General features: G+C 39.1%; 3 protein-coding genes across 9 annotated transcripts; all 3 read right to left on the minus strand.

Moving 5' to 3' along the window:
* Window positions 1-76,155: 76,155 nt before the first annotated feature.
* On the minus strand, window positions 76,156-127,006 carry LOC120881168 (desmocollin-3). 2 transcript variants are annotated; one of them, XM_040264784.1, is made up of 17 exons: window positions 126,772-127,006; window positions 119,105-119,189; window positions 117,029-117,228; window positions 115,535-115,654; window positions 111,457-111,612; window positions 109,879-110,023; window positions 106,695-106,861; window positions 102,798-102,932; window positions 102,226-102,411; window positions 95,802-96,061; window positions 95,550-95,692; window positions 93,685-93,909; window positions 91,126-91,350; window positions 88,130-88,251; window positions 79,184-79,441; window positions 77,144-77,186; window positions 76,971-77,061 (listed from the first exon to the last, which is right to left on the minus strand). In XM_040264784.1, the coding sequence occupies exons 1-16, from the start codon at window positions 126,838-126,840 to the stop codon at window positions 77,160-77,162; spliced, it is 2,523 nt and encodes an 840-aa protein (XP_040120718.1). In that variant the 5' UTR covers window positions 126,841-127,006; the 3' UTR covers window positions 76,971-77,061; window positions 77,144-77,159. The 2 variants fall into 2 exon arrangements, with proteins under 2 accessions (XP_040120717.1, XP_040120718.1); XM_040264783.1 differs by lacking the exon at window positions 77,144-77,186 and having other exon boundaries at window positions 76,156-77,061.
* On the minus strand, window positions 76,992-233,328 carry DSC1 (desmocollin 1). 5 transcript variants are annotated; one of them, XM_040264788.1, is made up of 17 exons: window positions 232,842-233,328; window positions 229,893-229,977; window positions 228,209-228,411; window positions 226,828-226,944; window positions 225,001-225,156; window positions 222,436-222,580; window positions 220,523-220,689; window positions 219,994-220,128; window positions 217,804-217,989; window positions 215,510-215,772; window positions 214,960-215,102; window positions 206,708-206,923; window positions 206,130-206,372; window positions 204,700-204,821; window positions 201,929-202,171; window positions 201,121-201,166; window positions 76,992-77,061 (listed from the first exon to the last, which is right to left on the minus strand). In XM_040264788.1, exons 1-16 carry the CDS (start codon window positions 232,902-232,904, stop codon window positions 201,131-201,133), a joined length of 2,523 nt encoding a protein of 840 aa, XP_040120722.1. In that variant the 5' UTR covers window positions 232,905-233,328; the 3' UTR covers window positions 76,992-77,061; window positions 201,121-201,130. The 5 variants fall into 5 exon arrangements, 4 of the variants coding, with proteins under 4 accessions (XP_040120722.1, XP_040120721.1, XP_040120719.1 ...); XM_040264787.1 differs by lacking the exon at window positions 76,992-77,061 and adding an exon at window positions 145,863-145,935; XR_005725237.1 differs by lacking the exons at window positions 76,992-77,061; window positions 201,121-201,166 and adding exons at window positions 199,900-199,912; window positions 200,064-201,037 and having other exon boundaries at window positions 232,842-233,326.
* LOC120881167 (desmocollin-2) lies at window positions 143,460-180,917 on the minus strand. 2 transcript variants are annotated; one of them, XM_040264782.1, is made up of 17 exons: window positions 180,390-180,917; window positions 172,316-172,400; window positions 170,946-171,145; window positions 169,670-169,789; window positions 168,138-168,293; window positions 166,781-166,925; window positions 165,423-165,589; window positions 161,234-161,368; window positions 160,246-160,431; window positions 158,297-158,547; window positions 157,811-157,944; window positions 151,760-151,987; window positions 149,008-149,244; window positions 148,495-148,622; window positions 146,606-146,896; window positions 146,023-146,068; window positions 143,460-145,935 (listed from the first exon to the last, which is right to left on the minus strand). In XM_040264782.1, the coding sequence occupies exons 1-16, from the start codon at window positions 180,456-180,458 to the stop codon at window positions 146,033-146,035; spliced, it is 2,568 nt and encodes an 855-aa protein (XP_040120716.1). In that variant the 5' UTR covers window positions 180,459-180,917; the 3' UTR covers window positions 143,460-145,935; window positions 146,023-146,032. The 2 variants fall into 2 exon arrangements, with proteins under 2 accessions (XP_040120716.1, XP_040120714.1); XM_040264780.1 differs by lacking the exon at window positions 146,023-146,068.
* Window positions 233,329-288,358: the final 55,030 nt, after the last annotated feature.

Raw genomic sequence — 288,358 nt, forward strand, 5'->3', positions numbered from 1 at the left:
CAAAGAAATCCCAGGGCTGATCTCCTTCAGAATGGACTGGTTGGATCTCCTTGCAGTGCAAGGGACTCTCAAGAGTCTTCTCCAACACCACAGTTCAAAAGCATCAATTCTTCTGCACTCAGCCTTCTTCACAGTCCAACTCTCACATCGGACCTTAGTCAGCAAAGTAATATCTCTGCTTTTGAATATGCTATCTAGGTTGGTCATAACTTTTCTTCCAAGGAGTAAGCGTCTTTTAATTTCATGGCTGCAGTCACCATCTGCAGTGATTTTGAAGCCCAAAAAAATAAAGTCTGACACTGTTTCCACTGTTTCCCCATCTATTTCCCATGAAGTGATGGGACCGAATAGGGAAATGTAAATTAAACCATAATGAAATATCACTAGTTACCTTCAGAATAGCTAACATGAAAAACAGTGACATAAAAAGCTGACAAGGATTCAGAGAAACTGAATCCCTAATATGTTACTGGTAGGAATGAATAATGATATGGATGCTGTAAAATAGCTTGTCAATTTCTTGTAAAAGTAACCATACCATTGCCACATGACCCAGCAATTGCACTCTTTGGCATTTATATCAGACATTCAAGCTTATATTCACACAAAAATCTCTTCAAGCACCTTCATAGAAGCTTTAGTCATAATCAGTAAAGCTAGGAAATGACAACCCACTCCAGTATTCTTGCTTGGGAAATGCCATGGACAGAGGAGCCTGACAGGCTATGGGGTTGCAAAGAGTTGGACATGACTGTGAGAGACGGAGCACACAGAAACCACACAGATGTCCTTCAACAGGTGAATAGTGAAACTGTGGTACATCCAAAATGCACCGCTGATACACTCAAACCACTGATACACAACATCCTTGAGGAATCTCCAGAGAATGATGCTAAGTGGAAAAAAAAAATCCAAAAAAGGTCACATGCTTTATGATTCCATTTACTATAACCTTCTTGAACTGAAAAAGTGATAGAAATGGAGATTAGCTGAGTGGTTCCCAGTGCATGGGGCAGAAGGAAGGTAGAAATGGCCACAAAAGGGTAACAGGAAGGATCCTTATGGAAAGAATTCTGTACCTTAACTGTATCAACATCAGTGTCCTTGTTGTGATGTTGTTCTATAGTTTCATCAGCTGCTAGAGAGTGAATGTACTAGTCCCTCAGTCATGTCTGACTCTTTGCAACCCCATGGACTGCTGCTCCCAGACTCCTCTGTCTATGGAATTCTCCAGGTAAGAATACTGGAGTAGGTAGCCATTCCCTTCTCCAGGGGATCTTCCCAACCCTGGGATCAAAGCTGGGTGTCCTGTATTACAGGCAAATTCTTTACTGTCTGAGCCACGAGGGATATTATAGAGAGTGAAAAGATGGCATACAGGCCATCTTTCTGTCTTAATTTTCACAAGTGCTTCTGAATCTATAATAATTTCAAAACATAAAGTTTAATTTTAAAAATAAAAACTTTACAATCTGCATATTTCATACTAAGCAAAAGTATTTGCCACGTGTGAAAAAACAAGAACAGAGTTGTAAAAATACACTATTTAAAAAAATACTTAAAGATGGTATCAAACAAAAAAATGAAGCAAAATTAAACTATCAAGAATAGGGTATTCAGAACATTCAGGATTAGCTCTGAAACTAAGGGAGAAAAGACATAAGTCTGAAGAAATACTGCACATCTGGCTACAAAATTGATGTGCAAATATAACAAGTTACCTTTACAAGAGGGGAATATAAATGAAAATAACATTTTAATAGAAGTAATCTATATTTAAACACCAAATGTTCTTTTAAAAACAAAATGCTAAGGATCAAGCACTTTAATGGCTTCTGCTCTAGATTTAATGGTGAGAATAAGGTAAATAGTTGTTTTACAAATTGTGATCCTAGAATAACAATTTTTGAACATAACATTTTTCTTTCATCACTTTCTCACAAATTTCTGTATTATTCACTACAGATTTTCTCAAAATGAAAGCAAGATCAGATAAAAATCACAATTGCCTATTAAATTTTATATAAAGTTACATATATCTGTGTTTACATCAAGTATAATACCTACTTAAAACACATGTTTCCAATATTAAGTTTAACTTCAGCATCCAGTTATTAATCACAAGTTCATCCAAGTGAAGCTTGATAAAGCTTCATCAACCATAAACAGTATTCATAATTTGGCACTATGTGCCATTATTTGGATCTGTTCTTTGTTTATGGTTTTGCATTAGGTGCTGTATAAAAAGTGATGCATATCCTAGATGGCAGAGTGCCATGATGAACACATTAAAACAGCCAGCAGTTTCTCAGTTCATTTCAATGTTCATTTAAATTAAGGTGACTAAACATCCTATAATCTGACGTAAAATCATGATGTGACTTTGGCACTTACTGTAAGTTCATAATGAATATCACAACAAGACTGCTTTGATCTTGGGCCCTAGGCACTGAACACCACATCCAAAGCAGAACCGTAGAAATTATCTTCATTCTGGAGGAAGAGATGGGGGGACCGGGAGAGAGACAAACAGGGAAAGTACTCTAAAATCTCAATCTAATGTGTTATACTTGGATACTAAGGGCAGGTGGCACAGTGGTAAAGAATCCACCTGCGAGTGCAGGAGATGCAAGAGATGTGGGTTCTATCCTGGATCAAAAAGAGCTCCTGGAGTAAGAAGTGGCAACCCACTCCAGTAGTCTGGCCTGGAAAATTCCATGGACAGAGGAGCCTGTCAGACTACAGTCCACGGGGCCACCAAGAGTCAGAAACACCTGAGCAACTGAGCACTCACACACAAATTGAAAGTGAAAGTTGCTCAGTCATGTCTGACTCTTTGCAACCCCATGGACTATACAATCCATGGAATTCTCCAGGCCAAAATACTGGAACGGGGAGCCTTTCCCTTCTCCAGGGGATCTTCCCAAACCAGGGACCAAACTCAGGTCTCCCTCATTGCAGGCGAATTCTTTACCAGCTGAGCCACAAAGGAAGCCCACACACACTCAAGGCAAACATTAAAAAGATGCTTTGAGATAAAGCTTAAAACCCACAGTGGTATCACCTGTATTATTGATCTAATTGTCTCACGTATTCATCATGTTTTAGTGAAGATCCCTTAGTTTTTCATAACCTCTCTTTAGATTGTTAACATTCCCAGCCAGAATAATCTTTTCTTACAGCAAAGTTTCTGTGATTAATTCTAAGAGCTGAAAGTGAGCCTGTGAATTGACCTAAACAAAATCTTGATCTTATCTATTTTCTACTATACACTTTCTATACTACCTCTATTTTTAAAAGCTGTTCTTAGAGACATTGTACTAGATCCCACAGTGTTTCCTTAGCAACTTCTGCAATGCCCCTGAGCTATGGATTTTAATTCCACCACATGCTGTATTTTTTTTTAAGTGTAACACGTCTAAAGCTTCAGCATTAGTATACAGAAAATTCAACACATTTTCAGGTTTTCCTATGGGTACTTATAATAGCATCTGTTACTAGCTGTAGCTAGAAGTAAGAAAAGCTAAAAAAAAAAAAAAAGACAATGAATAGCATGACTTCATAAGAATAACTAAATTATGGTTCTTTTGAATTTAACATCTAAATCCTCTTATAAAGATCCACAATGTTAGATCCACATTTAAATCTTGTTTCTGTGTTTGGTCCAAATGAAGAATTACTGTCATCTGAATAGCTTGAAATGCATCTCTCTCATAAATAGCTCAAGGATATTACTTTCTGAGCCCCTTAATCCTGAGCCACATGATTTTTTTTTTTGTATTTAAACTGTGTCCAAATGCTTTTAAGCTTTAATGTGTACAACTGTATAACAATGATTTCACATTATTTTTGAATTTAATTTCTATTTATTGTTTTTCAAAAAGAAAACAGAAAAAATGCAAGAAATTTTCCCACTATAATATTAATTTACCATTCTATTTATATTAATCTTATCACTCATTTTCTTCATAGGAACAAAAGAGCAGATGTTTGACCACATTAGGTGCTCAATAGGAGTAACTAAGACAGTAATAATGTGTGCAGTTTGACTGCATCTTTTTCTAATACTAAGCTATTCTGTAAACACAAAATCACCTTCAGCTCTGTACAGGAGATGCAGGGTGATGATATGGAAAGAGCAATGGACTGAACAGGTTGAAAAGATTGGTTCAACTTCCAGTGCTGTTTTTCCAACCCTTCCTTTTGATGAGTTACTTACTCTCTTTGCTTACTATCTCATGCATGCTAAGTCACTTCAGTCGTGTCCAATTCTGCAATCCCATGGAGCCCACTGTCCATAAGATTCTCCAGGCAAGAATTCTGGAGTGGATTGCCATGCCCTCCTCCAGGGGATCTTCCCGACACAGAGATCAAACCTGCATCTCTTATGTCTTCTGCTTTGGCAGGCAGGTTCCTTACCACTGCTGCTGATGGTGACCCATCTTGATATCAGAGGCACAATGCAGAGAATAGAAGATTGCTTTGAGAATGAAATGAGACAATATAATTTTAATAAGCAGAGCTCTATATAACACATCATAGCCATTTGGAATAAATATTAATTATCCTTTGTTTTGTCTCTTTAATTCTCAAATAACACCTTTTGAAAAGTAATATTGTAAATGTAAATAATAAATAATATGAGGTAAATTTAGAAAATAGAGCATTTTCTAAGTGGTGCCATGTTTATACATATTTACATAGATGGAAATATAGATACTAAGTAGATAATCAGATACTATTAGTGGATGTCATTTCCAAGCCCTGTGCAGAAAGTTTTAAGTCAATACTCAAATATTTTTGGCCAACCCAATAGTTTTCTGAGATGGATACTATTATTAGTCTACTTTGCAAAGGAGTAAACTGATAGTTTTTGCAGAAAAAGTTACATGGCTAGGAGAGGAGACAGGGAGCAAACTAAACCATCCAACTCCAGAGCCCACTTCCAGCAGATATCAATAATAAACCACAATAGTTGCACCAAATACATGTTTTAAAATGTAAATTTCATAAGGCAGTCATATGTCACTCTTTAACATGTAACTTTAAATTTGTTTCAGAATCCTCTGACTTACCCTCTATTTTAAGGTTCAGGAAATAATTTTAATGAATATTGCAAAACTCTAATTCAAAGTCCATTTGTTCTTACAGATTTTTAAGCAGGATTTTTAGACCTTTGTCAAGAACTATAAAGACATAATCATAGACTACAAATATGAGAAGAAAGTTTCCGCTTACAAGACATCTCCTAGAACTATCAAGTGCTAATTATAAATCCCACACCAAAATATAAACACTGTCTTTTTAAAACTCTGTGCACTAGATTCTTGAAAAGATTAGACAGCTATTGGGAAACACAGCCTGTCTTAGAAGTCAACCCCAAACTATTTAACTCTGTAGGAGATAAATAGAGATTTGCCTGGAGAGGGAAGCAAAATATTGCCATGAATCACCTCCCTCACAGCAGTTCTGAAGCTTTTAATTTTCAGCATTGCTGGTCTCCAGGTACGTGCCCTTGATTAACAGTTAACAGAAATTGAACCAACTCCGTGCAGAGTTGTCAATGTTAGTGTGTAACACTATTTTCAACAATGTCTTTCTTCTTTCTCCCTTTTCCTCTTCTTCAATTTGTACTCTTTTTTCTTGCTTTCTTTTCTTTAAAAAATTGACATTATTTATTTATTGCATGAATATCCCAAACATATTCCAAACAAGCTGAGAAATGCATATATGTTTGAGTTTTTTGTTTACTCTTTTTTTTCTTCTTCCACCACCACTTCTTAAACCTTATAAGTAAACTGATCAGATCTTCACTGGGAAGTGATTCAGCAAGGATAAAACATGCAAACTACTGCCAAGAATTATTTTTATCTTTCCATCCTCTCCTTTGTTTCATGTTAATTTTTTATTCGTCTTCTAGTTTCTCTTACACCAATTTTCCCTTCCTTTATCTCCTTGGGGTATTTGGCTTTCATAACATTTAAATACTGATGCTCAAATTGTCTAAGATTCAGGCTTACATAGTCTCTCAAGAAATTTGGTGACTTTATTTGCATTTGCAGGTAGCATAAAATATATTTATTTTCTCTCTCTTTTATCTTAAAGCAATTATATGGATTTTGTGAGATATGTCACGTATATTTGCAGATAACTGTGTAAATATGTTTAATTAATTCATTAGCAACCAAAAATAGTAGTAAGAAGGATTATCTTTTGGAACGTCACTCTAACCTCCATCCAAAAACTTAGATAATAAGTCTGCTGGGAAATCGGATACCTCCCATGCTACTAAATTTACACAGTGTGAAAGAAGATGTTACTCAAAGATAGGGTCAACATCAAATTAAGAAATAATGTGTAAAAAAAAGTGTCATGAAATAAGTATTTCTCGATATTAATGATAAGTTCCAGAGGGGGAAAAAAACGTAACTAAAATAGGTTTCTTGACTTCTAAATCTCATACTAAATGCAAGAATGAAATATCCTCAGCCCCAGCCTCCTATTATTGTAAACCCAGGGACTTACTTCTGTGCCTTGCTGCCCTGCAGCTCTGCTTCCTGGCAGTCAAGGTTGGTGAACTGATGATTCCCAGAACCTTGTCACCTACTCACACATATTCTCTTTAGATTTGGTCAACTTTGGTGTCTTTGCCTCCTTTTTGTCTCCAAGGCTGGTCCTAATCATTCCAAAGAAACCAATGCTTCCTCATCTTTCCTCAGCAGGCAATTCTGTTTTCAGCAATTGGTCCATCTATCACATGCAGTAAAGTCCAGCTCTTACAACAAATTGCCAAAACCCATCAAGAAGAGGAGGATTTATCCAGAAGAGGTCCAGCCTGTATATAGCCCTTCTCCTTTGGGCTTACCCCATTCCCCAATCCTAAGTACCTTACCCCTCTGTGTCACTGTACAAATCACCATACCTTACTCCTCCTCCCAAGGCATTGCCCCACACGGCCCTGCAGTAAGCATAATGTGACCAGAATCATGAATCATGAGTCAATTAGTGTGCATGTACTAGTCGCTCAGTCATGTCTGACTCTTTGCAACCCCACAGACTGTAGCCCACCAAGCTTCTCTGTCCATGGGATTCTCCAGGCAAGAATACTGGAGTGGATTGCTGTTCCCTTCTCCAAAGGATCTTCCCAACCCAGGGATTGAACCATGGTCTTCTGCCATGCAAGTAGATTCTTTGCCATAGTCAACTAGAGCTGATGCTCAAAGGTTGTGCTCTGGCTCATAGAGCTAGAAGAAATCTTCTTCCCAGAGTTCAAGCAACTTTACACTTGCATTCCAACATGCAAATTCTTAGGTAAATTCATGTTAAAACCACGTATTAGCAGAATACTCAGTTGTGTATACATTGGCAATAAATGTTTTAATGTTTAATGTGTATCACTAAGATTTTGGCTAAATGTCAATTATATCTTTTACATGTCTAAACATTCCTTCTAAAATTAATCTCTCTGGGAAGTAATTTGGAGTTAATAGCATGGCAAATGAATTTTGGTGTTGTATGCTTCAGAAACCTCAAGCCATTTTCTCCCTTGATCAATAGATATTTGACATATAATAGCTGCATTTTGTAATCTAATTAAAGGATTACTTGACATACTAATAGCTTTAGCACATTGAATCAAGACTTTCTGACAGAGAGTACTGATGTTGAATGTTTATTTTCTCAGGAAATCCTTACTTATACACTGAGGACTTGTCTCATAATGAAACACCTCATGTTTAACATTAGCAAGCATTTGTATCAAGAAGAGTACTAAATAATTTCTAGATTACTCAATACCATCCATATGACATAGACTGATTGTATCATATAGAAAACCAGGAGAAACAATAATTTCAATTAAACCTTAAGTTTAAAAACCCTTCTGAGGGAAAAAATATCAAAAATATTACCTTCTGATTGCAATTTAAGTCACTTCCAGTTTCCAAGTTAGCACTTTATTGTATATAGTGAAACCGTTATTCACTCAGTCGAGTCTGAGTCTGCATTCTCATGGACTATAGCCCACCAGGCTCCACTGTCCATGGGATTTCACAGGCAAGAATACTGGAATGGATTGCCATTTCCTTTTCCAGGGGACCTTTCCAACCCAGGGATCCAATTCAGGTCCCCTGTTTTGCAGGCAGATTCTTTTACCATCTGAGCCACCCATGAATACCATGATCTTATATAACTATATGTTATGTTCTTTTACTCATTTAAACATAATTCTTCTGATGCAATTTATCTCTTCCACTTAGAATAATATTTATATTATCTCCAAGTTCATCATAATGATGAGTCTTGTATTTATACATTAATATTTTTATAAAATACATATATTCACAGTATACTTCAGTTCAGTTCAGTCACTCAGTCGTGTCCCACTCTTTGCGACCCTATGAATCTCAGTACGCCAGGCCTCCCTGTCCATCACCAACTCCCGGAGTTCACTCAGACTCACGTCCATCAAGTCGGTGATGCCATCCAGCCATCTCATCCTCTGTCATCCACTTCTCCTCCTGCCCCCAATCCCTCCCAGCATCAGAGTCTTTTCCAATGAGTCAACTCTTCGCATGAGGTGGCCAAAGTATTGGAGCTTCAGCTTTAGCATCATTCCTGCCAAAGAAACCCAGGGCTGATAACCTTTAGAATGGACTGGTTGGATCTCCTTGCAATCTAAGGGACTCTCAAGAGTCTTCTCCAACACTACAGTTCAGAAGCATCAATTCTTTGGCGCTCAGCTTTCTTCACAGTCCAACTCTCATATCCATACATGACTACTGTATGGAAAAATCATGGCCTTGACTAGACGGACCTTTGTTTGCAAAGTAATGTCTCTGCTTTTGAATATGCTATCTAGGTTGGTCATAACTTTCCTTCCAAGGAGTAAGCGTCTTTTAATTTAATGGCTGCAGTCAACATCTGCAGTGATTTTGGAGCCCAAAAAAAATAAAATCAGACACTGTTTCCACTGTTTCCCCATCTATTTCCCATGAAGTGATGGGACCAGATGCCACGATCTTCATTTTCTGAATGTTGAGCTTTAAGCCAACTTTTTCACTCTCCTCTTTCACTTTCATCAAGAGGCTTTTTAGTTCCTCTTCACTTTCTGCCATAAGGGTGGTGTCATCTGCATATCTGAGGTGACTGATATTTCTCCCGGCAATCTTGATTCCAGCTTGTGCTTCATCTAGCCCAGCGTTTCTCATGATGTACTCTGCATATAAGTTAAATAAGCAGGGTGACAATATACAGCCTTGATGTACTTCTTTTCCTATTTGGAACCAGCCTGTTGTTCCATGTCCAGCTCTAACTGTTGCTACCTGACCTGAATATAGGTTTCTCAAGAGGCAGGTCAGGTGGTCTGATAGTCTCATCTCTTTCAGAATTTTCCACAGTTTATTGTGATCCACACAGTTAAAGGCTTTGGCATAGTCAATAAAGCAGAAATAGATGTTTTTCTGGAACTCTCTTACTGTTTCCATGGTCCAGGGACTGGCAGTTTGATGTTGGCAATTTGATTTCTGCTTCCTCTGCCTTTTCTAAAACCAACTTGAACATCTGGAAGTTCATGGTTCACGTATTGCTGAAGCCTGGCTTGGAGAATTTTGAGCATTACTTTACTTGCATGTGAGATGAGTGCAATTGTGCGGTAGTTTGAGCATTCTTTGGCATTGCCTTTCTTTGGGATTGGAATGAAAGCTGACCTTTTTCAGTTCTGTGGCCACTGCTGAGTTTTCCAAGTTTGCTGGCATATTGAGTGCAGCACTTTCACAGCATCATCTGTCAGGATTTGAAATAGCTCCACTGGAATTCCATCACCTCCACTAGCTTTATTCGTAGTGATGTTTCCTAAGGCCCACTTGACTTCACATTCCAGGATGTCTGGCTCTAGGTGAGTGATCATACCATTGTGATTATCTGGGTCGTGAAGATCTTTTTTGTACAGTTCTTCTGTGTATTCTTGCCACCTCTTCTTAATATCTTCTGCTTCTGTTAGGTCCGTACCATTTCTGTCCTTTATCGACCCCATCTTTGCATGAAATATTCCCTTGGTATCTCTAATTTTCTTGAAGAGATTTCTAGTTTTTCCCATTCTGTTGTTTTCCTCTATTTCTTTGCACTGATTACTGAGGAAGGCTTTCTTATCTCTCCTTGCTATTCTTTGGAACTCTGCATTCAGATGCTTTTATCTTTCCTTTTCTCCTTTGCTTTTCGCTTCTCTTCTTTTCACAGCTATTTGTAAGGCCTCCACAGACAGCCATTTTGCTTTCTTGCATTTCTTTTCCATGGGGATGGTCTTGATCCCTGACTCCTGTACAATGTCACGAACTTCCGTCCATAGTTCATCAGGTACTCTGTCTATCAGATCTAGTCCCTTAAATCTATTTCTCACTTCTACTGTATAATCATAAGGGATTTGATTTTGGTCATACCTGAATGGTCTAGTGATTTTCCCTACTTTCTTCAATTTAAGTCTGAATTTGGCAATAAGGAGCTCATGATCTGAGCCACAGTCAGCTCCTGGTTTTGTTTTTGCTGACTGTATAGAGCGTCTCCATCTTTGGCTGCAAAGAATATAATCAATCTCATTTTAGTGTTGATCATCTGGTGATGTCCATGTGTAGAGTCTTCTCTTGTGTTGTTGGAAGTATACCTCCAACAATATATGCAGTACACTTACCACTTGTGATATATAGATTATTGTGATCTAGTTTTATCAGTTAATGAGATCAAGATTCAAATGGCTTGCCTTAGGTCACATAGCTAGTAAGTATTAGAGTGGGAAAGGAATAAAATCTTCTGTTTCCAATGCACATATTCTTTAAATCACTCACACTTTTATTGTGCCCTGGAGGGAAGTTTAGCAGCAATATGGGGAGGGAAGAGCAACAGAAAATGTACTCATCTAGAGGGACTGACAGTTCCATGTGCTCCATTCCTTGTGCATATTTTGAGATTGTTTTGGAAGTTTCTGAACTAAATCTTAAAGCCATTCACAGAGATCACAGATTGATGAACATGACTTTAAAAATCTTGTTCTTCACTTTGAAAATATATTTTTCCTTGCCAACCATGTATTCCAACCTATTAACAAATTCCTTCATCTATAACAATTAATGAGAGCAATGAATATAGTTATATCTACTATCCATTCACTCATTTCCTCATTCAACAACTGTTATTCTTTGAGAACATACCATGTGCCAGGACTTCAAGAACTTGAGGTGTAGCAATGATAAAAGCAGAGCCCAGTGGTGGTGGTTGTTGTTCAGTCACTCAGTCATGTCCAGCTTTTTTTTGACCCTGTGAACTACAGCATGCCACACTCTCCTGTCCATCACTATCTCCTGGAGTTTGCTCAAACTCATGTCACTTGAATCGGTGATGCCATCCAACCATCTTATCCTCTTTTGTCTCCTTCTCCTCCTGCCATCAGTCTTTCCCTGCAGGGTCTTTTCCAATGAGTCGACTCTTCGCATCAGGTGGCTGAAGTATTGGAGCATCAGCATCAGTCTTTCCAATGAATATTCAGGGTTAATTTCCTTTAGGAATGACTGGTTTGATCTCCTTGCAGACCACGGAACTTTCAAGAGTGTTCTCCAGCCCCACAGTTCAAATCATCAGTCCTTCTGCACTCAGCCTTCTTTATGGTCCAACTCTCACATCTATACGTGACTACTGGAAAAACCATAGCTTTGACTATATGGATCTTTGTCGGCAAAGTGATGTCTCTGCTTTTTAATATGTTGTCTAGGTTTGCCATAGCTTTTCTTCCAAGGAGTACATGTCTTTTAATTTACTGGCTGCAGTCACCATCTGCAGTGATTTTGGAGCCTAAGAAAATAAAGTCTGTTTCCATTTTTTCTCCATCTATTTGCTGTGAAGTGATGGGACTGAATGCCATAATCTTAGTTTTCTGAATATTGAGTTTTAAGTCAGCTCTTTCACTCTCTTCTTTCATCCTCATTAAGAGACTCTTTAATTTCTCTTTGCTTTCTGCCATTAGGGTGTTATCATCTACATATCTGAGGTTGTTGATATTTCTCCTGGCCATCTTGATTCCCTCTTGTGATTCATCCATCCTGACATTTTGCAAGATGTACTGTGCATACAAGTTAAATAAGCAGGGAGACAACATACATTTTGCACCAGTCCATTCCATGTCCGGTTCTAACTGTTGCTTCTTGACCTGCATATGGGTTTTTCAGGAGACAGGTTAGGTGGTCTGGTATTCCCATCTCTTGAGGAATTTTCCACAGTTTTTTGTGACCCACACTGTCGAAGTCTTTAGCATAGTCAATGAAGCAGAATAAACACTATTAATTTAATTTATTAATATAGTAACTGTACTTAATATACTATTAAACAATATATTTCTTGTTAAAATCAACAATTAAAGACTGACTATAATTTGGACATGTTTTCTGTTTACATGTACAATGATATCTTGCTAGTATTATATTTGAAAAAATATAATAGAACATCATCATTTTACCTATATTTTTAACTGTTTTTTTATTCCCATTAACTTACCATGTATTTTCATAAATTTACCACATTTTTCATGTTTTTACTTGCAATACCTTTTATACTGATTCTTCATTCTACATGTGCATAATTACCAGTCTAATATAGTCCCTCATCATTTTATTTCAGGATAATCTTTTATTCTTTATGAAACAATGGGTTGCCTCATTAACAAAAGAAAAAATAAATGCTAACAAAAGAAAAATTATCCAAAGTTTAAGCAATTAAGAAATATGAAGACATAGTACTCCAAGAGCTTACAATCTGTTTATTTAAAACAGGCAAATAATTACAATACAGGTTTGACAAAGTATGTATTTAGACAAAAGAACGTAACAAAATTGAGTAATAGGGGAAAATAAGTGGACAAGGGAAAGAAAATGGAGAAACGCATAAGAAATGCTTTCCCAAGACAAGGTGCTCAGGCTGAGTCTGGACGACTTACTAGATCAGCACTAGGAAGAATGTTGTTGTTCATTCTCTAAGTCATATCCAACACTTTGTGACCCTATGGACTACAGCACTCCAGGCTCCTCTGTATTCCACTATCTCCCAGAGTTTGCTCAAATTCAAGTCCATAAAGTCAATGATGCTATCTTACCATCTCATCCTCTACCACTCCCTTCTCCATTTGTGTTAAATCTTTCCCAGCATCAGGTTCTCAGCTCTTTCCCAATGAGCTTTTTGCATCCAGTGGCCAAAGTATTAGAGCTTCAGCTTCAGCATCAGTCCTTCCAATAAATATGCAGGGTTGATTTCCTTTAGGATTGACTGGCTTGATCGCCTGGCTGTCTAAGGGACTCTCAAGAGTGTTCTCCAGTACGACAATTCAAAAGCATCAATTCTTGGTACTCAGCCTTCTTTATGGTCCAACTCTCACTCCTCACTAGGAAGGTAGGAAGATGTAATGAAAGCATTCTGAGCAAAAATAATAGTGAAAATATACTTCCATTGTGTTTATATTAATACTTTTTTTCCATAGAGTACCCAAAATTGCACAGGTCATTACTAAGACTTTCAGGTACTGGCGTAGCACACACACTCAAAGAGGGTAATTGACCATTACAATGTTATGGGTGGAATTAAGGGAAACTGACCATGAATGATGAGCACCAGGACTAGCAAAAGGGGGAGGTGCAACAACCCTTGGGTATAAAGGAACAATGAGAAGGAATAGTTACCTGAATCTGGGGAAAATTGGCTCTGAAAGGCTTTGAAAAAAGCCAGAGAGATGCCACCAGCCTGTTGCCCTCAAGCAGGGAAGGAGCCAGGGCAATAACAATTTTAACCTTAATTTCTTCTCATCTTCTGATCTCCCAGTAGATCTGGAGGGATAAATAGAAAATACTAAGTGCAGTTCTTTAATATCCCACAGCACCAAGAAAAGCAGATCGTATTATTTTTAATATTTTACAAAGAACTCGAGAGCAGCAAAGAAAATTACCCTTCGAATCTTTTACAATTGGATCTTAGAAACGTGGCTCCCAGAGCTGAAAATTGTTGACAATCCTCAAATGTTGTCTGTACACTTGCTTCTCTACCTCACACAGGTTCTCCTCCTGTTGGCTTCCTTCTACACTATCTTTCCCCTGCACCCAGGACATTCCAAGTTTATCTAGACGCTCTAGAATCTAAACCAAACGAAGGAAAATTTGTGGTTCCAAGGTTTACTTACTTTCATAGGACCTGCCTTTTTCCACCATGATTGAAATTGAAATGGTACACTTCCCTGGTGGCTCAGACGGTTAAGAATCTGCCTGCATGTGGAAGACCTGGGTTCAATCCCTACATCAGGAAGAGCCCCTGGAGAAGGGAATGGCTACCCACTCCAGTATTCTTGCCTGGAGAATTCTATGGACAGAGGAGCCTGGCCGGCTACATTACATGGGGTTGCAAAGAGTCGATCATGACTGATCAACTAACAATTTTCAACCTCCATCTGACTTTAATCTATGACCTTGGGAGAATAATATTATACAATTGAAAGAGCCCAGTATCTGTAAAAGGGATGCAATAGCAGAAGGGTGATTTTATCACATTTCACCCTTCTGAAATATCAAAAGACAAATTTTTCCTCTTACATGTCTCAATATATGGATTATTTAACTTTAAATGACTACAGATGTCCTCATCAACACTACAGTCCTCCTAGAGTCTCACAGAAAGTTGGGGTTTCTCCCTAAAAATAAAGAACATAACTCATATCCTTCCTGCAGTTTGTAAATCTCACTTCCAAGCTCTTCCAAGCTGCATCTTAAATATATATATGTATGTATCTCCAAAAAAGCAAGCAACAATTTGCAATCACACTATAATTAAAATCTATTTTGAAAAAGACACTTTTCTCAAGAGGAAACACAATATAGAGATGTAATTCTGCTTACAACACAAAAATGTTATGCATTGTTACCCAGAGTAATTTACTTAGAGTTGGAACTTCTCTCATATCTCAATTTCTGCTTATGATGGGGGTCCCCAAAACCACCATCAGGTCTGATAACATCCTGGGCTTCACAGAACTCAGAAAAGCTGTTTTACTCAAGGTTAGAGTTCATTGCAAAAAAAAAAAGATATAGATTAGAATCTGCAAAAGGAAAAGATACATAGTGGAAAAGATACATAGTGGAATCCAGAAGCCAGACTCAAGATTCCAGTTGTCTTCTCAGTGTAATCACACAGACAGAACTTAATTCTCCCAGTGCCATGTATGACAAGACATTCAAAGTGTTGCTCATCAAGGGAAGCTCATCAAGCCTTGGGTCCATTTTTTTTTTTTTTTTCCTAACTGAGGCTCAGTCACAGAGATGTGGAGCTTCTGCATGACTGACCTTGCTATTTAGTCTCCAGCATCCCCAGAAGTTAAACTGATACAGCACAACCTTAGATCACAGGCAAATAAAACAGGCATTCACCACAAACCAATTATTACCATAAACTATCTTGTCCAAACTCTTATTAGACTGGATATTCCAAGGGCTCTAAAGTTATCTTCCAGGAACTAGACAAGGACTAGGCTGACAACCTTTGAAATGTTCAGAGTTTGGACAATCTAGGCCTGCTGAGTTAACCCTTTAATTCACATTGCTTATGGACTTTTAAATATATCTTTGCTTAAAGAAACAGTCCATTGCTTTGGTCTTTCCATTGCAAAAACCATTAGCAAGAAAGGTGTGTTCAGAGCACTGCTTCAAAGATAGAAAACTGCTAGTAGCTTTACAACAAGCATGTTTTGCGTATCTTTTAACCCAAAGTCCACCCTCTTCTGGTTTGAAAACTTTCAAGGCCAGGTGTTAGTCACAGCTCTAACTCAAAGTACCTTGCACTTCCCTTTTCCTCAGCAGCTGTGAAGGAAACATCTACCAACAATATGGCTAGAAATAAATGTTCAGATCTAGGGAAATAGCAGATTAAAGTGAATTCCCTTTTTGCAGATTCCTGCCATTTTAGCTTTTAGAAACTTAACTGTCAAGTCTCAGTTTGAACCAGCAAGTCAAGTACATTCTCTTACAGAAATCAAGTAATAATATCATACTAAAGTAATAGTGGTAACTTTATATGACACTGAAAAGAAAGAGCAGTTGACAAAATGAAAATAAAAGTCAGCACTTTAACTTTAAAAATAGATTATCTTATATTACTAGTAAGTAAACATATTATTTCTGGGATACTTCAGGCAAGAATACTGAAGTGGGTTGCCATTTCCTTCTCCAGGGGATCTTCCTGACCAGGGATCAAACTTGGGTCTCCTGCATTGCAGGCAGATTCTTTACCATCTGAGCTGCCAGGGAAGCCATTAATTCTTTACATTCTTCTTCTTAAGTATTCTTTTTGACAAAATGCTATTTTCTTTCCTACATATTACATTTGACACACATTGATTTCTATTGAAATCTCTTTCTGAAATATTCATCTTTCAGACAAATCATGTTGAACTAAATGGTTCTATGAAAAAGGCAGTATCTTTATAATGCAGTCTTGTGAATTGTGTTCTACTGTCTCTAATGGGTCTGAAATGAAAAAAAAATGGAGGATATAATATAATCAGAATAAATGAAAGAGCCTTTAAAGAATGCCCATTCTTACATCTTTTATTTAATGGCACTGTGACAGAACATGCTGGTGTATTGTAGTTTAAAGAACAAAACTATAAAACCACATATAAGCCCTCAGATGAAGGTGACATATATAACAAGTGCTTCAACTACCAGTTTTGTCCATCCACTGCCAAAACTGGAAATTAGACAATAAAAGTATAAATTCAATTGCATTATTTTGAAGCAATTAAACATGCTTGATCACTTTGTGAAAGAAAAAGAGCATTTGCTGTCACAAGATTAGATCCCTGAGAGGAGAGATAGTACAGCATGAGGTAAAATAGTGATTTAAATTTTGCCTCAAGGTCTGGAGGGACTTGCTTTCATTTACTAGAAATAAGCAAAATGCAAGAAGGCTTAGTGTCGCATAGAAACAGTTATCAATCAAGATATATCTACCTAATGCCAATAGACCTTAGGGGACAGTTAAATAACTTGTATGCAACACAAGGCTTCCTGAACATCAGAAGAAAACCACAGCATGATGGTGAAAATCATATTTCACTTTTATTGAGCCATTTATTGTAAATCAAAAAATAACAGCAAAGATTAAATGGGGAAAATATCTGTTGTTTGAATTAAAGTATTTATTTATCTTTTTCCTTTCAAGAATGCATAAGATACATACATTTTTTTTTCTGCTATTCTGAACTCAAAAAAAAAAAAAAGCAGGTAGTCAAATATTTTGTGTTTGATTTTTTGGCCTAAGCCATGAAGAAATTAATCTGACTTTTTTTTAATGATGCATTGCTCTCCTGAGTGTCTCTGTGCTTGGGTGATCAAAACATCTTGACAGATTGAACACAGCATGATTTCTGTTTCGGAACTTCCTATATAATAACTATCTGAAAAAGGGTTTTTAACTCTCAATGTTTTAGCCAAAATAAGATTTAGTAAAAATCAATTGATTAGTTATGCGTCCACACAGTATAGCTGCCTCCTCCTCTGTAAAACAATTTCATTCTGCGAGTGACGAATAACTTCATGATCAGAGCATTGACACGAAGCAAAATTGAGCCTCCGGAAATATCTCTTTCCCCCTCTGAGTTTCTGGGTGACTATTTCTGTCAAGCATCTCCCCTTACCTAACCGATCCATTCTTACCTCTTATCTCACTTCTGTTTTTCCCAACATTCCAGAACATATGGTTCTCCCCAAATTCCAGTCCTCTACGTCTGTACTCTTTCTTTTCTTGAGATTATTTTTCTTGGTAATGTGATACCTTGCAGTATAGGGGAATGACCCTGAAACTGTGGTCCCTATCCCATCACCCTCCTTCACATTCCAGTGTTCCATCTCCCAGTGCTTGACTGATACTTGTCAATAGTGATCCACTGGAACCTCTAACTAGCCAAAAAAATATGTACTACCCTGCCTTAGTTCAGATCCCTCACCTTTTATTCCTTCATTCAACAAATAATTTTTGTTTGTTTGTTTAATTTATATTTTTTATTGAAGGATAATTGCTTTACAGAATTTTGTTGTTTTATGTCAAACCTCAACATGAATCAGCTATAGGTATACATATATCCCCTCCCTTTCGAACCCCCCTCCCATTTCCCTTCCCATCCCACCTCTCTAGGTTGATACAGAGCCCCTGTTTGAGTTCCCTGAGTCATACAGCAAACTCCCATTGGCTATCTGTTTTACACATGGTAATGTAAGTTTCCATGTTACTCTTCCCATCTCACCTTCTCCTCCCCTCTCCCTGTGTCCATAAGTCTATTCTTTATGAACGTTTCTCCATTGTTGCCCTGTAAATAAATTCTTCAGTACCATTTTTCTAGATTCCGTATGTATGCTTTAGAATACAATATTTATCTTTCTCTTTCTAACTCACTTCACTTTGTATGATAGGTTCTAGGTTCATCCACCTCATGAAAACTGACTCAGATGTGTTCTTTTTATGGCTGAGTAATATTCCATTGTGTATAAATACCACAACTTCTTTATCCATTCATCTGTCAATGGACATCTAGGTTGCTTCCATGTTCTAGGTATTATAATTAGTGCTTTGATGAACAATAGGATACATGTGTCATTTTCTATTTGGTTTCCTAAGGGTGTATGCCTAGGAGTGGGATTGCTGGGTCATATGGTGGTTTTATTCCTAATTTTTTAAGGAATCTCCATACCGTCTTCCAAAGTGGCTGTATCAATTTATATTCCCACAAACAGTACAAGAGGGTTCCCTTTTCTCCACGCCCTCTCCAGCATTTATTCTTTGTAGACTTTGTGATGATGGCCATTATGACCAGTGTGAGGTGACATCTCACTGTGGTTTTGATTTGCATTTCTCTAATAATGAGCAATGTTGAGCATCTTTTCATGTGTTTGTTAACCATCTGTATGTCTTCTTTGGAGAAATGTCTGTTTATATCTTTTCCCCACTTTTTGACTGGGTTGTTTTTCTGGCATTGAATTGTATGAGCTGCTTGTATATTTTGGAAATTAATCCTTTGTCAGTTGTTTCATTTGCTATTATTTTCCCCCATTCTGAGGGTTGTCTTTTCACCTTGCTTATAATTTCCTTTGCTGTACAAAAGCTTTTAAGTTTAATCAGGTCCCACTTGTTTATTCTTGTCTTTATTTCTGTTACTCTAGGAGGTGAGTCATAGAGGATCTTGCTTTGATTTATGTCATCGAGTTTTCTGCCTATGTTTTCCTCTAAGAGTTTTAGTTTCTGGTCTTACATTTAGGTCTTTAATCCATTTTGAGTTTATCTTTGTGTATGATGTTAGGAAATGTTCTACTTTCATTCTTTTACTTGTAGCTGTCCAGTTTTCCTAGCACCATTTCTTGAAGAGGCTGTCTTTGTCCCACTGTATACTCTTGCCTTCTTTGTCAAAAATAAGTACCCATAGGTGCATAGATTTATTTCTGGGCTTTCTATCTTGTTCCATTGGTCTATATTTCTGTTTTTGTGCCAGTACCACGCTGTCTTGATGACTGGCTTTGTAGTATAATCTGAAGTCAGGAAAGTTGATTCCTCCAGCTCCATTCTTCTTTCTCAAGACTGCTTTGGCTAATCTGGATCTTCTGTGTTTCCATATGAATTATGGAGACTTGGGTTCGATCACTGGGTTGGGAAGATACCCTGGAGAAGGGAAAGGCTACCCACTCCAGTTTTCTGGCCTGGAGAATTCCATGGACTGTATAGTCCATGGGGTAGCAAAGAGTTGGACATGACTGAGTGAGTATATATATATATGGATAATGAAATTTTTTGTTCTAGTTTTGTGAAAATTGCCATTGGTAATTTGATAGGGATCACATTGAATCTGTTGATTGCATTTGGTAGCATAGTCATTTTCACAATATTGATTCTTCCTATCTAGGAACATGGAATATCTCTCCATCTGTTTATGCTGTCTTTGAGTTCTTTCATTAGTGTCTTATAATTTTCTGTGTACAGTTCGTCTCCTTTGGTAAGTTTATTCACAGATATTTAATTCTTTTTGTTGCAATGGTGAATGGGATTGACTCAATTTCTCTTTCTGATTTTTCATTGTTAGTATATAGAAATGCGTGTGATTTGTGTATTGATTTTGTATCCTGCAACTTTGCTAAATTCACTGATTAGCTCTAGTAATTTTCTGATACTATCTTTAGGGTTTTATATGTACAGTATCATGTCATCTACAAACAATGAGAGCTTAACTTCTTCTTTTCTGATTCAGATTCCTTTTATTTCTTTTTCTTCTCTGATTGCTGTAGCTAGGACTTCCAGAACTATGTTGAATAATAGTGGTGAAATGGACACCCTTTCTTGTTCTTGATCTTAGGGGGAGAGCGTTCAGTTTTTCACATTGAGGATAATGTTGGCTGTAGGCTTATTATGTATGGCCTTTACTATGTTGAGGTAAGTTCCTTCTATGCCGATTTTTTAAAGAGTTTTAATCATAAATGGGTGCTGAATTTTGTCAAAGGCTTTTTCTGCATCCATTGAGATTATCATATGGTTTTTATCTTTCAATTTGTTAATATGGTATATCACATTTATTGATTTGCATATATTGAAGAATCCTTGCAATCCTGGAATAAACCCAAATTGATCATAATGTATGAGCTTTTTGATGTGTTGCTGAATTCTGTTTGCTAAAATTTTGTTGAGGATTTTTGCATCTATGTTCATCAGTGATATTGGCCTGCTGTTTTCTTTTTTTGTGTTGTCTTTGTCTGGTTTTGGTATCAGGGTGATGGTGGCCTCATAGAATGAGTTTGGAAGTGTTCCTTCCTCTGCAATTCTTTGAAAGAGTTTTAGAAAGGTAGGCATTAGCTCTTGTCTAAACGTTTCATAGAATTCTCCTATGAAACGATCTGGTCCTGGGCTTTTGTTTTTTGGGAGATTTTTGATCACAGCTTCAATTTCAGTGCTTATAATTGGGTTGTTCATAATTTCTATTTCCTCCTGGTTCAGTCTTGGAAGATTGAACTTTTCTAAGAATCTGTCCATTTCTTCTAGGCTATCCATTTTATTGCCATATAGTTGTTCATAATAGTCTCTTATAATCTTTTGTATTTCTGCATTGTCTGTTGTAACCTCTCCTTTTTCATTTCTAATTTTGTTGGTTTGATTCTTCTCTCTTTTTGATTGACCCAGCAAGCAAAGGAAATCAAAAATTATATTTACCAGTTAAGAATAAAACTAACTAAAGCACAAACTGGAAAACTAAACTAAAGCAAGGTGCCAAGTGGGGAATAAAGCAATGAAAACAAAGCTAACAAATATGTTGAGTGAAAGGAAAGAAAGAATAGATATGTAAAGTTAAATACAGGTAGATGAAGATTTATATACATTAAAGTTTAACTGCAAGGGGAAAAGAACAATAGAAGGCAAACAAAGGAATAAATGTAGAAAAATATAATAAGTTTAAAAAATTTAAATTATAAAAAAGAGAAAAGAAAAAGAAAAAGAATGGAAGAAAAAAGAAAAAAGGAGGGGGAGGAAAACTCCACAAAACTGCAAAAACCCAACATAGAGGCAGAGGTTTATAACAACAATAAAAAGTGTGACTGAATATACACATATACATATACACCCATAAGCAAAATCAAAACAGTCCAACAAAAACTGCAAGGGGAAAAGAACAGTAGGAAAAGCAAACAAGGGAATAAATGTAGAAAAAATAATAATTGGTTTAAAAATTTTAAAAAGAAGAAAGAAAAAAATAAAGGAAAACTCCACAGAACTGCAAAAGCCCAATATACAGGCAGAGGTTTATAACAACAATAAAAAATGTGACTGAGAAAGAAAAGAAAAAAAGGCTCAAAATCTTAAGTAGGTTTCATATTGCCAATAAAATTGACAAGTACAATGGCGGCAGGGGGGAGGCAGGGGGAGAGAAGGAAAAAAGAAAGAAAAAAATCCAAAAGAATCTACAGAACAAGTCAAAACATAAGCATAATAAATGTTTTTCTTGAGTCATTGCTGTCAGAGTCCTTTCCCTCGCTGGGAGTCACAGTCCACCTCACCACCCCAGGATGCCCTCCAACACTGTGCTCATTTCTGGACCTGCTGTGAGGGCAGCTTAGATTCTAATTTGGTCCTTTTCCTGTGTGTTCTTTCCTCCAATGTCCACAACTATCAGAACCAGTGTGTTTTCTTTTGTGAGAGCTCTCAATGACCTTTTATATATTCCATAGACACAGAGTCTGCCTAGTTGATCATGTGGATTTAGTCTGCAGCTTGTATAGCTGGGGGGAAGGTTTTGATTCTTCTTCCTTAACCACACTGCTCCTGTGCTTCAATTATGGTTTTATTTCCACCTCTGCATGTGGGTGGTCCATTGGGGTTTGCTCCTGAGGCTGCCCTGGGTTTGCCTCTGTGAGGGCCAGGTGTGGAATTGGTGCAGCTGCTTGGGTTGCATGGGTTCTGGCAGCACCAGGTACTCAGGGGAGTTGGCAGCTAGGGCAGCAGGAAATACAGTGCTCTAGAAGGGTATGGCAACCAGTACTGGTCAATACACTCTAGTATTCTTGCCTGGAAACCAACCCCCTCCCTCCCTGACAGAGAAGCCTGGCAGGCCCACAGTCTCAGTTCAGTTCAGTCTCTCAGTCGTGTCCGACTCTTTGCGACCCCATGAATCGCAACACGCCAGGTCTCCCTGTCCATCACCAACTCCCGGAGTTCACTCAAACTCATGTGCATTGAGTCAGTGATACCATCCAGCCATCTCATCCTCTGTCGTCCCCTTCTCCTCCTGCCCCCAATCCCTCCCAGCATCAGAGTCTTTTCCAATGAGTCAACACTTCGCATGAGGTAGCCAAAGTACTGGAGTTTGAGTTTTAGCATCGTTCCTTCCAAAGAACACCCAGGGCTGATCTCCTTTAGAATGGACTAGTTGGATCTCCTTGCAGTCTAAGGGACTCTCAAGAGTCTTCTCCAAAACCACAGTTCAAAAGCATCAATTCTTCGGCGCTCAGCATTCTTCACAGTCCAACTCTCACATCCATGCATGACCACTGGAAAAACCATAGCCTTGACTAGACGGACCTTTGTTGGCAAAGTAATGTCTCTGCTTTTCAATATGCTATCTAGGTTGGTCATAACTTTTCTTCCAAGGAGTAAGCATCTTTTAATTTCATAATAAGTTACATATATTTAAAGTGTACAATATATTTTTACTTATATATTCAAAATTTTAATTAACAACTTTCCTGAGACACAATTCACATATCATAGGAGTCACCTTTTTAAAGCAAACAATTCAGCAATATTTAGTATATTCAGAATTCTGCAGCTATCACCACTATCTAATGTCACAATTAGATCACCACAAGAGGAAAGCATATATCCTTAGCTAATCTCCAGTCCCTATTCCTCCCAGCCCCTAGCAAACACCAATTTCCTTTCTGTCTCTATGAATTTGCCTATTCTGAGCATTTCATACAAATGAAATCATACAATATATGCCCTTTTGTGTCTGGTTTTTATCACTTAGGCCAGTGTTTTCAAATTTCTTTCTCTCTGTAGCAGGTATCAGCATTTCATTCATTTTCATGCTGAATAATATTCCATTGTATGATACACCACATTTTGTTTTGCTGTTCAACAGTGATGGATCCCTGTGCTGTTTCCACTTTTTGGCTATTATGAATGGTGCTATTAAGCACGTTCATGTATGAGATATTTTACATGTAGATGTATGTTTCACTTCTCTTAGACCTACCCCTAGGGGTGGAATTGCTGGATCATGTGGTAACTCAGTATTTAACATTTTCAGAAATGCAGCTGTACCATTTTACATTCCCAGCAGCAATGTATGATGGTCCCAATTTTTCCTCATCATGTATAACTTTTGTTTTTTCTGACAGAGTGGCTACTGGTTCAAATCTTTCCCACATTATTCCTGGACTTTTGAAATAGCCTCACTATTTATTATTCTGTCCTCAATCTTTCATCTATTTCAATTCATCCCACAATACCATCAGTATCAGTTTCATCCTAAACAATACTAAGCAAATATCACTGTCCTATGCCACAAAAGTCTCAGAGGTTACTTACCATTTGGAGATAAACTGCTAATGGCTCATTCTGCAAATCCCTAAAGACTTATCAGTTCAGTTCAGTTCAGTCGCTCAGTCGTGTCCGACTCTTTGCAACCCCATGAATCGCAGCACGCCAGGCCTCCCTGTTCATCACCATCTCCCGGAGTTCACTCAGACCCAGGTCCATCAAGTAGCATTCTGCAACAGAAACTCCCTAGTTCAACCAAAACTATTTATGCCTAGCCTGGTTATCTCTTCTACAGACAGGGCTGGCTTCATCAACCTGCCACTGTGTAGTCACACAGGGACACACATGTAAGACACCCTTGCACTTAGTTCTGGGTTATCTTGTCCCCACCTTGAAATTTTAATAATATTTTAACAAGAGGCTCCACATTTTCAATTTGCAGTAGACCCTGCAAATTTTACAGCTAGTCCCTGGTGGTTCAGACAGAAAAGAATCTACCTGCAATGCAGGAGATCTGGATTGGATCCCTGGGTTGGGAAGATGCCCTGGAGAAGGGAATGGCAACCCACCCTAGTATTCTTGCTTGGAGAATTCCATGTACAGAGGAGCCTGATGGGCTACAGTCCTTGGGATCACAAAAAATCAGATATGACTAAGGACCAACACTTTCACTTTTCACTTTCTGTCTGTGAAAGTTGGGTTTTAGTGTCTAACTCCATCCAATACAGCACACACTCTTTTGCATCTCATCTGCTTTTGTTAAGATCGCAAAGCACTTGCCTTCTATGTTTCAGACTAGCCAGTTTCTTCATATCCTTTTTATGATATTAATGCTTACCAAGTTTTCATTCTGAGTTCAGTTTCCATCTTTATTCTTCCAGAGAAGTCATGATACCCATCATTATTTTATTTTTAGTTCACAGCCCAAGATGACATATAACCTTAAATAGTTTAGCAACTTTATTTTTAACTTTGAGATACAGAGGCTTTGGGCATTTGCTTTTAAAAAGTACTCTAGCTTAGAACAAAGGCTCTCACAGTAGAGGTTTTGATCAAGTATATACCTTGATGATGCTAAGGCCCCTCAGGCAAAAAAAAGGGGGGGAAAGGGGAGGAGGGAAGCATACATTCTCTAAATGGGAAAAATATCTTGCCTATAAGTTTCTTTTCTGTCCTAAAAAGCAGATAATACCTTTTAGCTTTAGCCCTCAGTTTTGGCCCAGTTGTAGAGATGTACTTCACTTTCTGAGAAGTGCCACACTCCAAAGCAAGTGTATTTGAATTGAAGTTTTATAAATTTAGATACATCCTTTCATTGCTATAAATTGAAATCTCAGTGCTAAGAGGTAGAACTCCACAAGAAATTGTTTAAAAGAAGACTTAGACCTGAATTTTAAGGTCTAATCTTTCATTTGACTACTGCTCACAGTGTTAGAGCAAACAGTGGAATAAGCCCATTTTTAAAACTAGTTACATTGTTTGCACTTGGGAGATTGTAGATACGTGAAAATTAAAATTCAGTTTTTCTTGTCTAAAACAAAGCAGTGTGCATGCATGCCATGTGTGCATGCTAAGTCACTTCAGTCATGTCCAACTCTTTGCAACAAAATGGATTATAGCCCACCAGGCTCCTCTATCTGTATGGATTATAGCCCACCAGGCTCCTCTATCTGTGGGATTCTCCAGGTACGAATACTGGAGTGGGTTGTCATTCTCTTCTGCAGGGGATCTTCCCAGCCAGGGATTGAACCTGGATCTTTTACATCTACCTGCATTGGCAAGAGGGTTCTTTACCACTAGTGCCACCTAGGAAGCCCAAACAAGACAGTTCTTATCAAGAACTTGAAGAAATATCAGGAGTTAGCAGCATTATTTCTTATTCACAATTAACAAAGACTAGGTTTTATAAAGACTATTTTTTAGAGTAGTTTTAGATTCAAAACCAATTTGAGAGAAAGGTACAGAGATTTCTCATCTACCCATTGCCCCCACACATGCGTTATCCGTTATCAACATCATTCACCAGAATGATACATTTGTCACCAAAGAGGAGCCTGCATTGAGATATCATCAGTACCCAGAGCCTATAGTTGACCTTAGAGTTTGGTCTTGGTACAGTATATTCTCTGAGTTTCTACAAATGTATAAAGATATATGGGCTTCCCTGATGGTTCAGATGGTGAAGAATCTGCCTGCAATGCAGGAGACCTGGGATCGATCTCTGGGTCAGGAAGATCCTCTGGAGAAGGGAATAGCTACCCACTCCAGTATTCTTGCCTGGAGTATTCTATGAACAGAGGAGCCTGGCAGGCTACAGTCCATGGGGTCACAAAGAGTCAAACATGACTGAGCAATTAATACAACAAAACAATAATAATATCATTATAATATTATACAGAATATTTCAGTCTTAAAAATCCTTTGTGCTCTACCTAGTCATCCTTTTCCACCCCTTCCCCTGGCAACCACTGAATTTTTTTTTTTTTAATCGTTTCCATAGTTTTGCCTTTTTCAGAATGTCATGTGGTTGGAATCATACCATATACGGCCTTTTCAGTTTGGCTTCTTTCAATTATTAATGTGCATTTAAGTTTCCTTTATGTCTTTTCATGGCTTGACAACTCAATTCCTTTTAGAAGAGAATAATAATCCATTGTCTGAATGTATCATCACTTATTTATTCATTCACTTACTAAAGGACACCTTGATTGCTTTTAAATTTGGGCAATAATGAACAAAGCTGTTATAACATCTGTGCTCGGGTTTTTGTGTGGACATAAGTTTTCATGAGAAATGCTGGGGACTTCCCTGGTGGTCCAATGGTTAAGAATCTGCCTGCCAATGCAGGGGACATGGGTTCAATCCCTGGTCTGGGAAGATTCCACATGCCGCAGTGCAACTAAGCCCGTGTGCCACAACTACTGAGCCCAAGCGCTTCTGAAGCCTGCAAGCTCAAAAGCCCATGCTCTGCAACAAGAGAAGCCACAACAATGAGAAGCCCTTGCACCACAACTAGAGAGAAGCCCCCACTCACCACAACTGGAGAAAAAGCCATCGTAAAGCAAAGACCCCACACAACCAAAAATAAATACATGAATAAAATTTAAAAAACAAATGCTGGGCTGGATAAGTTAAAAGCTGGAATCAAGATAGGCAGGAGAAACATCAATAACCTCATATATGCAGATGATACCACTCTAATGGCAGAAAGAGAAGAGGAACTAAAGAGCCTCTTGATGAGGGTGAAGGAGAGTGAAGGAGCTTAAACTACATATTAAAAAACTAGGGTCATGGCATCCGGCCCCATTACATCATGGCAAATAGAAGGGGTAAAGGTGGAAGTGCTGACAGATTTCCTCCTCTTGGGCTCTAAAAGCACTGTGGATGGTGATTGCAGCCATGAAATGAGAAGATGGTTGTTTCTTTGCAGGAAAGCTATGACAAACCTAGGTATAGGCAGGAGAAGAATTTGTGGCCATTTTTAGAATCTAATGTGTTGAAAAGCAGAGACATTACTCCGCTGAAAAAGATCTGTATAGTCCAGGCTGTGGTCTTCCCAGTGACCACATATGGTTGTGAGAACTGGACCATAAAGAAGGCAGAACGACAAAGAATTGATTCCTTAGAACTGTGGTGCTGGAGAGACTCCTAAAAGTCTCCTGGACAGCAAGGAGATCAAACCAGTCAATCTTAAGAGAAGTCAACCCTGAATACTCATTGGAAGGACTGATGATGAAGCTGAAGCTCCCATATTTTGGTCATCTGATGCAAACAGTCCACTCATTGGAAAAGACCCTGATGCTGGCAAAGACTGAGGGCAGAAGAAGAGGGCATCAGAGAATGAGATGGTTGGATGGCATCACCATTGCAATGGACATGAACTTAGGCATACTTCAGGAGATGGTGAGGGACAGGGAAGCCCGGTGTGCTGCAGTCCATGGGGTTGCAAACAGTTGGGCATAACTGTGTGACTGAACAACAACGTGTTTTCAACTGTTCTGGGTTAATACCAAAGAGAACAATTCTTGGATCATATGATAAAGAGAAAGTTTAGGTTTATAGGAAACCACCAAACTGTCTTCAATGTGGCTGTACCGTTTTGTGTTCCCACCAGCAATGAATGAGAGTTCCTGTTGCTCCACAGCCTCATCAACATTTGGTGCCATCAGTGTTCCAGATTTTGGCCATTCTAGTGGGTATGTAGTGATATCTCACCGTTGTTTTTATTTGCATTTTCCTAATGTGGTATTGGAGAAGACTCTTGAGAGTCCCTTGAACTGCAAGGAAATCCAATCAGTCCATTCTAAAGGAGATCAGCCCTGGGTGTTCTTTGGCAGGAATGATGCTAAAGCTGAAACTCCAGTACTTTGGCCACCTCATGCAAAGAGTTGACTCATTGGAAAAGACTCATGCTGGGACGGATTGGGGGCAGGAGGAGAAGGGGACAACAGAGGATGAGTGGCTGGATGGCATCACCGACTCGATGGACGTGAGTTTGAATGAACTCCGGGAGATGGTGATGGACAGGGAGGCCTGGCGTGCGCAATTCATGGGGTCGCAAAGAGTCGGACACGACTGAGCGACTGAACTGAACTGAACTAAATGATATATATGAGTGAAAGTCGCTCAGTCCAACTCTTTGCGACCCCATGGACTGTCCATGGAGTTCTCCAGGCCAGAATACTGAAGTGGGTAGCCTTTGCCTTCTCCAGGTGATCTTCCCAACCCAGGAATTGAACCCAGGTCTTCCACATTCCAGGTGGATTCTTTACCAGCTGAGCCACAAGGGAAGCCCAAGAATACTGAAATGGGTAGCCTACCTCTTCTCCAGCAGATCTTCCTGACCCAGGAATCAAACCAGGGTCTCCTGCATTGCAGGCAGACCAACTGAGCTAAAGTGTGAAGTGTTAAATATTTTCTTGTGCCTATTTGCCCTCTGTACCTCATCTTTTGTGAAGCAGAAATTTTCTTCAAGATGTGACCTTCCACTCTTCATAACAGTCACTGGCTGTATTTAATAAAAATTTAGTATAATCATTCTCTGTTTAATAGACAACAAATTTTGGTACAGTTTCTCCAGATCCAAAACAAGTAAGTGAAAACTGGAGTATTAAACATACCTTATTTCTCATCAAGACTTAAGAAAAAATGGAATTCCTGGTGATTGGCTTCCAAATTGAATCTTTGAGTAGTTGTAAATTACCACCTTCTAATCTATTTGCTAAGTAACTTCTATTGGCTTATTTTAGAGTAGACCTGTAGAAATACCACATCAATCACTCTACTGAAAATATGAAAGGAATTTCTCTGTCCAAATACTTTTCTTCAGTCAGAACAATTAAGTACAACATTCAGGAGTCTCTTGTACCAACACAAATATAAAAAGAAAAAGGATTTGAAATTTCACCTAATAGTGCTTAAATTCAGCAGCTCTAGGTTGTTTAGATCTTGAAATGAACTGGATAGTTTGCCTTCACTAACTATTCCACACAAGAATGATTGCTAATTAATGGTTCATCATCAAAACTATCCCAAATGAGAACATGCATAGAAAATACACAGTTATATTATTACCTCAAATATAGAAACAGTATAACTCAGTGGCTTTCAATATGGTAGCATATTTTTAGAATCACTTGCATAGATAGCAGAGATGGAGAGAACAGAGATGAAAAAAAAAAAAACCCTAAGAATTTCTGATTTATTTGGTTCTGATGGAGCTGAGGAATGGACTTTTAAGTACTCTGGGTATTTCTAATGTGCAGTTGTAGTGGTTAGAATTATTTTTTTAAAATAAAAATGGATCAAAATCAAGCCTGTTTCATGACAGGCTCAGACTTATGGGTCATGGATTAGTTGTGGTCACACTAAAGACATGTGAAATCTCAATATCAGTGTTCTATGTGATATAAGTTGTTCTGTCTCATGTTAAATGCAGGCACATTCCTTAAAGCAGAGCCCCAAACTGCGGTGGTGTAGTTTCTGTTTGCTTTATCTCACTTTGTGTTTCATCTCTGGGTAGGATAATTACAGCTGAGTCCCAACAGCATATGGTAGTGGGTTGCGGAGAAGAAGCCAAACAAGGACAAAAGCACAAATACAAAAATAAAAACGTAAGTCAAGTTGGTGCTGCTGAGCAGTTTTCTTTCATCTTTCTGTGAGGTTAATTAACTGCATGATATATCTTTGCCACTCTGATGCATCGGAAGCTTCCCAGAAGACTCCTCCTCCACAATCTAAATTATAATGATGTCTGATGACAGTAGAATTTTCAGCTTAACTAGAGGGTAGCGAGTCTGTCTGAGCAGCATAGAGGCACACCTTCACCACTGAAAGTGAAAGTGTTAGTCACTCAATTGTGTCCAACTCTTTGGGACCCAGTGGACTGTTGCCCACCAGGCTCCTCTGTCCATGGGATTCTCCTGGAAAGAATACTGGCGAGGGTAGCCATTTCCTTCTCCAGGGGATCTTCCTGACCCAGGGATCAAACCCAGGACTCCTACATTGCAGGCAGATTCTTTACCTTCTGAGCCACCAGGGAAGCCCTACCTTATCCTTATGATAAACTGAACCCCCGCTGCATGGTCTCACTGAGGCCAAGAGATGGCGCTAGTGGGTTTCCCCACATACAGGGTGCACTTTGGCCTCTCTCTTCATCATGTTAAACCCACCAGATGCCCCTATGAACCACATTAAGTTCTCTTTAAACGTTTTTTACAAAGTGTTAAAATTTTCTTTCAAAATTGCTTGCCTTAAAAAAAAAAGTGCCTGAGGCCATCAGTTATTTATGCTAAGTCACTTCAGTCATGTCCGACTCTGTGCGACCCCATAGATGGCAGCCTACCAGCCTCCCTCGTCCCTGGGATTCTCCAGGCAAGAATACTGGAGTGGGTTGCCATTTCCTTCTCCAATGCATGAAAGTGAGAAGTGAAAGTGAAGTCGCTCAGTCTTGCCCGACTCTTAGCGACCCCATAGACTGCAGCCTACCAGGCTCCTCCACCCATGGGATATTCCAGGCAAGAGTACTAGAATGGGGTGCCATTGCCTTCTCCAACATTTATTTATAATTGACTACAATTTTGTGTGCAATTGTTGCCAATAGAGAAAAATTTAACCCTCAAATTCTCATCTTGTGGACAGTTACACATTATTTTATTTGTTTAGATTCTCTCTTTGTGTTTTGCACCCAACATTTTCTTTGTAGTCCAAGATATTTTCAGTGGCTCCTGAATTCTCTGGGGCCTAAGACTTGTGCCCAAATGTCTGATGGATAAATGGGTCTTTGTTGTCCCAACTCTAAGATTCCAGTGAGGAACAATATACAAAAGGACAATGTCAGACCAAATTCCGAGCCACAACTTCTATGGCAACCAGCTCAGAACAGTGAGGACTTAGTCATTGCCAGCTCTTCTATTCCCTTTGCTATCTAATCAGAACATGCCTGAGGCCTTGGTTTATTCCTCTGTAAAGCTTTCCCACTTCTCTACCTGCCTTTGAGTTTCTGCCAACCACAGGTGATGCTGGCTGATTCTCTTTCCATAGCAAGCCCCCAATAAATAGCTCTTGGGTATTCTCATTCAAGTGGTCTTCACTGGTTTCCAGCCAACAAGGAAACAGTGGGAAAGGGCTGGTGAGTGAATCTAGATCTGACTTCTCAATGGTGTCTCTCATTTCTGCTTGCATTTATGTATGCAAGAGAATTCTAGACTGATATATTCTCTAGATACATGGACAGCAGATGAATGAGGAGGGAAGCAGTTGTTTATATTGTATAGGCTAAAGAATTTGTTAATTTATGTCACAGTGGTTACTATTTTAATCAATAAATTATTAAATATATTTTAAAATAATAAGGTTCTGAGTAATAACATTTGGGAATAGATTAACCTACCCAGTGGCCCTTATACAAAATATCAGATATGCCCTGCCCAATGGTAAAATGTCATTTAAGATCACTCAAATGCCTGGTAGCTCAACAGTAAAGAACCTGCCTGCAACACAGGAGACACGGGTTCAACCCTTGGGTCAGGAAGATCCTCTGGAGAAGGAAATGGCAACCCACTCCAGTATCTTGTCTGGGAAATCCCATGGACAGAGGAGTCTGGTGGGCTACAATCCACGGGGTTGCAAAAGAGTCGGACATGACTAAGCAGCTAAATAACAGCAGCAACAAAAAAACAATAAATCCAACCAGAAGTATCAGCACAAGTAGGAGTGGCTATTAGTCACCTGAATTTCAAAAAAAAAAAAATTTTGGTAATAGAAAAAAAAAATCTTTAAGACTAAGAATAGTTTATATTCATGGACATAATTAAATGAAACAAAGTCTAATGTTATTCCATTTCTTGCCTTACCTTCATTTACTGCCTTTCTCTGTATTGTTTTCAGTTTCTCACTTGCTCCAACAGCATAATACAAGAAGTCCGCAATTTAAAACAATCCATTCTATTATAGTTGCAAAAGCAAACCGGTGAAGAGGAAAAACATAGATCTTAGCTTCAAGTTTCGAAAACTGTCTAATTAAAACTCAAGCTTATATTCCCCACTGTGTAAGTGGTGCCCTACATTTGGGACAGCTTTGTTTCACTGTAGCATCTCCTATTGTTCTCATTTGATGACTGATACAAACAGAAGAAATCGGCCTCTGTGTGTGTGTGTATCTCCCAAAGAGCCTTACTCCCCTTGTTTCTACATACCCTTGAAAATACTTATAATTCTATTCATTATAAATATATGGAAGTAAAATACATATGCTTTCATTTATTATAAAATATGCATTTTAACATTTAATCATTGACAAAACATCAAGAGAGAATAAAGTTAAGAACAATACTGAAAGAAGTACATTCTATGAAACGTAATGTTCATTATCTTACCATATAATTTTCAGGTGAAGTTTCTATCAGTTATGTTCAGACATTTTGCCGGTTATGGTAGGGTAGCCAGCTTTCCAGATGACCCTTCAAGATTCCTATCTTCCAGTATTCACTTCCTTTTGCAGTTCCCTCACCCACTCCAGTGTTCTTGCCTGGAGAATCCCAGGACAGGGAAGCCTGCCGTCTCTGGGGTCGCACAGAGTCGGACACAACTGAAACGACTTAGCAGCAGCAGCACACACTGTTACCAGAGCTGTTTGTTGTTTTTGTTCCGTCGTTAAGTCATGTCGAACTCTTTGTGATCCCATGGAATGCAGCAATCCAGGCTTCCCTGTTCTCCACTATCTCCCAGAGTCTGCTCAAACTCATGTCCATTGAATCAGTGATGCCATCCAACCATCTCATCCTCTGTCATCCCCTTCTCCTTCTGCCCCCAATCTTTTCCAGCATCAGGGTCTTTTCCATTGAGTTGGCTCTTCGAATTAGGTGGCAAAAGTATTGGAGCTTCAGCTTCAGCATCAGACCTTCCAGTGAGTATTCAGTCTTGATTTCCTTTAAGATTGACTGGTTTGATCTCCTTGCTGTCTGAAGAATCAATGCTTTCCAACCAGCTTTGGTACATACAACCAATAGAATATGGCAGAAACAATGATACATCACTTCCAAGATTAAGTTGTGAAAGTCACTGTGGCTTCTGTCTTGGTCCTTCTGTGTGTGTGTGTGTGTGTGTGTTTACCCAACTCTTTCTTTCTCATGTTACTTGCTCTAAGAAAAGCCACCTGTCACAACATGGGCAGTACAAAAGACAAGTCCATTTATCAAGGAACTGAGGCCATATGAGTGAGTGACCTTGGAGGCAGATACCTCCAGCCCCAGCCAAGATGACTGTAGCCCCAGTTGACATTTAGCCGCAACCTCAGGAGAGACCCTGAGCTAGAATCACAGTTAAGCCACCCCTAGGTGCTTGACCCTCCGAAACTGTGTGAGATAAAAATTTTTGTTACCTTAAGCTGCTGTTTTGTAGTAATGTTATGCAACCATAGATTACTAATACCCAGTTAATATACATTAGCTGAAAAGATAGCAATAAACTTTTGTGCAAACTTACTCATTTGTAAAAATATATATTTTTCTAAGTGTAGTTTCATTTTAAATGACTAGCAAATGAATGAATACATATAAAGCATTTACAACAATGGCTGACACAAAGCAAATGCTGTGTAAATAGCAAATATGATAATGATGTTGATTTAACACCAAAGGAAAAAAATACTACTTAATGGAAAAATGTTTAAGGGTGTAAAATAGAAATTCTCACAAGTAAATTCGTATATTATTTTGTGGCTAGATGTTAACACTCATCCCTTCCAGTTAGAAGAGGCATTTGGAATCAGAAAGCTTCTCACTGGAGCCTAATGCTGTCCATCCTAAGTGGCTAAAACAAAAATATTCACTGTTAAGAAGGTGAGTCATGACTTAAGACAGGCTTCTGAAGGAATTAACATCTTGGGAAGATCCTCTGGAGAAGGGAAAGGCTTCCCACTCCACTATTCTGGCCTGGAGAAGTTCATGGACTGAGTCCATGGGATCGCAAAGAGTAGGACACGACTGAGTGACTTTCACTTTCACTTTAACCCAACAGTGGCAAGATTGATGATGTACAAGCTGTAGGTTAACATCGTGTTAACAGACAAATTATGCTTTTCTTATATGTGACTAAGTGTGCTTTCAGCTACAATAGCCTCCTCAGTAACTAGGGAGAAACTTAAACCTTATTTATCTTCTCATCAACTCAGAGGTTATGTACATCTCATTAGCATTTAGCAGAAGGCCAGAATTTTTTTCTACTTTTAAAACTAGCCTTTCAATGAACTACTTCCCCTACATTTTGTTGGTGACATTAAGCAGCTTTTCTTTTAAAATATCTTTTTTAAAATTTTTTCAGAAAACCTAGAATTTCAGACATAAGAGCTTCAAAAACGGCCATTTCAGAAACAGGAGCTATGAAAATGGGTCGTTTCAAGCTGCAACAGCTTCAAATGATTCGCCTTTTGAGACAGCAGGTGTTAGATTCAGCAGGGTCCTAACGCCAGAAACACATTTACATTCAAATTAAACTGAATATAATTCGAAGCTATTTCTTCAAAGTAGGAACCCCTTTGTGTAAGAAAATAATTGCATGTATGCAAAATTTGAAATAAATTTTTATACTTAAAACACCCATCTTGGCCATACTAAAAAGGAACTGAAAATCGGTTCAGTATTTCCCCCTTTTGATACTAAATTCTGCTACATATTTATCCTTCCATTAACTTTCCCATCATTTACTTTGAATTCTAACTTTAAAAATCAAAAGTGTATGCCCATATTCAAAATAAACATGACTGAAAAGCAAATTTCCATTATAATTGCCAAAGTTATTTAAAACACTTTAAGTGAAGAGACGGATTTCTATAACTAAAGCAAACCCCCTTTGCCCAACCTGCCTCCCTGCCATGCGCTGCTCTTGGTATCTCTGCTGAAACAGGTAAACGTTCCTTCATGTGAAGTCTGATTGTGGTTTATCTGATCTGATCCCCTTACAACAATGACACCATGACCATGCCTTAGAAAACATTTTCTCCTTCAGTGAATATCAATGATGCTACAGAAATATCAAGAGGATACCAGAAAAAAAAAAAAAAAAAAGGTTTCTCAGTGACATTATGAGATTTTGAGTGAGAAAAGGCACATCTCCCAAGCTCATATGCAATGACTTCAGAAAGAAGGAAAATATACTGGCTTCTGGTTTTCATTGTGGTTACAAGGTAAGGACAGGTTGACGGATCCCACATGTAGGTAGGAGCTTGTGTGGTTTGAATATTCCACCAAAAGAGGGAGAATTCAGGCTTTCTTAGCTTGCACAAATGTAGAGAGGAAGAGGGAGGGATGGATCTTAAAAGCTGTCATCAGCCAAGCATCAAAAACATGGATTCAGATTATTTATTGCAAAGGGATTTGTACAATTTGAGGAAGTTTACCAATGTGTGATGCAAGGAATTTGCACAGACATTATAAAGACATATATCTGAATTATTACATGCACCATATCTAGGCTTGCATTATCCACTCAACTCCCAAGAGCACCCAGAAACACAAACAATTGTGGATTTAATGTCCTTGTTTATTAGCACTAGACTTTGAATAACCTGGGGACAAGAAATATATTTTATAGGCTTTGGTATTTCCAGATTCTACTATGGCATCTGGCACATAGTGAATGATCAATAAATGTTTATTGAATGAATGAATCCATTAACTCTGCTATACTATAAAATTCATTTTAAAATACTTGAGCGTAAATGATGTAATAGCTGGCATAATAGTTTGCCCTAGGGGCAGTTAGATAAAATGTGCAATACTTTCATCAGGATTATACCCTCCAAAGCGGTTGGTTAACATTTTAAAGACTCTTATCAGAAGTTCTCATTCTATAGGAAGCTTCTACAAAAGCTCTAATTATCTTTATGTATCATAAACATATATAGGGTATGAATTGGCAAAAAAGATCAGAAAGTAGTATTTAGCTGGTAAAATGTGTTTTGTCTACCTTACATGGATTGACTAGAAACACATTATAGGTCCCTCAGCCCTGGCAGAAACATAATCTAAGAATCTAACAAATCTTGTAGCCAGTAATGTTTATAATCTGGGGCTCTGTTCAGCCTCCTCCTCGGAAAAGTTCAGAGGAGTCTGAGGATCAGGGCTCCAGTGTACAGCCCTATGTAGCAAAATGTGACTTTGATTGACCTCGTTCTTTCCCCACAGTTGTATCAGAGGCTGATAACATCCTGATATAGAAAAGGCTGGGGACTTCCCTGGTGGTCCAGTGGTTAAGAATATGCCTTCTAATGCAGAAGATGCGGGTTCGATTCCTGGTCGGGAAACTAAGATGCCACATGGCGTGGGGCAACTAGAGAGACTGTATGCCACAACTACTGAGACTATGGGCTTTACAGCCTGCCCTCTGCAACAAGAGAAGCCCTTGTACCACAACTAGAGAAAGCCTGCATGCCTCAACAAAGAGCCCACACAGCCAAAAATAAAACAAATAAAAAGTCCATATAAGAAAAGAAAGAAAAGTTTAGAAGGAGCTGCTCTAGATTATTATTGCATCTGCCTCAAGTGAACATTTTAGAGATGATGCCAAGTGGAGTGCCTAAAAAGACAGAGGCTGGGACCACATGGGGCTTACAAGCACAGCATGAATGATTGTTTTGTGCCTCTTGTCTAGTATCTGCTTTGAAGTACGTAGAATTTGGTTTGCAACTTGCTTTCTTGTAAATACAGCCATGTGGCTGATTCCTGTCAATGTATGGCAAAACCCACTACCATACTGTAAAGTAATTAGCCTCCAATTAAAATAAATAAATTAAAAAGATGAATTTGAAAACGATGTACTTTTGAAATAATTAAATAATATTTCTGAAATTTCAAATCCTGGAAATTTATTTTGCATATTTGAAGCTTCTAGTATTTTTGTTAACTATTAATTTGGGCTTGAATTATAACTAAACTAACTTTCTTCATATTAAAAATTATCCCTTGATGATAAAAAAATAAGATTAAAAAAAGAAAAGACAGCCATGTAGTGAGGTTGTGTGGGAAGCCTATAGCCATCACCTACTCCCACTAATTAAAAGCAACAATACCATCAGAAGAAAATATAATAAGTGAAAGCCCACCCAAGAGGCTTAGGTAAGTCCACAACATCTCATCTGTAAAATAAACTACTTTAATGTAATATAAAGGAACATTCCTTATGACTTGCAGACTTTTAATTAAGAAATATTTCATGAGGAAGGTCTGAGTTATTTTCCTAGGGCTGTTGTAATAAAGTACAACAGCCTGGATGGCTTAAAATAACAGAACTTTATTGTCTCATGGGTCTGGGAGCTAGAAGTCCAAAATCAAGATGTTGACTCTCTTGAACCTGTTGGGAATCCTTCCAGGCCGCTCCCTGCCTTCTAGTGGCTTGTGGGCAATTGACCTGTAGACGCACCACTCAAGTCCTCTGTTATACCATGACTTCTCCCTGGGTGTCTTTCTCTTCACTTAGCTGTCTTCCTGGAAAAACACTCACTCTCATATGTTGGATGAGCTCACTCTCACCCAACATAACCTCACCTGAACTTAGCCAATGACATCTATGATGACCTTATTTCTTTAAAAAAAGAAAAGTCACCACCTGAGGTACTGGGACCTAGGATTTCATGTCTTTGTTTGGGGGTGTGGGGCAGAGAGGGGAGACAGTTCAACCCATAACCAAGTCTATCTTTGATCTTGCTTATGTGAGAATTCTAGATCCCAAAAGATAGCTGATTTTTTTTAAGTCTTTTATTGCATTTGTCACAATATTGCTTGTGTTTTATGTTTTGGTTTTTTGGCCACGAGGCATTTGTGATCTTAGCTTCTCCACAAGGATTGAACCTCCATATTGGAAGGTGAAGCCTTACCCACTGGACTGCCAGAGGAGTTCCCGATTTTTAATTTATTGATCAAGGGTAGTTTTTTGAGTTTTTATTATGTAACAGAACTAAAATCTCAGTCCTTGTTCTCAATGAGCTGTTAGTCTAATGATAAGGCAAACATATAAACAAGTAAATACTGTGAAGCTGCTGAGCTAATGGAAGCATGTGCCTCATTATGGTGAAGCATAAAATTTGAGAGATGAAAATAATTATAACAGATTGTGTTAGCATTTTATTGAAAATTAAAGATAAAAAAAATCCCACACATTGCCCTGAATTCTAAAATGCTCTAAGCTCTCGTTAAGAACTTTTATTTCTCCTGAAGAGAAAGCAAAACTTCTAATGTCTTATCTCAGAGAAAGTAAGACTAATAGCAGAGTAAGATGATTCAGCAATTTTGAAAGTAATTTTGGAAGCAAAAAAAAAAGCTAACATCCATTTTTTTTCAGCTCCCACATATCTTGTGTTATAGGAAGTAATCAGTATTGTCAGCCTCACAGAAGAAAATATGAGAATAGCATTCTCATTTTCACTGACAGATCAAATCATATCCCAAGCCCATCACCAAGAAAGCATTTTCCTTTGAAATATAATTTCTAATACATTTAATGCTTGTGTAACTCTTTTTTCCTATGCACTTAACATCAGAAAGTAAGGGCACCACACGCATTTCCTATAAAGAAAAGCAAGAAACAAGAGCAATAAGAATAATAAAATTCAGTGTTGCTCCTAAACAGCACAGATGAGCAAGGTCTAGAAAGGTTCTCAGAAAAGCTCTTAAATTCAGGCTGGGGCCTTGGGTTTGCAATGTACAGAGCCCTCCACAGACAGGGAATCTTTCCAACTCACTCACTTGCCCTCAACTGGTAAGCTTCCCAATTCTCACCTTTTAGGGAATCCCAGACTCTCTCCCATGCCCTCCGTGCTAATCTCTGAGGCTCTTAGATCATTTATCACTGCTTCCCACTGTCCCCCCTGCCCCCATCTAAAGTTCCCTTCTGCTCAGCTTCCAACAGGGATTGGAAGTCAGGGGCCCCACTGCTTCTTTCCAGCAATCTTACCTTCTCTATGCCAAAGACTTCAAAACCATGCATCTAGACGCATTTATTTTGTGCATTAAGCTAAAAATACCCATCTCTGTCTTAAATTGCATTGAGGTGGGAAAGCAGTGGCAGGGGGAAGTCCTCTCATCCCTTGACCTGGGGAGCATCTGGTTCCAAAATTGAAATTGGCCAAGGGTGTGCTCCAGCTACAGGGGAAATTAAAAGATGCTTGCTCCTTGGAAAGGAAGTTATGATAAACCTAGACAGTGTATTAAAAAGCAGAGATATCACTTTGCTGACAAAGGTCTGTACAGTCAAAGCTATGGTTTTTCCAGTAGTGATGTACGGATGTGAAAGTTTGACCATGAAGAAGACTGAGCACCAAAGAACTGATGCTCTCAAATTGTAGTGCTAGAGAAGACTCTTGAGAGTCCCTTGGACTGCAAGGAGTTTAAGCCAGTCAATCCTAAAGAAAAATCAACCCTGAATATTCATTGAAAGGGCTAACATTTGCAGCTGAAGTTCCAATTCCACCTGATGTGAAGAGCCACCTCATTGGAAAAGATCCTGATGTTGGGAAAGATTGAGGTCAGGAGTAGAAGCAGGTGGCAGAGGAGGCAATAGCAAGATAACATCAGCAACTCAATGGACACGAGTTTGAGCAAACCCCCCGGAGACAGTGGACGACAGAGAAGCCTGGCATGCTGCTGTGCGTCACTCTGTGACACGGGGTCACAGAGTTGGACGTGACTTAGTGACTGAACAAAAACAAGGACATGGTCCAGCTACAGGGAGAGAGGGAGAAAAGAAAATTCAGATATTTCATTTTGAGGAAAAATTTAATCTTATATAAAACTTGGGCCAGAAGGCATGAAGTTCTAACCATGTCTTTTTATGGTATAATCATCTCTTACATGTATCACAGGAAGAAGTACTGTGAAAGAAAGAAGGAAAGGAAGTAAAAGAGAGAGGGGGAAAGAGAGTGAGAAGAAAGGAAGAAAGAGAAAGAAAAAAAGGCAGGAGGGAGGGAGAAAAAAGTCCAGAAAACAAGAGCTATTCTCTCAGAATGTAACAAGAGTGTTCCTTATATGTGTTGACACATTTTGAAGGCTGAAATGAAGGACAGAAATTTCTACCATGACATTAAGGGTTGTAACTAATACAGATAATTTTTCTTCTTTGAGCCATTCATGGAAAAGTTTATATGTTTCACTTTTAACACTAATAGAGGATATATTAGAACTATTTTTAGGTAAGAAAAAACAACAATTTTTTTCAACCTCATAATATCTTCTAATACCCTAAATGGCTTCATAATATCATAAATTGTTGTTGTCGCTAAGTAATGTCCAACTCTTTGTGACCCCATGAACTGCAACACACCAGGCTTCCCTGTGCTTCACTATCTCATAAATAGTTTCTAATTATAAGAAATGCTTTTTAAAAATAGATATTGTCTAGAAAGAATACATTTGAATCAGTTCTAATGAGGTGGATGAAACTGGAGCCTCTTATACAGAGTGAAGTAAGCCAGAAAGAAAAACACCAATACAGTATACTAACGCATATATATGAAATTTAGAAAGATGGTAACGATAACCCTGTATGCAAGACAACAAAAGAGACACAGATGTATGGAACAGTCTTTTGGACTCTGTGGGAGAGGCAGAGGGTGGGATGATTTGGGAGAATGGCATTGAAACATGTATAATATCATATATGAAACGAATCGCCAGTCCAGGTTCGATGCATGATACTGGATGCTTGGGGCTGCTGCACTTTGACGACCCAGAGGGATGGTACGGGGAGGGAGGAGGGAGGGGTGTTCAGGATGGGGAACACATGTACACCCATGGCGGATTCATGTTGATGTATGGCAAAACCAATACAATATTGTAAAGTAATTAGCCTCCAACTAAATAAATTATTATTAAAAAAATAAAAATAGATATTGTCTAAATTCTCTCTTACCCTGTTATCTTAAATATATTTTTTCTGATTCACTATAATTCCGTGTAGAAGTAAATGATCTCTACAACAAGAGTATTTTATGTAGAAATTTGTAAATAATGTGATTTAATTATCACATATGATTATTAAAAAATTCTCCAAGTCAGTTAATATGAATGCTAACTGATAAAGAGTTGCTCTCTGCAGACGGTGCTTGCGTTAAAGAATTTATTTCCTAGCAGGAGCCTTGCATAGTAATTTTTGACATTCCCACTGACCAAAATTTGCAACCTATAGATGCAAAATGAGTCTGGTTGATCAAGTTTATTGAATTGTATCACTCCATTAATAAGATGATTTATGACAATACATAGAGTTTGCAGCCATTTTCCAAGACATGTTCTAAAAAGTATTTTTTATTTCAATATGAATGTGGCAGGTAAGACAATGATCTCCTGGTCCTCACAACCTGTGAATATGGTACTTTACATGGTAAAAGGGATTTTGCAGGTGCGATAAAATTAATGGTCTCAAGATGGAAAGATTTACTACATTATCCAGGAAAGTCCACTGTAACCTTGGGGTCCTTATAAGATGGAGGCAGGAGGGTTAGTTAGAGAAGGAGAAGGGACACAAAAGCAAGAAGCCTCTAGAAGCCGGAAAAGCCAAGAACTGAGCTCACTCCTCCAGCCCCCAAGCAGGAACTCAGCCTTTGATTTTAATCCTGTAGACCCATTTCAAACTTAGGACTTTCAGACTATAAAATAATGAGTTTGTATTGCTTTAATCTACTAAATTTATAATAGCTTGCTGCTGTAGCAATAGGAGACTAATACAATGGGTTATATTATTTGGTGTAAGAGAATAAATCAAGTATAATATTGAGAGCTCAGGCTCTGATTTCAGACAGATGGAGTTAGAATTTGCTTCTCTGCCTTTTGTCATGTAAAGAATCTTTCAACAATGCAGGAGACCAGATTCCTTCTCTGGGTTGAGAAGATCCCCTGGAGAAGTGAATGGCTACCCACTACAGTATTCTTGGGCTTCCCAAGTGGCTCAGCAGTAAAGATTTCACTGAGGAGGCTTTCAAGAGCCACAGGAGACATGGGTTCAATCCCTGCATTGGGAAGATCCCCTGGAGAAGGGCATGGCAACCCACTCCAGGATTTTGACTGGGAGAATCCCATGGACAGAGGAGCCTGGAGGGCTACAGTCCATAAGGTCACAAAGAGTTGAACACAACTGAAGAAACTCAGCACACACGCACACACACCCTGGGCAATTAACGTTGTCCAGCCTAAATGTTTCTTGTTTATAAAATGGATATTAAAGTAGGGCTTTCATAAAGATTACAGGAGGTATTTATAAAGCACTTTAAATAGTGTCTAAGTCTTTAGCAAGGCCTTGCTTCTAACATTAGCTACTGTGATCACGTATTATAAATATATTAGCACAGAATTTTTTACCAGGCATTCAAGAGAGGTTTTTTGCTTTTTTTTTTTTTTTTTACTATTTTCAGGTGAGGATTGGAACCACCTTGTCTGGGTAACTACTATTATCTCTTCATTGCTGTGAAGGAAATGAGACTTCAGAAGTTGAATTGAACCAAGTTATCCTGAGCCATTCTCACAATTTTATGGTTAAATATGAAACAGAAGATAGAAGAGCTGATTCTGAGAAATATGATCCATCTATAACATCGCAAAATGGAGGGAAGAACAGATTAAATTGTGACTTGGATCACATTTTTTTTTAATATTTCCTTCCAGAAACAAAAGCATAATCAGGCAATTTGTAGTCAGCTTTCTATTATAGATACCAAATCATAGTCTTGGAAAGCTTGAAGGTAATTGACTTTTTATTCATTTTTAAATACCTGAAGTCATAACTTTAACCTACCTTATAAAACAAATGTGGCTTTTTATTTTCACATCAGGATATTTTTAAAAGGTTAGTGTGAAGTGCCTATAAATATGCAAAGATTTCAACAGCTAAGACAAACATCTCAGTAAATAACTTAATTGAGCTGTGAATATTTAGTGATTGAAATCCGATTACTTTGTGGCTTAATTTGTGTACTGCTTGACTGCTCTGCGGTTTCAGGCAATTTAACAATGTAGACAGTATATGAAGATGGAATGTTAAATAGTGAGTGAGACATTCAAGGCAAAAATGTCTGAGTTGTGTTCATTTTTTAAAGCATCTCGCTGAGTGAGATGCAGGCTCGATTTAAAGGATCCAAGTAGGCAGAATATATAAAAGTCATGGAAGGCACAGGTTCTTTCCCCCCATCTCTGGATAACTAGTTTTACCCTCTTGTTGAATTTTGGTGACTATTAGGCACATAAAGATTAATAGTATAGCAGACAAAATCACCTTCCCTCCTGTAAACTGCATTTCTCTCTATGACTGCAAATAAGAAGAATCAGTGAGTTTTTGTGATGATCTAATGCTATCAGAAGACACATAGAGTACAGGCCCTTCTGAGAGATCCCTTGTTATCCCAAAACCCAACTAAATGGGATTCTGATATTTCATAGACCTCTATTCCCAGACACACTGAATTTTAAGAGATTGATAAGTTAGGTCAATAAAGAAAACAAATTTAGACATTGTGTGCCAAACACTGGAGTTTCTCTTCCATATGTCTTTTTACAAGCACATTACGGAATACTGCTTCTGTTATCTGTTTATTTTATTCTACCTTCAAAATAAGGCCATCAGTCTGTCCCTCTCCACCCTCTGCACTCACACCTAAACAACTTGGATTAATACAAAAATCCCAATATTTCTACATCAATCTCATTCCCCCACCCCAATCCCATTCTCCTCACAGAAGTCAAATGAGCTCTTCAAAAGCTAGTTGTATTACTGTCATCTCAAAACCTGTTGATGTCTTCTTGGGCAGTTACGGAAAAAAATGTCCTTACTCTGAGCCTCAGGGTCCTGTCGTTTTGACTATTGCTCACGTCTTTATTTACATCAACATATCCACAATAATTATTTCAATATGTAGCCAGTATGAGAGTAAGCTATTTCATACATCTTTGGTCATACTAAATTATCAAAATCTGAATCACACTTCACTCACATCGATCACTGTCTACCCATCAACAGCCACGTGTAGCACTTATGCGGAAGTCATAGTTCTAGAAAACTAATCCATTAATATCGATGAAAGTATCAAACGATGAGAAGCATAGGTCACTAAATAAATTGTTTCCTTCACAAACTAGAAAATATTTTTCTAGAATCAGAAAAAAAATTCAAGTAAAATCTTTCCTCCAAATTGTTAAGTATTCATTTCTAAGTTAAGTATTTTATGTTAACGTAAATTACTCTTAGCAATTTAATAAATTCTAATATCTTAGATTTAATAGTTGTTCCTTTGATGAGTATTGCCTTTTTGCTTTATAATGATTACATAATAATGTAACAAATTATGAAGTTTCAATACAAGTATCACATACTGAATGTGTCTTTACCAAGAAGTATTTCATGAAAACCATTTTTGGCATTTATAATCAAATTAATGCAACAGTAAACACAGCAGCAAGTTCATAATTACTGTGATAAATGTGGAATAATTGTAGGAGCTAATAACATCTATTCTTTAAATAGTGTAACTTAACTATTAAAGGGACTTAAAATGGATTTAAACATTTTCTAATTTTTATTGTCAATAATTTAAAAAGACAGAAAGCTACAAAAATTGATTGCAATGAGAAGAAAACTACACACAATTAATTCTGCCCTAAATTATCTTGTTGTCTGGTTGATTATACCTTTTTGGCTTTTATATGATTGAGAACCAGCCCATTGTTCAGTCATGAAAGACCATTTAAATTCAATGTTTTTAAATGGTCATTTGGACTTACTAAATAAAATCCTGAGTGCCAAGGTCTAAATTGCCATAATCATGTAGCAACTGACTGATGGGTCATTTATTCTCATAGCAGAAACATCTCTTCAAATTAATCAGTGGTCACAGGCACAGCCAGACAAAGAAATTTAAGTATAATTCCACTTACACTATACCTCAAATGCAAAATTAACACGAATCATTATTTTCTGAAATGAGGAGCTGTTGTTGGCAAGTTACTAGAAAAGAGTCAGGTTAAAAAAATTTGGTAAACTTTGCTTTCTCATTGTTTAACATGTTTTAGCTCCAGTCTGGTTAAGCTGTGTCTTGAGTTCTTGAAAAAACAAGGTTATCTTTGTCTGTAATTCAGATGTGACTTCACATTTCAAGTAGAGACTGTTTTCCTAAAAGCCACCTGATACTCCAGGCTGCTAGTGTTCTTTCCCTTCATTATAAATACACAATCTGATGAAGTTATCTTTCCCTGTGGTCTTGTCCTAGGTAAGTTTCACTGTCACTCTTCCCGGTATTTCTGGTTTGATTCTAATATCTTTTCAAGCTTCTGTTCAGCCTTCAAATGATATTTCTAGATCCTTCTCCATTTCTGTCTCCTATCTTAATTCCCACTTCCTTCCCAGGAATTATCTCAGTCCTAAATTTCTGCCTATGATCATTCTTTCTCCTTTCAATAGGTTTTTGTGACATTATAAAAATAACATTCCCAAGATCAATATGTTCATCCAGATACACAGGAATACACTAGTTAACTTGTTAAAACAGGTATCTTGGTTTTCTTCACATTGTGAGGAAGAAATAAAAGTTCCAGTGTCTACAAAGCAGTACCTCTCAACCCCGGTTGCACAGAAGACTCATATGGAGGGACTCAGATCAGACCTCAGAGACTCTGATTTAAATGGCCTGGGAGGAGACCCAAGCATCTGTATTTCTAAAAGTAATTCTAATGTACATTCCAGCATAAAAACCCACCCTTAAGTGTCCGAGAAGCCTTGAGCAAGGAAATTACTACCAGCTTAGGCACCGTGGAAAGGAAGTGCTGAGAAGAGATGTTGTCAAGTGGACTTGCCCAGGAGGAAAGACCTGAGCATAGCCAGGGAGGCTGGGAACCAGATAATGGGGAAGGCTGTCTATGTTAGAATAAAGGCCCTTTGCAAGCAATTTATACTAAGAATTTAAAAGAGAATTAGAAACATAAAGACACAAAGTGGATATTTCATGACAAGCTAGCAGCAGGACTTCCCTGGTGATGCAGTGGATACGAGTCTGCCTGCCAATGCAGGGGATAAGGTTTCGATCCCTGGTCCAGGAAGATTCCACATACTGAAGAGCGACCCATGGGCCACCCACAACTACTGAGGCCTGTGCGCCTAGAGCCCGTGTTGTGCAACAAGAAAAGCCGCCACAATGAGAAGCCTGAGCATGGAAACAAGGAGCAGACCCCCACTCGCCGCAACTAGGGAAAAGCCTCACAGCCACAAAGGCCCTGCACAGCCAAAATAAATAATTGTTTTTTAAAAAACTAGCAGCAAAGTATAAATCAGAACACTGGATCAGGCCAAAATCAGTCAAAATGTACTTTTATACGTTAAACAGAGATAATAAACCAACTCTTAACAAGACACATGGTTAAAATTAACACGCAAACAAGTTAATGTTTAAAAAACCCTTCTCTGGATCCGAGGAAGAAGGGATATATGTATATGTATGGCTAATTCACTGTGCCGTGCAGCAGAAACTAGCCTAGCATTGTAGAGCAATTAGTTAGTTAGTTAGTTCAGTCACTCAGTCGTGTCCGACTCTTTGCGACCCCATGAACCACAGCATGCCAGTCCTCCCTGTCCATCACCAACTCCCGGAGTTCACCCAAACTCATGTCCATCGAGTCAGTGATGCCATCCAGCCATCTCATCCTCTGTCGTCCCCTTCTCCACCTGCCCCCAATCCTTCCCAGCATCATTGGTCTTTTCCAATGAGTCAACTCTTCGCATGAGGTGGCCAAAGTATTAGAGTTTCAGCTTCAACATCAGTCCTTCCAGTGAACACCCAGGACTGATCTCCTCTAGGATGGACTAGTTGGATCTTCTTGCAGTCCAAGGAACTCTCAAGAGTCTTCTCCAACACCACAGTTCAAAAGCATCAATTCTTCGGTGCTCAGCTTTCTTCACAGTCCAACTCTCACATCCATACAATGCTGCTAAGTCGCTTCAGTCGTGTCCGACTCTGTGCGACCCCATAGACAGCAGCCCACCAGTCTCCCCCCATCCCTGGGATTCTCCAGGCAAGAACATTGGAGTGGGTTGCCATTTTCTTCTCCAATGCGTGAAAGTGAAAAGTGAAAGGGAAGTCACTCAGTCATGTCCAACTCTTAGCGACTCCATGGACTGCAGCCCACCAGGCTCTGCCGTCCATGGGATTTTCCAGGCAAGAGTACTGGAGCGGGGTGCCATTGCCTTCTCCGATCCACACAATCAAAATAAATAAATAACCCCTTCTCTGGACCCTGTGACTACATCTATCTAAATAGGTAGATATAGTCTCTTCTGCTCATTGGCGGAGGTGAAGAGCAGGAGCTGGGTTAGAGAGTTTTTAAGGTGTGAATTGCAGAGCAATGCTACTAAAACTTTACATAAGAATAAACAAAGGATCTGGCAAAAACTTCAGATTCTGATTTGCTAGGCCTAGGATGAGGACTGAAATACTGCACCTCTAACAAGCTCTCAGATGTCTTCAGACCATATTTTGTGGAGTAAAGTGATGTGATGGGTTCTTATTTCAGACAACAGTGACTAAAGGAATCTGGTAATAAAAGTTTAAAAGTTGAGATAAAGATCATGAATTCAGTTTTGAGCATATTGCATGTAATGTACCTGGGAAAACTATGAAAGAAAATGCAGGTTTTAGAGCTTGAACTAGATATCTGGGCAGGAGACAAAGATGTTTACATCATCAGCCTCTTGAGATTAGCTGAAACCATCAGAGTTGACAGAAATACCTGGGTAAAGTGTAATTTGTGGTTGTAGCCAAAGATGGAGTCCTGAGAGCTATAAGAATGGGATGGTGAGGGACAGGTTAACCACCAAGGAAAATAACAGTGAGATTTTCTAAGATATGGGAGGCTAGTCTATGTAAGATAATGTCACAAAAGCCAAGGAAAGACAGGGATTTGAGAGAATGGTTTGTTGTTGTTGCCCAGTCACTCAGTCGTGTCTGACTCTTTGCGACCCCATGGACTGCAGCATGCCAGGCTTCCCTGTCTTTCACCATGTCCCGGAGCTTGCTCAGACTCATGTCTATCAAGTCAGTGATGCCATCCAGCCATCTCATCCTCTCTTGTCCCCTTCTCCTCTTGCCTTCAATCTTTCCCAGCCTCATGGTCTTTTCCGGTGAGTCACCTCTTTGCATCAGGTGGTCAAAGTATTGGAGCTTTAGCTTCAGTATCAGTCCTTTTAATGAATATCCAGAGAATGGTTACCTCTGTCAAAATCTGCTGGAGTCCCTGCAAGATGACTGAAAGCAGCCCATGGGATTTACCAATAAAGAGTCACTATTGATTGGGTTGAAGCTGTGTTTCAACGGTTAATGTTGACTCCAGCTCTAAGCCCATACCCTGAAGCATGACAGACACACCCCGCAGTATCTGTTCCCAACTCATTCAGCCAAAGTCATGTCTCGCTATAATCTCTCCTCCCCTTGTGCTCTTCTGCATCACAGTCCGACTGAATTGTTTGCAGTTCACCAAATGGACCTTGGTGTTTGTAATTGTTTCTGCTCTTTTAACAGCTATATTGAGGCATAGTTGATATACAAAGCACTGTAAATATTTAATCTGCACAGTTTGATGAATTTGGACATTTTCAAATATTCATGACAGGCTTCCCAGGTGGTGTAGCAGAAAAGAATCTGCCTGCCAATGCAAGAGACACAAGAGATGTGGGTTTGATCCCTGGGTCAAAAAGATCCCCTGGAGAAGGAAATGGCAACCCACTCCAGTATTCTTGCCTGGAAAATCTCATAATTATAATGTTAATAATTCTTTACAATCAAAGGATTGAGTGGTCTGATCTCCTTGCTTTCTTGTGATCCAACAAATGTTGGCAATTTGATCTCTGGTTCCTCTGTCTTTTCCAGACCTAGCTTGTACATCTGGAAGTTCTCAGTTCATGTACCACTGAAGCCTAGCTTGAAGGATTTTGAACATAACCTTACTTGCATGTGAAATGAGTGCAATCAAATGGTAGTTTGAACATTCTTTGGCATTGCCCTTCTTTGGAATTGGAATGAAAACTGACCTTTTCCAGCCGGCGGCCACAAGCTGAGTTTTTCAAATTTGCTGACATATTGAATACAGCACTTTAACAGCATCCTCTTTTAGGATTTTCAATAGCTCAGCTGGAATTCTATCACCTCCACTAACTTGGTTTGTAGTGATGTTTTCTAAGGCCCACTTAACTTCACACTCCAGGATGACTGGATTATGGTGTGAGTGATCACACCATCGTGGTTATCTGGATCATTAAGACCTTTTCTGCACAGTTCTTCTGTGTATTCTTGCCACCTCTTTAATCTCTTCTGCCTCTGTTAGGCCCTTACTGTTTCTGTCCTTTATCGTGCCCATCCTTGCATGAAATGTTCCCATGATATCTCCAATTTTCTTGAAGAGATCTCTAGTCTTTCTCATTCTATTGTTTTACTCTATTTCTTTGCATTGTTCACTGAAAAGGCCTTCTTCTCTGTCCTTGCTATTCTCTGAAACTCTGAATTCAGTTGGGTATATCTTTCCCTTTCTCCCTTGCTTTTTGTTTCTCTTCTTTCCTCAGCTATTTGTAAAACCTCCTCAGACAAGTACTTTGCCTTCTTGCATTTGTTTTTCTTCAGGCTGGTTTTGGTCACTGCCTCATGTACAGTGTTACAAGCCTCTGTCCATAGTTCTTCAGGCACTCTGTCTACCAGATCCAATCCCTTGAATCTCTTCATCACCTCCACTGTGTAATCGTAAGGGATTTGATTTAGGTCATACCTGAATGGCCTAGTGGTTTTCCCTACTTTCTTCAATTTAAGCCTGAATTTTGCAGTAAGGAGCTGAGGATCTGAGCCACAGTCAGCTCCAGGTCTTGTTTTTGTGACTGTATAGAGCTTCTCTATTTTCAGCTGCAAAGAATATAATCAATCTGATTTCAATATTGACCATTTGGTGATGTTCATGTGTAGAGTCATCTCTTGCATTGGAAAAGGGTGTTTGCTATGACCAGTGCATTTCCTTGGCAAAATTCTGTTAGCTAGCCTATCCTAAAGGAAATCAACACTGAATGTTCATTGGAAGGACTGATGCTAAAGCTGAAGCTCTAATACTTTAGCCAACTGATGTGAAGAGCCAGCTCACTGGAAAAGCCCCTGATGCTGGGAAAGACTGAAGGCAAAAGGAGAAAAGGGCAGCAGAGAATGAGATGGTTAAATAGCATCACTGACTCAATGGACATGAACCTGGGCAACTTCAGGAGATAGTGGAGGGCAGGGAAGCCTGGCATGCTGCAGTCTGTGGAATCACAAAAAGTCAGACATGACTTAGTGACTAAACAACAACAACAATCAAGGGATCCTGGCCAATGGCATCTGACTGATGCCGTCCACTAGTGGTATTAATAATCTTCCATCTTTCAGTCAAGCAAGAATGCTAATTATTGTAAGATTAAAAATTCACTCAGTCTTTTGATGCTGAAAATTTAGATACTTGGACACATCTGGTTAATTCACAGAACTTTTACTTTTCATCCAGATGGCCTGTCATTATAAATGTTACAACGTAAACACAACAAAGCTTGAACTACTCGAGCTTGTCTAAATGGACCTCGAAGCACTCATCACTCTTTCAGAAGTGTAACAGTGACTTTGATACACTACCATCTTTTCTGTGATGTCCTATAATTAAATGAAAATGGTCTCATTACAAAGATATGAAACTAGGAAATAGAAAGTTGAGATGAGATATCTAAAGTTTATTGCTTTCTGAAGAATCTAGAAAATGGAGAAATACCACTGGTGTTGCAGTCCCCTCTGGGGACTGAGGAACTGATGGACAATACAAACACCTGAATGTTTTAATGTTTTAGTGTCTTAGTGTTTCTGTTCAGATATTCCCCCAATTATACAAGGGTTTAGGGTCCAGCTTTCTCCCAGGAGTGAGACCATAGGTCACGATGTCATTATATCAGATAGTAGCCAATAATTTTTTTTGTTTTCATACAGACAGCTTGAAATGTAAATAAGATGAGCTTTATTGCTCTTCAGACACATTTAGTATTTATGGGCCACATCTGACATGAAAATGGAATAATAATACCTGCCCATATCGATACTCTTAAAGAGCTACCATCAGCAGAAAAAAAATCTATACTCTTACTTCTTTGGGGTAGGAACTTTCATTTTAGCTAATAAACATTTATTTTATACTGATTAAGCTTTCGGAGAAAGGCAATGGCACCCCACTCCTGTACTCTTGCCTGGAAAAATCCCATGGACAGAGGAGCCTAGTAGGCTGCAGTCCATGGGGTTGCTAAGAGTTGGACACGACTGAGTGACTTCACTTTCACTTTTCACTTTCATGCATTGGAGAAGGACATGGCAACCCACTCCAGTGTTCTTGCCTGGAGAATCCCAGGGACGGGGGAGCCTGGTGGGCTGCCGTCTATGGTGTCGCACAGAGTCGGACACGACTGAAGCGACTTAGCAGCAGCAGCAGATTAAGCTTTTAGTCACATGCATCATCATCATGCTGTGCTTAGTCACTCAGTCATGTCTGACTCTTTGTGACCCCATGGACTGTAGCCCGCCAGGCCCCTCTGTCCATGGGATTCTCCAGGCAAAAATACTGGCGTGGGTTGCCATGCCCTCCTCCAGGGGATCTTCCCAACCCAGGATCAAACCTGCATCTCTTACATCTCCTGCATAGGCAGCCAGGTTCTTTATCACTATGCACCTGGGAAGCCCTCATCGTTAGGATGAGATAATAGAGTTCTATGTGAAGCACCAATAGGCTCCTTTAGAAAATCAGACAGATTGTAATTAGGAATTGTTGAGATATTTCACAGAACCATGGAGCCTTCTGGGTCACCTTCTTCTTGTTCTTTGGGACGAGCCATTCACATGAAGCAGCTGGAACTCCAAAAGGACATTTGACTGGTAAATTGACTTGATTGATTCAAATTTGATTACATACTGGAAACACATTTAGTTCAAGTTAAGCACATTAATATATATCAGTTAGAATAAAGACCCAAATGCTCCTTTGTTATTCATTAATGAAACTTAATGACTTCAACAAAACATTAATGAAGAAAATATATTGGCTTGCATAATTCACTTGGAAAAATTATTAATTGTTGTATTAAGGGCAGCCTGTTCCAAAAAGTAATTACTGAGGCTTTGATGGAGAATTGTTTTATGTTATTTATTCAGCAAGCTGTTGTTTACCTTTTTCATTTTACATTGATTTGTTATGCATATTGTTTTTTCTCCTACAGAAGGAAATTAATTTGAATGGATGACTGTAAGTATGTACTTATAATTGATAAGGTAGCTACATTTTAATATGATGTTTACTAAATTCAACATGCAATACAAAGATAAAAGGATTATTTAGTGGTAATATCCTACACAATTAGATTTTCACCACAATATGTGACAGATAATATTCTTATTTAGTAGGTAACTAGAAGGCAAAAATGGGATAAAATAAACTTCAGCAAGTTAGCATCAAGGCTTTCTTTTTCACTAGGCAAAGTCATGATTTATAACTGTTTTAACACAGAGGTGCCAGATATAAATATTTAATAAGAAAATTTAATGTTTTCTAAAATGCAGTATCAATGGCTATATGAATGAATAATTCAACATAAACCTGAATCAATAGCTTAGAATTCTCATTTTCTTTCAACTTCTGTTTTCTTCTGTGACTTTGATCTACGTACTAAACCTCATCGTATCTATTTATGTAAAACAGAAATATTAACAGAAAAATTCTTGATTAGGGTTTACTGACTAATGACTTTAATTGGTTTGACAATTAATACAGTGCTAAGATGATTATTAAGATGATCCTTAATAGAATGTTCATTACATTATCTTTTCATTAGCTGCAACTCTGAAAGAGCAAGTAATTTGTTTTAAATTTATAAACAAGTGATCAAAAGCTACCCTTCTTTTAGAAGATAATTCATTATCCGCTGTGAATAAATGAAAGCGTTTCTACATTGAATTGCTTCAGACAGACTTTCATTCCATTACAGGGTAGATTATTTTGCAGGTAATGGCCAGGCCACTTGCATAATAGTACCATGTTTCATTAAGATAAAAAAAAAAAAAGATAAAACCTGCAGGATTCACATTCCAAAATAAATCAGCCCAGCTCCCAGCTGATGGGCTTCAGCTTTTTCATTACCATATGGATATGATGGATATTTTTCAAAACCTAGTTTAGACAAACTGCTCAAAAAGAAATGAGTTCTCCTGATCAAACCAAAATTAAGGTGAAAATTGATGTCCCTTTTCCCTCCCCCTCCCCGTAGAAATATTTAAGAAGAAGAGACAATTATTTCTCAGAACTGTTAAGTCCTCTCGGGATTTGTCTCCTTCATACATTATGCAGTGACTATTTTAAACTCAGCCTATCTCTGAGGGGTGAAAGATAGAGAAAATAAATGAAGGAATGCCACCAATATCATTCTTCCTGGAGACAGAAGGCACATGCATGCTTGCGTCTCTTATTTCTCTCATTTCACAGAAGCAGATAGCTCGAATCATTTATTTAAACATTGCATTTCTCCACTTTATTCATTTCGCAAGTAACCACCGGATGGCAGCATAGGGCGATAAATCAAAATTGAGTCCTAATTCAGAAGCACCCACCAGAGGTTATTAATCAGGCGTGGCTTCTTTCGTGCCTAACACATGGAACTGGTAACAAATTTATTCGTAGCGAAAATGTGTGTGATACTTAGTCCCACCGTGTGTGGTTGCGGTCACACTTTACCAAGTAATTTCTCAATTTAGTCCAGCAGAAACCATAGCTGAATCTGTCTTTATACTGTAGTGTTCCCGTTGGTAACATGAATTTGTCGTGAGAAATAGGAAAGCTTCACAAGAAAATGTGAAAAGTCCATAACGGCCTGAGAATTTGCTTTTTAAAAACCCATTCCAAGTTTCCTGTTTCCAGCTCCGTGTCTCTAGCTCATAAAGAGGGAAGTAAAATGTACAAAAATCCTTTTCGAGTATATCAAGTGATTTGGGCTCGTTAACACAGGCTTTTTAATAGTCCCATTATCTTCTGCAGACCTGGATATAATTTATCTTCAGACTGGATGAACCAGCCAGTGAGTTTTAGGAACTGTTTTGTTTTTGTTTCTGTTTTTCCCTGAGTCTCAGGATGCCCCAGAGGGTGAGTTCCTCACTTCTCCACTGATTCTGTTACTCTCCTGTTTGGGAGCCAGTTTCCTCATTATCCTGGCTTTTCTCCCTCCATTTGGATGCCTTTGTTTATCAAAGATGCTTTGGTCAGCTCTCGCTCCGGTCTTACCTGAGTGCCCCACCCTCCACCCCCCACTCCCAGGAGTTGGACCACTTAGACGTTCTTGACCGGCCATATTTTTTCTTGCTGCCAAGCTGTTCTTTGAGAGTTTACACCTTATTTTTTTTTTTTTAATGAATGGAGACATAACTGACATATAGCATTATAATAGCTTCAGATATACAACAAAATGATTCAAAATTTGTATATATCGCAAAATGCTCTCCACAGAAAGTCAACATCCATCAACACACAGTTACATTTGTTTTTCTTGTGATGAGAACTTTTAAAGTACTCTTAGGTAATTCTTTAAAGCTTAAAAATTGCAATATTTAAAAAAATTAAATTTAGAATCCCCACATTCTATATTTCCTTGCTCTACATGTATTTCCTATTTAGTCACATGCCTACATAACAGCATTTTCGTTGGAATATTGTGGAGTACTACTTCCCAAGGAAATGTTTCTCAAAAGGAAGTCTATTTGAGGCATAATATATAAGATTTCTTTTGGAAAGAAAGAATACATATTAACACATGAAGTCTTTGAAAAGTCACACAAAAAATAATTATTTCACCGTTTATAAATCCAGCTTTTTAAACTCTCCTATTAACCTCCATTAAGAAACGCTGACTTAGAACATATGAACCAAATCATTAAGATTACATTTCAAGATCCATATCTTTTACATGGAAAACTGGCATTTGACCCCACAAATACTGAGATTCCAATTCAATTCGTTATCAATACAGAATATTTGTTAACATTGAAAATACCATCAGATTCCTGAAACAACAGTTTTGGTTTATTTTAAAAGTTTCTCGTGTATCTTAAATGATGTAAATGACTCCGTTAGCTTAAAATAAACCTGTATGAAAATTGTGCCCTGTGGAACTCTGACTTGACCTGTGAAAATCACCTAATTTAGCGATATGTATTGCCATCTAGTGGCCATGTGTTAAATCACAGTTTGAACTCAAAAAGAAGTGGCCATTTGGCTGGAAGCTCTCATACACAAAATAAGGCATTGGCACCCCATTCCAGCACTCTTGCCTGGAAAATCCCATGGACGGAGGAGCCTGGCGAGCCGCAGTCCATGGAGTCGCACAGAGTCGGACACGACTGAAGCGACTGAGCAGCAGCAGCAGCAAACTTCTCTGGTGACTCAGACGATGAAGAATCCACCTGCAGTGAAGGAGACCTGGGTTCGATCCCTGGCTGGGGAAGATCCCCTGCAGGAGGGCATGGCAACCCACAGTCCATGGGGTTGCAAAGAGTCCAACAGGGCTCCAAATAGAAAAAAAAAAAAAGAGTATATTTAAAAGCCTCAGTGTAGAAAGGAGCTTAACCTCTTAAGAATCACTAGTATCTGTATGTCATCATCCCTTTGCAATCTTTTATAACTTCTTGGACCCAAATGTTTTTAGGATATGTATATCTTCCAGTGAATGCTGTTAACATGTTATATCTCTTTATGTTAATGAAACTCAGGCTTGGTTATATTCCAGTGATATCTGCTTCTCATTTTCCCCAGACTGAACACACCAAACTAGCCGGTTCAGCCCCAAACATACAGAAATGTAAGTCCACTCTCAGCCACAGGCCCAGTACACCAGGCGTGCAGGAGTCGGCTTGGAGACTCGGGTGTTGGGGACATTGTGGAGCAGAGACTTTCATGAAACAATGACTGTGGTATGGCCTTAAGACATGGATTGGTTGTTGATCCCACTCACATTTGAATGTGGAATGCGAGTTGTTTGGGGGGATTTTCATGGAAACAAAATAGTTTTCAGTTTGAGTAAGTGAGTGTTAGTCACTCACTCATGTCTGACTCTGCAACCCCATGGACTGTAGTCCACCAGACTCTTCTGTCCATGGGATTTTCCCAGGCAAGAATATTGGAGTGGTTCCTTCTCCAGGGGGTCTTCCCAACCCAAGGATCGAACCCCGGATCTCCCTCATTGTAGGCAGATTCTTTACCTTCTGAGCTACCAGGGAAACCCTGAATCTTATTTTTTCAGTTGAGGGCTCCGGATATAATTGTGTGACCTTCTGCTCAAACGACTCACAACTAGCCCCTGGGAGTCTCCCCACACAAATACCAAAGGGCTCAGGTCAGCTCTTGAGTCACAGTGGTAACACTCAAAATGATGCTTACCAAGTATGGATGACTTTATTTATTGTATCCAAGAGTGTTACCGTCCCTTCAAAGATAGACTGAATATCTTCCTTCATTGTAGCCAGAGTAGTAGGGAGTGGAGAGAGAAAGAGAAAGTAGAGTTTTTACAGCTGGTTCACTTGGAAAGAAGTTCAAAATTACCTGGGGAAATAAACGCATCAAACATCAAATGGGGGGGGGGGGGAATGCATGTGTGCGGAGTCCCTTCAGTTTCAGTCGTGTCCAACTATCTGTGACCCTGTGGACCATAGCCTGCCAGGCTCCTCTGTCCCTGGGATTCTCCATGCAAGATTACTGGAGTGGGTTGCCATTTCCTTCTCCAGGAAATCTTCCCAACCCAGGGATTGAACCCACATCTCTTGTGTGCACTGCAGGCACATTCTTTACCTGCTGAGCTATTGGGGAAACCCAAATATTCCTATTAAAAGCCTTCAGTTCTGATATATGGGGACTGATCATTTGAGTGAGCTGACCTGGAAATTATAAATGAAAAGCCACTGTGAGTAGAAGTTCTTGGGGTTCACCTTGAGACCTCAGCTTTGATAGAAAGATCAAACGCAGCTTTTATCTTTGGGGACACGAAGCTGAGTGGATGATGAAATTTTGCTATCATAAGAACAGAAATGACATCTAACTGTGCTAGTTCAGACTGACATAATTTGGGGATGATATGTATTTTGTTATTTGTACTTTCATGTCAATGTTTATATTCTTGAATAATGAGTTTGCATCATTTTTGTTATGCAATATTTATTTTTTAAGAAGCCAGAAATATAAAAAGTATAATGGAATAATCAAAAATATTCACAAAACACAAGCACTAAAAGGTTTATCATGATATTAGCAGTTATCATTCCATGTGGCCTTTACTATTTTGGCACGATTTTTTCTTCATTTTTATTTTATATTGGAGTGTAGTTGATTAACAATGGTGTGTTAGTTACAGGTGTATAGCAGAGGGATACTGTTATCCCCATGCCAGTATCCATTCTTTTTCAAATTATTTTCTTATTTAGGTTATTGCAGAATATTAAGCCAAGTTCCCCGTGCTATACTGTAGGTCCTTGTTGATTATCTATTTTAAATATAGCTCTTGGCATGTTATTACAGGCTGTCAAAAACTTAAAACACCTTATCTCTTTAACATTTACTCTTTCTTCGTTAAAAGTGCTTGGTTGGTCATTCTCTCAAAATGACCCCTTTATTCTCAAAGATATTATTTGAACAAATTTTCAGTCGTGAGGCACTTCTTAGTTAATTGAAAAGGTAATTGAAAGTAAAAACCAACTTTGAAACCTACTTGTGAGGATACTCATAATTACAACATTAATTGGGTTGATTAAATCAACACAATTTTGAAAATTATCTTCACAAAGACAATTCCTATGCCCACATATTACATTTTATCAGAAGAGAAAGATCATTCTTTGACAATGAAAACCATAAGAAATCTCCAAAAAAGGATTTTAAACATGAAGGCAATGATACTAGATATTTTAAATTCTACTTTAAAAAGCAGAAACCACTATTCCTTGTTTTAAATTGATAGCAAAAAATTTTATGACTTGAAATTAAATGTGATACTTGAAGTATATAAAAATATAAAGATATTTACCCACTGTACAGAGAAATCAAACATAGCACCATAAGATATTCTATATAAGCATTACCCAAGTCAGAAAAATTTTATAAATATTTTTATGTGCAAGCTCTCTCATTGAGCCTGAACTATTAGGATTTAGTATGTTACTTATAACACAATGGGGAATAAAACTCAACTTTCAGACAATAAACAATGTATCCTTTAATTTTTTTTCATTCCTTAGCCTGTCTGGCAAATGAAATGCCAGAAAGTGGGGAGAAACATGGGGGAAATTGGCATCATATGGGCAGTTACAAACTCTATAGACTCTAACATCAGAGACAGACTAAGAAGATCCAAACTCTCCTTCCTACCTAAAAACATCAAGAAAACAACCAGAAGCTATCTACACCAGCTTTGTAAGAGTTCTGGAAACAAAGGTTTGTGATGTGGCAAACACCCAACCATGAAAAAGCCATCTCCAAAGTGGCAGGAAAGTTTTTGGGGGGTTTTTTGGGAGGAGGGAGGGCAGGGGTGGTCATTTTAAATTTTCCATTTTATTTCAAGTGTATTTATAATTATTCAAATAATATACACAGATGGTGTTCTAGTAAAAAAAAAAAAGTCAAACCTTCTAAATAAAGGGAAGGTTCTGTCGAATCCTCATATAGTCATATTCTTCTTCTCAGAAATAACCACTAACACAGCCTACTTTATGCATGTCTTGACTTTAGTGCATTAATTTATAAGCATACACATATCCTCCGTTTTTGTTTAGCGTAGCTTTATAGTAACTATGGAAATCAAGCAGTGTACATCCTCTGAACTTGCTTTCCTTTTTCAAAGTTGCTTGAACTATCCAATTTTCTGTTCACTTCCACATGAATTTTAAAATCAGATATAATTTTTCAAGTGTCCATTGGGATGTGGATTATAATTACATTTAGTTTATAGATCAGTTTGGGGATAATTGACATCTAAACAATATTTAGCCTTCTGACCCATTAACACAATATATCTGTCCTTTTATTTTTCTTTAAAATTTCTGTGCAGTGTTCTTCAGTTACCAGTGTACAGGACATTCATGTACTTTGTCAACTTTATCCTTTTTTTTTTTTTTTAAGTGCTATTGTCAATGACTTTGTCTGGATTTCTACCTTTAACAGTTCTGGTAGGAAAGGTCTATTAGTAGTGAATTCTTTCAGCTTTTGTATATCTGGGAAAGTTTTTATTTTGCCTTGAATTTCAAAATGTACTTTTGCTGAGCACAGAATGAGAACTGACCTATTTTTATTTCCCTTCATCATGGTAATCTCCTCTGTATCATTCCAATTTTTTAGTATACGTGCTGCTGAAGCAAGCAGTGTGGTGTTTTCCATCTACCCTCACCTGCCTGGTGCAGTGGCAGACTTGGTCTTAAGCAGCAGCAATCCAGTTCCCACATCTTTGGACTGGAGGGAGCAGAACAGACCTTATTTTTAAGTTATTTTGTACATGCTGCTCAGTCGCTCAGTTGTGTCCGACTCTGCAACCCTGTGGACTATAGCCAGCCAGGCTCCTCTGTCCATGGGATTTTCCTGGCAAGAATACTGGAGTGGACTGTCATTTCCTCCTCCATGGGATCTTCCTGACCCAGGGATCAAACCATGTCTTCCTGAAGCTCCTGAATTGGCAGATGGATTCTTTACTGCTGAGCCACCTGAGAAGCCCCAAGTTATTGCATAGGTCTGTTCTAATCTGGTCGGAGGATATTTGAAGGGCAGAGTCACTAGCCTCTGTCTCACATAACTTGGAATTCAGGCAGGGTCAAGTGCCAGACTCCTCCAAAGAGCTACAAGAGGCTTTAGCTGCTGAGCTACCAGGGAAGCCCCACAGGGGGCTACAAACTTGCAGACACCTGGAGTTCAGAGGTTACAGACAGACATGCAGTAGACCATTGAAGGCCTAGAGGAGAATCTGGAGTGAGCTCTGGGAAGTCAGGATGTTCAGAAGCAGCTGCTTATAGGGGAGATTCCAGCACATCATGTACATGCCAGATGGTAAGATGCAGGCTCAAAAGTGTCATGAGGAGACCTTATGCTTTCACTTTGTGCTGATTCCATGAAGGACTATCTCAACAAAAAGCTAGTCTGAAAAAAAAGAGATAGTTGTTGGGTTTTTTTCATTTTTTCTTTTTGGTGTATTTTTGTTTGTCATTGAGATATGACTTTACATCTGCTGAAACAGCTACAGTCAAAATGCATAAGATAATAAGTATTGGCAAAGACGTAATGAAATCAGAACCTTCATACACCATTTGTGGTCATGTAAAATGGTACAGCTGCTTTGAAAAACACTTTAACCATTCCTCAAAAATTTAGACACAGAATTATCACATGATCTGGCAATTTCACTCCTAGCTATATAGCTAAACAAAATGAAAGCATATGTCCACTCAAAAATGTGTACATGAATGTTCATAGCAACATTATTCATAATAGCTAAAAAGTGAAAGCAACCCAAATGTTCATCAATGATAAACAAAAGGTGTATAGCCATACAATGGAGTATTTTTCAGCTGTAAAAGGAATGAAATAATACACGTTACAATATTGCTAAACCTTGAAAATATTGTCTTAGGTGAAAGAAACCAGTTTCACAAAAGACCACATATTATATGGTTCTATCAAAATAAAACATCCAGAACAGACAAATCTGTAGAAACATAAAGTAGTGGTTACATATGGATGAGGGTACAAGGGGATTGTAACTAATGAGTATAGGATTTCTTTGAGGGAGTGATGAAAATATACTTAAATTGATTGTGGTGGTGGTTGCACAACTTTGACTATAATGAAAACCATTCAATTAATTATACATTTAAAGTAGATGAATTGTATGGTATGTGAATTACATCTCAATAAACTGTTAAAATAAGTAAGCTAATTGATGAACAGATCAATAAATAAGTAAATACAGAAAACTGGTTCAGTTCAGTTCAGTTCAGTCACTCAGTCATGTCCAACTCTTTGCAACCCCATGGGCTGTATGTAGCACACCAGGCTTCCCTGTCCATCGCCAACTCCCAGAGCTTGCCCAGACTCATGTCCATTGAGTCGATGATGCCATCCAACCATCTCATCCTCTTGTCGTCCCCTTCTCCTCCCGCCTTCAATCTTTCCAAGCATTAGGGTCTTTTCCAATGAGTCAGTTCTTCGCATCAACTGGCCAAAGTATTGGGGTTTCAGCTTCAGCATCAGTCCTTCCAATGGATATTCAGGACTGATTTCCTTTAGAATGGACTGGTTTGATCTTGCAGTCCAAGGGACTCTCAAGAGTCTTCTCCAACATCACAGTTCAAAAGCATCAATTCTTCAGCGCTCAGCTTTCTTTACGGTCTCACATCCATATTAGAGATATAATGAATTTTTTTTAACTAAATTGATGCAAATGAAGCAAGAAAGAGGAATAAAATAACAAAAAGCAGATGATACCAAAAGAAAACCAGGCTGCTCTGTCTAAGGGATTCTCCAGGTAAGAATACTGGAGTGGGTTGCCATTTCCTTCTCCAGGGAATTTCTCCACCCAGGGACTGAGCCCAGGTTTTCTCCATTGCAGGCAGATCCTTCACCGTCTGAGCCACCAGGGAAGCCCATGGTATACTCTTAGCAAACTATCCAGCAAAAGAAAGCTGGCATAGCTGTAGCACTATTAAACAAATCAGAATTTAAGGCTAAAAATAGTATAAGTGATACAAAGAAACACTTCATAATGATAAATCAGTTAAACAGAAAGATTAAATTTTCATAATTCCAAATATGTATAAAATTGTCCAAAAATTTAAAAGACAGGCAAATAATCATAGTTGGAAGTTTTAACATACCTCTCTCAGTACAGATATGTGATAGCATAAGCAAACCAAATTTGTGATAAAAATATATACATATATATTTGAAGAGCCTAATCAACCAAATTGACCTAGTTCAGTTCAGTCGCTCAGTCATGTCCAACTATTTGCAACCCCATGGACTGCAGCACGCCAGGCTTCCCTGTCCATCACCAACTCCCAGAGCCTGCTCAAACTCATGTCCATCAAATCGGTGATGCCATCCAACCATCTCATCCTCTGTCGTCCCCATTTCCTCCTGCCTTCAATCTTTCCCAGCATCAGGGTCTTTTCCAATTTTTTTTTTCCCATTGGAAAAATGGGAAATGATTGACCCAACCAACATATATAAAACATTACTTTCAGCACCTTCAAAAAATGTATTCTTTTACATTTTGAAAAGCAGTGAAGTAGAATACTCCATTTTTTAGACCAATTTCAAATAACAAAATGTATTGTGCATTGACTTGAGAAGTTTTCTATGTGATTTTCAGCATTATAACTACTTATGAACAAAAAAAAATAGTAGAAATTGAATAAACATTCTGAAGGAAACAAATTGATGTATGAATTTAAGCTTCTCCATCTCTTTGCTCCCTCATGTCTCTACGGCTCTGTGCCAGTTCCTGAATTTCTGGCCTTGGGCAACTTAATCTACAAAATAAAAATAATAACATGTCAGAATAGAATTATAAACCATCCAACATGTATTCAATAATGTTGGTTTTCTTTCTTCCTTTCTTCTTCCCAATTATCTAAAACAATACAGATTCCAGGTATAATCTTAAATTTCATCTAGATAGAGTAGCTACAGCAGGAAAAGTGATGTGTTTGCTATACAGATGTAAGATGTTACATATGAAAAAGCACATATAGATGAAAGAAGAAAGAGATGTTGTTGTTTGGTCAGTCATGTCTGACTCTTTTGCAACCCTAGGGACTATAGCACACATGGGATTCTCCAGGCAAGAAAACTGGAGTGAGTTGCCATTTCCTTCTTCAGGGGTCTTGCAGACCCAGGGATCACACCTGCGTCTCCTGCACCGCCAGGTGGATTCTTGACCACTGAGCCGCTAGGGACGCCCTGAAAGAAATGTATCCCTCAGTAAATCATTACGTAATTTCACTGGACCTTCAGTATGAACATAGAGGTCTAAGTCAGTGGTCTTCTTCCTTTCCTCTTGAAATTCACTAAAAATAAAGCAAAATAAGCATGAACCCGTGAAGCTCTATTTTGAGTGAAACCAGGAGACACCCTATAGTGGCAGACCCAAGGGTAACCCCCAGTGATTTCCCACTTGCCAGCATCTACATCTTTGTGGCATCCCTCCCTTTGAATGCAAGTTGGACTTGTGATTCGCCTCTAGCAAATGGAATATGGCGAAGATGATGGTATGTAACTACCATGATGAGGGCGTTACAGTGTAAGACTCCAGCTTAGCAGACAAACAGGCGGCTGTGTTGAAGATGCCCACGTGGCAAGATACTGGGGAATTTACTTGGCCTGAAAGACCCTATAAAGACAATAGTCAGCAAAACACAGGGATCGTTTCCACGGCTGTGAGGAAATGAAGTCTGCCAACAACACAAAAGAGTGTGGAGGTGATGCTTCCCGAGCAAGCCTCCAGATGAGAGCACAGCCCAGCTGACATCTTGAGCGCAATCTTGTGAGACCCCAAGCAGATAACCTCTCTAAGCTGTTCTCACACTCCTGCCCCATGCAACTGAGATGACAGAGATGGGTTGTTTTGAGCCTCTAAGTTTGTAGTAACTGGTTACACAACAATAGAAAGTGAATCCACAGTTCTAATTCTCCGGTAACAGAGTATATACCACCGTTACTAAAAAGTAGCAGAAGTCAAGTAGAAACATTCCGAGGAAGAAAGAAGCACTGAACTGAAAGTATCAGTAAGGGAAAATCTAAGAATATACCAGTTGCACATTCCTTGTAAGTGAAAGTTCATCCTAAAGTACAAAAGCTTTCGAACTTGTTTTTAAAAATTGTATAGGCTCTGGTGTCAACAGTGACCTTCGAGGAACCAGGTTAGTTCGCAGATGCAAGGAAGACAGGATTATAGAAAGCCCAGCATGGCTGCACTGGAGGAGGAAGCTGAAGGGCATCTTCAGCTGCGAAGGTGACCGTTTTCTCCCTCCCATCCTCAGGGACTTCCTCATCTAGCTGACTTAATACATTCCCTTTTGTTTAATGCTAATGGAATTTATTCTTCTCAAAGAACAGAAACATCATTAGCTGCATGGAAAGAGTCAGGGATATTTTAGGCTAATAAAAGAAAACTAATCATCTATCACTTTAGGGCATAAACTATACATGACATTCCTTGAAACAAAGCGTCTTCACCCAGGTACTGTGCCACTCAAGTGATTAATCATTAAATAGTTTTTTTGTTTGTTTAAATTCTAGGAGAAGGCAATGGCACCCCACTCCAGTACTCTTGCCTGGAAAAATCCCATGGACGAGGAGCCTGGTGGGCTGCAGTCCATGGGGTCATTAAGAGTAGGACACGACTGAGCGACTTCACTTTCACTTTTCACTTTCATGCATTGGAGAAGGAAACGGCAACCCACTCCAGTGTTCTTGCCTGGAGAATCCCAGGGATGGGGGAGCCTGGTGGGCTGCCATCTATGGGGTTGCACAGAGTCGGACACGACTGAAGCGACTTAGCAGCAGTAGCAGGACAACTAGGGATAAGACGCCAAATTGTCAGGTGGTACAGAGGTAAAGACTCTTCCTGACTATGTAGGAGATAAAAGAGACATGGGTTCAACCCCTGGATCAGGAAGATCCCCTGGAGTAGGAAAAAGCAACCCTCTCCACTAATCTTGCCTGAAAAATTCCATGGTCTGAAGAACCTGGCAGGCTACAATCTATGGGATTGCAAAAGAGTCAGATACAGCTGAGCCACTGAGCACACACACACAGTGATAAAAGTTAAGGATCCAAATGGAACAGGCTAATTGATGCCCCTTGATGTATTGGTTGGAGTCCAGACACTAAGGTCACTCAACTCACTGTCAGGGCCTCTCCAGTATCATAAGTTGAGGGATTATAGAAAGTGATGAAGCTGGGAATTCAAACCAAAATCTCACTCTAGATGTGGTCATATTAAATAATCAGACAAATGCTGACATTCACTGAACACTCTCTCAGTGCCCGGTAGAGTTCTAAGTACTTCACAGGCACTGGCTCAGTTCAAGCTCAGAGCAGTCCAGTGAGGAGGCGTATCTCATATGTCTCCCCTGATTAAAAGCCACCACTGGGTTCTCACTTTGTTCAGAGTAAAATCTCCCACAAGAAATGTACAAGAACTGTATATCACTTCCAAAAGAATACTTCGCAAAATTCATCTGAAAAATTTCCAGGTCAAGAAATTACGCCAGCTTGCCACGTAATGTTATTGTTAAGGAATAGAAAAGAAAGCTTCCCATTAAAATTGCCTCAAATAATGTAACATGTTTGATATCACTAGTAACTGTCCATTATTCCTGCCTCAAATGTCGTAGTGAAATACACTTTACTTGGAAAAAAAAATCCCCACTGTCCAAAATGCAGGGATTCTGAAACTGCTTAAATTTGAAGGGGAAGGGGAAAGTCACCTCATCAATGAATGAGGTATGAGATATGAAATGAATGGTGGTCAATATCTATATGTTTAGCTAATCTTATTTTAGGAAGAAGGGCTTCCCCAGTGGCTCAGCAGCAAAGAGTCCACCTGCAATGCAGGAGCTGCAGAAAGATGTGGATTTGATTCCTGGGTTGTGAAGATCCCCTGGAGGAGGGCATGGCAACCCACTCCAGTGTTCTTGCCTGGAGAATCCCGTGGACAGAGCAGCCTGGCAGGCTACAGTCCAGAGGGTCACAAAGAGTAGGACACGACTGAAGTGACTTAGCACTCATGCATGCAAAATTTTAAGTAGAAAATAAAGGAACAGGGAAAAGCACCACTTATGTTGGTCTCTATTCTGAAATCTTAACCTTGTTAACTTTAAAATAGAATTTTAGAAATATAGACCAGAGCCCAAAACTGGAATTTTCACCTAATGTTGACAAGGTATGAAAAATAAATTAATTTTCTCATAGAAATCATCTCCAGTACATTTATTTGATTCATGTTTGGTATAAGCAGCAGCAGCAGCAGGAAGAAAGCATTTATAAATAGCTATCTACCACACATGAACTGCACTGAGTTTTTATGGTGTGTGAAATAAAGCATTTGGTTTTAAACAGAGAAGAGGAAAAGCGGGGGGGAGGGGGGGAGAGAAAACAGTAAGTTAACTGCGAGTTCAGGTAGAGCTGACATAATTAAGAATAAAGTGGATTAATAATCACTCTATTATACACTAGTAATGTTGGATGCCTTTCTAAAATTATCTAAACATTATTTGGGCACATAAAATAAACTCAAAGATAAAATAGCTCCATAATAAAGCAACTGGAAGAATGCCTGATCTCTTTGTATAGTGAATGTCAGTAAACACAATTAATGTGATTTTTAATTTATAATAAAATTTAGATGAATTGCCAAATCTAATCTCCTTGAGATCCTGGCTTTAACTTGCCAAATCATCAATAAAATGGTTCTGTATGTTTGTTTATCTGATAGGCTCCTTGGATCATACATATATACATCCTTTACCTTTCTTACTAGCATGAAAACTTGTAGGACTGTTGATGTACAGATAAATAGAAAACCTACTGTGGAATATGGAGAGCCCAAATCATGACATTGGATTAGGAAGGACACACGGGCTCTGTTTAAAAGGAATATTTTTCAAGCATGGTAGCAAAACTATATCCACTTGGGATGGAGACAAAACATTCAAAGATGAGGTAAGCAGGCTGGAGGGCAAACATCAAATCTGAAATCAAACCAGGCCCGTGTCTGCAAAGACATGTTAGAAGACAAGATTTGGATTTCCAATGTTAGAAGAGAAGCAAGATGCCAAATGCTGATATTGGCAACTTCGGCTCCCCAAAACACTTGCTGGGTCATGCCTTTTTGTATATATTCCTTGCGATATTCCAGAATCACTCACGTGGGCGCCTCCATGGTGACGTGTGAAGGAAGGCATCTCGCAAAGCTAGGAGGCCACTCAAATCTAACTCGGGGAGAAAGTGGAGCCAGTGGAGAGGAGGTGGGCAGGAAGGAGAGAAAGAAATGAGAAAGAGGGAAAAGCTCAGAAGAGAACTTTAAGAAAGACAAGAAAGTGAAGAAGGAAGAGGAAGAGGAGAAGGAAGAAAAGAGGAAGAAGAAAACCCTTTCTATGAGTCCATCCGACCTGCGGAGTAGGAACTGTTGTTCTAATTCACCTCTCTCCTCTTCTGAGAGCCCACCAATCGGAGGAAGACCCCAAACCATCCCCATAAGTTCAGAGTCCAAAGTGACACCCCCTCTTCAACCTTCCCACCCTTCCTCTCTTGCACTCAATTGCAACAGCACCAGCTGTATGGAGTACATCATCAAGCAAAATTCTGCCTCAGAGCATCAGTTAGCTGTCTCCTTTCCCCAGAACATTCTCTGCCCTCCCCTGCCCTCTCAACAGGGCTTTCCTCATTCACTTCCTCCGCGTTGTTGCTCAAATATCACCTAACCATAAAGACCTTCTCTAACCGCTGTTTAATAAAATAAAAATCTCCCATATCTCTGTATGCCCTTTTTCTGCTTTTCTTTTTTCTTTACATCATTCATTACTGTGTGGCACGTATTTCTACACATATTCTTTATCTATCTCCACACTCTTCTTAGGATTTGTCATGAGAGACAGACTGACCATTTTATTCACTGCTATATCTTTTAGCACCTAGAATTGTGCTTGGCATGTGGTAGTTGATCAAGAAATCATTGTAAGTGATTTAGTGACGACAAGGAAGGAAGGGAGGGAGGGAAGTGGGGAGTGAAGGAGGGGATTTACTTTAGACAATCAACTGAAGCACAGTGAGATTAAATACTTTGTTTGGGTTACATGGCAAGTTAAATAATTTTCCTGTAACGAGCTGATAAATCTTTGTAGAAATTTAGAACATACATTGCATCAAATTTAAACTTGATGTTTTCTTTGTGTATACATGTGTATTCCTGTTTTATTTTCTTGTGTTTCTCTTTGGCTCATCTATCAAGACAGTAATCTTATTCTGTCACTACATCTTTGGTGTAAGTGTTGGTATATAGATTAGAGATAGAAAATTAGTCTACTGAAAGCCTGAAATAGGCTTCCCAGGTGGCTCAGACAATAAAGTGTCCGCCTGCAATGTGGGAGACCCTGGTTTGATCCATGGGTCAGGAAGATCCCCTGGAGAAGGGAAAGGCAACCCACTCCAGTATTCTTGCCTGCAGAATCCCATGGACAGAGGAACCAGCAGTCTATGAGATTGCAAAGAATCGGACACGACTGAGCAGCCAACACTTTCATTTTTTCACTTTCACAAATCTGGTCAGAAAACAAGCTAGAGGCACAACTTTTTCAAAGATGAGCAAAATAGCTTGAAAAACTTAGAGTGTAGATCTCAGGGAGAGAAACCCTTCCTTCTGATCCTCAATTGCTTAAAGTAACATAAACTCTCTGAAACTTGGACAAGATCCATGAATAGATGAGTGAAAGAGAATCCTCATTTTAGTCCGAAAAAAAAAATGTTCATTTTTATTTTATTATGGTCAACCAGCTAACTAAGCTGTGTGGGAAGTGTGAAGATAAAGACAAATTATTAATTAGTTACGAAAAAAGTTGACATATTTTCGACATCTGGATTTGTGATCATGCATATTACTTGTGTCCTAGGTTTACACATATACAACACAGAATTCCTTCAAAATCATGTAGGATTTTTCTGAATCGAGGTGGTGAGGTGAATAAGGTGTCCTTTTGAAGAATACAGTGTTTTGAGAATCAGACTGAGGAAAGTATTCATGTTTAATTCTGAAGACTATTCCCATGATGGATGAAGATACTTCTAGTATCATCTAGTTAAAAGTACAGAATAAAATCTGACTAAACCAATGTGTTTGTAATAAAATTCAGATCACCTTTTTTTTCTCCCTGCTTTTTTTTCCTTTCTATGCCTATTAGATTTAAGCAATTTGCTTGCATTTCCCCAAATAAACTTATATTATTCTCTATCTTCTTTACTATGATGATTTTAAAAAAGCATAAAAATTTCAATGTATCAGGAATCTTTGTGAAATTGCACTTTTGCTTGAAACCTGTCACATCACATCAGAGAAATTCTTATAGTCTATAAGCCAGGATACCAGAGCTGCAACTGGTAATACAATTCACCACCACAGAAAATTTATTTCTACACAGGAAGTGCATCTAATAAGGTAACACGAAAATCTGTCTTTTATTAATAACTTTAAAAATGTGTAGACACTATTTGTGGTAGACATATTCTAGATAGCTTTTTCAGATGAGGTTTTTTAAAAGCAATCTTGAAAAGGAATGCATTAACTAAATGGGCCAAAAGGTTCTTTTTCTTTGAGCTAAGTCCTTCCTCAAAAAGTTTCTTATGCTCCAGTAAATTAAATGTAGAATATTCTCATCACTCTTGCTGCTAATCAAGACACTAGCTGTATAATACAGAATTATGCAGTGCCTTCATAACTAAAACTTTTATACTATACTTTTTAACAGCATTTATTTTGAGGAAGGGAAAGGGGCATTTGTCTGAATCTGGATTCAAAGTTGTATATATTTCCTGTCATTCTACAAAGTGACTTTGTGAAGCAAAATTTTGCTAAATGTTAAACTTGAAAGTTTAGTGTACCAGATTAAAATACTGTCCACTAACTATGTCATAGACTTGAAAAGTAAAATACGTATGACTGTTAAAACAACATGAAGAAAATTTCATTTTTGTCTAATTGCAGTTAAAAGAAAATGTTAAAATATTAAAATGAAAATAAAATGAATACTTCCCAACCAAAAAAAAAAAATTGTGTAGACACATATCACACAGCTTGTATTTACTTTATGTGTTTTAAAAAGATAACAATAAAATCAATTTTAAAATATGTGGGAACTTAGTAACAAATATTCAGGTTTCTTCTAGAATATTACATCTATTAGCTTTCCCTTACGTAAAATACTAGCTTATAATATCCCACATGTATGTTTCCTTCCCATTATGGTTCTGCTGTGCACAGAGGAGAGACGATTATATAAGACATAGGTTGCATGTATTTCTGCCAATTATCTTGTTTCTAATGGGCTTCAAAGAGCCTTCTGCTTTTGAAGTTACATGTTAGAACAACAGTGTGTTTCTCTGGCACAGCGCATGTGTTTGTGCAGCCCCAGGTGTCTTCAGGTTTTGCTCAAACAGAGCAGATGTGTGAGTAACTGAAGGGTGTGTCCTCCACAGATACTTAAAAGAGGCCCCAGATTCTGGGAACCAAAGGCAAGGGCAGAACATCAAGCCTCTCCTACCTTGAAGACTCATGGAAATTACAGCTGATACCAGTTTTTCTTGAAGAGAAGTATGTTAGGTGTTTTTTCCAATGTGGTGAGAAACAGATGACTTGAGATGTACCGTCAACCTGTGTTTGGGTGTGCAGTGTGGTACGGTTAAGTGTGAGCACAGTGTTGTACCGCAGATCATTCATCCCCCACGATGGAAACTCTACAGCCACTGAAAAGCAGCTGCCCGTTTCTCCCTCCGCCCCCAGCCCCCGGCAAACACCATTCTGCTCTCTGCTTTTGTGATTGTGGCTGCTTTCCACACATCGCATGCGTGTGATTGTGCAGTCTTGTCCTGTGTGTCTGGCTTATCTCACTCAGCATAATGTGGTCAAGGTTCGTCCGTGTTGTAGCACATGGCATGGTTCCCTTCTTTTTTAAGGCTGAATGGTGTAGCTGCTGTGAGAAACATATGGTCGTTTCTCAAATATTAAAAACAGAACTACTCTATAAGCCAAAAAAACCCCTGAAATCATGATCTTGAAGAGATACCTCAACTCTCATGTTCACCGCAGCTCTATTCACAAGAGCCAAGAGGTGGAAACACCTGAAGTCCAAGGACGGATGAATGGATAAAGAAAATACGGTGTATACTTACCTCCCTGTCTTTCAACAATCACCAGTTCCTTGTTCAAATAGTACCAAAAAACCTCACAACGTCTCCAGAAGTTCCAGAAAAACATGTTACTTTTCTATTTCCAATTTCTTTTTGAAGTCATTATTGAGTCAAGGTGGCAGAAAATAAGCCTCAGTCATTTGGGATTTGACCTTCAGCTCTGTTCTGGGGTTGAGTCTTATCACTCCTGTAGAGTACTAAGCTGCACTGAGCAGGAAGAGAGTCTGGTGGTCGTCATCAGCTCACTCAAGCGGCCACTACGGAAATGCCTACTCCGATCATGGTCACCTGGGTGCCTTAGACTGGAGTCTCTAGATGTTAATGTTCTGGCACACTTACAGAGTAGCTAATAAACACAGAAGGACTTAGTTGCTTAAATGGAATGGCAGTTGGGGAATAAAAAAATACTATCAGAAAGAAAAACATTCTATAGAATTGTTTGTGTATTATGAGCACAAATTACAGATGGGAAATAAGTGTCTTTGCCCCATTTTCCTTTTCGCCTATATAACCATGCACTTTTGTATTGTGTTCAATTCAACTACATAATTTTACTTCCTGTATACCTAACATTCATAAATTTTTTACTAGGTACAGTGTTCTGGAGGAGGGCATGGAAATCCGTTACAGTATTCTTGCCTGGAGAATTCCATGGAGAGAAGACCTTGGTGGGCTATAGTCCATGCAGTCACCAAGAGTTGGATACGACTGAAGTGATTTAGCGCACACAATGTTCTACATGCTTTAAATATATTAACTCATTTAATCATCCCCATGACTCCATAAAGTTGATATTGCTTTTTTTTTTATTTTAGAGATAAGAAAACTAAGGCTTCAAGAGGAGATAAGTAGTTTTTCTAAAGTCACACAGCTAGCAAGTGGCAGAGCCAGGATTCAGATTCAAACAATCTACCTTCTGATTCTAGATTCCATGGTTCTCAGCCACAGTGACCCAAAATCTAACCAAATCAAGTCTGCCGAACACTTGGAATTTATCCAATATTTTGCTGTCACAAACAAAATTCAAGGAACTTTGTCAAAGTTAAATATTTACACACAAAAATAATGATCACAATAAAAGTTCTTAAAATTGAAATCATTCAAATTAGATTAAAATTGAAAGATTTTGCTACAACCCACACATTCTTTAAATGGGCAGTCTTACATTTGTGGGGAAGCATAAGTGTGTGTGCACACAAGCACACACACACACACACATACACACACCAGGGGAAAGATTTGCCATGAAGTGCACATAACCACATAATCCATTTGTGGTTAAAGCTGGGAGGGCATGCATCCTATAAGTGACAGACCAAGAAAGAAATATCACCTTTTCTTTAACTCATTTATTCTTAACTACACTGCTCCTCCAAGCAAGAATACTGTATCACTGAATTAACTCTGGAACATTCTGCAATCACAACCTTATAATACTTTACCCAGTCAAAATCAGTTGATAGATAGACACATAGGCAATGAGGAGACAGCTAGATATTTGGAAAGCTGTTCCCTAAATAGCAATCTCCTCCCAAATAGTACAACAATGTCAACAATTTGGTACTGATCCCTTCTCTAAAATATTTCCCTGTAACTAAAATGAACCTATTACTGAGGATCTGTTTCCACGCTAGTCTAAAGTACAATTTTGCAACATGACCACCTTGGAATAACTTAATCTCTAAAAACAGCAAAGACAAGAAATCAAGTTAACATTGCTTTATTACACACCTCATATCTGTAAATATTGCTTTACACATTAAATGTTTGCTTATTTTAACCTGCTATGCTTCTCTAAAAGCAAAGTAACTCCTTTTAAGAACAAAATTAAAGCTCTATTAAAAAGGTTGCAAAACCTCACTGTATTTTTAGACAGTTAGCTGCTTCCTTACAAAAATAAGAAAAATGATCTGTACATTGCCATAAAAATTCAAGAACATTCACTGGAAGAAAAGTGAAAGCTTCAAAAAGATATATCCTTTCACACTAAAATAGCCTAATTTTTGCCTTACATATAAAAGGAAAGAAGAATACTCTTCGTTAAAAATGTTTACATTAAAACTAAGCCTTTAAAAGGAAAATTTCTCTTTAGCATGTCTAAATCTAAGAAGCTAGATTTCAGGAGCAAATTAGAAAACAGAAAATGGAGCATCAAATTCACAGACCTCCGTTTAATGGAAGACCTGCTATCTTAGAGAGCCATAAGAAATCCCACGACCCCCATGAACGCTGTGTTTGTTCTGCACAACCAGTTCGGCCAGTCCTGAAAATGCCTTCAGACTCAGCAGGCAATCAGCTCTCTCCTTGTTCCCACACTCTATATAAGGTGAGGCTCAGAGAAAGGCTTGATGACACTTCAGTGACACTTCACCAAAACCAAATGGCAGCTGCCACTGGCCTAAGGAAAAAAGGAGAAGAAAGGGCCTGGCCTAGGACAATTTAAGACGCAAACAATGTTGCTTTTACTCCTACTCATGTCCTGTTGGTGGCCTCTTTCTTTGCCCTTGAAGGCCTGGGTTTTCATGTTCCTCTACGTGCAAATACCCACTCAGGCATGCTCTCTCCTGCCGTGCCCTGTGTTCCTAAATGACCACATGATCTTTTTCTTTCAGGAATTCAAAATTCTTAATCCTTCTATTATTTTAAACATTTTAATAAAGCAAACTCATAAAAAATGTAATTCATACTAAAGGGTGATTGACAGCCTGATGTATTTGCTAGGTAAGTGTTACTGACAAGGTTGGGAGAGAGATGAAAGAAAGTGGGCCTGACGCCTGATTTCCTTGAATCACATCTATGACTCTAAAACATGGCAGTGAGGGACTTCCCTGGTGATCCAGTGGTTAAGACTTGGCCTTCCAAAGCACAGGGTGCAGGTTCAAACCCTGGTAGGGGAACTAGGATCTCATATGCCTCGTGGCCAAACAAATCAAAACATAAAACCGAAGCGATACTGTAACAAATTAAATAAAGACTTTAAAAGTGGTCCACATCAAAAAAAAAAAAAAACTTTAAAAAAAATTTTTAAATAATTAAAACAGGGTAGTGATCAGGAAAATGACATTTTATCGTTTCCAAATTAGAACCCACTGCAAAAGTGATAGATTTGGGATCTTAGGACAGTCACAACTCACATAAAATTTTCATGCCCAAAAAAAAAAAAAAAAAATTTCATGCCCTCCCTCCACCCCTAGCTCCCTTTACCTGTTAAAATCTGACTGAGAGAACATGGTTATTTGGCTCTAAATTTTTCAAAGTGTTGATCAGTGGGAGACATAAAGAAAATGGTGATAGAAGATTTATTTTTACCAGAATTCGGTTAAAAGAAGTGTTTAATATTAGCACCACAAAAAAAACATTTCGTCTCTGGAAACCTGCCACCAGAAGTCAAGGAGCCTTAGCTGGAGGGAGCCTTAGCCAGTCACGTTTGGTCCCAGTTTGTGGATAAGGAAAGAGACCAAAAAGCAAATCTACAGTTTCACCTAATCCCCTCTTTCCACTGAAACCAAAAAAGCTTAATTAGCTGTATACGATTTTAAACATTACATACATGTACATGAACTATCTCCCGATATGCTTAGTTATCATGCAGCACCTAAGAACCAAACGTAAGGTCTATTTTTTAAGCCCTGTATCCCTATCAGAGGACACACCACACCCCAGCCACACTTAAAAGTAATATCTTCTCCTTTGCTTTTTCACTTTGTTTTAAATGTTGCGTTGATTAATGGTTATACAACTATTAATCAATAAATGATATATATGTGCAGAACCGGAGAAGGTGATGGCACCCCACTCCAGTACTCTTGCCTGGAAAATCCCATGGGCGGAGGAGCTTGGTAGGCTGTAGCCCATGGGGTCGCTAAAAGTCGGAGACAACTGAGCAACTTCACTTTCAATTTTCACTTTCATGCATTGGAGAAGGAAATGGCAACCCACTCCAGTGTTCTTGCCTGGAGAATCCCAGGGACGGCAGAGCCTGGTGGGCTGCCGTCTACGGGGTCGCATAGAGTCGGACACGACTGAAGCAACTTAGCAGTTAGCAGTTAGCAGTATGCGCAGAACAGTGCCACTATAGAACACTGCTACCTCCTGGGCTAACTCAACAAATCTGCCTCCAAAGTCAAATAAAGAATTTTTTCTTTTTTTTTTTTTTGGCAAGAGTCAGGGGTGGGGAGTAGGTCCCAGTTCTTCATAGTTGCAAAATTTTTTAATTAATTTAACCTTAAGTATTTTCTTTCAAAATTTTTTTCAACTAGTGATACCTATTATTTGTTGTCTATTTTTTTATCATTTGAAGTAAGTATACAATAATGTGATATTAGGTTTATCATAAGAGTAGATGCTAATTATTTAAAGTTTAAATATCCTTGCCTTGGGGAATTTTACAAGGCTTTCCAGAGGTTCTAGCACATGAACGAATTTGAGAAGCACTAAATTTAAGCAACATCTTGGAAGATGTTAAATTGCACCTAAGGTTTAAGTTTCCTTCCCTATATTTGTTTGATTCTTTCTAGCCCTGTGTAGTATTTACCTGCTTTAATAAGGAACAATGTATTTAATTTGAAAATAGTAGTAAATAGAAATGCATGTTAATACTCAGTGCTACCATAACTACAAAGGGAGTCTCTTTCTTTAGATTGACTCTATGGCATAATCACAGTCCATCTAAAAATAAGATATTCTAATTGCAAATGACTACTGTCAGTAGAAAAATAAAGAGCCACACATGCTAAACATGCAAATGAAAATATGAAAGTACAATTCTCAAGAGGAGAAAAGCAACTTTTTCTCATTACTGACAAGTTACCAAGAGTAGTCCTGAATCTCAGGGAAAGGTCTGTGGAGCAAAAATGGAATTTCTAGTCCAGAAAGCTGTTCTACTATATTCAATCAAGTACAAGTTTCTACTGTTGGACTAATATTTAGCCAGTGCATTTACAAAAACATATTTGTAAATGAGAGATGGTCCTTTATAGACCTTAAATCCAATGCTATAGCATGAGATTTCCTGGTTGACTATTTACTCAGTAATAAAAGAGGGAAAATCTGTTCTAACATTTTTAACTTCCTAAAAAAATTAGTAGCAAATTGCTTGAAAGTATAAATTGGTAGATAGCATAATTTTAAAAATTTAGACAAAATTCATATCTATATATTGCTAGATATATAGAAATAAATTGAATTTTACAATATCTCTTTTAGAAAGATGATGTCTGACAAAGACATGTCTAATTGTAGCACTGTAACATTATCTCTTTGTGCATGTTTCTGCTAAGGCAGTAAATTTGGCTTCCAAATTATTTAAAAAGTCAAGGCCGTCTTCTTCCTGCTTTTCACTGCAGCAACCCACAGAACCGGCTGGAGACCCTCTTCCTTCATAGCTGTACGTAAGGACGTAATCTTGTGATGGCATGTGCTCTTCATCCTGATTACACAGATGCAATTTCTGTAAAAGAAACAAAAAAAGGGATTGTATTATTGTTTTAAACACAATGAAACCGATAAACATAAAATTTATTTTTATTTACCTTTTATGTTTAATTTTTAACCAGTGTGTCCTCTAATGGATTCCTACATACAAAAAATGCACATGGTTGGTCTATATCACAGCCATACTATAAAGTCAGTACATTTTACATTTCTAGTAACCCATACAAATAAAAAAATGTATACACATTATATTTAAGTATATTTAAATTACTAATGTAATGTTTAAGATATTAATATTTCATTTAATTATTAAGTACAATTATTATTAAATTAAGGTTTAATAAATTTTAAATCTTAAAATATAAGATTAAATTCTTATCCCTAAATTTTATATCACCACAAAATGGTGATAATATGCATAGTTATTTGGAATTTGAGCTTGGATAGTTAAACAGTCCTGATCTGGAGTCATAGCTTAGTTTGTCAACTAGCTATATGAATTTGAGCAAGTTACTGAACATCTTTAAGCCTCAGTTTCCTGATTTCTAAAATAAGAATATAGACAATGACTATCTCACTGGATCATAATTAAATGACAAAATAATAATGCATGAGAAACACTCTTATTAAACAGCCAGCACATAGTAAACGTTCAGTCAACATCAACTAAAATTGCTATTATATGCAGCAATAATGTGGCTAAGGGTTACCACATTGTCTTCAGAATCAAGTTTCCAAGAGAGCCAAAACACAGCAAGATAGAAAGATGCACAAATTTTCAGTGAAATTTAAAGATAATCAAGATAAATGGCAACCCACTCCAGTGTTCTTGCCTGGAGAATCCCAGGGACGGGGGAGCCTGGTGGGCTGCTGTCTATGGGGTCATACAGATTCGGACACGACTGAGGTGACTTAGCAACACTGTAAAAACTGGGCCAAGTGATCAGCCATATTTACCCTGGCTGGCTGTCACTGGCCTGTCTGTGAACTTGTCAGACTCATGAACTCCCTCCCTTTCTCACCAGTGTACCTATCCCTTCTCAAACCCAGCGGATACTTCCTTGGCTTATGTTAGCAAGTGTCTCTCTTTATGACCATTTTAGCATCACACCCCATTACTAGACATATACATTGGAGAACATCCCTAAGAGCGCTTCTTAAGCTTTGCTCCTCCTCAGTCAACCTGATCTCATATGATTACTGGCTGTCTAGAAACAGAAACGAAATTAACTCAGTACCAGAAAGAATACTTAATCCAGCGGCTCTCTACTCAGGTTGCACATTTGAATCATAGAGGAGATTAAAAATAAAAAAGAAAGAAAAGCCAAACCAATTAAATCAGAATCATTCAAGGTGAAGCATAGCATTAGCACTGTTTAAAAGCTCCCCAGTGAATTTTGAGGTGCTGCCATGACTGAAAATCCCTTACTGAACTTCACATCTTTTACATCCTTGCTTTCCTCTGATTAGCAACCATGATACGTTTGCATGGTGTATAGCTCATTATGGGCTTCTCTGGTTGCTCAGATGGTAAAGAATCTGCCTGCAATGTAGGAGACCAGGGTTCAATCCCTGAGTCAGGAAGATACCCTGGGGAAGGGAATGGCAACCCACTCCAATATTCTTGCCTGGGGAATCCCTTGGACAGAGGATCCTGGCTAATTTGCATGGTGCTTTTACATGAAAAAAAAAAAGTTCAGACAGATCATATTATTTCATTTTCATTCTAGAATTCTGTACAGATGCCTTGCTTTCACAGAGAGATGCAGATTTGACATGGGGATTTTTGTAATTGTGAAGAATGAGATTTTCCCCTCTATTTTTCTATATGAAAAGAGTTTGTGAGATAAACACACACCTAAAAATGAAATGTAACTTTAGTGAGGAAGAGTAGACTCCTCCAATTTTCATGAGATTTTAGAAATTAAGAAAAACATGGCAGATGAAATAAAATTTTTTAATTTAAGTAATGAAACAAAATCGAAGAGCAGGGGCAAAAATAGCCAGAGAGTGAGAGAAAAAGGATACATTGGAGAATACGGAAAAGAAGTTTCTGAAAATAGATGTTAATCTCAATTTCCTAAAGTTCTCCACTGGGACATTTAAATTGTAGAGACAGCATGCTCAGGGAAACTCACTTCACCAAGACGGGGTTGAGTGAAATTTTGCCACTCGGAGTAAGTGTATCTGGAGTTCTCCACTTCAACAGCGCCTCCTCTGCAGGAGTCCAGGGTGTGATGATGCCCGGCCCCGCGGCATGACTCCAAGGTCTGGTGTCCTCCTCTCACCATTTCAATGGTTTCCTGCCCTCCATTTTTGACTCCAGATCCCATAGTACCACAAAAGCCCTGGTTAGCATTGTTGACTGTCTGGGTCATAAACCCATTGGCAGAACACTGAAATAAAATAAAAGAAAACAATTCATATCGGTTGGAAATGGTTTCAAAGTAAAGTCACAAGGAGGCAAAGGAGAGAGCTCGTTTACTCTTAAAATTTTTATTCATTCATTCATTCGACATTCATAATTTTCAATTGTGTGCCCAGTCTAGGATGCAAAAATAGAGACATGGTCCCTCAGTGGCCCCAGTGAGCTCTTACTCCAATGAGGCAGAAAAACAGACAATTACTCTAGGAATATGATTACCATGATGTATAGGTGAACACATTAGAGGGCTTCCCTGGTGGTTCAGTTGGTAAAGAATCTGCGTGCAATCAAGAGACCACCTACAATGCAGGAGACCCAGTTTCAATCCCTCGGCTGAGAATATTTCTTGGAGAAGGAAATGGCAACCCACTACAGTATTCCTGCTTGGGAAATCCCATGGACAGAGGAGCCTAGTGGGCTACAGTCCATGGGGTTGCAAGAGTCAGACATGATTTAGTGACTACACCACCACATACGTGAATGCAGAATGCTAGAGAGACACAGAGGAAGAGTATGAAAATTCAAACTCAGAGAAACTAAGTGGGACATACTGGGGAAACTCCAAGCTGAGGGACTCATACCTGAAATGGGAGAAGAATACATTATCTGCAAGAAGATCTAGATGCAAACACAAATAAAGTTCCTCAAGGGTTCTCAATTACAGCCTGTTGAGAATGGCTACCATAGATGGTTCAGAGAGAGAGAGAGAAGGGAGAGAGGTCATAAAAGGCTATGCTAAAATTTTTTAGAAAATCTTGAAGACTATCAGTTCAGTTCAGTTCAGTTCAATTGCTCGGTCGTGTCCGACACTTTGTGACCCCATGGACTGCAGCACACCAGGCCTCCCTGTCCATCACCAACTCCCGGAGTTTACTCAAACTCATGTCCATTGAGTCGGTGATCCCATCCAACCATCTCATCCTCTGTCGTCCCCTTCTCCTCCTGCCCTCAATCTTTCCCAGTATCAGGGTCTTTTCAAATGAGTCAGCTCTTCTCATCAGGTGGCCAAAGTATTGGTTTCAGCTTCAACATCAGTTCTTACAATGAATATTCAGGAGTGATTTCTTTTAGGATGGACTGGTTGGATCTCCTTGCAGTCCAAGGACTCTCAAGAGTCTTCTCCAACACCACATTTCAAAAGCATCAGTTCTTTGGTGCTCAACTTTCCTGATAGTTCAACACTCACATCCATACATGACTACTGGAAAAACCACAGCTTTGACTAGACAGACCTTTGTTGGCAAAGTAATGTCTCTGCTTTTAAATAAGCTTTTAGGTTGGTCATAACTTTTCTGCCAAAGAGCAAGCGTCTTTTAATTCCATGTAATTTTGGGGCCCCAAAAAATAGTCTGTCACTTTTTCCATTTCCCCATCTATTTGCCATAAAGTGATGGAACCAGATGCCATGATCTTAGTTTTCTAAATGTTGAGTTTTAAGCCAACTTTTTCACTCTCCTCTTTCACTTTCATCAAGAAGCTCTTTAGTTCTTCTTTGCTTTCTGCCATAAGGGTGGTGTCATCTGCATATCTGAGGTTATTGATATTTCTCCCAGCAATCTTGATTTCAGCTTGGGCTTGATTCAGTCCAGCATTTCTCATGATGTACTCTTCATATAAGTTAAATAAGCAGGGTGAAAATACACAGCCTTGACGTACTCCTCTTCCTACTTGGAACCAGTCTATTGTTCATGTCCAGTTCTAACTGTTGCTTCCTGACCTGCATACAGATATCTCAGGAGGCAGGTCAGGTGGTCTGGTATTCCCATCTCTTTCCGAATTTTGCACAATTTGTTGTGATCCACACAGTCAAAGGCTTTGGAATAGTCAATAAAGGAGAAGTAGATGTTTTTCTGGAACTCTTTTGCTTTCTCAATGATCCAGTGGACATTTGCAATTTGATCTCTGGTTCCTCTGCCTTTTCTAAATCCAGCTTGAACATCTGGAAGTTCACAGTTTGTGTACTATTGAAGCCTGGCTTGGAGAATTTTGAGCATTACTTTGCTAGAGATGAGTGCAATTGTGCAGTAGTTTGAGCATTCTTTGGCATTGCTTTTCTTTGGGACTGGAATGAAAACTGACCTTTTCCAGTCCTGTGGCCACTGTTGAGTTTTCCAAATTTGCTGACATATTGAATGCAGCACTTTCACAGCATCATCTTTTAGGTTTGAAACAGCTCAATTGGAACTCCATCACCTCCACTAGTTTTGTTCGTAGTGATGCTTCCTAAGGCCCACTTGACTTTTCTTTCCAGGATGTTCGGCTCTCAGTGAGTGATCACACCATCGTGGTTATCTGGGTTGCGAAGATATTTTTTGTACAGTTCTCCCTTGTATTCTTTCCACCTCTTCTTAATATCTCCTGCTTCTGTTAGGTACATACCATTTCTTTTTTTTTTATTGTGCCCATCTTTAATAAAGTGTTCCCTTGTATCTCTAATTTTCTTGAAGAGATCTCTAATCTTTCCCATTCTATTGTTTTCCTCTATTTCTTTGCATTGATCACTGAGGAAGGCTTTCTTATCTCTCCTTGCTATTCTTTGGAACTCTGCATTCAAATGGGTATATCTTTCCTTTTCTCCTTAGCCTTTTGCATCTCTTCATAGCTGTTTGTAAAGCTTCCTCAGACAACCATTTTGTCTTTTTGCATTTCTTTTTCTTGGGGATGGTCTTGATCACTGCCTCCTGTACAATGTCATGAACCTCCATCCATAGTTCTCCAGGCAGTCTGTCTATCAGATCTAATCCCTTGAATTTATTTGTCACTTCCACTGTATATTTGTAAGGGATTTGATTTAGGTCATACCTGAATGGTCTAGTGGTTTTCTCTACTTTCTTCAATTTAAGTCTGAATTTGTTTTTGCCAACTGTATAGAGCTTCTCCATCTTTGGCTGCAAAGACTATAATCAGTCTGATTTCGGTATTGACCATCTGGTGCTGCTCATGTGTAGAGTTTTCTCTTGTGTTGTTGGAAGAGGGTGTTCGCTATGAACAGTGCATTCTCTTAGCAAAACTCTATTAGCCTTTGCCCTGTTTCATTCTGGACTTCAAAGCCAAATTTGCCCATTACTCCAAGTGTTTCAGAGAAGGCAATGTCAACCCACTCCAGTACTCTTGCCTGGAGAATCTCATGGATGGAGGAGCCTGGTGAGCTGCAGTCCATGGGGCTGCTAAAAGTCGGACACGACTGAGCGACTTCACTTTCACTCTTCACTTTCATGCATTGGAGAAGGAAATGGCAACCCACTCCAGTGTTCTTGCCTGGAGAATCCCAGGGACGAGGGAACCTGGTGAGCTGCCGTCTATGGGATTGCACAGAGTCAGACACAACTGAAGCGACTTAGCAGCAGCAGCAGCCAGGTGCTTCTTGACTTCCTACTTTTGCATTCCAGTCCCCTATAATGGGAAGGACATCTTTTTTGGGTGTTAGTTCTAGAAGGTCTTGTAGGTCCTCATAGAACCATTCAACTTCAGCTTCTTCAGCATTATTGGTCGGGGCAGAGACTTGGATTACCGTGATATTGAATGGTTTGCCTTGGAAATGAACAGAGATCATTTTGTTGTTTTTCGGATTGCATCCAAGTACTGCATTTCGGACTCTTTTGTTGACTATGATGGCTACTCCATTTCTTTTAAGGGATTCTTGCCAACAGGAGTAGATATAATGGTCATCTGAAGTCAATTCACCCATTCCAGTCCATTTTAGTTCACTGATTCCTAAAATTCTGATGTTCACTGTTGCCATCTCCTGTTTGACCCTTTCCAATTTGCCTTGATTCATGGACCTAACATTCCAGGTTCCAATGCAATATTGCTCTTTACAGCATTGGATTTTACTTCCATCACCAGTCACATCCACAACTGGATGTTGTTTTTGCTTTGGCCCTGTTTCTTCATTCTTTCTGGAGTTAGTTCTCCACTGATCTCCAGTAGCATATTGGGTGTCTACCAACATGGGGAGTTCCTCTTTCAGTGTCCTATCTTTTTGCCTTTTCATACTGTTCATGAGGTTCTCGAGGTGAGAATACTCAAGTGGTTTACCATTCCCTTCCCCAGTGGATCACGTTTTGTCAGAGCTTGACGACTATGGGGACTCAAACTGGGGTTTTAATAACAGGCAGGGGACTTCTTTGCTTTTGTTTTTGCAGCACTAGGTCTTAGCTGCAGCAAGAAGAATTTTTGTTTTGGCATGCAGGAACTTTAGTTGCAGCATGTGAACTCCTTGCAGCACGCAGGATCTAATTACCTAACCAGGGATCTAACCGGGACTCCCTGCATGGGGAGTGTGGAGCCACTAGACCACTTGGAAGTCCCAAGTGACATATTTTCTCTAAATAATATTAGACAACAATGTGAAAGACAATACAAAGGAGACAAGTTTAATGTCATGGATATCAGAGAAGTCACGAATAATTCTAGATGAAAAATGACAAGGATCTAAACCAAAGTAGAAACAGTGACGATTAAAAGAAGAGGATGGACTTCATAGAGAGCTTACTGTTAGTTAAATGGATGAGGCAGCACAGGGAAGGGTCAGGAGTTATTCCTATGTGTCCTGCTTGTGCAACTAGATAGATGGCATAATTCACAGAAATGAAGGGTGCACTTGTGGGTGAGAGGAGGGTGAGCAAGTCAGTTTGGGACATGGTAAACTTGAGAAACCTGTGGTTATCCAAGATGAGTATATGAGAATGTGGTCTGGACCTCAGGTGAGAGACCTGAGCTAAAGTATAACTCTGGGAGTCACTTCCACGTAGCGTGAGCTGAAACCATGGGAGTAAATGATCTCATCCAGAGAAAACTGCAGACTGAAAGAAAACAAGCTAAGAATAGAACAACAAGAAAAATCATGTTTTAAGAGGTGGATAAAGGAATTAGAGCTGTGACAGAATTGATCTGGAATAGCCATGGAGATAATATAGAACCAAAAAAGCAAGACTCTGAAGCTAAGAGAGAATTAGGGTAAGGTCAATGATTCAGAAAAAATCCAAGTAGAGTAAGAACTGGCTCAAAAAAAGTAAGCACCCATGAGTCAAGTAAAAAAGTGGCCAGTGGTGATCCTTGTCAGGAAAATTTCCACAGAGTGCTGAGTGAACAGGACTATAGTCTTGGAGAAATTGAGTAAAAATCTTTCTCTCAAAAAAATCCGTTTCAAAGAAAAAGAAATACGGAGGGATCTAGGGGAAGTTAGAGTCAAGACAATGTTTGAAAATGGAAAAGATTTGATTAAACATTAACTTAATGGTGGAACTGCACATCAACCCTCCAGGTCATTGGGGAGAATGTGAGTTATAGCAAATGATAACCTTGGTGTACCAGTTCAAATTGTAAAGCTTCACTTTCACGACAACACCCCCAGTATAAATAGGTACCGTTATGTCATCTTCTTACCAATTTATTTTTTATATTTAAGAGGCAGAGTCGCTATCAAAAGTTTTCAAGATGATTCACTGAATCTGAAATATATCCATAAAAGTCATATATACTATTTCACTGCCTTAGGAAAAAACTACAAGGAAAGAGAACTGAAAAGTAGCCATTTGGTGGCACTGCTACTCTACATTTTTCACTTAGGTTGTTGCTTCAGTAAAATTGTATTACCAAAAAAAAAAAAAATTCTTATTATCAAATCCTCTTGATGGCATGATTTACTCATTATAAGTACACGTTCAGAGATCATATTTTGAAGCTAATGAAGGGGGAATTGAAAATAAACTAAAATCAAACCTGAACAACCCACAGAGCCATTTCCCATTCTCTCTCATCTTGGTTCCTTCCTACCCACCTTCAAGGACCTCCCTCAAGTTTATTTTCACAGGGCATTAGCAACTCCTTCTCCACATCAAGGATTTTCAGATTTACTTTTTCAGTTTTGATATTTTACCCAACTCGTAACCCCATGTGAATGCCTTTGACTTAAACACGGATCTAAATTTACCACCTTTACTCATTGCATTAAAATAAGTTTACATATAAACTGTGAAATATTGCAGCATTTTGTAAAAATATGCCTAAAATTACAAACTGGTATAAAATTAATAATTTCAAGTCCTTTTGGTTAAGTGTCTGTCTACAAATCGGGAGACCTGGGTTCAATTCCTGGGTCGGGAAGATCCCCTGGAGAAGGAAACGGCAATCCACTCCAGTGCTATTGCCTGGAAAAGCCCATGGACAGAGGAGCCTGGTAGGCTACATGTAGTCCATGGGGTCGCAAAGAGTCGGACACGACTGAGCGACTTCACTTCACTTCACTTCACTTGAGAAGTGCTAGTAACAGAGAACAGGTAAATAGGTGTAAGTATGTTATAGTGAAGCAGCTGATCAATGCCACCGACTCCAGCATCAAATGGCAAAGAAAAAACAGTGAGTACAACTCAGTCATTCCATTCCTAGACATAAAATAAGAAGTTACTATGAGTAAAATAGGGATAAGAAATATTTTAAATGTATAAATAAGATTGCTTACCACCAACCATGGTGTAATGGTAAAAGAATCTGTCTGCCAGTGCAGAGATGCCGCAGACGTGGGTTTGATCCTGAGTTAGGGAAATCCCTAGAGGAGGAAATGGCAGCCCACTCCAGTATTCTTGCCTGGAAAATCCCATGGACAGAAGAGCATGGCAAGCTAGAGTTGATGGGGTCACAAAGAGTCGGATATGACTGAGCACTCAAGATTGTTTACTTTTAAATAACAAAATAAAAAGTAGAGTCAATGTGGCAGAAGCTATAAGCCAGGGACAGTGATTTTATATCAGGCCTTTTCTACATCTCAAAGTGAATATAGATATTTCTTATCAACTGTTTTTCTTTCACTTCCTTCCCACCATCAGACAAAATCATAACTCATCTATGTTTGACATGCCTGCATGAGGAACCCTGTACTTATTTTCTCCATTCATAAAATAGATTTAGTCCCCAGTCCTTGACTCACACTCTCTGGGCTTCCCTGGTGGCTCAGCTGGTGAAGAATCTGTCTGCAATGCAGGAGACCCCAGTTCAATTCCTCGGTTGGGAAGATCCCCTGGAGAAGAGATAGCCTACCCACTCCAGTATTCTTGGGCTTCCTTGGTGGCTCAGCTGGTGAAGAATCTGCCTGCAATGTGGGAGACCTGGGTTCAATCCCTGGGTTGGGAAGATCCCCTGGAGAAGCGAAAGGCTACCCATTCCAATATCCTGACCTGGAGAATTCCAAGGACTGTAAAGTCCATGGGGTTACAAGAGTCGGACACGACTAAATGACTGCAACCCCATCGACTCAGGCCTGCCAGGCTCCTCTGTCCATAGGATTTTCCAGGCAAGAATACTGGAGTGGATTACTATTTCCTCTTCTAGGGATCTTCCTGACCCAGGGATCAAACCCAGGTCTGCTGCATCTCCTGCTTTGGCAGGCGGATTCTTCACCACTGCACCATAGTTGGTGGTCAACAACCTTATTTATACATTTAAAATATTTCTTATTCATCCATATTTTAATTTTCCCATAATCATTATTCTAAAAGAGTTATCTAGCTCATGCTGAAACTACCAAAAGATCCCATAATTTATCCTCCCCAGTCCTATGTCTTCCTGATCTTATTGGTCAGCATACAAGTTCGGCATAACACTACTTACATTATGCCACTTTTAAGCAGAAAAGCCATGATTAGCTCTCCCTTATCAAGAGAATAAATCCGAAACCCTTTAGTGTGGCATATAAAAGTCTCCTCTCCCACTGCTATTTTATTATATCCTCTTCCTCCAGAACCTAATTCAAGTGTCAAATCTCTATTCCAGAACATCATTTCTTCCATTTTAAATCAATTTATGTACTCTTTGTTGAATAATCCTTAAATTTGGCCATCTCCTTTTCACATTCATTAAGCTGTTGTTCATATCTTCCCTTTCAAATCCTTCCTATTCTTTAAGTTACAGACTAATCTGTGAATCTTCCACCAGACAATTCCGTTTGATCCAGACATCATGAATATACTTATGCAGCATCTATATCTTTGAACTCCACCTGTACCCGAACAAATTGGTGCTATTGACTGTCATGCTCCTATTTAGTTTTCCCACAAGAGTAGATTCAATTTTTCATAAAGTGAAATCTTTTTGAGGAGAGAATATGCCTTATAAGAACTCTTTCATATATTTCCCCCAAAAGAGAAGCATAGGCCCAAGTACCACAGAGATATGTAAGAAAAAATAGTGGCAGTTATCTTCTAATCTAAACCTGTCCCCCACACACATACAGTTTTTTAAAAACATATATATCTTTTTCATATTTTCTTAGCTTATCTTGAGAGTTCTCAGCAAGTTTTTCCAATTATAAATGGTCAAAGAGTGAGATAAACAAATAATTTCTGAAAATACATGTTGTAGAGAGCAGTCAAAAAGATTGCTTTTATAGTAAATTCACAACATCAAAGCAGTAGTAGTAAATCATAACACAAGAGGATGGAAAAAAGATAACTAAAACAATATATCTGGTGTAAGATGTTTAATAAAAGCCACTACATAAGTCTTTGAATATTGGCAGATAAAATATTTATGCCTACAAAATCTGATCAAATTAAGAATATAAATTAACTTCTAAATTTTGTAGTAACTTCCTAAGGATGAGTTAAAGAAATTGTGGAAAATACTCAGAGATAAATATCTGTTTTTTTAAAAAATCACTTACCACCTTATCATCTCCAGGTGCTTCTGTGTTTGATATAATTAGATTTTGCTGGGCCAAATCTTCTGGAAAAGCTTTTTTATTTCTGGCACTAACAATTCCACATACTAAAGTTAGCAATATAGCTGAGTGAAAAACAAAAACAAAAGTTTAACATGCGTAGAATAAAATACTCATCTTTTATTTCTTATTACCTAAGATACACAAGAAGAAAAAAAGACACTGAACATGGTGTCCCACAGATGACCTTGGCCTTTCTAAAGTAATAGGCCATGATTTAGCTTACTTTTAAGATTTAAAGTAATTATATTTTGATTACAGCCCTCTTTAAGAGTTTGAATTCCACCCACCATTTAAGTATTTCAAATCATGAATTTTTAAAAAAGTAATGATATTTATTTAGACAAAGACTTTAAAGAGATTTACTGACTCACAAAAGAATGATTTGCCAATGTGAAAATATAACAAAACAGACTTCTCCCCCCACCACCGCCCACCCCAGAATAGAGTTATCTCCCCAGGTATCTTAATTAAACTTACTTTGTAATTTACATATTCAGAATTCTTATTCTACCTCATGTACAAAGCTGGAATATGTGATAATAAAACTAATAGCAACAGCAACCACAATTCTTTACAAGGTTCAGTAAGCCCTCATACCAAAGATTGCCAGCCTATAGCCCTGAATCCAGCTCACCATGCTGTGTATCACTCATGAGCTGTGGTTTTTATATTTTTAAATGACCGAAAAAATTCAAAAGAATAATAGTTTATTACATGTGAACACTATATGAAATTCAAATTTTAATGTCCATAAATCAAATTCTAATGGAACACAGTCTTGCCAGTGGTTTAAATATTTTCTATGGCTGCTCTCTTGCTACAAGAGCAAATGTGATTGGTTACAAGTGAAACCATACAGCCTGCAAAGTTTAAAATATATACTATCTGGGCCTTTACAGGGGCTTCCCCTGGTAGCTTAGATGGAAAAGAATCCACCTACAATGTGGGAGACCCAGGTTTAATCCCTGGGTCCGGAAGATCCCCTGGAGGAGAAAATGGAAAGTGGACCAACCCCAGTTACATTGTGGCCCCTTGTTACTTTTCTGGCTCCATTTCTTACTCCTCTTCCCTAATCCCTTACTCTCAAGCCACTTCAAGCTCTTGCCTTCCTTGATTTCTCCAAGCATTCCCTCACCTTAGGGCCTTTGAACTGACTTTACCCTCTGACCAAAAGCTCTTGGCTGATTCTTTCAAAAATCATCAAGGATAACCTTCTCACTTAGGCTGGCCCAACCATCTACTGAAAATGACCATCACTAACTTCAACCCCACCCTCACCCATACACACTCTACCACACTATAAACCCTAATTATTTGGCTCTATTTTTCTTCTCCAGGGTGTTTAATTTATTTATCACTTTACTGTCACAGGAAGACTTTGTTTTGGTTTGTTAATTTTCATCTGCTTTGCCCATTGATGAAACCCAAGCACCTAGACACTTCCAGTATATTAGTAGGTGCTCAACATATATTGGGCTTCCCTGATAGTTCAGTTGGTAAAGAATCCACCTGCAATGCAGGAGACCCTAGGTCAGTAAGATCCCCTGGACAAGGGATAGGCTACCCACTCCAGTATTCTTGGGCTTCCTTTGTGGCTCAGCTAGTAAGGAGAAAGGAAAGGCTACCTGCTCCAGTATTCTGGCCTGGAGAATTCCATGGACTGTATATGGGGTCGCAAAGAGTCAGACACGACTGAGTGACTTTCACTTTCTCTTTTCCAACATATATTAGTATTTATTTTGTTGAGTTGATGAAAAACAATGAACACATTGAAAATGTACCATGCACTGTTTTAAGCTCTTCATATGCATTAACTCACTGAATCTTCAGTGTTACCCCATAAAATAGCTATTATAAGGCTTTCCTGGTGGCTCAGTGGTAGAGAAGCCACCTGCCAATGCAGGAAACATGGGTTCAAACCCTGGTCCAGGAAGATCCCACATGCTGTGCGACAACCAAGCCCATGAGCCACAATTACTGAGCCCATGTTCTAGAGCCCATCAGTGACAACTACTGAGCCCACATGCCCCAGTTACTGAAGCCCATGCCCTCGAGCCCATGCTCCACAGCAAGAGAATACACGCAATGAGAAACCTGCGCACTGAACTAGAGAGTAGCCCCCACTCACTGCAACTTGAGAAAAATCCCCAGGCATGCAGCAATGAATACCCAGCACAGCCATAAATAAATAGATAAATAAAACTTGTTTAAAAATAAATAAGAAAATAAGCTACTACAGTCATCTCCTTTACAGAGGAGGAAACTGAAGCACAGTAAAAAGTAACTTGCCCCATATAACACGGCTTAAAAAAAATACAGCCGGAGTCCAAAACCAGACAGTCTGGTTCCAGAGTCTTACTCTTAACCACTTGTCATATCACAGAATAAAGGAACAACAGCTAAAATAGGCTGAAGGATTGGATCGAAATGAAAAGACAAGAAAAAACATGGCACCATTGGGAACTACACAACTGATGAGAAGGAGGTTAACAGAATTTAATAAAGCTGGTAGGGTACACCTAAGAAGAAATACTGCTGTGATTTGAACATCTCCCACAAATCTGTAACTGAAACGAAATGATGTAAAATGCAAGTGGCTTTTGGTGGACTTGCATGTGGCAGAAGTTTTTAGATTGTTTGATTTGACCTTAAAAGGGGTAGTACGAGGACCAAGAAATAAAAGCTACACCATGATGGGTTTGGCACGATCTAAGGAATTTTCAACGGTTCTGTCCCATTATGAAGTCTCTGATCTCAAAAAGGATCTTGCTACCTCTCACAGAAAGAGGCAATCCGAACTCAGAAAATAACACAAAAAAGAATTTGTAAAGGGGACTCATGCCTGATGGATGGTTGGACAAGATTTCTTTTTAAAGACCTTTTCTTGCACTCATATTTATCTTTTATGTTGACATTGGGTAAGTAAAGGGACTTACAAAAAAGTAGTGCTATGCCCAGAAGTATGGCAAGGATCGCCCATTTGCCAAGTATCACGTCCGCGCTCCGTGCAGTGCCCCGGCATTGAACGGGGTTAGTACAATCACAGAGGTTCACTCTCAAGGTTTTTGTTGCAGATAGCCCTGCTCTGTCTTTTACAGCAACAGGAATGAAATATTCTTGAAATTGGGCATTTTTCTGATATGCAAGACGGGCAGCTGTATCTGAAAGAAAATAAAGGAATTATATTTTTAATGAACGTGGATTCCTCCTTTAAAATTTGTTCTACCACCTTTATTTTTTAAAGATATCATTCTCGGGGAACTACCTGCCACGTGAAAATGGATAAAGAAAGATGACAATCTTCAACCTTTTAAAGCACTAATACCACCGTATATATGTCACCCACTGTAACTTTTTCAAAGAGAGGCTTAAAGAAATAACTTGGCATTGCAGTGACCCAGTAGCATTTCAGCAATATTTAATACCCCCTTATCTCTTCCCTTATCAACAAGCTAATGACGCTAGATTGGCTCTTGACATACACTCTAAGCATTTCTCTAAAGTAGCAGGTTGCAATACTCATAAAAAATTAACACCAATAGTTATACATAACAGATGTCCTACGTTCATATTCTCTTATTTATTTACCTCCTGGTACCTGTCCACTGTCTTTAAGTATAAGACAATTTTTCAAACCACAACAGACCCTTGGTTAATAACGCCTTCCCTCTGGAAGTAATCTCAATACCAGAAAGCTAATGAACATCTCCCAGGCTAGGTAGGCTCACATCAACATGAATATAGTTATATCCTAACAACACAAATTTCTACAAACTGTAATATTTCCCCCATGATCTTGTTACCTTATTTCAATGATCTATATTCTCAACTGACCAAAAGCTCCACACACTTTCAATGGCAATGACAATCTTTTGGGTTTGTAATAAATGAAATGACAAAATACTGCAATGTACCTCCTGGAAGTGATCTGTAACGTTTAAGCATTTCTTAAATGCACTGTTAGAGCTATTAAGAACTTCAAAGATTTCTGGCTGTACCTCAGACCCAAAGCTCCCCAGAGGAATGTGAATTACCACTGAGGGTTATTTGGAACTTTTGCAGGATTATATTGTGCCGTAAGTAAAACCTTTCAAATCCCTCTCGTCCCTCAAGACCACAAGCTGAGTCGTATCTATGTCTCATTCATTCATATTAGTGCAGCAGCCTTTGACTTTTCTTGCCATTCAACTCTGTCCTCTTCAGATTACCCTCCTAATTGTTATCCCTGTCACTTCTTTAAAGACATAAATCCAATTCAGCATTGCCTTGCATGCACACTCTCAGTGCGTACCTGCTGTCACCAGCCATACAAAGGTCAGTCTGGCTGGTACAGAAGGCCCTTCACCACCAGATTCCATCCTTCCTCCTGCCCAGCTCTCGGCATTCCTACTAAAACCTTCTAAATGCCAATGCTTACTTATTGTCCTGGTACTTTCCTTCTTTTATGCATATTTGTTTATCAAACAGTTATTAAGGAGTTAGTATCTACTAAGCACTGGATTAGGTGCTGGAAATACACAGATGGGTTACGAATGTTCTGAGGAAGTCATGTATTAGAGCAGAAAGGTAAACAGATAATAATAAAACATGAAGATTATATGTAGACAGAATAGGTGGATAGTAGGTTCTTCATAAATATTATGAATTAATACCAAGCAAAGAAGTGGGCGGGCTTCCCTGATGGCTCAGTGGTAAAGAATCCCCCTGCCAAAGCAGCAGATGCAGAGTCAATCCTTCCTTCTCAGGAGGATCCCCTGGAGAAGGAAATGGCAACCCACACCAGTATTCTTGCTTGGGAAATTCCATGGACAGAGGATCCTTGCGAGCTGCAGTCCATGGGGCCACAAAAGAATCAGACATGACTCAGCAACTAATCAACAACAACAAAGAAGTGGGAAGGAGATATTCTAGGCAGAAGGAACAGCATATGCAACAGTCAAATTGCATGAAAGAGCACAGCATAGTAACAAAACAGTAGTGATCTATGGCTATAACATAGAAAACTGAAGCCTCTAGAAACTACCATTGTACAAGGTTGCACTGCAGGCTTCAATGGCTGGCCTCTATCCATAGTCTACCATGTTTCCTTCCAGAACATCACAGAGTGCTTATCCCATATACCAGATAGCTCATTTCCAGAGTTTGCTTACACTAAAATTTAAGGTGCCCATCTTCTGTTTCTTCTTCATCTTACTGTAGTTACTTCAAAAACACAGCAAAAGCAATTTGTTTTAATAATAAGTTGCCCCATAGTTTAACAAGGATTTTCGTCTTTGTTGTAAATGCAAATTACATAAAAATTATGAGTTTTGTTTTCATTTTATGTATTAATATAATATATAACACAGGCCCCATACAATATTTGCAAAAGTTAAAGTTAGCCTTCTAAAATTTGTTCATCAGAATCCATTTTACATTATGCTTCATGTGAATAAAGCAGTAAATCCATCCTCAGTTATTTCAGAGCATACAAATCATTATTTTTCATAAAATACCATTAACTCTGGTGATCGTCCATAGTCTGTTGATTTCTGGAGAAGTGTTTGCCAAGCTGAAGTAAAATGGAGCACCGTTGATGGAACTGTCACGATCAATAGCTGAAATGTCAACATACTCCATGTTTGCTTTGCAAATGACTAGATAATCTTGAAGTATTTCTGGTGGATTATCATTTACATCCTCAATGCTAACTGCGAGGGTTCCAGTACATGATCTACCATCTAGGAAGAAAGAAAAAAAGTTGAGAGTAGTTCAGTTTTTTAAGGAAAAAAAAAAATCACCTCAATTCTAAATATGCATGGGCTTTTTAATTTTTTAAATTTTATTTATTTATTTATGGCTGTGCCAGGTCTTCATTGCTTGCATGTGGGCTTTCACTAGTTGTGGCAAGCCAAGGCCTCTCTCTAATTGCAGTGTGAGGGCTTCTCATTGCAGTGGATTCTCTGGCTGCCGAGCATGGACTCTGGGGTACATGGGCTTAGGAGTTGTGGCACACAGACTTAGTTGTCCCACAGCATGTGGGATCTTCCCAGACCAGTCCCCTGCATTGGCAGGCAGATTTTATTTTTATTTTTAAACACTGAGCCACCAGGAAAGCTCCTGGCTTTTTTTAAATAAATAAACTGATAATTAGACAAAATGGCAAATAAGAAGGTAGATGGATAAATGAAACCTGTAGAGCATCTAAAATGACTACTGTGCTGTTGATAGTATCAGATATAACTGCCCATAAACCTTTTACCAGAATTTTTACCAAAGAGTAAAAATAAATGTCTGAATTTCAAACTCTCTAGTTTCTTGGGTTCCTTTTGGTACAAATGTTAGAAAGAGTAAAGTGACCACAGAAAAGCTTTTCTAATCCTGGTACACATTTTAACCATCTAGGCAGATTTTTTTTTTTTAAATACATGATGTCCAGGCTCCCAGACCAGGGATTCTAATTCAGTTGGTCTAAGATAGTGTCTATACCTTGAAATTACTTTTAAACATCGCCAATTATTTTCATAGTTAGCCAGGGTTGAGAAATTCTGGGTTTCCTTAAGGAACAGAATGTAAAGAAAAAATCATTTTGACTCTATAGTCAGCTGAGCTATTTAATGATTTAATTTAAAAAGACATAAAGAGATCTAGAAGAGTCTGGTGAGACCATTTCCTCTAGTCCTAGACTTGAGTTTCACCTCTGCCCTCTGACACAGAAATCTATAAGCTTGTAAGGTTGCCATGCTAGGGGCACAAAGATAAAGAAGGCATGGTTTCATGTCACAGCAGTTTCACCTTGTCTTATGGTTAAAATAAATAGAAACAATCTTTAAAGTAAATTCTAAGAACTCTATTACTTGGTGGCTCTGATGGTGAAGAATCTGCCTGCAATACAAGAGACCTGGGTTTGATACCTGAGTTGAGAAGATCCCTTGGAGAAGGGAATGGCTACCCTGCCCAGTATTCTTGCCTGGAGAATCTCATGGATAGAGGAGCCTGGCAGGCTACAGTCCACGAGGTCACAAAGAGTAGGACATGACTAAGCAACTAAGACTTCACTTTCAGCGCAAGAATATGGGTTTCCCAGGTGGCGCAGAGGTAAAGAATCCTCCTGCCAATGCAGGAGATACAAGAGACTCAGGTTCGATCCCTGGGTCAGGAAGATGCCCTGGAGAAGGAAATGGCAACCCACTCCAGTATTCTTGCCTGGAAAATCCCACGGAGAGAGGAGCCTGGCCAGCTACAGTCCATAGCGTCCCAAGAGTAGGATAAGACTGAGCACACACACACAGACATAGCACAGGAGTAATTCTACCCAGAAATAACTGCAGTTTATTCTCTAACTCTTCTATAACATCCCAAATGAAAACTCATGTTTTACCTTGATCTATTGCCAGGACTGTAATGTTATACAACTCATTTTTGGGCATTATAACCTCCCTGTCCAAAGTTTTGGAAGTCTGTACTGAGCCTGAACCTTCATTAATGGTGATCCACTCCTTAGGATCATGCAATATTTTGTACCTGTTAATAAAAAATAAAAATGATTTTAGCACCATAAAATGCATTGATATATTAGCGTCTCAATCATTACAAATACATTGTAAGTATGTGGTTATAGATTTCTTTGTACCTTAAACCACTGGAACTTTTACTTTCAGGGTCATATGCCTCATAGCCATTGATCTTTGAACCCACGGCAGAGTTTTCTTTAATCTGTATATACTGGACTTCAGGGCTGCATTCAGGCCCTTCATCCTGATCCTTCACATGAACTGTAACCACAGCTCTGTTCATGGTTGTCATCCTGAGTGCAACATCTCTAGTAAATGGAGCTTCATTGGTCACTCCAATTTCCAGGACCACTTGATGGTTTTCTTCATAATTCAGTGGCTTTCAAAAAAGAAAAGGACAAGTATATCAACATCAGTGTAAAATACATTAGGTATTTCAAATAACAAGTGAACTTTTGCCACTATGAACAGTGCTGCATACATTCTGTGCTCCCATTTAACCAATATTGACTTTCATCCTTCGCTAAAGAGAGAGGTAATTTTTCACTACGATTTTAGCAAAAGAGGCCTGAAAATTGTGGAATCCAATTCCTAAAATATGTCTATAGCTCATTCTTACATAGGGAAAACATTCTGAACCTGAAGATAATACAAAAACAAGACAGAATTCTGGCCTTGTTTAGAAGACGAACTTAAGGGTCATCTGACTCATGGAGAATGTTTGACTTACTATTAATATTTTTCACTGACAAGGGCTCTTATAAAATTAGATGTTGACTTGAAACTGAGATGGTGCAGTGATTTTATCTCTGATAGAAACCATATTTCAAATGCATGTTTGAATTGTCCTGTAAGGCATACAACTAAGCAATCTTTATTTAAGCTTTTCCTTCTATCAAAATCCACGCAGGTTCTCATTTCTTCTTAGAAATCTGCTTTGGTTTTTTGCCAATTCCTTCTTTGTTGAATAAAATTTTTACCCCTGTTCATCATCTACTTGCATGAAAATTTTATCTTTGACAATCTGAGAATTATACTTTGGTATCACTTGTAGTTTATCCAAAGAAATTCTCACAGTGAAAATGCAGAGGAGCTGGTGCTTGCACTAAAGAACTCACCTGCCAATGCAAGAGATGTAAGAGACACAGGTTCAATCCCTGTGTTGGAAAGATCCCCTGGAAGAGGGCATGGCAACCCACTCTAGTATTCTTGCGTGGAGAATCACATGGACAGAGGAGCCTGGAGGGCTATGTTCCATAGGGTGGCAAAAGAGTCAGACGCAACTGAAGCAACTTAGCATGCACACACCCAAGAAAAATATATGTGCTAATTGGCACTATTATTATCATCATCCCCATTTTACAAAGCAGGAAAAAGAGAAGAGGAAATAAATTGGTTTTCCCATGGCCAAAAGAAACTCTTGCGCTAGAGTTTGAAGCCATGTAGTCTGGTTTGAGTCAGTATTCCTAACCACACGACTACAATTACGCTTAACTGATTCACCAGCCTCTGAAATCTTTTGAGCCAATTCTTTAATTACAGCTGATTTTTTATACAGCGAATCAAGCTAAATCTAGAAAACACTATTTTACTGTACTGAAAAACTAAAGCATTTTCTTTTTTATCGAAGTATAGCTGATTTATAGTGTTGTATTAATTTCTGCTATACAGCAAAGTGATTCAGTTATACATATGCATTGTTTTTTATATTCTTTCCCACAGTGGTTTATCTCAGAATGTTGACTATTATTCCCTGTTTTATACAGTAAGACTTTGTTGTGTATCCATTCTATATGTGATAATTTGCATCTACTAACCTCAAACTCCAGTCCATCTTTCCTCTTCTCCTCCTCCCCCTTGGCAATCACATTTGTTCTCTACATTAGAACAATTTTTCTTTGATTCTCTTTCTGCTTATTAAATAATCACTGGCTAAATATTAAACAAAATCAAAACTGAAGAGCAAAATTTTTCGTTTAAACCTTTCTCCACTTCTGAGTATTATCAAGTTGAGATACTAATGTGCTGTGCTTTGTTGCTTCAGTCATGTCTGATTCTGCGACACTATGGACCATAGCCCACCAGGCTTCTGTCTTTTACATCTCCTGGATTGGCAGGCAGGTTCTTTACCACTAGCACCACCTGGGAAGCATACCAATACTAATCCAATAAGAAGTCAAAAAAATTTCTGAAGCTTAGAATCTGCAAAATGCATGTGAAACTCTTTTTGACTCTTTTATTAAAAGCTCAGAAAATGTATCACCAAGAGATAAAAAAGGATTGACATCTGTTTATTTGTTGCTAATGAGCACTATCTCACAAATTACATGTATTGTTATGGTCATGCTGAGAGTTAGAGCATCTGCTGGTGATGAGAAATGGATAGAAATTTAGAAAACAGCTGCTGCCCTGGAGAGAGTGCAGTTTGTTTGATCTAGAGTCACTTGCTATAAGCCCTAGAGTTTCTTTATGTAATTTTTAAGGCTCAAGCTAGATATTGCCTTAGTGGTTTAAACTGTCCAAAATTAGAAATCTGGTGAGATGAAACAATGATTATTGAAGAATTATGAATTCTCCTCAACCACAGGGTATCTTTTAGTTTCATCAACTGAAAAAAATTGTCCAAAAATATTCCATAATATCCCTTACCTACACTAAGATGCTAACAACTCCCTAGAAAATGTAATGTGAAGATGGAACTAAAGATGCTCTATGTTAAAATGATCAAGGGGAAAAAGTCACAAAGTTGAAAGAATAACAGTGAATATTAGTATTAAATATGTTGTTAAAACAACTATAATTCAGCTGGGAAAAATATGACCAAGCGGTAGAAGGGGGCAACAGAGGATGAGATGGTTGGATGGCATCACTGACTAATGGACATGAGTTTGAGTCAACTCCGGGAGACAGTGAAGGACAGGGAAGCCTGGCATGTAGTTCACGGTGTCACAAAGAGTCAGACATGACTTAGCCAATGAACAACAACAAGCTTGAGTCAAAGAAACATAGACTCAGATTTTGTCTCTACTACATCCAAGCTGTGTCACTTTGTGTAGGTTTCTTAATGTATCTAAGACTAAGTCTTCTCTTCTGTACAGTTCTCAGAATGACATTTAACACTAGTGCACACAGTAAGTGCTCTAAACTACAAGACAATTTTCTTTCTTGTTCTGGGTTAAGAACACAAAACCAAGGGTCTTTCCCGAAAGACCTTTTTCTGCCCTCATAACATGGATCCTAGAATGTAGTAGTGCAACCAACAGTACAATATATAGAACAAAGAGTATGTTTATTCAGTGCTGTTTGAGGTAATACTATATCTCATCCTCGATATCACCTTTTAAAAAGATCAACTACACCCAGGCTTATATTCAAAAAAGAAAGAGTGAGAACAATATGAGCTTATAAATTGTATCATTTAACTATTGTTAAAGGAATTGGAAATATTTATCCTAGACAAGGTACATCTCAAAGGACATAAAAGCCTTTTCAAAGCATTATACCTTTTCTGTAAAGCTTTAGATATAAAACCTGGTCCAAGACATGGGTTACAGAGAGAATAATTTAGACACAGTATAAATAAGACCTTCTGAGGATCAGAGCTCTCCAGACATGGAGTAAGCTGCCAGTGGAAATGTGGAGATCCTTAATAATTGAGAATGTTCAAGCATAAGTAGGTGCCTAATAACTGATAACAAAATTATAGAAGAAAGACAGCATGAAAGCAGAACTGCTGGACTAAATAGATTAAGTTCTCTTGCAACTTGTAAAGTGTATAATCTGAAACCATTTAATTGATTAAACAACTAATTGATTAAAACTTAACTTGTCTCTTCAATATTCACAAATCAATGTGATATATCACATTAACAAATTGAAAGATAAAAACCACATGATTATCTCAATAGATGCAGAGAAAGCTTTTGACAAAATTCAACATCCATTTATGATATATAAAAAAAAAAACCTCAGAAAGCAGGCATAGAAGGAAGATACCTCAACATAATAAAAGCCATATGTGATAAACCCATGGCAAACATTATCCTTAATGGTGAAAAATTGAAAGCATTTCCCCTAAAGTCAGGAACAAGACAAGGATGCCCACTCTCACCACTACTATTCAACATAGTTTTGGAAGTTTTAGCCACAGCAATCAGAGAAGAAAAAGAAATAAAAGGAATCTATATTGGAAAAGAAGAAGTAAAACTCTCGCTGTGTGCAGATGACATGATCCTCTACGTAGAAAACCCTAAAGACTCCACCAGATAATTACTAGAGCTAATCAGTGAATATAGTAAAGTTGCAGGATATAAAATTAACACACAGAAATCCCTTGCATTCCTATACACCAGCAATGAGAAAACAGAAAGAGAAATTAAGGAAACAACTGCATTCACCATTGCAATGAAAAGAATAAAATACTTAGGAATGAAGCTACCTAAAGAAACAAAAGACCTATATATAGAAAACTATAAAACACTGGTGAAAGAAATCAGAGGACACAAATAGATGGAGAAATATACCATGTTCAGTGATTGGAAGAATCAATATAGTGAAAATGAGTATACTGCCAAAGCAATCTATAGATTCAATGCAATCCCTATCAAGCTACCAACGGTATTTTTTTCAGAGAACTAGAACAAATAATTGCACAATTTGTATGAAAATACAAAAAAACCTTGAATAGCCAAAGCAATCTTGAGAAAGAAGAATGGAACTGGAGGAATCAATCTGTCTGACTTCAGGCTCTACTACAAATCTACAGTCAGCAAGACAGTCTGGTACTGGCACAAAGACAGAAATATAGATCAATGGAACAAAATAGAAAGCCCAGAGATAAATCCACACACCTATGGACACCTTATCTTTGACAAAAGAGGCAAGAATATACAATGGAGAAAAGACAATCTCTTTAACAAGTGGTGCTGGGAAAACTGGTCAACCACTTGTAAAAGAATGAAACTAGAACACTTTCTAACACCATACACAAAAATAAACTCAAAATGGATCAAAGATCTAAATGTAAGACCAGAAACTATAAAACTCCTAGAGGAAAACATATTCAAAACACTCTCTGATGTAAATCATAGCAAGATCCTCTATGACCCACCTCCCAGAGTAATGGAAATAAAAGCAAAAATAAACAAATGGGACCTAATCAAAATTAAAAGCTTTTGCACAATGAAGGAAACTATAAGCAAGGTGAAAAGACAGCCTTCAGAATGGGAGAAAATAGCAAATGAAGCAACTGACAAAGAATTAATCTCAAAAATATACAAGCAACTCATGCAGCTCAATTCCAGAAAAATAAGCAATTCAATCAAAAAATGGGCCAAAGAAGAAGACATACAGATGGCTAACATCACTCAAAGATGCTCAACATCACTCATTATCAGAGAAATGCAAATCAAAACCACAATGAGGTACCATCTCACGCCAGTCAGAATGGCTGCTATAAAAAGTCTACAAACAATAAATGCTGGAGAGGGTGTGGAGAAAAGGGAACCCTCTTACACTGTTGGTGGGAATGCAAACTAGTACAGCCACTATGCACTGGAAAAGACTCTGATGCTGGGAGGGATTGGGGACAGGAGGAAAAGGGGACAACAGAGGATGAGATGGCTGGATGGCATCACCGACTTGATGGACATGAGTTTGAGTGAACTCCGGGAGATGGTGATGGACAGGGAGGCCTGGTGTGCTGGGATTCATGGGGTCACAAAGAGTCAGACACGACTGAGTGACTGAACTGAACTGAACAGCCACTATGGAGAACAGTGTGGAGATTCCTTAAAAAACTGAAAATAGAACTGCCATATGACCCAGCAATCCCACTGCTGGGCATACACACCAAAGAAACCAGAGTTGAAAGAGACACGTGTACCCCAATGTTCATCGCAGCACTGTTTACAATAGCCAGAACATGGAAGCAACCAAGATGTCCATCAGCGGATGAATGGATAAGAATGCTGTGGTACATATACACAATGGAACATTACTCAACTATTAAAAAGAATGCATTTGAATCAGTTCTAATGAGGTGGATGAAACTGGAGCCTATTATACGGAGTGAAGTAAGTCAGAAAGAAAAACACCAATACAGTATATTAATGCATATATATATGGAATTTAGAAAGATGGTAACTATATATGAGACAGCAAAAGAGACACAGATGTAAAGAACAGACTTTTGGACTCTGTGGGAGAAGGTGAGGGTGGGATGATTTGAGAGAATAGCATTGAAACATGTATAATATCATATGTGAAATAGATCGCCATCTAGGTTTGATGCATGAGACAGGGCACTCAGGGCTGGTGCAATGGGATGACCCTGAGGGATGGGATGTGGAGGGAGGTGGCAGGGGGGTTGAGGATGGGGAACACATGTACACCCATGGCTGATTCATATTAATGTATGGCAAAAACCATCACAATATTGTAAAGTAATTAGCCTCCAATTAAAATAAGTTAATTTTAAAAAATAAAAGTAAAAGAAAAAAAAATTAACTTGCCAAATTTTCAATTACTCATTATTTACTGTACCTTTACAACAAACAAAACACCTTCATTAGTTGCTTTGTCTGTAATGATTTTGAAATGTCCATTTTCATTGCCTTTTAAAATAGTAAAATTGGCTCTCCAATTGGCAGTGTTAATCAAATCCTTATCTTCTATAGGTATTCTTAGAATTTCCACGTTGACCGTGTTTTCCTCGACTGATGCTTCATACTGAAACAGAGTGAACTCATTAAAACCTTATCTTAGAAGGGAAACTTCTACAAAGAAAGTAAAACATGTCTTTCACTCCAAAGGTACTTGTTTTTAAAGCTTTTGCCTAGATTATTTCAAAACTTGAATCATGAAAGCATTGTTTTATTAAGGGTTACTTTTACATGAATGAAAAACTTTGATACAAATGAAAACTAATACTATAGCCTTTAACAAAAGAAAGATAATATAAATACCAATATGAATAAATAAAAGAGATTTATATGCCATATGTTTCATTTTATTGATAAAATAAGCATAGATACTTTGAAGAATGATAAATACTTTATTAATTCAGATTAAATTAAAAACAGCAATAGAGATCAATTTTGATGTTATCTACTTACAGCATTTTGTCTAAAAGTGGGCAAATTGTCATTTGAATCTTTAACTGTTATGAGGCAAGTTGCTGTACTCATCAATCCAAAAAACTGGCCATCCATATCTTGTACTTTCATTATCAATGAGTATTTGTCTGCAACCTGAAAACAAAAGAAATATGTTTTGAAAACCTTTGTTTAGATGTATAAAGGAAACCACAGTGGCACACACTTCTATTAATGTGTATCCATGCTTTTACTTGACTTCTCTATTTGTATATACCCAAAAGCATGGTAGCGGAGAAGGCAATGGCACCCCACTCCAGTACTTTTGCCGGGAAAATCCCATGGACGGAGGAGCCTGGTGGGCTGCAGTCCATGAGATCGCTAGAGTCGGGCACGACTGAGCGACTTCACTTTCACTTTTCACTTTCATGCATTGGAGAAGGAAATGGCAACCCACTCCAGTGTTCTTGCCTGGAGAATCCCAGGAACAGGGGAGCCTGGTGGGCTGCCGTCTGTGGGGTCGCACAGAGTCGGACACGACTGAAGTGACTTAGCAGCAGCAGCAGCAGCAAAAGCATGGTAGACAGGAAGAAAGCTGAAAGTAGGCAAAGCTTCAGTGACAAAGATCCATAGTAAGAAAGTAGATTTACATTTTAGGTTGCAGGTAATAGAAGGTTTTATGGGAGTTATATGGGGAGTAAAAAATAGGAACATTTGAGTTTTAGAAAGAATGTTTTTAAAGAAGGTTGAGCATAATTGGGAGGAACTGAGCTGAAATTCAAAGGAACCTGTTGAAGCCTCCTGAAACAGTCCAAAGCTGGGGCATTAGCAATAAGGACAAAAAGCAAGGGTGATAGGAAAGTTATTTATAAGTCAAAATGCAGTTTGACTTGAGAACAGATTGTATGCATAGTTAAGAGGGGTTAAAAGAAAGAGGGGTTGAGGATGCTGCTCTGGGGTCCTACTTAGATAGATGGGCAGACAGAGGTATCACCAACCAATACAGGAAGACAGTGGTTCCTTGAGGAGGAAAGTACTGGCAAGGTTGGCAAGGAGGAGTGAAAAAAAAATGAGTTTTTCCTGGTGTATACTGAATTCTATATTCCTGTGGGAAATCTAGTGGAAGCAGAGTGGCTTCCCTGATGGCTCAGTGGTAAAGAATATGCCTGTAATGCAAGAGACTCAGGAGATCCAGGTTCCGATCCCTGGGTCAGGAAGATCCCCAATCCCATGGACAGAGGAGGCTGGTGGGCTACAGTCCAAAGGATCACAAAGAGTCCGACATGACTGAGCATACACACAAGGGAAGTCTAAGGAGAAAGGTCCAGAAGATAGCTGAATAGATAGACCTATACTTAAGGGAAGCTCAAGGACTGAAATACCAATCTTGGGGTCAGCAGTAGCTGGACAGTGATTGAAATTACAGCAAGAATCAAATTTCCAGGGAGAGAGTGAGTGAAAGTCACTCAGTCATATCGGACTCATTGCAACCCCATGGGCTGTACAGTCTATGGAATTCTCCAGGCCAGAATACTGGAGTGGGTAGCCTTTCCCTTCTCCAGGGGATCTTCATAATCCAGGGATCGAACCCAGGTCTCCTGAATTGCAGGTGGATTCTTTACCAGCTGAGCCACAAGGGAAGCCCAAGAACACTGAAGTGGGTAACCTATCCCTTCTCCAGAGGATCTTCCTGCCCCAGGAATCGAACCAGGGTCTCCTGCATTGCAGGTGGATTCTTTACCAACTGAGTTATCAGGGGAGAGAATAAAGGATGAGAAAAGCAGAGGATGTAAGGAACACTAGTATTTCATGCTTAGGAAAAGTAAGAAGAATAAGCAAAGGACAGATGCTCAAAACAAAAGATCAGGGAAGCAGGAGGAGAACCAGAAATCCAAGAGAAGAGAGAGTTTTCATAATTGCCAGCAATAGAGCTTTAATAACCACTGGATTAGGCAGTTAGGTGATCACTGTTGACCTCTGAGATTGGAGTTTGCAGATAGTGTGCTGATGCTGAAATGGACTCACTGGTTTTGGCACAATCACCCCTGTTGCCTTCTCTTCATTTTACTCTTCTTTAGCCACTCCTTTTGTTCTTTTATTTTTATCATTTTCTATTTCCCTCTATCCCTTCCTTGGTCTTTATTTTACTCATCCTTCTTTTACAGTGGAAACTAACATTCCCATCCCAAACTATTCCTTCCAAAAGCTCTGGAACTCTCTGAGATCCTCCTCGAACTGAAGTTTCTTCATTTCCCTTTTTCATTTCTTTACTTCCTGCATTGTCCCCTACAACACATTTCATGGTTGTTACCCACAAAATCCTATTCGATTTTTTTTGATCAAGTGAGCAAATCTTGGGTTTGATCCCAAATCTGTATCTTACAAGCTGTGTAACCCTAATTTATTTATTTACTCTAAGTCTCATTTGTCAATATTGAAAAATTAGGAAAAATCCTTGTTTTCACTTGATTACCACATCCCACAGATACAAAAATATATTCAAAAAAAATTTCAAAAAAAAATATATATTCATATAATTCCCTTCAAACATTCCCATCTGTTATGACCATTGTGTGTTTTATCACATAGAATGTCATGATCCCACAAAAATAAAAATAATAATAAATAAAAGCTTTGTAATTTTTTTATTCTTTTTGATATGTTCTCACCATCCCTCCCTTTTGTTCTGGGATTAAATACCATTGATTTCTGTTTTAATATCTCTCCCAGTCATATCGATCCTTCCATTTATGTTATTCTAGTTTTAGTAGGTACCACTGAAGTGTTCCAATAAAGCTTCTTTGTACATGTGAAACTGATTGATCTGCTTTGGTCAATAATGCAAGACTCTGGATTAAATATGGGCTGATGAAATGTATAAGAGCAACAATGAAAGATCAGAAAATATAGTGCAGTAATTTGACCCGCGCAAGTCAATCCATCCTTCTGACTGTCACCTTTCTCCTCCATAGAGTGGGTGTAATCCCTATCTAATCCAACAAGGAAATTATCAAGATGAATTAAAATTATGCATAAAGAATTTGAGCATCAAGTGCTATACACATAACAATACACTATTAATATCATCCAAATAGTGCTGCAAATTTTGACAATCCATCTACTTTATCTTAACTAATCTTTTCCTGATTAAGTTGTTTTTTTTTTCTGTTGTTGTTTAGTCATTAAGTCGTGTCTGACTCTTTGCAACCCCATGGACTGTAGCTTGCCAGGTTACTCTGTCCAGGAAGAACATTGGAGCAGGTTGCCATTTCCTTCTCCAAGTACTTATCTATAATAACAGGATAGGGATCAGGGTATAATCTATACTCATGGAACAAGCAAGACTAATTGTCCTACATGAAAACTGAGCTGAAACACTGAGCTAGAACCAACTAGTCATACACAGAACTAAAACAATATTCAATAATATCAACTTTCATAAGTAATATCTTTTTTCTCACTCCTGAATACTAATTGATTTTTACTTCTATCTCTCATGGTTTCTCTTATATAAGGAAATAGAAATCATATTATAACAAGTCTTAATAATATAGCCAGGAATTCTTATTGCCTTATGCCTAAGTAAAATAAAATGAGAAACTCTTAATCCACCAGCTTCTCAGGTAGCTCAGTGGTAAAGAATCCACCTGCCAATACAGGAGACACGGGGGATGTAGGTTCAATCCCTGGGTCGGGAAGATCCCCTGGAGTAGGAAATGGCACCCCACTCCAGTATTCTTGCCTAGAAAATCCCATGGACTGAGGAGCCTGGTGGGCTACAGTCCATGGGGTCACAAAGAGTCAGACATGACTGGGCATGCACACATGCCTAATCCATAGGATAGCAAATTATAGTAAATGGGAGGTGGTGGGTTCAACCTCTAGTAAAATAATAAATCTATAGATTGCGAAAGTTACCTCTCTGTCCAAATAATGAGAGACTGTGGTGATCACACCTGTGCTGGGATGCACAGAAAACAGCCCAGGTGATCTTGGTGTCTGCTCCAAAATGCTGTACTTCAGACGCGTGTGCATCGTGTCTGGTTCGTCTCTGTCCGTGGCACAAACCACTCCCACAGTAGTACCTGCATGTTTGGTTTTTTTTTTAAGAAAAAGGGAGTCTTTTCAGAACTGCAAAATATGTTTAGGCGTAGCTACACTTCTCAAAGTCTAACACTGATAGTGGAAACTTCATTTAAGTTGTATTTCTTACTAGCAATATTCCATCTTTACATAGTACTGGTGAAGATGACTTCAACTTTATAACATGAAAAACTTTAATGCTAAGAATCAAGATTTACTTTGTCCACAGTTTAAACTATTTGAAAGTAAATTTACTAAAAAAATATAAATAGCATCCAAGAATAATTTCAACACGTATTCCCACATATTGAAATATGAAGAGATAAACCATATCTCTAAAGTAAATCAGATTTTTCAAAATCAAAGTTTTGAATAATAATTAATCAAGGCTGACTTGGAATATAATTGGATAGATGATCATGTTGACCTTTCACATTTCAGTCTCTCCTTTCTATGATTTTCTTTTTGCTAATTCTTGACTTGCCTCATTCTTTCACCAGATTAGTATCCAAACCCCATTGCTGCCAGCCCTACTTAATCTTATTTCATACTATTTACTATTTAGGGAGAATTTAAGTCAACTGTGGCTTCAGTTGGAACTACTGTATGGAAAGTATGAATATTGCCTTGGTAAAGGATTTCAGGTATCAAAGAGGACATACATATGGCATTTTAAAGTGTAAGAAGAGTGTTCCCATGAAATTATAATACATAAATCCACTTTACCTATAGCCTTGTATGTGAGCCTGGCCTGAGGAACAATATATAGACACATACAATCATATACATATATACATATGTTCATTGAAATTTTATATTCGAGGAAATAAAAGCAAGTAAAAGTATTAGTGCAAGGAAGTATTAATTTTAAATAATTTTGTCATTATATTTTTAAACCTTATATATGTGTATGTATTTGTGCTTAAATATACATATGTGTGTGTATATATATATATATATATATATATATGTAGCCTGCCAGGCTCCTCTGCCCATGGAATTCTCCAGGCAAGAATACTGGAATGCGTTGCCATTTCCTTCTCCAGTATGTATATAAATATAGATATAAATTTGTAGAGAATGTCCAAATACATATTTATAACTAACAAAAAGATTTTTGCAGTGGATCAGTATGAAGACATGAAGTAATAATCTTATTATAAGAAAATAAATTATCTTCTCATAGAAAACTATGTATAAGCTTTATAAGAGATAAATTTTCTTTCTGCAATTTCACTGACAGGAAGATATAAACACTATTTTAATTCTATGGATATAGAACACCTTTACTTATTACATAAAATCGTCCTAAAATCTTGACTTGGAAATTCTTTTCCACAAGTGTATACTTCAGTATTAGCTGAGCATCCTTTGCCCAAAGCATCTGTGTGTGAAATAAATTCAAGGAACACCTTTAGACTAATACAGCTTTAACTGGTCTGAACCTACTAGTGTGAGATGCTTAAAGTATCCTGGGTTAATCTGGGCATCAAAGTGTTTGTCCTCAATTTTTCTCTGTTACTACCAAAGAGAAAGAATGTTAGAGAAAGAATCTAAGACCAATCATCCCTCTTTGAAAATAGAAAAATGTAACAAAGTCATAGACTTGTGAGGTTAAAAACATTTTAAACATCTAACATAATTAAACTCATTTATAGATCAGAGAACTCAAAGGAACTTCAGTGAGTTCTCACAGTGAAATAATAACAGACCCTGAATCAAAAACTAGGCTTCCTAAACTCCAAATCAACTATTTTTATTTTTTTAATTGTACCATGTGAGTACTAAGGAGATTAACTTCTATGACACCAAATTATCAAAGCAAAATATAAAAAGAAAGACCAGCTGTAAGAATCCAGTGAAGATGTAAATAACTATACTAGAAACATTAATAAGGAAGTTAGTAAAGTCTCCTTTATGGTTCAGCTCACTTCTTTTCAACTTTATTGCAAGAGGTAATTCTCTGCTGGCTCTACAATAAGGAATCTGCCTGCAATGCAGGAGACACAGGAGACGTGGGTTGGATCCCTGAGTCGGGAAGATCCCCAGGAGGAGGAAATGGCAACCCATTCCAGTATTTTCGCCTGAGGAATTCTATGAACAGAGGAGCCTGGCGGGCTACAGTCCAAAGAATCGCAGAGTTGAATACAACCAAGCAACAACAAATACACGAACAACAATTTTTCACATTTCAAGTCTAGAAGACATCAAGAATGCCACACTTAAGGGCGAACTAAAGTGAAACACTATGGTTTTTCCTCATGTGAGAGCAGGTGTTTAGGATGGAGAACATGTCATGCACGTTTCTTTAAAGTTATTTCAATATTCACTCTAAATTGGGAGTAGTAAAACAGTACTTTAAAGAGAAGAGATAAATAAGAGCTTAAAAACTTGTATACTCAGTGGATGTCATTCAACACCTCCCTAGATAAAACGTAATAAAAATATCTACACTGATTTTAGTTTTATTAGAGTCTCCACTGCATACCCTCCCTTGGAGCTGGGGATAATGATAAACCCACATAATAATAAAATGAAATGAAGTATAAAAGCAAAATATGGTACAAAGCTTGAATAACTGTTATCTGCCTTTATAATTCATTGGTATTCCAGCAACACCACAAACTCCTATGTTGCTGTTGTTTAGTTGCTGTCATTTCCAACTCTTTTGCAATCCCATGGCTCTTTCGTCTATGAGACTTTCCTGCTAAGAATCCTGGAATGGGGTGCCATTTCCTTCTCCAGGGCATCTTCCTGACCCAGAGATCAAACTCACATCTTCTGCTTGGCAGGTGGATTCAGTACCACTGAGCCACCTAGGAAGCCTATAATATCAAACTCCTATAATACTTTGTAAATTACACCTTGATTGAATCTGATGGGATTATATGTATCCAACTAAGTAGATATGAGCCCAATGTCATCTCACAATGATCTGGCATTGAGTAAAAACTCAATCTCTCAAACAATGTATATAAACATTTAATACAACATATTTTGCTCTTCAGTGTTGTCTTACCAATTCTACTGCTTTCTGGAACTTCAAAATTATAAATCGCTTCTGTGAAAATAGGATGGTTGTCATTTTCATCCTCCACTCTGATGGGCAGTGGAAGAGGGAAGTCTGCTGAATATCCGTCTGCAGTTGATGCGTAGGCAATCAGCTGTAAAACAGTGAAAAGCAAACCAAACAGTCCATTTTGAAAGATTCCAGCAAGAAAAAACTCTATGCTTTATCTACTAACTTCTCTGCAAATCTTTTCAATAATAAATCACTCCAAAAATTTCTATTTAATACTTCTTTAGGCATCAAAGCATTGAAGGTAGGAAAACTATAACTATTAATATTATAGTTCAAAGTATTCAGTGTTTGGTAGAAGTGGCTACACATCAAATAAATCCTAGGTCAGAATACAGTGTGTCAGGGAATACAGTGTGTCAGGCCATTAGACTAAGGAATTAAATGTGAATATAGCAGGGTGGATTATAGTCCTTACTCTCCCCATAATCATAAATCATATAGGGAGAAACAAGTCACTTCACTGCAGTGGGAAAAATCCGAACTACATCATCTAAATAAAGCAAAGATTACCAAATTTTGTCACTACTAAGCTCCTTTATTATTTTACCTCATAGACCACATATTTGTAAGAGGTTTTCTCACAAAACCACTACATTTACTTCTGCATTACTGGTTAACCAAAAGCAGTGTAAAGTCAAATAGAATATATTTCTCTTTAGCATGTGATTATAACACTGAGTTGAAAATTTTCCAGCCAAAAGCAAAGTGTCACATGGTGACCATCAGTCATGTTTTAGTTACCCAGCACCTCTTCCTTTTTCTTTTAGGAAGAGAAGCCCTCTTTTCTATGGAGAATCAGCTCCCCTGAACCACAGGAATAATTACATAACCCCAGAGCATTTATTATATCATGCTGAAAATTGTCTGAATTATTACACTGAAAATTAAGTGACTTATTCCTCATTGATGTAAGGAAATGGCAACCCACTCCAGTGTTCTTGCCTGGAGAATCCCAGGGACAGGGGAGCCTAGTAGGCTTCCGTCTGTGGGGTCGCACAGAGTCGGACACAACTGAAGCGACTTTTATCAGTATACTGACTTATTGTGCCTTGTTTGGGCTTGGTCTCCCACTTTTGCTACATTATGTTGTTCTCAGATATCATCAGATAATCATACATGCTGAAGAAAGACCAAGAAAGAAAGGGAAAAAAAAAAGGAGCAAAAGAGGGACATTGGAAGATGACTCTTCCAATCAGCTGTGGCCATGTCCTAGAGAGAGGAGAAAGGACCATGACCAGAGAGAGAAGGAAAACCTCAGAAACAAAACTAACTTTTCGAAATTTGCTGGAATTTACATCCAAATGCAATTAAATTTCTTGGCTTCATTTTAGGCTTACCTAACAGAAGTTGAGATAAAGAGCAGACCAAGCATTCCAAAATATTATACAATCTATTTCCTTTGTCTTTAAGATGCCCTCGAAAAAGAGAAAGCAGAAGACAGGAAAGAGTAGATGGAGTGTCAGAAGAAACATAGTTTAATCACTTAAAAGTCATGTGTATTGATAAAGCTCCTACTTCAAAAACATCATATTCTTCACGATCCACAGACCGGGTACAATACAGATTTCCAGTGTCTCTTTCTATGAAAAACAAATTTAAAGGTTCTTTGTCAACTCCATGCCCACTTATTGAATAGAAGATGGTATAGTTCTGTGCAGCATCAGATTGAACCTAAAAGGAAAAAGCATACGTAAAAAATTTTTCATTAAAATGCTGTTTTTTAAATACAACTTATATGTTTATATTCTTTATTTTAAAGAGATTATTTTAAGAATAATCACCTTTGTCACTTCATCAATCTGCAAAATGGTAACAAACTATGATAATTTGACAAAAGATTTTTTAAAAGTTCCCAAATTTTATGAAGACAATGTTCAACATAAATAGTAACCAAAGAAAACTTAATTGAAAACAAAAAGGCATAGTTTCCCATCTAGTGATTTGGCAAAGGTAGAAAAAAACAATACTACCCCTTGTGGGCAGGGATGAGGCAAACAAGGACTCTCATATCCTGATGAAAGGAATGCCAACTGGAATGTTTCTTAGGGAGATGAAGTAACAAAACTGAAAAGAATGACAAAAAACAGAGAAGACTCTTCCGGGCAGAGGAAACAGGAAGTGCAAAGTGATCAGACCAGGGTGATGTCTGGAGTGTTCAAGGAAGGCAGTGTGATTGGAGTAGAGAGGACTCAGGGAAAAGAAAGTTGTAGATGACGATGAATGCAGTAACAGGGCAATGCCATATAAGAGATTCCAAGGATGTTGGCTTTTTCTTGGAGTCAGACTGAGAGCCAGTGGAGAATTTAGACAATAGTAATATCCAATTTCTGGAGTTCTGGTAGCTCCGTGGTAAAGAATCCCCTTGCCAGTGCAGGAGATGCGAGTTCCATCCCTGGGTCAGGAAGATTCCCTGGAGAAGAAAATGGCAACCCACTCCAGTATGCCTGGGAAATCTCATCTCATGGGCAGAGAAAGCTGCAAGGTGACAGACAGTCCATGGCGTCTCACAGAGTTGGACAGGAGTAAGCGACTAAACAACAATAGCCAATTTATATTTTAGAAGGCTAATTCTTGCTGTTCTGTCAAGATTAGACTTGGGTGAGAAGTAAGAGAAGAAACAGGAAGGCCATTTAAAAGTTACTGCTAAAAAAAAAAAAACTTACTGTAAGAATTCAGGGGAGAGAATTGTTTTAGACTAGCATGGCAGCAACAGCAGTTGTGAAAAGCAATTAGATTCTGGATAGAATTTGACGATACAGCCAGCAGGATTTGACAATGGATTGGCTGTGTGGTGTGAAGACTGAAGTCAGGGATGTCACTAAGTCAGAGGATGCTAGTATTCTCCGATGTCTATTCTGCCCATCTTCCTTAATGTTAGAACTTACAGCTGAGCATAAGATGGTCCAGAAGAAAGATTTTTCTATCTCCCTTGCAATTAGGTATGATCATGCTAAAAAGGGATCAATGGGATTTAGCAAAATATATATATATATATTGGGCTGGCCAAAAATGTTTGTTAGAGTTTTCCATAATGTCTCATGGAAAACCTCAAGTGAACTTTTGGCCAACCCAACAGAGGTGAGATTCAGACTGTGCTCTAGAACAGTGGAGGCGTGTGTTCCATCATTTGGACAGAAGGATTAGCCATCTTGAACCTGAGAGGATGGCCAAGCTTAAAAAGGAAGAAGCCTGGGTCCCTGGTGATTTCTCAAATTAGAATCTCTTTACCGGAATACACTTTGACACGGAATGACTAAATCTCTGTCATACTTTATCTTCTATAATTTAAGATCTTAGTGAAATGCAGCTAGATTCTTATCCTATAATAATAAAGAAATTACCATTTTAATTGTAAAGAATGGCTGGATATGGTAAATTGGGGCTCACCATCTATTTCATCTGGAGAAGGACACGGCAGTCCACTCCAGTATTCTTGCCTGGAAAATCCCATGGACAGAGGAGCCTGGCGGGCTACACAGTCCACGGGTCACACAGAGTGGGACACAACTGAAGCAACTTGACACAAACACAGTAAATTCCTATTAATTCCTTAAGGAGAAGTATGCTCTCCACAATAAAACCTTACCAAACAGACTCTACTGTGGTAACAACTGAAAGGATGGAGCTGCCATTAATTGAGAAGAGAGGACATTTTTTTATAAGAAAATCCAAATGTTTGATTTTTATATGCAAAGTTTGACGTGTCTACTTAACTTCCAGGTGGAAATCTTAATTAGGCATTTTGGACTAGAGATAATGAAGTTTTGTTTCCAGTGTATAACAAGTACTTAAAGCAATGAAACTGGATGAGATCATTGAGAACATGAATATAAATAAACATGAGACAAGGCTCATAGGTGAGCTCTCCAAAATTTAAGACAGAGGTTGGGGTGGTGGGGAATAGAGGGAAGTGGGAGTGAGGATGAACCAGCAAGACATACTAAGAAGGAGTGGCCAGCAAAAAAGGTGGAAAGCTGGGTGAACGTTGTCCTGGATGAAGAAAGGGAGAGGTCGGCTAAGTCAAATGGACATACACATCAAGGAAACGAGGATTGAGAGGTGGTGACCGGCTTAACAGTACTAAGGCCGTAATTACCTCTGATCAGTATAACTTTGGTAATCAGAAATCAATTTCTTAATAGGCCTCATCAGTGCTTAAAGTACAATTACCTAAAAGAAGAAACAAAGGGCCAGCACTGGGTAGAGTTTCCTATAAGCGAGAAAGACACCAGAAGCATAGTTAAAAACGTAAATAAGTAGGACACAGGTGGCACCATTAGCATTAAACATTGACCGGAGTAATAGACATTTAAAGGAAAAAGGCGAGCTCCATGCCATAGCTCCGCCTCAGTCATTATTTTCATTGCATACTTATTATTTGTTTTCATTTATGAAAAGTAAGTCTGACCCTGCTTTAAAAAGACTTGTTTTTAAGAAGAAGTTAAACTACCCAGCAGAGCACAAATGGCCCATTCTGGCTGGACCCTACCTGCCTTTCTGCCCCATCTCCTGTTCCACTCCCATCATACCCAGGAAGGCTAAGCTCTTGAGAGCTCCTATGAGGAACCATGCTTGCTTTCACCTCTGTCCCTCTTTCTTCCTCTGCAACAATTTACATGCACGACACTCTCCCATCCTTCAGCACTGAGCTTAGTTGCCTCCCCCTCTAAGTCTTCTTTTTGTTTTTTACCACTTGTCATCTCAGGACATGGTACTCACCCCATGAATTCTCAGATCACCCCAATCCATTCTCATCTCAGTGCTTGTCACTTAATGTTACAATCATTTGCCTACTTCTGTCTTCCTCACTAGATTCATAAACTACATGAGAGCAAGTGTTAGTCACTCAGTCATATACAACTCTGTGACCCCATGAACTGTAGCCCTCCAGGCTCCTCTGTCCACGGGATTCTCCAGGCAAGGATACTGGAGTAGGTAGCCATTCCCTTCTCCAAGGGATCTCCCTGACCCATGGATCAAACCCACGTCTCCTACACTGCAGACAGATTCTTTACTATCTGAGCCACGAGGGAAGGTCATGAGAGCAAAGGCCATGCCATGCTAAGTCACTTCAGTTGTGTCCAACTCTGTGTGACCCTATGGACTGTAGCCCGCCAGGCTCCTCTGTCCATGGGATTCTCCAGGCAAGAATACTGGAATGGGCTGTCAAGCCCTTCTCCAAGGGATCTTCCCAACCCAAGGATCAAACCCATATCTCTTAACTCTCCTGCACTGGCAAGCAGTTTCTTTACTTCTAGCACCACCTGGGAAGCCCAAATGACTAAATGTATCTCTAGCTTAAGTACTTAGAGCAGTGCTTTCGACAGGACAGAGTAGGTGCTCAATAGCCAGCTGCTAAATGAATGAATTAACTAATAAAGATCATTTAATGGCTATAGAGTCTTTACCATATTATAATTATTAGTTTTTAGTGATGTTCTAGTTTTTCTCATTATTAATTTTTTAGTGATTTTACTCTTCATGAATATCTTCAAATCTGTTGATTTTTAAATGTTTAAAGAATTACTAAAACCTGAACAAAACAGACTCTTGGAACTAAAGCAATCCCAGTCAGAAGGAATGGAAAACCTACCTGTTGAAGGAACAAGGGGAAAGGTCCCAGGGAATTCTCCTGCATTGAGCAGGGAATAGGCGCCCATCTCCTTTTGGAACGCCTGAGAACAGTTTCTTTAGTGTGTCTTTTCCTCAATACCTGAATCGAGAGAAAGACAATTAACAATTTTAAACAAAAAGCATCACAGCCTACTTCATTGTAAAACAGTAGATGAACCAGTCTCCAGTATGTGCATGCTGGACCTAAAGACTAGATAATACGATCTTCTCTGAATTAGGTTAAAAAAATGTAACCAGATTTTAAAGGTTTCATGAACCAAAGAATTTCCATTTGTATACATTTGTATATTAATCCTGACTAAACTTTCAGATTAGGAAAATCATCACTGTACTTTCAGTTCTTTCTGTTCTGTCCCAAAATGAAACAGAGAATGCATCCTCTTTCTAACAAGCTATAGACAGCTCTTACTTGTTCTTTCTGCTAAAACCTCATACTATCAGGTGAACCAAGTGAGATCATGCATTTTCTTCATTGCCTGAACACTCTAACTCCACTGTCCAATAAGAAAGCCACAAGCCACATGTGACCATTTAAGTTAATTAGAATTAAGTAAAATATATATTCCATTCTTCAGTTGCACTAGTCACATGATAATTGTCAGTAGTCATTAATTAATTAATGTTGGGTGACCATATCACACAGTGCAGATTATAGAACATTTCCATCGTTGTTGAAAGTTCTATTGGAGTTTTTAGTGATTTCCATTTCATTTCATGGTAGAGTAAGGAAGATGAGGTATTTCCTGAGAATTAATTAATAATACATTAAGCAATTGTTAAAGTGCTAAGCAGAAATTTATTAATTTAAGTGACTTTTTTCTTTAATATAATACACTTCACACTGATTAGTTGTAATTCACTACAGCCTTCCTCTTGATGTAGAATCTGGAACTACAGTGAATAATCACTGGCTGACGGCTAATACCATGCAGACACATACATGCTACAGGATTTCCATCCTATTTTAACATCAGAATGACTGTGGCACTTGAAATCACTGGGAACTACTGCACTTAGCCTTAATTTAAAATGTACCTATTGACTCTGGGTCAGGGGTAACTGAGCAGTAGTAACAGAGGTAACAAAGATTGACTCATGTCCTTAAGCAACTGTGGATAGGTTGTTTGCACTAATAAAAAATTACCAATGCTGCAACAGCGGGATTACCAAACTGACGCAGGCAGGCAAAAGCAAGTAGACTTTGGAGGTGGAAGAAGCCTTCACAGAGAGGTGCCATTAGATCTAATAAAGCCAGATCCAAAGTCAATGTCTAACCAATGTCGAGAGGGGAAGAGGAGGGAGAAAAGGAGACAAGGAGGAAGGGAAAGCAAACAGAAAGGGGAAAAAAAGAAGAGGAAAATAAATCTTATTTATCCTTTTCTTTGCAATGTTTAATGAGAGCATTTAAATGAGAAGAAAAACACGCCTGAAAATATCAATGGACTTCGAATACCTTCTTCTGATATTCCAGGAGCACAAGAATCTCTTTCTGTGTCTGTTTCTTTGTGTCAGAGAGCCGTATGGTGAAAGATCTTTTCTTATCAGACAACACAACAGCGTGGGCTGTGTATACTGACCCATCTTCTAGAACTCTGAAATCAGGATCACTGGACTGGATGTGGTCTACAGACCCAAGGCACTCTTTCAAATTAACTGCAAGTAAGAATTTTCAAGTTGTAAAGTAAGAAACACATGCAAAAAAAGGGAAGGAAAATGTTCTAATAATGTATACAATCTTCTTCAAAACCCTGAAGTGGAATGAAATGAACCAATCAGTCTGCATTTAGCAAATATTTTAGCCAGCTTCTTTACACGTATTTTTTAAAAGTGATCATTCTTCTGTTAAAAATGATAATTCTGGATTGCATATTTGTTTAAATAAGGTACTTAAAACTTTTATATTCTTCTAAAAGGCTTATGAAAATGATCTTCCTATTGAAGACATATGCATGTTGCAATCAGGACAAAGCTGAACTACACACCCCCCCACACACACACACACCTGGATAAACAAACAGAAGAGCTTTTCTTAACAATATAGTAAGTCTTCTAAGATACACCTGTCTTCAGCCAGAAATTATACACATGAACCCAAAGAGTGACAGAGTATATGAGTTTGGCAAATAGTCAAATAAGAAAAATCTTTAAATTCTTCCTGCCCCACCCCAACCTCACTAACTCCCCTGGGGACCACAGTTCTCTTTGTGTTGTTGTTCCTTTCTTTCTGGGACTTCCTACTGAAATTCTGAAATTCTTCTCTCCCTGGGAATTTTCCCAAGTGCAAAGTTATAAAATACAAGTCTCATACCAGCGTTTCAATATTATATCTAAAAGTATCAAATACATCCCATTCTTCCACTTATCTGCCTTAAAAGAAACCAAAGTGATATCCTAATACCCACTTAAGTAATATGCTCTCAAAGAATTCATATGTTACCCATGTGTAGTGTTTTCACTTTGATTCAAATCTGTCACAGATGGAAATATTAAGTCAAAAAAAAAAAGAAAGAAAGAAAACTAAACATCTTTAGAAGTGATGATTTATTTCCCTTCTGTTCACGTTTTTACCAGAGTGATAAACTCTGGTCCATTTCCCTAGAGGAACACCCCTGACATTTCTTTACATCCTTTCTTTTCTTCCTTCCCAGGAATGGGACGCTTTTTGAAAATGTAAATTTGGTATCTCTGGGACAAGCTGTATCTCTCAACAAAACCATGATATTTTCCTCCAGTATTTCCTGTTCCATGGAGAAATTCCATCTGAACAGAGCTGCCTGGTTGTTGGGAAAGTTTGAGGTTCCCCAACTTCTCACTGCAGAGAAGGCAATGGCACCCCACTCCAGCACTCTTGCCTGGAAAATCCCATGGACAGAGGAGCCTGGTAGGCTGCAGTCCCTGGGGTCGCTAAGAGTCGGGCACAACTGAGCGACTTCACTTTCACTTTTCACTTTCATGCATTGGAGAAGGAAATGGCAACCCACTCCAGTATTCTTGCCTGGAGAATCCCAGAGACAGAGGAGCCTAGTGGGCTGCCGTCTGTGGGGTCGCACAGAGTCGGACACGACTGAAGCGACTTAGCAGCAGCAGCAGCAGCAGCAGCTTCTCACTGGGCAAATGACTGATTAAACCCAGTTTTGAAAGGAACAGCACACCATGATATATTTCTCACTGCAGCCATAGCATTGATAAAAATTCTGCTCCGACTCTCTGAGCTCCTTACCTATGTCTCTCAAATGCTTGGAATCCTGGAGTAATGAAAGGGCTACATTCTACATATAATTATTTACATAATTTTTACTGTTAAAACATAAATGACTACAAAAGCATGGATTAGAACATTTGCCTTAGAATCGATGACAGAATTCTATAGGGTTATAAAGAACAGAACATATATTTTAACATATCTTGAATTATATCTAATTATATACACGTTCAGGCTAATTCCAAAAGCAAAGATTGGATAATACGCTCTTTCCAGCATAAGTAAATTACATTTCTGTTCTAAAAACATTGTTTTGAAAGTGCTCACCTCTGCCAATCATTTTGTCTGCCTCTAGTTTGGAAGGTATATTAAATGTCTCCTTTTTGCAGGCTTCACAAGCAAAACTGAAGACCTAAGGGGAAAAAATGGTCACATCAATACAGTATAGAATAGAGAACAAAGTTTTAGATATGCAAAATAAGTAAGTCCTAGAGATCTACTGTATAGCATAGTGCCTACTGTTAACAATACTGTATCGTATACTAAAATTTTTGCTAAGGGGATAAAACTTAAGTGTTCTTACCAAAATAAGATAATAACAATAAGTGAAGAAGGCAAGGGAAAACTTGGAGGTAATGGATATGCTTATGGCATAGAGCATGATGATCTTGCAGCTACATACTTATCACCAAGCTCATCAAGTGGTGTGCTTTGATATGCCCGGCTTTTGTGTGTCCATTTCACCTCAGTAAAGTAGGTGGTTTTTTTTTCTTTAAGAATTAAGAACAAAGCCATATGATCATCTCAATAGGTGCAAAAATCCAACACCGATTTACAATTAAAATTTTCTAACAAACTAGGAATAGAAGAGAAGTTGCTCAACATGATAAAGAGCATCTAAGAAAAACATCATGATTAACAGAGAAAGACTGAATGCTTTCCTCTGACAGAAGGAACAAGATGATGATGCCTGTTCTCATCACTTCTATTCAACACTGTACTGGGGCTTCTAGCTTCTAGCCAGGGCAGTTACACACACACACACACACACACACACACACAATAAAAGGCATCCAGATTGCGAAAGAAGAAGCAAAATAGTTTTTATTTTCAAATAATATGATCTTGTATTACACATAGAAAATCCTAAGGAATCCACTAAAAGACTATCAAAAATAATAAATGGTTTCAGCAAGGTTGCCGAATACAAGGTTAACATACAAAAACGGATTGCATTCCTGTCCACTAGCGATGAAAAGAATCTGAAACCAAAAGCAAGCAAACAATTTCATTTACAATAGAAAACCCATCTTCATAGGTCAAAACACATATTCCGAAAATTCATCTGGCAGATTCAAGGCACTCCCTATCAAAATCCCAAATAGTTGTGTGTTTTGTTTTTTTTTTTTTGCAGAAATTGAAAATCAATCCTTGAGGAAATGCAGGGCACTGAAAGACTCAAATTAACTTGAAAAAGAACAAAGTTGAAAATTTTCCCAATTTCAAAACTTACTACAAAAATACAATAATCAAGGCGGAGTGGTACTATCATAAAGATAAACATATAGATGAATGGAACAGAACTGAAATTCCGTAAACAGGCCTTTATGTTCTTAAAAATGCATTATTGGTCTGGTTTGCTGCCATTTATTTTAATGTTTAAAATACTTGATCATAAGAGAGATCAGGCTTCTACTTTTTTCTCATACCATCTTCATAAAATGAGTTAGGGAGAGTTCCAGTTTTTTTTTCCTATTCTTTGAAACAATTTATAAAAGGTAGAGGTTATCTGTTCCATATATTTATGGAAGAATTCACCTATCACACAGGTCTAGGCTTAATGGATATGAGGGTGTGTGTAAGTGGAGACATTTGGCTTCTAATTCGGTGTCTTTATAAGTCTATTTAGAATTTGTATACCTCTTCAAGTCAATGTTGGCAATTTGTACCTTGTAGAAAATTGCCTATTTTGTCTCTTTTCAGATTAGCTAGAATAATACATATTATTATCTATTTGTCAAAACTTCGATCCTCTCCATAAATGTGACTGCTTTTATTCCTAATATTGTTTTATTTATGCTTTTTCTATTTTTCACTTGTGCAATTGTAGCAGGTTTGTCTGTACTTTCAAATAATAGTGTTTGGTTTCATTAATCCTCTATATTGTTTGCTTCATTTTTAAAAAAAACTGGCCCTCTTAAGATATATTCTAACTACACATGTATTTTAATAAAAAATAAAAGGAACACTAGGGCACTTGCCTTAAAGTTATAGTTTGCCTTAAAGTTATAAAGTTTTAGAAATAAAACATTACTATTATTTTTAAAGTTCCTATTTAACTCTCCCCAATTGCATTTTCTTCCCTGATGGAGGGACCTCTCCAAATTCAAGTAAACTCTAACGGATGATTTTTTATCTTGGTAAATCATTTACTTCCCTATTTCCGCTTAATTGTATCCCATGTGTATGTACCCCTAAAGAAGACTGGTTCATTTTATCAATTTTAAGCCTTACATATATATAGTCATATGCTAATTGTAAGCAACTTGATTTCTTTGCATGAATTATGTTCTGTAATTTATCCATGCTGAATATATAGCAGCAGGTCATTCATCTTTGTCTCTGTATAATAAACATCACTGGAAATGATATACAACTAATTCAAGGTGAAAAGTATGCTATAAAGGAAAACGCTATTTTAATTCCTTTTGACAAGCCCTTTTAGCAAATGATATATTAACCATGTCCAAGTACATACCATTTGTAATATAGAATAGATAAAGAGATAAAGTAGATGAGCAGACAGAAGTATCACCAACCAATACAGGAAGAGAGCAGTTCCTTGAGGAGCAGAATACTGGCAAGTTTGGCAAAAACGGTGAAAAAAAATGAGTTTTGCCTGGTGTATATTAAATTTTATATTCCTGTGGGAAATCTAGTAGAAGCAGAGTGGCTTCCCTGATGGCTCATTGGTAAAGAATTCACCTGTAATGCTGGAGACTCAGGAGATGCAGGTTCGATCCCTGGGTCAGGAAGATTCTACCTAGAGGAAACAGCAACCCACTCCAGTGTTCTTGCCTAGAGAATCCCATGGACAGAGGAGCCTGGTGGGCTACAGCCCAAAGGATCACAAAGAGTCAGACACGACTGAGCACACACACATGGGAAAGCTAAGCAGAAAGGTCCAGAAGACAGCTGGATAGATAGACCTATACTTAAGGGCAACTCAAGGCCAGATATACAAATCGGGGAGTCAGCAGTAGCTGGAAAGTGCTTGAAATTATGGCACGAATTGGATTTCCGGGGAGAGAGTGAGTGAAAGTCGCTTCAGTTGTGTCTGATTCTGCAACCCCATGGACTATACAGTCCATGGAATTCTCCAGGCCAGAATACTGGAGGGGATAGCCTTTCCCTTCTCCAGGGTATCTTCCCAACCCAGGGATCAAACGCAGGTCTCCTGCATTGCAGACGGATTCTTTACCAGCTGAGCCACAAGGGAAACCCAAGAATACTGGAGTGGGTAGCCTATCCCCTCTCCAGGGGATCTTCCCGACCCAGGAATCCAACCAGGGTTTCCTGTATTGCAGGCAGATTTTTTTACCATCTGAGCTATCAGAGATGCCCTAATATAAGGGATGGATATTGCAAAGGATGATATTCACATATAAATTTCAGTCATGCTATGTTTCCTGAAATATAAAGACATGTAATGCTATGTTAGTGAGACTTGGATATATTACTGAAAAGTGAAAGTGAAGTTGTTCAGTCCTATCCGACCCTTTGTGACCCCGTGGACTGTAGCTTACCAAGCTTCTCCGTCCGTGGTATTCTCCAGGCAAGAATACTGGAGTGGGTTGCCATTTCCTTCTCCAGGGGATCTTCCCGACCCAGGGATTGAACCCGGGTCTCCCACATTGCAGGCAGGTGCTTTAATAAAACCACCATTACATGACAAACTTTTAAAGGTATTTTAAGAATAACTGGTGACTGACCAATGAAAAATACAAGATACAAAAAAAAATTTTGTTAATATTAATGAATTCTGGATTGACTGAGTTATAAAAGAATTTCTTTTAGTGAGGAACCCTCTAGAACAACTTTAAATATCTGATTGACAGAACCTAGAGTTGTAAGCAACTTTAAATTAAAATGTAACAAATTAAGTTTTTTTTTTAAATGATAATATAAAGTATTGTCTATGCTAGTTTGGGAAAAATAAATTGCTTTGTTTCATTTCACAGTACTGTCCAAATTTAATTAATCGTATCATAGAAAGCTTATCATACAAATCATCAGATCCTCAAGGAACTGTCTAAGTGCCAAGAGAGAATGAAAAAAAACAGTGTACCTGCCAATGTTTCACCTTTGTACTATTGCTCAATTTTAGAGTGAATGCACAAGGTAGGCTTTCTAAAATGACACCTTTCTCAACAGAGGAAAAAGAAGCCAAAGAATAGGAGTTTATAGAATATCTGAAAATAAAGGATATCTCCTTGAGCATAAAGATCACAGAATTTCCAATTCATCATTTCTCCTGTGGACACTGGCTGTCTCTAAGAAAGAAATCTTACCTTTCAAACTCTTATCACCTTGAATTGTAAGATTTACCTTTCTATATTCTCAATGCTTTGATGAGTCTACTAAATTTTCTATCCAAACTCCATAAGATGGGACCCTAAATGGGAAGTATAATTAGCCACAGGTCACCAGAGATACCATATATGGCATAGCAACTGTCACAAGGATTACAACAGGACCAAAAAATGTGCATGGCTTACACATATTTAGTGACTCAGAAAGTACAGTGGAATATAGCTGTATCTCAATATGAATACCAATAACAATAACCTTCTTTGAAGAAGGTAAATAAAGATGCACTGATGTAAATAAATACAACTCTGACTTCCTAAGCATACAGTTTAGAAATAAGCTAATTCTCCTCCTTTATTTGTCCTAAGCTTTTTTCCCCTCCAATGCAAAAGATAATAGTATTATACTCACTTTTATCTTAAAAAGGTGAATATGTCAAATGTTATCAAGAACAGCAATAAACAAAAAGTGTGGGAAAGGAGTCATATTATTCTCATTATTTAATGCTATAAATTCTGGGAAAGGACACAGCACACATAGGTTGTCCACATAGGTTGCAGGTAGAATTCCACATACTTCAAGGGGGAAAGTATGTTATAAAGGAAAATGCTATTTTAATTCCTTTTGAAGAGCCCTTTTAGCAAATGATAGATTAACCATGTCCAAGTACACACTATGTATAATATAGAATAGAAAATGTAATTCCCAAAGTGGATTTGACATGGCAAACACATTAAATACACATGTAAAACGATCTCATTATTTATAACAGAGGACAAGACATCTGAGCAACTGAGCTAATACGAATGTTTTCGCCATTCCTAACAATTTGTGTTACATTAAAAGGAGAAACATTTTAAGAGACACTCAGTTCTTTCTATAGTAATAGAAAGATCTGACATGGTTCTTTTCTAGATTCTCCCTCTCCTTTCTTCCCTTCCCCATCAGCCCCCTTCTTTGTATATGTGTAAGGAAACATGATTAGGATTTGCAGTTAATTGTAGCAGTTTAGGGGCTTCCATGGTAGCTCAGAAGGTAAAAAATCTGTCTTCAATGCAGGGGACCTGGGTTTGATCCCTGGGTTGGGAAGATCCCCTGGAGGAGGGCAAGGCAACCCACTCCAGTATTCTTGCCTGGAGAATCCCCATGGACAGAGAAGCCTGGTGGGTTCCAGTTCCTGGGGTCAAAGAGTCGGACACGACTGAGCCACTGAGCCACTAAGTGCATTAAATAGCAGTTTAGAGCACACACAAAGTATACTGAAGCTAGAAGGGTGGGACAGGGATGCAGATTCAGAAGAGCAAAGTGGAAAAGGGTAGATCCCACAAACTACGGGTCGGCAGCATGGGAAAGTGAACACGTCAAAAGTTTCAGTTCTGTGTTAAAGAACTGCTTTGAAGGGTTCTCACTTTAAACAAGGGATTGTCTTTCAGAGCGCCATTAAGGGTTCTATAAAATGAAAGTTGCGTTTCCAAAATGCTATGCCCTTAAATATTAAACTGAAAAGTGGAGAGGTCCTAGGAGTCAAAAGGAAATACAGCCATAAGATGGTCAACAAGGAGTCTCAGGACTATCCTGGTGGTCCAGGGGTTGACTCCTCTTCCAATGCAGCCGGTGTGGGCTTCATCCCTGGTCAGGGAAGCCAAGATACCATTTAATCTAATCTTTAGGAAATTCTTTTAAAAAATAATCCTAAACAAGAAAATCGTATACTAAAGCTGATATTATCTCTATTTAGATACAGGCACCTTCTTGTCTTGCCACACCCCAACACCCGATCCGCCACCCCCTGCCACCCAGACGGTTCCTCCAATTCCACTCCCTCCCCTCCAGCGAATACACGGGAAATCTTGGGAACACAGCACCTCCACAGTTTCTTCTCTCCGTTCCCGAATTCCTTTCTCAGAGAAACCACGAAACACTAAATTCATGCTTTTAAACAGATTAGCTGGAAACGCTTCGAAATATATCAGAAAAGAACACACTCTGAAAGCAGCTCTCGTGTGTAGAGTCCTGTCATCAGCTCTTTTTTTTTTTGGAATAGCTGCCAGGCAGATCGACGTGCCCATTTATGCGATGCTTTGTCCATAAATATATGTTAGATCATAGCTACCAATCCTTTATTCGTAACTAGATGATTCAAACAGAGGACAAAGCTTGCACCTACTCGCCCTGCTTGGGGGCAGAAGAGCACTAAGCACTAGTTGGCTAGCCTGAGTCGACCGGCTCCCGAGCCAGGCTAGTCCCTCTCGCCACCCGACCTCACGCGCGGGGAAGGCGAGGGTCCGAGGCTCCTTTCCAGAGCACGCCCAGAACGCAGCTCAGCGGGATCACACCATCACGGTTCCCCACTTTTTGCTTTGTGTCTCCCGAGTTCGAGAATCGTCCCAAACTTCCTCTCCGGGTGAATCTCATCTTGGGTCTCAGGTATCCCGGGCACAAAAGACCCCAGGCTGGGCTCTAGACTTGTGCAATCCTCCTTGGACCCGGACAAAGTGCCACCCAACCCCACACTCCGACCCCAACATTCCTCTGTCTGATTCTATCTGCTCTGCTCCACCCTACCCCACTCCCCAATCACACCACCGAACCCCAACCTCCAACCCTAATTCAGCTGTCCACCCTCTGACGCCCCAGGTACACTCTGCCCCAAGCCGGGTGGCTCACGGGGGTGGCAAAACCTGGAAGCCGCTTTTCAGGGGTAACTCGACCCCGGGACCCAGGGACACCGCTCCAACCCCCGCACCCACCAATGTCCCCATCCCAAGGGACCCCGGAGTAACTCACTCCGTGTCCGATTGTTTGCAACAAACACCATGGACTGTAGCCCACAAGACTCCTCTGTCCATGGAATTCTCTAGGCAAGAATGCTGGAGTGGGTTGCCATTGCCATCTCCAGGGGGTTTTCCCGACCCCAGGAGAGATTCCCGAGTCTCCTGCATTGCAGGCAGATTCTTTACCCGTCTGAGCCACCAGTAACGCCCTGTAACTCACTCGGGGATCCTCAGAAACCTAACCAAACACTCTTCTTCCCTCTCTACCCAAACCCACCCCCACCACCATCACTAGGAGCCAAGAAAGGAGCGCGAACCCCGACCCAGGACCACTCGCGGCGGCGCAAAGGGGAACTCAGCGAAGCCAGAGCCCGGCCCGTGTTCAATCGAATAACTCCCAAATAAAAACCTCGGTCCGGGTGCGTCTCGCTAGGACGCGTTTCCTCTCCTCATCCCACCGAGCCGGAATTTGGCTCGTCCGTGCCCCGCAAGATTGAGCAGAGGCGCGGACGTCCCCTTTCGGTCGTCTTCGCCCGGATCGGTCCCCCAGCGGGACCACGGCCCATCCACCACCACCCCCTGCTCCATCCCGACTCTGGGTAGGTCCCACCCGACCCGGGCTCCACTCACCACGAGGGTCAGGAGCAGCTGCCTGCAGAGGGCTCCGCGCAGGGAGCTCTGGGGCCGGGGCGCAGCCATCTGGGCGCGGGGCCCGGGAGGGGAAGATGCGGACACCGGGCGGGATGCAGGAGACCACAGGCCGCCGAGGTGCAGGGGCGCCGCGGGTGCGCTGCTCTCGGCTGCTAGTTAAGTCGCCCGGGCCTCTTTCAGGCTTGTCTTGCCCGAGAGCGTGTTCGCTCCTGAGACGGGATTGGACTCTGGAGACGCCGAGCCGCCCCTCCTTGTTATTTCTCAAGTTTTATCACCGCGAGAGCCGCCGGGGGAGCTGCCCGAGCCTGCCCCTCGGCTTCCAGGCGGCCCGGCGGGGTGCTCGGTCGCGGGAAAGCGGTCCAGGCCACCCCCTCTCGGCCAGCTCTCCCACGCCCCGCACCCCGCGGCTGCCCCGCCTTCCGCTCCGACTCCTGGGGCGTCCTCCTCGCAGACGCCGCTCGGCGCATTCCCACTGCAGAACCCCAAACCGCCTTCAGGGATCCCTGCCCCAACACGGGCGCTCCTAGGTGCCAGGAACACCGTTGTCACTGGACCGGCGAATCCTCCCTCCAGCTTCTGACAAAACGTTGAGCGCAGTCTCCTTGTTAAAGCAAAATATATATGTATTCTTCCCAAACTTCACTCCCTCGATAAGATAAAGGACAGAGGAGAAATTATCGCCAGAGGCACGAATAAGCTGACACTGGGTACATCAGAAATTGAAAGCAAATAAACGAAATGCTGACATCTCACCATTTTCACGCACCCCAAATGTGAGGGATTAAGCTCAGAGCTTTCATGTCCGGCCGATGGTGTGGCCTTATTTGAACCTTGTAAGAAAGAATTTGTTCTTCTTATATGAAACTATTGATTTGAGGAATTACCTGGTAATTATACTAAGATGCAGTTTTTCAGTTCGTGGTCAAAGAAAAATTCACCACACAAAAGCTTCTAGTCTAAAATGAGGCTTCCAGATTCAATATCATTTAACAAACGTTCATCAGGGCCAAGAGTTACACAGGCGCTGGAGGAAAGGAAACAACCCAGATCCTGCCCAGAGCAATGCAAAGTCTAGAAGGGATTAAAGGTGAAAGATCATTGCCCAGGATGCTAAACCTTTTAATAAAGAGGTAGCTTATAACATCAGGGTGTGCATGCCAAGTCGCTTCAGTCATGTCCAATTCTTTGCAACCCCTATGGACTGTAGTCTGCCGGACTTCTCAACCCATGGAATTCTCCAGGCAAAAGTACTGGAGTGAGTAGCCATTCCCTTCTCCATTCTTGGGGATCTTCCCAACCCAGGGCTTGAACTGAGTCTCTTATGTCTCCTGCATTGACAGTCAGGTTCTTTACCACTAACACCACCTGAGAAGCACCCTAACATAAGGGCGCATTCCTTTATTTCTCTATAGACTGAGTTGTGTTCTCTAAGCCTCCACCTACTAGACTCAGGAGGAACTCCCTCTTGGACATGTGTTGTTGCTGTCTCAAAGTCTGTACACAAATTCCAAGGTCAGGATTCTCAGGCAGTGCAGATTATTCAGAGAAGGCACTATGACCTTCATTCATCCCATGCTGGTCACCCCCTATAGGCTATTTGTCTAAGTTGTGGGTTTTCCTAAAGTCTTGGGCTTTCCTGAACTACTAGGCCTAAGCTCTCAGGATGCAGACACTGAGCTCAGTTTCCTAGTCCTGTCTCTGAGGCATGCAAGGCTCCCATGCACTCAACAGAGTCTGTGTCTCACCTCTGGAGGCCTCTGTATGGAGGAGCTCTTCCAGTCTCAGAGAAAGTTCTCCACACTTCACTCCAACTATTTTCATCTCCCATCCTCTGGACCTTCACTCTGACCATGACCTCAAGAGCGAGCCTCTCAAAGTGTTTTCTGGCCTCAGGTAGACTTTAAAACAGAAGCCTGGACCATAGCTCTCATCACAAAGGAAATCTACTAGCCCCTTGATTTTTAACCCTCAGCCACCAGGGCTGAATAATGCTTGAGATAAGAACCAGCAGAGAAAAGGGGAAGGGTAGGAGCTCGTTTGGGGTTAAGGCCATAGAAATAACCCTAGTGGAACTCTGGAGAATCTTGAGGGCCTCCCACGTCAAGGAAACAGAAAGAAGTTTCTTCAGAACCACAGATGGAGGAACTCCTGAGCTGGGAATTAGGTTAGAAAGATAGTCTCCTAACAAACCAGGCTGAGGAGTTGAATTTCATCCTGGGTGAGATGGAGAGCCAGCCATTCAGTCTGTAAAATGATCATTTTGGGTGAGTTAAATGGGCTCACTAACTTCATTAATGAACCTCTTTCTGCCATTATATGGGTGTTCCTTGTTGTTGTAGTTGTTCAGTTGCTAAGTCATGTCCAACTCTGTGACCCCATGGACTGTAGCGCCCCAGGCTTCCCTGTCTTTCACCATCTCCTGCAGTTTGCTCATACTTATGTCCATTTGAGTCAGTGATCCCATCCAACCATCTCATCCTCTGTTACCTACTTCTCCTCCTGCCCTCAATCTTTCCCAGCATCAGAGTCTTTCAGTACTTTCAGCTTTGTCCACTAGAGTCTGACCTGATTCCTACTCTCTTCTATGTGACTAAAACCATAAGATAACTATCATTTACTGTATAATTTAGCCGATTGTTAAACCTACTGATTATATGACAGCTACTCTGAGCTTCCATGGTTTCCTTGGCTTCTACAAAATAAAAGTTATAGGGATTTATTCTAGAAATGCTGAAAGTATGCTATATGTATTATAAAATTCTAGGTGCAATATGAATACTGAATAATTTCTATATGGAGTATTAGTAACTATCTTGGAATTTCCTGTTTTGCTAAGGCATATATCTGTCCATCATGTGTATATTAGCCTAGTCCCAATAAAAAGCAATGCATTTTTATAATTTAGAAGTGAATCTTCATGGGCAGTTATGATTATAACATAACTATGACTTGAAGATAAATTGAAACTGCTTTTATTTTTTCTATGAAAATTATAATTGTAAATGAGATTATTGAAAATGTATTTAAAATATGAGCTTTGGTTTGAATATGGTTAGAATCAGATGCCTTCTATAACAGCATTAATTTAAAATCATCACGAGACATTGTAAACCATAAAGAGTTATTCTGAAATATCTTTATTTCAATACTCTACCCCAAATTGCAAAGTCAGTTGGAAGTCACTACTAAAAGAATAATGTGCAAAAAATGGAAAAGAAATATTAGTTTTCCTCGTTATCTTCTTAGTTTGAGGAGTGAGAGCAATAATTAAATAGATCAAAAATGGAAGGTGAGCTTATGCTAATGTATAAAATGTCAGAGATCTAGGTGAACTGTCAAATTTGTCAGTAGAAAGCAAATTTAAGATCACTAGGAAGAGTTCTCCATAGCTAAGAGAACTCTAGCCACAGAAAGGATGACTCTAGGAGCTGGGAGCTGAACACCTGGCCCACTGAGAAGGCTGCCTTGCACAACTCCATGCCCACAGGTGCTGGTTTCACACACCCACTCTTCTCAGTGGTTTAAATAGGCACGACACCCCAAATGTGGGTCTCCTCACATATCCTTGTAAAACACAACCAGAACAACTGTATGATAGTTGGCACAAATTTGCTGGTAGGGAAGATATATATATATGAAAAGTGGACAATAAAACTGAGTGCAAGTTTCACACTGAACAGTCCTGCTAGTGACACAGATGAGCTCTGCCCTGAAACATTAGCTCCGAGGCATTTGTAGAATATTGTTTAGGAGAAATAGTCACCCTGCTAAACAGTATCCAAACAAATTGCTTATTGGAGCGACAGTGAGGAAGACTGTACAAACTTGTATTCAAATGCCAGGAGCCTTCCCAGACTTTATTTTTAGAAATTAGCTCCCCAGGATTATCTCCTCTTAATGTGGGCTTCCCAAGTGGTTCAGTGGTAAAGAACCCATCTGCTTGTATAGGACACATAGGAGACGTGGGTTCGATCCCTGTGTCAGAAAGATCCCCTGGAGGAGGGCATGGCAACCCACTCCAGTATTCTTGCCTGGAGAATCCCATGGATGGAGGAGCCTGCCAGGCTATGGTCCATGGGGTTGTAAAAAGTCGGACGTGACTGAGCACACAGGAACGCACCCCTTAATGTGCACACTTGCTGTTTTGGAGAAAGCTCCTCTCTGGTGCTTGGGAGCTAGACAGTCGGATTCCCTCATTCCCTTTCCTCCAGGAGTAATAAACTCTGCTACCGCCATGCCAGCCTCCAGGAGAGGACTCTACTTTCCTGTTACCACATTTCAAAGTGTGACTGAAGTTTCTCCACTAAATTCCCAGAGCATCACTAAGAAGAGCTTGATTTTGGCGGTCTTTTAAAAAGACTACTGGAGACAGTTGAAGTCAAGAGTAAGCTATCATATTTCACTGCTGCTCAGGACAAGAGCCATCGCAGGGTCTGCCTCCCTGCCCTCCTATCTTCCCCATGGCAAGCCACCTCTCCAAGCTCTCCTTTCACCCTTCGGAAAAGCTCCAGGAAGCAAAGAGAACCTCAGAGCAAGACCACAATGAGCCCTGGCCTTCCAGGGAACAGCAGTTTATACTTTCTCATCTTTCATGCTCAGTTCTTAATCTTGAGGATTAATCTCTACAGAGAGTGATAGACAGTAGGACTATCCATTTCTTCTCAGAGAAAACATTCCCCTCCACAGAGGTGTGGCCTTTTGCTCTCCCTTTGCATCAAACATACACAGTTTGAGCATTGGTACATCTTTCAAATTCAGAAAGATTCCATTTAAGTAACAACCTTGTCAACAGTTCAATCCAGATAGGGTGGGCCAGGTTCAGAAATACTCCCTTTCAGTCTCTCCTTACTTAAGAAATGATTCAAGCCACGGTGACAATGGTTTTACTCTTCCTCCAGGGAAATCTTCAGAGGCCTTGACCAACAGCCTGTCTTCTGCAAACAGGCCTTTCAAGGAGAGAGGAGGAGTGGTCTCCTGATGACTTCACACCAGGCTGGAAGGAATAGGAATTTCCACACAGACAGCAACTCCATTGTGTGAGTGATGACTTCTTACAGTAACTGGAGGAAACCAGTGTAACAAAGCCCTGTTACAGGGTGAACTTAGTTCCTCTCATCTTAGAACCTTCCCATAATCCTTGCTTCCTTGAAGGTGTCCTCTCACTGGGTGAGGCTGTAGTTTCTCCTGTATGTTCTCACGATGCCAGGAGCTCACTGTGTGCTTCCGTTGTTCAGAGGGCGTTACTTGAGCTCCAAGGCTACAGGTGTGAACAGGCCACCTTCCAGATCCCATGTGTCATTCATCTGATTCATTGCACGGTCAGCCTTCTTTCTTCCCAGAAGTTTAGAAGGACCAGCCCTCAAAATCAGCTGGGGGAAGGGGCGGACCCCCTGCTCAGGAAACTCAGGAAGGAAGGAAGAAGCAGCTTTTCCCACCAATTCTCTATGGGCAGTCAATGATTTACTTCAGCAATTATTATTTATTGCTATTAATCATTTATTTTATTGATTATTCATTATCTACTCTTTAATGTCATTTACTCAAGATTTATTCTTCTTAATTTTTTCTTTCTCTTTTCAGCCTGCTCAGTTTCCCAAGCCCTTCTGTATCCAGATGAGCAGTAGCTTTCCACCGATTAGCTACTTAGTGTTCACTGAAACACTAAAGGCCAAAGCAAAGGTTCTTTTCTTGCATTGCTTTTAAGGATCCTACTTGCATTTGCCTTTCAGTGTTATAATAAGCTACATATTTTCCTAATTGACAAGTTCTAGTTTTGACTTGCAAGGCTTCCCAGATGGCTTAGTGGTAAAGAATTTGACTGCCAAGCAGGAGACACAGGTTTGATCCTTGGGCCAGGAAGATCTCCTGGAGAAGAAAACAGCTACCCATTCCCATATTCTTGCCTGAGAAATCCCACGGACAGAGGAGCCTGGCAGGCTACAGTCCATGGGGTCACAAATGAACTGAAACGACTTATTGACTAAATGATAATATTCCCAAGATATCTGACACTAATGTCACCCGATATCAACTTTTCCTTTTCATTGGCACACTGGGAATAAGGTTTTCTCTCTCCAGAGAGATATTGGAAAGTGATAAGCACACACATGTTCTTATGACATAATGTAAGATAAAGACATCTTATTTTCAGCCACATTCCTTTACCATAATATACAAACTGTTTCCTGAGAACAGATGGTCTGAGCCTTGCTCTACTAGTCTCTCTCAGCAATAGTTTTCCAAACTTTTCTACTCAAAGAAGCAGGAGATCCTGTGTAATGGCAACTGGCCAGGAATATGCCAGGTATTTTCTTTTTTCCCCAAGTTTGTCTATGGCCCTCTAGCTTATTCTTCCCCTAATCCTTTCTTTTAATTTTGAACAAGTGAAAGCAATGTTCTTTCTTTTTATTTATTTATTTATTTATTTATTTTTTAGCATTGTTCTTTAGTTCACAGTAAACCTTTGTACTTGGCCATTGTTGAGGCAAAATCAAAGAGATCTTTTTGGCAACAACATAGTATTAGTAAAATAAAGAAATTCCCTCTAAAAATAACAGGGATCCAAGACAGCCTGAGCTGGGTACTCTAACCCCATCTATTTAGAGATTGTAACTGAAGTTTTAAATTGCCTGTTAAGTTGTTTGACATAATTGTCCTGGGCTAGGTAGTTATTAAGTCTCTAGCCTCTCCATCTTGTGAACGTGTAAATTTTTAGAAAAGATTTTTTCCTTTTACATCTGAATTACATAGGGTAAAATTCATAGACATTAAGCATTCACTTCAGTAAGTTTTGACAAATATAAGTGTACAAGTTTGACCAGGTATGCTGTGCCTAGTCACTCAGTCGTTTTGACTCTGCGACCCCGTGGACTATAGCCTGCCAGGCTCCTCTGTCCATGGGGATTCTCCAAGGCAAGAAACTAGAGTGAGTTGCCATGCCCTCCTCTAGAGGATCTTCCCAAACCAGGGACAGAAACTTGACCATGTATATATGTGTGTAAATGTGTTATTAATACCATCATTTATGAATAAAGCTGCTGTGAACATGTGTAAGTCTTTTTGCAGGCATAGAGTTTCATTTCTTTCCTGTATATCTCCAGTAGTAGATTACCTAGGACAAAAGGCATCATGATGTTACTAAATTTGTACATGCCGAAAGTCATGTAAATGAACTTGAAAACAAATCCAGTGGAACCTCAAGTAGACTACCTTCAAAGTGAGGAACCTCATCACCAGGATCAGCAGTTCTCACTCTTCTCTTGTTTCTGAGCACAGGCTCACGAATACAAGGATTTCAGCAGTGGCAGCACGTGGGTGCAGTAGTGGTGGCATGTGGGATCTTCTCCGACCAGGGATCAAACCCATGTCCCCTGCCTTAGCAGGCAGATTCTTTACCGCTGGACCACTGGGGAAGTCAGGAATGTAGAAGCTCTTGACTCACTCTGAAATATGATGACAGATACAAAACCTAGGAAATGATGAGACTGATGTCGCAAGAATTCGGGTCTTCGCGTGTTCCTAAAATGCAAATTCCCAACCTCTTTTCATCTACAAGTAAATCATTTCCCCATTTTTTAGCCCTCTTTTTAGCACTTATATACTCTGTTTAATCAATACTTTACAAGAAAGACTCAGGTTCTGCTTTTGTATACTTCATCAAGTTTTTTCACAGTGAGCATGATGAAATATATTGTGGTTTCTGGTTCATTTATTACCTGGACTGTTGTTGACTATATTTTTTTATTCTTATTTTCAAAGTCTCTCCCTGGATTGCAGTCAATTATGGAAGAAATCTATATCAAGGAAGTATTTCCTCCACAGACTCATTTAGGTCTACATGTTTCCTATCTTTGGTGAAATATTCATGGCTAGAAAGGTTCTAATGGCTCCGTTTTCCTATTTCAAGGCAAGAATATTTATCCTAACTCTTGGGGCTTGGAGTTTTAAGTGATTTCCAGTTTTTTCAGTTTATTAAGACTTTGCTTTCAATTGACACAATTCTCACCATTTACTTAGATGCACACAGCCATGGGGAAAAAGAAGAAAAAGATCAGGTATTGTTTTGGTATTCATTCCACTTAGACAACCAAAGCTATCATGTAAGACTTTTTAACATCATAACACAGTAAACACAGGACAAATAACAGTGTTTCCATTGCCTTCACACTAAGTACTGCAAGGCAGTATCAGGATATAACTTTCAAACCTGTGGTCCCTTTGAGATACGTCTGCTCATTTCTACCTGGATGTGAGGGTTTTTTTTTTTAAATATTTATGTGTTTATTTATTTATATTTGGCTACTTCGAGTCTCAGTTGTGACCGGCAGGCTCAGCAGTTGTGGCATGTGAGCTTAGTTGCCCTGTGGCATGTGGGATCTTAACTTCCTGATGCCAGGGATCAAACTGTCATCCCATGCATTGGAAGGCTGATTCATAACCACTGAACCACCAGTAAAATCCTTTTGGTTTGGGGTTTTTTTACATTTGGGGATTACTTTTCTTTTTTATTAATTATATTTATTTTTAATTGATTGATAATTGTTTTATGATATTGCTTTGATTTCTATCATACATCAACATGAATTAGCCATAGATGTATATAGCCATAGATGTACAAAACCCTCCCCTTGGGTTTTGTATTTTTAAAAATCTCTTACTGTGGCTCATGGCTTGCCTACTTTTTTGCTTTTCCATTCCAGATTCTAGAGTCTCAAGTGGGACAATAAAAATAGAAGTGTTCTCAAAGCACATGTAATTGACAGTGACGAAGGCATGCTTCCTGAAACCATAAGCTTTCTGCCATTCCTTTTTTAGAAAGACCAAACAGCCTTGATATCCAAGCTAGTTTAAATATCCTGGGAAATGGGTATTTTATACAGGTCATCTAGACAGATTTATAGAGATGTGAGCTTGGAGATCTGAATGATAGAGGGGACCAGTAATCTGGAAGAAAAGCATCCCAGTCTGAGAGAATAGAGGGTGCAAAAGCCCTGGATATCAAGAACAAGCTTGTCTGTTCCGAGAACACAGAGACTCCAACAGGTGCTAGACTCCAACAGGAATGAAGGTTGCTAGCATATAACATGGTAAAAAAGAAGCAACAAAGGAAAAAAAAGAACTCATAACCCTGTTAAAGAGTTTAGGTTTTATTTTAAATTTCATCTGCTCATAAAAATGTATAGAAACCTCTTGAAAAAAAAAAGATATAGAAAGATTTTTGGGTAGTGGTGAGGGAGGGAGGCATGGTCTGATTTATATATTTTATAAATCAAGTATGGCTGCTGTTAAGAAACTAGTGATGAAATTTAGATTTGTGATATAACTTGAAATTAAACCTCATAGGAGTCATCAATAGATTGGAGATGGGATGTGAGAGAAAGAGAAGATTCAAAAGTGTCAGACAAGGGCTTTGGACTAAGCAGCAGTATGAACACAAAGAATAAACGAATGAAGGAAATGGGACAGAATTTGGCTTAAGATACGAAGGGTTTTATTTGGATGTGTAAAGTTTGGACACATTTGGATGTGTGAAGTTTGAGGCAGGTATGTGGAGCTGTCAGTCTAACCAATTTGAAACTGGGTTCTAAAATGTTCTGTGGGACTCAAAGTCTTCTGCAACAATATCATTCAGGTCTCTGGTATGTAGGTTTTTCTATGAAAGGGGACAGAAAAAAAATGAGGCAATAGCTGAAGAACAACTTGAGGTAAATAAGTTGTATTCACATGAAAGAAGCAAACTGCAGAGTGGTTAAAAACCTAGATTGTGGAGTCAGATTGCTTAGTCTGGTTCTATTGCATCCTAGTACCACTACCCTGAGCAGTCATTTAACATTTCTGTCTCACTTTTCTCATCCATAAAATGGGAATAATAGTTCCTAATCTGAATGAGCATAAAAATAATTAACATATGTAAAGTCTTTACAGTATGGCACATAAAAACTACTATATCCAGGCTGTTATATCCATTAAGCATTTTTATTTACGATACAGGAAAGAAAATGATCCAGGCCAGAACAGATTATGGATAATGTAGAGAGGTTTGGGCTTCCCTAGTGACTCAACAGGTAAAGAATCTGCTTGCAATGCAGGAGACATAGGAGACTCGGGTTCTACCCTTGGGTCAGGAAGATCACCTGGAGGAGGAAATAGCAAGCCACTCCAGTATTCTTGCTGGGAAATCCCAGGGATAGAGGAGCCTGGCAGGCTACAGTCTATGGGGTCCCAAAGAGTCGGAAATGACTTAGCGACTAAGCACACACACACATTGGAGAGGTTCAATTTCTTGAACAAAGATCTTGAGGAAGCAAAAGGGCATGGGAACCAGTGTATTATTGGAGAGGTTGCCTTAAAGGGAAGGAGAGAAATTCAGCCATTATAAAGGATGGAGGTCAAATTACATGGTATAGTTGGAGTCTGGTAGAGTTGGTGGTGGAAAGATAAGGGAGTTCTCTTCTGTTTTTATTTTGCCATTATAAGCAGATGCAAAGTTATCTGCCAAGTGCGGGAGGTCAATTGAGACTTATGCAGAGAGTAGATGTAAAATACCAAACTGACCAGACCAGTCTTTTGAATTATTGACTCTATTAGACAAGAAGTATTTTTAATGTTGTGAAAATACTACACACTTCATACTTGTAATCTGGAACTTAAATTTCACGAACAATACCTACTATTCCCATGTGTAACACACAGTGACCATTTCTGTTCATCACCTTCTAATTCATTAATAATGCAGGTGATCATTCAAGTTAACTGGCTGTGTCTCCCTGTTTGAAAAACCCTGAACTTGGGTAACAGGGCAGAATTGTGAGAGTCAGCATGGTTAACTGTTTTTTTTTTTTTTTCTTGAGCCGTGTTCAAGTAAGCTTCATGAAATAGTTGGCAAATGGGGTTTATCCAGTGATAGGGTTTTACTGAGTAATTACAAAGACGGAGAGGGAAAGTTGAGGTTATAATGGAATATAGTAATGAATAAGTAAACTGAAGTTGAGAAAGGAAGGAAATGGTGAGAACAAAAAAAGAACGAAAAAGTAGAAGGGTTTTGCAAGAGACTGAAAATTGCCAAAATGTTACTGCAAGAATTCCTAAAGGAATTCAGGCCCCAAAAAAGGCAAAAGAGAACTTCTTAAGTAATTGAGTTTTAGGCACATATCCAGACAACTATATAAATCAAAGCATCACTAGAGTTCTTGGACAGACTTGTGCATTTTGTCTGTTAAAGACATTTTATCAGGGACACTAACCAGCTTCATGTTATCCTGGAACCAACACCAGACTAATCCAACTACCCTTCCCAGTCCTTGACGTACATTCCCCCACACCACAGATACTGCAATGCAATCTCTTTGACTTGGAGGATGTTTGGAGATCAGTGATAAACCAAGACAGAAAACTATAACAAAGTGATTAGATACTTAATTTGGTCTAGTGTGTTAAGTACAGTCACATTCGACTCTTTGCAACCAAAGAGTCGAGCCTGCCAGTCTCCTTTGTCCATGGGATTTCCCAGGCAAGAATATTGGAGTGGGTAAGCCATTCCTTTCTCCAGAGGATCTCCCTGACCCAGGGATATAACCCGGGTCTCCTGCATTGCAGGCAGATTCTTATCCATCTGAGCTACCAAGGAAGTTAACCTAGTCTAACTTCTAATTTTACTGAAGAAACATACACCCAAAGAAGAAATTATGTGATTTAGCTAAAGATGCAGATGAGTTCCAAAGCAGTTGAGATAAAAATTCAGAATTTGGAACCATATTCCTTTTTCTTAAAAATAAAATTTATGGAGATAATCTGTTAAAACCAAAAATGGTTGAAACTCATTGTGTTGCTTTTTTTCTTTCCTGCTTAAATGTAAAGATGCACTGGCAGGTTTTAAATTATTATTATTCTTGTAAGAAACAGCACCCAATTATAACCATTAAAAAATTAAACTGTATCTGCAAGTTAAATCCTGTTCTAGGAAACTATCCAAATTCTTTTATTGTGAACAGTCAATGAACCATATAAAGAGTTTTGGAAATAATTTTATTAATTAGAAGTTTTAAAATGATATTTATACTCTAAAACATTTCTATATATGCATCATGCAAAAAGAAGGAATTTAAATTACTGATGCTTATATGGAAATGTTGTGTAAAGGAGATATTAAAATAATTAGAAAATGACTTTTTCAGCAGTCTTCTGAAAGTCTTAACTTCGTGTCCATGGTAGGAGGAAGTGGTAAATCTTGGCTTACTACAAATGAACAATTTACTTGGTTCACAGTTGCACTCATGCAAATATTTGAAATAGCTCATTTGGCATATCTAGAAAATTGATTACTTTTCCTTGGTCCCTAGCCAGCATATGAAAATTTAATGATAATAAAATCTGTGTGTTAAAGGACTTCACATGTGGCACAGTGGTAAAGAATCAGCCTGCAATGCAAGAGACTCGGGAGACAAGGGTTGGATCCTTGGGTTGAGAAACTCTTCTGGAGGAGGAAGTGGCAATACACTCCAGTATTTTTGCCTGGATAATCTCATAGACAGAGGAGCCTGGTGGGCTACAGTTCATGGGGTTGCAAATAATTGGACATAACTGAGTACACACACACACACACACACACACACACACAATGTAAAATTTTAGACCAAAACATGAGTACACTCTATTATGAAATGATAAAAATTTTTTTGCTTCAACTCAGTCATTTACTGTGAATGTATGTTCACTGTAGCCTTGATGTTGTAAAGCTAAGATTAAAAGTTTGTTTTCTTTTTCTGAGGTCTATAAATCTCCAAAAGCCTAAAGTCCATGAACTTTTGCTATTTATTAATTTCCCCCGCTTTTACAATAAAGACTCATTGTAAAATGGAAACACAGAAACATAATGGAAGAAATATTTCATCTGAGATTACCACTCAATATTTTAGTATATTACATAGTTTTACATTTATGAATATGGAATTATATGATCTAGAGAATTGTTCTATTTTTTAATGAATGCTAGGTTTTATACCTTTTCTTATTTAAATAGCCTTCAAAATAAAATTTTGCTGTTGCTGTTTAGCTGCCAAGTCATGTCCAACTCTTTGGCGACCCCATGGACTAGAGCCTACTATTCTGTTATCATCATCACAACTACATTTATTAATACATTGATGAGTCAAGCATTAAGAAAGAATCTTTACATGTATTATGTCATTTCTTCCTATTTTGTCCCCATGTTATACATAAGAATTCTGAGGTTCCCATGACTTACCAAGACTCCTCAGTTAGTGGAAACAAAGTTGGTATCTAGATTCATGTCTTTCAGAGTTAGGGTCCATAGTCACCACATTCGTAATCCTCACTTATAGTACCTTGTATCACAATAATGTATTACAAATCACTTATTTTCCCATTATGGGACATGGAGCTTATTTCCAATTATCCACATATCTCACGTCACTGAGCTAAACATCCTTGCGTGTGTGTAGAGTCTTTGCACCATTATCTCACCTTGTCAGGATAAATTCCCTTTACTTGATTTGACTGGTAATTTTGCACCAAAGTTCGGTAGGTTGACCCCATCACTCTCCTTTCGACTCTAGCTTTCACAACATCTCATTCCCCATGGCTCCACCTCATGTCCTTGGTTCTCAGAAATTTTCCAGTTGGCCGACTTCCCACAGGAAACATTCTTTAAGCCAAAGTCTCAACTCTTCCCCAAGTTCCTGTCCTATTTCATAAGGCCCTCTGAAGCTCTTAGCCATCATGGTTATCCAGAGATCAGTGCCTGTCACCCTACCTGTCACAGCTTCCACGTAACAGTATAACACTACCAAGTATCTGCCACTTCATAGACAGAGTCACCTGTTGCTCCTGGTGCTGACCTCCTTGTCCCATTTGTCTTCGGAGATTTGACAACCCTGATTTGTTCTGGGAATATATACAACATAATTTGCATGTATTTTATTGGCTAGCAGCATTTATGCAGCAAAATTAGTTCATTGTTATTGAGTGTTTACTTAGTACCTTCATCCCACAATCCTACCTCAAGACTTTGCCTCTAGTTTCCCTCCATGTGGTTGGCAGGAATCACAGAGCAGAAAATTCATTCAGAAATGGCTAATTAACTGAAATTATGGGATTTTACAAACTCACGCATGTCAACTTTGATACATTTCCAGCATTTTGCACAAAGCAGCTGATATGAAGGAGCAAAACATTTGTTTCATAAGCTTCCAAATAATTACCCAAACCTAGTTACCAATCCCTCTCTGTGGTTCTCAGACTTCATGAAATTTATGAAAAAGCACAGCCTTCCATATATTTCTTCTCAATAGCCTGTCAACCCTATGATTCTCATTCAATACAAGATCTTTATTTTAACAAACATCATGGGTGATTCTGAAGCAAATGAGCTATGAACCCACATTCTAAAAGATAGTGCCAGCAAATATTTCAGCAACTTGCTGAAATTTGCTACTCTTTGTCAACTGTGACAGAATTAGCATTTTGCTCCATCCTCATTCCTACATTCTAACATAACCAAGAGTAGGCAGGCAATCAGCAGAAACTCGAAAGCTCTAACCTCTTAGCTTTGCAGATTTTCTGCAGGAGCAAAAGGGGCAACTCCACCATGCCTTGTCCGGTGCCAGTGTGGACACCGAGCATAGCTGATTCAGCTTGCTCCTTCTGACATATGAGCACAGTCGGTATTAGGAAGGCCTTCCGTGGCGGTACTGGGAAGACATTAAATGACTGTATGCAAAGAAATGAACAAACGAATTGTGATTAAAATTCTCAGAAAGTTTGGCAGTTTGGGGCAATAAAAGGATACGCCATGCAGGCAAAAAAGAGAAACTGAGAATTCTAGAGTTTCATGTAATTACAAGGATACTACACAGGAAACTCAGGAAGGCCTGACTGGATGTGGTAACATACTGTTTGTCTTTACTCATAATGAGTTAAAAATTACCAGAGTAACATGGGTCTCACAGAAGAACGGGAATGAGAGGTGCAGACCTACACAGATCTCATGCAACCCCTTAGAGCTTTGTTATGCATGGAGGCAGAAAAAACGATGGTTCTAGGTCCATAGAAGGAAGCATTTTGTCCTCAGGACATTAGTGCCTAAGGGGACGACCAGGGCAAAATCTGGGCTTGAGATTTTAATCAGGAGCCCAGGAAAAGGCTGGAGATGGAGATTAAAGGAAAGCTTGTCAAAGTCAGATTTTCCACTAAAAAAAAAGGGGGGGGGGGAACCAAGATAAAGCCAGTATCAAAATGGGGGATCCCTAAAAGCAGAAAATGATTACATGGAGACCCCCAAATGCAGACTGCACTGAATTAATGGCAATTCCCTGTAGGTTTCCCCTGTTGAAGCAGTATTTTTGCTTCCTTTTTTGCTTCCCACACCAGTGTGTGGCTTATGAGGAATTTTATCTGCTTTTTGTTTAAGTCTGAAAATTAACCATACTGATTTGTGGGCTATGAAAATGATTTAACTTCTTGACTACCAAGAATGAGCGATCTGGACACTATTACTAGCCGTGATGTTCTCAAAGACTATCATAGTTAAAACACTGACCAAGCTTCTGGGGAAAATAAATGGGAACATCGTGGCAAGATGTCAGCTAAAAAGAAAGTGGAGCCTGGATCTATTATTATTCCCAACTATGGCATCTTCCTCTCCTATGATAATAGCAGCAGGTAACATACACATATTTCTTTGCGACCCTGCCAGGCTCCTCTGTCTATGGGGATTCTCCAGGCAAGAATACTGAAGTGGGTTGCTATGCCCTCCTCCATGGGATCTTCCCAACCCAGGGATCAAAACCTAGGTCTCTGGCATTGCAGGTGGATTCTTTACCATCTGAGCCACCAGGGAAGCCCAATACATATATCTGAGGGCTAACTTGGTGTCAAGTCTTTTCATGAATTAACTCTTTTAATTCTGACAACTATGAAGTAGACTCTTCCAGTCCCTGGAGGAGGGGAGGGCCTGGCAACCCACTTCAGTGTTCTTGCCTGGAGGACAGAGGAGCCTGGCTACAGTCCATGGGGTCACAAAGAGTCAGACACAACTGAAGCAACTTAGCACGCATGCAGACTCTTCCAACATCCTCAGTACAGGTCATACAAGTGAGGAAACTAGACTCAAAGTCTGAGTGACTTCTCCAATCCCACAGCCAATAAGTGTGGGGCTGGGCATTTGCATCAAGGCAGTCCTTCTGGAGTGTTTGCATTTAGGTTACCAAGGTGAATGCCAAAGAGTCTTAAACTCCCAACCAAGCAATTGCTTGCCTCTGAGGAAAACCATTCCTTTGCAGAAAAAGCTAGAAGAACAGCTAAGAATAAGCTTGAAGGAGGAGTATTAAGCACATGCAATTTTCATAGGGGTCCAGAATTAGTGCCCACTTTAATAAGTGGATGTTCTTCTTTCCATCCAATTTGAACAAAGTAGTTTCATATTACTTGCAACAAAGCAATCCTTTGCAGATACTTCAGCAATCTTTGCAATGTATGTTCTGAAACACTGGAAATAGAAGACTCAGTCATTGGATGATCATTACAGAGAAACATACGCTCAACTGACAGATATTCAAAAGTCAAAAACAAAATAACAACAACAACAATCCTCCCATTATCTTATTTTCTTGATTGATTTTTGTTAACATGAAATGGGTTATTAATGCAACTTATTTTAAATTGTTTAGTTTTATTAGGAATGCCTTTTGGGTGGACCACTCTGAGTGACTTTCATGCTTAAAAACCATTTTTTATTCAAATGTCTTACAGCCACCTCAGGAGAACCCTAGAAAAGGAGTTCTATTTATTATCCCCCATTTTAGGTGAAAAAAACAGACATGAAGAAATTATGCAACTTAACCAACATTCCATAGAATCACAGTCTTTAGAACAGTAAAATTAGATAAATGTGATGGTAACAACCAAAGACCTCTCCAAATCAAACTCTAAAATCCTAAAATGTGTAGAACAGGATTCTAAAAGAGCCTCACTTCTTTAAGTAAGAAAACACCATCCCATAAGCTCATATCAGACACATGATTAACAAATACGCTGATTTTTAAAACTACCTAACTTACTTTATCATAACTAGTCATGTACAAGAATTTTATAAATAACATTGAGAAACTGTATTTTTGACTGAGCAGCAATGAAACTATTGAAAAGATAAACAGATTATTCAATAAACTACCCAACGTTAATTCTTAAAAATAATTGGTATAAGCCAATCTTATGAATTCAAAAGCAGGCATATTATTAACAATTCTAAATATTAGAAATATTTTAAAAATGTCCAATGGTTAGTATAGATAGAAAATTCACTGATTGAAATCAGCTGTGAAACCTACCCTGGAATTTGGTTGGCTATTAAGTTTAATTTTGTGTTATTAGTTCAAAATTTAAATTGTTTGGACCACTTCTACATTCATTAAAAACTTTAATCTTATAATATTAAAAACAAACAAACTTTACACACACATAGATGTAACTAGCCATCTCATCTAAAAAGCTATAATATTCCTAGACAGCTTTCAAGATCCCTGCATTTCAAACCTTATTTCAAAAACCATCACTATTTTGCATTTATAAACTGGATCTTTACAATAATGAACTATAAATATACTACTGGGCTTCCCAGGTGGTGCAGTGGTAAAGAATCCACCTGCCAATGCAAAAGATGCAAGAGACATGGATTCAGTCCCTGGGTCGGGAAGATCCCCTGGAGAAGGGAAGGACTATCCACTCCAGTAATCTTGCCTGGGACATCCCAGGGACAGAGGAGCCTGGCATCTACAGTCCATGCAGTCACAAAGAGTCAGACACTACTGAGCAACTGAGAACCAAACAAATATACTAAAATGCCCACATCCCAATTTTAATTACAGTATTCCTTTTGTTAACAAAAAATGCTGCATCTAATAAAAGCATGATATATTTCTACAATTTAGTGGCAAAATTAAAGAGTCTTTGTAGAGAAGATAATGAAGCAAGCACCAAAACAGTTCAAACAATAAAATCAACATTACATTGATTTTAAGAAAAGCCAAGAATATAGGTGCTTATATAAAAGAGAAATACAGAACGTTATAAGAGAGGAAAGAGAGATGGCTTTTAACTATATTTAGATTCTCCAACCCAAATAAAAACTTTAAGAACACAAACAAGATAGAGATAAAGAGGGAGAAGGGAAGGAAGGGAGGAGAGAGGTGAGAGGCAGAGCCTGAGGGGGCAGTGGAGAGCGGGGGTGAGGAAACCAAAGACCAAAACCTCACAGAAATAAAAATACACCCTTAAAGCATTTTTTAAAATGTAAATGTTCGGAGAAGGTGGGTAACAGAGCAAGTGTAAGTCAGTGCCAGATTTCACAAAGAATACAAGGTAGAAACTAAATTCCACCAAAATGGAATTATAATAACAGTCAGTACTTGTTTATGAAGACAAGTCATGTTACAAGACTAAAACAACATCAAGAATACAGTATAAACACTTTAGAATGTTTAGGAGAATAGCAGTCTTTAAGTACCATACAAACAATTAATGAATTAGGTAACTGAAGATTAAGTTAGAGCAAGGCCTCCACAATTTTCCACTTGGTTCTACTTCAAGTAGTCTATGCTATACACGTGAATTCATTACATTGTACTGCACTATACATTGGCTGCTGTCATTATACCCAAATGTAAACAATAACGCAGACTTTCTTGTCTACCTGCAGGTGTCCTTAGGTGGAAGGTAAGTAATTAAACACTATGAAAAAGCCAGGAAATTTGTGTAGTTATTTACAGCATCCCTCAGTGAATGTGCATCTGGCTAAAGAGATCCCAACAAAATAAAGGGGAAAAGCCCCAAATATAGCATCTTTTATGTTTAAAAAAAAATCTTAGCTTATATATATAAAAAAAAAAGGACGATAAACCCATTGGCTTTTGTAGACCATCTAGAAGGCACTCATCTCTTCATGCATGTTTCCGCAAGTGTCCTAAATTTGGGTCCCAGATGATCCAAAAATTCAAGCCCATCTTCTTCTTGTCGTTCACTGCAACAGCCCACAGATCCAGCTGCCGATCCTCTTCCTTCGTAGTTATAGGTCAGGACGTAGTCTTGAGCTTGCATATGGGTGTTATCCTGATCACACTGCCGGACCTTCTGCCAAGAGGAAAAACACAACATATTTTATTATTATTATTTTAAACACCAAGACTTACTAGCATAAAAATAATTGCTTTGATTTACCTTTCATTGTTTAATTTTTAACCAGAGTGTGTCCTCTAATGGGTTCCTATGTATAAAAAATGCACATGATTGGTCTGTATCATAAATCACACCATCAATTAATTCACTACATAGCAGGTTTCTAAAACTCACACATGTGGCAGCAAGTATGCAAGCGTTTGTTTTAAGTTATCATTACTTTCCCTTTCCAGATTATGGCTAATGTGAAATGCATTCGTACAACTGAACCTGAATGCATGTGGCTCAAAGCTTTCCAGATAGGCAGAGTGACTGCAGGTTGGAGTTGCCTCAGATTCCACTGTTGGTCTCTAAGACCTGATTTGTCCAATGAGAAATGGCAACACAAAGCCATGAGAAAAAGAATTTAAGTATCATCTTATTCTTTCAGAAAGAATGAACAACCAAACAAAATAGGAAGGAAAGTCAATACCCATTTAACCTCTGATTGCAATTCAATCAAAATTAAGGAAAATCAAATTTCTAATGAGTAGATTAATCATTAGGTGAAAAATCAAGATCATAATCATTTCATAATCATTTAGAAAGTGGAAAAGAAAGCAAAACAGATTTATGGGAAACTCACTTCACCAAGACGGGGCTGAGTGTAAGTATACCACTCAGAGTACGTGTATTTGCAGTTGTCGGTTGCTATTGGTCCTCCCCTACAGGAATCCAGAGTGTGCTGTCCACCTTCCTTGCACCGTTCCAGGGTGTGATGATGCCCGGCTTCCTGGCAGGACTCCATGGTCTGGTGCCCTCCTTTTACCATCTCGATGGTCTCTTGCCCTCCACTTTTCACTCTGGATCCCAGGGTGCCACAAAGTCCCTGACCGGAGCCACCCACAGTATGGGTTGTGAAACCATTTGTGGAATACTGAAACAAAACAGTTGGCATTGGGGAAATACAGAGAAAAACAAAAAATGAGAAAAAGAACAAATCATGCAGATAATGCCATGAATTTTCATGCTAGGAGGTAAGCATTCCAAGGGCTGGAACTCAATCTATCTTGGCAACCTTGGGTACCTAACTACCTTAATTCTACTACTTCACTAGGTAGCTTCCAATATAGGAAGCCAACTGCAAGATGTCAAGTGGTCTGGGCCTCGAGACAAGTCAGGAAACCTGATGTGTACTCCTTTTTTAATAACTTCTTAGAATACTGTACAACTTCATCTGTGAAATCCTTCCAGCATCTCACATCTCAGGCTCAGGATTCCACACTATTGTCTCACACAGACTGATGCTGCTTAAATTCATTCCCTTCACCTGACTAGAACAAAAACAGAAATAATAATCGGTATTTTTATTCAGTGACTAATTGAGTTCCCTTCAACTGAAACAAAATTAACAGAAATAACAAGTTGCCGTAAAAAGCAGCAATACTAAATCGTTGTCATCTAATTAAATAAAGACAAATCAGCAGAGAAAGTAAGAACACCAAAGCTCTGGACACAAACTTTCCATGTTACGTTTTTCTAGGAAACTCTAAGTTTCATTTTTTCTAATACCTTCCTAGATGTCAACATCCTTTTGTTTTCTAGATCCTTCCTGCTCTAATCATCAATTACATTTTGGTAGGGAATTTATTTATTCCTCATCCACATACTGGGGCTTCCCTCATAGCTCAGTTGGTAAAGAATCTGCCTGAAATACAGGAGACCCCAGTTCTATTCCTGGATCGGGAAGATCTGCTGGAGAAGGGATAGGCTACCCACTCCAGTATTCTGGCCTGGAGAATTCCATGGACCGTACAGTCCATGGGGTTGCCAAGAGTTGGACACAACTGAGCGATTTTCACTTCACTTTTTTCCTTCATCCACATACTAGGCTGGAACTCAAAGCTGAAGCATGATTGCTTCATATATTTCACCGCAGGCTCCTTTCTAACCCATAGTAGAGCCTGAAAGCCTCCATTAAAGTTCTTCCCACGATGATTAAAGCCTGTAGTCATTTTATGGCTGCTGCCAGAAAAAAAATTAAAATCATTATGCTGATAATTGGTGAATAACTAAATGAAACCCTTTTACAGCACAACCAGCTGCTTCAATATATAAAAAAGACAGGATTTAAAGTTGAAGCTGTGACACACTTGAAATAGGGGAAAAAAAAAATAATGATATGCCAAAGGATTTTTACTATTAAGTAACATTACATGGCCAAATTGAAATGCCACATATCCCCATGGGATCAATGTCATTTAATTTGTCTCCTGCAACTGATGACATGTTATATATTGTAAGCTATCTGATTTCAAAAAAACTTTTCCCAGAAAAGATCATTACAGTTGTTTAGGCAAATTTATTGTTTGAATGTATACTAATATTTTGGCTGAGCCACGTGGCAGGAGGGATCTTAACTCCCTGACCAGGAACTGAACCGGCACCCCCTACAGTGGAAGTGCAGAGTCTTAACCACTGACCACCAGGGAAATCCCTATCGTCTGTACCTATTTTGAAAAGACAAACATTTACCACTTTGTCATCGCCGGGAGCTTCAGTGTTTGACACAATGAGGTTCTGCTGAGCTAAATCATCAGGAAATACTTTTGGCTTTTTGGCTGCCCCCGTAGTAGCCCCACAGACCAAGGTGAATAAGACACCTGCAGGATAAGAGAGATGACCTTGGTTTATCATAAAAGACTGTTATGAATTTATGATGACAAATATAAAAACAACTTTCCAGAAAACATAAATATTATTGCTTGAGTCAAAGCAGCATCCATTAGAAAAGCCTGCCTTAAATGGATATGCCACAAACAAGGACACACTCAGTGGTGTATTTGTGTTGAATTTTATGTCTGCACCAATTACAACAGCACTAATATGATACCTACATGCACTTTCAATATAAGAATTAAATATGTGTGTGTTAAATAGAAACGTAGCTACATACAAATGAGCAGCCATAGACAATAGTGTTGATTCTAAGAATGTGTCCTGAAAGTTATTTTAAAGGTTATCATTTAAATTCATGAAAGGACTTACAAAATAGCAATGCTATGCCCAACAATATTGCAAGGATGGCCCACTTTCCAAGTATCACTTCTCCGTTGGCGATCCTTGGACTTGGATAAATGTAGCAGTCATCTGGGGTAACACAGTCACATAATCTCACATCTAACTGAGTGACGAGTGACTGGCCAAGTCTATCTGTAACTCTCACAGGGACTGTATATTTTCCAAACTGGAGGTCATTCAGATAGGAGAGACGTGCTGCTGTATCTGAAAGGAAATAAAACCATGACTTATAGATGGTCATTGATTTCTCCTGAGCATAAATAACTAGTGACAGGATATTCAGCATCATTTCCATACAATGGATATTCCTAATGGGAATGGCTCAGGCGCTACATGATTGTAAGTGGGCATGCACAAAGTCTTTCTGATCATATACAAGTTTGTTTATGCTGCCTCTTTGTATAAAGGTCTTTTGGCTTTTGTAATAATATATTTCATTTGTCCATACATAAATCCTTCTCGTCACAAATAATAGATTTGTTAAGAGATTGACTTTTATCGTATCTTTAAAATTTTTAATATGACCAAAATTTTAACTTTAACATATCTTCTTTTATGCACGATTCATCAGAGAATTTCATAGTCTGAATTCCAGATGTTTCTCCTTACTTTATTTTCATATATTATGCCAAACCATGAACTTACTATTAAGGCATTAGTCATGATGCTGGAACTTCTTCTCATGATCCTATAAGACACTGGGACCAACCTTATATTTTTTGCTTTTGATGTTTTGTTTTTTTTTAAGTCAAGAGTGGAAAAATATCCAGATCAAAATCCAACAGTCTTGGGGACAGAGCCAAAAATATACTACTTTACATATAGATTACACATGCCCATGCCCAAGAATAATTCTCCCCAGTTAGCTGGCCCAGTGGGACATTTTTATTACTTCATATTTGATGCTCTAAATGTAGACCTTCAATACTTGGGTAAAAAAATAAGTCACTGAATTGAGTGAATTTTAACGGAAAGCATGATTAACCCAGTGTCCATGAATGTGTAAGAAATAATAATAAGACTAACAAAACCAAGATTTATGATTCAAAACATCCTATGGTCTATTGCATTGTCTATCTTGCTTACTTTCCCCTATAATCCCATCTTACACATGAATAAATGAATGAATGCCCAAGAAGAATAAATAGTATAATGAGACCTAAAGCCTCCTTAGGGCACAGTCTTCTCCACTTAGCGTTTTTCAGGCTTTTGGACTATTTCACAGCCCAGCAAAACTTTAATATAGTTTTGACCAACATAATCCTGTTAGCATTTCACTGTACTAAGTAGGATTTTTTTTAAAATTACTGCCTCTTTTAACATTACATAAAAAGATGTGATGTTATGACACCAAAGAAGTAGAGAGGTCATCTAAATATAAGATTGCTTCTCACATACACACTCATGGGTATGCTAACTTGCTTCAGTCGTGTCCAGCTTTTTGCAACTCCATGGACTATAGCCCTCCAAGCTCCTCTGTCCGTAGGATTCTCCAGGCAAGAATACTGGAGTGGGTTGCCATTCCCTTTTTCAGGGGATCTTCCCCCTGGGATCAAACCCGCAATTCTTATGTCTCTGCGTTGGCAGGCACACTCTTTACCACTAGCTCCACCTGGGACTCATTGGATTAAAAACACTGAAAATTTTGTCTGTCAGTTCACAGCGCAACTTATAATAGGAAATCAAGAAATATTCACTGAAAGCATGGGGATGAAAACCATTCAAGGGCATTGTAAAGGCAACCCCCATTCAGTTTACAGTAGATGAAAGTTAGAGTTAGGGTCATGAAAGCTGGAGTGACAGGACACGGTGCACAGGTTGTGCAGTCAGGAGACACAGAATGTGCTAGAAAGTTAAGAGCTGATATAGGGAGTGAGGCAACGGTGGCCCGGAGAGAAGTTCCTTTTGCTTTTACCATTCTTGTCACCATAGATTTTTAACAAAGGTAAAGTCGGAAGTACACACTGGGACCAAGTCGAGGAAGACTCCCACATAAAAAACATTAGATAAGAAATGGTTGGAAGTCAATGTAGCGCAGAAAAGGGATCAGACAGTGGACACCGTGATGCACTCCCAGATCCTCTGCAACCAGAGATGCACTGTCCCAGCTGCTTGGGAAGCTATCAGCACCGCCAGGGACTGGGCCTTCCTGCCAAAGGTCATGCCCAAACCACTGACAGAGTCACGAAAGAGCACAGAACAGAATGGCCACTGAGGAATGGAGACGACTCATGCATTAGTCAAGGCTGTCTGCTGGCCTGAGCTGCAGCTTGAGTTCTCTGTTTGCTCCACTCTGCTTTCTTTCCATTCACGTGCACTGATGCCAAGGAAACGCCCTGGTAAACATTCAGCCTAGAAAGACTATCTCAGCGTCCGCTTCCCTGGGAACACACCTGCAAAGGATGGGGATTCCCTTCTGACCAAGGAAACCACCGTCATGTGAAAAATCTGTGTGCGTGGGAGGCACACAAGCCTGGCAGTGCTTCTATCAGATCTAGTCTGGTGGGGTTGGGGCAGGACGGATAGCGTGTAGCGTGGAAACGAGAATTCACGCAAATCGTAGGGAATCCTGGCACTGGCCTGACCAGAAACAGGCTCTTCCTACCAACGCTGAGAAACTCACGTTCATTTTTTGGTGGTTACCATACAGTGAATTATTCTTCTATATTTTAGACATTTTGATGCTGAAAACGACAGAGTAACACTTAGAAATACATACCGTTAACCTTGGTCAGTCTCCACATTCTAAGTACCTCTGAATCCAAACCACCTTCCAAACTGAAGTCAAAGGGTGGGCCGTGGATGGGTTCATCAGGATCTACAGCAACGATCTCGGCCGATGACATGACAGTTTTACAGATGATCACTGTCCGCTGACGTATGACTGGGCCATTATCATTCACATCCTCAAGAACAATCCCCAGGACTCCATTACATGTTCTCCCATCTAGAAAATTGGATATGAAAATATAATTTCTTGATTTTTGAGTTTCTATTAGGCAATTACACATTAGGCATTTGTACCACAGAAATAACAGAAACAGGTACAGTCCTAGGTTACATCATTAAGGTACGTTAATAGAAAGACATAATCCATTTCAAAGATGTTGTACAAAAAATAACTGCTATTTAGATTTGCTGTCCGTTCGCTAAAAAGCTGCAATAGACATGGAATTTTTGTAGAGGTGAGTTTTGACAGATTTTTAAAAAGAGGAAGGAAGAGAAGACCAAAAAGGGCATTTCTGGTATAGTCAAAACACAGGGAGATTTAATAAGGTGGGAAAACACATACACAGACCTATGTTCTGGACATAATGAAAGGGAAGGTATGTGGAAAGCACTTAAGGTTTGCGGGCTGGTGCTGCTGCTGCTGCTAAGTCGCTTCAGTTGTGTCTGACTCTGTGTGACCCCACAGATGGCAGCCCACCAGGCTCTCCTACCCCTGGGATTCTCCAGGCAAGAACACTGGATTGGGTTGCCATTTCCTTCTCCAATGCATGAAAGTGAAAAGTGAAAGTGAAGTCGCTCAGTCGTGTCCAATTCCTAGCGACCCCATGGACTGCAGCCTACCAGGCTCCTCCGTCCATGGGATTTTCCAGGCAAGAGTACTGGAGTGGGGTGCCATTGCCTTCTCCGAAGGTTTGGGGGCAGGAAAAGTAAAAGGGGTAAAAGACAGAAGATATGCATTTGGAAGATTAGAACAAAATTAGTACACAGAAATGTTTAACACACAAAAGACCCCAGAAGTGGAAAATCACTTGCAAACCCAAATAATCACTCTGAGGTAGCCTAAGGAATTCATCTATCAATACAGTCAATAAACTTACTGAGTAATTACTTTGCACAGAGCACTGCAGTGGAAAATCTGGGAGATTCGAAGATGAAGTGGGCATGGGTCCCGGCTACAAATGAGTAACACAGTTGTGAAGCCTATAAGTGAACATACATCCAGGACTTGTGTCTCTAAACTATTTTTTCTTTCTGCTTATTAATAAGGAGGCCATGGTTATGAGGAGTAGAAAAGAGGATGAAGTAAACTTGTGCCATCTGTGACCCGGGGCTGTGTCTTATACGAAACTGCCCTCCTAAGGAAAGCGAGGAGACCAGGCAGAGCCCTGCAACCACTACCTCAACCCAACAACAGGACCAGTTTTATTTCCAGGGTCATCATGGGTCAGGAGCCATCGCCCATCAAGTAAAGAAACTGGTGCTAAACTGGCGGCCCCAGAAAAGGACATGGTGGAAGCAACTACAAAATTGCTCTGAGGTACCCTTATGGCAGAAAGTGAAGAGGAACTAAAGAGCCTCTTGATGAAAGTGAAAGAGTAAAGCTCAACATTCAGAAAACTAAGATCATGGCATCTAGTCCCATCACTTCATGGCAAATAGACAGGGAAACAGTGGAAACAGTGTCAGACTTTATTTTGGGGGCTCCAAAATCACTGCAGATGGTGACTGCAGCCATGAAATTAAAAGATGCTTACTCCTTGGAAGGAAAGTTATGACCAACCTAGATGGCACTGAAAAGCAGAGACATTACTTGCCAACAAAGGTCCATCTAGTCAAGGCTATGGTTTTTCCAGTGGTCATGTATGGATGTGAGAGTTGGACTGTGAAGAAAGCTGAGTGCCGAAGAATTGAGGCTTTTGAACTGTGGTGTTGGAGAAGACTCTTGAGAGTCCCTTGGACTGCAAGGAGATCCAACCAGTCCATCCTAAAAGAGATCAGTCCTGGGTACTCATTGGAAGGACTTATGCTGAAGCTGAAACTCCAATACTTCGGCCACCTCATGAGAAGAGTTGACTCATTGGAAAGACTCTGATGCTGGGAGGGATTGGGGGCAGGAGGAGAAGGGGACGACAGAGGATGAGATGGCTGGATGGCATCAACTCGATGGACATGAGTTTGGGTAAACTCTGGGAGTTGGTGATGGACAGGGAGGCCTGGCGTGCTGCGATTCATGGGGTCGCAAAGAGTCCGACACGACTCAGCGACTGAACTGAACTGAACTGAACTGATAGTGGAATAGAGGAAAAGTCTGAAGTTGAAGGCAGGTCAATACCTCCTATTTAATATCTTGCAAATTAAACTTCCAGAATGAGCAAGGTTAATGTTTAAAGGAAAGTCAACAAAATCACTAATCAGAAGATTAACTCACTCTATGCAAGATAGCTTCAAATCATGTATATTTACTACATTTAAAAACATAAAGTTAACTGTTTAAATAAGAATGCAATTGACAGCTGAAATTCCAGTAGAAATAATCTAATAATCATTTAATAGGGACTCTAGAAGAAAAGGATAAATAAAATGGTAAGGAAGAAATACTTAAAGAAATACTGGCTGAGAATATCCCAGAATTAAAGAAAAACATGGACTTTTTTTTTTTTTTTAATGTTCTGATCTGACTGCACTGCTGGGTGAATAAATTTTCAGCATAAACACTGAATTAAAACTATATATTGAACACAACCTAGGGAGCTACAAAAGTTATCTGGATGTATGACCTACAAAAAGACCGCAGACACTAAAATAAGCCTTGGCAACAAGAAATGCCAAAGGACGATGGAGTACCACTTGCAGGGTACTGAGGGAAAGAAAGAGTTAACTCAAAATTTTAAAGCAAGTCAAATGACAAAACCAAACATGAGGATGATACTGAAATGTTTTTCATAACAATAAGACTGAGGGTTTATCACCCACATCGCACCACTGAAAGAACTAGTAAAGGATATAGTTCAGCAAGAAGAAAAGAGAACTAGGAGAGAAGAAATGAGATACAAGAAACAAGGCAACTCTCTCTCACTTTGGACAACTTAAAAAAAAAAAAAAGACAGAAAGGTAGCAGGATTATATGCAAACATGTATTTTATCTGCCTGACAAACTTTTCTATTAGGACAGAATACTCTCTTCCCTCAGATTTTTCTGCTTCTCATGCTACGTGGTGTCTTCTTGCTCCCTCTGAAAATAAGCACTGCAGGATACGATTTGGGCCCACACACAGAGTTGAAAGCACATGTCTTACTGACTGAATCTGATTAATTGTAATGGCTTTAAAAATGGACCTAGTCTACATTGTTTGCTGTTCTACCACTGTAATAAATGCTTGAATTCCCCTTTCATGTAATGTGTAGAGCCGTTCAATAAACTTTTTTTTTTTGCACATTGTGATCAGTATTGGTATAGAATATGTTAACCAAAGATTTTAGACATCCAACTCAGTGTCTCACAGCTCTGTTCTTCATGTGTTAGTAATAAATAATATTATTTTATTTACTGGAGTATATGCATGCAATGCTCACCTTTTAATATTAATATAATTCTATACGTGTGTGTGCATGCTAAGTCACTTCAGTTGTGTCCAACTCTTTGAAACCCTATGGACTGTAGCTCCTCTGTTCATGCTATTCTCCAGGCAAGAATACTGGAGTGGACCGTCATGCCCTTCTCCAGGGGATCTTCCCGACCCAGGGATCAAACCCGCATCTCTTATATCTCCTGCGTTGGCAGGCAGGTTCTTTACCACTAGCGCCACTTGGGAAGTCCTGGTTCCCAATTCTATATGGGTAAATACCAATTTCAAAAAAGTCCTGGAAGGTGGTCCACAATTTATGTGCATGAAACTCTCCTGCTAAATGCTTTTACAAATCTCAAAGCACACTCCTCCTCCCAACAGTGTGAATCTTACAAAAGAGGAAATGTAAAACTCAACTACACAGAGGAGACATCTGGGAGAAACTGCCAACTGAGGTTAGATCAAGAAGGGAAACTGAACTCAAAGCTTAAAAAAGACCTATGTTTAGAAGAGGGGAAGACAGTACAACTAAAAAGTTCAGAGATATGAGAGGAATGTGTGGAAAAGTTGAGACACTGAAGAATTGAGGGAGAATTTTTAAAAGAGGGAGAAGCAAGTGCTGTAGGGAAGCCGGAGAGAGGAATTTAGCATAAGCCCAGAGGTCAGTGCTCACAGGAGACAGCATTTCTCCTATGGAAGCAGGTGGGGTGGGGAAGGTCCAAAGGGAATGAGTTGATATAGATCTTTTAAAAAGGTAAAGAATGAAAACAAATAAACAAAAAACATACTTTAGTACAATCTCAGTTCATATTAAAAAAAAAAAAAATACGTGGAGTTACTTATCCCTGACCAGCTTCAAAAGAAATGAATGGAAAAGACCCCATTACACATTTATTTTTGACCACAAGGATGATACAGTGCCTCTCTAAACACCATGAAACATTTGTTTTCTCGCTTATTTTTATCTCCTCTGCAACAGAGGAAAATGTGGAATAAAATCATATCCAAAATCTCATTCCAGACTAACATTTATCTCATCAGTGAACAAACCATTTGCCAACTGCAATATAAAATCTAAAAATAATGGACTTGATATTCATATTACTTCTCTTCTTTTCACTTGACCAAAAAGCATGTCTTGACAAAGGGACAAAGGAAGCTGAGGTCTCTAAGGATAGTCTTTAATTGGATGAAGTTAAATTAACAATGGTTTCAACTTTACCAAATCAATCAATGCATATGAGCCATTTCTCATTAATTTAGAAAAAGCTGAAGTACCTAAAACATCTTCCAAAATCACTTCTAAAATCTTATTTTGCAAGCTATGGTATAATAATTTATGTTTACTGTAATTAACATTTATTTTACAGAGGCACAAAGTGCAAGTGTACGTTACAGTAAAAATTATATTTTATGTAATAAGAGGATCCCATTCCTGATCATTGTGCTCACATTCCAATTTTACAGGGCTCATGCTGCTGCTGCTGCTAAGTCACTTCAGTCATGTCCAACTCTGTGCGACCCCCATAGACAGCAACCTACCAGGCTCCTCTGTCCCTGGGATTCTCCAGGCAAGAATACTGGAGTGGGTTGCCATTTCCTTCTCCAATGCATGCATGCATGCTAAGTCGCTTCAGTCGTGTCCAACTCTGTACGACCCCATGTACAGCAGCCCACCAGGCTCCTCTGTCCACGGGATTATCTAGGCAAGAATACTGGAGTGGGTTGCCGTTTCCTTCTCCATACAGGGCTCACGGAAAATGACTTTACATTTTACATGATTTTGATGATTCACAGTATTTGTTTTTCTCATTTTATAGTATCAGAATACTAATCCCCAAGTATATTGTTAGTTTCCTGTAGAAAGATACAATGTTTTTAGGATTGTGTGTGCTAAGTTGCTTCAGTTATGTCTGACTGCACACCATGGACCGTAGCCTGCCAGGCCCCTCTGTCCTTGGGATTCTCCAGATAAGATTTTGGAGTGGGTTGCCATGTCCTCCTTGAAGGGATCTTCCCAACCCAAGGACTGAACCAGAATCTCTTATGTCTCCAACATTGGCAGGCAGGTTCTCTAATACTAGCGCCACCAGGGAAGCCCTTTTAGGACTGTCTATGAGGAAATTAAGTATCTTATCTCTATAATGAATTTTCCTGCTGAAGTGAGTATTCTTAAGAGATATGAATAAATAAATTGAAGCTGGTTTTACTAAAGTAATTTTCTTCACTAAAATGAATGGTCATTTAATTTTAATAAAGTATAGTCATATATTTTTTATGACTAAATTATTTTATACTTACATACAAAACTGAAGGGGCTACTGGAAAGCAAACTTGAGTTAATAAACTATAACAAACCCCTCAGTACTTGTCACCTGGGGAGGAAAAAACTTTGAATGTACATTGTTAATTTAAAAACAGAGGATGTACGTGATTGTGAGTCTACATAGCTGGCTTAAACACAAAGTCCTTACCTTTGTCTGAGGCAAGGATTGAAATATTATATACACCACTTCTGGCTTCTCTATCGAGTCTTTTCAAAATTGTGATTACTCCTGAGTTTTCGTCCACATCAACCCATCCTTCTGGATCACTTGACTTCATATACCTGTGAATAATGATACGTTAAAATAGCAGAACAGACCATAAGTCAAATTGCAATAAGAGTATCACAATAAATTATACATTTTAAACAGTGAAAGTTGCTCAGGCGTGTCTGACTCTTTGCGACCCCATGGACTGTGGAATTCTCCAGGCCAGAATACTGGAGTGGGTAGTCTTTCCCTTCTCCAGGGGATCTTCCAACCCAGGGATTGAATCCAGGTCTTCCGCATTGCAGGCGGATTCTTTACCAGCTGAGTGAGCCACCAGGGAAGCCCAATGTACACAGAAACTTTTTTTCTTTTCTAAGAAAAAAAACATGGTCAATTTGACGTTCACTAAAATAGAATTACAAGTACCTTATGCCACTGCTACTTCTTGTTTCCGGGTCGTACGCTTTATAACCAACGTTCTTTGTTCCCACTGGTACGTTTTCTTTAATTCGAACAGTTTGTACCTGCGGGTCACACTCAGGGCCCTCATCCTGATTTTGTACATTAACAGTGACTGATGCCATGTTCATGGTTGATCTTGAACTACCAGTATATGGAGCTTCATTAACTACACCAATTTGCAGGGTCATCTGCTGTTTTTCTTCATAATTCAGTGGCTACAAAAGCAAGCATGTTGAAAATCAGATCAAGATGCAGTATTTGGCCATGTGAACTAGCGTGTAACTAGTTAGCTTTGGGAATATGTACTAAGTGCTGGCTCAGGAAGAGTTATGAAAATACTAAACATATACACACAAATGTGCTGATTCAGTATTTGGATAAAGCCAGCAAAAAAAAAAAAAAAATCCCTCAATTGCAAATTTACCACAATATCACAGGTCCTAACGGCAATTTCAGATAGTATTTAATGAACTATTATTATTTGAAATATTACTTTTGGGACTCCATGCCCTAATCAACAGTAACTTACTATTCCATCAATTTGGACACAGTTTATCCTATCCTCCTGAGATGAAAACAAATATCTATACCTTGTTTAAGGTAGAAAAGGTGGGTCAAATTTTATAAGATGTTTTTAAGATAATAGACAAGAAAACAGAAAGATTATGGGCGTTATACTTTCCTTTTCTACCCTTTTTACCCCAGTTTCTCTTTAAAAAATGGGTAGTATCAAGTTTAATAGAAGGTGTTAATCTTATTTTGGCTGATTCATATTTGTATTGAAAATGGGTGAAACCATTTCCCAGAAGACAGATTTTTTTTTCCTTTATTTTTTAATTGGAGGAAAATTGCTTTACAATGTCGTGTTGGTTTCTGCACTACAACAACTATATATATATACATCCCCTCCCTCCATCCCACCCCTCAAGGTCATCACAGAGTGCCAAGCTGGGCTCCCTGTGTTGTCAGGTCTTAGATTTCACAGAGATAATTTTCCTTCTATAATGCCAAGGATTAGGGCAGGGTTGGATGAAGAAAGAAACAAGATTTAAGGGACAATCCTTTTGCTGTTTGAAGCAGAAATTAACCCACAGACTGCAGCTAATTTCCATCACAGTAAGAAAAGCCAATCATCATTTTTAACCCATTCTCCTTGTGAATGTAGAAAAGGGAAACCAGAGACCCAGGACAGAATCATGTTCTAGTAAAAGAAGCAGCAGAACCATAGGCTCCTATGGTTTTGTCCAAAGCCAGAGCTCAGATGACTTTATGGGTTAACTCTGCCACCTGAATTAGCAGTGATGTCTCCTGAGATAATTAGAGATTATTAGAAAGAGGTTTTGGAAGTATTTACATCTTTGAATGGTTGAGGACTCCCATTCTGAACCAGGAAGTAAAGAACATAATGTACACTGTATCCAAAAGAAAAGATCCATAAAACAGATTCCCTATGAGTCTGACCAAGAATAACTGATTATTTGGGAAATTCAATAATGAACTAGCAGCTCCTTGACACAGTGATAGAAAGAATGGACTAGGATAGAAAGAATGGACACTGGCAGTGTCTCACCAGTGCCAAAACTGCTAGCTTTTTAATTGTTAAGAGATACTGGTTAAAACAAAAAAAGGAAAAAAAAAAAAAAAAAACCCAGAGATACTCGTTACAAAGTGGGTACTATATCTTATTAATTGAACATATATATATGTAATAATTCTAAACTATCATACCTTTTCAAAATGTTCCCCAAAATGAGTACAATCATCCCACTATATACATGAAGAACACAGTATTTACATTTACTGAACTATTTTAGATCTACACTTACTAGAATTCCTTTCTTTTCGTTAACCTCTAATATGCTAATCTATCATATTATAAGCTGCAAATAACTAATCTGCTGATTTATTCTTACCTTAACCACAAACAGAACTCCTTCATTGGTTTGGGAATCTGTTACAATTTTAAAATTTCCATCTTCATTACCCTTTAAAATGGTATAATTAGCCCTCCAATTAGCAGTATTAATTAAATCCTTATCCTGAACGGCAACACGTAAGATTTCCACATCAATTCTATTCTCCTCCACCGATGCCACATACTAAAATAACAAAAAATAACAAAAGAAGTTTAATTAGTAACACTCACAAAAGCAGAACATCATGTAAAGTAAGCCTGGCTCTTCTAATTTTCAAAAATTATGTTTGAAAAGTGTAAGTGAAAGTTGCTCAGTCATGTCCAACTCTTTGCAACCCCATGGACTATATATACCATCCTGGTCTGGTCCAGGCCAGGATAGTGGAGTGGGTAGCCTTATCCCTTCTCCAGGGAATCTTCCCAACCCACGGATCGAACCCAGGCCTCCCGCATTACAGGCGGATTCTTTACCAGCTGAGCCACAGGGAAAGCCCAAGAATACTGGAGTGAGTAGCCCATCCCTTCTCCAGGGGATATTTCCAACCCAGAGATCGAACCGGGGTCTCCTGCATTGCAGGCAGATTCTTTACCAACTAAGTGGTGGCTCAGACGGTAAAGCGTCTGCCTACAATGTGGGAGACCCGGGTTCGATCCCTGGGTAGGGAAGATCCCCTGCAGAAGGAAATGGCAACCCACTCCAGTACTCTTGCCTGGAAAATCCCATGGATGGAGGAGCCTGGTAGGCTACACTCTATGGGGTTGCAAAGAGTCGGAGATGACTGAACGACTTCACTTTCTTTCACTTTCTTTCTTAAGCTATCAGGGAAGCCGAAAACTATATTTACATGATTTTAAACCCTAAGTCCAAACTACTTATATATGGCTGGGAAAACTTCATTTGAAATCACCAGGCATGAAGGGAGATGTGCATTTTTAGCAACTAACTCTGCTTTTTACATTTTCTTATATTAAAATCACATACTTACAGAAGAACGGGTAAATGTTGGCAAGTTGTCATTCACATCTTCAATATTAATGACGCAAGCTGCAGTTGTCTGCAAACCAAAATACTGACCATCCATGTCTTGCACTTTAATTTTCAGCTGGTATTTATCAATTAGCTGAAAAGAAAGTAAGAATTTAATTACTGAGTGAAAGCAACATTATAAATGAAATCATAAAAATAAATAAATAAATAAATAAATGAAATCATAACTTATTCTATAATTTTCCTTGCATTGAAAATTTAAGAAGTACACTATTAGACTTTATAGTTTTCATGTACTGCCAGAGGAATAATTTCCTCATACTAATTTTCAATTAATTTATGAAAATATAATAGTTTCTCAAATTTAAAGCGCTACTCATAGAATCAACTTGGCTTTTGTATTACTTAACAGAAAGAAAAAATATTGTCATCGCACACTTAAAATTGCCTAGTAATTAATTAAAATCTTTATCTCCTATTCAAAGTACATTCTTACATTCAAAAATACATTAACAGTGACTCTATACCAGTCTTACAATAAAGCAATAACATACTCTCTTGTAAAAGTAGTGGATTTTAAATATTTACTTGACATTTATTAAAAAATCATTAAATTAGCATGAGAAGAAAGTTCTGGAGCTTTGTAAAAATTTTTTTTTTCTCTTCATGGAAAATAGTGTCTTTTTTAAAAGGCTTTTCCATTCTTTAGAGGTTGCAGACTCATCACTAGTAAGTTTAAGAAAGTGTGTTTCCCCTCATATCGGTCTCATCTGTCACAAGTATTGAGATATGGAAGGATTAACAGCAACTCTAATAATAATGCCACCTAGACTGAACATTAGGAAGCTTGGGTTCTATTGCCAAGCTCAAAAATATCAAATGTAATCTTTGGCAGTTGGAAGTCTTTTTCCTTAGTTTTCCTCTTCTAAAAAATGATAATACCTTTGCTAAGTAATTGACCTTTTATAAGACAAAAAATATATAAAATACTTCCTGACCTTCCACCTAGAATAGTTGCCGTTCTCTTAGAAAACCAAATTGGACCAGGGTCTCCTGCATTGCAGGCAGCTTCTTTACCAACTGAGCTATCAGGGAAGCCCTTTCCTTCCTTTAGACTTCTTAAACTTTCTAGTCCTCATGCACTGGACTCAATATTACCTAAAATAAAACTATTAATAATATTTCTCTCAATGGGTATACTTTTACACTCCTGACTTTTCCTGATTTACTCCTCTCTCATAATCAATCACGTATGTAGAGTTGAAACAATTAATGGTCTTCTTTTATTCAAAAATTTTAAAAGCTCAGACTAGTATACTTCTAGGAGGAAATATGGATTCTATTTGTAGCAAGCTATGATTTATTGGGAATGATCAACTAGCAGATAACACAAAGACAGAAATGAAGGTTGGGACTTAAATATCAACCTATGATTATCTTCAGATGGAAGAAAAGTTCTGATGCTTAAAGAGATTAAAGTGTGGAAGGCCAACAGAAAAAAAATCAGAAACCTGGATCAGAAAGTAAGTTCAAAGCTTTCTCGGGTAAAAGAATTCCAAGACTCCTTCATTAGTCAAATGTTCTCAAGTGTTTTATCAGAATAATCTATTTAAGGCTTGACGATAAAAGAAACTGGTTTATAACCTGCTCTTCCTGAGCATACAAATTCCATGAAGAATCTCTATAATCTGTAGACCTGTGACAGCAATCCATTCATTTAGCAAATGATACCCCATTCTTCACTGGCATGTGCGTGCATGCATGCTTGCCCAGTTGATTCAGTCGTGTCTGACTCTGTGATCCTAGGGACCATAGCCCACCAGGCTCCTCTGTCCATGGGATTCTCCAGGCAAGAACTCTGGAGTGGGTTGCCAGTTCCTACTCCAGGCAATCTTCCTGACCTAGGGATTGAACCCACTCTGCACTACAGATGGATTCTTCACCCGTGAGCCACCCAGGAAGCCCCTTCACTGGCACAGACTCATTGTAAGAATATATAAATTATAAATAATAAAATTGAATTTGAAAATAGAAATTTTACTTAGGAATGTCCTTGTAAATGCAGTAAAAATGATTAATTTTAACCACTGTTATTAAATCTCAACCTTCAGCCCACATGAAGAAATGGGAGGTATGTATAAAAGCCCTTCTGCATAATATAATACGATGTTCTTCCAAGGAAAAGTACTTTCAGGATTGTTTGATTTAGAAGCTAAACTGTTTTTACATAAAAGACACTTAAGGTAATTCAGTTTGGTATCTGGAAGACATTTTGACACACATAAGGCAAATCTGTCACTTAAAGAAAAGGCTATCTGATGCAAATGATCATTTGGAGCTTTCAAGCAAAAATAAGGATTCTAGAAAACTTTTATGAACTATTGTGGTATTAACGGAGATGAGTAGGTGATTGTTTTAATATTGTTTAATTAAATGTGTCAATATTTGGAGGATCTGCATAACTCAGTGAGCCAGTATTTCCCATATGACCAATGCATGATGTTACAAAACCACACACGGAAAATAAATTAGTCACTTATAGTACAAGACAATGGATTTTGATGTGACAAAGTATGAAAGTTCACAGACAAGGCTTCTTAAGAGTGCACACTGCAAAAAACATTTATGAAACTACCACCTGTCAAGCTTTGGTGTAGTATATGAAAGAAGACTATCCACAATGATGTGGAATTACTATTAAAACACTTCTCTCTATTCTAACTTCAGGTCATCTTGGATTTTCTTTATATACCTTGACTAAAACTAGATAACAGACTGAATGCAGGAGATATGAAAACTAATCACTCTTACATTAAGTCGGGTATTAAACAGATTTGTAAAATGTATAATAATGCTACTCCTCATTAAATTGTTTTGGAAATACAATTATTTTTATAAAAATATTATTTATATTAACATGTAATATCTTAAATGGGTAAGTAAATATATATTTTTTAACTTCTATCAGTTTTAAACATTTTTGGACTAAACAGTGATAAATATAACCCACATAAACAAAAGCCTGGAATTGACAATAAAATTTAAGACTATAAAGAGCTCCTGAGACCAGAAAACTTGCAAACCACTTCCCTAATTCATGGGAGAGGAAATGAATTAATACAGAGTTTTACAAATCAAAGAGAAACCTGACAAACACATATTACTATATTTTAAAATTAAGGATTATAAATATAGGAAGTAGGCCAGATAAGCTACTATAAGAATTCAGATAAATAAATGGTAACAGTTGAATAACAAAATGAGTAATTACTAAACTAGTTTAGCTGCAGGGACAATGGATTGATGTGAATATAAGATCATTGTGGAGTTAATAACATGCTTGGGAAAGTAATTTGACTTGCAAGAGGAGACATCAAATACAATTTTGAGAACATAAAGCGAAGGTGAAAATAGAAAAATCACTAAAGGAAAAGAACATTTTAATGTCATTTTAACTAAAAGCATGGGAAAGAGAGCGTGTTCAGACGGAAAGAATTCTAGATGCACTGCACCTTAGGTAGCTGTGAAATGTTCAAATAAGGATTCCTGTCAGTCAACTGAAAATGCTGAATCAGAGATCAGCAAGAGATAAACTTTCACTTAATCTATGTAAGAGGAAAATGTAGATGAGACTGCTAAGCAAGTTACACGGATAGAGAAGCATTGTTATCTGTAGATAAGAAAATTCCACAAATTCCAAGTTTTACTGTACAATTACAACATTTCTTGTTTTTTTCCAGCTATAAATATGTTTATATTAGGAAATTTGATTTTATAAATCATATAATTTGGGAGAGAATGAATTAGCAGTTCAAAATCAGCAAGCTGCAAGGTTAATGACCTCCATCAACCTACCTAAAATAATTTTTGTTAGATTCACAATATGCTTTTCAAAAGCTTATCTGCAGGTGATATACAGAGAAACACAGGTACACCAAAAGAGCCAACTCATTAGAAAAGACCCTGATGCTGAGAAGATTGAGGGCAGGACGAGAAGGGGACGACAGAGGATGAGACGGTTGGATGGCATCACTGACTCAATGGACATGAGTTTGAGCAAGCTCTAAGAGGTGGCGAAGGACAGGGAAGCCTGGCGTTGGCATGCTGCACTCCATGGGATCGCAAAGAGTCGAACACGACTCAGTGATTGAACAACAAATCAGGTTTTATTTGTTAATATTTGTTACCTCTCTGTCTAGCTGAGATGACGATGTGGTGATCACGCCTTTAGTTGGATGCATAGAAAAGAGGGTGGGTGACGCTGGAAACTGCTCAATGATGGAGTACCTTAGACGCGTGTGCAGCGTGTCAGGCTCGTCTTTGTCTGTTGCACAAACCTGTCCCACGATAGTACCTACATACACAAAAATCCTCTTTAATTTCCAAAACCTTTACAGTTTCAACTTCCCCTTTGACTCCTCTCTATCTACCACAAAAAAGTTTTGCATGACAAAATTAATAATAGGAATAGCATTTGTATATTTTCAGGATTCCATATAAAGTATCACTTCCTTTTAAATATCCCAGTGTTTGACCATATCCATATTTACTATGTTTACTGCATAATTTTATAAAGGTTGATAATATCCCCCATGGCCTTAGTATTTCTTAACTAAAGAATTCCAATTATTCTTTAAGCTTTTTCTATTTATAAGCCTGCACTTAAATTGATCCTATGGGTCAGTTTTGCTCTGAAAATTCTTAGCTTACTTACATCTTTCTAGAGGAAGACTAAAAATCTAATTCTAACTCCTAGTTGAAATGGTCCATTTTTCAAGAGATTGAGAAAATTTATACTCCAAGACCTTTATAACAATGCCCAGAATGCATGTGTGCATGCGTGCTAAGTCACATCAGTCGTGTACAACTCTTGCGACCCTATGGACTATAGCCCAGCAGGATCCACTGTCCATGGGACTCTCTAGGCAAGAATACCGGGGTGAGTTGCCATGCCCTTCTCCAGGGGATCTTCCCAATACAGGGATTGAACTCACATATCTTACATCTCCTGCCTTGGTAGGCAGGTTCTTTACCACTAGGGTCACCTGAGAAGCCCAGCGATGCCCAGAATACAGTCCATCATTTAATCACTATAGAACATCAGCAGATCTCTTCAAGGCTAAGACTTCCACTGCTCAATAACTTCTTTTCAGAAAAAAAAAAAAAAAAATTCTTAGACTATTTAGAAAATATGGCCTCTTAAAAGTATTTCTTTTATCTCACACAGAAAGGCAAAATAACATTGAGTAACTCCTAGTTTTCAGCCACTGTGCTTGGCATTCAAGGTATACTGCACTTCATTTAACCTTGTGTGTTAATATCTCATGTTACAGATGAAGAAACCAAAGCTTGTCAAGATTAGGAAACTTGCCCAAGGTCACAGCACACAGCTAGCAAAAGGCAGAGTAAAATGCCTCCACAGCCACCTGTCTGGCAAGTCCCTTATTTGTGGCAGCAGGCTATGCTACCTCCCAGTGGCCAGAATGAAAGTCAGCTAATGAACTGAAACACTAAATCGCTGTACATTACCAAGGTGGGTACTCACCAACTTTGCTGTTTTCAAAAACTTTAAAAATGTAATTTGTTTCTGTAAAAATTGGGGAGTTATCATTTTCATCCTCAATTCTGATGAGTAGGGTCAATGGATATTCTGGAGTATATCCATCTGGAGTTGTTGCAAAGGCAACCAGCTGTGAAGAGAGTAACATTGAAAAAAAGTGAAAATAAAATATGGTTCAAACTTGCTTATGCTTTGCCCTTCATTTGGAGACTGTTAAATATCACCATTTGTTACTACTTTTGAATGTGAGCATAATATTAATGCCACAAGAGATGGCTAATTTCATGGTGTACTATAGCTTTTGTAATATATTATATCTAATATAATAACATAGATAAATTTGGTTTCCTCACCATTGCTTATTGTTGTTCATGAGTGTAATGATTTTTATTATTATTTTCTTGAAAGGGTCCTGAGAACTATTTTGTTTTGTTTGAAAGTTTCAAGTGCATGTATTTTAAATACAATTTTCTGGATCTTTTATAACTGAATTCTTAGGATTCCAAACTCCCCAGGTGTAGTCAACTGAGATACTATTTTATTTTCTAGTTAGAATTTTAGTCAGATTGATAGCTATAGTTAGATAACTGTCTTCATAAGAATTAATTTTAAAAGGGGAGTCAGAAATGGACCAAATGGCCATACATTGTGTCTAGAATGCAATTTATTCTTTTGATTATACAATATGAATTTAAATTCCATTTTATCTCCTAACAGCTGTCATAGAAAGAACAGACCATCACAGGTACTTAGAAGACCATGTCATAGTAATTATAAAACTAAAGAATTAATTCATCCAAAAACATATAACTGAAGTTGAATGAAGCAAAATGACCAGTTCCTGTGGGAAATTCAATACAACATTAGGTTAAATTCTTACATTTTAACACTCATCCCACCATGGGAGGTTGCCTAGATGATGAAATGCCTTGTTATCCTAGTTAAACACTGTCCACACTCCTTACTTGCTCACAAATTAATTTCCTCTCATTGCAAAGGTTCTGAGGCTTAACTTCTGAGCTTGACTTATCTCCTACGGCATCATTCTCAGTACCATAAAGAGGTTCACAGATCTTTTCTGCCAAATAAATAACTACTTTCAAAGTGGTGCTCTTTTATCTTTGGAAAACAGAAATAGTAAAACTGTAATTCCCAGAACAATCTAATAAAACTGAAGACTATTTATTTTATAAAATTCTTTTTGCTTCCAGGCAACTATCAGGTCTGTACAATACTACCAGAGCACAGATGAGAAACTCAGGAGACAGAAAAGAGTAATTGAATTGAGGAAGAGAGGCGAAAGAGCCAAGCTTAATGCTACTAAACAATATGTAAACGTTACCTCAAACGATGGATAAGTTTCACGATCTATAGAACGAGTACAAAACAGGTTTCCAGTATCTCTCTCTACATAAAATAAATTGCGAGGTTCTTTGTCAACTCCAGGCCCACTTATGGAATAGTAAATAGTGTAGTTTTGGGCTGTATCAGATTGAATCTAGAAAGGAGACAGTATATACATAAAAGACAAATTTGTATCTCAGCAAAACTTTCATCTACATATTTATGCAATCACATTGATATTTTTTATTACAATAAGTAATTACCCTCTTTAATTTATTATATTTATGAATCAAAGACAACAATAGAATAAGGAAGCCTAATAATTGAGAAATTCAAGAGCAAGACATGAGGAAAATAATGAAGTAGCACCTTAGTTTTCCAGAATAACTAACAAATACTTTCACTACATGTACCCACATGGATCAAGCATTCTGGACTTTTCTTGTCTTAGAAAACAAAGTATTCTGAGAATGAAAAGTTATCCTTTTGTCAACTGTTTTAACACCTGAAGTTTTATTATATATAACATATTTGAGACACTGGATTTAAAGTATACTGTCTGTAAGGCAAACATTTGGAAAGTGGTTTCCTTAATTAGTTTTTATTTCTCAGCATTGTCTTTATCATAGGGGTTCAACAGGAGAATGAAAAAGAGTGAAAATGGAAATGACAGAATATCCTGGTGAATGTGCTACTTTGATATTTGATTCAAAAGGAAAATTTTCTCTGGGATTTCCCCAGCAGTCCAATGATTAAGACTGCCTTTCAATGCAGGGGGCATGTGTTTGATCCCTGGTCAGGGAACTAAGATTCTACATCAAAAAACATTTTTTTCCAAAGTGTTTTCATCCTCTTAGTAGGATATTGACTACCTATCAGGATGACTCACAATTATTTTCAGAACATTTTTTTCTCAATTTTAAAATGCTCTTCTCTAAGTTGCACTGAATTTATTGGTGGGCTCTAAATAAGGTATCTTTCTCACCGATTCAAGAATAGGTGGAAAAGAAATCTAAGGGCTAAACTGACTCGTAGTGAGCACTGGTGGTGGAGGAAGGCACAAACATTTGCTGAGGTTTCCACTGAAAGAGAGAGAGAAAATGTGGACCCAGTGTGATTTAACAGTCAACTTGGAAAGAAACCATGGAAAGGTGTACCGTCTTTCCCTTTCATGGCATTTGACTTTTTATCAACAATTTCATCCTTTATTATGGAAGATGTTTGGGGGTTTTCTAGACTACGTCCAGGCTCTGAGATACACTTGATGATATGAAAACCCATTGAAGAAGCATGTGTTTGAGAGTGCTAGATGGGCTTTACAGCTTTATAAATGGCTTTTGCATAACTACAAATGCAAAAAAAGCTTATGCAGGTAGAGAGAGATGTATTTATACCACATATTGAAGCACATGACAGACACACTCATTCACTTATATACACATTTTTTAAAATAATTGCATACTCATTATCCAAATTTTTAAAAGAGATGGAAACCATAGACTCTCACAGTGAAAAGAAAGTAAATTGTACCTGTTGAAGAAAAAGTGGGAATGGACCCAAGGAATTCTCGGGCACTGAGCAAGGAATAGGAGCCCATCTTCTCTTGGCACGTCTCAAAACTTTTTCCTGAGAATGCCTTTTCTTTAGTACCTCAATTTAGAAAACAACAACAACAAAAAAAATAATCAAGTCAACAGCTACTTTATTTTTAAACTTGAAAACTGATACATCTTTCTTCTCTTGTTATCTCACGAGGATTAGCTGGGGAGGCGTAGGACCATAGTAGTGCTTGAAAACTAAACAAAATGTCAATATCATTAAAAAAAGAAGAAGAAGAAGAAAACCCTGCCCTAACTGTTATCTCAACAGTCCTCTTGAGAAAATAACTTGGTGGGAACATGGAAGAGAGAGAGGTGGAATCGGAAGCCTAGAAGCAAAACTGGAAAGAAAAAAAAAATTGCTATTGCCACATTGCCATGCAGAAACACAAGAGGAGAGATATGCAAAGAACGTTAAGTGTACAGGTGCCCTTCTAAATTCAGCATAAGCATCTTCCACTCACCAGCAACTAGGAAGAACCAGGGGACCAACAGAGAGATCTGTGTCAGAAGGAGGAGAGAAACACAGTGACAACTCTCAGACGGCCGTCGTGAGTAATGGCCAGGGGCTGAACAGAAGTCATTTTGATCTTGGGTGTCACAAAGTCAAATGCGTGCATGAGATCCAAACCTTCACCTAAAATAGCCCTCCATTTTCTAAGAGTAAAAATTATGCCAAGATACATGAAACCTATCTCTGAAGGCCTCAGGTATGATGACCCGAGTACCGCTGCCCAAATAAGACATCATGGTAAGTAACATGTCATACGAGTAAGTAACATGTCATAATGAGTAAGTAACATGTCATAGTAAGTAAGTAACATGTCATATGAGTTCCTGAATCTTTAAAAGCTACATACCCCAAATTACATATGAATATCTTAAGCAATAATGTTTATTGTTTTGGAAACCTACTCCACAGTGAAGATCAAGAAATGTTGCTCCATGTCTAATCTCAAGTTCTCATTCTGTCCCATATGCCAACTTCTCCTTTTATGCCCCAAAGAAAAGGAAATTATAATCTGGGATAACCTAGGTTGAGCCACTCTTTTCCATTTCAACACTGTTATCTTGAGTCATGGTTTTCCTTCTTCTTCAAGCTAAACTAACCCCTGTCTTTTCTGATTCACATCTTCTCTGCTCATGTGAGTTACACCTGAAGAAGTCAATTCATCATACTTCATTTTTTTCATCATACTTTGGCATACCTTTGTTTGATGCTCTAAAAGGACAAGTATTTCCTTCTCTTCGTGGGTCTCTGTGTTGGAAAGCAGTATGGTAAAAGAGCTCTTCTCTGAGGACAAAAGAATGGCATGTGTCGTATAGACTGAACCATCTTCTAAGATTTGGAAATCAGGGTCTCTTGAGCGAATGAGAGTTGCAGATTTAAAGCACTCCTTCAGGTTAACTGTAGAAAATGCACAGAGCATTCATTTGTGAGGTAAGTCAAAGCAATATATAATTTTAACCGTAAGCTATGCATTCGAGGTGGGAAAATCGAAAACTTTAACTACATTGACACTTGCAAATTTTGCATTTTTCAAAAGGACATATGAAACTACATGGTTAATTAAGTTGTTCTTAATTACACATATCTACCATGTCTTTTACCTACTTCACATCCTTTTTTAAAAAGAGACATTTGTTCTTAAACACATGTAAACTCTACAGTTTGAATATTAAACTCACACCAAAAGAAGTTTTTCTTTATTAACTGAAACTAGCCACAGAGCAACGCAATAAAACCCGTAAATTAAGTTAAATAGAACCTAGAAATTAAAACTGTGAGTTATTAAATTATTACTGAACTCTGCATCTGTTGTTAAATAGTCATCATATTCTGTCTCTACACTGATCCAATCCTTAGTAATACATTTGAGTTATATGAAAAAAACTAATTGATAAAAAAGCAATGAAAGTGTTAGTCTCTCAGTCTTGTCTGACTCTTTGCGACCTCATGGACTAGAGCCCACCATGCTCTTCTGTCCATGGAATTCTCCAGGCAAGAATACCGGGGTGGGTTGCCATTTCTTCCTCCAAGGGATCATCCCCACCCAAGAATCAAACCCCAGATCTCCCGCATTGCAGGTGGATTCTTTACCATCTAATTTTTACCATTCTTTGCCATCTGATTCGTCATCATCTTTACCATTCTTCCCCACCAGAAAAGCCCATTAAAAAAAAAAAAAAAAAAAAAACTGGAAATAAATCTCAGGAAGATGCCAAAATAGTTTAGGACAAAAATCCAAAAACCACACCTTTAAACTCAAGAAATAGTTTCAATACTATTTCTCAATTTCAAAGACATGTTTTGACACATACCATAGCCTACATCTAATGTAAATATTAGTAATTACTTCATTAAGCAAATTAAAACAATTTAATGTTATATAATGTCTTTCAATAAAGAACAATATTTCATTCATTGGATTAACACATGTATTAGAAAATATTGTATTACAATGTATTGCATTAGGTTTAACTATTAATTCCAACACAGTCACTCTTCTAAAGATTACACTAATTTTACAAGATCACAGCAAATTAGGATTTATTACATACTTTGGCAGTTTCTTACCTCTACCAATAAATTTTTCAGCATCTAGTTTAGCGGGTACATGTAGTGTCACTGTTTTGCAGGCATCACAGGCAAATGTTAAGATCTAAAATAAATCAATATTATGCATGAAAAAGAGCCTTTTCATGTGTACACAGTTTGCACACATTTGTATAATTATAAATCGGTTTATAAAATTATCAAAATAAAATCTCAAGCATATAATGGTATTAAGAATTCAGAAAAAAAATTGCATAGAAGAATAAAACCAATAGAGAGCCATGGTTCCTTCCCTCAAAAGGCATGTAAACCCAGAGAATTCCTTATCCTCTTGGGATTTGTTTCCTAGTCTGAAAATGAAGTTAATAATGGAGAAGGAAATGGCAACCCACTCCAGTATTCTTGCCTGGAGAATCCCAGGGACGGGGGAGCCTGGTGGGCTGCCGTCTATGAGGTCGCACAGAGTTGGACACGACTAAAGCGACTCAGCAGTGGCAGTAGCAGCAGTAATGACACCCTTTTGTGGGAAAACACTGAAAACTATTAGGAAGGCAGCACAGATACGTAAAAATAACAAAATAAAAACAAATCTAATGAGTCAGCAAATCATTTCAATTATCTGTGAACTGCCTATCAGTTGTGGTACCAAATCAAAAATATTCTAAAGAAAAGCCCAACACTTTTAAAGACAAGCCCTGACTCACTGCCATGGAGAGATTTAAAAATTATTTACATGTGACCCCACGCATACACGCACATGACTTTGAAATATGAACTTATTTTGAACTTCTAATTAATGAAAATTAAGGTCAGTGTTAAAAATATTTCACTTAAAAAATGTAAACGATTTAGTGATTTATGGTGAACTAGTTCCAATACAATACATATCTGAGCCCACTGAAAATAAATTTGGTTCTCTCTGAAACTATAAACGGATGCTTCTGAAAGATTGAGAGTCTTTTTTTCCTATATTTTTGCAAAGGTTTTTGACAAAAGCAAAATAACTAACCAGCATTTACATTGTTATTTAAAAATCTATAAACATAAGTTAAAATTGTCAAAATTGGGATGAAAATTTTTATCTCCAAAACACATTAAACACCCTTTAATTATCCAATTTAAATTGTGTATGAAGGACTAAGCATGGCAGAGATTACATTTCAATTGGAACTGAGCAATGAAAATAACCAAGAGACTATACTCGAATAAAAATATTGAGAAACAAAAAGATGAGAAGAATTGTCACTGGTTGCCTAGTCTAGAGCAAATAGGAGGACATGTGAAGAGCCCAGCTCAAGATGACAGAAAGCACACACCCACTGATTCATTCAACCCACGTTTCTTGGTTGCCACCTGGGTGCCAGGCAGTGTTCAAAGGCTACCACAGTGAACAAAGAGAACTCCTTGACTTCACTGAGATTATTTTATAATGAGAGACAAAAAGTCAATACACAAATGCACAAAGATCACATAACACCATGATTAAGTGTTACAAGAAAAGTAAAATGGAGAGAGGGTGATAAAAGAAAAGTCCAGGATGAAACAAGAAAGCAAACCAATCCACTGACTAGGGGAGAGCCTTCCAAGTGGAGCAAAAGCTGAAGCAAAGGCCCTGAGAGGTGGCTTCCCCTGGAGTGTCAAAGGAACACAAAGGAGAGCCTGGAGCTGTAAATACAGGTTTCCCAGGTGGCTCAGTGGTAAAGAATCTGCCTGCCAAGCAGGAAACATGGGTTTGATCCCTGGGTCAGGAAGATCCCCTGGAGAAGGGAATGGCTACCACTGCAGTATTCTTGCCTGACAAATCCCATGGGCTGAGAAGCTTGGCAGGCTACAGTCCATGGGATCACAGAGTTGGACCCAACTGAGCAACTCAACAAACATAACAGCAGTAAGCACAGAGAGGGACGAGTGACAGGACGATATTGAAAAGACAGTCGTGGGCATAGGAGACAGGGTCTAAAGGACCACAGGAACGAGTACAGTTTTATTCTGAGGGCAAAGAGAAGCAACCGTATGTTTAGAGACTATGGCATCACGTTGTGAGCATTTACACAGACTCATTCAGGTGGCCACGGGAAAACAGACAGAAAATCGAAAGTGTTTGTCGCTCAGTCAAGTCCAGCTCTTTGTGACCCCATGGTCTGTAGCCCACCAGGCTCCTCTGTCCATGGAATTCTCCAGGCAAGAATACTGGAGTGGGTTGCCATTTCCTCCTCCAGGGAATCGTTCCCACCCAAGAATCAAAGCTGGATCTCCTGCATTGCAGGCGGATTTTTTACCATCTGATTTTTAGCATTCTTTGCCATCTGATTCTTCACCATCTTTACCAGTAGCCAGGCTGCTCTGTCCATGGAATTCCCCAGGCAAGAATACTGGAGTGAGTAGCCATTCCCTTCTCCAGGGGACCTTCCCAAACCAGGGATCGAACGCACATCTTCTGCATTGAAGGCAGATTCTTTATTTTCTGAGCCACCAGAAAACATACCATAGAGGACCAGAGTGGAAGCAAGGAGGAATCTAAGACAGGAGGGGTGGTGACTTGGACTAAGGTAAAAATGATGGAAAAGGTGAGGATGGCCAAATTAAGACAGCATCTCAGATAACAGTGTTCTGGACATCCATTCATTCATTCATTCAACAAATATTTATTGAATGTCTAATATGTTCCAGACACAAGCAGCAAACAGGGTTCTCATGAAACATTCAAGTCAAGGGTAAGACATGTGCAATTTCAATAAAGGAGGATAAAAGCTGTGACAGGGAAGTTCAGGGTGCTTTGGGAGAGCACTGGGAACCAGCCCCTTCTAAAGCACAGGTGAAGAGGGGACACATGTTAGTCACGTCCGAGGGAGGCCGAGCTTGTTGTTCCCAACACAGGAACTGCATGTGCAAAGACCCAGAGAAGCTACAGACCTGAAAATGCCATTTGCCCTGGTTGCTGTACATAGCACAAGAGGGAGAGGAACTGAAAATGGATTCAGAGAAGCAGGTGTGGGAGAGAGTCTCAACAGCCTTCACACAGGACACACATAGATCTTTTTTCTCTAAAGATAATAAGAAATCAAAGATTTGTTTTAAGCAGATAAATGACATAAGCAAGCTTTCCAGGTGGCTCAGCTGTAAAGAATTTGCCTGCAAAGCAGGACCATGGGAGATGTGGGTTCAATCCCTGGGGCGGGAAGATCCCCTGAAGGAGGGCAAGGCAACACACTCCAGAATTCTTGCCTGGACAATCTCATGGACAGAGGAGCCTGGTGGGCTACAGTCCATGGGGTTGCATAGAGTTGGACCAGACTGAAGCAACTTAGCGCGTGCACACACACACACACACAAATGACATAAGAACTTTCTATTGGAATAAGGTAACTCTGACCAGTGTGACAAATGAACTCGGGGAACAATTTTCTTTGCCAAGAAGGGACCTAGGGCGTTCAGTCAAATCCCCAGGCCAAAACTAATAATGATGGATACATGTTTTTAAACCATCCTAAAACATCTTACAAGGAAGCCCTAGGCAAAAACTGAGGATTAAGATGGAACACAGGAGTAACCAGAAAAAACTTCTAATCTGAAAAGATTAGATTTTGTTTTTTTGGCCTCAAATAGAAAGGAGTAAAATCAAAGCATGGATCTGCCCAAGATCTAAGAGAAGAGCCACTCATATTAATCTGGATTCCCAAATGCAGAACCTTCATTGTAGGTATGAGCTAGAAGCAAACTAGCCTCGCATGGACTTGTGAGCCACACTCATGTCATTCGGATGTTCTAGGAAACTCAAGCCACTAAGTAAGTAAACTTAGCATGTGATCAGCACCATGGCTGCTGAAAACCATTTGGCCAAATTCAATAACCATTCTTAAATTTTTTTTTAAAAAAAGAGCCTCCAATAGGAATTTATAAGTGCTATTTCAATATGAATTTTATTTTACATTATAATCACATCACCAATAGGCACTAGGATAGCCTCACTAAACTCAGAAACAAGATGGACTTCCCAAGGGTCATCACATATAGTTAACATTACATTAAAGTATATTAGATATATGAATGAAAAGAAGGAGGTAAAAGTAAAAATAACTATTTGCATTTGATATGACTATTTATCTGGAAAACCCAAGCAAATTAACCATAAAACAGTAAGAGAATTTCAGTAATGGTGCAGAAATAACTGCTGAAATACACAAATCATTAGTCTTCGTCCACATAAAGCCAGTTAAGCAATATATTGGAAAAAAAAGAAATCATTTTCAAAAGTGGTAAAAGAAAAAAAGCTAGAATACCAAAAAGTAAACTGAAGCTTAAGTGAGAAAAATCTGAAAATTTTTCTGAAGGACACAAAAGAAGACTTGCACAAAAATAAATATGTATCATTATTTTGAATAGAAAAAAAAACAACAATGTAAGTATATCAATTTACACAGTTAAATTATGAAGTTTATGAACCTAATAAATCCCAACAGTACTTTTTTCCCAGAAGTAGACAAGCTAACTTAAAAGATCATAAGGAAACCCAGAGATTGTCATAATGAGCAAACGAACTTAAGTCAGACAGGAGAAACAGCGTATGACATCCCTTATACACAGAATCTAAAAAGAAATGATACAAATGAACTTACTCAGAAAACAGAAATAGACTCACAGGCTTAAGAGAACAAACTTATGGTTGCATAAACCGGGTGGGAAGGATAGTTAGCGAGTCTGGGATGAACATGTACACACTGCTATATTTAAAGTGGATAACCAGACTTCCCTGGTGGTACAGTAGATAAGAATCTGCTGCCAGTGAGGGGGATACTGGTTCGATCCCTGATCGGGAAAATTCCACATGCCATGCTGCAACAACCGAAGCCCAGGCCCAGCAACAAGAAGCCACTGCAATGAGAAGGCCACTCACAGCAACGAAGAGCAGCCCCTTGCTCGCCACAAGTAGAGAGCCCACCATGCACAGCAGAAGACTCAGTGCAGCCAAAAATAAATAAATTTTTTAAAAAAAAGAATTCAGGCTTAAAAAAAATAATAAAATGGATAACCTACTAAACAGCACAGGGAACTCTGTTCAATATTATGTGGTAGCCTGGATGGGAGGGGAGTTTGGGGAAGAATGGATACAGGTATAAGTATCACCAAGTCCTCTTACTGTTCTCCTGAAACTATCACAACATTGTCAGTCAGCTACACACCAATATAAAATAAAAAGGTTTTTAAAAAATGAAGTGATAATTGATATAATTTTAAAGAGGTCATAAAGAAAAAATAAACAAAAACAGAAAAATTATGAAAAAAAACAAGCAGTGAAAGGGTATTAGCTTTAGCTGACAGTGTTGTCTTAGGAAGTTTCAGTAATTAAAACAATTCAGCATTTGGTATATCAACAGAAGGAAGTGCATACAAATTGGATAGGAAGAAGCAAAACAGTTTCTATTGGCATTTGTTACAACTCATATAGATCATAAAGGTTGTAATTTTTTGTTACACTCACCAACCATCTAAGAGCTTCTATTTCTCCACATTCTTGCCTACAGAGCCTGCTCTCAAACTTTTGGATGTTTGCCAAATGAAAAATGACATTTCAACATAGTTTTAAAATTCACCTTTCCCTATTATGAGTGAGGCTGAAATATTTTATGAGACATTTTTATTACTTTATGGTTTTTCACGTTAATGCTGGACTTGATTTATAAGAACTCTTTATGTATTGGTAGATTAGCTTTTTCATAAAGGCTCCAATCACAAGATGAGATTGCATTAAGGAATGACTTGAATTTAACAATGGAGATCCCTGATGACCTTAGAGAGAGAAGCTTCATTAGGTGTTGGGCAGAAAGTCACTCAGTCATGTCTGATTCTTTGAGACCCCCTGGACTGTAGCCCACCAGGCTCCTCTGTTTGTGAGGATTCTCCAGGCAAGAATACTGGAGTGCGTTGCCATTTCCTCCTTCAGGGAAACTTCTCCACCCAGGGATCAATCCCCGGTCTCCTGCATTGCAGGCAAATTCTTTAAGTCTGAGCCATAGTGGAAGTACACTGAGGTGGGGGCAGAGTGCAAATGTGTGAGGTGAGGCAGGACTAGGAAGTTGGGAGCTGGTTCATGGAATGGTGAAGGATTACTTGGGTGTGTGGGGAGGAGGAGATTATGTCTCACAAGCCATTTTTATTCAGTAACGCTTCTCTTCTCTACACACACACGAGGCTCACAACCACAACTATCTGTGGCTGCCAGGGCTCTTCAGACGTGCACAGGAGCCTCAGAAGAGCTTAAGACACACCAACCCGACCAGCAAAAATGCAGCAGGATGAGGGGTGCTGCCAGAGTCACCCCACTTCTGGCCAATGCAGCTTTGAAGCTAAGGAAGGTCAAAGAAAGAGGATTATTCAACTTTAGATTATTCCCTATATCTGCTTTTTCTAAAAAGAGTCTGAGAAGACACACAGAAACTTCTGTTAGTATATCAGTGTTAGTTGCTCAGTCATTTCCTACTCTTTGGGACCAGGTGGACTGTAGCCTGCCAGTCTCCTCTGCCCATGGAATTCTTCAAGCATGAATACTGGAGTGGGTTGCCATTCCCACCTCCAGGGGATCATCCCGACCCAGGGATCAAACCTGGGTCTCCTGCATTGGAGGCAGATTCTTTACCATCTGAGCCGCCTGGGAATATTTATGACCTGTGCATTTCATTGCCTGAGCCTAATTGTGCTCTTTTCCTTAAAGGGCAATGGTTCAATTTGTCCCAAAAAACAAGGTGGGGGGTGAGTTGGGGGGAGGAGTCGACTTTACTGAGAATCTAATCAAAATCGAGACATTTTATGACCGTTATTTACATATTCCATTCTCGAGTTCCTCGACAGTGAACTGTTAATTGCTGTGCACCGGGCCCTTTGTGTTATTAACCTGCCCCAGGAAATGAGTTAAGGTTTGAAGTCCATAAGGAAAGCCATTCTAATGATAGCAACAACTACAATTTCATTCATTAAAAATTTCAGGAATTCCATGAAACAGGAGAGGGGTAGAGTAAGGGAAATTGACTGGATATTTCACGCCGCCAGTTCCACCAGTCCCAGAAGGAATTCCCCGACTGTCTGTTCTCCAGGTTCGTCCCCGTGTCCTTCAGGTTTGCCTGGAGCCCTAATGCCTGCGGCTCAGCTTGAAAAGGCCACTACGGGCTTAGCCCCCTTGCTCTCGGTCTCCGTGACTTTTCTCCTTCCAGGGTACCCCGGCAGCTCTGTCTGGGGAACCCCTGGTCCCACACTTTCTCAGCGGCTGCTCCCCCCGCTCTAGATTCAGTGCCTGCAGCCCCCTCCCCCAAGGAGATCCCGGGCTTTTCTGCCCGGGGGTGGCGGGGTGAGGGTGGTGGCGTTGTCCTTTCCAAATAAGGCCACCCCCACTTTCTTTCAGAGCTTTGGGGAGGTGGGCTTGTAGCTATTGTGTTTCACAAAGTGGAAAAAGAAACTGGAGCTGGAGGGCGGGGAGGGGCGGGCAGTGAGAGGAAGAATCCGGATGCCTCCGAGGCGACCATTTCCCAAAAGTTTAAAGGGAGTGAAACCTCACGTGCGGACCCACAATGGAAACCTTAACTGAGGACCATCTGGGAGCTGTGTACCATTTTCACGCGCAGAGGGTCCAGACCGCTCGGTCTCCGCGCTTCCCTCCCCTTCACCTACAGCCTAAGATAAATTCCCCAAAAGGCGCCTAGACCTCTCTTTCACCCCAGGGTCGGCGCGTTTGGTCGCGTCCGCCCAGCGGCTCGCCTGGTCGGTGGCCGGAACCCGACCCTGAGCCGGCCTGGACTGTCCTCCCCGGCGAGGTGCGCGGGCTGGAGACGCTCGGAGGCTCGTACCCGGGGGTCACAGATTTGCATGGGCGTTTGCAGCCGCTACCGGAGACACCCTCCTCCTCGTCCCCTGCGGGATCGAAGAACCCAGGTCGCCGTCCTCTGTCCGCCCTCCCCCACCCAAATCGATTGCACTTTTGCAGTCAGCCCCAGGCGCCAGGAACCCCCGCCTGGCTCGCCACCCACAGATCTCTGCTCCCAAAGGTGCCCCTCTCTCCCAAATCTGTCCGTGCGCCCTCCGGGCCCGTGTCCAGGCGGCCACTCACCGCGAGGGTCAGCAAGAGTTGCCGGCAGAGGGCCCCGCTCAGGGAGCCTGGGGCTCGGGCTGGCGCCATGGGAGGACTCCGGGGTAGGTCGCCGGCCGAGGCACCCGGAGGCCGGGGGAGGGAGGGCGCGGCAGGGCGAAGGGCCGCGGCCGGGTCGCAGGAGTGCGAGGCCGAGAACCTGGCGCGCGGAGGAGCTGCTTTTCTTCTCGGTTTTTCTGAAGCTCCAGCCTCTCAGCCCAAAGGCTTTTCCTCTGAACGAGGGTGGGGTTTCCAGGCGCGTCCGAAAGACACCGATCGGCCCCTCCTATGTATTTTCTTAAGTCTTCATTTCTGGAAGAACGCTACAGGTGGGAACTCCCTTTCGCCGCCACCCTTTTACCTGCGCTAGGTGTTTCTCACCAGCGGACGCCACCTATATGCCCCATCTCCCCCCCACCCCCCACGCCCCGGTGTCCGCCTGGAGGATTAACAGCTGGCCCTGCCCAGCAGAAGCCCTGACTGTACAAAGACTCACTCCCCGAGCGCGCCGGGCCGCGGGAGGGGGCGAGGACCCGGGCGCGCTCCCGACCCGACTCCGCCCCGCGCGCTGTGGTCAGTTGCAGACCCGCAGAGGCCGCCGGGGAGGTGGAGAGGTCGGATTTTGGTGTCGCGGCTGCCTGAGGCCCACCTAGTAGAGGGTTGGCCCCAGGGGGGCTGGGCTTCGCTGGTGGCTCAGACGGTAAAGAATCCGCCTGCAGTGCGGGAGACGGGTTCGAGCCCTGGGTTGGGGAGATCCCCTGGAGGAGGACATGTATTCTCCAGTGTTCTTGCCTGGAGAATTCCCATGGACAGAGGAGCCTGGCTGACTGCAGTCTTTGGGATCGCAAAGAGTCGGACACGCCTGAGCGATCAAGCACCCAGGGAGACTGGTTGCCACACTCTCCTGGAGTTAATTTCCTGCGGACAACCAGTATGCACATCTTTCTTGGGGTCTTGTTTGATCGTTGGTTTCTGGGGAGAGGGGTTGTCTTTTTTTTTTTTTTTTTTTGGTAAATAAATGTCATGGCCAGAATAACAACGATACAAGGAAATTGAATTAATTAATTAATTAATTAATTAAAATAAGGGAGTCCAGGCATCAAGGGTGAGTTAACTATGGAATCTTTCTGAGATCCTAGACGTTGGCTAAATGTGGCCTGGTGATTTTCCCCAAGACCCTTCTTTGTCACAGTTAAAGCCAGCCACTGACCTTCTTATCACTTAGCTCCTAAGTTGGACTCCTGGACGTCTCACTGAGATTTCTTCCTTTCCCACCATCCAAACCAGAGTTTGCGGTAAGAAAAAAAGAATAGGATAGAATCTATGTTTAGGTTTGAAGTATACTTAAACCAGGTGAATTATAGGAGTGCTTAACATGGGAGATTAAAACATAAAAGCGGTATTCTTGCAGCTCTTCAGAAAGCAATGACGGGGCATTCTGACTCATTATGCTGTACCTCTTTTCAATTACTGGCTTAAACTAGAGAAGTCTGACCACAAAGGAGAAACCTGTCCCATTTATTTAGTTTGTCTGCACAGGGGTGTGTGGAGAAACCTGTTTGAAAAGCCAGCCATAACACTCAGATTTCAGCTGTTGAAAACATGTGTGGTCCCAATACCATTATACACAGAGCCAAAATTATTATAATATTGACCATATACTTAAATTCAAGAGTATTGTCAAACAGTACCTGTCTTACATTCTAAGTATTAGTTCCATGCTCTATTTTATTATTGAATGACACATAGTGAGCTGTTCTCTTGTCTCCATGTTTATAAAATTATCACTGAAACTTTGCTTGTAAAATCAGCCTGGGTCATCGGCATGAGACTCTGGTTGACATCCTTCTGTTTCCACAATTTTTAACCCTCATGTTTTTCCAGCAGTGATTTCATTAACACTCCTTGTCCTGTTAATGATGATATCATGCCAGTTTCGTGTTCGACAAATGTACTCAGGCTATATGGTCTTTGATAATAGAACATTTTCAAATTCTTGCTTACCCTTTAACCTTAAACACCTAAGGGTGACTCATGTTTTTCCACATTCCAGAAAAGGGAAGAGGGTAATTTGAAAAGAATTTGCCTTAGATCCTTATTTTCATCTTTCACACTAGGTAACTGACTGAAGCTATTAAGATGGTAATTTGTTTCTTCGTGAATTTCTTAAGGAAATGAAATATAAACTCTAAACAAGGGACCAGATTTATTTAGTAGTTTTAGATTAGATTATATGGCTTCTGAAATAGTTTCTTTAATAATACAATCTTGAAACAGCAGATATAATTTTAAAGAGACATGAAATGTGAGAAGAGGAATTTTTTTTGACTGTCTTTTGGCTGTGAGCATGATTTTGCTGATTTGAAGTGATTTTCCATTGGGCTATAGTAAAGGATTCACCAGACCAACAGTTAGGACCAAGTTCCTTTGTGTTTTGGGCTGCTCAGGTAACCTCAGCCCTCAGCACTCTCATTCATTAAGGAGGATAATTAAAATAATACTGGATGCTGTCTGTGGCGGCTTCCATGTCTAAAATTAAACTATTTAGACTCCTTGTGGCTGATTTTTGAGAAAGTTGGCTGGAGATGGGTGTTCCTTTTCAAAGAGAAAGTCAGAACCAGAGTTGTTCTTAAAAAGACGAACCAATAGCAACCCCAGGCCCATGGGGCACATCTCTGCAACCACGCTTCACAATTCTCTAATTTCAGAAAGTGGTAACTGAATATAAATGGCAAGAACAACAAAATACCACTTCATCACTGATGTGCACACAGCAACAGCTCTCTGAGCTGCACGAGTCCACTGAGAAGGGTCCATGTGGACATGTGATGTTTAGGGTGCATCTCTTTTGGCGTGGCCAATGACACAGAATGGAACCCCAAAGCAAAGGGAACAGACTGAAAGGAGAAAACAAAAACAAGATTGAAGGACATTGTCTAGTTATTTACAGGTGAGAGTAGAGAGGAAAATGTCTGATAGCCGTGGCAAAAAGAGCACAATTAAACTGCCTCTCAGAGTTGATACAGGATTAAGTAAGGTTCATGAAGTCATGCAGAATAAAACCTAGCACATTCTAAGAACTCCGTAAGTGTTGGTTAACATGGGTATCCCTCTTTACCCCACAGCCCCGTACCTTTACAACCCACCTCATCCCTGTGACAGCTCCTTAGTTCCTACTTTTCCAGTATCTCTCCTCAGGTCCTGGTCGAGGGCTGAGTGTTAATGCACTCACCGATCCCAGATCCTTAAGCCTCCTTCCTGTTGACAAGACCTTCAGACCTTGTCTGATTCAAAAGGACTAAACGGTGCAACCCTAAGATGAGATGCTACAGCTTGTGCTAGTTTCCTACTTACTGAAAATTTGGATCAATTTTTTTCAACATTTAACAAACATTTATTGAATGTCCACCATGTATTTCCATAGCCCTCTTGGCATGCATTCCTAGTATTGTGATTAACATGTTCAATAGAAATTCTGTTCATTTTTCCTATTTGTCCTTTACACTGTGAGCTTCTTAGGGCAAGGACCATCCAAGTCCTTTTATGATAGGAAAAAATGTTTTTTTCTAATGCTGCATTATCCATTAAATAATTTTTTTTAACACTGTCCTTATTTCTTTGAAGTTTTCTTCCAAATTGTGCTCAGTAAGAGTATACTCTTCAATTTCGATTACCTTTCAAAATGTATTTTTAAAATAAGTGAAACAAACAATAAGTCAATTCTTATTATAAACTTGCTTCCTTGGTGGCTCAGACAGTAAAGAATCCACCTGCAATGTGGGAGACCTGGGTTCGATCCCTGGGTTAGGAAGATCCCCTGGAGGAGGGTAAGGCAACCCACTCTAGTATTCTTGCCTGGAGAATTCCCATGGACAGAGGGTTGGCGGGCTATGGTCCAGGGGTTTGCAAAGAGTTGGGCAGGACTGAGCAACTAAGCACAGCACAGCAATAAAAAGAAGCCAATGAATGAATTCCCAGGCAGTTGTGGTGAACCTGACCATGTCTGCTTGTACCTTTAATAGATGCCATTGACATGTGCCACCGTGGAGTGCTATGAACAAATATATCCTTAGAACCACAGAATTTTGAATTATTTACTAACTACTTTGACAAGTATTATTCAGTATCTACTCTGTCTCCGGCATGCTCCCAGCACTGAGATTGCTGTGGTGCCTAAAACAGGAAAGGCTTGTGCTCCAGGCAAACACCTAAGGTAAACACCTCTTCATCTGCAATTCATCTCATACTGATGCTTTTGTAAAAGAAAAGGCTAATCTCAAGAGATTGTATGTATGCATACATCATTTATGTATGCAAAATGATACATAAACAGCATCCTATAAGGATGGAAAATCTCCTTGCACAAAAATCATTTCTTGCGATGTTAATCTCTCAATTTGTACTTCCCTCTCCTTCCCCCACTGTGTCCACAAGTCTGTCATCTATGTCTAGGTCTCCAATGCTGGCCTGAAAAATAGGTAACCAGTGGGAATTTGCTGTACGATGCAGGAGCTCAACCCAGTACTCTGCGACAACCTAGAGGGGTGGAATGGGGTGGAAGGTGGGACAGAGGATGGAGGAGGGGACATATGTATACCTATGGTTGATTCATGTCGATGTGTGGCAGAAACTAACACAACAATATGGTAAAGCAATTATCCTCCAATTAAAAATAAATTTATTTTTAAATTATTTGTTAAATCTGCTCATGAATCGCAAACTGTTACCACCTTCTGAGGGCCTCTCCCTGGTGGCTCAGTGGTAAAGAATCTGCCTGCCATTGCAGGAGACCCATGTTTGATCCCTGGTTGGGAAGATCCCTTGGAGAAGGAAAGGGCAACCCACTCCAATATTCTTGCCTGGGAAATCCCATGGACGAAGAAATCTGGCGGGCTACAGTCCATGGAGTTGCAAAGAGCTGGGTATGGCTTAGCAACTAAACAACAACCTTCTTCTGAAGTGGACCTAGGGACAGGAAGCTCACTGTTTTGTGGGATCACTTCACCTAGAACCTATTTGCTCTTGGCTTCTCTGACAGCCAAGTCTCCTGTTTTCTTTCTCTGCTGGCTGTGTTTCTGCATTCTCATTGCCTGGCTTCCTCTGCACAATCTGATCTCTAAATACTGCACACAAACACATCTTTTCATATCTTTGGACTCAGGAGGCTCCTACCATCACTGGGTGCTTTGCATCTGCTCTTCCCACCTCCTGGAACTCTCTTCTGTCTCTCTCTCCTGTCTCTCCTCCCACTCATCCTATAAATAGCAACCCTTATTTCCTTCCCCACAAGGTCAAACCCTCTCTGATAGGGTCAAATCTTTCTTACCAAACAGCTGCCTCTTCTTTAGAACACCTGTCACAATTACAATGTTAAATTTGAGTCATTATTTGATTAATATTTGCAGGAGACACCAGAGATGTGGGTTCCATCCCAGGATTGGGAAGATTCCCTGGAGAAGAAAATGTCAACCCACTCCAGTATTCTTGCCTGGGAAATCCCATGGACAGAGGAGCCTGGTGGGCTACAGTCCATAGAGTTGCAAAGAGTTGGACACAACTGAGTGACTGAGCATACACACACATTCACCAAAGACTACATTTTCATGACTGCAGTTGACTTTTTTTGATTCTGCCCATCTCACCAGCATTAATCATCATGAGTCCTGGCACATAATAGATGCCTAATAAATATTTATTGAATGAGTGAGTAAATGAATAAATGAATGAATGATTCCTGACAAGCTCTTTGTTTTCCTAATTTTAATGCTTATTGGCCTATTAAAATAAATCGTGTCTTGAGTCAAATTCAGCAGGGTGGGCATTCCTTATCTGATCTCAAACATGATGGAGACGTATTGGTATATTTGTCAAAATGTAAGCTGGGCCAACCAAGAATTTCTAGCATGGTTTTTGCACAAAAACAGACAAATAGGCTAAAGAGCCTATTTTTAAATTAAAATTCAGAGAGACACCAGTGCAGAAACAGGAACTTATATATGAGGAAAGTATGGACAGTATACACCACCGGAAAAGAAAAGAAAATTACTTAGTGGTCGTGTTAGGAAAACTGATTCATTATTAGAGAAAAACAAAACTGATTCTCTGCTTAACCTCAGTTAGAGATAAACTCACGTCCAAGTTCAGGAGTTTCCCTTTAAGGTCATGAGCAGGCTTTAGAACTGTAGTATCTTAAGTAGGCTTTAGAACTGCCCAATAGTCTTACTCTATGTCTAGTCCTTTCACTTCCTCACTCTCCTTGGCAGTATTTTTTTATTTCCTTACTTCTGCTCAAGCTTCCCAAACACCTTCCTTTACCCTCAGTTTCTGTTACTGACTTAGCTTTCTATTTCACGGAGAAAATAGAAATTATTGAGGTAAACTATCAAGCTTCCCCACACTGACCCAGCTGTCTGCATCTGTGCCGTGTACATGGCCTTTTCTTCCATATGTGGAGGAACTCTCTGCTCATGGCTAGGGTCACCTTTTCCATTTGGGCATCCATTCCCATCTCCTCTCACCTACTCGAGAACATTGCTCTAGCAATTCTTCTCCTTTCCTATGTCTTCAATTTATTCCATCTCTATCTCCCCTGGGCTTCCCAGGTGGCACTAGAGGTGAAAGTACCCTCCTGCAATGCAGGAGACCCAAGAGATGCAGGTTCTATCCCTGGGTCAGGAAGATTCCCTGGAGGAAGACATGGCAATCTACTCCAGGATTCTTGCCTGGAGAATCCCATGGACAGAGAAGCCTGGTGGGCTATAGTCCATAGGATCACAAAGAATCAGACAAGACTGAAGCAACTTAGCACACACTATGTCCCACAAGTATATATATATAAACAAAATGAACTTCTAGTTACAACATTGATTTGTAATTACAAGCATAGAAATTTAATTGTCATAAAGACAATTCAGTGTAACTCCCTCCAAAGAAACTGATAGGAGGGATTAATTTACTAAACTGAGGTTAAATGTTTTTCATCTGTTCAGTTTTGGAGAAGCCAGCTTAAAAATGTGGAGAGATACACAGGTAGATATATACATAGACCTAGATAGATAGATATTTGGTATGTAGGGAAATAGGGAAAGCTGGTCAACAGGTGCAAGCCTTCAATACAAGATGAATAAGCTGTGCAGATGTAATGTACAGAATGATGACTATAGTTAATAAATTATGATTGTTGTTCAGTCGCTCAGTCATATCCTACTCTGTGATACACACAAAAAATTTAAAGTATGTAAGTTGATGAATGTGTTAACTTGATTCCAATAATCATGTCATAAGGTATACAAATATGGAATCATCATATTGTACACTTTAAGCATATCAATTTCGTCAATTGTACCTCAATAAAACTGAAAACAAAAACAATCCAATCATTCGCCAAGCATTTACCTGGCCAGATATCACGTTAGTATTTTTAGCCTACCTCCACAAGGAGCTCAGTCCCAGCAGAGTGGGTTTTCTGGGAGACATAGTCACTAATCTAAAGTTTGTTTTTAATTTTGAAAAGCTGTTCAAGTATTTCAAATATTTTTTTATTGCTAGGGCTCTTCAGTCATGTCTGATTCTGTGCGACCCCAGAGACAGCAGCCCACCAGGCTCCGCTGTCCCCCAGATTCTCCAGGCAAGAACACTGGAGTGGGTTGCCATTTCCTTCTCCAATGCATGAAAGTGAAAAGGGAAAGTGAAGTCGCTCAGTTGTGTCTGACTCCTCGCAACCCCATGGACTGCAGCCTACCAGGCTCCTCCATTCATGGGATTTCCCAGCCAAGAGTACTAGAGTGGGGTGCCATTGCCTTCTCCGGCCATCTCAAAACATGCCTCCATGGCATAGTGATTATTTTGAGTTAAAGTTATTTAAGAAATGTCCAATACAGGAAGGACACTCTGACCCTCCTCTCTGTCTCCCTGAAAGTGAGAAATAAATCTCTCCATGCCTTCCTGAATCTGGAGGTAAAAGGTCATCCTTATCACAGAGACAAGGAATTTGGGCTGAGAAACCTGTATAAACAAACCTTTTACTTCTTTAATTGACTACCCCAAGCCCAAACTCTGTTTAGATTCTTTACCAATTAAGCACCAAAACCTAAGCTGCTTTGTCCTGTCAATTCCTCACAAATTTCTTGTTTCCTTCTCTAAAAAGTATAAAAGTTGCCTGCTTTCGCCACTCTTTAGATTCATTTCTATGACACTTCTGTGCTTGCAAATTAAAATATGTTTTTTTTTTTTCTCCCATTGATCTGTTTCTTGTAGATTTTATTATTAGTCTGGGCACAAGAACTCAAGAGGATAGAGGGGAAATTTCCTCTTCTCTGACACTAACTAGCCTTTTCAGGAATATTCTCAATACACAGCAATCGCCTTTAAATTGTCTTCTTAGGGACTTTCCTGGTGGTCCAGTGGTTAAGAATCTGCCTTGCAGTACAGGATTTGATTCCTGGTTGTAGAACTAAGATCCCACATGCTGAGGAGCAACTGAGCTCTTGCTGTACAACTGAAGAGTCCTTGGGCCACAAGGAAAGATCCCACATGAAGCAACTAAGCTCCCATGAGCAGGAACCAAGAGTTGACACAGCCAAATAAATACATTAAAAAAAAAATATTTTCTTGCCGTGGCTAACCTTCTGAGTGCCCTTTATACAGTTTGCTGCTGGTTCCTGAAAATTTAAATGTACCTTATTTCTACTTTTTGCTTTCTCAGCCTCAGCAATAACAATCATCACCACATAAATAAAATGAAACCACTCCTCACTCTCTGAAATCTTTTTTTTTCCATCTTTTTTCCTTCATTTTTTTTAATTTTTAATTTTTTTAATATTTTTACTTTACAATACTGTATTGGTTTTGCCATACATTGACATGAATCCCTTTTCCTTCATTTTTTGATAAAAGTTTCATCCAGATATAATCCACATCCTTTCTCACATTGATTTTATTTCACCCAATAGTAATCCTCACTGACATGCCATTGACAACTTGATTTTCATAACAAAACCCTCTAGCTTAGAGTTGGGGTGAGGAGTTGCGGGGGAGAGTTGGGGGTCAGAGAATGAAAGAGGTATAAGGGGAATGTCTAGTCAGTCCTCAACCAGCAGAGGAAGGAAAAGATGCTTTGAATATACATGCAGGAAAAAGTATTTATACCATTTATTAACTAGATAGAAAACTAAATGTTAATAAAAAGTGCTCCCTGTCCTACGTGAGCATCCAGTGTTTGGGGAAGGATTACATTGGTATTAAGTAATAAAGAATGGGTAGTGGGTGTGCAGAGCATCAAGTCTGTTCATTGAACAGGAAGTACCTTCCTGAGACTCCTGTAAATACCACAAGCTCAGAATATTCCAAATAGCAGCCACTATCTCTCCACAACAAAACAGCTTTGCTTCTCTCCTTGTGATTAATGGTTTCATGACCCTCCCACTTACTCAAGAAACTATCTAGGGCCTCGTCCTCACACTCCCACATACTGTCAGTCTCCAGATTCATTGCTGTGTTTAACCCCTCATCTCTTATCTGGAACATCTTCACTGGTTCTCCAGCTCTACAACCCCTTCAGCCCACCCCCACCACGCCCCAAGTGGTTTTCAAACTGTGGTTTTTGGAGCTCAAGTAGACCTTGGTTTTTGCTTGTTTCATTTTGCTTTGGGTCACTTGCTTTTGGCTTTGCTTGGTTTTGGAATCCTTACTTTCATTTCACCTAGAATGTCTTCTACCACTTTATTCATGGAGCTTTCTCTACTTGCCCATGGAGGGGAAGCATTGTAAGTTTTCTGTGTGCTCACTAGCTTTGATAGTGTGCCCCTGTAATCTGTTATCTGGCCAAAGTGTTGTAATTATTCACTTTGTTAATCTACCTCTTTTGGATGCATTCATGTGCTATTCTTTTTATGCTCTGCTAATTGCAGAATTCTGGGTTTGATGTTTGTTTGGACAAAGAGGCGATGGTGTTGTTACTAACAAAGTTAGGGATGGCAGGAAAGTGTTAGTGCATGTAGGAGTTAAATCACCTGCTTTTGAAGGTACTGAATTTGAGATTTCTGGGAGCCATCAGACCAGAAAAAGCAGTGAAGTGAAGTGAAAGTCACTCAGTTGTGTCCAACTCTTTGCTTCCTCATGAAATGTAGCCCACCAGGCTCCTTTGTCCATGGAATTCTCTAGGCAAGAATACTGGAGTGGGTAGCCATTCCCTTCTTTAGGGAATCTTCCCAACTCAGGGTTCGAACTTGGGTCTCCTGCTTTGGCAGGTGGATTCTTTACCATCTGAGTCACCAGGGAAGCCTGGAATAAGCAGTATAGATATGGAATTCAAGAGAGACATCTGCTTTGGAAATGCAAATTTGCATACTATCAGGATATGAAGGGTTAAGAGCAATTCCAAATGGAAGCCATCTATTTAACCCATTGATTCTGATGTGGAGAGAATGGGTCTGATGTGAGGAAAATGATGTGTCTTCCTCTTCACCACAGAAATGTCCCAAGTGAAGATCAAAATTTACATTATAGAAGGTTGTATGTAAAATATTAATATTTAACACAGATTCATAGTAAGCATATTTTCTTTCAGGATTGATAAGCTTAACATGCTTTTCCCACTGTATTGTGGACCCAAAACGGCCATTTCAGGAACAATGCTCACGGGGTCATCTTTGCTCAGACTTGGATTTAAATCTTTGCTCTACAGAAGCCTAGCAGTCTGATCTTAAGTGAGTTAACCTCTCCCAGCCTCAGTTTTCTTATTGGTCAAAGGAAGAGTAAACATCTAAACTCGGAAGTATGTTAATAATTTTTGTCAATGAGATAACATTTGTATATGTATCCTATAATGCTTTCACATAGTAGGGGCTCAATAAATGTCTTCAACAAATATTTACTGAGTTCCTTCCATGTTTCAGGCACTGTTCTAGACACAAAGATCTCTGCCCTCATAGAGCTTCCACTCAAATGTGAGGATGGGAGTGAAGACAATAACAACGAACATACTGAAGAAGCAAATTACCCTGTACAGAAAATGGCAACATAATCCATTTTATATTGAAAAGTCATGGAGTGCAAGCAGTCATAACCTTTAATGCCTGCAGGGTCCAGGAAAGTAATTAAACATATTAGGTTGCTTTAAAAAAGCAGTCCTTTTTCATTACTCTGCTTTTGAGAAGATAAAAGCACAGAAAATATGTCTCTTTTCTTCACTACATCTACCTTCAGAGAACAATAGTACAAATGTCATGATAAATGGCAGTCGATAACCTTCTTATCTGAGACAGAGATGGCAAGCCTCAGAGGGCACTGGCGCTGGCAGGGGCCCTCAAGAAGTCACTTGTCCCTTCTTAGCAATCGGTTGCCTTTGGGAATATGGACTCAGTGTTGCCACACTTGCCAATTTTTCAAGGGAAGTCACAAATTTGCACGTGGAGTGAAATGTCCTAGTTTTTTTAACATAGCAGTTTACTCGTAATATTTTTAACTGTAAAAGCTTCTCTTCTCCTCAACCTCAACTCCTCCCTCCCCTCCCCCAACAAAATTTGCAGGTCACATCTGGCTTAAGGATGTAAACAGGTTTTAATCTCTGAAAAGACTGAGGTTTTATTTGTGTGCCTTTTAAAACTTATGCTTTGTAATATTTTTTAAAACTTGACAAGTGAAAGAGCACGACCCTTCAGCCTAACTGCTCTGTAGGCCCTTAACTATTATATAAGGGATAAATATTTTGCTAAGAATCTTACTTGCCTAAAAAAAGTGAAAGTATTGGTCACTCATTCGTGTCCCAGTTTTTGCAACCCCATGGACTGTAGCCCACCAGACTCCTCCATGGGGTTCTCCAGGCAAGAATACTGGAGTGGGTTGCAATGCCCTCCTCCAGGGGATCTTCCTAACCCAGGGATCGACTCCAGGTCTCCTGCATTGCAAGTAGATTCTTCACTGTCTAAGCCACCAGGGAAGCCCCTTATTTGCCTGGAGCAGGATAATACTGGTTAAGAATAAGAAACCATAAAAAAAAAAAAAAAAAGAAACCATGGGCTTCCCTGGTAGTCCAATAGTTAGGGCTCCATGTTCCCACTGCAGGGGTTGCAGGCTCTGTCCCATATGCAGCGCAGCACAGCCAGAAAAATTAAAATGAGATTTTTAAAAAAAGACTAAGAAACGATATTTTCCCATTGTATTCACCCACAGATTACCTCCTATCATTACTAAACATCTTCCTTAGTTACAGTGCCCTGACTTTAGTCAGCTGAAATACCACATTTCTCACTCTCTCTTAAAGATAAGGATAGACAAGTGACTAAGTTCTACAAAGTGTATGTAGGCAGAATTTGTTGGAGGAAGTCTCTGGAAATGCTCCCTAAAAAGAAAGTCTTCCTCCTTCCTTGTTTTTCTACTCCAGACTCAGATGTGATGGCTGGCATTGCATTACCCATTTTGTGATTGTGAAGCAACTTGTACAGAGGATGGTTGAGCAGAAAAAGGGAAGGCTCCTGGAACACAGATGACATTAAGAAGCCTTCGTACAAGTCCAAGACTCTCTAAACTTGTTTTACATTAGTGAAAATCAACTTTTACCTATTGATTTTCTTAAACCACTTTATAAGTAATTGATTAAGAGATAATTAGGAGGTAGAGTGAACTGGCTGTAATTCTATGTGGGATACTGATGTCCGGGAAGGAGTGAAGGGTGTTGCCTATGGTTCTGGCTTGGACTACTGGGAGACACCATGCCCTGAGCTGGCGGGATCAGATGGTGCATGACTTAAATATAAATAAATAAATAAACCACTTTATCTCTGTCATCAAATAGTCTAATGCAAGTCCTAGCTAATTCACTGAGGTCATTTTAAAAATATCTTTTTGTATAGTCTCTAATATGAAAGAATAGAATTCCATCTAAGTCAATCAGTATATGGGATCACCATTTGTCATACAGCAAAACCATAAAGTTGTCTTCTTTGTCATCTGCTGAAACCTCTTCAACTTCCTGTGTTTGTTGAACTCACCTTTACTCATTGTGAAGTCTAGTTGAGTCGGCATAAGAAGCATTTTGGTTGTGATGTAATTCGTTGGATTGATTAATAGGAAAATAAATTGTATTTATTTATCTGTATAGTAACTGGGGCTTTCCAGGTGACACTAATGGTGAAGAACCTGCTTGCCAATGCAGGAGACATAAGAGATGCAGGTTTAATCCCTGGGTCAAGAAGATCCCCTGGAGGAAGGCATGGCAACCCACTCCAGTATTCTTGCCTGGAGAATAGTGTGGACAGAAGAACCTGGTGGGCTACAGTCCATGGGGTCACAAAGACGTGACTGAAGCGACTTAGCATACACCTATAGTAAGCAATGGCACCCCACTCCAGTACTCTTGCCTGGAAAATCCCATGGACGGAGGAGCCTGGTAGGCTGCAGTCCATGGGGTTGCTAGGAGTCAGACACGACTGAGCGACTTCACTTTCACTTTTCACTTTCATGCATTGGAGAAGGAAATGGCAACCCACTCCAGTGTTCTTGCCTGGAGAATCCCAGGGACAGCGGAGCCTGGTGGGCTGCTGTCTCTGGGGTTGCACAGAGTCGGACACGACTGAAGCGACTTAGCAGTAGCAGCAGTATAGTAATTAACTGAAAAACAATGCCTTGGGATATTAGAATGCAACCAAACATTGAATCCCTCAGACTTAAGGGAGCACATCCATTTGATCACACAATTTACAGGGACAGAGACTGAAGCAGAGAAATAGTATGCTAAATCTTTAAAAGTGTGTTTTAAAATTAGGGAAGATATTTTCATTAAAGATTTTAACTTAATGAATCAATTAAATATTAAATGTCGTGTATATATACTATAAACATACATACAAGCAAACAAATAAAAACCCTTGTCAAGCCCAGGTGTAAGCGAGAACACAGTGATGGCTGAAACATCATCCTTGCATTGAAGAACATCTGTTTGGCTGATAAAATCAACAGTAAAATCCTTTTTATAGTTGAATAGTTGAAGTAAATGAGATTCGATGAATTGTTAAAGATCATACACCAGATTAATAGAAGAATCCAGATCCTTTACTGCTAGAAACATGGCTTCTGACAAAGTCAGGTTTCAAGAGTTAAAAAAAAAAAAAAAGAGTGTGTTCAAATGACTCAGAAAAGGTATACCTTCTGGACCTCCAACTTCCCAAGTAACACTCAGTGGTAACGAAACCACCTGCCCAGCAGGAGATGATCCCTGGGACAGGAAGATCCCCTGGAGAAGGAAATGGCAAGCCAGTCCAGTATTCTTGTCTGGGAAACCCCACTGATAGAGGAATCTGGCAAGCTACAGTTCAGTCACAAAAGAGTCCGACACAATTAAGCAACAAAACAACAACAAATAATTAATGTTTTATTTTGTCTCGGGAATGTTCAGAGAACACTGAACTATCTTCAAAATCAACCATTTTTGACATCTTAGCCTAAAGAAAATGAGTTCCCAATGCAGATTAATTTTAATTTTATTGAATCATGACTTAAGTAAAACAATTATTTCTATCCAACCTCTATTCTCCCTATATCAGACTAGCTACTTTTAACAGAAAATCTAAAATTGCCTTGCTTAAACACAGAAAGCTTTATTCACTCAAGTGAACAAGTCTAGAGGCATGAAGTCCAGGCTCCACAAAGCCACTAGGGATACGGGCTCCTTCTGTCTTTGTGCTCTGCCACTCTGAACAAGTGGCTCATGGTTTCCAATTTGCAGCATCAGAAGATGGCTGCTTGAGCACCACGTATCACATCTGTGTTCCAGAAATCATGAAGTGCAACTGAGGGAAACAAAACAAACACAAAAACTAAAGACATCTTCCAGCTAAATCAGCTCTTTTAAAACACCTACTCAAAAATTTTAGACACAGCAATTCACTTACTTCTCACTGACCAGAATTTAGTTCGAGGGATTGGGACATAATGGTCTCCTATAGCAATCTCAAATGAAATTAAGCTCCATCTGTAAAAAATAGCTAGGTTAGGGGAGAGTTGGTAGACAATCAGCAGGGTCCCCAGTGGACTCTCACGAGCTATCAAGGGATATATGTTTGTCAGTGTCAAATGTCTCCTTAATATTTAACTTTATTTTCTTTAAGATTTTTTTTTTTATGTGGACCATTTTTGAAGTCTTTATTGAATTTGTTACAATGTTACTTCTGTTGTTTAGGTTCTGGTGCTTTGGCTGTAAGACATGTGGATCTTAGCTCCCTGATTGGGGAGCGAAGTCTTAACCACTAGACCACCAGGGAAGTCCTTAATACTTAGCTTTAAATAGGGTTTAATATTAAAACATCAATACCAAATTAACATTTAATTTTTAATAAGTATTTGTCATATTTGTTGTTGTTTAGTAGATAAGTCATATCCAACTCTTTGCAACCCAATGGACTATATCCCTCCAGGCTTCTTGGTCCATGGGACTTCCCAGGCACTAATACTGAAGTGGGTTGCTACTCCCTTCTCCAAAAGATCTTCACAATCCAGGGATGGAACCCATGTTGCCTGCACAGGCAGATGGATTCCTTACTTCTGAGTCACCAGGGAAGTCCATTTGTTATATATTTAATAGCATGTATAAGGGGCTTCCCTGGTGGCTCAGTGGTTAAAGCGTCTGCTCCCAATGTGGGAGACCTGGGTTCAATCCCTGGGTCAGGAAGATCCCTGGGTCAGGAAGATCCCCTGGAGAAGGAAATGGTAACCCACTCAGTATTCTTGCCTAGAGAATCCTATGGACAGCGGAGCCTGGCAGGCTACACTCCACGGGGTCTCAAAGAGTCGGACACGACTAAGTGACTTCACTTCAATCATGTATAAATATTAAATTATTAAAATGAAAGTAACTCTGAAAATTTGTTTTCATTTTCTTCTGCTTGATTTTCCAGTTTGAAACTAAAAGAAATAATAATGAAAGAATATGTTTACTCAGTAAAACATAACTGGTTCTGACAGCTTCCTAGCCACACCTATGATACTCTAAGTCAGCTACACCCAGAAAAATAAAAGGTTAAAATGTACGTGGTGATGAACTGGCTTAGTAAGAAAAGAATATGTCAAGACACCTATTTGCTAAAATGATCTCAGGGTACTGCATGCATTGCTTAAACTATCCAGGTTATTCAAGTTGGTTTTTAAATATAATTTGGTAAATTTGTTGCCTAGACATGATCAGAAATAATGTCAAAGTCTACCATTGTATATTCTCCGACATATGGCACCATAAGGTACAAAATTCACAGGGAGTCAATTATCCAAGTACAGAATAACAGAGAGTGGGGTGGAGGGTTCTGCTGTGTAGGTGGACAGAAGACAGAAGACAGCTGGTCTTGAACTGGGGTCACGAGGTGAGCCGGGACAAATTTCCCTACCCTTTGGCAGCCATAGACCTGCTGTCTGAGACTATCTGTGCACTCACTTTAACTGGCTAATCATGTTGTTCTTCTATTAGTTTTTTCTGATTCCAATCAAAGGATCGTCTACACAGTGCATGTCAAAATTTCACCTACAGAGGGATTTCCTGGAGGATCTTGCTGAAGTGCAGATTCTGATTCAATAGGTCTGGGGTGGGGCCTGAATCCACCTTCTTCACCTGCCCTCAGGTGCTGTGCACAGCACTGAGTAGCAAAGACTTAGTACAGAGGTGAACTTGTACCCTGCAAACACCTGGAGGGCCTCCCCTGAGAGTTTTTAGTGAATCTGAGGAAGAACCCAAGAATTAGCCTCTCTGGCACATTCCCAGGCGGTGCTGATGCTGCCAGTTCAGGAATCACACTTCAAGAACCACCGGTTTAGAATTTCATTACGGATCTCCAAGAGGTGAGAAATATGGTGAATGTAGAACACTGATCTGTCCCTCTTATGGAATGCCTAGTATGGACAAAAGGTCTTTGTGAAGTTGGATTTTAAATTTTGTGTAAATGAATTATATAAATGTCATTTCACTCTTAATTACTAAGTTTTCTAAATATTTTAAGAAAGACAAAATCAAAACAAGAAAATTCTTTCATTTCCACATTGGATCAAAGGGTTCCTTTTAGTTTTTCTTGAACTATACCTGGCAGAAAATAATTCTATTTGAATTTTTGGTATGAATTCTAGGTAAAAACTCAGGTATCTCAAAGGAAGCATTGAAGTTTCTTCCTAATAATAATTCCATGTTTTAGCATTTAACGATCCCTAAATATGAACAAATAAAAACACTCCATGATTATAGGTATTCAATGTTGCACTCTGACAATTAAACTTTAAACATTTTGAAATCTCATGTATTCTCAGGCCAAATACAGAGGACAGTCATACTTATTTTTTAATTGTTTTTTCTCTAACAGTAGTAAATAAACATCTTCTCTATAGATTGATTTTATAGAATGCATTTTATTCCTATTGTTCAAAACACTTACTTGAAGAAGTAAAGATTTTGAAATAATTTGATCTACCTGCAAGAAATGCATATTATAAATATACTTGGCACATAACATTTCTTAAACAATTATTCCACTTATATATTAGAAAGTAGTTATCATTTCATTTGCAGTGGCAAGGATTTGAGATCAAGTGTAGTTTTTACTTCTCATGCAACACTATCCTTTCAAAGAATTTTTTTAAAACTATGCTCACTCAAATTTACTAGGCCCCGATGGAGAAGGAAATGGCAACCCACTCCAGTGTTCTTGCCTTGAGAATCCCAGGGACGGGGGAGCCTGGTGGGCTGCCGTCTATGTGATCGCACAGAGTCGGACACGACTGAAGCAACTTAGCAGCAGCAGCAGCATGAAGTATGCAAGGTCTATCCATTCTTAGTAATGCTTTCTGCTGCTATAAATAGTCCTCTTTTCTTTAATCTAACCATGTAGTAAGACAAATGCAATGTCTGGCCAAATGAAAAATGTTCCTTCAGATTTATTAGAAAAGCAGATATAAGAGACCAAAAATATGCAGCAATATACAGTTTGTTTCATTAATCTAATTGAGGAATTTCAAGTAGTACAGGACCTGTATAACTAACACACAACAAAAAAAGTTAGCTTTTCCTCTCTATGATAATGAAAGTCCTCAACTCTAGAACAACTATTGTGAATATTTTCCAAATAACAGCATATTCCATTCTCTAAAAGTAAACCCATGCATAGATATGAAGTTTTACAAAATATTTTTTAAAAACCCAGGAGGAATTAAAAGATCAACAAAGTTAAGGAAGTATTTAACAAAAGTTCATTTATAACAGTTATGCCAATTTTCTTCTATTTTGGAGTTTCTTGTTGGAGTTTCCATCAAGTTTTTCACATGAAATAGTTTGAGATCTTGATAATATAAGAAAGTTTTAATTGCATGTTTTCTATAACTATAGATTTCATTATTGAAAACAATCCAGAATGATTAACTTACCAACAATTAAGTGAAAATTAACATACATGAAATAATTCATAATATACAATATTCTATTAACTAAATTCATAAACAGTCTAGCAAAGTTTCATAAATTTCATTAATCATACAATTAACATTTGATTTTGAGTGTAACTAGAGAATAACTTTGAAATTCCTAAATAAATCAAAAGACATCATAGTTCTTCTATGAGATGAATTTTAATGATATTTTGAAACACCTTAAAATAGTCAAAATTCCTTAATACGAATTCATTTCCTACACTTTCTAATAATTCAGGTCATAGTTTTAAAGCATCTTCTCTTGTTGATTTGAGAAATCAGTCTTTGGCCTTTATTTGTACCTTATGTTCAGATACAAATTTTCTCTTTCACACTTAAATTTAAGAAATACGAAGACATAAACGAACATGTAAGCTAATTTTCAACTAATTATTTTTAGTTGCTCAGCAAACATTCTGCACCTATGTTCAAAAATATAACTTAGAACATTATTATGATATATTTCCAAAATTTTAATATTATAAAATTTCAAAACTAGCATCATTGTCAGAATAACATGTACACCAGATAACAGATATTCAGAAGCTGCATTACTCTCCAAAATTATTTTACTGACAATGCCCATAAAAATAATACATAGAGGACACCTTTTAAAATAAAAATTTTACTTACTGAAGTACTTATTTATTCTGCTCTACTATTCAATTTCATTTCAAGAAACATCTTTATTTAGATCTTGTGACTAAGAAGGAGAATAATTCACAAAATTTAAGAAAATTAGTCACTCATTTTTTTTGAAGATTAAGTAGCTAAAAGATGAAAAAAGTTTTTTTGTCTGAATGAAAAATTTCCTTGTGATATATACTGCTAACGTTTTATGAACCTATAGCATTTGGCACAAAAAAATTAAAATATTATTTAAATATATGTTTTTTTCTAAATTAATAAAATAGAATATCTTATTAAAATGCTATGTATTCAAAATAGCTCATTAACTCATGTTTTCATTCTTTTATCCAGCATCACTCAACAAATGTTTGGTAAGAACTGAGTTAACACAGTTCAGTTTTTTAACATATATATGCCAGACACTTTTTCTTATTTAACATTTTCTGAAAGTGATTACCAATGTAGCCTGAGTATCCATTCCAGTATGGATAGTCATTCAGTGTTTAGCATATTCAAAGGGCTATCAGGGTTATAAGCCTAATGCCTACTGGTCTAGTTACTCAATTGCTTGAGGATGGTGGGATGGTGTCAAACTAAAAAGTAATAATACATCGTGATGGGCCAACAAAACAGATTTGCGTGTTTCAGTCAACCCGTGGGCATTAAGGCTGCAATTCTTTCATGGAAATGCTTTTTTAAAAAAAATCTCAGTGACTCAAATTTCTGTGAGCCTCTTCTGGTCCACATCTTTCCAACAATTCTAGAACCTGTAGGAACCTGATAACGCATCCACATCAACAGAGATCCCAGGATCAAGCTGGGAGCACCTCCACAGGGTGAAAACACAATGAAAGATGAGCTCTTATTCACCAAATCAAAGATTGCATCAGAGAATGCATAAAAAATTCTTCAGCACAAGCCATTCAGGTAAAGGAAGCAATTCTGTAGCACCAAAGACAATACTTCTAAAAGCATAATTGTCCCCAAGATTCTGAAGAAAATATTTCATTTTCATCTAAAATAACAAGGTATTTTTCTTTAATCTCCACAATCCCTGACTCCCTCACATACTCTTCCAGAGCATACCAAGTAACATAAGTTTTCAAACAGAAGGTGTGAGAAGCACACAGTGCAGGCCTGGAAAGGGCAAGAAAATGTACATGCATAGAAAAGGAAACTAACAAATGAAACACTGATTTCTAGAGAAGACAAAAGTTATCTCAGACAAGGAGAATTTAGGGGAGCCTTATCTGTACACAACTGGAAGTTTACCTCCATAAACAAATACTTTAGCAGATGCTGCTATTGTTTTACATTCAATAAGCTCCTACATATGCACTGGTAGATGTTACGCTATTAAAAGGCACATTTTATTTCTTTACACATGTTTTCGCTAGCGTCCTAAATTTGGGTTCCAGATGATCTAGGAAATCAAGCCCCTCTTCTTCCTGCCGATCGCTGCAACAGCCCACTGAGCCGGCCACAGACCCTTTCCCTTCATAGTTATAGGAGCGAACGTAGTCTTCGCAGAGCTTGTGTTCCTCATCTTGTCCGCACAGATACACCTTCTGTGTCGAGAAAGAGCACATTTTATTAGTTTTTTTAAAAAACACCTAAATGTGTTAGCTTAAAAATAATGGCTTTGATTTACCTTTTACTGTTTAATTTTTAACCAGAGTGTGTCCTCTAATGGATTCCTACATATAAAAAATGCACATGATTGGTCTGTATTATATTCATTCTTAAAATATAGCAAATATATAAATGCTCCTACTGAACACATTGATAAAAACTACAGCTCCACATATGTCACAGAACTAGCTTACAATTTCCCATTTAAACATGAGATTTGTATCATTGAAATGTGTCTACAACTTTTTTTACATATTTAGGGGAAACAAATATAAGCTATGACCCTTATGTTTATCCATTATTACATACTTATAATAATATATATAACTGGCTAATATTAATCTACATTAACTGATCTGAACATAAAATGAGGAACCAAAACCCAAAATAAAAGCTTAATGATCTGTCTGGTTGATGGCGATCATTAAGATTTCATAATCACACGGAGGATTCAGCATACTAAGAATATTTATAATTTGTGATCCACGTAGTGCCCTGTAACATTTCACTCTAGGTGATTTTCCTGGCAATTTTTAGGAAAGAAGCTATGCTGCTGCTGCTGCTGAGTCTTTTTATACTTACTAAAGTAGAGAAATGCCTGCATATGCCACTCCTAGGTCAAGTTTTGGAAACCTTATTTTAAAAATTGATACAAGGTCATTTTTCTCTTTGGGTTTGGATCTAATATTCATGTATCTATGATAATTCAACATGAAAAAGGTGGTGAGCTCCAGATGTATAAGGAGTGAAACTCTGGGGAAATCCTGATTTATAAACAGAGTTTAACTTTCATGTAAAAAAATGAAGATGAAGACACTGGCACTTACTTCGCCAAGCCGAGGTTGGGTGAAGTTGTGCCAGTCACTGTATGTGTATCTGCCAGTGTCCGTCACTCCCTTAACAGATTCCAGGGTCTGATGTCCGCCTCCTTTGTTGGCATCCAAAGTGTAGCCGCCTTTGACCATCTCAAAACTTTGCTGTGTTTTGACTCCTTGGCCACCAAGGGTGCCAACAGACATGCTTGTGTCACAAACGTTGGATGTCTGTGTGGGGAGTCTAATATTTGCATCCTAAAATAAATAAATCAAATTGTAATGAGCAGTTTTCTTTCATTTATTTCCCACCATAGGCAAATCTCATAGGGGTAAATCTGAGGGCTTCCCTGATAACTCAGTTGGTTAAGAATCTGCCTACAATACGGGGACCCCAGTTCAATTCCTGGGTCAGTGAGATCCCCTGAAGAAGGGATAGGCTACCCACTTCAGTGTTCTTGGGCTTCCCTTGTGGCTCAGCTGGTAAAGAATCCACCTGCAATGTGGGAGACCTGGGTTCGATCCCTGGGTTGGGAAGATCCCCTGGAGAAGGGAAAGGCTACCCACTCCAGTATTCTGGCCGGGAGAATCCCATGGATTGCACAGTTCATGGGGTTGCAAAGAGTCAGACATGACTGAGCAACTTTCACTTTCCCAAGGGCAAATCACTTAACTGCTGTGGCTCTCTAATTTCCCATATGTAAAATCAAGATAATAATAATACTCATAGCATTGGTGTTATAGGTTAAATCGCATCCCCCACCCCAATTCAATTGTTAAAGTCCTAACCCTCAAGTGTCTCAGAATATGGTCTTATTTGAAGATAGAGTCATTTTGAGATGCAATTAGTTAAGTTAAGACAAGGTCCTAATCAAGTAAGATGGGTCTCTAATCCAAAAGGGGAAAGTTGGACACACACACACATACACAAAGCCATATGAAGACTCAATCAATGATGTCGTAAGCCAAAGAATTACCAAAAGCTGGGAGGGAGAAGTGTAATAGAATCCTAGCACCTTCCGAGGGAGTAGGATTCTGTCAACACCTAATCTCTAATGTTTAGCCTTCTGAACTGTGAGACAATAAATTTCAATTCAGTTACGCTCATTTTGTCATGCTTTGTTATTGTGTTGCCATGCCCTCCTCCAGGGGATCTTCTTAACCCAGGGATCAAACCCAGGTCTCCAGCATTGCAGGTGGATTCTTTACCAACAGAGCTACCAGGGAAGCCCCTGTTTGGCTTAGAAAGTGCTCAAAAGTATTCTGTTCATTTCTGTCACTTAGTCATGTCCAACTCTTTGTTACCGCATGGACTGCAGCACGCCAGGTTTTCCTGTCCATCACCAACTCCTGGAGCTTGCTCAAACTCATGTCCACCAAGTTGGAATGCCATTCAACCTTCTCATCCTCTGTCTTCCCCTGCTCCTTCTGCCTTCAATCTTTCCCAGCATCAGGGTCTTTTCCAATGAGTCAGCTCTTTGCATCAGGTGGCCAAAATATTGGAGCTTCAGCTTCAACATGAGTCCTTCCAATGAATACTCGGGGTTGATTTCCTTTAGGATTGACTGCTTTGATCTCCTTTCAGTCCAAGGGACTCTCAAGAGTCTTCTTCAACACCACAGTTCAAAGGCATCAATTCTTTAGCGCTCAGTCTTCTTTATAGTCCAACTCTCACATCCATACATGACTACATCCATACATGGCTAGAAAAACCATAGCTTTGACTATACAGACCTTGGTCAGTAATGTCTCTGCTCTTTAATATGCTGTCTAGGTTTTTCATAGCTTTATTTCCAACGAGCGAGCATCTTTTAATTTCATGGCTGCAGTCACCATCTGCAGTGATTTTGGAGCCTAAGAAAATAAAGTCTGTCACTGTTTCCATTGTTTTTCCATTTATTTGCCATGAAGTGATGGGACCAGATGCCATGATCTTGGTTTTTTGAATGTTGTTTTAAGCCAGCTTTTCACTCTCCTCTTTCATCTTTATCAAGAGACTCTTTAGTTCCTCTTCGCTTTCTACCATAAGGGTGATGTCATCTGCATATCTGAGGTTATTGATATTTTCCCTGGCAATCTTGATGTCAGCTTGTGCTTCATCCAGCCCAGCGTTTCTCATGATGTACTCTGTATATAAGTCAAATAAGCAGGGTGGCAATATACAGCCTTTTTGTACTCCTTTCCCAATTTGGAACCAGTCTGTTGTTCCATGTCTGGTTCTAGCTGTTGCTTCTTGCTTGACCTGCATACAGATTTCTCAGGAGCATTAGCTGTTATCATTATTTGGGCTTCCCAGGTAGCGCTAGGGCTAAAGGACCCAATTCCAAGGCAGGCAGGCTTAAGAGACTCAGGTTTGATCCCTGGATCAAGAAAATCCCCTGGAGGAGGACAGGCAACCCACTTTAGTATTTTTGCCTAGAGAATCTCATGGACAGGGGAGCCTGGCAGGCTGCAGTCCATAGGGCTGCAGAGTTGGGTATGTGAAGCAACTTAGCTCGCATGCAGGTTATCATTATTAGTATTTTACATAATAATCAACTGTTATCATTGAACCTGGGCTTCCCTGATGGCTCAGATGGTAACGAATCTGCCTTTAATGCAGACCTGGGTTTGATGGATAGGAGAATGGCAACCCACTCCAGTATTCTTGCCTGGAGAATCCCACAGACAGAGGATCCCGTGGGGCTACAGTCCATGGGGTTGCAAAGAGTTGGACTCGACCGAGTGACTAAGCACAGCACAGCCTCATGAAACTACCATACCCAAAACGGTGAAATCTGATTTACCATCACTTCTTCTCCAGGTCCTTCAGTATTTGATACAATTAAATTTTGCTGGGCTACATCTTCTGGAAAACACTTCTTTACTGTTTTCTTAACAGTGACACAGAAACATGTGAACAAAATACCTAAAAAATAAAAAAAATATATAAGTAAAATCACAATTTTTCATGCTGGCACTGTAGATCATTTGATTTGTAGTAAATGATTGTAATCATTTGAATTATATAGTAAATCATTTGAATCAGATTTTTTTTTTAAGTTTCTTCACAGAACTTAAAAAAATTGGTTCCATAAATTGAGATTTCTTTGGGTCATACAATTTAAAAGAGATTATTAACAAATATATACAGACTATCTCTGTCTTAGTGAGGTTATGTTATTAGGCTAAACAAGAAACAAATCAATAGAAAGAAAGAGGAAGTGAACATAGTTTGTGAATAGCTCTCTTCCCAGGTTCAGAATTCAACATTCTCCTTCTTTTCTCCACACTGAAATAGTAACTTCATTTGATTGGACTTTAAGCTAGTATTATTGGCATTAAAGTCCATAGGAACAACTCAAAGATCTTAGAATCACAAAACAAAGAACATTAGACATAAATCAAACAGGAAAAGCCATTACATAAAACCAGTGCTTGGTTTTGAAAGCATCCATCAAATGCTAAGAGGAATATCCAGTTTAACCCGAAACACAAATCATGAACACAAACACAGCAAAGGCTATGGGAAAAGTCTGTAAATGCAAATAGACTGCGTGCAGTCAAACAGATTTTTGAAAAAGAAGGAAGGAGGGAAGGGAAAAGAAGCAAAGGAAGGAAAAAAGGGAGAGGAAGGGAGGGAAGAGGCCTGAGCAAAGATTTCCATCACTTTTGCATCTCCAAAAACCAGTTTGCAGAATGCAAAATCTTCCATTGCTTTTCCTCAGCGACTCATCATATGGCCATTTCCCTCACACTCTGGAGTCTAATTAAGATGTGTGCTAAATGATGTCATTAATATTCATTAATATCATTGAACACAAACATCTAAGTAAATTCTTAAACTACTCTTCACTAACTCTTTTTATGCATCCACTCCATGAATGTGGCTGGTTGAAAGATAATCATACTTTGTATGGGAGGGAAACTTATTAATTTTACCCAACCTCTTCATTGCACCATTAAAAAACAAAAAGAGCTTAAAGAAGAGGAAATGATTTATCCAGTGTCTCACAGCTAATTATTGGAAGAACTGTGGCCGTAGTTCTGAAAACTCCTTTTCTTTTATGACTCACAACTCCAAGCCATTGAATTTGCACAAGATTTTTAAAAGGACACACTTCTCAAAGGCTATCAATGTCACTAATGTAAAGAATTGTCATATATTTTTTAAAATATTAGATAACATTTCTAATATTAAAATATTAGATAACACATTCTATATAATTATACTTACATAACAACAACACAGAACCCAACACCATGGCAAGAATTGCCCATTTTCCAAGGAATACATTTGCTAGTGACGCCTCTCTCGGAAGTTTATTAGGCATTCTACATTCGGATGGAATTGTACAATCACATACTCTCACTGATAACATGTGTGTTGCAGAAGCACCATGTCTGTCTTTTATTTGGATAGGAACAGTGTAATAGTTATAATCAAGGTCTTGCCGCCCCCGAAGAATGGCAGTTTTACCTATGCGAAAAAAAAAAAAAAAAGAGATTTTGATTTCTTGAAAAGACAGGAAAAGTAATGGATATTGCTTTATGCTCATCTTTACTATTCTATATTTACTATGTTATTCAGATATTTTATTAAAATGGATTTGTCTGTTTTCTTAAAGATATTCAGAATAAGAATCTAATCATATTACTCATTGTCTTAAGAAACAAGGTATTATCCTTTATCTGGGATCAATAAAATAATTTACTAAAATTAAGATTTATCTAGTATAAGTAACTAAGGTAAAAGTCTAGGCCACCAAACATTCTAAGGTCCTATTGATTAGAAGGTTTAGCATAATTACACACCATCCCTTGTCTCTACTGTCCAAAGTTTGCTGGCAGAATTATCGAGAATGAATTGAAAAGGTGGCCCGTTGTCAGGTCCATCTTGATCTGTAGGTTCGAGGACAACATAATCCTTATCATGCCGGCACATTGTCAGTTCTTTTTCTTTTATCTGTGGTGGGTGGTCGTTTTTATCTTCCAAAAGAACTACTAACGTTCCAGTGCAAGATCTGCCATCTAAGAAAAATAAAAGATAGGATCTTTCTCCACTTGAACACTTATTTTCAACAATCTCTATGATGTACAGTTGACATCTGCTTTCTACTAGTTGTCTGAACTTGAATTTCACACACTTGCCAAACCACAAATACCACTGCTACCAGTACAAACTAGTGACATTACTCTATTACTCTGGTAGCTGTATCAGATAAGTGGTTTTTAAAATTAAAAGGTATGAGATTATGAGTAATGTCACTACAGAATGACCGATTTAGAAGATAATGGATTTCTTTCATCCTTCTTTGAAAGTGCATTCGTGTTTAAAACATAAACACTTTACATTAGGTCACAATCACTTCCTGACTTTCTCTCCTGACCCTTTTCCTCATATACTCATTGTTCAAACTTTGTCATGTGTGTGCTTAGTCAATCAGTCATGTCCAGCTCTTTGCGACCCCATGGACTGTAGCCTGCCAGGCCCCTCTCACCATGAGGATTCTCCATGCAAAAATATTGGAGTGGGTTGTCATGCCCTCCTCCAGGGGATCTTCCCAACCCAGGGATCGAACACAGGTCTCTCACATTGCAGGCAGATTCTTTACCATCTGAGCCACCAGGGAAGCCCAAACTCTGTAAAATTGATCATCAAACCCAGAAACTGTGCTCCATCCTGTGTGCAGCTTTGGCACATGCTATTGCCACTGCTGGGAAAACTTTTCTCCTCCCCTTTGCCTGATAAAACCTTATTATCCTTTAAGAATCCATTCAAATGTCACCTCTGCATGAAACTTGCCGTGACTTCTATGGACAATGCTTGCCACATTCTCTTTCAGTTTCTCAAAACCCTCGTTCATCTTTAGCTCATGCACTTAACTTTTCATCCCAAGGGCTACTTTGTATTCATCTTGACAGTTCAGTGATCTGCCCAGTATTTCCTGGCTAACTGAACACTTGTAGTTCAGTTGCTAAATTGTTTTGAACTCTTTGCAACCCTATGAACTGCAGCACTCCAGACTTCCCTGTCCTTCACTGTTTTCCCAGTTTGCTCAAACTAATGTCCATTGAATTGGCGATGCCATCCAACCATCTCATCCTCTGTCACCTTCTTCTGGTTTTGCCTTTGATCTTTCCCAGTGTTAGGTAGGTAAAATAGGGACCAAAATGGCGGTGGCTAAAAGACAAGGAATGGAAAAGCCCACGAAAACAGAACAAAAGAAGGTCTGAGGACCGGAGTGAGGACCTCAGGTAAAACAAACAACACTCCCGGCTGGCCCAATTTACATAGGACAGGCCCAGGGAGAGAGAAACATATAAATAGAGGAGCCAAAGCTAGCTCTCTCTCTCTCTCTCCCCCACGCGCTGGGGCGCTCTTCTCCTCGTGTCTTTGGATCAACGTGCCCTCACGCCTTGGAGATGGATTTTCCTGCTATCTTCTAAATAAAATAGAGCTGTAACACTGATTTGTCTAAGAGCTATAACATGGTCCATTCAAGACCTGAGAGCTATAACACGGTCTATCCGAGACCTAAGAGCTGTGACACGCCAAGGGGGCTTTAATGTCCATCACTCCAAATCTTTGTTGTGACGAGACAAAGAACCGAGGAACATACACTCTCGTGACACCAGCATCAGGGTCTTTTCCAATGAGTCAGCTCTTCGCATCAGGTGGCCAAACTATGGGAACTTCAGCTTCAGCATCAGTCCTTCCACTGAATATTTGGGGTTGATTTCCTTTAGAATTAACTGGTTTGATCTCCTTGCTGTCCATAATTTGAAGGCATTAGTTCTTTGGTGCTTAGCCTTCTTTATGGTTCAACTCTCACATCCTTACATGACTACTGGAAAAACCATAGCTTTGACTATTTGGACGTTTGTCAGCAAAGTGATGTCTCTGCTTTTTACTGCTTAGGTTTGTCATAGCATTAATTTTTATACTTTAAAAAAATCAATTGAACAAACTAAAAAAGTTGGATCCCCCCACCCTAATCTAATTAATATGCTTTTGAGAATAAGAACTCTTACCTCCAGAACTCCACTATTAATGACCTAATGCTTCAACACAAAAATCTAAAAAAATATCTTAAATTAGCATAATGCCCATCATGCGTGGTTAAGAGATAATGAAGTTTAGAGAACGTGTTCAAATTTTAAAGCTTGTGATAAAATTACAAACTATTCTAATTAGTAAGATTTCAAAATTGAAATAAACAGAAAAATAACTGATGAAACTCCTCTCTTTTTTTGCTTTTAATGCTGGTCTAAATTTTGGTGCATAAATGTTGAATTTATCGTATAGACTACCATAAATCATGTGCAAATTTAATGTTCTTCTTTTTAGATTAAAATAACAATTAAGCCATATCAAGTAGCATATTTCAGTGAAATTTTTTTCTGTTGAATAAGAATTTATTCAAAGTGACTTTTAAATTAGTTACTTACAAGGTAACAGCAGTATATACCTATTTAAAAACTATTCAATCTAAACAAATTTAACAACATCTAGAAATTGAAGAGAAATAACAAGTTTTGTTTAAAAAAAAGTCTACAATAGCATAGATATCTCCCTGCTGATTCAGATGGTAAAGCATCTACCTGCAAAGCAGGAGACTCGAGTTTGATCCCTGAATTGGGAAGAGCCCCTGGAGAAGGAAATGGCAACCCAATCCAGTACCCTTGCCTGGAAAATCCCATGGATAGAAAAGCCTGGTAGGCCACAGTCCATGGGGTCACAAAAAGTCGTACAGGACTGAAAGATTTTACTTTCACAACAGCATATAAACATTTTGAGATTGCCATAAATTTGTAAATAAATTTGAGTACAAATGACAACTTCAACACCTAAAAAAGTGAGAAGTGGGAAAAAATAAGCTTTTTTAATGTAAAAAATAGTTACAGGTACTAGTGTGAATCAACATGTGTGTTAGGATTTTAACTATTAAAATATAAGAAGAAAGCTATTTCTCTTTAAGGGACAATAGAAATCACACTTTAAAAAGTGAAATAAAGAAATAGGGCAGCCATCCAGAAGCAAATAAAGACTCATTTAATTCCGTATTCAACCAACATTTATCACATAAATGATTATTTTCCATCACAGTCTCTGTTTTAAGCATGTTAAAAAAGGAAAACTCGAAACTGTTAAAACGGTTAGTAGGCAAAGCCACAGCTGAAAAATAAGTCCTAGATGTCTTCTAAAACTATGAAAGCCTGATTGCAATTTTTTTCCTTCTGGGAAACAGAGCAAAAAAAAAAAAAAAAAAAAGTAATTCCTGATAATAGTTGAAGACTGTGAAAATGTAATTAAGTATGTATGTTTGCCCGTTTCTAAACGTTTCTAAAGCCCGTTTTGGGCTTTCCAGGTGGCTCAGTGGTAAAGAATCTGCCTACAGTTCAGGAGACACTAGTTCAATCCCTCAGGAAGATCCCCTGGAGAAGGAAATGGCAACCCATTTCAGTTCTTTCTTGGGAAATCCCATGGACAGAGGAGTCTGGCGGGCAACAGTCTGTGAGGTCACAAAAGAGTCAGACACAACTAAGGAACTAAATAAGAACAAACCTTATTTTAAGTTAAACACATAAGCAAATGCCAAGAATCAGTGAGCAAAGAATGTCATAATCTCCAGGCTAGAAAGTACATCTTGGGTTAACTAAAATCTAAATTTACAACAATAAGAACTCTGAAAAGCAAGAGTTCCCCATTGTTATTTAAGTGTTTCCAGGAACAGAAAGTTCACTGGGTTATAAATCAGCCCACTCCATATACAGAACTCTAATTAACCATTGGAAAGTTTTCAGATTCTTTCTTACCAAGCTGTAATACATCTCCTAATCATTTCTAATTTTTTTCTTTTTTTGGACTATACACGCAAAAAGTTTACCTCTTCCACACGACAACCCTGAAATATGATAGTCCTGATAAAACTAAGTGATCCAAGTGCCAGTTATGCACCTGAATTTGCAAAGATCTAAGCAATAAAATTCACAACCTGGAACCTGGAGACTCACAGAACAGCAGAGGAATGGTGAATACCAGTACCTACATGAAGCAAACATGCCCAGATCTCTGCTAGATGCTTGGTAAAAAGATATTTAGCAAAGATAAGGGTCTTTATATGAACATGAGTTCATAGCCTAGCTAGAGGGAAAGCCTGTATATGAGAAACAAAGAGAGCTCCATTTTATAGAGAAGACACTCATCTATATGTATCTTATACTTAATTATATATAAGTATATATACTTATACTGTGATAATTATAGTATTGTTCCCAGGGAAGCAGGGTTAAAAAGGTATTCAGAGAGGAACTAAACAAAGATTAGTGAGAGTTATCACAAAAGTCATCACTGCCATCCATTTGAAGAAGCAGAGGGACCTGAATTTCAAACAGAAGGGGCAGCCTTATTGTAGGTGGAGAGGATACAAAACAGTGCTTTTAGAGTGAAAGCAGAGAAGCAAGCAACCTCGTTGACAACAAAGAACTGACACAAAAAATACAAGGAAATTAACTGGATACCTAGATGATTATCATGAACTATATATGAGCATCAAAACTAAATATTCATGTAGAAATATAACTAATTACTTATATATTTGACCCTTGGAAGCATATATTAAAATGGATTAAAGTTTAAATAACCAAAATCCTTCACCATATAATCTTCCATTAAAATTTCTAACACCCTATCTTTCCTTCTTGAGCACAGCCAGGTTATCAACGAGCTTGAGACATAGATATGACATTTCATTTCTTTGTACTATGATCACTATACTTATTGTTTTATCACCAAAAGACAAAGTTAACTTCTTATATCTCTGTTTTCCATCTGCCCAAAGAATATTTCCTTTTTTATCACCATTTCTGTGAAATCACCTCCCTTTATCCTTTCAGCTTGGTAACACTTTAACTGCTTTCCACTTCTTATGATATTCATACATTCTTTGATGGGGAAAGTTTTTATACTAGAGAATCTTTTATAAGAATATAATCATTCTTCAATTGATATTATGTGAAAAATTCGATTTTTTTTTGTGAATCCTAGTTTTCATGGCTTAGAACTTAGGACTTAAAAGACAATCAACATTGGTGTAATAAGTGAGTAAATATAAATCCTTGTTTCACATCATAATTGTGTTCCTGAACCAAGCACAGATTTCACCTTTGCTTTTTTATAAGCAGCAAATCACCATGATTATAAAGTAGTGGCAGTTTTAAGTGTATTTCTCAGTTGCTGTTTCCCCCACTGTTTAGTAGGGTATTTTCCTTTCGTACTTATACTGAAAGATTTATAATAAAAGATTCTGTGAGAGCTGCCAAGAGGAGAGGAAGGACTTCTCTAGTGGTCCAGTGGTTAAGAATCTGCCTGTCAGTGCGGGGGACACAGGTTCAATCCCTGGTTGGGGAAGATTCCACATGCAGTTAACCCCACACACCACAACTATTGAACCAGCGCTCTAGAGCCCCCAGAGCCACAGCTACTGAAGCCTGCAAGCTCTGAAGCCCATGCTCTGCAACAGGAGAAGCCCCCGCCATGAGAAGCCCTCACATGGCTATTAGAGAGTAGCCCTACTCAGTGCAACTAGAAAAGAGCCCATGAAGCAATGAAGGCCCAACACAACCGAAACTAAATAATAAGTGAATAATTTAAAGAAAAAATAAAGGAAGATCATATCACATGATTAGGCAACAATATTCAAATTGTGGTTTTCTTTCAGACTTTGAAACCGAAATATTTTCCACTCGTGGGCATACTTTTTTCAGACTGCTTGGTTTTCTCACTGATTATGATGTGCGACAGACCATTCTCATTCCCAGGCAACAAGAATACACCAAGGCTGAGAGAGAAAGTAAGGAAAAAACCTAAATGGGACAAATGTGAATGGACTGGCTTGCCCTTGTCATGCACATGATAAGCAGCAGCATCTTTATTAGTTTAACCTTTGTCTCTCAACAGAGAATCTATTTTTTTTTAAGTAGATGTGGCTTTTATTGTAAAGCTATAGAAAAAAGTAGAAGTATAATACGTGAGAAAATATTTGTCTTTATCTTATTATCAAACTATTAAAGGGTAAAATGAACAAGCATGAAGAAGTAATTTTTCATAAAATGAACAAGTCATTTCATGACTTGGGACTATTTCAGCTTTTTTTTTATTTCCATGGGATTTGACATGTTTATTCATGCACTTGCCCATTCCTGCTAAAGAAATTCAATGGTTCTATAGAAAAAGACCAAAAATAGAGAAAAAGACCACAGCATTGCTGTACCAGCTTGTTTGTTTTGAACATCCAGTGTATAAAAATATGCTAACCATACCATTGTAGAGCTCTATACCAAGATCACAGGTGTGGAACCCTGCACCAAAGTCACAGGACAAAAATCTCTGAAACTGACCAAGCTCCATAGCAACTGTTGCCATGAGCCTCTGGATCTAAACTGGCCAGTTCCTTGACCCCATATTAGGTAAAATACCCACCTTATAGCATCCTAACCAAATCACCTCATGCCACCATTTTCAGTAGGAATTTCCTCTGTCTTGAGGCCATAAAAATCAGCTACTAGCCCAAGAAAAGAGTTGGTTCTTCCTTGAGCTGGCCTGTTCTAACAGCCTCTCCCACTCTAATAAACTTTATTCATCTCTCATTCTGCCTCATGTCTGGAAATTCTTTTCCAACCCAGGTATAGACCATGACAACCATTTTGGATTAAACAGATAGTCAAAAACATAGGCTCTATCATAAAGACCCAAGTTCACTCATCTTTATCATTTATGGAAATTTACCCCAAATGAGTGAGTGTATAATTGATGAGATGAAATGCCATATTGTAACTTTTACTTGTGTTTTTTACAGTCTTCTCTTAAAGTCTATTTTTATAATGTATACATAGTATGTTATGATGTTACCATATGAGTGTATATATATATATAAATAAACACACCAATAAATATCCTGGGGTAGTTGTTTGGCAGGTCTCAGCTTATCAATAATCAAAGTTGCAGCTGAACTGACCCTTGTGATCATAATGATTGCAAGATGCCCTAAGTAAAAACCATCAGGAAGCTTTGGGGGCAGGGGAAGTTTTATTATTTACCAGTCGTGGAAATCATACATCACACAGCCAGAGTAAGTTTGTGGGGGGCGGTGTGGGACAAGGGGAGTGACACCTGGGATTCTGTTTGTATTGAGGTAGAGGCTGGGGCCTTGGGTTTCATAGGCTCACTCTTTACTGATGAATTTAAAACACAAGAGCAAGAATTTAAAGCACAGGAAGAGAAAAACAAGCAGCTCAAATAGTGAGTTATTGAAATCAACCAAGATCTCCAAAACAAAGGAGCCTGGGGAGATGGGATAGGGGGTTGACATGGTTCTGAATCTAGCTCTGTGGCTCAGAATGTGTTTATTTGAGATGGCAATCAACGCTTAAGTCAAGCACTTGCATTGCAAAAAGAGAAACCAACTGACAGAGTTTACACTGCAAAGGTTCATATTAAAAGATGATTTACTGCTTGGAGGGTATGTTCATAAGGGTTTTGAGATCACTGTTTTAGAACATTTCTTCCCAAGATAGGTTCTAGAATTAACCTTGGAGAATGATTGCGAAAAATCTCAGTAAAAAAGACTTCAAAAACCATTGTTTGGACATTTATTTAGGAAATAGGATAAATGTTTTATTCCCCAGTAAAAAAGACTCAGAACAAACCTATCTGAACCCATCTGTTTTAGGGAGTTGAACCCCTCCAGCAAGTTCAAATCAGAATAATCTAAACCTAAAAATCCTGAAAACAATAAAGATCCTTGATGATGCCACCAGGTCCATGGCAGACATCGAACAATATGAACCTTGAAACTGAAACCTGCAATTTTTGAGTTAGTGATACACTGAGACCTCAACTGTGTGGTTGCCAAGAAATTAAGCAATCATGATGCAACCATTGTTTGCAATTAAACAATCACTGTTTATATTAAATTTTGATGTGGAAACAAACAAATTTAACTCCAAGATTTCCTTAAAATATGTCCTATATTTATATTTTATTTCTAGAAACTTGCACTCACCTGCGTCGAATGCAATCACAGAAACATTGTATTGGTTGTTTTTTACAAATGTTGATTCTCTATCCAGCACTTTTACAGTTTTCAAGTCACCAGTGTATTCATTAATTTCAAACCAGTTATCTTCATCTTGTATCTTCTTATACCTAGTTTTCAGAAATCAAATGTAAAAGTTCAAACCAAAGAGTGGACACAAGCTCAAAATCTGTCATTCTGAAAAACACATAGAATGTTCCCAAATTCAAAATTAATCATCAGTCACAACTGGGGCTTCCCAGGTGGCTCAGTGGTAAAGAATCTGCCTGCCAGTGCAGGAGATGTGAGTTCCATCCCTGGGTGGAAAGATCCCCTGGAGGAGGAAATGGTACCCTTATCCAGCATTTCTGTCTGAAAAATTCCATAGACAAAGGAGCCTAGTGCGCTACCGTCCATGGGGTCACAAAGAGTCAGACTCTACACAGTCCATGGGGTCACAGAGTCAGACACTACTGAGCAACTGAGTGTGAGGATGAACATCACAATTAAAAAGAAGAAAATTTTGAAAATATCTTACCTTAAGCCCTCGCCAGTGCCCCTTTCAGGGTCCACTGCTTTGTATCCAAGGAGTTCTGTGCCTGCAGGGAGGCAATCCTCACTCTGAATAACTTTTACTGGTGGGTGGCATTCAGGACCCTCATCATGGTCTTTAACTTTAACAGTGACAATTGTAGTACACATAGTCGTAGTCGTTTTTGAGTTTACTGCTTTAGCGAATTGTGCTTCGTTAAGTACACCAATTTGCAAAACAACTTGGCGATTGACTTCATAGTTCAGTGGCTGTTCAATAAGAACACTTGAATGAGTCAATATTTAACACTATATACAGAAGACAAAAGTATGATTCTAAGTTTTAGCACCAAAGGGAGAATCATTATGTATGAAATGTTACCAGAAGTTGCAGCTCATGTTTTAACAATGAATAATCAGCCTCCTATAAGTGACAAACACTACCAAGCGCAAAATTGTTTATTTTTAAGATTCAATTTTTCTTCTTGCTTTCCTTCGGGAAGTTCCTGCCTCCATTTTTTTTTTAACAAGTTTGAATATGAATAAAAATACAGAATATTTGAATGAATTTCAATGGGCAATTTCTCATTATTTTATTATTTATCAAATGGGGTAACAGTGATAACTAAATCAGCAAAAGTCCCTCTAAGCTAAGTATATAAAATAATTAGATAGACTGTAACCAAGCAGAACCATATGGGGCCTTCCTAGGGCAGCCTTGTCCCTCATATCGTCTGCTTTAGCTCCTTTCTGAAGTACCTAGATAATGACACCTGGTGCACACTTGTTGAGTTCTTTTAAAGATGTGAAACCCTGCCCCCAACCCACCAAATGGAAGATGTTAACTCCTTGATGACCGTGAGCACATAGCCCTTAGACCTAAGGATTTATACTGTTAACTCCTGTTACCTCACCATCAGCCAATCAGAGCACTGTGTGGTAGCTGACCACACACCTGGAATGTCCCTTCCTCACCTTGCCTTTGTAAATGGCTTGTTGAAACCCTTAGGGGCTTCCGACAGTAAAGAATCTGCCCACAATGCAGACCTGGGTTTGATTCCTGGGTTGGGAAGATTCCCTGGAGAAGGGAATGGCAACCCACTCCAGTATTTTTGCCTGGAGAATTCCAAGAACAGAGGAGCGTGGTGGGCTGCAGTCCACGGGGTCACAAAGAGTCGGACAAGACTGAGGTACTAACACACACACACTATAGGGGCGTCTGGGGTTTTTCCAGCACAAGTCAGTCACTCTCCTTGTATTGGAACTTTTACAAGAAAGCTGCAGTTTACCACGAGTCAGTAGATTGTCTTTACCATGCAGGAGTGAGTGGACCCAAGTTTGGCTCCGTAATAAAACTACCAGGACATGAGATTTGGCTATAATGGAGCAGTTACTGTGAGTATCTAAATCAAAAGATATAACTGTATTATCTAGCAGCACCTTTCCAAGGTACATAGTATTTGGGTTTGTTCCTGAAGTGAATAACTAGAAAGAATCTCCAAACAATTAACAATTAGAGACTAAATCTACCAAAATAACAAAAAAAGAGAGAACTAAACCTAGAAAAAAAGGTCAAAAATTTTAAAAAGAAAGAAATAGAGAAAAAAAGATAGAATAGGTAATATTATAATTAAAGGACATTTTCTAAAAATTTAATGAGGAAGGCAAAATTTATGCACATCCCTTCTAAGAAAATACACTGCCTCTAAGAAATTAATATGGAAAGTTGTAAGAAGTTAGTGAACGTTGCAGGTAGAAGGTCTCAGAAAGAAACCAAGTTCAGTTAAAGTGAACATTCTCTGAGCCAGCAAATGCAATTAAATTTTTAAAATCCCAACACACTTGTTACCTCAAATATAAGAGAATTAATGGGAATAGATGCTAAATGTTTAGTAAATAGCCTGTCTTATAAAATATATTGTAGAGTGGTAAAACTATAATGTGAGTGTGAAGAGAATCGAAAAGTCAAGAGATTAATTTCAAATATTGATTTTTCCATTTCCCTCCATCTTATACTTCATAAGGAATTAGATAAGTGGGTGTCTAAGACCGCTTCTAAAGTTAGTATCTATTTATTAGTTTGATATTTCTCTGCCTTGGTTTTTCCCATATATAGAACAATTAGTTTTGTACCAACCACCTCTTTCGTCTAAGAGAAAATGAGGATAAAATAATAATAAGAAAGCTCATGTATGAAACAATATAAATCACTTCAGCATTGCATTGCAACAACTCTAGTTATATACATACAGGAATTATTATACATACACACACACATATATATATATAAATATTTTTTACCTTGACAACACACAAGACTGCTTCATTTGTATTTGGGTCTGTACTAATTTTGAAGGTTCCATTTTCATTTCCCTGTAGGATCTGGTACACAGCTCTCGAGTGAGGTGTGTTTGGCAAATCATGGTCATGTACCGCCATTCGTAAAATTTCAACATCAATTCTGTTTTCTTCTACTTCTACAGTATACTGAAACAATTGCCCATTGTTATTATAAATTCATAGTTTTAATGTAATTTTATACTCAAAGTTATATTTAAAGAAAAAGAAAGCAAAGTGATATGGAAATGTGCAAACACACAGTGGGAAGGATGTACACATTTAACGCATAATGCTGGTTCAAATCTTGTCCATTCTTCATGCTTTACCTTTTCAACTTCCTGACCAAGAAAGACCTGTCTAGTCAAAGCTGTGGTTTTCCAGTAGTCATGTATGGATATGAAAGTTGGACTATAAAGAAACTGAGCACCAAAGAATTGATGCTTTTGAACTGTGGTGTTGGAGAAGACTCTTGAGAGTCCCTTGGACTGCAAGGAGATCCACCCAGTCCATCCTAAAGGAAATCAGTCCTGAATATTCATTGGAAGGACTGATGCTGAAGCTGAAGCTCTAATACTTTGGCTACCTGATGAGAAGAGCTGACTCCTTGGAAAAGATCCTGATGCTGGGAAAGATTGAGGGCAGGAGGAGAAAGGGACAACAGAGGATGACGTGGTTGGATGTCACCACCAACTTGATGGACATGAGTTTGAGCAAGCTCCGGGAGTTGGTGATGGATAGGGAAGCCTGGTGTGCTGCAGGCCATGCAGTCGCAAAGAGTCAGACAAAACTGAGTAACTGAATTGACTGACTGAGGTGATTTTTCTAATTCAAACCCTCAGATCTAGCTTTAGTCTGAACCTTTACAATATTTACAGTCTATTACTCCTATTTTTAAAATACATAAATGCTTTCTATTAAGATATTAAACCTTCAGTTATTTAAAGATAATTGTAAATTGTATTTTTTAAACTTTTAATTCACAGACAAACACTTTAAGGAAAAAAAATTTGCCTTTTTTGAGAAATGAAATCATAATTTCTCTCCCCTAACCCCCTCAAGAAATATGGTTACAGAAAAGGACTTTAGAAAGATGATAGCCTAATAGCCTTTGGAATACAACAGGTCTAGATTCTTTTTTTTTTTTTTAAATAATAGATATAGATTCTAATCCCACATTTTCTCGTATATGATCTCTTGGTATGAGAGCACGGGCAAGTTACCTAACTGAACTTTCATTTCCTCCTATGAAATATGAGATAAAACATATCCTTATAAATTACAAGGATTAATGTAAACAATTAGATGAAGGTGCTTCTCACTGCAGGTTTTCTCTTCTTTGACTTATATTCTGGTATAGGTTAATGAAAATGTGAAGATTACTCACAAAAAGTTCAAGGAAGAATCATTTTCTAGAAGTATCATCCAATATATATTTCTTGTATTGTGTACTTCCTAAGTGAAAATTTCTTCATATATAACCCATATATAAAGAGCCTGTGTATAGATGGCAGTGGGCAACCTATACTATTGAGCTCTCAGTAGAGCAGAAGATATAAACTAGTCCCTTTGCTCTCTTATGAAGATGAGGTGTAAAGAACACAGACAAATGCCCTCTTTTCCTTCACCCTATAAAAGGAATTTAGCTCCAAAGAATTTGATTCCAAAGTTCGGTATCCAAGAAACACCAACTATATGAATGAATTCAGGGCTAAGAACCTGACGCAAAGAACTGACTCATTAGAAAAAAACCCGATGCTGGGAAAAATTGAAGACAGAAGACAGGGAAGACAGAGGATGAGATGGTTGGATGGTATCACCAAATTGATGGACGTGAGTTTGAGCAAGCTCCAGGAGTTGGTGATGGACGGGGAAGCCTGGCGTGCTGCAGTCCATGGGAGTGGGACATGGGACACAACTGAGCAACTAAGCTGACCTGAAAGACTTGTAGATGACTAAGAGAGTACTTATTTTCCTTGCATCCTAGTCTAGCACTGTGATTATTTTTACAGAAATCATATTTTTCTGTGGATGTTATTTGTAAATGGTAGCTATTAAAACCAAAATATATAATCTCATGGAGCTACCAGACTCTAGATTTGTTTTTTGAAGATGTAAATGAAGCTAGATAAATGAATACACATATTTACTCACAGAAGTTTCTGTAAAATATGGTGCATTATCATTTTCATCCTCAAGAGAAATCGTAATTGTTCCTGTATTAAATAAACCAAAAGGTTGGCCCCCCATGTCTCGAACTTCCATTATTAACTTGTACGTATCACATTTCTGAAAGAAAGGAAAAAGATACACTGATGAACACATAACTTGTGAGTCTCATAGCCATTTCTCAGGCTTTGATTCTTTCACAAACATTCTTTTTTGATTAAGAAAAAAGAAGCCACCATAAATGCAAATAAAGAAAAGATATTTCAGTCAGTACAATGAAAAGCTGGTGTTTCTGATATAATATTTTTAAAAGTAAAGCTATTTTAATATCCACACATCAAACCAGGTCAACGATCTCTGAGACCTTGTATCTTCCCACGATCTCTGTAGGAAGATCTCTATAATGGAAACATTCTTGGAGAGGTGGCCACCAAGAACCTTACTGTAACTTCTTTGGGAATTCATGATCAGTTTAAATATAGTTTAGTGATTGAGAAATTAAGCAATTCATTACTTCTCTATCCAGTAAAGGTGTAGTTGTGGTGATGACACCTGTGTCTGGATGTACGGTGAAATGTCTTGGATTGTTTGGAATTTGCTGCAAGATTTTGTATTTCAGACGAGTATGTAGAGTGTCAGGCTCATCGAGGTCTATTGCGGTCACTTTTCCCACTGAGGTTCCTGTTTAGATAAATCCAATGTTGTCAACAACTTAAAGGAGTGATCTAATTGAATTACAAACAAAAATAAAATCAAGGCATTGCTGCAGCATATTCTCCCCTAAAACCCCCAGGTTGATTAATTTATCAGTAAATAAGCCTGCCACCTGATGAGAAGAACTGACTCATCAGAAAGGACCCTGATGTTGGGAAAGATTGAAGGCGGAAGGAGAAGGGGACGACAGAGGATGAGATGGTTGGATGGCATCACTGACTTGATGGACATGAGTTTGAGTAAGCTCCGTGAGTTGGTGATGGAGAGGGAAGCCTGGTGTGCTGCAGTCCATGGGGTCACAGAGAGCTGGACATGACTGAGTGACTGAACTGAAGCATGCATGCATGCTTAGTCGTCTGACTCTGTGACCCCATGGGCTGTAGCCCTCCAGGCTCCTCTGTCCATTTCTCAGGCAAGAGAACTGGAGTGGGTTGCCATTTTTTCCTCCAGGGGATCTTCCCAACCCAGGGACTGAACCCAAATCTCCTGCAGCTCTAACACAGATAGGCAAATCTTTTTTATCACTGAGCCAACGAGGAAGTGCCTAAACGCTCTCCCACAGCTTTAAGCTCCCCTTACCTGGAAACTTCAATTAGGTGGCTACCACTGATAATATGATTTGTATTCTACATAGGTAAGAATATCCACCCCACCCTTGGGGACAGGGGTGCTCAAATTCTTCCTCCTAATCTAGTCCATGACCATTTCTGGATGAGACCTTCTCTATATATCTTGTTTCTTTTATATTCAACTTGATAATGTTAAAGGAAAAGACTAGCTTTGCATATGATAACAAAGGTTTCATGCTATTATACTTTAATAGATGTGCTGAATTGCTAACGCATACAAGACAAACATTACACAACAGTCTGAGTGTCATTTGGACAAGATTTATGGCTCAGAAATCAGAGTATTGGTAATGTTACCTTAGCAAACCATTTCTTGTGGAGAGTAACATTAAATATGCACACACAGTGACAACAGAATGGAGAAGGCTTAGACACTAAGAACATATCTTGTGATTTTATAAATTAGACTTGTTACACCCTTTGGTTTGATGAGGTCACAATCTTGGCTGCTAAGAGCATCAGACTAGTTTTAAAAAAATTTTTTTTCAATTTGTTTGGAAAATAAGCAAAGTAAAGGAATACATATGTTATAAGCCTGATCAGCATTTCCATACCATAATCTATGTTTGAGTCCTTGAAAAGGTATTGTGACTTTGTAAAGATTCAAAAGATCTATTGCTTTATAAATACATCATGGACACCTATGCACATGATCAAAATAGAAAATATAAACAGCATTTGTCTGTCATTGTGGATTAATCTAACAAAGTTAGAAACTTTGTGGATCAGTTAGCAGCCTTCTACATGTGCCTAGAAAATTAATACAAAGACTTTGACTTTGAAGAGCCTATGATCTTACAAGACTACAAAGTTTTATGTAGAATATTTTTTAAAATATTTATTCATTTGGCCACACTGGGTTTTAGTTGTGGCATGTGGGATCTAGCTCCCTGGCCAGGGATGGAACCTGGACCCTCTGCAATGGGAGCATGTAGTTTTAGCCACTGGACTGCCAGGGAAGTCCGTATGTAAAATACCTTGAAAGTCAAACATTTAAAAATATTTTGCCTAACCGTGCTTAAAACAGTAATAAAGAATTCAACTGAAGCAAAAAATCTCATGTTTTCCTAAAACATGAACTTACCAGTTCGGCAATTCTCAGGCACAGTAAAGACAGTCACTTTGTTTTCAAAATATGGGGCATTATCATTGTCATCTTCAACTTTGAATACTAGGGGAAGTGGGTACTCAGGTGCATAACCATCTGCAGTGGTTGCATAGGCATAGATCTGAAAGGTAGATGAACACCATCAGTTGATTCTTAAATAACAAATTAGGCACAAAATTGAACTTAGCAGTTGGGGAAAGTCATAATATTTAAAAAAAAATCATTGGCAAAGGTCTATCTAAGAATGTATGCAACAGAGAGACAACACAGCCGCACAATCTATGCCTGCCCTCCAGCTTCAATCCTTTCTCATTGTTTTCCCATCAAATATCACACACTCCAGCTCAATGAGGCTTCTCTGGTCCCTGAATTAACTGTGTACTGTTCTCCTTGTTAGAATGCATGTAGACTTCCCCAGGTCGTGCTAATGACAAGTTGTTTTTTCTTTTTCAAGTTTGTACAAAATATGATTCTAGTTATTTGTAGACTTATATATGGACAACAGAGGATGAGATGGTTGGACAGTATCACCAACTCGATGGACGTGAGTCTGAGCAAGCTCCGGGAGGTGGTGATGGACAGGGAAGACTGGCATGCTGCAGTCCATGGGGTCGCAAAGAGTCAGACACGACTGAGCAACTGAATTGAACTGATACACATATATGGAGAAGGAAATAGTAATCCACTCCAGGATTCTTGCCTGGGAAATCACATGGACAGAGGAGCATGGTGGGCTACAGTCCATAGGGTTGCAAAGAGCTGGACACGATTTAATGACTTAAGAAATAAACAATATCAACTATTTCTGGGTGATTCATTTATGCTCTTTTCTCTATTTACCTGTATTTTTCTATCCTTAAAGATGTATTTCTTGTGTAGTAAAAGTGTTAGCAAAATTATATATGCATTCTAAACTCTATCTCAAAAGGATATATCTTGGCCCCAAATGCAATGATTTAATGCCCTTTCTCTTAAATACCATAAGATTATTTTTGAACTTTTCTTATGCAGTATATGCATAGTCAGTCTTTGGTAAATGGTTGTTAAGTTAAACAGATTTTCTCCACTGACAGGAACAACTAAAGCTGCCCAGAGTGAACTCTGTGTGAATTCAGTTCTTCACCATAGCTAACTTTCTTGATTCCCCTACTGTAACCATTTTCTAGAATGAACCAAGATTAAAATCCCAGGTATCTAACCCCTCCCTCTTTAGCCTTATGTTAGTCAATTGCCAGACCCTAGAGAGTGAAGCCTTTCTGTGCACTAGATTCTTGAGATTACAGCATTTCTGTGTCTCTTTATCATTCATCTCCTCTTTTCTATTTCCAAAGCCACCATCCTCATGTGACCCCAAATGCATCCTATCAACTTTCCTGTTGTATCCTACACACACGTCCAACCAGTTCAGTTGAGTTGCTCAGTTTTGTCCAACTCTTTGTGACCCCATGGACTGCAGCACGCCAGTCTTCCCTATCCATCACCAACTCCCGGAGCTTGCTCAAACTCATGTCCATTGAGTTGGTGATACCATCCAACCATCTCATCCTCTGTCGTCCCCTTCTCCTCCTGCCTTCAATCTTTCCCAGCATCTGGGTCTTTTCCAAGGAGTCAGTTCTTTGCATCAGATGGCCAAAGTATTGGCCGACCAACTTTCCAACCAACATCTGACAAACTTTCCTATAATTGTCCTGACTTTCTCCAAACTGTGTAGCTTTCAGGAGTCAGATGCATTTCCATAAAGCACAATTTTAATCATGATATTCCTGAATAAGACTCTTCTGTGATCTCACCATTATCTACCAAAGTAACAGAAAATCCTCATTGCTGTGTTGAAAGGCCATATTACATCTTCACATGCTTACCAGACGGGAAAGACATTTTCACTTCTAATCTCTAGGAGAGAAGTTTTTGAAATAACCGTCCATGTTCCCTGTGTTTCCTTTTTCACTTTTCCCCAAACAACCTCCAGCTGGGCTTTTTCAGTAATAAAACTTATACTTTGGTTTCCATCAGTCTGATCCCTGTACATTAATAAATTCCACACTAAGGGATCCAGTACTCCTGCCTGGAAAATCCCATGGATTTTTCCCCTGGTAGGCTACAGTCCATAGGGACACTAGGAGTTGGACAAGGCCGAGCAGCTAACACTGTAACTTTCATCCTGAAACAATTAAATCAGAATTTCTGGGAATTGGCCCAATCATCAGTATTTTTTAAAAATTATCATGTGATCAGAGCTAAGTTATTATTGAGAAGTTTAAATTCAATAAAATTCACTGCTCTTGTCCCAGGATTATATACATCAAAACCTGTCCTTTAAAATTGTTATTATATATTCCCGTCCCCCTCTCTTTTCTTCCCTTGTAATAATCATCCTTTTTCATCTATTGTACCAATAGAAATTTAAAGTTTGTGTGACACATGAACAATATTTAAAATATTAAGACAAATCATTGATTCTTCTGATATATATAAATAGCTTGAAAATACTAAACCAGTAATAAAAAACATAAATCTGAATTAATGATGCAATCATCTTACCGGAAACTCTTGATATTGCTCACGGTCTATGCTTCTTGTACAAAATATATCCCCTGTATCTTTCTCTATGAAGAACAGATTGAAGGGCTCTTTGTCTACCCCTGGTCCACTTATGGAGTAAAAGATGGTGTAGTTTTGTGCAGCATCAGACTGAACCTGTAACAATAATTGACAGTTTAGGAAAAGAGCAAATATATCATGATATATTTCAACCTAATTTCTTGTGATAGTTTATTTTTTATTGCTGTTGTTTAGTCACTAAGTCGTGTCCGACTCTTTTGTGACCCCATAGACTGTAGCCAGACAGGCTTCCCCGTCCATGGAATTTCTCAGGCAAGAATACTGGAGTGGGTTGTCTTTTCCTTCTCCAAGGGATCTTCCCAACCCAGGGATTAAACCCAGGTCTCCTGCAGGCAGATTCTTTACCACTGAGCCACCAGGGAAGCCCTTATTTTTTATTTCTTGCTCTCTTTCCCACATATCTCCCAGTGTCTCCCATATTTTTAAATTCTCAATTATATCCTGCATTGTGCAAAGCCACAAACTCTGTCACTTATTATTGAATACTAAATTCTTTGAAGTTATCTGCTTATGTATGGAAAAATCATGGCATTGATTATTCTTTTTCTATTCTTATTCACTTATTCTTATTCCTGTATACAGCCATGATTTCAGTGGTTTTGAATTATTTGGAATGGAAATTTTTGTGACTAAAAAACTGGAAATAACACAACTTTCCTCCCATAGTTAATGCATCATGAATTGTACAATTTCAACTGAAGATCATGGCATCCAGTCCCATCACTTCATGGCAAATAGATGGGGAAACAATGGAATTAGTGACAGACTCGATTTTCTTGGGCTCCAAATCACTGCAGATGGTGACTACAGCCATGAAATTAAAAGACACTTGCTCCTTGGAAGAAAAGCTATGACCAACCTAGGCAGCATATTAAAAAGCAGAGACACTACTTTGCCATCTAGTCAAAGCTATGGTTTTTCCAGTAGTCATGTATGGATGTGAGAATTGGACTATAAAGAAAGCTGAGTACTGAAGAATTGTTGCCTTTGAACTGTGATGTTGGAGAAGACTCTTGAGAATTCCTTGGAATGCAAGGAGATCAAACCAGTCAATTCTAAAGGAAATCAGTCCTGAATCTTCATTGGAAGGACTGATGCTGAAGCTAAAACTCCAATGCTTTGACCACCTGGATGCAAAGAACTGACTCATTGGAAAAGACCCTGATGCCAGGAAAGATTGAAGGCAGGAGGAGAAGGGGACGACAGAGGACGAAATGGTTGGATGTCATCACTGACTCAGTGGACATGAGTTTGAGCAAGTTCTGGAAGTTGGTGATGGACAGGGAAGCCTGGCGTGCTGCAGTCCATGGGGTCACAAAGAGTTGGACAAAACTGAGCAACTGAACTGAACTGAACTGAAAACTGGCCTACGTTAAGTGGCAGTAATACCACTTTTTGGAAAACAGATATATTGGCCTTTTTTTGCAAGGGCAAGTGCTAATGAAAGGGAGAATTGAATTATGCAAAATCTGTAGGCATGTCCTCTGTATGTGAATGCTAAATTCTGGCAAGATATTTGGGAGAATCTGGATGCAGACCTAAAAGAATCAGAAACTCAAAATATACAACTTGTTTCTAATGCTAAAATGTGACTTTTGGAGCAAAGTGATAAAATTCAAACTCTTCTACAGGACCCTAGTTCTCATAAATAGATGGTCCTTATTAGTACCAAGGGCTTCTCAAATGGAAAGTTTTAAAAACAAAGAAACAAAGCTAATGTATAACATCAAATGAGATGACATGTACCTGCTGCACATGCTGTGGAAATGGACCTAGTGAGTTCTCCATCAGTGAACATGGAATAGGCGCCCATCGCCTCTTGCTTCGCCTGAGGACTGCGTCTTTCATATGTCTCTTAGGAACCTGCATTGGAGGAGAGGTGAAAAAATACAGTATTGCTTATCATTCTAGATCCAGTGATTTTTCAGATAAACAGTAACATGAAGAAAATAGGTAACAGTTGCACATAACAATTTTATGGATAATGCCCAATTTCTGTTTTTTTGTTAGTAATACACACACACACACAACCAGTTTCACCTATTTCCTATTTTAATCACTTATCACCTAACCATCACCAGAACTTTATAGGGTTTTGATGAAAGATACTATCTGAAGAAATACTGACCCGCTAAAAAGAAATAATCCAAAAAATAAAGAATTGATTTTATTCCACTAAGAGTGGTACAACCAAAATTTGCTAAAATACTAGCTAACTTGAAAAGCATTTGTATACCTATATAAAGACACATAGTGTGTGTTCCAGCATATTTTATTTCATATGGAGATTCTTTACAATTTGGATATAAAATAATATTGTATAAGCCTTACGTTACATTAAGGTTATGTTAATGTTATGTCATTATATAACATTAAGTCTAAATGTTAAACAATTGTAAAGGATATGTAATATGTAAGCATATTCTAAACTTGATGAAGATTCTTACAGTCAAAAGGAATTGAGCTGAAAAACTTCCTTATAAATCAAATCGCTTATTAATAAATTATCTTGTAAGACCAAATTCATTGTGCATAATTGGTTTAAAGTGAGATTTATATGAATTCCAGGAACCTTCTCCCTTCCTAAGCATCACCACTCCCTGCAAGAAGACTAGCTCAGAGTCAGAACATTCAAGCCAATCCTTTGGACTGGCCATACAGCATTCTCTGAAGAAAAGGACCTTGTAAAATGTTCTGTTAAGATAGGAATAAACTGGAGACCTTCTCATCTTTTCTTTAAAGAGACACTCAAAGCCACAGTCACTTGAGGGAAAGCCATTCAGGGTGGAGTGTCACGCCTCCAGCCAGAATCAATCTTCAATGAGTCTTAGACCTGCCCTGCCTTGTTCTGCAGGTAAGTCACTCTTGTTGCCACACCTCAGAACATCATTTGAAACCTTTGATATTCTGCCTTTGTTCCCTGGCTACAGAGCTGTTCATTTTTACACCACTTATAAATCACTCTATTACTCATTAAAGCAGTCTAGTCTTTACATATGTTTGTTATAAATGGAATAGAAAAAAACAGTATTCAAGAACAAGAATTTTAATAAGGATGGAAATAAATGAGATGAAGGGCTCTGGTGAGCAGATTATTGTGCTTGTCTATAAGTCTTGTCTAATATACCTTCTTTCCTCCTCCTTCCAGTATGATTTCTATCTCTTTCTGCACCTGTCCCTGACTGTCTGAGAGCAAAATGGAAAAACTCTTCTTTTCAGAAGACAAAACAAGGTCATGTGTTGTGTAAATGGAGCCATCTTCTAGAATCCTGAAGTCAGGATCACTTGACTGGATTAGGCTGGCCGACTGGAGACACTCCTTCAGATTCACTGCAGGGAAGAAATTTTACAGTAATTTGTAAAGTGAAACAAGGATAGAACAAGTTTTACAGGAATGACAACCTCTAGTTAATGTGGGAGAAGCAAAAAGAGGGAGGTTACGCTAGGGGTGTGTGGAGTACTTACTATTCTAAAACTTATAGGCCATAAAAATTAAATAATTAAATTGATGGAGTTGCTGTCTCCACTGATTTCATTAGCAATTAATTTATGGATAGATATAAAATACTTTTAATGTCACTGGATTTATTGTTTCCACTTTAACTCATTATTATACACAAATGCATCGTTTTCTATTACATGTAGTATAACTAACTGCATGATGTCAGATTTTGAACTTCTTTGTAATCATCGGTGATAGTTCTTAATAAAATTGTCTTGCAAAAAAATTAGAATACTGTTCTATACTTGAATAATATTTCTCAGTAATATTGCAAGTACTACTTCTATAAAATCTTTTGGAAGCTTAATAAACTCCATGCTTAATAATGCTCAGTGGTTGTATCAAAATATTTCCTTTGCAGATTCATATTTAATATATTGGATTGGCTAAAAAGTTCATTCAGATTTTTCCATAGGCTGTTACAGAAGAAATCCCAATGAACTCTGTGGCTAACCCAATATTTATCATATTTACTATGTGTCTTTAGAGTGTAGGCTGTGTATCCTTTCAGTACCTTTGAAAGAAAAAGGAATTAATTTAAAACCTCCAAACACTGGGCAAAGCATTGTCTATCTTGGAAGGAATACCACTTCTGTATATGAGATGTGTTTTTCTAGTCGTAAACTTAAGGCTAGTGAAAAATACTGATGAAAGGGATGTTATTCCTGGACTTAGAACAACCAACTCATGTCTCAGGTATAGCTGTAGCAATGTGCGTATGCATCCTCAGGCACTCAGTTTGTCTGACTCTTTATAACCCCATGATTGTAGCCCACCAGGCTCCTCTGTCCATGGGATTTGCCAGGCAACAGTACTGGAGTGGGTTGCCATTGCCTTCTCCGACAGTAAGACTATTTAAAATTTTATTTGACTTTCAGAAGCTTTTCTGTAAAATAGATCACATAAATTCTTGCTGGGCACCTGGTCTTTGTCATCAATCTCCAGCGTAAATTTTCTTTTGGGCACTTCAATTTTGTCATGTCTATTTTCTATCTAATCAATGAAAGAATGTTGGTTTGGCGATTTTGGCAACAGATCAGTCATAGGAAATTAAACTGTTTCTCATTTTGGTGCTTTATTTGTACTAAACTAAGATAATTTAGCCTTCTGACGTTTGCTAATTTTCCTGCCAAGAAAAGTAACACAATTAACTTGGTGCTTTAATTGTTTCTAACCACAACCAAAAAACAAGTTGTTTATCTTTCATTTCAAGTCGAATTTTAATGCCAAAATGACTACTGTATGGCTTGAGCAGCCGAAAGCTAAATGTAGCAGTTAAAACTATGAAATTCTTAACATCCTTTCTCACCTTTGCCTACAAGTGCTTCAGCCCGAAGATGAGAAGGAACTTGAAGAGAAATTTTCTGACAAGCATTGCAAAATAATATTAAAACCTCAAAAGAAAGAAAAAAATCAGGAGTTACATTTGATCAGAAGCTTTCACATTACAGTTTTGTCTTACTGATAAAAATATTGTGAATTTCAATAACAAATTAATCTTCTAATCTTTCAATATTTTTCATATTCATTTAAAAAGGAAATAGCAAAGAAAGTGGCTTTAAGAACACAACAGTCATTTAGTAGCAATGAACAAATTAAAATGAACAGAGTTCTTAGAACCTGGATTGTATTGCATCATTTCAAGAAAATGTGTTACAAACTATTGACTTTGTATGTAGAGTTTATCATCTCTAAGGTCATTTGTAAACGTCATTCTGATTTCTCAGCATGAAGAAAGTACTTAAATTTGGAATTCAGTAATTATGTATTTGTATACAAATCATCCTTTTCACAGCCCCAAGCAAACTGAGGTACTTGAGGATGTTTTTAACCTCCTAAAGATCAACATCCACCAGTATTCCCTGATCTCAAATTACTCCTCAAAAAGGCTTGGCTCATAAACTTCAAAGTCTAAATGATCTCATTCACAAAATTAGTCTAAAAAGAAATATATTTCAAAATATGGAGAGTAGACTTCAACAGTGTAAAGATTTTTAGTTCAATTCAAGACACAAATATTGCTGTACAAAGCCATATACCTAACTCAAGAAATAACTGAGCCTACCTGAAAAATAAAAGAAACGCTATCAGTTTAAAAGTGTCTGTAAATTCAGAACCTATTTTTCTTGGCATTTTCTGTTTATTTGCTTCCTCTACTCTTTTTCAAAATGACTGTTTTGTTATTACTTAAATATAAAATAGAGCTTTAACAGGTAGGTGAATTTTATAACCAATATTTCTCTGAGGACGTATTTCTAGAGTTAAGGGAAAGTCTCTCAGTTGTGTCCGACTCTTTGCGACCACATGGACTACACAGTCGATGGACTTCTCCAGGCCAGAATACTGGAGTGTAGCCTTTCCCTTCTCCAGGGGATATTCCCAACCCAGGGATCAAACCCACATCTCCTGAAGTGCAGGCAGATTCTTTGCCAGTTGAGCACAAGGCAAGCCCTTGTAGAGTTAGGGGACCCATTATTTGAGAGAAGGAAAGAAAACCATCAGCTATACTATGGATGTACATTTGTTTTCTAACTCAACCCAAGTCTATTGGGTATATCATGTAGGCCTATTTAAATAGTCTGTAATTTTGCAATAACTCTGTTAGATAACACCAAAAACTGGAATTTAAAAAGTTGTATTTGTATTCTGGCTTTAAATTAAATAACCTCTTTTTTTAAAAAATGGGTCTTTTTTACTACTTACTTGACTTCTTAATACTTTCATTTCTAATGTCAGGGAATGTACAAAAGTATACCTAAAGAACTTTCTGTATAAAAAAAAATTATGTTAATAATGGTCTAAGTATATAATGTGGAAGAGCATTTTATAATTAGAAATAGATATGTGTATATACACATGTAGATTCATAGGCCTACACATCTATACTATATAGTCACACATTATTCTCAGAGGATACATCTACATATCCTCTCATACCTCCATCATTTTTCCTTCCTGCCCTAGGGTCCTCACTTCACTGGTTCTGCCTCACAGAGCAGATCTCTAAGACATACTATATAACACAGTCTTCAAGTTAAACAAGCAGCTTAGTTTTTTGGAGGCAGCTGGGGTCAGACTCGTTTTTAGGCATCATGGGCATAAGGAACGGATGGGCAGTGGACGAACCAAAGGGTACTGGGCAAAGCAGAGACTAAAAGTAAAAGAAATCTGGGTGAATATCTTGGAAAGCTTTCCCTTCATTTTACCTAACTAATAATACTAACTAAAGATCTCTGTTCTCCCCCTACACGTACCCCCAGACAATTATAGGATGAGCATATGACCATTAACCCCACTTAGTGTATTTTTTTTTTTTTTAATTTGGCTGTGCTGGATTTTAGTCACGGGATCTTAGTTGAGGCATGAGAACTCTTAGCTGTGGCATGTGGGATCTAGTTCCCTGATATGAATTGAACCTGGGCCCTGCGTTGGGAACATCGAGCCTTAGCCACTGGACCCCCAGGGAAGTCCCCTAGTGTACTATTTATACAGAGAAAATATTTACCCTTTTACAATAAAATCTTTAAATACTGAAAATATAATCTGAAGCTAAAATATTTTATTAAAATGAAAACAAGAAACAAATTCAGTGCTCAGAAATGCCAGATGTAGTTGTGGGACAACTTCCCTCTTCCTAACCCCCGCCAAAGAAAAAATTAGCACCTAAATACACAGTTACAAAAAACATAAGTGGAAGTCAAGTTCATGTATTTTATCAATGAATGTCACATTTTTCTTTATTATTATTATTTTTTTCCAGTTAAACACCTTCCTTGAACTAAGAGCTCCGCCCTTCTCTCAGCCCTTTCTGGCTAAAATGAAGCTGAGTCCTGCAGAGTCCACATCTTCAAGCAGACTCCTTCTCTTCTCGAAGCTCAGGGGAACTAAGCAGGTGACACAAGTACAGCTTATTTAGCGACTAGTAGCAAAAGCAAACCTCAGAACTTTCTGAGCCAAATGCCTGAGGAGTGAATTCATCCCATTGCTCCGTAGAAAAACACCCCAGCAAGATTGAACAGGGGATTCCCTTGAAAAATGAACAGCTTGGCGGTGGAAACTTGAAAAGCAAACCAAACACCAGCTGTCCTGAGTCACAAATCTCTCTGTGCTTCCTTGAATTTTACTCAGCTCTGCTCCTGTTCTTCCAGTCTCCCTTCTCTGCCTTCCACTCCCGCCCTCCTCTCTTTCAAGCCCGACTTGAAGGAAGGCAGCACCGAGTAACATGCTTAGACTCCTTAATCCTTTGCTTGTTACTCACCAGGAGAGAGAATAGGAGCTGCTTCCAGAAGATGCTCCCTGGGGCGGCAGAGGCCACAGCCATCAGAAGTGGTCCTGATGCTCAGGGATGGTGACTGGATAACAGGGCAGCTTGGAATACACTGGGCGGCTTCGGCAGATTCCGCCGGCTGGCACCTGGGCAGGGGAACCTGTTGGCACCCTGGCGCGGATGAACTTGGTTTGGAGAAAAGTCAGCAGGCAAACGGGAGAAATGACAGGAGAGGGAGCAACGGAACAATTGCTTTCCTCCTATTCCCGGCTTAGTCTTCGTCCTTCAATTCAGTTACCTCGGAATGGAAAGAGGTTTTCCTACAACTGGGGAGGGTGGGGTACAAAACACCCCCAAACGCAGCCACTGGCTCCTCCTCACAGCTTTCAAAATTTCTCCTGCCACTAGACACATCGGCAGAAGCAACAGGGAACACCCTCCACCCTCGGCCCTCCTCCCTTCCCCCCAGGTCGATGCTCTGAGGTCCTCCCCGGTTATTACCCACTCCCACGTCCTCCCCTCCTTCCTAGCCTTATTAACCTGTCTTGCCCCTGGGCACAAACATAGATTGTGCATGAACTCCATGCAAAGAAGCGATGCCTCCTCAACCGCCCTTGGCAAATCAGGGATACACAGGCAAGTGCAATCACATACATCAGGAGTTATCTCCCCATCTAAGCATTTAGGTGTAGTCTGTCACACACAGCAAAGCCGTTCTGCTAGAGATCGAGGGCCGCCGTCCCCAGTAGCAACTTCGCAGATGGCGTTGTGTCTGCTCCTTATTATCCACTGCACACTGGTTTGATTCTCTAGCTGTCAGAGGAATTTACTACAGTGTATATTGATGTTATAACAGTAAGTGAATGAGATATAATTTTCTTATTGCAGTCTTCAATTTTAATTCCATTTATTTAAACTGGAAAAACAAAAACAAAAAACCCTGAGTTCACCCATTTCTTCCACCATTTCCCACCTCCTGCTTCTCTTCTAAACCACCAGTCTGTTCTCTGTATCTACGAGCTTAGCTTTCCATCTATTTATTTTTTTCTTAGATTCCACATGAAAGTAAGAGCATGGGCATTTGCCTTTCTCTGTCCTATTTATTTCATTTAGCATAATGCCCTCAGGTCCACTCATGTCGTTGCATGAATAATATTCCATTGTATATATACACACCACAATTTCTTTATCCACTCGTTCATTGATGGAGAATTGATTGATGGAATCCAGGTTGATTCCATATCTTGTCTATTGTAAACAATGCTTCAAAGAATATGAGGTTGCATATATCTTTTCAAAGTAGTGTTTTCATTTTCCTTGGATAAATACCCAGAAGTGGAATTACTGGATATGGTAGTTCTATTTTTAATTTTTTGAGGAACCTCCATACTGCTTTTCATAGTGGTGGTACCAATTTACATTCCCATCAGCAGTGCAGAAGTGTTCCTTTTCTCCACATCCACACTAATACTTATTATTTCTTATCTTTTTGATGATAGCCACTCTAACAGGAATGAGGTGATATCTCATTGTGGTTTTGATTAGCATTTCACCGTTGATCAGTGATACTAAGCATCTCTGAATGTACCTACTGACCAATCTCTATGTCTCCTCTAGAGAAATGTCTATTCAGATCTTCTGTCCATTTTTATACTGGATCATTTGCTTTTCTGCTATTGAGTTGCATGAGTTCTTAACATGTTTTGGTATTAGCTCATTATCAAATATATGATTTGCAATTATTTTCTCCCATTTAGTAGATTATCATTTTATTCTGTCGATAGTTTCCCTTGCTGTGAAGAAGCTTTTTAGTTTATATAGTCCCACTTGCTTGTATTAGTATTCGATTTTGTTGTTTTTGCTTTTAGATTAGATTCAAAAAATCATGGCCAATATTTAGTTCAAGGAGCTTACCACCTCTGTTTTCTTTTAGGAGCTTTATGCTTCCAGGTCCTATCTTCAAGTCTTAGTCATTCTGAGTTTTTGTGTGTGGTGGAAGATTGTGGTCCTGTCTCTCTCTTCTTCTTCTTCTTTTTTTTTTTTCATTTAGCTGTCCAGTTTTTCTAGCACCATTTATTGAGGAAACTCTTTTCCCCTTTGTATATGCTTAGCTCCTTTGTTGTAAATCAATTGACCACATTAACTGTAGGTTTATTTCTGGGCTCTCTATTCTGTTCCATTGATCTGTCTGTTTTCATGCCGATATCATACTATTTTCTAAAAAATAATGTTAGGCAGTACTTCTTATAGAGTGCTTCCTGGTTGGGGTCCTCCTCTCCCTCCTTGAGGAGGTAGCGCCCATTGGCCAACATCCTCCTTCCTTGGCACACTTACCTAAAGGTTCACTCGAGAAACCCTGAGACTGACACCCACCCCTGTGTGCCTGGGCCTCTGGCCATTCCAAGCCTGGCAGGTGGGTCTGGGGAGATGCCCCCTTCACCGGCAACTCTATGGGTACATGGACCTGCACTGCTCGAGCTGCCAAGCCTTGCTCACTGCACCACTGGATCCAGATCCTGCTGACCAGACATGCTGGGTCTTTAGCTCAGGTGCTGCTGCAACTGCTCCACTCTGCTCCTGCAGCTGCCCCACTCTGCTCCTGCAACCACTATCTGAGTGCAATACCACACTGTTTCGATTATGATAGCTTTGTGATAGAGTTTTAAATCAGGTCCCACATTGTCTCCAATTTTATTGTTTCTCAAGACTGCTTTGGTTCCTTTGGGCCTTATGTGGTTCCATACAAATTTTAGGACTGCTTCTTCTCTTTCTGTGAAAAATACCATTGGAATATAAAATATCAATTCTCTTCTTATTGCATTATTTTTATTACTCATGTAAAGATGTTTTCCCTTGAATATCTTTATTTGAGAACACCTATAATATAAGACCAACTCTCTTTATTTTCGATTTTTTTTTTTTTTTTACTTTATTTTACTTTACAATACTGTATTGGTTTTGCCATACATTGACATGAATCCACCACGGGTGTATACAAGCTCCAAATCCTGAATCCCCCTCCCGCCTACCACCCCATATCATCTCTCTGGATCATCTCCATGCACCAGCCCCAAGCATCCTGTATCCTGTATCGAACATAGACTGGCACTTCGTTTCTTACATGATAGTATACATGTTTCAAAGCCATTCTCCCAAATCATCCCACCCTCTCCCTCTCCCTCAGAGTCCAAAAGTCCGTTCTATACATTTGTGTCTCTTTTGCTGTCTTGCATAAAGGGTCATCATTACCATCTTTCTAAATTCCATATATATGTGTCAGTATACTGTATTGGTGTTTTTCTTTCTGGCTTACTTCACTCTGTATAATCGGCTCCAGTTTCATCCATCTCATTAGAACTGATTCAAATGTATTCTTTTTAATGGCTGAGTAATACTCCATTGTGTATATGTACCACAGCTTTCTTATCCATTCATCTGCTGATGGACTTCTAGGTTGTTTCCATGTCCTGGCTATTATAAACAGTGCTGTGATGAACATTGGGGTACATGTATCTCTTTCAATTCTTGTTTCCTTGGTGTGTATGCCCAGCAGTGGGATTGCTGGGTCATAAGGCAGCTCTATTTGCAATTTTTTAAGGAATCTCCACACTGTTTTCCATAGTGGCTGTACTAGTTTGCATTCCCACCAACAGTGTCAGAGGGTTCCCTTTTCTCCACACCCTCTCCAGCATTTATTGCTTGTAGACTTTTGGATCACTGCCATTCTGACTGGTGTGAGATGGTACCTCATTGTGGTCTTGATTTGCATTACTCTGATAATGAGTGATGTTGAGCATCTTTTCATGTGTTTGTTAGCCATCCGTATGTCTTCTTTGGAGAAATGCCTATTTACTTCTTTGGTCCATTTTTTGATTGGGTCGTTTATTTTTCTGGGGTTGAGCTGCATAAGTTGCTTGTATATTTTTGAGATTAGTTGTTTGTCAGTTGCTTCATTTGCTATTGTTTTCTCCCATTCAGAAGGCTGTCTTTCCACCTTGCTTATAGTTTCCTTTGCTGTGCAGAAGCTTTTAATTTTAATTAGATCCCATTTGTTTATTTTTGCTTTTATTTCCAGTATTCTGGGAGGTGGATCATAGAGGATCCTGCTGTGATTTATGTCGGAGAGTGTTTTGCCTATGTTCTCCTCTAGGAGTTTTATAGTTTCTGGTCTTACGTTTAGATCTTCAATCCATTTTGAGTTTATTTTTGTGTGTGGTGTTAGAAAGTGATCTAGTTTCATTCTTTTACAAGTGGTTGACCAGTTTTCCCAGCACCACTTGTCAAAGAGATTGTAAGACCAACTCTTTTAAACAATCACTCCATTCATCCAAATTACTTGTACATTACATGCAGGACATTCTTGCCTAAAAGTACATTTTCCCATCAAACTTAGTTTTTTTAAACACTAATGATCCTGGCAATGGCAACTTTAGCATCAGTTCTCCCGTCATAACTCAATGAGTTCAATACCAGTATCAATTGCACACCCACAGCAGCAATGGAAGTTAGGAAAGGAGGATAAATATTTTTCATATGGTAATTGTTTAATTTGGAGCATCAAAGGGAAACTTAAATTCATATTTAATTAGCCACTACTAAGAATCAGAGGGAGAAGAAAATGGCAAACCCACTCCAGTATCCTTGCCTGGAGAATCCCAGGGACAGAGGATCCTGGTGGGCTGCCATCTATGGGGTCGCACAGAGTCGGACACGACTGAAGCAACTTAGAAGCAGCAGCAGCAAGAATCAGAAACCACCGACAGGCATTTCACTAACTCCTCCCAAACAGCCCAATGAGAGCTCCTTTTAGATAATGAAACCGTGGAAAAGGAAGTAACCAACCTCCACCCATTAACACAGAGAAAATGGAGAAGTAAACATGTGAACTCGGGTTTGACTGTCACCAAGGTGCGACTCCTTTCACTCTTTCATGCTATTCTGATAATAAATGTATGTCAATATACTGAAAATGGGCAGAAAATGATGATCAGGAATGTGAGAATTCTGTCTTGTTGAACGATAAGCCAGTTTGAAACCAGTGAAATGTATTCAGAAGCAGATATATGCTACACCTCTTAATTGCAGTCAATTATTCTAGAATACGAAGGGCATCTGGCCTCTTTTGTGAGGGTCTTTCTATAGGCAAAGTAAAATGGCTATTCAACTACTTACTTTACAAATGTTTATACTTGAAATTGAGCTTCCCTGGTGGCTCAGATGGTAAAGAATCTGCCTGTAATGCAGGAGACCCAGATTCAATCCCTGTTTCGGGAGGGTCCCCTGGAGAAGGGAATGGGTACCCACTCCAGTATTCCTGCCTGGAGAATCCCATGGACAGAGGAGCCTGGTGGGTTACAGACCATGGGGTCGTGACTGTGGGATCACAAGTTGAACGTGACTGGTCAACTAACAGAGACATATACTTGAAATTAGTCTTCTTGCTCTTGTTACTTATATTTCTACCTCAAAAGAAAAAAAAAGGTACAGTTCAATCTCCATGCTTCAGAGAAAGGAAAAATTAAAGATTTTCTTTTGATAATCTGACAGAATATATAGAGATGGGAATAATAATATAACTGGAAAATAAAAGGTCCTGGAAAAAGAACTGAATGATATTTTGTAGTATGTTATTGCCAAAGATAAAATCACCAATAAATATATATTCTGAATCTGTGTTGCAGTTGATTTTCACTAAGAAAATAAAATCATTTCAATTGGCAAATTTTATATTTGATGTTTTGGAAGAAAAGAATGAGAATGTAGAAACAGGAATAATTACCTAAATGCATATGTGTAAATTCAACTGAAATTCTGTGTATTTTAAGCATAATTATCTAAGTATAGATTTAGATAATAAACACATATTTAATTATATATATATTCCTGAATTGAAAGACTAAAGTTCTTCAACTCTTGAATCCTGGAAAGTTGGGTTATATTTTCCAATTAATGTAGTCATAATTGCATCTTCCTATATTATGACATTCCCCATTGAAATGGGAAAGAATGCATTACAAAAATTAAATTGGTGATACTGAAAAAATTAGCATGTATGACCTGTAGAAGAGATGCAAGGCATTCATTGCTAAGTTCAAGTTAATCCAGAATCTTCTCCATGGTTCTGGAATCTTTTTTTTATTATTATTCTACTTCTTTTAGCCTGCCTGCTACATGGTTTTTGTTTTTCCCCCAATTAACTCTTTCTTGAAAGTAATTTAAAAAACTTTTTAAAGGCTAACTCTGAATCATTGGGTTGCAAATTTACCACATCAACAATATTTTCCCTGTATTTGCTACTTATGCACAAAATTTTCCTTAAAAATTTAAGTACTTTATATGAAAACAATTTATTTTTATAATAAAATAAAATTATAATCAATCAATTACCTTAAAATCAAGTTAAATGAAAGTAAAATTTATCCCTTTCAATTTCCTGCCATCAGGTTTTTCAAAAAGAGCTCTATTTTATATTTATGTATACATTTGATGTATTCTGTTTCTTTTAATCTGTGTTTGAATTAACAACATAACTGACTAATAGTGTAGTACAGTGGTTAAGAGCTTAGACTCTGGCTTCAACTCCTGGCTTTACTATTTAGTCACAATATGCCATTAGGTAAGTCACTTAACCCTTTGTGCCTCAATCTCTTCATAGTAAATGGGGGTAATAATAGCTGCTAATTTAGGCTATTATGAGGGTAAATATGATATTACATAGAACACTTTGAACACTGTCTGGGTCATAGCAAGTACTAATGTTTTATACCATATAATTGCACAGGAGTGTAATAAAAAATCAGAGACTGAATTTTAAATGAAATACACACTAAATTATTGCAAATCCAAGGTCCCTTGAAAATGCTATCTAAAGATATATAAGCAGATAGATTCATTGAAGAAATATTTAAAGGTTTGTATACTGGGCTCTGATCCCTGCTAGACGATTAGCACAATATACAGAAAGAAAAGAAGATGAAATCCTACTATTCAAAAAGGCATACTTTGTGGAGCAGAATACAAATGTATTCTCTTTTAGTTCAAAATCACAGCACAGCACATAGGTTAAAAAGAGGCACTTCAACAAATATTAAATATCTTAACAATTTAGAGAGAAATTAAGAAAGATAAGGATTACATGCTTAACAGAGAGACTCCTGTAAAAGAAAAGGATTAATTTAAAATATGTATATATTGTATATTTTGCTTTCCACCATAGATTTATTTGTTTAGATTTATTTATTTCTCACACAGAGAAAGATTTAAGTCTAAGATCCACCTGAGCTTTGCAGTTCTTTGGTTTTTAGTTTAAGAGGTGTCAAGAATATATGCCTTTCTATGAATTTCAAAGAATGTGTCTTATAGAAGCACAGTGACAGTTTTCATAAAAGATATTTATTCATAGCTAACTTGCAGAAAGTGCTGCTTATGAATAAAATCTAGGCCTCAAAATAGCCTCTTGCTCATAAAATATTATCTATGTCAGGCTACCCAGTTTATTCTGAAAGACTTTGGACTGGTAGGAATACTTTACATGTTAATGAAGCCCTCACAAAGCATATTTAGGTTAAGTGTATAGGACTGAAGAAAACAGAAACTACAGGAGTAAAACAGAGTGTGTGGGCTTAATGTGGAAGATTAGAAATGTATAAAGGAGTTAAAAAGAAGTTAACTGTAGAAGCCATCTGGGTCTCAGAGATTCAGTGTGCCATGGAAAGTCCCTACAATTCCAGTGAACTCATGGACTTTTATCTGGGTAAAATGTTACTAAAAATTAGAAGTAACTCATAGCTATTGACAATTACTAAGGAACGATTTCTTAAGGCTGTTTGCATAGAGTACTGACTAATTTTATGAAAAATGACCACTTCCCAGTATCATCAAAATTGTTGGCAGACTTATGAAAGGAAACATCAGCATAATATCTGTATAATTTAGAACTCTCTCTATTCAGCACACACACCCAACTTAAATTGGCTTAAGAGAAACAAAACAAAACAAAATTATTGAGGATAAAGGCATTTGTTAGGTCATGTAATTGGGAAGTCCAGGGATGTCCTGGATTCAAGCATAGTTCAAGCCAAGTGATCAAATGATATCACCAAGATACTGGCTGTCTCGGACTTCTCTGGAGGCCCAGGGGTTAAGAATCTGTCTGCCAATGCAGGGGACACCGGTTTGATCCCTGGTCCAGGAAGATTTCACATGCTTCACAGCAACTAAGCCTTTGTGTCACATTTATCTGGGTAAAATGTGAGCTTGGTAAAATGCCGAACCTGAGCTCGCACATCACAACTACTGAAGCCCATGGGCCTGAAGTCTGTGCTCTTCAACAAGAGACGCCACCACAGTGAAAAGCCTGTTAACCACAGTAAAGACCCAGTGCAGCCAAAAATAAGTGAATAAATAAAGCTATTGGTTCTCTCCATGTCTTAGCTCTGACTTTTTGTTGGTTTCACTATCATTCAGTTTTCTCAGTGCAGAGCCAAAGATAGTAACCAGAAACTCTCAGACTACAGTCAGTTGTTCAGTAATCCATAGTTGAAAGAGCATGTCTCATTTTTACTAGTTGGAGTAAACACAATCCCACTGGAGAATCTTGCCCCAAAGGCTAAACTCAAGGGAAGGCCAGAGCACAAGGGCAAGAAGTGGTGAGGAAGATCTTGCTCCAAGACAATTGTCAGCTATTGACAGAAAAAAGTATCTGGAAAAACAAATTATATGATGCCCAGTAAACTGACCTTTTCTTTATTTTCATTTCAACAATGTCAGTGGATTAGCCATCAATCATTTATTAACACCTTCTGTTTCCTAAGCACTACTCATGGTGCTGCTGAATGGAAGCTGGAAAAAAACACCATCTCTGCCCTCATGAAGCTTACAGTCTACTATCAGTTTTGAAAATTAAAGTACTTCATCCTGGTGAAAGAAACACAATGAATATTTTAGACTTTTATTCTCTTTCTGATATTTCCTCCAAGTATTTTCAGTGCTAGTTTTCAAAATTAAGTTTTTAAAAAGTATTTTTAAATGACAGATGGAATTTTACTGTTATTCATATTACATATTAAAAATCATGTTTTTAAATGTTGATTTTTAAACATAAAAATATGTATTCCCTACCTAAACTTTGTTAAGATAGAAAATGAAGAAGGGAATCTTCACCTATGATCTAAAGGTAATCTTCCAGGGTATATACTCCAGTCCAGTTTCTGATTTTTTAACATTGTTACACTGTGCTATAAATATAATTACATAGCATGCTTTGTCCACTTAATAAAATAGAACAAACGTTTGTCCTATGTCATAGGTCCTACATAGATTTACCAGTGACTGTATTAAACTTCTTCAAATAAATGATTTATGATTGATTTACCCAACTCCTTAATATTGGGTATCTGTCATTTAATTTTTTATTTTTATGGTTATAAAGACCATCTTGACAGATACACCCCTTCTCTAGATTTGTTTGCTAAGTTGCTTCAGTTGTGTCTGACTCTTTACAATCCTATGGACTATAGCCCCCCAGGCTTCTCTGTCCATGGGATTCTCCAGGCAAGAATACTGGAGTGTGTTGCCATTTCCTCCTCCAGGGGATCTTCCCGACCCAGGGATCAAACCTGCATCTCTTGTCTCCTGCACTGGCAAGCAGGTTCTTTACCACTGGTGCTATCTGGGATGGCTCTCTCTAGATTTAGGAGCATCTTTTCAAGATAGAGTCCTACAAGTCCTACAAAGTTCTAGATCAAAAATATTTAATTTAATGGGACTTAATAGCTTTTAGTATATAAAATCAACTTGTGTCACAAAAGCAGAGTACCCATGTACATTCTTTTTTTTTTTTTCCTAATTTTGTCAACCTGGATATTTTCTTTTTTAAAATTAATTAATTAATTTTAATCGGAGGATAATTACTTTACAATACTGTGGTGGTTTTTGCCATACACTGATATGAATCGGCCATGGGTGCACATGTGTCCCCCTATCCTGAACCCCCTTCCCACCTCCCTCCCCACCCCATCTGTCTGGGTTGTCCCAGAGCACCGGCTTTGAGAACACTGCTTCATGCATTGAACTTGCACTGGTCATCTATTTTACATATGGTAATATACATGTTTAAATGCTATTCTCTCAAATCATCCCACCCTTGCCTTCTCCCACATAGTCCAAAAGTTTGTTCTTTACATCTGTGTCTCTTCTGCTGCCTTGCATATAGGATCGTCATTACCATCTTTCTAAATTCCATATATGTGAGTTAATACACCGCATTGGTGTTTCTCTTTCTGACTTACTTCACTCTGAATAATAGGCTCCAGTTTCATCCACCTCTTTAGAATTGACTCAAATGTGTTCTTTTTTTATAGCTGAGTAATAAGATTCCCTTATCCATTTGCCTCCCAATGGACATCTAGGTTGCTTCCAAGTCCTAGCTGTTGTAAACAGTGCTACAATGAGCACTGGGGTACACGTGTCTTTCAATTCTAGTTTCCTCCATGTGTGGGAGCAAACCACCAGCAGTGGGATTGCTGGGTTGTATGGCAGTTATATTTCCAGGTTTTTAAGGAATCTCCATGCTGTTTTCCACAGTGGCTGTACAATTTGCATTCCCACCAACAGAGCAAAAGGGTTCCCTTTTCTCCACACCAGCATTTATTTTTTTGTAGACTTTTTGATGGCAGCCATTCTGACCAGCGTGAGATAATACCTCATTGTGGTTTTGATTTGCATTTCTCTAATAATGAGTGATGCTATCTATGAACATTCTTACTGACAGTGAATGCAACAATAAACACTCTCACCAGGGTCAAAAGTTATCATATCACTAAAAATCTTTCTATGTTACTAAGAAAAAAAATTATAATTTTAATTTTAATTATTTACCTAATTATGATGTATAGCATTTCACAACTACCAAGCCATTGTAGTTTCTTTTATAATGCCTATGTTCTTTTTTATGTATTGGCACATATTTGAAACTATAGAACATACCAAACAAGTTAATAATTAAAAGCCTTTCTTCAACGGAGCTTCTTGAGATGAGAAAGTTTTTACACTTAATTTCTAGCCTTTTGTAACTTTGTGATTGAGTCAACAGAACCCATTGACCGCAAAAGTATTTCTGCCTTATAAGTCCATTGAAACACTAATCTTCCCTAAGAAACTACTGATATTTTCTGAAGTAACAACCATGAATTCACTAAGAGCTTTATAAATTGATTTTTGGCTAGATTGAAATATGTGTTGTCATTTCTATAGCAAATGTGATTCATACTCAGTGGAACCATTTCTAATTTCTTTCATTCTTGAACTAAAAGTAAAACCCATTCCCTAAGGTTCTTGTAGCTTGTTTTGGATGTCATAAAAATAAATCTCTATTGATCAGATTTTGTATAGTGTTTCATGAAATGCCCCTAAGAATTTGTTCTTATCTAAGGTTAACTGAACAAACAGACTGTCAAATCATCAAATCAGTGGTCCTGCTGCTGCTTAAGGCTCAAAGAGTAAAGAAGAGGGATTAAATTGTTGGTCCGTAAGGGTTGCTATGAACTGCGGCTATTTCTTATATGTAGTGTTGTTTAGTTGCTTGCTGCTAAGTTGTTGCTAAGTTGCTTCAGTCATGTTCGACTCTGTGCAACCCCATAGACGGCAGCCCACCAGGCTCCGCCATCCCTGGGATTCTCCAGGCAAGAACACTGGAGGGGTTGCCATTACCTTCTCCAAGGCATGAAAGTGAAGCCACTGAGTTGTGTCCAACTGTCAGTAACCCCATGGACTTCGCCTACCAGGCTCCTCCGTCCATGGGATTCTCCAGGCAAGAATGCTGGAGTGGGGTGCCATTGCCTTAGTAGTGTCTAACTCTTCGCAACTGCATGGACTGCTGCCCAGTAGGCTCCTCTGTCCATGGTGGGATCTCCCAGGCAAGAATACAGTGGTGGGTTGCCATTTCCTTCTCTAAGGGATCTTCTTCACCCAGGGATCAAACCCAATTCTGCTGCATTGGCAGGTGGATTCTTTACATCCTGAGTCATATGCAGGAAGACAATGAGAATGGGAAACAGAAACTGCTGTACATGATCAAACAAAACATGTTCTCCCGCATAAACAGAGAAACACTTTGTAAAGTGTTTTGTCTTTTAGTAAAAGTTTCCCTATACACATTTGAACTAGACTGTTTCTGAGAATATTTGTACTTCGAAGATGTGCCTGGCTGCCCACTGTGCCTCTCTTGAGACTGATCAGTGGTCTCAGGTACAGTGAAAGAACTCGGCTTTATCTCAACTCGGTCTCAACTATTGTGCTGACTCTCTTGCTATTTTACCTTTATTCAGAAAGAAAAGAATTCTATAGTCTGTTTTGCTGAACCACTGATGGTGTTACTTTCATTAATAGAATATATAAGAATTTTTAACTCATAGAACATATAATGCATAAAATAGTGATTGATGGAGAAAGGGAAGATAGTGCCCCATGAATATTTGCGGACTATGTTACATTAAAAATACACATCTACACTTTGTTTGTATTAACTGTGTAAACACATTCCTTTATGTAAATGGATTAAGAGTGATTAACGTTAAACAAAAGAAACCACACCCTTTAAAGCATAGTCGCTTTATGAAATAGCCTCAATTAGCCACTTCTGCAATCAATTGGTAACATACAATTCTCCAGCCCTGGAATAATTTAGGGAAAGTGAGTCTAGAAAGCACTGACTGTAGGAACTCCCAGACTTAACTCCCATAGTTTGGATTCATATTGGAATGGGCCCAGTATTTTGCCAGGTCATCAGACAGTGTGAATTAGAATAAGACCCCTATTTATCAATAAGGATTTGCTATGTGTCTATTGGAAGGACTGATGTTGAAGCTGAAACTCCAATACTTTGGCCACCTGATGCAAAGAGCTGACTCATTGGAAAAGACCCTGATGCTGGGAAAGACTAAAGGAGGGAGGAGAAAGGGATGACAGAGGATGAGATGGTTGGATGGCATCACCGACTTAATGGACATGGGTTTGGGTGGACTCCGGGAGTTTGTGATAGACAGGGAGGCCTGGAGTGCTGCAATTCATGGGGTTGCTAAGAGTCGGACACAACTGAGCAACTGAACTGAAGTGAACTGAAGTGATGTGTCTCACACTGGAAATGTGAGAAAAACAAAATTTGTAGGGGAAAACACTTATGCCCTAAAAAATGCTTACGATGCTGTGAAGTAGACAAAATGCCTATGTTTCAGAGAGAGAACAGAACAAAAAATATATGAAAGAAAGAAAGTGTTAGTTCCCAGTCATGTTCGACTCTTTGCAATCTCATGGACTGTAACCCATGAAGCTCCTTTATTCATCAAATTCTCCAGGCAAGAATACTACAGTGGGGTCCCTTTCTCTTCTCCAGAGGATCCTGACAACCCAGGGATCAAACCTGGGTGTCCCACATTGCAGGCAAATTCTTTACTGTCTGAGCCACCAGGGAAGCCCCATGAAATACATGAGCACATGCTAAATATTGGTCAGGATTTTAGTTTTCCAGCATTCAGAGGAAGGACATTCACAGAAGAGTGGGATAATCAGAAAACCAGAACATCTTAGCCAGTATTAGGTGACCAAGCATAGACACCAACATGTTCTTCAAGCCTAGACCAAGGACTTAAAGCACTGATCAAGAAAATGGCCCTGAAATCAAAGTAAGTGTGTACTAAAACAAGAATAAACAAGTTAGTGGCGCCTCACTAACTGTAAGTGAAATGGAGGTTCAGAAAGAAAGTGTATCTTGTAAATGGAGAATTGAAAGATAGATAGGAATTAGATAAGCGAAAAGAGGATGCAGAACATCTGATCTAAAAGAGGTACGTGGACACGGTGCCCCTGCCCAGGGTTGCAGTTACCTGCCTTGGATTCCAACCTGTGGCTATCAAGACCCAATTGTCCTATGTCATTTTATATAAGGGACTTGAACATCCACAGATTTTCGTATCCTCAGTGGTGTGAGTCGGGCATCCTGGAACCAGTCCCCCTTGCATACCCAGCAACAACTGTAAATTTGAACAGAGAACTGACCAAAATGAATTAGCATTACTGGCTAGTATAGTTAGGGACCAACCTTACCAACTGATAATTAGCATGCCCCTTCTTTGTATCTGGTGCTTTTCTAGGTTTTCCAGGATTACAGACATGGCCTCTTCTTAAAGTGTGAAAAAAAGAAACAGATGAGAAAAATTATCACACTGCATGATGTAATCGGAGCTATGAACAAATGTCATGAGAATACAGAGAAGAGAGGGTCGCTTGGCACGGTGGATAGGAAAGCAGTGCCTTAGATTTGGTGCGTCATAAAGGAGGAGACGCTGTTTGAGTGGCTCTTGAAAGATGAAGTGAAGTTAAGCAACCAAAGGGATCCAAAGGAAGAACAATCTTCAGAGAAGTTTATAACCAAAACCAAAAACAGTGTGAAAAACAACACTTATTCAGGAAATGATGAGAAACTCCCAGGATGGAGAAACTGGAAGATGTAACACATAAAGGATCATTAAAGAAACTGGGAATTTCCATCCTATAGACGAGAGGATTCAGTGGTAATACCATATAACAGTTTTTCCAAATATTTATCCCATAGGGAAAATCTTACACTTGAATTTTTTTGTTGTTTTTCTTGTTGTTATGTTTTAGAACAGTTTCAATCTTCTAGAAAATTTTCAAGAAGAGTACAAAGTTCCTAGACACTCTACACTCACTTTCTCCTACTATTATATTATTGTGATACATTTCTTATAATTGGTGAGCCAAGATTGATACATTATTATTAAGTCCATACTTTATTCAGATTTTTTCTTTAGCTTTTATTTTGCTTCCTTTTTCTGTTCCAGCCTCCCATTAGGAGGCTGGTGTTATATCATATAACATTCAGTAAGTGCATCTTCTTACGTTTTTATTGACTGTAGTAGTCTCTTACATTGTCCTTGCTTTCAATGACCTTGACAGTTTTAAAGAGTACTGGTCAGAGACTGTGTGTCCTACAGGATTTGTCTGATGTTTTTCCCATGATTAAATTGCAGTAAAAGTGCCATTTTCATTACATCATATCAAAGTACATGCTAGCAACATGACATACTTTACACTTGTTTTGAAACATGCTGAGAAACAGATAACATTCAAAAGGAGATGGTTATAGAGAAAGCTTTAAATACATTAGTCAGAAGGACTCAGGATCAGAGAGAATGAAGTTCCTTGCCTGAGTTCACATGGCTAGTAGTAGCTAGACCAAAACCCAGACTCAACTGATTTTAAGTTTCTTCTTCCACTTTATTAGGTTATAATGGATTAAATTAAATGAATAAATGCTCATAACGTTACCGCCAGGGATGCATGGAAGGCACGTGTCCTGGTTCTTTATACCGAACTCTGCATATCTCTTCCAAAATCTGCTCTCAGAGACATCAGTTGGTAGCTTGAAATCAACAATGGTGGGAGTATTTACCCCATGGCAAACACCACAGGCTCTAAATCAGAACATTTTTTCAAAACTTTATTTTTCTGGAGAATTGGTTGTTAACCCACAGGGATAACATTGATTATTTATTCTATTTGTTTTATTTTTAGACTAGGATAGTCTTACTCTATTTCCGATTGTGAGGGGGGGAAATAAGTGAAAGAAAATATATCAATATGTTTCACCTTCTTGTAAAGAATTAAAACAAAATAAACATTTTGGTTTCTAAGTAAAAAAAATCTAACTACAGAGGGCTTGAAGATTCAAGTGAAAAACAGCCACAGGTAAAAGCAAAGAGTTCAGCAAAAAAGGAAAATAGAGAAAGAAACTCTGTGGGTTCTTGCCCCTTTATTTTGTTATTATTTTCATTGGTAATGATGCTGTTCTATTCATTTTTGTTTGTTAAATCTGGAAATCCTAGTATGCTTGAAGCAGCAAGCTTGAAACCTCAATAAACTTGAGGTTTATTTCCTGAATACAAATTCCAAAGAAGTCTTTCTCTGTGAAATGCGTACTTCTAGAACTCCATGCTGATTTAAGAAGTACAAATGTGCTGAATAGATACTGTAAATTAGAATGCTGCTTATAACATTTAAACTATGAAAATATAGACAGAATTCCTTCCTTCTCACCCCACCCCAGAAACTTAGTTGCAATTTGAGTCCTGGCTGAAAGGCACCTGTCTAACAAGAAACACCTTTTACAGAATCTCACTGGGCAGAGTCACTTGAAAAGTCTAGTCAGCAGAATGGAGCTTCCTTCCCAACCTCAGTTAGTGATGAAAGTGTTAGTCGATTTCTCTGTGATTCCATGGACTGCAGCTTGCCAGGCTCCTCTGTTCATGGAATTCTCCAGGCCAGAATACTGGAGTGGGTCGCCATTCCCTTCTCCAGGGGATCTCCCCAGCCCAGGGATTGAACCCAGGTCTCCTGCACTGCAGGCAGATTCTTTACCAGATGAGACACCAGGTATTACCTCCCAAAGGAGGATGAGGACTAGGTGTTCCGACAGGGGGGGCTTGAAGGAAAGTGCTTGATCGTATGCATTCTATATTCAATGTCAGACTCTGAGAATGGCATTTAAGAATACCAAAATCATGTGGACAGAACATGGTGATTCAGTCAGTGAAGAAAGTAGCATCTGATTGCAAAGCAATTTTCCCTAAAGAAAAATATCATTTAAAAAACTCTTTCCAGTGTTTAGAATGATTAAAAATACACAAATATTTTGCCGCTATTTAGTTTTATTTATATTGTGGGCATCCGTGACTGTGTGCACATAAAATGAATATTGTGAATTGGTCCTTGAATGCTCTGAAAAGGATGGATGGTTAGTTAAACGAAATACATGTGCACAAACACATATGCTAGGAATAGGTAGAAAATTTTAAAAGAAAAACTTTCTTTTTTCAATGACAGGCAGCAGTAAGATGGATTGGAGGGAATTTTGTAATCAAACAGAAAACAGACCAGTTGAGCTTGTTTAGCGTTTTTATTGGATGTCTCCTGTGTTTCTCAAACTTGGCTGATTATCTAAACACCCAGGGTGCTTGTTAAAAGCACAGATTCCTTTGGTCCACTTCAGACTTAAGGAATCAGATTCTTGAGGGAGTGACCAAGGAAGCTACAGTTTTAACAGATACCCCTGGTGATTCTGAGGACCAGCCAAGGAGGAGAAACACTGCTTAGGTTAGGGGTTCTCAACTTCAACCAGTTATAAAATTTAAAAAAAATTACTGATGTCTGGGTCTCACTCCAGGCCAGTTAAATCCAAATCTCTGGGATTTGAGCTCAGATACTTAAATAAACAAAGAAACCAAACAAAGATATCCTTCAGGTGATTTTAATGTGCTGCCAAGAGTGAGGACCAATGGCCAATCTAAATAAGCTAAGAGAATCCTCCTCTAACAAGAACTAACGAACTTTTCACAAGAAATGCCTTTCGTCCAATCTGTGGATATCTTTAGAAATTTAAAATAAAAGGTAGCAAATTTGGGGCACTTCAGCGTGTTTTGATGACTACAAAGAAATGAGTCTATTTCTTCCTCTTGTCATTTTATGTATTAATTTTTAAATAGAGAAATGGAAGGTAGAGAGGAAGAAAAAGTGGATTTACTTCCATGCATATTCTGAGTATTTAAAATCTCTAAGGACATCTCACTCATTCCCCAAACAATTTAAACCAGAGCATACATAGCAACTCACTCCAGTATTCTTGCCTGGGAAATTCCATGGACAGAGGAGACTGGCAGGCTACAGTCTATAGGGTTGCAGACTCAGACATGTCTGAGTGTGCATGCACACACACATGCTACCCTATGTATACAAATATCTGCTTGCTATTTAAGAATTTTCTCTTTATTTTCATTACTCAGTCTTGTAGATAAAATTTTCTTCTTTAATTTTAATAAGGTCCAATGAACACTAAAATAAATAAAAGTGGCTCATGGCTAAGATCAATATTATTGGAGGAAACTTTCTTTAAAAAAAAAATATGTTTCTTTAAAATTTCCAGTTTAGACTGGTTGTGAATCCCAAGTGTTACTTATGCAATAAAACATAGAACTAAGGTAATTATCAAGAACAAGATACGAAGCTGCAGATTTACCTATAAAGGTTTTCTTTGAACAGTCAAGAGAAATGTCATGCTTCGTATTTACCAAATTAGGAAGATTTAGCTTGCTTTCACATACTTTGTGTATTCTAATTAAAGGGCTCTACGAAACAAAGTACAGTATTTTTTAAAGTAAATCTTTTTTAAAAAGTTATTTTGGTTGTGTGAAATCCTAGTTCTACAGTCAGGGCTTGAACCTACACCCCGTGCATTAGAAATGTGGAGTCTTAGCCACTGGACCACCAGGGAAGCCCGGACCTTATTTTTAGAGAAGTTTAGGGCCACAACAACATGGAGATGAAAGGACAAAGAGTTCCCACATACCTCCTACCCCTACACCTTGTAGCTTCCCCTATTTGCAACATCCCCACCAGAATGGAACATTTATTACAACTAATGGCACACTGATACATCATTGTTATCCAATGTCCAGAGTTCACATTAGAGTTTATTTCTGTGGTATATACTGTATGGGTTTGGTGAATGTACATGTAGCCTCCATTATAGTATTGTACAGAATAGTTTACCTACCCTAAAATTAGGCTGTGTTCCACCTATTCATCCTTCCTCCCCACCCTAACCTTTGTGGACCACTGATCATTTTATTGTCTCCACAATGTTGCCTTTTCCAGAATGTCATATAGTTGAAGTTATACAGGGTGGAACCTTTTCAAATTGGCTTCTTTCATTTAGTAATATACGTTTAAGTTTCTTCATTGTCTTCATGACTTGACAGCTCATTTCTTTTTAGTACTAATTAATATTCCATTGTCTGAACGTACTGCAATTTGTGAATCCATTCAACTGCTGAAGGACATCTTGGTTTCTTCTAAGTTTTGGCAATGGTGAATAAAAATGCTATAAACATCTGTGTGCAGGTTTTTGGATAGACATAAATTTTCGGTTCTCTTAGGTAAATATAGAGATACAATTGCTGGATCATATGAGTATGCTTGTTGTTGTTGTTTAGTTACTCAGTTGTGTCAGACTCTGCAACCCACGGACTGAGCCAGGTTCCTTTGTCCAAGGGATTTTCCAGGCAAGAACATTTATGCATGCTGAGGTACTTCAGTTGTGTCCAACTCTGTGCAATCCTATGGACTATAGCCTGCTAGGCTCCTCTGTCCATGAGATTTTCCAGGCAAGAATAATGGAGTGGATTGCCATTTTCTTCTCCAGGGGATCTTCCTAACACAGGGATCGAACCTGTGTCTCCTGCTTTGGCAGACTGGTTCTTAACGGCTGGGCCACCTGGGAAAGAAACTGTCAAGCTGCCTTTAAAACAGCTGTTATCGTTTTGTTTTCCTTTTATGCCACATCCTTGTCAGCATTCAGTGGTGTCAGTGTTCCAGATTTTAGCCATTCTAACAGGTGTGCAGTGGTATCTCATTGTTATTTCAGTTTGCATTTCCCTGATGACATCATGTGAAGCATATTTTCATATGCTCATTTGCCATCTGTACATCATCTGGAGAAAGGAATGGCAACCCACTCCAGTATTCTTGCCTGGAGAATACTGTGGACAGAGAGGCCTAGCAGGCTACAGTCCATGGGGTTGCAAAGAGTTGGACAGGACTGAGTGACTAACACACACCCACACACACACACACACATCATATTTAATGAGGACTCAAGTTCTTTGGCCCATTTTTTAGTTGACTTGTTTGTTTTTTTACTGCTGAATTTTGAAACATTCTTTGTATATTTTTGGCTGCCAGTCTTTTATCAGATACATCTTTCACAGATATTTTCTCCCAAAGGTGTAATATTTTTGTTTGTATGTGTGCACTTTTAGGATACATTACCAAGTTATAGGTGAACATATATACATTCTGTGGCTTCCCAGATGGTGCAATGGTAAAGAATCTGCCTGCCAATGCAGAAAATTCAAGAGACTTGGATTCAGTTCCTGGGTCAGGAAAATCCCCTTGAGAAGTAAATGGCAACCTACTCCAATATTCTTGCCTGGAAAATTCCATGGACAGAGGCGTGTGGTGGGCTACAGTCCATGGGGTTGAAAAGAGCTGGACACAAATGAGCGCATATGCATAACACATATACTTTCTGTATGTTCGTTTCTGTATATTCCTTTCATTTAAGACAATCATGTAGGTATTTCCTAGTTTATGTTTATATTAGCTTAGTAGGGCTGCTGTAACAAAATATCACAAACCGGGTGACTTAAACAAGAGAAATTTATTATCTCATTGTTCGCAAGATGTGAGCAAAGTGTTTTTTCCAGGGGGAAGGATCGGTTCCAGTCCTCTCTCCCTGGATTAGAGATGACTGTCTTTTCACAAGCCCCTTCATATTACCATCCCTTTTTATGTGTCCCTGCGTCCAAATGTCCCCTTTTTTATGAGATACCAGTTATATTGGATTAAGGCCCATAATAATAGCCTCATTTTAGCTAATGGGCATATGCTGTGACCCTGATCCCACGTAAGGTCACATTCTGAGGTACCAGTCCTCAGCATATACATATTCCTGTGCATGTTAAGTCATTTCAGTCAGGTCTGACTCTTTGTGACCCTATGGACTGTAGCCCACCAGGCTCCTGTCTATGGATTCTCCAGGTGAGAATACTGGAGTGGGTTGCCATGTGCTCCTCCAGGGGGTCGTCCTGACCCAGGGATCAACCCACGTTCCCTGCAGCTCCGGCACTGCAGGTGGATTCTTTACTGCTGAGTCACTGGGGGAGCCCATATGAACATGGGGGGAACACAATTCAGCCATAGAGATGTTGGAGTCATTTATTCAACTCTTCCAATCCAATGAAAGGAGACAATTTCAACCCCTGTGTTTCCATGCCCCGTTAATGACATATAATTCCCCTTATGCCCAGGTGTCTGCTTGGATGTTACCTGTGTAGGCAAACCTTTCCTGGTTCATTACCCCCACGTGAATCGGTTCTAGACGTGTTTCTCATAGAAAGCCTCCTTTTACTCTGATGAGTCATTTCCAGTTGACCGGCAAGTTTTCCTTCCCGGACAATAAATTCTTTCTGTTCAGGGAGTGTTTAATCCCATTGGCTAGAATTATGCCTCCCACAGAGAAACAAATAAATTTTTGTTGAATAAAAAAGACAATGACAGGAATAGGTGTTAAGAAAGTAATTGGTCCCCATGAGACCACACCGGTAAGTCATCCTTCTTGCCTTGACTTCGCCACGCCCTATCCCTCTGTCTGGAATTCCTCCTCAGCAGTTAGTTCACTCCTGGTTCATCCCCCTCTGCGTGGTGGTGGTGGTTTAGTCGCTCAGTCGTGTCCCGCTCTTTTGTGATCTCATGGACGGTAGCCCACCAGGCTCCTCTGTCTATAGGATTTCCCAAGCAAGAAACTGGAGCGGGTTGCCGTTTCCTTCTCTGGGGGATCCTCCTGACCCAGGAATCCAACCTGAGACTCCTGCTTTGCAGGTGGGTTCCTTACCACCTGGGAAGCCATGAATCAGCTTATGTCTTCCTCTCAGAGAGCTTCTCCTGGCCACCTGAGAGCAGACTCCTCGATCCCAATGACTTTCTCTCCCAGTCCCTTCTTTGCTTCCTTCCTAGCAGTTATTATGATTGCACACTGTATCTCATCGATCTTTGTCTCTTTGTCTATCTTCTCCATTAGAATGTGCCCTCCATTAGGGCAAGGCCCCAGGAGTCTTGCTGATCATCATATCCACAGAGTCCAGCAGCATCCAGCACACAGATTTTGTCCCTTCCGCTGGTGCTGGGGTTTCCCTGGATGGGGGAAAGAAGCTTATGATGAATAGACTATTTCTCTTGTCCCTTTAGGCTTTTGTATTCTGAGTTTGGAACTCCTTACTGAAAAATCTGTTACAGAGTTCTAAAAATTATTTTCAAGCAGCGGACTTTCTTGGTGGTTCCTTCTGTGCTTCCAATGCAGGGGGCCCAGGTTCTATCCCTGGTCAGAGAACTAGATCCCACATGCTTCAACTAAGAGTTCTAATGACCCCACGTGCTGCAACAAAGATCGAAGACCCCACATACCAGCACAGCCAAATAGATAAGTAAATTATTTGCAAGCATAAAAAGGAGAGAGGTAAAGATAGAAGAAAAAGGAAGAGAAGAGATCGGAAACACGGCTGAGCTCCTGGAATAATGCTCTCATTTAGCATTATGCGCTCATGCTAAGTCGCTTCAGTCGTGTCTTACTCTTTGTCACCCCATGGACTGTACCCCACCAGACTCCTCTGTCCATGGAATTCTCCAGGCAAGAATACCGCAGTGGGTTGCCATGCCCTCATCCAGGGGATCTTTTGGACCCAGGGATCAAACTTGAGTCTCCTGAATTGTATGTGGATTCTTTACAGTCTGAGCCACCAGGAAAACCCCATTTGGCATAATAGGTAATGTCATTTAGCCATTTAGTCTTTTAAAAGGTAGGTTTGCCTCTTACGCTTGTGTGCTTTGAGTTAAAACATTTTCTGCACATGAATTGCTTAATCTGTGAAATTTGCAGTCATCTGGATTAAATATTGAATTTGTTACAACATTGTTTCTTTTTTATACTTTGGTTTGTGAGTTGGGAAGCAGGTGATATCTTAGCTCCCTGACCAGGAATCAAGCCCTCACCTCCTGCATTGGAAAGCAAAGTCTTCACCACTGGGCCACCAGGGGCGTCCCTCAAATATTCATACATAAATCTAAAGGTAAATACATTTCACAGCAAACAACATCCTGATATGAGGTTGCAGAGTTTCTGTTTTTGTTTTCATTTTTGACCTCTTCATTTGTATGAGAGAGAACATTTTAATAAAAATCATTTGATTTCTTTTTATTTTATTGAGGATATTAAATATTAAACTCTAGTTTTAGCTTAGCAACTTAGTGGAATTGCATTAATAAATAGAGTCAAACAATATTCTTAGGAAACTTATTTAGGAAATCAATTCCAATAAAGTAGCTGCTAGCCTTCTTGGGAGAATTTTCTTCAAAAAGATGACTCCTACTGTTATAAACTACAAGTCTATTAAAGATAATATAACAACATAAGATATAAACTCCCAGTCATCCTCTGTGTGCAACATGAAAGTATCCATATTTAGATTCTGCTTATAATCCTTGCCAGTGTGTTTTAAATATCATAAAATTACATAAAATGACATTTTCTGAGGAATAATTTATTCAGGACTTAGAGTCACTCCAAACCTGTGTGATGGGGAAATGGAAGTGACATGGCGAAAAACTGTACGATCAGGAGGCAAGATGCTCTTTGTATCTGTTTTAAGTCAGCCAGGAAACATGCAGATCTGGGAAAGAAACAAGAGAAGGCAAGGCTAAGAGATTGAGGGTGGAACATACAGTGTGTCCCACGCATTACATTCATTTCTCAGAGATGAATTTAGGCTGTCAAAGACCAGATAATTTTGACCTGTGGTGCTGAAGACTCTTGAGAGTCCTTTGGACAGCAAGGAGATCAAACCCATCAGTCCCAAAGGAACTCAACCCTGAATATTCACTGGAAGGACTGATGCTGAAACTCCAATACTTTGGCCACTTGATGTAAAGAGCTGACTCATTGGAAAAGACCCTGATGCTGGGAGAGATTGAGGGCAGGAGAAGAAGGGGACGAAAGAGGATGAGATGGTTGGATGGCATCACCGACTCAATGGGCATGAGTTTGAGCAAACTCCGGGAGACAGTGAAGGACAGAGAAGCCTGGCGTACTTCAGTCCATGAGGTCGCAAAGAGTCAGACACAAATGAGTGATGGAACAATAACGAAGGAAAGCTGTCTTCCCAAGGGAAGAGAGAGTTTTAAGATTCAGCAGTGATCCCTGTAAGCTGTAAGGATTCTTGGCTTCAGACAAGAGAAATGAACACCAGTTAATGTCACAGAAAAGGAATTTGATGAAGTAATAAGACATACATGACAGAATCAGCACAAAAGCTAATGAACCAGGTTCAGAAAACTGGGAAGAGCCAGGGAGACGTCACTCTGAGAAAACGCAGTGAAGACCCTATTACAGGATGCCTCTGCCTAGGATGGCCCCTGCAGTGACAGGACACAACACTGTCACCCTCACAGGCTTTCAAAGCCTCAGATACAGCCAGGAATATCTTCTCAGCCTCTGTTTCCCTTGCTCAATTATCAAATCCCCAGGAAAGGGACTCTAAACTCCGAGCTCACATGCCAGAAGGCAGGGAGAGGGGATCCCTCACCTTTGCATTGCCTCCCACAAAGTCTCTCAACAGATATGTTCCCTGCATCAAGAAGAGTAATAGCTTGCATTTTTTGGCCTCACTGTGCAGCATGAGGGATCTTAGTTCCCTGACTAGGGATTGAACCTGTGTCCCCTGAATTGGGAGTGTGGATGAAGTCTTAACCATTAGACTGTTAGGGAGGTTCCAGTAATAACTATTGCTGATATAGCTTATATGATGTTCTAGGTCCTGTTCTGAGCACTTCACAGACATTAACTTCTTCTCACAACCACCCAATGTGATAATTATTATTATTTTCATAGAGGTTAAGCTGAGAAACCCAGTAGCCAAATAACTCCCCAAATGTTACACTAGTAGAAAGCGGCAGAGCAGAGATGGAAAGCCAGCAGTCAGTGGGTTACAGAGTGCTCTTGGGACAGAGTCTCATACCCTGACTGGCACATAGGTTCATTGATGAATGAAGCAAGACCAAATGTTGAACTCTTAGATTTAGATAATGATACAGAGTGCCTTCTGAGCTTCAAGGAAAGGAGGGGCGAATGGATGAAGATACCAGAGGATGGTTTTGAGATCTTCGTCTTGATTTAAGTTTCTGCTCAAAATAAATAAAAACATCACTAAAAAAAAAAAAAAAAAAGAAGTGAGGTAATGAAAATCAACTGCAAAGGGCAAGCCTTTGCAATGACCACTGTGTAGAAAGGTCTTCCCTGATGGCTCAGCAGTAAAGAATTTGCCTGCAATGCAGGAAATGCAAGTTTGATCCCTGGGTTGGGAAGATCCCTTGGAGGAGGAAATGGCAACCCACTCCAGTACTCTGCCTGGAAAATCCCATGGACAGAGGAGCCTGGTGGGTTACAGTCCATGGGTAGCAAAGAGTTGGACTTGACTGAGTGGGCACAATATGACTGTGTAGAAAAAGTAGCTAAAGCTTAAGAAGATGAATAAGTATGAGCCCTAATCTTACTTTTTTGGTAATTATACTTGAAAAGTCCAACTAAGATGAAGAGACCATAAATTCAAATTTGACATTTATTGGTTAGGACCAGCAGAAACCCAAGGGTCAAAAGGTGAAAGAGTAAATGAAGTGATGAACTGTAGTACCTGAGCTGGACAAATACCACCATCATTATATAATTACCATCATAGTCATACTAGCTGTCATTTATTGACTAGTTTCTATGTATCACACCTTGCTAAATGCTCTACGTGCATTATCTCAAACCATGCTCATAACAATTTTATAAAGTTGGTACTGTTATTATCCCATTTTTAGAGACAAGAAAACTGAGGCCTAGAGAGTTTAAAGTCAGAGAGCCAGCAAGTCATGGAGATAAGATTTGAACCTACTAGAAAGTAGTAGAGCCCTGTGGAATGGACAAAATGTAAGAATCAAAGATTAGAAATTGGGGGTAAAACTATTACGAGTTGGAAAACTAGTAAAATAAAAGTAAGAAAGGGAGTGGATTGAATTCCAGGAAATTGGTTAAAGTCAGAGAACAGAATGTTTGGGTTACTATCTTACCTCTCCAATGGCTCTGGGTGACAAGCTCCAAGGTTCATTATGGGATTAGTAAATACACACAAAATTAAAAGTCACTTGCTCCTTGGAAGGAAAGCCATGACAAACAGCATATTAAAACGCAGAGACATCACTTTGCTGACAAAGGTCCGTATAGTCAAAGCTGTGGTTTTTGCAGTAGTCATGTACGGATGTGAGAGTTGGACCAGAGAAGGCTGAGCATCAAAGAACTGATGCTTTTGAACTGTAGTACTGGAGAAGACTCTTGAGAGTCCCTTGGACATCAAGGAGATTAAACCAGTCAATCCTAAAGGAAATCAACCCTGAATATTCATTGGAAGGACTGATGCTAAAGCTGAAGCTCCAATACTTTGGCCACTTGATGTGAAGAGTGGACTCATTGTAAAATACCCTGATGCTAGGAAAGATTGAAGGTAAAAGGAGAAGAGAGTGGCAAAGGATGATATGGTTAGATAGCATCACCGACTCAATGGACATGAATTTGAGCAAACTCTGGAAGATAGTGAAGGACAGGGAAGCCTAGCATGCTGCAGTCGATGGGGTTGCAGAGATTCAACAAAAGCAAATACACATGATGCCCAAGTGTGCACAGTCTTAAACAATGGAGGAGACAAACTGCTGGAGAAGTAGTTCTCCCTTTTATTCTCAAAAGTTTTCAGGGACATTTCATAAGGCCTCTCAGAAACTGACATGGGATTGAGGACCAGTCACCTACAGTGTTGATCAACCCAGTAATGGCCCCATGTACTGGTTCTTCCTTCCCTATTTTTCTCTCTCCCACCCTTTACTCTGTCTTCCTGGGGTTACTTCTCAAATAAATAACCTGTGTTTAGGAGTCTACATTGCCTCAGGCTCTGCTTCTAGGAGAACCCAAGCCAAGACAATAGACAATATAGTATCCCTAGAAGAAAAAACTTTAAGATGAATGGGCCTTCCTGGGAATAAGCGTTCTCTTTCCAAATCTACCCATTTTCTTCTCATTGCCTTCAAACCTATGATCAACTTTGGGTTTTGGGTTAGAGTTTTCAGAGAATCAGAACCATCAGAAAAAATATATATCAAACACTGTGTGTGTGTGTGTATGCAGATTGAAAGAGAAAAAGAGGTCTATTTTAAGAAATTGATCTGGATGATTGTGAGGTCTGCCAACTTGGAAATCCATATAATAGGCCAGCAAGCTGCAAATTTATGAAAGTGTTCAACATGAATCCAAAACCTGCTGAAGAACAAACTAGAAACTCAGGTGGGGATTTTTATGTTGCAGTCTTGAGGAGAATTTCTTTCATTTCAAGGAAACTTTATCTTCACTCTTAAGTCCTTCAATGGATTGGATGAGGGTTGCCCATATTGTAGAGGGTAATATGCTTTATTTCAAGTATACTGACAATTTACAACTAAAATATACCTTCACAACAACATCTAGACTGGTGTTTGGCCAAACAACTGACACCATAGCCTAGCCAAGTTGACATATAAGATTGAGTATCACAGGTATCACAGGGCTTTATAGAGATATAAAATCTCTGCTCTGGGGAGAAATAGCTAACACCCCAAAGGAACTGAAAGAGCTTGTCTATCTATACTGGTAGGAACTTTGAGATCACATGTAGGAATAGATGTTGGGCTTTAGAAGGTAGGATATAAAGCTTGTTAAGAAAAGTTCAGACTGTAAAGAATCCACCTACAATGCCAGAGACCCAGGTTCAATCCCTGGGTCAGGAAGATCCTCTGGAGAAGGGAATGGCTACCTGCTCCAGCTCTGTTGCTGGGACAATTTCATGGACAGAAGAGCCTGGTGGGCTACAGTCCACGGGGTCACAAAGAGTCAGACATGACTGAGCAAACACTTCTGCTACTTCACTCAAGGAAGCATTATCTGATATGAGACTATTCCTTTGTGCCTCAGGATTTAATGTCTGCAAGAACAGTTGGAGTCATTCCTAATATGCTGCTGAGAATATTCCCTGGAATTTGGATATGGAAATGACCTACAGTAAATGAAGTGGCAATGTTGAAGTTTGAGGATTAGAAGGTTTGGGAGGTGGGAATATTTTAATGAATGTGTTATGTGAGATGGTAGAATCCACTATCTGATTATGTCCTTGAGAAGGCATATATAGTGCTCATGGTCAGTCATGTCAGACTCTTTGAGACCCCATGGACTGTAGCCCACCAGGCTCCTCTGTCCATAGGATTCTCCAGCAAGAATACTGGAGTGGTTGCCATGCCCTCCTCCAAGGGACCTTCCTGACCCAGGGATCAAACCTGCATCTCTTATGTCTCCTGCATTGGCAGGTGGGTTCTTTACCACTAGTACCATCTGGGAAGTCCCAAGACCTACATGGCACTACTTAAACAAGGAAAAAAGGACTGCGCTGGTACAAGGATACTGGCATCTTTGAGACTGACAGTGGTTGTCCTCTATTGGCTGGAGTTTACTGTAATAGATGCTGCCACCATTACCTCTATGGTAATGACATTCCAGAATGGCAGAGGCCAGAGGTAAGTTTGACACAGTTATTACAATGAGTGGCAAGGCTGGAATGACAGTTATTAAGGTCTGGAGAAACTGGTATTTGTGGTAATGGACCACAGTTTGTGTTGTTCTCATAGTGGAAGTAGATAATCAGTCAAAATACTGCTTCATCAAAAGATGGTGAGCAAAAGACTGATAGTCATCAGGACAGAAAATTCATGGTCCCTCATCCATTTTTCAGATGTAAGAGAGCTTATAGACCCAGAGTCCATTCATTGAAGGGTAAATTGGCTCTTTGAGGAAGGACCCTACAACTGAATCTTTCCATCAATAACCTAGAAATAAGACCTTGGTCTTAGCTGTGAGAACATGAAAATTTTATTACCTGATGGAAATTGAAATTTTGGGATGGGTCCCAAGAAGGCCCAAAAGACACAAGTACATGATATGATTAGGTGGCCCTGACTCTTGTGGCACCTATTTCCTTTGTATTCTTATCTCTTTCCCAGCTAACACAGATAACCTCATGGGCATTAATTATGATCCACAGATGAAGCAGGGAAAAAACAAAAACAAGATCAGAAATAAAAGCTCCTGGCTCACAGCTGAGTCAGCACAGTAGGTCAGAGCCAGTTGGAGGAGGACTGTGGCCACATTACAGCCCCACTCAGGGGTGGCCACGCTGGTGAAGGGAAATCCTCCCAAAGGGCAAGGCCAAGAGCAGTATACTTGGGTTTTTACTTTGTATAGAGGAAGAAGGAGCCTGAATTAGGGATATTCATGAACTCCTGGGCGGGGAGAATGGCTAGGCTAACTGGTCAGAGTCGTCAAAAAAACAAGATTAGAAAAGTGAAAGATGATGGTAATAGTGATAATAGTGGCAAAAGTAAGCAATGACATCTAGACCCATCTGCTAGCATTTGTTCCATCGGATCATCTGAATGGTGTCAATCTATTTGTCATAAATGCTCACCCTTTCAGCCTCCTTTCTCCTTTCCCTACTGCTTATAAGATTTCTCCATTTCAAAGGCAGTTATAGAGACTTGGAGAGCTGAAGGGGATGAATATTTCTGTGGGATTGTGTTGTGGTCAATTAAGGGTCAATAGTGAATAAAATAAAATAGATAACTGGTAAGGATTCACTGTAAAGCACAGGGAACTGTACTCAGTTCTGTCTGTTCTGTCTGTTTAATCATTCAGTTGTGACTGATTCTTTGTGACCCTGTCCATGGGCTTTTTTCAGGCAAGAATACTAGAATGGGTTGCCATTTCCTCCTCTAGGGGATCTTCTCAACCCAAGGATTGAACCCGTGTCTCCTGTATTGCAGGCAGATTCTTTACCTGCTTGAACCATCAGGGAAGCCCACTCAGTACTCTATAATAACCTATATGGGAAAAGAACCTAAAAATCAGTGGATATATGTATATTTATAACTGACTCACTTTGCTGTATATCTGAAACACAGCATTATAAATCAACTATATGCCAATGAAAATCATTTTAAAGTAAACTAATAAATAAATTTCAGATTCATTCATAATAAAAAAATTAAAATAGAAATTAAAAAATACTGAAAACAAATTATCCTCTAATAAAAATAATCAATAAAAAAATTTTTTTAAGAGTTTTCTAATCTAAAAAACGCCTTTTACATTCACCAGAGCCTCTGCTGCAGAACACAGTATTTTAGTCAGAGTTTCCAAAATTTGTCAATATTTGCATGAACAGTTGATGTGTTTAAAATATTTAATCTTCCAATTTAGTCACAAGCTATGACTTTCAATTTATTATTTTATATGTATCAGTAATGTTTTAAATTTTTTTCATATGGATGATGCATATATCTTATTCAAGTCATCTCTACCACATTATATTTTATTCTTATGGTTACTTTTAAGTTCTCTTTCTACAAATCTGCTGCATATGTTTGTTTGGGTTGATCTCTGAGTAGAGGGACCTGGGGAAGGGTGAGTGGGAGGTGGAAGCTGACGTGGTCTCCTCACATCAACTGTATACCCTGGTGTGAAGCTGTATCTGCCAAAAGGAAGCGCTCCTTTGTCTATTTCACACGCAGGTATCTCCTGGATCCCGTGTGTGTGTGCACGTGCGTGTGTGTGTGTGTAAGAGAGAGAGATTTTAATCCTCATTTATATCCCCAACATATTGATTTACATATTCCTTTTCCTTATCATTCATTTTAACACATATATTTTAAATTATTTTTTCCACTGTCCACTAAGATGGAAGTACTAGCTGGTGTTGCTTAGTTTCTGGGCATTCATTTCGACTTAGCAAGACCCTGTATTTAGAGTTCATAATACCTTGAGGGTTAAACTCAAGCCCTATAAACAAGCCAAAAGAATTTATAAGAATGAGTAAACCTGTATTCTATATTGGAACTGTAGTCAGTCTACTATAAATGTTTCTAAAAAATAAATTATAAAGATGCATTTCACAGAGGTTCCCATGAAGCACCAATACACAACTCTCTATTGGTTGTTTACTAATTTCACGCATGGTAATATGTTGATTGCCTGCAATGCAGGAGACCCGGGTTTGATTCCTGAGTCAGGAAGATCCCCTGGAGAAGGAAATGGCAACCTACTCCAGTATTTTGCCTGGAGAATCCCATGGACAGAGGAGCCTGGCAGGCTACAGTCCATGGGATCACAAGAGTTGGACACGACTCAGCGACTAAACCACCACCACCAATATGTTGATTAAAATGTTATGTGCAAACAGTAATAATTTTTCTCTATTCCCTTCCAATTTTTCTAATTTTCTATCTCCTTTTCTGTTGTGGATATTATACTTGTTGGAATATTGCTGCTGCTGCTAAGTAGCATCAGTCGTGTCCGACTCTGTGCGACCCCATAGAAGGCAGCCCACCAGGCTCTGCCGCCCCTGGGATTCTCCAGGCAAGAACACTGGAGTGGGTTGCCATTGCCTTCTCCAACACATGAAAGTGAAAAGTGAAAGTGAAGTCGCTCAGTCATGTCTGACTCTTAGTGACCCTATGGACTGCAGCCTACCAGGCTCCTCCGTCCATTGTTGGAATATTATGGATCTACAAAATTGATCAAATTGGGAAGGAAGAAGGTGGCACTGCCCCCTCCTGAGTCAGGGCAACCGTGCAGCTGCGCCTCCACATCCCTCCGCTGATCCACAGACTGCCAGTGATTTTCTGCTCTTCAGCACGTGGAGCTCCCCGGCCACGCTTTCTGTGAGTCAGTGTCCAGGCAGCCACATTGTCCCAGCCTTTTACTGACCACAGTGCCACCCCTGACAGAACTGTACAGGCACACCAGGGTTTGCTGGAGGTTTGGAGAGATGAGGGAGTAGGTAGGAGAAGCTAGGAAGCAAAAACAAGAAAACAAAACTTTACAAGATTAAAAAATGCTTCTTCTTAAAATCCTGGGATTTACTCAAATGCCTGATAGCTTTTGTCATTCTCTGGCTCCAACCCATATGGTCAATGCCTGAATTCCCTCTCTCTATTCTCTGCTTTCTATTCTTTCCTTTTCTATTTTCTACTCTGATCTCTTCTCTATTCCTCTCTAAATTCCGCTTTACTTCTAATGTAGAATGGTTTATCCATTTTTGGGGATTTGTTTCCTTAACTCTTCCCAGTCTTTACTTCAAGTCCTGACTTCATGTCAACAAACTTATCAAAGTATATCCTTGAACAAGGGCATTTTTCTCCTAAGACAAAGGTCTGGGTTCAGATGCCAAGATAACCTCATAAGGATGGTCAACGACCAGTAGGGACATGGATAAAGCAATACAACAGACAAATATGAGTTCACAAGTTAAGCTGGGTGAGTTTAGCTAAAGTTAGGGAAATGTTTTTATCTTCCTCAGTTAAAAATATTACAGTAAGGTTATTAGGAATAGCTGCCAAATTCTGTCAAATGGCTTTCTGTGTATCTTTTGAAACAATTCTTTATTACTGTTTTACACACTGATAGGAGACACTCAACTTCATTCACAGATATCTCACTTATTTTCACAGTTCTCCCCTGCCTTCTTTAAGTTGGTTATTATGCCTAAGTATGGATTTATTTATGTTTATAGAGAGGAGCCAATGGTTCCTAAAGATTAGTAAAAAGAAAACTTTTTTCCTTAAATCCAAGACTCAAAACCGTACTGGTTTCACAGCGGGTATTTAGGCCCAGAAAACTGGTCCACTGACTTAAATATAACAAATAATAAGTAAAACTTTTTCCACCTTAACATTTTCTTGGCGCTCTTTTAAACTTTGGCTACCTGATGCAAAGAACTGACACGTTTGAAAAGACCCTGATGCTGGGAAAGATTGAAGGCAGGAGGAGAAGGGGACGACAGAGGATGAGATGACTGGATGGCATCACCGACTCAATGTACATAAGTTTGAGCAAACTCCCGGAGTTGGTGATGGACAGGGAAGCCTGGCGTGCTGCAGTCCATGAGGTCGCAAAGAGTCGGACATGACTGAGCGACTGAACACCAAGCCAGCAATCCTAGCTTCAACCATTACACAAAACTTCTCTAATAAATAGTGGAGCAGTTGATGAGAAATATGTTTCACGAGTATCCTCTTATGGTGAAAGCACTTCCTTTGGAAGGAATTTACTGTAAATTCCTAGCAGTTATCGTCCTAGAAAAATGAAGAGAAATTGAGTCTCATCTGAAGGGCCTGTGGGGTGCATTTGGAGGAGGAGCTGATAGAAAAGGAAGTGAAATGGCAGAAAATGAAATGCTACAGTTTTGGTTCTATCCCTGCAGATCTCCACCCTGGCTGGACCAGGCTACGAGAAACATTCTGTTGCTACCTTAGCCACACCCGCTTACATTTCCAGCTGCTGTTCTAGTCACTGATAACCTGCAGGCGTGTTCTCAAGTGGCATCTGGATTACAAGCATTGGGAAACACCCAGGTGCTCAGTAAACCTGATATTCCCGATCTGGTTCCAGATCAGATGACTGTGTCCTGGGGTGGGGGGAGGGGGCGGAATCAAGGAAAATGCACTTTTAGCAAGAACTACAGGCAGTATTTCAAACTACAGGTTGCAAAGCACTGCTTGACTGCTTTTTGCTGGTGAATTTTTCATGTTGGTCAGCAGTGGGGCTTCCCTGGTGGCTCAGATGGTAAAGAATCTGCCTGCATTGCAGGAGACCTGGGTTCGGTACCTGGGTTAGAAAGATCTCCCGGAGGAGGGCGTGGCAACCCACTCCAGTATTCTTGCCTGGAGAATCCTCTTGGGCAGGGGAGCTTGGCGGGCTACAGTCCATAGGGTTACAAAGAGTCGGACATGACTGAGTGTCTAAGCACTGAAATAACTGCAAAGTGGGTCCCTTTACCTAGATTCTACAGTTCTGGGCACTTGTGTGCTAAGTCACTTCAGTTGTGTTCGACTCTTTGTGACCTCATGGACTGTAGCCAGCCAGGCTCCTCTCTCCATGGGATACTCCAAGCGAGAATACTGGAGTGGGTACTGGTCTCTTCTCCAGGGGATCCTTCTGACTCAAGGATCGAACCCACATCTCACATTGGCAGGTGAGTTTTTACCACTGAGCCACTAGGAAAGCCCTCCTGGGTACAAAACCCCAACATAAATGATGAGCTTGTTCACCTTAGAACTCAAGTGTTCCCTTGATGTAGCAAATAAACAGATTGGAAAATGCTTTCCCTATGAAAGAGAGCCAAAGGTATACCTCAAAAAGATTAGTATAACTAACCTAACCTAACCTTAACAAATCTATAGGTAAAGAACTTTACAAAATCAAAAACCCATTAGTCTCCTATTATAATATCTTTTACTAGTATTTGTAATTTCTCTAATGGAGAAGGAAATGGCAACCCACTCCAGTATTCTTGCCTGGGAAATCCCAAGGCCAGAGGAGCCTGGCAGGCTACAGTCCATAGGGTCGCAAAGAGTCAGACACGACTGAGCACACCACATTCACGTAGGTGGTCTAAAGCATCTTTTGTCACTTATGTAAGAAATGATTGTTTTAAGTGTCTCACAGTACATCCTTGGGATCAAGTATTCTGATGTTGATTTTGTGGGTTAAAATGTATTTTCAAATGCCAAGCAATAAAAAAATGTCCATAAACACAGATGTCTGTTGTGACATTAAGCAATATATAATTCTACCGTTTAATCTAGTACCAGGACACTTCAGATCATCCTAAATATAACTGAGCCAAAGACTGATGCTCCAGATCTGCATACTGATGGGAGCTAAGAAAAAGAGATCAACTGAAGAGTCAAATCATTTTTCCACATTGAATTTTATAATTTTACATCTTTAATTTGCATAATAACTAGATAGAATATAATCATCTTCAACTTATTCTTTAGTTTAACATAAAGTGACAGCATTCCTTTTAAGATATACATTTTTTAAAATTTTATTTATTTTTAATTGGAGGATGATCACTTTATAATATTGTGTTAGCTTCTGCCATATATCAACATGAACCAGCTATAGGCATATGTATGTCTCCCTCTTCTTGAACCTCCCTTCCACCTTCCACTCCATCCAACCCTGAACCACTAGGTTATCACAGAGCACCAGATCTGAGCTCCCTGTGAGACTTGTTAAGTTTTGAAAGAGAGCACAGTCCATAGGGTCGCACAGAGTTGGACCAACTGAAGTGACTTAGCGTGCACACACACACAGGCATGAAGTAAAACTGGACAAGGTTCTATTAATTTGGCTTATCCAACCTTGAATCATTTGGGATAATGCTGACAACTTCAGAGTCTAGTTCTGTTTGAGAGTTGGGTCTTCCAAGGCATATAATTGAACAAGTTTCTACTTGTATTTTTAGTGCTTATCCCAATTCAAAATATGATTCAGTCTATCTGTGCACGCAGAACGAGTTTTAGTTTCTTGTTAAGTAACGATCACACAGAGCATTTCTCATTATGAATTGACTAAGCATTTGCTGATGCAAAATAATGAAAGTCATTAGAAGATACTACCAAGTGGATATTTGAGGTTCATTGCTTCAGATGGCGTTCATGTTGAGAGAGTGTCACAAATAACCCTAAGGATACAATCCCAGGGTCTGTTGATGATAATAATATCTTATACTATCAAATCATCTTTCATCAGGAATCTCAAATGGATTCTATAAATACTAATTTCACCTTTTTCCTGAGATGTGTACTGATAGCAATTGTACAGGACAGAGAAAAGGGCTAGGAAACAGCTCCAACGTGTTCAACCCAGTTAGGAAACCCAGTGAAAGAGAGGCCCAAAGTGAGCTGGCACCATGACAGGCAGAACTGAGTTCCATCCCATCCACTGTCCTGAGAGAGTTAGAGAAGCTCTCTTTTGTTTGGAATTTTGTTGGAAACTCAAGCAGATTTAGGTGAAAATGTATCCCTTGGACAAATTAAAACACTTAACTTCTTGAGTGGGTGTTGATATAAGAAGATATTTTCTCATAATGTGCGTGGAGATGGTCCCATGAAAGTTAGAAACGAAAGATGGAATTACTATGATCAAGTCCCTAACTTACAGTGCCCTTGGCTAGGACTTCCTGGTGGCTTAGAAGTGACTTTATGTTATGGTGACCCCAAGTTCCAGAACCCCCAGACAGTCCTAGTCTCTACCCATTTATTGCAACATAATAACATTAATATCCATCAACTTCAAAAGTGTTCTGGATTAGGCAAGAACATATATGATCACTAAGATCACTTCAACCTCAGTGCATAGGTCTACACGTAAAGATCTTTCTTTAGAAGAAAGGAAATAGCCTCAATGAGTAAAGAGAGAATGTTCAGCTCTGCTTATCCTTTCTAATCCTTAAGTTTCTCATAAGGAATATGAATGATGTCATCTACTTTACATTGTTGTTATGAGGCTTAAATGCAGTAATACAAGTAAAGTGCCTCCTTCCCCTCACTTCTACACACCCTCCTCGCAGGGCCTGGCATATCTCAAGAAGGTCACGTCTCAGGCTATTCATTCTCAGTTTATTCATTTCCCTTTCCCTTTATCACATCAAAAGAAACTTCTAAGAACCATTCTATTCTAAAGAAATGTTGAAGAGTTGAAGCATCTTCTTCAACTTATCAAGTCCTCAGTGGCACAGGGATTTTCTGACAATTCCAAGAATTCTCAAGGTCCCTAACACTCCTTTTTTAGAGGAACATTGGACTGCAAGGAGATCCAACCTGTCCATCCTAAAGGGAATCAGTCCTGAATATTCACTGGAAGGACTGATGCTGTAGCCGAAATTCCAATAGTTTGGCCACCTGATGCGAAGAATTGACTCATTGGAAAAGACCCTGATACTGGGAAAGATTGAGGGCAGGAGGAGAAGGGGACAACAGAGGATGAGATGATTGGATGGCATCACCAACAATGGACATGAGTTTGTGTAAACTCCAGGAGTTGGTGATGGACAGGGAGGCCTGGCATGCTGCAGTCCATGGGGTCGCAAAGAGTCGGACATGACTGAGCGACTGAACTGAACTAAAGATGAGAAGACAGGAGCTTAGTAACTCCTAGCAAGACTTCAGATATATCTGCCTGCAGAGGACAGGGGCCCAACTACCAGATGGGGCCAAAACTTCAGTTCAGATTAATCTCAATTAAACATAAGAAAGAAACTTCTAATTACAGTAAGTCTTCTACATATGAACCTTCAGGTTGTGAACTTTCAATGTAAGAGGTGCAGGTTCAATTCCTGGTCAAGGAACTAAGATCCCATATGCTGCTGCTGCTAAGTCGCTTCAGTCGTGTCCGACTCTGCGCGACCCCACAGATGGCAGCCCACCAGGCTCCTCCATCCCTGGGATTCTCCAGGCAAGAACACTGGAGTGGATTGCCATTTCCTTCTCCAATGGATGAAAGTGAAAAGTGAAAGTGAAGTCGCTCAGTCATGTCAGACTCTTCGAGACCCCATGGACTGCAGCCTACCAGGCTCCTCCGTCCATGGGATTTTCCAGGCAAGAGTACTGGAGTGGGTGCCATTGCCTTCTCTGCCATATGCTGCAGGTATGGCCAAATATTTTTTAAAAATAATAATACAAAATATGGCATTAAATTTAGTCTATAGGAAATTGAAGTGTGTAAGTAGTTGCACTTATGCAAAATACAAAATATATATTTAGTAATAACTATTGAAATCTACTTTCATATGTACTGTTCCTCTCTTGACTTTTGTTGTTGCTGTTTTGAGCTTCTTATTTTTCCTGAGAATAGCCAGCAATGAAAACTTATGTGAGAACAACCAGTAATATATTTGTCTCTGCCATCCTCTGTACTCAACAAGTGCATTCTATGAGAAAGTCAAATAATTTTGACTTTCACTAAACCCTTAGTGAATTTTCCCTAAATCCTAAGGGTATTCTGACTTTTTATTGTTTTAAAACTCTTTTGGCTGTGAATTACACACATAGAGTCCAAACTGGTTTTGAAGCCAAAAATAAAAAGTATTGATTCACCAAAACAGAGCAGCAGGGTGAACAGGATGGGCAGGAGACTCATGGGATGACGGGACAAGGACTCCAGCCCTGCCAGGCCTCCTACCCTATTTCCAGTCCCTCCCTTTGCCTTCGTGTTCTTCCATAGAAGACGGTCTCGTACCTTCAACAGCAGAGGTGAGAAGGCTTTCTTCTCTTAACCCCCATTTTAATCAATCCCAAGGGGACCCCGTGCAGATATTCTTAAGCCATGTGTCAACCCCTGTAGCTTAGTGAGAATATTATGATTAATACCACCCTCTGAATGCATGGCTTAAAAGGATAGGAAGATGAATTTTCAAAAGAACAGAAGTGTTGCTCCCAGGAAAGTGGAAAAGTGTTAAGGGGAGAAGGCTACAGTTGTCCCCTGTAACTAATGACTGTCTTTGGAAGCCTATTTGAATCATCAAAATGTGACACCATTAGAAACATCTTTCTTGGTCTTTTAATTATGTAGCTCATTGAAGTGATGAGCAGGGGCACAGTTAGGAAATAAATGACAAAGACCTTAGAAAACTGGGATTTATAAAATCCTATGTGAAATATATTCCCTACACTATCTGTCCCCATCCCCCAGGGCATGGATCGGGTACCAGTTGACCTAAGGACTTTTAGGAACCAGGTTGCATGAGCAGCTGCCAGTGAGTGAAGTTTCATCTGTATTTACAGCTGCTCCCCATCACTCACATTACTACCTAAGCTCCCTCTCCTGTCGGATCAAGGGTGGCATGAGATTCTCATAGGAACACAAACCCTGCTGTCACCATCTCCCATTATGCCTAGATGGGACCATCTAGTTGCAGGAAAACAAGCTCAGGGCTTCCACTGATTCTGCCATACGGTGAGTTGCATAATTATTTCATTATATATCACAATGTAATACTAATAGAAATAAAGTGCACAAATAACTGTGATGCACTTGAATCATCTGGAAACCATCTCCCACCACCCCCCAAACCAGTCCGTGGAAAATTGTCTTCCACAAAACCAGTCCTTGGTGCCAAAAAGGTTAGGGACCACTGTTCTACACATCAAGCTTGGTCTGTGATTTTGCCTAATGTCATAAGTCAATTATTTGGCCTAAATGCTGTGGTTTCTGTTTTTTGGTGGGTTGTTTTTTTTTTTTTTTTTATGTTATTCTTAGACATCAATCAACCTTATACTACTATACATCCTTATACTACTATTTTTTAAAATGCACCATTCATTAGTTCCTATTGGGTTATTTATTCAGAATTTAGTCCAAACACTGAGTTCTCAGTTTAAAATATTCCAAGATTCATTTTGGTGATAGAGTCAGTTGTAAATGCCTTGGTGAAAATTAAGTGGACATGCCTGTTCGTTAAGCTCAGAGGTTCTCTTACCAAAGCTAGAAATGACACAGTAACAACAAGGATCCTGGAAAGAATCAGCTTGAAACTGAAAATTATTGGAGTTTCACCAGACTAAAATTTTACAGTTGCATTCCTTAAGTAGCCAGATACTTTAGCTGTCTATCCAACCTTCTGCTGAACCACCTTGGAAAGCAAAGTGTTGCCTATTTAACATCTTCTATTTCTCAAACAGTGGGTCCATATTCATCACTTTAGCAACACCCGGAGAGTTTTTTCATCATATACTAGCGCCTGGGTCCAGCCTTACCAACCTGAGTCGGTCTGTGTTGGATCCTTTAGCTGTTTATTTTCTTTGTTTTTCTGATTTCTCAGGTGATTCAGAAGCACTGCCATCTTGGGGAAACCATAAACTCAAATGACTAATCTTTCTGCAGATTTCATTAGTAATAATTTGTAGTATGTATTCATTTTATATAATTCACAAAAGAATGCTGTTCTTAAAAATCAGAGTATTAACAAAAATCCAATCCTATGTGACAGTAGATATGGCCTCTATTTTGCTCATCTATAAAATGAGAGGTATAGATGACATGATTCTTAAACCTTTAAGTCATGAATTTTCTTAACCTATGTAACCCTACAGAATTAGACATTAAACAGAAATGCAGTTAGAAGCGTATTTACAATTTTTTTCAAAAGCATATGGCTCATATAAAATTGTAGAGAAAAATGTAGAGCAAATCAAAAAGCCATACATAAATGAGATTAGTTGTTGAATTAAAGAAAAAATCCATACTCAGAGCTGAATCTATCACAAGAGCCAGCAGTAAAGTCATATAATGATTTAAGCTGATTTGGTCAGCATTTTCATATAATTTCCTTGCCAATCCAGAACAACTTGGTGACATGTCTAGAAAGTGTTTGTCACTGTGCTGAGCTTGGGCAAAGGACAGTTTCCAGGATGGGTGGAGTAAACTTTTTTTTTAGTGAGAGGTCATGCCTGTCTGATTAGGACGCCGTGAATCACTGTATTTGGCATACTCTCAACTGAAACATACGTCTGCTTTTCTTCCTTTGGTCTCTCCCTCACTTATCATCCTGGGAAAAGATACAACTCACAACCTACAGATGAAGATACTACCACTCAAAAGAAATATCCCATTTTAGAAGTACAGAATCTTACCTTTCTTAGATTGCCTTCAACCTAAAAATATTACCTGTGATAAAACGGTCTAAATGTTTGCATTGCTCTCTTATGCCCTTCAACTGAACTGTAAGCATATTTACTTTTCATTCTATTCCATTGGTTAATGGTTGTGTATTAAATATTAAATAGGGAGTGCTAGACTTTCAGGTCTATGGTTTAGACTGCTAAACCATTTCTTAAACTTTGGAGATTATTTCCACCTTTACTCTCTTGCACCCTGAATAACCCACTTCCATTCCTTTGCTAATAAATGCTATTATATATATATCACTCCCACAATGGAGAATAAAAAAGAGAAATAGTCATAAGTTTTATTTAGCGTGTTTTCTGTGCTCAGTCGCTCAGTTTTGCCCAACTCTTTGTGACCCCATGGACTGTAGCCCATCAGGCTCCTCTGTCCATGGGATTTTCCAGGTAAGAATACTGGAGCGAGTTATTACTTCCTCCTCCAGGGGATCTTCCTGACTCAGGGATCAAACCTGCATCCCTTGTGTCTCCTGCATTGACAGATGAATTCTTCACCCAAATAGCTTCATCAAAGTAAAGTCTACAAGCTCTTGATTCCTCTGCCTCCACTTTTTCATTTACTTTGAATGAAAGTCAAAGTCAGTTCCTTTAGAGTCATTCAACAAGACTCACTTTCCTTATTGCAAACCTGCCTTTGGACCTTGGCAATACCCTGCCCTCAGTGAGACAATTCCAATGAGCTGCAGAAGGACACACATGAAACAGGAACCAGGGAGGAGAACAGGGCAGAGGCAGTGTGCAGGAGAGGTGGCCTGGCTCTAAGACAACACCCAAGAAAGTCAAGAGGTTATGACTGAGATTGTAGACTCGTCATTTAAGGTCTGAATGGAACATATCATAAGAAAAAAAAATTTATAACTATGTACGGTGACAGATGTTAACTAGACTTATTGGGGTGATCGCTTGTGCAATACTTACAAACATCAAATCATTACGTTATACAGCTGAAACTAATATAATATTGTATGTCAAAGAAAACAGAGACAATTCCATTCCAAGTGTTCTCTCTGGCACACTGACCCTGCGGTACAGATCTAAGACTTCCTCTCTTGACGTTAAAGCAGCTCTGACATCACCACCTCATCCTTCTCTCTCTTGTGGGTCTTTTATTCTTCAAATCCAAATGTCTCCCTGCTCTGAAGAGCTCAGAAATGAGACACTGGACTTTTAGATTGAGACAAGCAGATAAAACTTGATTTTCTTCCAAGACTCCAACTGGCTTCTCTTGTTCCTTTCATCAGTGACTGGCTTCATTTCACAGCTCACGAAGTGGGGACAAATTCAGGGTTGGCAGGTCAAAGAAACAGGCCACCTCTCACACCAAGCAAAAATGATCCTGTTGGCACATTTAAACCCATCCTGAGGCATGAAATTAGTACTTTGGTCAAAATTAAAGTACACATTTACTAAATGTACCTCACCTTGTAAAAATCCTTCCCAAAGCAAAACTTTTGGTCTATATAAAATCTAAAACGTCTGACACATGTATGGAATGTATGTGTCAGAATTTAATAATAAAGTGCAAGACTGAGGTGTGTGATTAACATTTACATGGAGGAGTGCAGGTTATATTGCTGGCTCGGTGCCTGTGCCCATTTTCTGAAGAATGAAGCAGCCATTAGCCTCCAGGTCTCTCCCAGGTGTCCTGCTAGTGATGGTTTCCTTCCTGTCCTTTCTTTCTTCTTCCTTTTTTAGTCTTTTGGCCACACCACATGGAACGGGAATCTTAGTTCCCTGACCAGGGATTGAACCCATGCCCCCTGCATTGACAGCACAGTCTTAACCACTGGACTTACAAGTAAATTCCCCTGCTAGTGATGATTTCTATGCAAACCCCTCTATATAAAATTCTCAAGCACCCAAGCCCATACCTCCTCCATGTTGAGACTTGCCCCACTAGTCTTCCAAGGTCGCACTAAATGCAGGCGAAAGTCCTGATTGCTAGCTGAGATAATCTGGAATAACTTTATTGCATTTTGCAACTTCTCAGCTGGGCGGTGGTGGTAGTTCAATCTTTATAATTGAGGGATTCCATAATGCCTTCCTACAGATTTCTATCCATATCAAAAGCCCTCACCTAGATACCATGGGATTTGTCTTGGAACTTTAAACTCTGCAAACTTCAGGAAGCCTCTTATATAAAAGTTGACAGTTTGTTTACATTAGCCTTGACCTATAGCTTGGCAGAGAAAAATGCCTTTATTGCTTCCCCACGTGAGAATGTTTGATATCATAAAAATACAGAATACACAGCAAGAGAAACCAGTGTTGACACACTAGATGTACTATTCCAGACACACTGTCTTAAAAATATACTTTTCTGAAGTAAAATCATCTACAGTGGCAAATTATGAGTATTTTAGGAAAATGTATATTCTATAAGCAGGAAAGGCACTTCGCCCTAAGTTTACCTATCTGTTTCTTTTTAAATCAGTTTCTTAACATGTCTTGAAATTATTTGTAAATGTTATCATGTATAGACCAAACACAGTGTTCACTGAATTTATGCTTAGAAAATGCTTGTATTCTCCTTTTTTTGAAGTAAAATATTTCCTTTCACTTTCCACAATATATTGTTTCTAAAACAGAAGATCCCAAATCAAGTCCTTATATCCTAGAATGTAACTGTCAGAACGTTTAAACTTTTAAATTCTAGAAGGTAACTGTCAAAACTTTTAAACTTTTAAACAGGAGCCATCTACTGTCATGTTTAAGAGTGCTCATTTTTGTACATTGGTGCGAACACTCAGATCTTGCAGAAATAATTAGTATCATGCAAAAACAAGAAATACAGAGATAATTATACGCATGCTTATAGTATTATGGCTGAATACAATTTGCTGGAAAGCTCTGCTCATAAATGCCATTTTTTTCCCTGAGAAGTTGCCCTCGCAAACTGTAGAATTATACTTCTGAGCATACTTTTGCCCTTTCAACAAATATTTATGGAGAGCCTGCACAGCTGTTTGCTGGGCCTGGAGTTAGGATGAGGGGACACAGTGCTGAACTGGGAAGCTGTGAGCCCTGCCTTGGAGGAGGGGTCTTGAGGGGGTGGTCCGACAACTAAACAACACTGAGGGGGAGGAGGTGGGGCATGTAGGAGGGATGGGTTGGGGGGAGGGGGAGGAGGAGAGGGAGTGGGAAGGGCCAAGGCAGCAAAGCAGTGAGCTGGCATTGGTAGCACCCATTAGCAACTCCAGTGCAGACTTCCTATAAAGGAGACCCCTGTTCCGTTCCTGCAGGCAACTTGCAGGCAACTGTCTGCTTTTCAAAACAATTATCGATGCAGCAAGAAAGGCTCCCACCCCTACTTCCTCCCACAGTTGCCCATCTTTGGAGCCTCTATTATAGACATTATCTCCTGAGGCACTCCACCCACCCCCATCCTTTGCAAGTGGGGCAGGGAAATTGTTCTGGATGTTCAGATCCTTCAGGGATAGAGAATCTATAAAAAGCTCATGGAGCCCAAATGGCCACCCCCAACTCAGCCTCAACAACTTCCTTTCCTGGCAGTGGAACATGTGATAATTTTCACATGGTGCTAAGAAGTCAATAAATACTGAGCAGCTGTCCTGAGGCCTAGTTCCTTGTGTCTGTACATTGTATATGCAAAGGGCACTAGGCTTGGAAGCCAAAAGGTTCGAACTTCAGTGCTAGCCTTGCTACCAGGCAGCTCTGTGATTCCAGCAAATAGTGTGAACAGTGTAGCCACATGCCCTTCCTCTGTGACACTGGAATCACACTCCTCTCTCAACGACTTTGAAAGGACATCTGAGATAACTGATAGGAAAAAGCATCTAAGGTAAACAGCAAGAGCTGTCCTTTTTTAGGCACTGTGTCTGGCTGTGCTACATTATTTAATCCCCATAACACCTCTTCATAGGTATCACTTTTCACTTTCTACAGGTGAGGAAAAGAACCTCTAAAGGGGTTAAGCAACTTGCCTCTAGAGCCACATGGCTAAGTGGAGAAGCTGCGATTTGAACTGGGTTCTAGCTTATATTGGGCTTCCCTGGTGGGTCAGATGATAAGGAATCTGCCTGCAATACAGGAGACATGGGTTCGATCCCTGGGTTGGGAAGATCCCCTGGAGAAGGGAATGGCTACACACTCCAGTATCTTGCCTGGAGAATCCCAGGGACAGAGGAGCCTGGCAGGCTACAGTTCATGGGGTCGCAAAGAGCTGGACATGACTGAGCAACTGACACAGTGACTTTTTCACTTCCAGTTTATACCGAAGCCTCACTCTTCACCCCAGAGAGGTTCTCTCTCCTCTTCTTTCCTATTTCTTACACTTCAACCACATAGTGCTATAAATACTGAATACAAACACTTTAATCATAAAACCTCCAGATACTACTTAGGTATGCGCATCATTTCATGAGCAACACATTTTTGGAATATAATTAATTCAAGTAATAATTCTGTCCCATCCCGATATCAGGTCTGTCCCTTTCCCAATACCATCCTCCGTGTCGCAGAGACGTGCAACCCTGTGTTTGCTCAAGCAAAATAGACTCAGCTGCTCTGGGCCACTCACCCTGCCAGCAGCGTGAAGCCTTCTGGCTGCCTGGGTGAGTCATGAGTGATTAAAGACAACAGAGAAAGGAGGCAGGGCCCTGATAATAGAGCCGCCAGAGAAAAAGACACTGAAGCCAATTGGAGCCACTGCAGATGATTTGTCGGGAGAGCCCCACCCCACCGAGCCCAGTAATTTCCCATTTGTCCCTTCCCAATCCTGCCCCTCCCAGGTCTCCACCTCCCCACCCCACCCCCACCCCGGGCCGCCCTTCCCAGGCACCTCCCGATGTTTAGGGTTATTGCACCTCTGCAGCTCCGGGCTCACACGCCACACCCTGTCTACTGCACCAGCTCTGACTCCAGCAGATCCTCTCCGCCCCAGCTCTCAACCCGGACACCCACCTCCCACCCACCCCACCCCCGCTTCTACCTTAATGAAGCCTCCTATTAAGGGGTTCTCCTTAACTGCTCCGCAGATAGCTCTCACCTAGATTCTTCAGCCTGTCTCCCTGAATTTCCCTTCCTATCTTGGATTTTTTCCAAATTACTTCAGCTCACCAGTAAACCGGATCAACCGAGGAAACCTCCTGGACGACTCTTCCCAAGGACAGATCAACCTGGCAAGCATGGACGGCTGGACTCAACCGGTCAATCCAGCTTCCCTGGTCATGAGGCAGTGCCTCCTATAAACGCTGTATCACGTCCATTCCAGTGCAGATAGACAGCCACATACCACTGACTAACAATTAGGTTGGCTCTTATTTCCTTACAGTAACCATCTAATAACAAGAATAATAATAACTGCCATGTATTGGTCCAGAACTCATTGTGTGGCTGGTGCCTTTCATGTAGTTACTCACTCAGTCCTCCTAAGCATCCTGTTTAGGTAGGTATTTTTATTCCATTATAGAGATGTGCTTTCCTCATAGCTCAGTCGGTAAAGAATTTGCCTGCAATGCAGGAGACTCAGGTTTGATTCCTGGGTTGGGAAGATCCTCTGGAGAAGGAAATGGCAACCCACTCCAGTATTCTTGCCTGGAGAATCCCATGGACAGAGAAACCTGGCAGGCTATAGTCCATGGCATTGCAAGAGTTGGACACGACTTAGTGACTAAACCACCGTAGAGATGTGAAGGAAGAGAAGGGGGTGACAGAGGATGAGCTGGTTGGATGGCACTGTTGCTCAGTCACCCAGTCTTGTCAACGCCTTGCGACCCCATGGACACCAGGCCTCCCTGTCCCTCACCACCCCCTGAAATTTGCCCAAGTTTGTGTCCATTGCACCAGTGATGCCATCCAGCCATCTCATCCTGTTGATGCCATCCATCCATCTCATCCTGTGATGCCCTCTTCTCCTCCTGCCCTCAATCTTTCCCAGCATCAGGGACTTTTCCAATGACCTGGCTATTCACATCAGATGACCAGAAAACTGGAGCTTCAACATCAGTTCTTCCAATGAATGTTCAGGACTGATTTTCCTTAAGACTGACTGGTTTGATCTTTTTGCTGTCGAAGGGACTCTCAGGAGTCTTCTCCAGCACTACAGTGTGAAGGCATCAGTTCTTTGGTGCTCTGCCTTCTTTATGGTCCAGCTCTCACAACCATATGTGACCACTGGGAAGACCATAGCCTTGACTATATGGACCTTTGTCAGCAGACAAAGGTCTGCTTTCTGCTTTTCAACACACTGTCTAGGTTTGTCATAGATTTCCTGCCAAGAAGCAATCGTCTTATTTCATGGCTGCAGTCACCATTCACAGACTCCTGACTCAATGAACATGAATTTGAGTGAACTCCTGGAGACAGTGAATGGCAGGGAAGCCTGGGATGCTGTAGTCCACTGGATTGAAAAGAGTTGGACACAACTTAGCAACTCAACGACAATAATAGAGATGTTCAAAATAAGACAGAAAGAAATGAAGATAGATATTTGTTATATGGAATTAAGTACCAGAAGCAGACGCAAACCCAGTCTCTCCGAATGTATAGTCTTCTTAATGCCACCAACATCTGCTCTTCCCTCCACTCATTACCAGCATCTCCACCCTCTTCATCACTTAACACCGCAAACCACATAGTCATGAGTGGTTTCTCCTTATTCATCACCTTCCTTAAACAATCCTTGCTAGAATCCTATACAGTGAGGTCACTCAAGTCGTGTCTGACTCTTTGCAACCCCGTGGACTGTAGCCCACCAGGCTCCTCTGTCCATGGGATTCTCCAGGCAAGAATACTGGAGAGAGTGGGTTGCCATGCCTTCCTCCAGAATCCTATACCTTGTATCTATTTAACACTTTTTATAGTTGGTCTCTTTTTCCTTCTCACTGTAACTATGCTAACTCAGACCTTCATTACCTTTTCTAAACTATGCCAAAGAGCTTCTCTGGTGGCTCAGTGGTAAAGAATCAACCCACCAATGCAGAAGACATGGGTTGAATCCCTGTGTCAGGAAGATCCCCTAGAGGAGGAAATGGCAACCCATGCCAGTATTCTTGCCTGGAGCATCCCATGGACAGAGGAGCCTGGTGGGCTACAGTCCAAGGGGTTGAGAAAAGTCAGACATGACTTAGAGACTAATCAACAACAACAAAATATCCCAATGCTCTTCTGATTCTGATTGTTCAGTCTCTCTCTCCAAATCCAGTCTTCATACTACTGCATATCTTTCTTAAAAATAAATAAATAAATAAAGTCAGTATCTTTCTTCCTACTTAAAAAAAAAAAAAAAGAGTATCTTTTCTCTGCCACTTGAATAAAGGAAAAGTTTCACTCTGCCCTTGACCCCAAAAAAACCTTCTTAAAATGAGATCTGGCCCATGTGTTGCCATATTTACCTGAAGTAGTCATAAAATGTAATCCACTAATCCAAGTCTATGCCCCAAACAGTAACGCTGAAGAAGCTGAAGTTGAAAGGTTCTGTGAAGACCTACAAGACTAACAACCGACAAAGATGTCATTTTCATTATAGGGGACTGGAATGCAAAAGTAGGAAGTCAAGAAACACCTGGAGTAACAGGAAAATTTGGCCTTGGAATACGGAACGAAGCGGGGCAAAGGCTAATAGAATTTTGCCAAGAGAACGCACTGGTCATAGCAAATACCCTCTTCCAACAACACAAGAGAAGACTCTACACATGGACATCACCAGATGGTCAACACCAAAATCAGATTGATTATATTCTTTGCAGCCAAAGATGGAGAAGCTCTATACAGTCAGCAAAAACAAGACTGGGAGCTGACTGTGGCTCAGATCATGAACTCCTTATGGCCAAATTCAGACTTTAATTGAAGAAAGTAGGGAAAAGCACTAGACCATTCAGGTATGACCTAAATCAAATCCCTTATGATTATACAGTGGAAGTGAGAAATAGATTCAAGGGATTAGATCTGATAGACAGAGTGCCTGATGAACTATGGAATGAGGTTCATGACATTGTACAGGAGACAGGGATCAAGACCATCCCCATGGAAAAAAAATGCAAAAGAGCAAAATGGCTGTGTGGGGAGGCCTTACAAATAGCTGTGAAAAGAAGACAAGTGAAAAGCAAAGGAGAAAACGAAAGATATAAGCATCTGAATGTAGAGTTCCAGAGAATAGCAAGAAGAGATAAGAAAGCCTTCCTCAGTGATCAATGCAAAGAAATAAAGGAAAAGAACAGAATGGGAAAGATTAGAGATCTCTTCAAGAAAATTAGAGATATCAAGGGAACATATCATGCAAAGATGGGCTCAATAAAGGACAGAAATGGTATGACGTAACAGAAGCAGAAGATATTAAGAAAAAGTGGCAAGAATACACAAAACTGTACAAAAAAGATCCTCACGACCAAGATAATGATGATGGTGTGGTCACTCACCTAGAGCCAGACATCCTGGAATGTGAAGTCAAGTGGGCCTTAGAAAGCATCACTAGCCACAAGGCTAGTGGAGGTGATGGAATTCCGGTTGAGCTATTTCAAATCCTGAAAGATGATGCTGTGAAAGTGCTGCACTCAATATGCCAGCACATTTGGAAAACTCAGCAGTGGCCACAGGACTGGAAAAGGTCAGTTTTCATTCCAATCCTTAAGAAAGGCAATGCCAAAGAATGCTCAAACTACCACATAATTGCACTCATCTCACATGCTAGTAAAGTAATGCTCAAAATTCTCCAAGCCAGGCTTCCACAATATGTGAACCGTGAACTTCCAGATGTTCAAGCAGGTTTTAGAAAAGGCAGAGGAACCAGAGATCAAATTGCCAACATCCGCTGGATCATCGAAAAAGCAAGAAAGTTCCGGAAAAACATCTATTTCTGCTTTCTTGACTATGCCAAAGCCTTTGACTGTGTGGATGACAATAAACTGTGGGAAATTCTGAAAGAGATGGGAGAAACTTGGATGCAGGTCAGGAAGCAATAGTTAGAACTGGACATGGAACAACAGACTGGTTCCAAATAGGAAAAGGAGTATGTCAAGGCTGTATATTGTCACCCTGCTTATTTAACTTATATGCAGAGTACATCATGAGAAATGCTGGGCTGGAGGAGGCATAAGCTGGAATCAAGATTGCCGGGAGAAATATCAATAACCTCAGATATGCAGATGACACCACCCTTATGGCAGAAAGTGAAGAGGAACTAAAAAGCCTCTTGATGAAAGTGAAAGAGGAAAGTAAAAATGTTGGCTTAAAGCTCAACATTCAGAAAAAAACTAAGATCATGGCATCTGGTCCCACCACTTCATGGGAAATAGATGGGGAAACAGTGGAAACAGTGTCAGACTTTATTTTTTTGAGCTCCAAAATCACTGCAGATGGTGATTGCAGCCATGAAATTAAAAGATGCTTACTCCTTGGAAGGAAAGTTATAACCAACCTAGATAGCATATTCAAAGGCAGAGACATTACTTTGCCAACAAAGGTCCATCTAGTCAAGGCTATGGTTTTTCCTGTGGTCATGTATGGATGTGAGAGTTGGACTATGAAGAAAGCTGAGTGCCGAAGAATTGAGGCTTTTGAACTGTGGTGTTGGAGAAGACTCTTGAGAGTCCTTTGGACTGCAAGGAGATCCAATCAGTCTATTCTAAAGGAGATCAGTCCTGGGATTTCTTTGGAAGGAATGATGCTAAAGCTGAAACTCCAATACTTTGGCCACCTCATGTGAAGAGTTGACTCATTGGAAAAGACTCTGATGCTGGGAGGGACTGGGGGCAGGAGGAGAAGGGGACGACAAAGGATGAGATGGCTGGATGGCATCACCAACTTGATGGACGCGAGTCTGAGTGAACTCCAGGAGTTGGTGATGGACAGAGAGGCCTGGCGTGCTGCGATTCATGGGGTCACAGAGTCGGACACGACTGAGCAACTGAACTGATCTGAACTGAACTGAGTCATAAAATATCACAGGAAGGGCTTGGAAACAGAGACCAACTACACAGACAGACTGAGGATCATGACTAAAATGTCTATAAAGGACCTGATTCCACAGGCAGAGATATTGGGCAGGATAGCAAGACTCAGCTTCAGGCAGAGAGATGAGAAGTACTGAGGGCCATAAATTTTGTAGTGGCAGGAAGAGCACTCACAAGGAATGGGTTCATTCAGAAGATACTGCAGAGAGAAGACTGGGGCAACTTAATGAGAAATCATGGTGCTGGTGAAGGAAGTAGTAAAAAGAATGAGTCAGAGATACTGTGGCTTTGAATCTAAGTGAATGAGAAGGTGGCTGTGATGCAAAGAGGGAACAGCAAAGAGAACATTTGACCTAGAAAGATTGAAATTTTGCTCTAACCCAATTTATCCCTAATCTTGAGATGATAAACTTTTGGTGCTACTGACATAACCTGGTACACCTACCAAAATGAATTGAGCAAATACACGTTTTTTGCTTTCACCATCCAAGACATATCTCATTTCTAAAATTTGCATGTTGAGGAACTTCCCTGATGGTTGAGTGGTTAACCCTGCCTTTCCAACACAGGATGCACAGGTTTGATCCCTGGTTGGGGAGCTAAGATCCCACATGCAAAGTGGTGAGGTCAAAAAAACCCAACAGAGCAATGAAAAATTGCTTGTTGAGTCTGAAGATTAAATCAGAACCATTTTATGCTTCAATCAGTCAGAAACTCACCAGCATATTTAGAATCCATTTTCATAGTTTATGATTTTCTTTGCCTTTAAATAGTTGCTACAGGGTTTTCCCCTCAATGCTTATTGGTAACAATAATATGTTATGAATTAGGAAAGAAAGAGTCCCATCTCAAGCTCCTGTCATCAACCTCCTCTACAGTTTAAATGGAATATTTGCATTAACATTGGTGAACTTGGGCTAGTGACTAAAATATTTCAAGGCTATTGATCAATGAAAATGTGTTACAATATATGAGTACTGAATCCAAAATGAATACTTGTTGAAAAATAGCTCTCATGGTGCTTAAAACTTCCATTATTTTATTCATTCTTTTTGTATGGACATCATTCAAGTAATTGAGGAAATATTTCAGAGGAGTTATTACAAATATGAATAAAGCTGATTATAATTTTAAAATTACCATTATTATTCCTTTGGAGAGCGCGGCAAGGTAAACTGAATAGTTAACCATGTAATTATGCAAATTATTTAGCAAGAGATAGTCACGCGGAACATACCTCATAGTTCATTAACACTCCCACAAGGATTCCTTGTGAATGAACAATCTGATGCCTTGTAAAACGATGGGGAGAGAGCGACAATGGACATTTGTGAGGAAGAAGAAAAGGATTAATCCAAATGTTAAGTGGTTAAGAAACAATTATTTTTTTTTAATTAGCAAATCTTATAACACACATTATAAAGAATCTGGCTGGGTCCTATTCATTCACATTTTAATTTAGTGTTCTCTGAAAGGTAGGGCCACTTGAGAAGGCACTCTCTTGGAATTTCAACTTGGAATCATTTGGAAATTTAAGAGTAAGAATAGGGGACTCCCTCTTCAGTCTAGTGATTAAGACTCAGACTTCCAATGAAGGGGATGTGGGTTCAGTCCCTGATCCAGGAATTAAGATCCCACATGCTGTGGGGTGAAGCCAAAAGTTAAAAAAAAAAAAAAAGTAAGAACAAATTTGAAAGGTATGTATTGTATACTTGCTAAACATCACCCACCCTAAAAACTACTCTGATAGCAAAGTCTGTGTACAGAAACAAAAACAATTCACCTCTTTATTTTTTAATGTGTTTTTAAACTTACACTCAGTAAATTTCGCTTTCTGCGATGATTAGTTCTAAGCCTTTTGACAAATACATTGGGTCATATCCACCATCAAAATCATCCCAGGGAACATTTCCATCACTCTCTCTCCCCAAGTTTCTTTATCTTGCCTCTTCGCAGGGAGTTCTTCCTCCCACTTCCAATCCTTATCCACTGAGAAGTTCTCCATCCTGTGCTATTTGTTATTGTGTTTAGTTGCCAAGTCGTGTCCAACTCTTTTGCAACCCCATAGACTATCGCCCACCAGGCTCCTCTGTCCGTGGGATTCTCCAGGCAAGAATATTGGAGTGGGTTGCCATTTCCTTCTTCAGGAGATCTTTCAGACGCAGAGATCGAACCCGCATCTCCTGCACTGGCAGGCAGGTTCTTTACCACTGAGCCACCAAGGAAGTCCTCTCCATTCTATAGTTTTGCCTTTATCAGATCGTCATATAAATAGAATTCTACTGTATACAGTTTTGGGGGTTTGACTTCTTTCACTTAGCAAATGGTTTCAAGGTTCAACTATGTGGCTGTGCGTACCACGTCTGTTCCTATTTATGGCTGAGTAGTATTTTCTTAGGCTTCCTGGTTGCTCAGGTGGTGAAGAATCTGCCTGCAATGCAGGAGACCTGGGTTTGATCCCTGGGTCAGGAAGATCCCCTAGAGAAGGAAATGGCAACCCACTCCAGTATTCTTGCCTGGAGAATTCCACAGACAGAGGAGGCTGGTGAGCTGTTACAGTCCATGAGATGGCAAAAAGTCGGACATGACTGAGTGACTCACACACACACAGTATTCCATCGTATGAATGTACCATAGTTTGTTTTGCGGGCAGATAGATTGCTATAGAATGGATTCTTAAAGTATCATCATAAAGGCTCTCTGCTTCTTGGCATATAGTACATTGTCCTTCCTGGGTCTTTTTTGGTTAGGCATGATCACGTGGCATCTGCAGCCAATCAAATGTGAGCAAAGGTGGTGAATGTCACTTCTGAGAACTAGCCCCTCTTAGCCTGGGTCTTTGTTTTTTTAAGTAATTTTATTTACTTATTTTTAAATTTTGGGCTGTGCTGGGTCTTCACTGCTGCGCAGGTGCAGGCTTTTCTCTAGTTGTGTCGAGCGGAGGCCACTCTCTAATTGCAGTGCACAGGCTTCTCGTTGTGATGGCTTCTCTTGTTGCAGAGCACGCACTCGAGGACACGCAGGCTTCAGCAGTTGCAGCTCCCGGGCTCTAGAGCACAATAGTTGTGGCACACAGGCTTAGTTGCTCCCCACCATGTGGGACCTTCCCAGATCAGGGATCGAACTTGTGTCTCCTGCATTGGAGGATGGATTCTTTACCACTGAGCCACCAGGGAAGCCCCTTAGCCTGGATCTTTAAGTGACTACAATCAGCAATCTTCCCAGTCCACCTATATTGCAACGGAGCCCTAATAAACCTCTATTGGCTTAAGCTTCTGGCATATCTATTTTAATATACATTATAACTTAATCTGTCTCAACAGATACACTTTCAAGGAGGTAGAATCTTGTGTCAAAGAACAGTGCATTTAAGAAACTTTAATAGGTAGTGCCAAAATACTTTCCAAAGAAATAGTAGCATTCCATAAATTCACCATTTTTTTTTCAGCTGCCAAAACTGGAAATTACTATTCTTAAATTTTTTGCCCAATAGATGAAAAATGACATCGCATTGTTCTTTAATTTTTGTTTCCTTAACTACTATTGACTTTGAGACACTTCTTCATATATTTATGGATAATTTGTATTTCTTCTTTGAGGAATTGTTCATTCATATCCTTTGCTCATTGAGTTACTTTTTCTTTTTAAAAAAATTAATTGTGGAGTTCTTGTTATTAATTCTGTTAATACTTCATGCCTCAGACACATTGCAAACATTTCATTAGATCTATTTGTCTTTTGATTTTGTTTCGTCCTTGTAGAGGACAAAAGCTTTTCCTTTCTTCCCTGCTAGGTTTTTTGGCTGATTGACAAATTGACATAAGACAGATTCATAGGAGAAAAACAAATTTAATTTTGTATGCACAGATGCTCATTAAAATATGTGAGACTCAAAGAAGTGACCAAAGCAGGCAGTTTTTATGCCTTTTAGACAAAGAAACAAATTTGTTAAGAACTGACAACACAAGAAGTTTGTGTTGGGGTAATAAATTAGTGAAGAAGTAACAAAGTTTGTTTATACAGCCTTCTTGACTCGGAATTCTCCATCTCTGGTGATAAGATAATTCTCTAACTCTGCCGCTCTATCTCCTGGTACTTGGAGGGTAACTTTCACCTGTGAGATTCATTTCCTGCTTTCAGAGGGAATCTACCTGCAGTGCAGGAGACCTGGGTTTGATCCCTGGGTCTGGAAGATCCCCTGAAGGTGGAAATAGCAACCCACTCCAGTACTCTTGCCTGGAGAAGTCCATGGGCAAAGGAGCCTAGCGGTCACAGAGATTAGGACACAACTGAGCAAATAACAATTTCACTACACTTTCACTAGATATCTCTGGCTCTAGCCACCCCACTAGATATAAACTTCTTTCCATAATTAGAACACGCTCATCTCCTTTCCAAGAGAGAGAGTCTTAACATCTGATGCAGTTTTTTCATCCAGCTCAAAGTTCAGGATCTCTGATTGAAGTACAATCCTCTTCAAGTCAACATATTCTCTCTCTTCCATAACCCCCACCCCCTAAATAAACAGTAGAGGAGCAGGTATAGTGTTGACTGCAATAGAATCTCCAATTTGGAAAAGGAACATCTGAGAGCACACTTGAAAGAATGGTCTAGCACAACTTTTACTCGGCTTTAAAGGAGCCGTTTATCCATCTCTGCTGACAGTGGAGGTCCTTGGGTGGTCCATCTGGCTGTCCTTGGTTCTGCTCTCTGAGAGCAGCTCTTCTGTTCAATGTGCTTACTGGCCTTGCCTTCTGTGAGCTGTTTCACATCTCCAATGTGTGCTGGAGCAGCGAGGGGTGGCCGCGCAGCGCTGGAGCAGCGAGTGGCCAAGAGGAGATACCCCATGTCCAAGGTCAGGAGTGGCGCCTGCGACGCTGGAGCAGCCGTGAAGAGATACCCCATGTCCAAGGTCAAAAAAATGTCATACCCCATGTCTACCCAGCAAGACGGTAGGCACTGGAGCGGCTGTGAGGAGATACCCCACATCCAAGGGCAAAGGAGAAGCCCCAGCAAGACGATAGGAGGGATGAATTCCCATTTAGAATCAAACCCCTTTCTTCCAGAGATGCTCAGAGGGCTCAAACAAACCTTGTGTGCACCAGGACCCAGGGACCCCACAGAGACTGAGACAGAACTGTGTTTGAGCGTCTCCTGTGGAGGTACGGTTGGCAGTGGTCTGTCGCAGGAACAGGGGCTCAGGGTGTGGGTATGGCATAATCCTCTTGGAGGAGGTCGCCATTAACCCCACTCTAGAGCTGCCAGAACTTACATAGG

Source organism: Oryx dammah, unplaced genomic scaffold, assembly GCF_014754425.2.
Source record: "Oryx dammah isolate SB20612 unplaced genomic scaffold, SCBI_Odam_1.1 HiC_scaffold_22, whole genome shotgun sequence".
In the NCBI taxonomy this organism is placed as follows: Eukaryota; Metazoa; Chordata; class Mammalia; order Artiodactyla; family Bovidae; genus Oryx; species Oryx dammah.

Bases quoted from the DNA above. Each gene is read 5' to 3' on its own strand.
- LOC120881167 (XM_040264780.1), bottom strand. From the start codon at position 180,458: ATGGCGCCAGCCCGAGCCCCAGGCTCCCTGAGCGGGGCCCTCTGCCGG. The intron at 149,245-151,759 runs GTATGTATTTCT...ATTTCCTTTCAG, and splicing joins GAGACTGACCAAGGTTAACG to ATACAGCAGCACGTCTCTCC. The intron at 148,623-149,007 runs GTAAGTCCTTTC...CTTATCCTGCAG, and splicing joins GGGCATAGCATTGCTATTTT to GTGTCTTATTCACCTTGGTC.
- DSC1 (XM_040264785.1), bottom strand. From the start codon at position 232,904: ATGGCTGTGGCCTCTGCCGCCCCAGGGAGCATCTTCTGGAAGCAGCTC. The intron at 229,978-232,841 runs GTGAGTAACAAG...CTTTCTTTTGAG, and splicing joins AGCTCCTATTCTCTCTCCTG to GTTTTAATATTATTTTGCAA. The intron at 217,990-219,993 runs GTGAGTAAATAT...CAATTGTTTCAG, and splicing joins CATATTTTACAGAAACTTCT to TATACTGTAGAAGTAGAAGA.
- LOC120881168 (XM_040264783.1), bottom strand. From the start codon at position 126,840: ATGGCTGCGCCCCGGCCCCAGAGCTCCCTGCGCGGAGCCCTCTGCAGG. The intron at 102,933-106,694 runs GTAACTTTCGCA...TTTTGTTTTCAG, and splicing joins CTCATTATTTGGACAGAGAG to GTTGCAGACAAATACTCATT. The intron at 88,252-91,125 runs GTAAGTCCCTTT...TTTTTCACTCAG, and splicing joins GGGCATAGCACTACTTTTTT to CTATATTGCTAACTTTAGTA.